The sequence below is a fragment of the Lutra lutra genome, chromosome 3 (genome assembly GCF_902655055.1).
Source record: "Lutra lutra chromosome 3, mLutLut1.2, whole genome shotgun sequence".
In the NCBI taxonomy this organism is placed as follows: domain Eukaryota; kingdom Metazoa; phylum Chordata; class Mammalia; order Carnivora; family Mustelidae; genus Lutra; species Lutra lutra.
This window is the reverse complement of record NC_062280.1, coordinates 23,819,917-24,062,551: the sequence shown is the minus strand read 5'-3', so window position 1 is coordinate 24,062,551 and position 242,635 is coordinate 23,819,917. Positions and strand designations below refer to the sequence as shown.

Sequence of the window (242,635 nt, the reverse complement as noted above, 5' to 3'; positions counted from 1 at the left end):
TCTTTCTCCCTCTCAACCCAGAGGTTATTGCTATTCTGAAAGTGGTATCTTTCTTTTCCATTTTTATTTCCATTCCAAATTTATAAATGTATACATTGATTACAATAAAAATATATATAGTCAATAAATATATATTTATATTATAAAATATATAGTATAAATATATACAATAAATGTATATACATACATATATATAAACAATACATAGTACAGTTTTTGATGTTTAATGTAAGAAAATTCTTTTACTATTGACTTATTTTATCCAACATAAAATTTTTATCCATGTTGATATATGTAATGGTATTTAACTGCTATATAGTATTTTGGTAAAGTGATAGATCTCAACTTGTTCATCTGCTTCCCTGAACAGTGGCTTTCGACCTTTTTTTGACCATGCAATCCATAGGGGGTAAAAACATATTTTATGTGGTGACCCAGTAGATAGAGCTGTGGATCTGTGAAATCAAAGTTTACCTTTTTATTTATCCCTGTTATATGTGATATACTCTATTCCATTCTATTTCATTTTTTAAAAATGCTGGTTGTATACTAAATATATAGCCCTCTATTGGGTTACAACTTGACATTTGAAAAACACTGTTTGAGAGGAATATTATTCAAACTGCTACAATGCTTCCAGTACTCTGATATTTCTCTAGGTTGGGGTAGGAAGGTAGGGGTAGGGGAGTAGGTGCTGCTTAGAATTTTTTCAAGCAAGGAATGATGCAACTAAATAGGAATATATTAAGCCTGCAGATGGCTTAGGTACAGAAAACAAGTTTGTGAACCATGGTTTTAAGAAGTTAGGCTGAGTTCTTATCATGAGGCAAATCTGAAAAACTACATAGATTTTTAAATAAATGATTCATATTTTAAATTGATACTATAAGCTTACTACTTTAAGGATTCCTATGAACAGTATATTTGTAAACTGGAATGAATATTTTTAGAAAGTGAATAAAAACCACTCATTTTAACTTACATATTTATTTGTCATGGTGAATGAAGAATGTCCATAACACAGGGAAATGGCTTTATCTATATTTCTATAAGCTATATCAATAAGCTTTATGCCTCAGTTGCATTACAGTATATTATTTGCAGACTTAAACACAAATGACTTCATTGACTTGCAGGTCTCCCATGAAGATACTGTAATGTGGATTTCTATGTCAAGTGGAAGTAGGACCATTTCTTTTTCAAAAAATTCTTGAATTCCAATATGGTTACATATTATATTGGTCTTTGAAGGTGTATTTTAGCCTATAGCCATCACTAGAGACATAAAAATATTTTGTTTTCAGCAAGACTGGCCATTACTATTTGGTTTTTGGCATTGTTATCTGACTTAAGTACTCTACTCCTGTCATCATCAGCTCTCAGTATACAGTGCTTGGTAAAATCTAATGCCTTCAATGAGTACACCAGCCTTCGTAAGATCCAGAGGTCAGAAACTGTCTTGTTTTCTTATCCCGATTTTTAAGTAAGTAATGAAGTTAAGTTGACAGAGAAAACCAAATCTGCCAAAACTCCAAAGAAAGAGAACTGAAAATGGAAGAGCAAAGGGGAGGAAAGTGTTAGGAGACTATCATCCCAATTAGGAGCCATTGTATGGCCATGATCTGCAGTAATTTATCCTTGTAAATCTTTCACCTTGGAATACAGTGCTTGGAATACAGTGCTGTGATTTCTGGCCCCAATGTAAGGATATAAATAATGATAAGCATATTTAACCTCTGAAGGCATGGCTGTCAATCTAATTCCAGATCAAAGGAATCAGAAGGTTGATAAGGAAATTGATATGGAAGATGGGAGCTCCGGGTGAGGCCAATTCATCTGTTGCACACTTTCAAGTCAACCTCTATTTGCAGTCTCCTCTGATTCAGTGGAACACTGCTCCTTCCCCTCCCAAGCATTTCTTACCTTGGTCCCTGGAAATCCTTTCTCAAGAAAAAGGAGCAAGAAATTCCATTCTACATCCTCTCACTGATTTAAATAATCTTTGTTTCCTAAATGAAAGAGCTCTTCCTTGAAGCCATGACTCCCCTTTAAGGGTGGGTGAACATGTGGTTTAACATAGAAACTAGAACATATTTAAGAGTAAAAGAGGGCATTATTAATAGTTATGCCAGGACCACAGGTGTAAATTGGGACTGTTATTGACAAAACAGATGTTCAGGTCACCCTACCTATAGTCCTCTCAAGAGCAGGCCACTCATTTTCCCAAAGTTCACCTATACCTCAGGGTTAGAAAATAGGATCAACATCCCCTATACAACCCAAACTATTTTTTTCAGAATATTTACACTTTTGTGTAAAATTGCAGTTACTCTAATGTCCCTTCTTCACTGCTACCTCCTCACTATTCTTCTTCTTTGTTGTTATTTATCAAACTTTCCGGGACTAGATAGCTCTTCAAAGACTTTAGCACCTCGTTTATCTTCCTCTACCTCCAAGATCCAAGGTAATCTTCTGATTATCCTATCACTTTTCTGATAATCCAACCCATAGAAGTCATGACTTCTCAATCCTGGCATTTTTAATTCAACAGAAATGTCAAATTTCTGTTCAAAGTCCCATATACTTTCATATCTCTCACTTAGCATTCCCTCTTAGACAAGTTCTTCAACCTCACTGGGACTCAAGGTCTCTATATTCCTCTACTTTTCATATTGGTCAACACCCTTTCAGTTGGTACCTTTGTCTATAAAGCTTACTCAATAGACTGTTACTCTATTTCTCTTAATTAAACTCAACTTTTTTGATCTGGGGTCTTACAGCTCTCTACCTGTTGAAATTTCTACATTGGGTCAATCCCGTGATTCATATTTTCCAAGATTATTATACCTGGTCTGTGAGCTCACCTGTAAGTTATTACATCAAGCATATGGATGGTTTATTTGTGGTCACCAGCCTCAAATGTTTCCTCTGTTCTGCCTGTCAATCTTTCCATATACTTTTTTAAAGTTACCATCTCTCACATTCCTCATAGCAAGTATTTCAAGCTTATACACTTTTGTTAAATGTTCAATGCAGCCATTTCCCCCTTCAATCTCAGTAAGTAACACTGACACCTTCTTCAAACCCTCCCCAACCTCCTCTCACATCAACTAACAGACTTTACAAGTGCTCATCCTTTCTTGCTTCTCTTTCACACAAGAGGTATTATTTCACTTGTGCTCTCGATAGTTTTTTTTTTTCCCTGTCCCTTCAGGAACTCCCTTCACCAATTTCCTTTTATCTCCGATCTCTAAATTGTTATTGACCTTTTCTGATCAGCATGCTGAATTCTTAAAAAACAAAACCTCGCTCGACCCCACCTCCTTCTCCTCCAGCTTCTAGCCACTGTCTTTCCTTTTATAGCCGAATTCATCGAGATTATTGTTCTATGTTCATGGCCTCTCTGTGTCCTCACACTCCCCTCAGTGACTCAGTGTTTCCTGCTGTTGCTCTCACAGGCAGCATTTGTTGTTGTTTCTCTTTCTTTCTTCTTCTTAGATCCCTCGGTTTTCCTCTCAGATCTCTGAATGGTCCATTTAGGTGGCTTATTTCATGTACACGTGCAAAATGGAATAATCTTAGTGAGCTTCACTCTGCAAGGTCTGGCCTTTAGCCATGTGGGGTTACAGAAATTCAAGTTTATGGGTACACCTAGGACAACTAAAAATATTTAAACTTCGAAAACACGGCTGTATGAAACCTAGAAATATCATTTACATAAAGGAAAACAGTTGTTAAGTATACTCTCTCCACATAGGAAAATGACAAGGAAAGTGAAAATATCACCAAGTGGCTAATGGTGGATTTGGAATTGACCAAAGCATTCTATGTGTAAAAGACTGTCTAATGGTATTAGGCCTATAGCCTGCAGTGTCCATCTCCACATCAAGAATGAACTCTGAAAGCAATATTCCCAAAGACTTGAGAGAAGGGTACCCCTCTCTCAGATATAATGGATTGTGAAGAGAAGGGATTCCTATTTGACTATTTAATGAATCTTCTGTAGGTACTTATTCTCAAACATAAGTATCAGGAGATGTCCAATTATTGAGGGTTTTGGAGGGGTGGGGTGGGGGGGTGGGGTGAGCCTGGTGACAGGTATTGTGGAGGGCATGTATTGCATGGAGCACTGGGTGTGGTGCACAAACAATGAATTTTGGAACACTGAACACTGGAACACTGAAAAAAAAATTAAATTAAGTTTAAAAGAAAAAAGAAAGAATATATTATGAATGGTGTGTCTGGGTGGCTCAGTTGGTTAAGCATCAGCCTTCAGCTCAGGTCACGATCTCAGGACCTGGAATGGAGCCCCCATCTGGCTCTGCACCCAGCGAGGAGTCTGCCTGTCCCTTTGTCCCTCCCCAACGACCCCACCAAAACCCCCCACCTGCTCAGCTGTCTCTCAAATAAATAAAATCTTTTTTTTTTAAAGAATATATTATGAAGATATCAGACCCCTTGCTCATTTCATTTTTTGGCTATTTCAAGATGTTTTGGGAACCTGCCTTAGGACAGGTCATTCAAAATGTCCTGAAACAAATTTCCCCCAAAGCCACCAATCAGCTTCCTTCATAAATAGTATATCTGTTATCAAATAAAGGTATTGTTTCTTTCTGTTTTTGGAAAAAAAACACCCTGCTATGAGAGAACAAATATGTAATTCCTATTACCTATGCGAAGTGGGATAGAAAAACTGAATTAAAACAGTATAGTTTTATATCTCTATTCCAGTAGTCAATTTGTAAATTAAAACAGAGAAAAATCCTAATCTCATAGGCTTTGTTTTATGGATCCTAGCAAAATGTTCAAATTGACCTTTACTATAAACTGAGAGTTGCTCTCCACTAGAAAAAAAAAATCTGTTTCTTGAATTCAAAATGTCATTTAAGAATACCATAACCATTTAAAATCACAATGTTCACTACACAAATTGAGTCATTCATTCTTTGCACACATAGGTGAAGTAAGTCTACAAAAGGAAGGAGTGTGATGCTTATGTTTTTGGGAGCAATGAACCAGAAGCAATCCCTTTGAAAGAAAAGTGCAAATATGCTTGGTGATCCAGAATTTAAAGTTAAGATCTTGTCTATATCTCTTTGTCACCATTAATTGATACTCAATTCTTTATGGGGTGGTTACCTTTTAATTCACTCTCAGTGGTTCTCTCATGTCATTCACTTGTTCAGAAGAGCTCAAGGAAGAAGGTACCAATGGATATCTGATGTTAAAGTGTTAGATGTCAAATAGGTCATGTTGGATCTGGTAGTGTTCTATGTGGATACCACATTTGAATACACTTCTAAGAACATTGTGGACATTTGGGTTTTCTACCAAGTGGTTCGATATTGGACAGCAGTTACCCAAAGGGCTCAAGTTAACTGCAGCAACAGTTCTGTATGATTGATAAATACATCACAGTGGTTAGTATTATGGGCTTTTTAGAATTTAAGACATGTTTCTGAGTCCAGCTCTGACATTATGCTATCCTGAAAAGATAATAATGTATCCACACTTGAATTTTTTCATGTGAAGATTGGGGTTAATATTCTCTCTTAAAGTTGAATATGGGGGTTAAATGAGGATGCATGTAACATGCTTATCATGATGCTTGGCATAAAGTAAATGCCTATAATGGTAATGATGGTATATAGCTTGTCCCACTGATGATAGTACATTAAAGTCAGTTATACCACCAATCTAAAGTGCTGTAGATTTTGCATAAGGATTTCTAAAAAACTATATATTTCAAAAACATAGTCTTTCAATAAGGCTGTTTCTGGAATGCGGTTTATAGGACTTTTGACAATATCCTTAGTCTATTAAGTGGGACTTTCCCAGGTGTCTAGTACTTCACTATGACGTCAAGTTTTAAATATCTTTTTGAAGCCTGAACATAGCTGTTGGGGGAGGGGAACTGATGGTGATATTCTCATCTTCATATATCAAGTCTTGAGACAGTTCAGAATGCCACACTAACCTCTATATTAAGCTAACCTTTCTCTAAACCGCAAGTCATGAGAATTGGGGGAGGTGACATTTGACTTTACTACCTGTAAATGACCTTTCTTTGATTAATTTCCCTCTTCCAAACCACAGCCATCTTTCAGAGTTATCAGGCAGGAAACGGCTCCCCATTTTTATCCCTGTGTGGCTTTTAATTCCCTAGGTTGTCACCATCTGGCCATAAAAAGGGGGGAGATTGAATCCCAGGATTCTTTCCTTTACTTTCTTGTTGGTAATGTGTTCTTCTATTTTCTTCAGTCTACATAGGATTGTTTAACCATGTGATTAGACTCGGCTATACTGTGAAACAATTTCAGTTTACAATGAGTTGAGGCTTTTCACAAAAACTGGACATGTATTCCATGAGCTTTTCACAGGATTAAAAAAAGAAACAAAATAAAACAGGATCACACTCCTATTGGCACTGGTTAAGCTACCAAGTCTTTCCCTTGAGATGTAACCTGTCATCTGCTTTAGACTACAGATATCTCTAGCAGAATCTGTTGGTATTATAGATCTTTAGACTAACATGCCCTAATTTCACTTACCAATTCCAAAGTTAAATTCCTATCCCCAGAGGGTGTTTAATATTTTGTATCTAAATTAATGCTCATAGACAATGTGTTCTCCTTATTATTATCCCTTCTATTTGAAAGCTGTGTCTTCAAAGTTGAATAGTCTTTTTCCTCTCTTGTGCTAACATTTTATTGGAGAGTTCAATAACCTCATTACAGTTTTTTGTGTTCATAAATGTTAGGGTGTTTTAGAAGAATGTTCTCTTCAATGTCTTTTCGAGTTTTTTTTTGAGCATCAGCTATCTACCCTTGACCGGCCTCAAAGTTCCTTGATTTTTGCATTAATAGAATTCATTTCCTCAAATACTGAACACATCTGCACTTAAAAAAAAAAAAAAAAAGGATTTTATTTATTTATATTAAAGACAGAGATCACAAGTAGGCAGAGAGGCGGCGGGGGTGGGGGCAGCAGGCTCCCTGCTGAGCAGAGAGCCTGATGTGGGGCTTGATCCCAGGACACTGTGATCATGACCTGAGCTGAAGGCAGAGGCTTATCCCACCGAATGACCCAGGTGCCCACACATCTGCATTCTAAAGCAACTCTGATATATTCTGATGGCATCTTTAAAAGTGTGTTCTTTCATTTTTTTATTCAGAAACTTCTTCAGTCCTCACCCCCTTGGTCTAAGTTTAACTCCCACAATTTATAATTCTCATGTGGGATAGAGATAGCTTATCTTCTGTTCTACATCAAAACATACTCTCTAGAAGAAATCTGATATTATTCTATCAAAGTGTGAATTTAAGTCATAAAGTTACCTTTTCTAGGGACATGGGTATTTGTACAAGAGCCTTATCTCTAATTGCAAAGTGACACTCTTAAGAATTGTTAAAAGAAACTACTGTTCAGTGTGGATGCAATGAGAAGACCCTAACCATATGGGACTTACATGCCACACAGACAGACCCCAGATTACCAGTGTACTCAGGGAGGTATTAGTATGCCTTACATATGAACTGGATTTGGTATCTTCAAATGTTTTCTTTGAAATTATGGTTCTATTTCTGGCTTGCTTGCTTCTTCATAGTGCCAGTCTAGGTCGACAGGAGACTATGAGACCATTGTTCCATATCCCGCTTAAAAGAGAACACCACTTCAAAGAGAACAACACCTGACAAAAATAAAACAAGCAATAAGTTTTAAAACACTGTGCCTGTGTGCTTGTTAATTTTAACTTTTTCAGAGATTCAAGTTACTTTAGGGAACCTACTTTGGGTGATTATGTTCTATATCTGCACAACAAAGCCATCTAAATAAAAATAATTAATATGTAATTAATTTCCAAAAATTTCTCCTTTAATATTAGGAAAAGTATTACAATGTTTAGAATGTTCCCTCTTGCCCTCTGCTAAAAACAAAATCAAAAGTTAAAAACATGGAATGAATTCTTTGAACGAATTTTTGTCAAATTCACTTTTATTAAAATTTCTTTAAAGGGTACTAGGGCTTTTAAATCTAACACAGATGAAACATGCCATCAAAAGAAAACAAAATACTTCGTAATGTATCTTTTAGCTACACTGCCTTTTAAAAAGTTTCTTTTGCTAATTGCATTTAGTGATTACAGAATAAATTGTTGCATTCTTTGTGAACCTAGTTTATAAATTATCAGGCATTAACATGAAATAATTTGTTTATGAAACAGAGCAGTAACATAAAGGCATTTTACACAAAATTATATTTGATATGCAATTTTAACCACTCTTCCTCTTTATATTTATAAAAGTTATATTATCTATGAAAGTATTCACATTCTTCACATGAACATAAGCCAGAGAGTTGACCTGTTAATGATGTTTGTAACATTACTTATGAGTCAAGACTTGACCAAAATCTTTATGGAATTAGAATATATCTTTGTTATCCTATACTTTTTGTCCCTTAAAAACAGTTTAACACACAAAGCTAGGTGAATATGTGATTAGCTCTACATTCATCCATTTAGTAAAAGTTTATTGAGGATTGATGTGCCAAACACTGTGCTAGTTCTGAGAAAACAATTGTTAGCAGGACAGACATAATCTCTGCTCTTAAAAAGATGACATTCTAGTGGGGGAGACATATTTTCTTTTAAATCTCAACAAATAAAAAAATTTACAAGTTGTATAATGAAAGAAATGTGCAAAGAACTAAGATAAGGGTTGGCGCTAGGTAGGCACAGTTTCCGGTAGGATGGGACAAAAAGAAATGAGAAAGAAACAGCTATTTGAAAAACGGTGGGTGAGGGTATGTTTTCTCCCACCGCCTCGCTAATCCCCCAAAGTGAATATTTATATGGTACTGCACTTCCCTAGTGATACATTTTTATTCATAGTATAACCATATACGTACTTTTAAAATGTGTGTAGAGCAGTTACAGCAAAGAATGGAAATAAATACATCCTCTAACCACTATAAAAATACTGTAGAGAAAAACTGTGAACGCAGTGAATTACTATAGTTTATACAAAGGTTCCTTTCTACATGTACAATTGTGAGTCTCAGAGCCAGGATTATTCGACTGCAGAGGATGAAATAGAACCCCTGGTTTAGTATATAAACATCACCTTGACTTCTTTGGGGTGAGTTGGACATACCATGATCTGCAAATGAGAAAGAAACACAAGATGTTAAAAAAACGGGAAAAATTTCCCCAAATGGTCTAATTCTCACAAGTGGTTATATGATCTTTGCCATTCTAAAATTTGGGAGCTATTTACTCCTGCCTAAATCCCCCATTCTTGGCCACCAAATGTAAAGTGTCTGAATGCTTAGCCACTAGAGGGAGAGTGTGTGCCTCTGGTGATTCTGGAGCCAATGAAAGTAACTCATGAAAAGGATAGGCTTTCAAGGGAGCTAAATTAAGCTCCAACTAGCTAAGGGTATGGGCTATTCCAGCTCTGGTAGCTTTGGGAAATTTGAGGATGGTTCCTTAAGACTTCACAATGGACCCTCTTCTACTAGCAGTTAGGCTGCTTAAAATATCCAGATATTTCATCTTAATTTTGAATATGTTTTAATTCATCTTCTCCAAGGACCTCCATTACTTTGCAGATACCTAAACGCAGGCTTAATTTTTAGGAAGGAGTTGTGGCAATTCAGGGAAGTTAAGTTTCCCCTTATATATTGGTAATTTATATAGAACGAACATTCCAATTTTCTAAGATAATTTAAGATTAAAACCCTTGCTATCTACTGGGATGATCAGAATGATCATCATTGTGGAATTCTAATTTCAGTTTTTTCCAAATATGACTTCAGGAAAATTAATTCTATTTAGATAATAGTTAGGCTTAAAAAAAAACCCACAAAAATCTGCCTTACGAATATATAATTCACAGGGGAGAAAAAACATATATAAGTCACAGGACCTGCAATTTTACTTAAAACTGTCATAAAGTTGTTCTTGCTGATCTAAGTCCAAATGATTTGTTCTCCAATGAAAATTGATTAATCTTGTTTGCACTATGGCACCAACTTTCATTTTCCATAATTTAAAAACGAGCCTATTTGTACAGTTTTTAAAAAATACAATGCATGAAATAAACCCTTAAGTAATTCATTATACAACTTAAATATAGTTATTACACAAGTCCCATGGTATCCATTATTCGGTGTTTATTAAGGTGAATGAATTCCTTCCCCACCCCAAAATCCAAAGAAAAGACACGGTCCAAAATTTTATAGACCTACAGACTAGTGTTTAAGATATAGTTGATGATTTTATTTTCAGTGTAGCATTTCTCTTTCCACAGCAGGGGTGAAAAAAAAAAAAAAACCACCCAAAACTCAGCAACTATTTTTGGGATTCTTGAAAGGAGTAGGAGTACGGAGCCTCCTCCTAACTCTTTCAGCATTGATTTTCTTCACAATCTGTGATATGGTCTCTCAGAAATGCTGTTTGGCAGTCCTGATAATTTCATGTGTTTTCAAACTTAAGCCACCCAGACTACACAGTTCAGTATTTTCAGCTCCTTTCATTTTCCTTTTCCCTTTAATTATAGAAGCCTCTATTCCCTCTTTTTGCAAATGTGGTCAAGTTAAATGCTAAATGCTACTATTTGTAGACGAAATATGCATTTGCTTTTTTTCATGACGATCCACAGACGATTTTCCCAAATAAAAAAGCTGGGCTGTACCTGGTAGTGACGGCGACACTTCCCCCGGACCGCCTTTTTGGACCCTCACCCGCTCCTTTGACTTTGGTGAATGCGGCACAAGCCCTGGGGAGTAAAAGCAAGTCAACACTCTAATTTTAAACTTGCACTGCAAAGCACTTTCAAAATAGTTGAGCTTCATCTCAGACCTGAATTTCCTTCTCAATTCATTCCCTCAATTCATCCTGATTCGTGTCCTGGTCTCCCCGGTGCCGTTTTCTGAACTGTACCGCATAGTTTATTGCGAAGCCCGAGTGGGTGGGTCCACGCGCACACCCCGGCTCCGGCCAGGACGCGGATGCCTGAGCTCCGCGTCGGGCACCCGGATCGTCGTCCCGCTCCCTCCGCCCGGCCTCATCACAAATCCCAGTTTGAAAGAAAACTTCAAGCGGCCGAAATGAACCTCCCCTCACCGCTCCAATCCTTCCTTCCCAGCCGGCAGAAAACGTGAGATTTATTAAGACTTGGGGGGAGCGGGTGGGGTGTCGCCATGGCACTCTCGGAAGCAGGTTACCTGGTCCCCCTTTGGGGGCGGGGTCCGCCGTCTGGGGGGCCGCAGGGTAGGGGACGACGCAGCCGGGCGCGCGGGTGGGCGCGAGGGAGTGCGCGCGTCGCGGAGCCGCCGGGCAGCACTTGTCCTGTAATCGATTGCCGAGCGCGCCGAGCGGCCCAGAGCGCAGACACGCGTACACGCGCCCTCGCCAACCCGCGCGCACACGCGCGCGCGCCCACACACACATACACACACACACACGCACACGCACAGGCTCAGGCGCCCAGGCCCCGCACACACGCACACACACGCGCGCGCGCGCGCACGTCCGCCTGCCCGCGCCCCGGGCCCCGCCGCCCGCCGCCCGCCGCCGTCGACAGCCCGCCCTCCGCCCGCGGGCGTCTGCGCGAGCCCGGCCAGCGGGGGAGATGTGCTCGGGCTCCGGTGGATCGGTTTCTCGGGGTTTGACCAGCTGTCCCGGGCTAACCCTGCTCCTCGCTGAAGATGGAGGAAGTAAAAACAGGATTACCCTTAGCTACAGATCCACTGCCTTAGTTTCCACCACCAACTGCAGTGCACAAACACACGTTAGGCACAGGAAAGAAAGAAAGAGAGAGGATACACTAACAGTAAACACAAACAAAAGGGTGATGGGATTATTTTACTGCATGCACTGCTGAGGTAAATCTCCGCTTGGCTTTTGCGTGGTGAAGAACAGCTCTTGTTTTATTTGTCTTCTGATTCATAGAATATATATAAATATGTGTATCTGATTTGCAAAGGGGGGGAGTGTTTTCAAAGTTAAGTGTAATTATATAGCATCTCGTTTTGCACTGTGATGTGATCAAATGACTTGTTGCTGTTAACCAGTAATAATAATAATGTAGATATTTTTCTCTGGGCGGGATGGATTGTGGTTATGATTAGGATAATGATTTCTGTAAAGGACGCTCAGGGAATCGGGTTGAAGATGATGTCCTCTGCCTTAATTTATCTTCCCCTCCTCGTAATGTGTTTCGGGGATGTTAATCGATTAATCAGTTCTCATCTCTGTAGCTGTCATGGATTTTGACTTGTTTTGCTTTGTTTTAACTTGAATTCCAAGAAAGATTGGGTAGCTTGGAATAAATTGTAGCTGTCCTGGTAGAAGGTAATATTCAGATCCTTGTTGGAATTTTTTAAAAAGCAAAAAACCTGGTATGACACATGTAAAAAGGCAGCAGTTAAATCACTTTGACAGGTTCTAGTATGGGCGAAAGAGATGGAATTAAGATTTATTTATTTTTCTTTTCTTTATTTTTTCTTCTTTTATCTTTTCTTTCTTTCTTTTCTCTTTCTCTTTCTTTTTCCTTTTTTTTTTTTTTTTTTTTTTTTTTTTTTTTTTTTTTTTTTTTTTTTTTTTGCCAAGGGCGAAAAACAGTCCTGCGAAGTTGGCCTAGGTTCCTCGCTGGATTCTGCCCGACTGTCCCTCCCCTCTTACCACCCTCCCCCCCCCCCCCCCCTTTTCTTTCAGTTTTCTTGCCTTAGCTTTTGGTCGATTCTTAAGGAACCGGTGGATCAAGTTTTTTCTCTTCTTGTTAATCTCATTGCTGTAGCACTGACTGACCTCTCCCCCCCCCTTTTTTCCTCTTTCCTGAAAGTACGTGGTGCCATTCCTGAGTGACTTTTCCTACTAGACCATCCCAAAGGGACGAGGGGGAGGGGTAGAAGGAGGAGGAGGAGGAGGAGGAGGAGGAGGAGAGGGGGGTGTTCCTTCTCTCTCATTTCTTGGTTTTGTTTATCAGCCGATCTGTTTGCAGGATTTGGGCTCGGAATGACCCACCTGTAAAGTGCTTTTCCTTCCTCCTCGCCTTGAACTCTGCAGGGGGCTTGGCTTGGAGGGGCAAGGGAGGGAAAGAGAGAAGGGGGAAACACAAAAAACTTCTTTCTTTCTCTCTCCGTTTATCTTCAGCCCGACATTGTCACCTCCTCTTTGAGGGGTTAGAAGAAGCTGAGATCTCCCGACAGAGCTGGAAATGGTGATGAATCTTTTTTAATCAAAGGACAATTTCTTTTGTATGTACATTTCGTTTCTCTTTCTCCTTTTCTTTTTCTTTCTTTCCTTCTCTGAGGGTTAATAACCATTTCATTGATGGGGCAGACTTCTTTCGCTTCTTCCTGACGTTTCTTTCTTTTTAATATGTGTGTGTTAAATGTGTACATTTTTAAAGAGATAAACTCATTTGTAAAATATCCGAAGAAACTGCCCCCCTTTTAAACTTTACGGATGCCTTTCTTGAAAGCCTTATGTAATCATAATTTGCAAGAATTTGGTAACAGTACAGCAGGTTGAAATTTAAGTGCTATGTAGTGACTGAGTTGGGAATTTGATCTGATTATTCCATAAAGAAAGAAACAAAAGTTTTTTGGGGGGGTGGGGAGGGTGGTGGTGAAGAAGGGGAGGGGAGGGAGAAGGGAAGTGGTTTTGGAGACCAGAAGTGAAGCTGCCTGTTTTCCAGTAAGTAATGGAGAAATTCCAGGAGCCAGGGCTAAATATACTTGGCGATCAATACAGAAATGGCTCATTGTGAATAATTTAGCTGCTGGTGCAGTGAGAGTTTTGAAACTAAAGGCAAAAAGGACCAGGGCCAAAGGAAAAAAAAATAAGTAAAAATCTCCTCAGGACATGTCAATTCTTTAAACTTTTTTCCTTCAAAGAATACAGTTAGCTTATCGATCTTTTCATTATGTGAAATCAAAGCTAGGGGGTGTCATCTCATACAATTTACTTTTGTTTCTGAGAATTAAGTTCTTGTTTGTGTCATTGGTGCATGAAAATAATTCCCCAAACTTTAAAAAAGTGATTCCCTTCCTAAGAGCAAAAAGTTTATGAAATTTTAAAAATCAGAATGTATTAACTTGGTTTGGCATTTGTATCCAACCTTGGTCTGGCAGGAAATTAAGGTTACATTGAACAGGTGCTTACACAGAACTTCGTGTAGGCTAAAATGTCAATACAAGTCTGGGAATAGGGCGACTGCTGCAGAGACTTTCAAGACACACTGGGGCACTAAATTTTTGTTTTGTTTTGTTTTCTTATGTTTGTTTGTCCTCCCCCCTCCCTATTAGAACATGATGAACCAACTTGCAACAATTGTGAATAGAGCTATCTGTATACCAGGGAAGTCCTCAAACTGCAGTGTGATTGTGGGAAGTAGTGAATGGCAAAATACTTAAATCCCAGTGAAAGCTGGCATATTTGAGGCGTACCCTCACTATTTTTTCTTCAAGTAAATTCTGATTAAGAGAGTTATTCCTTTCTCGCTACAGCCCATCTCACAGCACACTTATCTTTCCTATCCTATCTCCAGCAGGAATCAGATCATTTGCAGAAAGAGTTCAGTGACTTGCAAATGAGCACATACAGTACACTGTAGTATGTTTCTTGGGCCCAGGTTGCAGGAGCAGCAACATGGGCTAACTGCTTGGAGCTTCAAATAAGTTAAGCATTTAATGGCAGATACTGAAAGGAATCATTGTGTTAAGGATATCATCTTTTGTATTGCAGCACTGCACTTTGACTATGGAAACAGAGGCTATTGATGGCTATATAACGTGTAAGTATTCATTTGCATTAATTTGTTATTGGTAATAAAATTACATTTGTTACCTGTATTTTATTTCTGAATTACGTTTTCATCAAGAATTCTATACTCTTATTTTCTGTCTGTTCACAATTTCACCTTTAAATGAATTTGAGAAAATAATAGCATAGAGCCAAAACGAAGGAAACACAGGAATATACTTAACTCTCTATTAATGATAGTATGTTGGTCAGTAGTAAGTAGCTTAGCAGATCAACACTTTTGCACTGGAGTTTTTTCATTTACTTTACTCTCAGTTTAGAATAAGTCAGGTTACATATATGTCTACTAATATGGCGTGTACCGAATATTTACTACTCTGTAACCTAATTTTTCTGACACATAATGTGAAAGCTCCTGAAGCTGACCTTTTTTTTTTCTTAGCCAACTTTTCATTTAAACATCCAGCTCTCTGATAGCGTTTTGGAAAATGCTCACTATAAATACTCTGCTTAATGGTTAAATTAGATGTTAAAAGAAAACTTGTTTTTTCAACAGAAAAATACTTTAGAAATCAACACTTCCAATTGCCCTTATTTTACAGTTAAGATTATTGTGATAATCAAATTTTGTAATTTTTTTTTTTGTGGGCTGGTCATGGTTTTTCATTATTTCATTCATTTGCTATATATTTCTAAATTATCGTTCTTTTAAGGGGAAAATATGGAACATTAAAATTTCAAGGCTATGCATGCCTCTGCATGTATGAAGCAAAGTTGGTAATTAGATTTTATGTGACCATGAACAGAGACCAAAAGATTTTATTTTGTGAAAGCAGGTGACAATGAGCTTTCACCTGAAAGGGAGCACTCCAATATGGCAATTGACCTCACCTCAAGCACACCCAATGGACAGCATGCCTCACCAGGTCACATGACAAGCAGTAAGTCTTCATTTTATGATTTTTTTTTTTCCTATTTCTCTAGCGACACACTTGAATTTGTTAGGTCTTTGGGGTCCTCTCCTATTGTGGTGTAGCTGCTGCCATAGATTTTGCTAAAGAAAGAACAACCCAGATTTATTCCTGTTCATTCTAGTATCATAAAACATGAGCCTGCTTACTAGTCTGACCTATCCCAAGGTGGCATTTGGGAGCTGGTGCTTACCTGTATCAGGTAAGAAATGTTAGACTTTGCTGGTTATTGTTTTGACTTGCCAGGTTTATGACTAGATTTGTTGTTGTTGGATAAAAGAATATGGAAACAAGTCACTTCCAAAGGACTCTTCATAGGAAAAAGAAAAAAAAGAATTAATTTTATATTGCCTTGGTAGAAAGCTAATCCATCAGTGGTAGAGTTGCAATGTTACTTTTTTTTTTTTTTTAAACTATGTGCAAATTTCTCCTCCAAAGCATTGGAAGTGAAGTGTAATTGAAAATTTATGGACCTGATTTAAATCCATTTCTTTAACAAAGTGAAAGCGTTTTGTTTTAGACTGTCCAGAGAAGAGCTGTGAAAATTAGGAAGGATCTTTAACTTGCAGGAATAGACAAGTTTGGGCTACTATTTTTGAGAAAGAGTCATTCATTGATGTAGTAAACATTGTTTTTGTGTAATAAAAGAGCAACTTATATCTGTCCGTGACAGAAGACAAAGTACTTCATTATGACTTTGGTTAGTTTTCTCTTAATTATAATGTTTAGTTATTAAGTGCAAATGGTCTATTACTCCTCTTCAAACATAATTTGAAATCTTGTGTTTCCCTTATACTTTTGTATGTGTTAGATTCTTGTCTAGAAAGGGCATCTGACTTCTGTGTAAATATAACTTAATTTAAAAGTTTTCTCTTTGGGTGATCTGTGAAGGAAAGGCAGTTTCTTTCCTTTTTTTTTAAACAAAGATTTAAAAACTAAAGAAACTGAATCAGCTGCTAAACTATGAACATATTCTTAAGTTAATTCTGATTACCCAGAAAGAACACATTTTCTTTCAATTTCTCTCTTAATAGTTCTCAAAACTTGAGCTTATTCTAAAGCTACTAGCTTTGTAAATAGTAAAGACTTCTGAAGTATAAGCAAAAGTATATAAAGTATTATTGAATACATTTTGTAGTTCATTAATGTTAAGTGATTCTAGCTATTGACTTGACGTTTTGATTGAACTATATGAATTTACTTATATAAAAGTTTTCTTTTTATTAATGGGAAGTATTTCCTAGGAGATTTTATTCTGGAAGTTGTTAAAATTGCTTTATCACATAGAAAGAAAAATTAATAGTGAGTGACTGAATGTATATTACATTATAGTGTTAATCTCTTATGATGGATCTTGTAGCATTAGTTTATTTTTTGGCTAGTTGGCTATAATTTGACAAAAGTTATACTACTACTTCAGTGTAGGCAGTCCAATTTTTATATTTTAACATTTAATGTTATTAGCTCCTTGTTAGAATAGATTTTTATTTCTCTGATAATTTTTGTTTCATTTCCTAAAGAGTAAAGATAGGTAGGAAAATTTCTCTTAGCTAAATATGTAGCTATCGGCTTTGGAAACTTGAGAAACTTTGAGTAATCATCGACTTTTAGCTATCATCCCCTAGCCACCACTAGAATATCAGGAAGAAAATGCTTGTTAATTGGCTCCTTTCCTTGTGAATTTGATTCTGGTTTTGCAAGTACTCTTCCAAAAAGCAGCTCACCCATTTATTTTAAGTAAACATTGCAGATTGTGGGCATGATCAATTTGAACAAACAAGAGCTGTGCTTTTCACATTTGAGCTTTTCTCACCCAACCAACAACAGTAAAATTACGTTTGGTAGAGTTTTGTTTTGTTTTGTTTTGTTTTTCCCCCAAACTTACTAGCCTGTGGCAATTCCATGTTGATACGGTTTTTGGCTAAGCTGCATGCGTTTTCATGTTCTTTTCCGAAGAGTTGCAGGTGAAATATTTGGCTCTCACTTCAGAACTGTCTGTTGCATCCTTTATGTAGCCTCTCTTTACAGTATCTAGGTTACCCACTTCGGTGTTAGATGGAGAAGATACCCATTTTTCCTTTCTGTTAGATCTGTTAGATCTAGGAGAATATCAGCATTTTAGATTGCTCAAGCAAATAGTTGTAAAGAGGGACTCTTGTCTCTTACTTAGAACAAGAGACCTAAAATCGGTTCACTCAAATGTTTTTCTGTAACTTGGAAGAATTTGTGTGTGTGTTGGGGGGGTGCGCTGTCAAATCACTTGTGTCTGAGATGATTGGTTTTCCTAAATCCATTTAAATGCATTGTTCAACTTTATCAAATGAAAATAGCTTATTTATTTTCTGAAAAAATTTTTTTAATATCTTCAAATATACTTCCTGAAGGGCTATTGTGTCCAAAAACAGAATTGCGATTTTGATTGAAAGTATTCAAGCCAAAAGTAAATGGGAACACCTTTATGATAGAATAAGATAGCCTCCAGGAACAGCAAGGAAAGGGCAAGACTGTATGTGTAAGAGGGGGAAAGTTATTTTAAAACAGCTTAGAAAAAAAAAATAAAAGAAAACTTTTGATTTTTTTTTTTTAATAAAGTAACATTCTGGCAGTAAAGTGTCACTAACCTGTGATAGCCCATTTATTTTGGTTTTAGGAAAGGGGTCAGTTTTACCACAAGGTCCAAGTCATTTGTTTGGGTTATTTGATGACTATTCTAAGAAGTGTGTCTGTACAACTTGCTGCCAGCTATTGTATAAAAAATAATGACAGCCGCTATCATTATTTGACAGTGCTTTAGAATAGAGCATCGGTGACTTGGGGAAAAACTAAAAAATGTTATAATGTCTGATAGCTTTTGGTTTTAAAATTTAGCATGTAAGGTACAATCTTAAAAAGTAAAGGGTAATACCGATCTTAACATTTTACAGTAACTACTTCCTGTGTTTTAGAATGAATTTTCTTGGAGAGCTTTAGACTTTTTATTATGGAATAAGATCCCTTTGATAAGAAGATGGGCAGTGTTGCCCGAGATCGTTAGTGTACATATTGAGTCTGCTGACAATCTTCGGTGTCAGGGATGACAGTATATGCCTTGATGGCTACTGGAAATACACAGTGTTAAGTGATTTTAAAAATAGACTCTGGAAGTTAAGAATCTGAGACAGAGAACTCAGACAGAACAATATAAAAATAATCCATATTGTATTTTGGCCCATTGGAAGAGATTACTTTGTGATTCCTTATGTTTCTGGGTTAGCTCAGTTCCAGTTCTTGCATTGTTGCTGTAGTATCGGTTTCAAACTGTTCTATCTATACATGCTGCTTACTATTTTAAGAAATTCCGGTTCAGATATTTATAATGAATCTTTATCTTCTACTTTTATAATGCCAATGAGTAAATTTTCCTTGAAGATAGTTAATGGGATGACGATACATTGTGACACAAATTTTGTTGCTGTTACTTTAAAAGTTTTTACATGGATCAACTTTCCAGTCAGTACTATTCACCAGTCAGTTTGATGGCCAGGTGGCATGTATGGAATTGGAAGAAGTAGTAATTCTAGTTTTACAGGACTCTGACCAATAATCAGGTCAGGGAATCTAGTTTATTCTTTTCCGAGTGCTTCACATTCATTTTTTTTCTTAGCAAGTTTCCATTTTTAGAGCCTAGTGAAGCAGAAGTATATTATAATTTCCATTTTTCTTATGTAGAAATGGAGGTCTGAAGAGATCAGTTGGCCTTTTATGACCCCTAACAGAAGGATGGAATTGTCAGGATTGGGACATAAAACTGTGATAGTACCTTGTGGGTTAGTTAGATCACTTAACTGATATCTCGCTATAATGTCATTATCTCAGGGTGCCCACCATGTCCAATACTGACCCATGTTTTAGTGACAAAACTGTCTTACAGAAGTAAAGGAAGGTTATTATTAGGGTGGAGTGATAGCAGATAATCTTGTTAAGTAGATACTCTCTTGTACTTTTTAAAATATCATTTGTATTATGGGACTCACCAGCTTTTTGAATTGTCCTCTGTAGCTTAGTTTGGCAGTCACCCTTGGTTGCATTTCCATGGGATACACCCTAATATAACACCAGATGGGCTTGATATAAAAATTCACTATGCTTTGAATTGTACTTAGGTTTATGTGTATACCCAACATACATTTAGTTTTTACTTGTTGGGAAATTAAGAGGAAAGTTTGATTTGATTTCTTTACACTTATCAAAGGTAAATACTGTGGTTATGAACCAAAAGGAAAACAAAGCAAAATTAAACTAAAGGAAATATGTATGTGCAGGGAATTAACAGCAGAATTGCTATATTTTTCTTTCCCCCTCATTTCCCCCTCCTGGCATTTTTAGGCTACTTCAACATAAGAATGAAGTCCTGTCTTCAACAAACAAGGCAACTTACTGTAGAGGTGTTATCCTTATTGCCTCTGTCTTTGTCCAAATCTGTCTTCCCCACTGGAAGTACATTTTTTTTTTTTTTTAATATAACATGATTGGTTAGGTTCTTTTGGGAGTCTTCCTTGAAGCTGTAATGAATTGAGATCTCTGGGTCCTATGCTCTTTTCTCCTAACTTTAAATATTGATAAATTTTGATCTTATGATGTTCTGAAAGATCAATAGCAGGGCTGTAGTCATAAATTTAGGTAGAATGTGTTGTTTTTCTTTGGTTTTTCCCTTTATATCTGTTTAGGTCCAATATATTTATTGATCTAGTAATATTTTCCTTTTGGAATTAATCAAGACTCAGAGTATCTATGCTTTGAGAGAGGTAAGGAGTAATTAGGATCTATAGATTCCTTACTATAAATGTTTAATCAACAGTGGAGTGAGAAAAGGACAGGGAACATATTTTATTGAGTATGTATAGGAAGTCCAGCACTATCCAGCACTCTCTAGATGCATTCGTGTTACTTCACTTAGTCTCCCCGACAGCTCTGTGAGGGAAGCAGTTACTCCATTTTTTTTTAAGATTTTATTTGTTTGTTCGTTTGTTTATTTTGGAGGGTGGGGGGACACAAGAGAGTGGGGAGAGAAGAGGGAGAAGGAGAACCCCAAGTGGACTCCCAAGTTGATCAGGGAGTCCATACTCCATTTTATAATACAGAAAAATGAGGCACAGGAGCAACAGATTTTAAGTGGTTAAAAATATGGGCTTTGGAGTTATACATGCTTGTCTTAGAATTCCTGCTTTGCCATCAACTTGCTGTGTGACCTTAGGCATGTTATTTCATGTCTCTGAGCTCCAGTTTCCTCATCTGTAGAATAGGGCTAAGTCATACCTACATCAGTGGACTGCTGTAAATGAAATAATACACACCAAATACTGAGCACGGTTCCTGGTGCATGCTTAGATCCAGGAAAGAATCACTACCGCTTTCACTCAGAGCAGTCAAGTTACTTTATCATCGATCAATGACTCATAATAAAAAGAGTTTGTTTTCAAATCTATTTCTGCTTGAAATTCAGGTCTTTTGGTCTTTCCTTTTTACTATGTGGAACAGAGACAGGGATTTCTAATAATTTAGAGTAAAAATTAAAGGAAAGCCTTTCTGATATTTAACATCTATGAAGATTCTGGTTAACAAAGAAGTGGAATTTGTCTGTATGTTAGAAACTCTTTTTATAGACTTTCAGTGTTCCTGAGTACAGTTTTATGTTTTTGGTTGTATGTAAAGAAAATCATTGCTTACCTTTAGTGCTCCAAAGATACCAGTCATTAAGAATGGTAAAAGAAAAAGTTCACTTAATAGATAAACCTATTCATATCTATAATCAGTCCTTTCTTAGAAGGTCTGCATCTAAAATTTCATCTCACTTGATGCTTCTGGTAGTACCATAAATTCTTATTTGATGGTATCTAATCACATTGCAAGCCTGATTGTATTAATTGTATATTTTGGGGTAATTGATTTGTTTTAAATTTGAGGTAAGCTTAAAATATATAATTATCGCTTCAAGCTGTTTCCCATGTTGCTGTATCATTTTAATTGATTAATCCAGCAAATTTATAGGCTACCTTTAATGTGTCAGGCACTGCAAGGTGAATCCAAAGGTGAGTAAGTACACTGTCCTCTAGGAGCTCATGCTCTAGTTTGAAAGACATTTAAGCAGGGCATTATACTATGGTATGTTTAGTGTTCTGATTATTATGGGGTTACAGTGGTACTAGTTCAAGAAATCCTCCTAGAGAGAGAGGCTGGTTGGGCTGAAACTTATTGAAGGAATAGGATTTAGGAGAGAAGTGGAGGGCTTTTTCATTATAAAGGACACATCCACAATGGGAGCTGGGAAATAACACATATTCTGTGAAATAAAAGCAGGTTGTTTTTTCTAGAGTGTGAGGTTGGTGTCTAGGATTTGAGGCCAGAGATGACTCTGGATGATTAATCAGGGCAAGATAATGGAATATCTTGTATAGGAGAAAACTTGGATTTCATTTTCAAGGAAGCCAAGGGATTTAACAAAGCAGCTGACTTCTGTCTTTTGATTGTCATGGGATCACACTGGCTATACTTCTGGGAAAAAAGTTGTGGATGGGGACCTGTCTAGAGGCAGGAGTATTTTATAACAGCTATTGGAGTTTGAGTGAGGAGTTGTGAGATCTAGTGGTAGTGGGGACAAAAAGGAAGAGAAGGATTTGGGAAATATGTCATAGCTCAAAGTGGATAGGACTTGGATAGTAGGGTTAAGGAGAGAAGGAAGTTCGTGATGATGATCCTCAGATTATTGGATAAAATGGTAGTAGGTTCCATCAGGGAGGATAGGAAATATTGGCGAGGTTTCCAGAAGAAGATTTACTTTAGTTTGATTCTGGATCCAGAGAGTCTGAATCACCTGTGGGATTTGGGAGAAGATAGCGATCAGGCTTATGGACAGATTAGACTAGAGTGTGAATTTTCCTAATTAGTGAAATCTTACTAGGTAGATTGTGATTTGGTTACTTTGCTACTGTCTTTAACAATTGTTTAGTATTTCTAAAAAATTCTTCCCTAAGTAAGTCCTAGCATTTGATCAGTGACTTTATTTTCCTTGTTGCCCCATTAAATCAAAATTCTGTATTAAAATGTATAAGTTTGGGCGCCTGGGTGGCTCAGTGGGTTAAGCCGCTGCCTTCGGCTCAGGTCATGATCTCAGGGTCCTGGAATCGAGTCCCGCATCGGGCTCTCTGCTCAGCAGGGAGCCTGCTTCCTCCTCTCTCTCTCTGCCTGCCTCTCTGTCTACTTGTGATCTCTGTCTGTCAAATAAATAAATAAAATCTTTAAAAAAAAAATGTATAAGTTTTAGTGACCTCTCTTTGCTTATTGGAGTCCTTTTATGCTAGCCTCAGAAGTTGGATTAGTTGATATGATTGACTCACCGAATTTTGAACGAAATATACCAGCCCTTCTCTTTAAATTTTTGTGGCATATTTAATATCTTAACTTTTATGGTTATTTATTTTTAAAAAATCATAAAGCTAATGTATACCATGTGTTCCAGTGATTCTACTATAATGATTTGTCTTTATTCTATACCTATTTCTTTATAAATACATAATTTAAGATATATGAGGAATGATTTGTTATTTACATGCTGGCCAGTTCTGCCACATTAATAGCCAAGATACTTAATACTTTTGTCAGAGCTTTTTTGAAAATTTTAAGATAAATGTACATACATGATATATATTATTTGAAAATGATTTAGTACCTACTTAATTTTTTTAAGCTTATAATACTGTGCCTGTTGGGGTAAAATTACCTAGAGTGTGATATAGTATGATATTAAAAACATCCTGATTAGTATATTTATTATCTCAAAATATCTATTACAGAATTCCATCTTAAAAATGTAGGTGCTGATTACATAAGACACCGTAGAATTCCAAGAGAATGTTAATGATAAAAATACTTCATCTGAGATTTCCTGTATATGGAGATTCAGAACTCTCTAGAGAGATATTTTTCATCTTTCAATCATTGATCCAGTAAACATTTATTAAGGAGTTACTCTGTGTGATGCACTGCTAATGCTGGGGCACAAAAAATATGTGAGGGTTTTTGTAGAGAAGGATGTTGTCTTTAGGGTCCAAATGAATCCATATTTTACTTGCAGTATCAATAATCCTATTACATTTAGAAGCAAATAAGTGTGGTATACTTACCATGAATTATATCAATTATAGATGAATGATTGCTTTTCATCTTTTACCACCAAGAGGTGTTCAAAGGTGTATAAATTTGAAGATGCACAGTGAAACAGAGAGAAAAATGCAATAAGTTTCTAAGATAGGTTCCCACAGAATAACATTTCCCCAAGAAAAATTTTTATAGGGGTTCCTGGGTGGCCAGTCGGTTAATCCGTTAAGTGTCTGCCTTCTGCTCAGGTCATGTCCTGAGATCCCACGGACAGTAGCAGCTGGGAGTCTGCTTCTCCCTCTCCCTATAGCTACTCCCCCAGCTTGTGCTATCTCTCTCTCTCTCTCTCTGTCAGAAAAATAAATAAATAAAATCTTTACAAAAAATTAAAAAACATTTTTTTATAATGTAGGATTTGGCCATAATAAGCCTTGCAAGTTCTGAAACGTGATTGGCCGCACCCTTAGAGTGGATCCGTATCTCAGGATTGACCTACATTAAACGAGTTTACAAAATTGGTGTTTAAAATCAGAAGGCCAATTTATGTCTATACCTTGATAAAAATAAAACAAACAAAAAACCCCAACCAACTAATAGAGAATCTGGATCACTCCACTTGGCTTGAGGAGATCATTTTGGGTGATCAGCAAAGGTCACTGGGTGAGCAAAGGATCTGAACAAAAGGAGTTATGTAATTCAAATGTTTAGTGGCGTCCCACTAAGAGAGCCTAATATACTCAGCATCACAATAGAGATAGCATTGCTGTTGGTATCATTATGGTTAAGTCCTTTGTCTAATTCCTTCTCCCCTGGATGGACATGGATTTAGATTCCGTGAATATACGTGCAGTCAGAATACTGGGAGTCATTTTTTCCCCCTCAGTGTCCTTGGTTAAATCCTCCAGATTCATCTTTAACTTACATTAATACATATAATCAGGTTACAACCAATTTTCTTTAGTGTTAATTTACATTCCTGCTTTGGATTTGTTAATTGTTGATTTTATAGCCTAACCCTATAAGTGCAACCTTATAATGCCTGTAAGCATACCCCAACTGCTATTACCATAAATTCAAACTTCTATTCAAAGATATGTTGATAGGTGATAGGGTTAACAATTTAAGTGGTCTGAAAATCAGTTCTAAATGAAGATGGGAAATAGCACTGCCACCTAAGAAAGATACCTCAAGTTAGCTGGAGATGTAGAAGTGCTCCTCATTATAGGTCAAGAGAAATAAACACTACATCAGTTTCATGAAATCATTGAAGTAGTCTGACGATAGCAAATGAGATCTTATAGAAAATTATAGTATTTTAGTTTAGTTAATAAGGAAGGTGATCCTAATTACTGAATGTGAATTTAAGAATATTTGTTGGGGTGCCTGGGTGACTTGGTTTAGCATCTGACTCTTGATTTCAGCTCGGGTCATGATCTCAGGGTCATGAGATTGAGCCCCAAATCCAGCTTAGACTCTGCACTGGGCGTGGAGCCTGCTTAAGATTCTCTCTCTCCCTCTACCTTCCCTCTACCCATACACCTTTATTTTGGGGCCACACATTGATTACAAAGAGGCTAATCAGGGGATTTTTTCAGATGTGAATCTTTGAGGAAAATGACCATGCCCTATCTATCTCTTCAGCCCCTAGTCATTATTTGTTGAATTAAGGAAATACTTATGATTATATTGCACATATGTATTTAAATAATGTGTTTCTCACCTATTTGAGGAAATTTGAAAACTTTAGTTTTTAGGTATTGAAATAATTCTGAAATCCTAACTTGTGATTTTCTTTGGGAATGTGTTGTTTTTAATCATGTCTCACTCAAAAAAAGGTTTTGTAATTTTCAGATTAGTCCCAAAAAGATGATTTCTGAGATTCTAAATAGCTTTTAAGTTTTCTGATTCTATACAGTCATGTTCAGTGGAATTAAGTGAATGTCAATGTTTCCATGAATATTTTACAGTCACCATCATCATCTTTATTACTATCATCTTTAGATAGCACATTTAGAGTTTACAGATTGAATTCTACATACTTATAATTTTGAAATCCGTTCTCTATCACTTATTTAAAACTAATTTTAGTAGCATGTACAAAATGAAATGCTTCAATTAACTTTTCTTATGCACTCCAGATATTTTGAGGAGCATATAATTAATCAGTGTAAAGTCACGTTCTAATAAATTAACATTCTGGGTGTCTACACCTTTGACATTTTTGTCATTGCTCTCTTGTTATCATGGAAGTTATAGTTCTTATTACACCTGGCTATGTCAACTCTACTTTCTCCTTACTAAGATATCTGTATGCAGGGCTTGGTCACATTCTGAAGTGTTAAGATGCCACATTGCTCTGCTTCCTTTGAATTAACTTAAAGAATTTCTGGTTGACTTCTAAAGAGGTTGTCATTTTTTCTACAACTACATGAAATATTTTCTGTCATGGCCATTTTCATAAAGATCCTTGTTTAAAAAAATAATATTATAACAAGTAAAACCTAGTCATTTTTAGGTTTTGCTTTAAAATTCAAATACTTTAAAAACAGTGATTCAAATATAGTGTTTTGAAATATGAAATGAATTCTATTATAGTGCTGAATGTTCACAAATTATTTGAAAGCAGTAATAGATTTTGTTTGGACATAACTGAAAACTAGAAAAAAAAGGTATTTTCTGTGTGTCTGCTGTTTTTAAATTCTCAAAATATGAATTACAGGGCACTGTCTGAACTATGACACATTAATGACCTAATGACAGTTTTTGGATTCAGTGTTTTGGAAACAAAAACAAACAAAAAAGAAACACCCTTCTCTCCCCTCCCCCTGAAAACCCCCATAATTTAAAGTGAATTATTTTTATAAAATTATTATTATAGTAAGGTTATTTGCATAAAATTTTTTAAATGAATTTGAGTAGTTTTTGTTGGTTTCACAGTTTGAATACGATCGCTGGTAACAAATTTGAAGAGATAGTATTTTTTCAGCAAATCAGAGAAGCTTAACTAAAAATTGCTTTCATACAACTATATGTACAAGAAAGTGCCATATATATTTTAAAGACATATGTGCCCTTATGTGCGCTCTTGTGTATGTGCATATGTGTGAATGCAAAGAATAAGGACATGAAAGAAGTATCACACTGTTGATAGAGTTCACTTTGGAATATGGGAGGGTAAACTGGGCATTTTATCATTTATCCCAAATAGTTCTGTTTTATTTGGATTTTTCACAAAGGATCTTTTACTTGCATAATTTAAAAAAATGACAAAACACCCTAATTCAGTCAGACATCTTCTCAGAGAAATAAGGTTAGAAGCTTTTCTGTAAAAGAGCTAGTCATAGCTCTGATCACATGGGTTTATCCTTGAAATTTCAGAGATATTATAGAGTCATGAAAATGGATTTCTGGCGTTCATGATACATACTGAAGCCAGGGTATCTTCATACACAAATGGTGTCTATAGACTCTTTGAATATTATCTTAATTTAGTCTGGATAGAAGGTATTAATTGCTGTAATACAGTGGAATTTCCAAATAAAGTAATATACTCTGCATTTTTTTAATGAGTGACATTCATTCATAGCAGGAGATGCTGTAAACAGTGTACATATCAGTGTACTTCTGGCAGTGGCAAGGAGACACAGCATTATGGTACCAAAATAAATCTGAGTAGAGTGAGTTAGAACTTGTACCCTGTATATGATAATCAAGATTACTTTAAAAAGTGCCTTTGTGTCTTTTTCATGTTTATCAATTTAAAACTCCACTGAGTGTTGCTAATGTTTACATTAAATCTTTTAAGGATACACCATTTTTTAGCAAGACAACTGTGGTTTATTGCTAATGGGAGTAGGACCTGTGAAAATAACTTGAGGCAAATGAATGGGAAGAGCAGAGGTGTGAAGTGTAAGGGAACACAGGAGAGCTAATTCAAGAAGAAAGAAATAAAATTGATAAATGCAGGAGTGAGGAGCAAGCCACAAAGCCCACTGGAGTTCCTAGATCTACCAGGGAGAAGAATAGGGCAAGTGAAAAATAGGATCTTTCCCTCCTTTTTTTCTTCTTTCAGAAAGTATAAATAAAGATCTGAATTTATAAGCTAATTAAAAATAGCTACCTGTTTGAATGATGAGGGATGTGGAAATGAGGTGAGAATGGTTTCTGGTAGAAGATAAATCATAAATACTGAGATTCAGTAGAAAGAAGTTTACTTCTTCAGATATCTGAGAGGCAGAGAGTTGATGATGGGTGTGGACTGTTAGAAGGACTGGAGAACTATGGGTTTCCGTCTGGAGAGATGGGCCGATGGGAGCAGTAGGGAGGTTGGTAGAACTAGAATAGGGTTGCTTGCTGTCCTAAACAGTGGTATTACTGATGATCCCACTTTGGACTGATCTATTTCTTTTATCCTTTGCAGAAGTGATTGTGTAATACTCTGTGTGAGAGACACCTTAACTGGTTGTATTTCTGATTTATCACCAATGCAGTAAACTTTGCTCCTGTCCCTCAGCTGCGTTTTTACTTCACTTCAGTGGGAAAGGGTTTAGGGAGTTAGGGAAAGCTGTAGTCCTGTCAGAAACAGTAAGAACTTTCTCTGCTTTCTTAACCCTCCCCCCTCCCCGCCTTGGGAGGTGGCAATGAAGAAGGAACTTGATATTGAGAAGATGAGATGGGGTTTTGCATCCAGTTTTTGTTCTCTGATCTGTTGTTTTTCCATTTTCCTCCTGAAGTATCTAAGACACAGCCCTGAGTGTTTTAAAAGACTTTCTTAAGAGCATACTCTGTCAGAGATTTAGAATTCCCAGGTTGGCTTTTATCCACTGGAACACTCTTCTAAAATTAACCTTGTGATAATACTGCAGTAAAAATTTATCAGACATGAGGTGAAGTTTACACATGTATTATTGTTGAATGAAAGGTTTGCTAAGCCCATAAATAATAAAAACAAGATCAGGGTATGTGTTTAACTTGCTTAAGAAAACAAACTGTTTTAAGCTTATTTTTAAGCCTAAGTAATATTTATTTTTAAGACACTTTATGCCATTTGAAATGCTTTCACATCTAACATACAATGTGCTCATTAAAACTTTAACTTAAATATTTATTTAAGCAGTCCCTGAGGAATTTATTCTTCCTGACAATACTTAAGCATTTTATTTGTCACTAGAAAAAAATAAGCATATATTTTTTTAAAAATTACAGGATTGAATAAATTTTCTCCTTTCCCTTCCTCCATAATATAAAAATGAGCCCTGGTATCATATGTCAAATCTGTGACCCCTAGTCAGATATTTCATCTCCCAGCATCTCAGTTTATAAAACAGGGGTGCTAGTATCTGCCTTGTCAAAGGAGTGGTGAGCTTCAGAAAGAATATAGATAAAGTCTCCAGAATGGTGACTAGCACGTCGAAGTAAACTAGAATGGTAGCTATTATTTTATTGTTAGAGAAAAAGAGTGTAAGAAAAAAAACTTGAATTAGGTAACTGAGAAATAGATCCCACAAACATGTTATATTAAACAGTCTTCTAGGAAGGACATGCCATGAGATCCCTTTTAATCAACAACTGTAATAATATTAAAAAAAAAAAGAGGAGTGAAAAGCATTGTCAATAAAACACAAGATATCTGCATCATTGACTAGATATTTTTGTTCTTCATCTGTCTGAGTGCTGTCAGATAGTCCTTGTTTCAAAAGAAATGTGTGTGCAGATATGAGGCAATTATTAATTCTGTTGTATTCAAATCAATTACTAAAGAAATGAAACCAAAATTACCTAATTAAAGCGAATCACAAATAAACCTGCTCTGTTTGTGAGGATTATAATTGAAATGGTAATTACGCAGTACTGATGCCTTTCATTTGTGTGAGGATGGCAGTTCAGAAGGACTTGACTGTAGGGTGTGTCTCTCTCTTGACCTGGCCCAGAGTGATCTTTTAGCAGGGATTTGTTTACTTGTTTACTAACCTGTTGGTGAATTCCCAGTATGGTTCTATAATTTCGTGAATTCCATACTCATGGTGCTGTGTGTCCTACATCAGAATGCATCGCTCTATTGTATATCTGGAATTCTCAACTATGTATCAGGCCCTAGTCTGATCCATTTTTTTTACCCTTTAATTGTGTGGACAATCAAGGAGAAAAGTGGATATTCTTTTTAAAAGATTTTATAGCGGAGTATGTATAAACCGGCTACTCATAGGTCATTTGGTTAAAAGGCGCAGAAATCTTTGTAAATCTCAGTGAGATCATTTAAAGATACACAATTTGCTTTTCATGTCCAAGTTTAACTTTTCTTGGGTCAGGGTTACAACGAGCACAGTGACAGTACAATCATTCTTTCAAGCCAAATGACCCTTATTATCCAGAAGTAATTTCTTCTTTAAAAACAAGGAAGCCTTTATCACTTCCTATCTTGTTTTACCGAGACTCCCTTACCTGTGTTCATCTTATCTTCTCTGTGTGACTGGAAACTCCTTGAGGAGGGGAAATGACATAATCTCTGTAGCCCGAGGATAGCAGACGGAGATGAACGGGTTTGCATTTATATTAGCTGTGTTGTGTATTAGCCTTCACCCCCTCATTTGTAAATGAGGGAAAATTGATACTTGTCTCTTGGGGTTATTGTGAAGATTAGTAAAATAATTTTAGTTAAAGCTTCTATCATACTGCCCTAACACATTTTGAGAAATAATTCAAGAAATATCAGTTACTCTTTTCTGTAGAAGTTAGCTAGCACAGTGACTTACCATAGTAGTCTCTCAATTAAGAAAGTTGTCTGTTAATTTTAAATACATTATGAAGTTAATAGGTGTGGCTTATCTGACTGGATACATTAGAGACGTATCTCAGTTATTCCTGTAAGTTATTACTCAGATTGACCCCCACAGGTTTGGTCACTTCAGCACTGTGTGTGCTGTGGATACCAGAGACGAAATCACCTAGCTAGTCTTTTTAGCCACAAAGCAGTTTTAAAATAAATGGTCTAAAGTTAGCACTAGCTTAGACTCTTTCTTCTCAACACATTCAGGCAGAATACTGCAGAATACTACATTGGACTAAAAGTTTCAAGTACTTAGAAGTTTCACATGGCTTCATAAAAATACATCTTTTCAGGCCAATGTCACGATCTCTAGAATATAGAGATAGGTTTTATAAAAGACTTTAAAAGATCTGTACAGAATGTATGTGTGTGTATATATATATATATATATATATATATATATATATATTAAAAGAATTGAAATTCACCCCAAGACATTTTGGTTATTTGTTGGCATTATTTAGAAAGTCTATAGTTATAAAGTTATTATTACTATTATTATTTTGAAGATTTCTAATCTTCATAATCTAAGATCTTCCAAATCATAAGCATGCCCATTTATTAGACACATGTGAAAATGGGATATCATATTGCTGTTGTTTCTTATCTAGTAGCTCAGTTCTTATCCAGTAGAACTCTTATCCAGTAGCTCAGTCCCAAAGATCATTTAAAAACTTACCAATCAAATGACTCTTCCTTGAAACTGTACACAGTTCTTCTTATGCTAGATTGTGAGGCCAAACTTCAATTTTCTTAGTATACCTGTGTTAATGATCACATTTGTTGCTGTGTATGATGTATAATAACAGTACCTAGGATCAGTTACACAATCTTTACAAAAAATTTTTTTTCCAGTTTTTATCTGAATCCTTTCATGAAATCCTGTTTTAATGTGTCCAAGAAATTTTAGATGAGCAATGGTTATCTAGTTTTGGCAACATTTGTTTGTAATCATTCCTGTAGCTACAAGAACTAAGGCAGTATATTTAATAGCTTGGAGAATACTAAATCTCCATATTTACATTGTAAAAGATTATCTTCTTGTCTTTTTATTACTTCTCTACCTTTGAGTTTACTTATTTTTTAAGTTACAACAAAATTGTATATTATTTGGAAGCTCGTGAAATGTAATTCTCTTGACATAAGATTCTGTAAATTAAGTCCATTATATTTAACTGGCACATATAGGAAAACAATGTACTTAATCTTAACTAAAATGAAAGTTCTTGTATCTATATAGTAGCAATTTAATGATAACAGGTTATCTGCATTTTTATGCTGGAAAGGAACCCTTGGCAGTAATCAATCTGTGATTTTCTATTCGCCATTTTTTCCTCTTTGTTTTGTGAGTAGTTGGATTTAATTGCTGTGAACATTTTTAGCTGCTAACAAGTTTGTTTTTAATCAGTTAATGAGCATTGTTACCTACTTGGGTGGCTCTTCGGGATGGTGGCAAACTTCACTCCTCCAAATGGTTCCTTTTCAAGTGTGGAGTTCATGGATATTTTGGATGTTAATATATTTTCAGGATCATGTATCTGGATGGATACAACACTGGCGATTGATGTCTATTCATGGTATTTATCACTTTATAATAGTGTTTTATTGTTTTAAAATGCTCTCATGCTTTGAATTCTGTGTTTTTACTTCTCTGTTGCCTATGAGACCTTGGGCTTAGAAATTAGTATTTATTATCAAGTTTCTACTTTTATCATGTGCTTTGATTTTCTAGGTTACTGGCTATTGAGTTAAAGGAAATGATCCAGTTAGTTGAAATCAAAAAGCTAGAAGCTTTGTGTAGAAATGTGAGAAGTATGCACTGCCTCTAAGAACAATGTAGAGAAGGAATGGCTTCATTAGAAGTGGTATAATCAGTGACTGCCAATTACTCAGTGAACAGGAAACATCTGGTGCTCACCTTCATCTCGCAGCCCTTATGTTTCCATCTGCCAGACCTCGTCTCTTTCTCAGTTTATTTCTTTAGATACTGATGATGCTTTGACTTTCAAATCTGTATGTGGTATTGTTCCTTTTCTCAAACTGCAAGTCCAGTCCCTCCGAAAACATTGGCTCCACATCTAAAAATACATCTTGAATGTACGTAATTCTCACCATATTCACTTAAACAACTTTAGTCTGAGCTACCATCATTTTATCAATTTCCTAAGCCTAAGATACTGCAAAACTTTTTTCGGCCTTCCTGCTTCCATTCCTTCCCCTCTGTTCCCCATAATCTACCAAATAGGCAGAACTGGACTTTTCTAAAACCTAATCAGATTATAGCAATCCATTGCTTTAAACACAAAAGTTTTCCACTGAGAGTAGACTAAATTAAAATTCCTTCCAAAGTCTACAAGATCCTAAAGATTGTGGTCCCTGCCTCCATCACTGAACCCCTCTTCCTTCATTCTTCCTGTTCACAAAACCTTCAGAATACACTCTGTCTTTCTTCTTGGGCATGGCAAATTCATTCCTTTGAGGCTCTTTGTATTTACTGTTCTTTTTGTTCGGAATACTCTTCCTTCATCACTTTGCAGGAAAGCCTCCTTCTTTTCTTTTCTAAATTCGACTGTTTTCCTCCTTGGAAAGGCTCTCCTGAGCACCCCAGGTAAGTAAGCCCCTCACAGGCATTCTATGACATTACTCTATTTTATAGTCTTTGCTATATTTACTTAGCTCTCTGAATTATTCTAATTTATTTGTCTCTTCTCCCAACACAGACTTGAGTAGCGTTTGTGCCGGTTACCCACATAGCACAGCAGAGTCAGGAGCATAGTAGATGACGAATGTGGGCTCAAAGGCCAATTGAATTCCTCTCCTTTGCCTTCCATAAATAGATTTCTGTGTGTGTGTGTGTGTGTGTGTGTGTGTGCGTGCACACGCACCTGTATATTGAACATAGTATTTTATATTGAGATACCCATTCTAAAGCCTATATTTTAGAGATCTGTGTATTGAGGCCCATGGTCACCTGGGGAGAGAATAGAAGAACATTGAATTAACCTTGTCTTCTGGCTTTTTTGGCTTGGTGTTCCTTACATAAGACATTCATTCCTTCTTTTTATTCATTTGTTTATTTACTCTGTTTAAAGCAAATATTGGGTACCTGTCTGCCCTGGAACATAGCCGTCCCTGTGGCTGCAGCTTTCTTATACTTTGAGGTGAGATCCAGTGGAAGTGGTTAAGAGTACTGACTTTCAAGTTGCATAGACTTGGGTTTGACTCCTGGCTCTGCTTCCTTAAAGTTAAGCCTTAGGAATTGCTGATATTTGATTGTTTTTCAACTGTGTGACCTTGGGAATATTCTTTGGATTTTCTACATTCACTTACCTCACTTTCAAATAATAGATTTTAAGTTTTTACCTTAAGTTAAACCTTTTATAAGGTTTTAAGAAGTAAATACAATAACTTATATAAAGCATTTAGCTATTTTCTGGCAAAATTAATTGTTATTGTTTGTATATTATAAATAATTGTGTATGGTTTTTATACTTATAAGACATGGTTCATAAGCTATTACTCGGAATATAAGGAATGTCAACTCAGCCTCAAGTTATTTCTTGCCTTCTAGAGAATAAGTTTATTTTTCTGACCTGATTGTTATGGTATTTATGTGTACATATATTTATTATTTATGTATTTATTTTAGATGAGAAAGCACAAGCACACTTGAGTGGTGGGGGCAGAGGGAGAAGGAGAGAATCTTAAGCAGACTCCCCCCTAAGCCTGGAACCCAGCACGGGGCTTCATCTTACAACCCCAAGATCATGACCTGAACTGAAATCAAGAGTCAGGTGCTTAACCCACTGAGCCACCCAGGCACCCCTTGATTATTATAACATTTAGAATATTTTCCACTAAACAACCAAGAAGTTTGACATCTATATATTTCACTGTTTCACAAATCAATTGTGGTGTTTCATAAATTTATTTTATAATGGTAACTTTATTTTTTCTATTTGATTTTACATTATATTTAATAGTATTTTAATTATTATGGTTGATTATCATGGTGATTTAATAGTCTCTGAGTACTTAGGACAGGGAATGCTTTATAATAACAATCAAATCTCATTTCTTTAGTTCCTAGGTTGCTTTGGATATACATTTTTTGGTTGTTGTTATTTGAGTGGAAAAATCATGTTATAATTTTTTAGAAAATAAAATTGATATATCTACCCAAAAGTTCTGATGCTAGATTAGAATCTAAAGAGAAAATGGAAACAAATATATTATTGAGTTCAAATTACCTTTATTTGGGTTGGATTAACTGCCTTCGTTCTATGGCTGTTATGTGCATAATATAGATCAATAAGGTGTTCAGAATGGGATTAACTATCTGGAAGGAAATGGTGTTATCTAAACCCTACAGCTGGAAAATATGAGAATTAGAAACTTAATTGATTAATAATAGATCACGTCATTATCCAATGATTAAAGACTTCTGGGTATAACTGACATGGTGAGGGTTTTCTTTTTGGAAAATAATATCTTAATTGTAATGGTTTTCCACTTGGCATTTAGTAAAAATGCAGTTTACTGAGAACACATTTATGGTGTAGAAAGAGATCTAACCTCTGTAGCTTAGTGGTTTAGTGCCTCTGATGCAGAGTTGGGGAGAGGTTTAAAATTAGGATATAAAATCAGAACAGCATGACTTTAGCTAATGTACTGTTTGCCCTTGACCCCTTCTCCACAACTTGCTAGTAATGATAGGTGTTTGACAAGTGTAACTGCCTTATGCCCATTTTATTTACAGTTTTCATAGCTAATGAATGACAAGAAAAAAAGTCCACCAGGACCTGATTGTTTACCTCGCTAATAGCAATTTACAGATGGTACATACTGTGGCTGTTACAAACTATGTCCTATAATAGCATTTGATGTAAGTAGCTGCTCACCATTCTGTATTGTGGTTGGAGCTGGAGAAATAGAAAATTGGTCATTTCCCGGCAGATAGCAGTAAGTTTCAATTCAGTCAGAATGCTGTATGTACTGTGATAGGTTTATAATTATTACCTAAAGATTGATGGTCTTTTGGTGAGTGTAAATTTGTGCAGCTGTAATCCATTAAGAATCATAATCATTCCATTCTGATGTGTAGTTCCTACTCACTGTTATAAATGTGTAGCCAGAGCTGAAAAACCAATCCCCCCCTTTTTTTGAAATTATAGTTGACACTATTGGAAATGAGGGCATTATTACAACATTTTTTTTCTTCAATCAGATTCCTTCTCCTTTGCTTGTGCTCTCTTGCCCCATACGGCATCCTAATGAAAAGCTGTATATTTTCTTAACATTAAAAAAATTATTTAGACCTCTTTACTATTTGGTCTTCATCTTTTACTTAGTTGTTTAATTGGCAAATTGTTTATATATTTAAAGTACCTTAATGTTCCTTTCTGTAATATGAAGGTCACTTATTACCAAATCTACATGACCAAAAAGTGGTAGGTTCTTCCTTTTAAAATAAATTTTAACCTAGAAGTTCTGATATTCTCATAAAAACCAAGTTTTAGTTTTTAACTTGGACCTGCTAAGCATTGTGCTAGATGCTTTAGGGGGAAGGAAGGATTGGGACAACATTGACCCTGCTATCAGAAGAGTGTATATTTTAGAGAAAGAGACCTCAAATCAGCACAAATATCATAAGGATGTGAAGAAAGAAGAAGGTGGTGGAGGAAATGTCAGCTCTGAAACCATTCATTACGTAAGTTCCGAACTGGAAACTTGGTGTTAGGGTATGATATTGCTGGGGGTGATAGGGTGTGGGTAGCGAGCTTCATCCAACGGGGATGTGGCCAGTGTTACCAAATTCTGCCGTGATCGGCTGAAGAGTAAGTCTACATAAAGATTCTAAAAAAAAGTGATACAGGAATGGAGTGTAAAATTAAATAGTGAAGAAAGACATAAAATGGAAAGTTAAGGCCCTTCTGCCTCCGTAATCCCAGTCCCCAGTTTCTGAATTGTCTTTCCATATTTTTTTCATATATTTGTTCTAGCATGTTCAGTATAGTGGTAGTTCAGCTGGAATATATATCACCACGTCTCTATGTACTTTTTTCATTAATACAAGTGAGATTACACTGTGTCTACTGATTTAGGACTTGATTTTTCATTTAGGGGTCGGTTTCTTTTTTATACCAACACTTTGTTCTTGAGTGCATGTAATTCTGTTATACACCAAGGATACACTGTGATTTATTTACCCAGCCTTCACTGATGATCATTTATTTGTTTCTAGGTTTTTGATCTTACATACAGTGTTATTGTGAGTATCCTTGTCCACGTATTCACATTTACATACATCCTTAGGCTAATTTGGCTGTAGATTTGCTATGTCAGGAAATCTTGGAGTGAACATTTTGGTGGACAAAGTGTGGTCAAATGAGCCTTTTGAAAAGATTACTAGTTCACACTACAAGTTAGCTTGTGGAGTCTCTGTTTTGTCATTTTTCACAACATTGAATTTTACTATCTATTTTGGTTAATCTGATGGGGAAAAAATAGTAGTAGGAATGTTTGAGATTTCTTAGTCATGGTTACCTAAACATTTCATATATTTATTTGTTTTGATATCTGTGTCTAATTTTGTCCCGAGGCTCATTTCCATTTTAGCATGCAGGGAAATTATAATTAAAAGCTCTAATAAGATTTTGAGAAAGGACAGAAAAAAGTTTATTTTGGGGGCTCGTGTTTTGAGGCAGATTTGATGAAAGAATGTCTATCATTTGATGTTAAGTAAACCCTTTAGAATGTTGACTACACTGTAGCGGAAGATGTAGATTTTGTTTCACTGGTTGGTTCTCTTGGCCAATCCTGTAAGAAATCCATCCAAGGTATTTAGCACAGCACTTCATAAAGTTCAGAGGTTAATGAAACTTTGTTATATGATGAAACGTGGCTATCCATTTAGCAGCAGTTTTTTGAGAGGAAAGAATGTGTATTTAAAAAGTAGCAGGAGGAAACATCTAAAAGGCAATCTATGGAATGGAGAAGATACTTGCAAATGACATATCTGATTAAGGATTAGTATCTGAAATATATAAAGAGATTTAAAATTGAACACCCAGAAAACAAATAATCCAGTTAAAAAATGGGCAGAAGACATGAATAGACATTGTTCCAAAGAAGACACACAGATGGCTACAGACATATGAAAAGATGCTCAACAACACTCATCATCAGGGAAATCCAAATCAAAACTATCATGAGATATCACCTCACACCCATCAGAAAGGCTCAAATTAACAACACAGGAAACAACAGGTATTGCTGAAGATGTGGAGAAAGGGGAACCCTCTTAACCCTGTTGTGGGAAGGCAAACGGGTGCAGCCACTCTAGAAAACTGTATGGCGTTCCTCAAAAAGCTTAAAGTAGAATTACTCTATGATCTAGCAGTTGTTCTACTAGGTATTTACCCAGAGGATACAAAATACTTCAAACAGGATACATGCACCTTAATATTTATAGCAGCATTATTAACAATAGCCAAATTAGGGAAAGAACTGAAATGTCCATCAATTGAATGGATAAAGAAGTGGCACACACACACACACACACACACACACACACAAACATACAGTGGAATATTCTCTGCTATCAAAAAGAATGAAATCTCGTCATTTGCAATGGTGTGAATGGAGTTAGTGTGATGCTAAGCAAAATAAGTTAGAGAAACACAAATACTGTAGGATTTCACTCATATGTGGAATTTAGGAATAAAACAAATGACGTGGAGAGAGGCAAACCAAGAAACAGGCTCTTAACTACAGAGAACAAACTGATGGTTACCACAGGGGAGGTGAGTGGGAGCATGGGTTAATAGGTGATGGGGATGAAGGAGTGCACTTGTGATGAACACTGGATGTTGTATGTAAGTGATTAATCACTAATTCTACACCTGAAACTCCCAAGTAAAACTTGGAGGAAAAAAAAATAGCAGAAGTAGCAAGCAAAGAATACAGAAATAAAAATAAGGTTTTACTTAAAAATTATTTGATTAACTATGACATTTAAGGTGCTAGGTGAGATATAAGGGGATAAGAAGCTAGTTGTGTAGGATCCCGTTTCTCCTTCTTCCTATTTCAAGACTGCTGGAGATCTCTGAGCCTTTCAGTCAATAAGCAATTTGAATTGCCTGGAAACTCAGAGGCTAAGTCTAATCTTGAAAAATACTGGAGTCTAGTCCTCTTTGTTTTCCTCGTACACTTTTCTGGAAACTCCTGGGTTTGGACTTGCCCTGTATTTTACTCACATGGGGTACTGAAATATACTGAGAGCTGAGAAGATTTATTACATGACAAATATGTTTTCCATGAGCAATTACGTATCTAACTTTGTTTTCTGGTTTTGTAGCTCCTACTCTGTCCTAAGAACTAGATTGTTGTGGCCTGCTAAAGAATATGCTAGAGGTCCACCAGCACCTGGGATTGTTCTGTAATTCAAAGAGAATATTAAGGTAGAGCAAACTTGTACCTCTTTCCCTTTCTCTCTTCCCTAGAATGGTGGTGTGAGGACATAGCTGATTCAACCTCTGCTTTTTGCCTACAAAATCACGTTTAAAATAGCAGGCTTCCAAGTTTTCTACTGGGGCTACTGTGTGTGTGTGTGGTGTGTGTGTGTGTGTGGTGTGTGTACCCATGCCATTCATCTCATCACTGAAAATAACCCTGATGAATCAAACACTTACTTGGAAGTGACCCCAGAGGGTCGTTTCGGAACAACTTCCTAAACAAAGCAAGAATATCCTTGACAGCATGCCTGACAGGTGGTCTCTGGGATTTTGTTTGACTCCTTCCAGTGCTAGAGGAAGGAAGCTTACTGTTGCATTGTTGATCGGCTCTAATTCTTAGAAAGTTCTTTCTTACATTGAGTTCTCATCTGCCTCTCTGGAATGTCACTGCTTTTTACTAAGATACAAACTAAGGATCTGAGGGGAATTTTAGATGCTTTGTTCTATATTAGTGCTGTAAGCTAGATTTTCATGTTAAGTTTTAGAGTTTTGCATTGACCCTTATATTTAAAAGACTATCATGATTCTTCTGAGGAATAATGCCACAGGGGTAATACTTAACATAAATGCCCTGCCTTTCCATTTTCGCCCAAACAGCTACAAGTAAACCGTCTTTAAGAATGGCTAAATAACAAACAAACAAACAAAAAACCCCCAAAAATCCCTGGTGCTATTTTCAATAATTTCCATCTTAATGCTACTTTTAGTTATTTACCCTTAAATGACTTTTTAAGTCTTTTCTTGGACAGTTCAAATTAAATCATAGTTAAGATGATATTTTACCAGAAAACTACACGTTTTCAAGACAGGAATGCAAACTTTTAACTTTGTGCATAGATGTTTTAGTAGTTACTATGTTATTCTAAATCTTAATGCTTTGAGATTTAAAAATGGGACTTAAAAGTAAGGCCTATAGGGAAATGTTGCAAAATTCATATAAAGGAGATTGGGTAATCTTTCAGGGATTAATTTAGTTTAGGATGTGGAAATTAAGCAAAATTTTCCAGCTGAAATTTCTTAGGAAAGATTCCTAGGTGAAAAAGATAATATGAAATTCCCTGACAGGGGTTTTAGGCATCCCCATTTGTTCCTCCCAGGACATTAGCGATATTTGAATTGGCTTATGACTTCTTATTTCTCCCCTTGCCTGAGTGACAGTGCTGCTTTGCCTTTATGGATTTACTATTGTAATTGGACATGGAATTACAAAATAGTACAATAGGATATGGAATTACAATATGGAATATGGAATTCCGTGCCAGAAGCATATATTTCGTATATGCACCTTAACAATCTAAATTGTTAGGATGCTGACTCACTCAGATTTAATAGGGAAATTAGCTTGCTTTGTCTTTTTGTGAACATTTCGGGAGGAGTTGACCCTAACTCCAGAGATGTACCAGTGTTCCAGATCACTGGTGGCAAAACGTTGCCATGGAGGGTGGAAATTTATCTTGATGAGTCAGGCTATGTTTTGTCAGACCTGTCTTTGCTTTATTTTAGAGAATTATCTAATTAGGGCACTCATTGGCTGAGAAATGATTGGCTGTACATTTAGGAAATGTGTTGGCCCATTTAATCAAGTCACTGCAGATTTGATAAGGGTGCTTCAGCAAGTTCACATGCTACCAGTGTCATGGCAAGGGACATTATGAAATTCTTGGAGAATAATCCTTATAACCAAATTATTTTAAAAATAAAAAAAAATAAAAACAGCTATAAAGCTTTATTTGTCAAACTTGCTTGATCCTAACAATCATCTGGTTTGCCTGTAAAAATAAAGAGTCCCACACCTCACCATAGGTGTATTGAGTCCGGATCTTCCAGGAAGGAATCTGTAATTCTGTGATACTAATGATGAGGCAAGTTAGGAAACTTTCAAATAGTATAAATGTAGGGGAATTAAAAAGGACTGCACTGGGAAAGAAGATGTGATTGCTCCAAGGAGCCAAAGAATTGCAGCTTGTTATCACCACCAGACTCTAAAACGTTCTTTACTTTGCAACGCTAGTATAGGGATATGACTGAACTGTATCTTTAGGGTTTGCAGGAGGTGGGAGAGTGAGGTTGCTCTTTTCTTTCTTTCTTTTTTTTTTTTTAAAGGTTTTTATTTATTTATTTGACAGACAGATCACAAGTAGACAGAGAGGCAGGCAGAGAGAGAGGAGGAAGCAGGCTCCCTACTGAGCAGAGAACCTGACAGGGGGCTTGATCCCAGGACCCTGAAATCATGACCTGAGCTGAAGGCAGAGGCTTTAACCCACTGAGCCACCCAGGCGCCCCGTGGTTGCTCTTTTCAAGAAAAAAAGAATAATGTAAAGATATTTTATGTTGTTTTATTGGAATAGGCAAAAGTCTATATTCTTTTCCTCTACCTGCCTTTGGTCATTTTCCTTTTTCTTGGCCTTCCTGTTAATTTTGCTTGGGACATTTTATAAAACTATATGCAACATTTTCACACTGGGTTTGATGAGATTTATTTTTTTCTCTTCATTTCTTTCTCAGTTGTATTCCTTCAGCCTGTTCAGGAAAAATGGATACATGTTCCTGTCTCAGACAGGGAGCTTATGTATCTGTTGACACTTCAGAAATAATCAGTCTAGATTTCAACAGCTGATTAGTGCTCAGTTATAACCAAATTGAGAAGGAACTATGAAGAATGGTAACAAACATTATTCTTAGCCGTTTCTACAAAAATGTTATAATATATGTATATTGTATAAAAGTATATGTATAATGTATAAAAAAATCATAATGATCATTTTAAAGTTATAAAAGGCCCGTGCTATAGTTGACTTTTTCTTTATTGTACCTCCTTGAAGCTGTCAAAAAATTTAGTAAACAGTCGGCTAAGAGCAATTATTACAAAAGTAATCACAAAAGTTTCATTAGTGTCCTTTTGCTTATCTGCTGTGGTTGTTAGAAAAAATATTGGTGAAATTCCTGAAACATTCTATATGATCTCTTAAGCAGTTTCATGGGGGTTCCAACTTCCACATTGAATTACTACTGCATGTAAGAAATATAGCTAATGGTATCAGTGTGGCACCCAAGTACTGATTTGTATGAGATAGGAAGCCGTATCCCCACGAGCTGGAGCCAAAAGGAAAGAAGAGATGCATGTTTTAAATGCACCTGTGCAAACACTTACCTGGTTGACCTTATGTTTTTCTTCAGTAGTCTAGAAAAATAGACTAGGAATAGAATTGGAGGGCATAATAAAATTGATAAAAATAATACAATGGGTAGAAATAAAATCAGAAAGCATAAAACTGGTTTACAGAAGAGATCCCAGAGGGTTATTATGCATATTAATCAATTAGTATTTATTGGATACTTGGTTTATGAAAATATTATGTGTAGGACAGAGAAGAAAAATGCATTCCACCTTTAAAGAGAATGAAATTTAGTAAAAATCATAAATAAATAAAAAGTTAAATATCAGTTGAATATTTCAGAATGAGTTTGAGATATTCAGGCAAACATAACAGAGTTTCCCAATTATATCTGTATAATTAAGGCAGAGGGTACACCGATTTCTCAGGAAGAATTGGAGGTCGTCCATGTTCTAGTTATATTCATAGAATTAATCATCTTTCTGTAGTCTTGTCACCTATTCGTATGATACAAATCATTTCTCTTTCTAAAAATTTCACGACTCCCCATCCCTTTGGGGAGCTACAAAGAGCTAATAATCTATCTTTAGTATTTTATACTACTTCCTTCATTAAACAACACAATCTTTTTATGTTCATCTCCTGAAATTCCCTTTTACCTACCCCATACAAAGCCTTTCAGGTCTTGAACAGCAAGTTCTTTCATATCACCTTTTCTTTGCATAAACCCCTCCCTTTTCCTTGAATTTCTGTCTCCTTTTCTCCACCAGGCAAACTCCCATTCCTTAAAGAGCAAATATTACCGCTTCTTTAAAACTTGAGCTACTTCTACATATTCCTGTAGTACTGAGTATATACATATCTCCACCGTAGCGTTTACCACCTTCTATGATTGCTTGTCTTCAGTCTCTCCCATTTCAGCCTGAGCTCTTCTAGGGTAGAGACCGGGCCTTATTTACTGGTGTACCTGTAATATTGCCCCTGCACGTGGCACACAGGAGGTGCACCTTTCCCCAGTGTTTTGTGAACACTGGGGAATGGGTTTTCATGAAGTGAAATGGGGACTGCCTTTCAGGAAAGGCAGGTGGAGGTGGCTCCCTTCGGTGAGGGGAAAAAAGATCAAACACCAAAGGTCAGTTTTCATCTGCCCGTATGTGAACAGGTTGCAGTAAGGCCTCATTTTAGGGTGGTCACCTCTGAACCCAGAGCTCTGGAGATAGTCATGCAATCAGCACTCAAGGCTATTCAGGTCATGCTTCATGTCATTTGGAGCTAGCCAGGATGGGTCCATCTGTAGCTGGGCCACATGGTAGGCTGGAGTATTAATAAGCAAAATTCAAATGGACTTCCTTGTATGCGTCATTTGTAACATGTACACTCTTCTTTGTCCTTCTCATATTTCTTCTTTCCCACACTTGCATCTATCCTGTTTATGCTGGCTCATGATTTTCGACTTCTGTTGAAATCTCCTCTGGCTAAACCTCGGGAAATTTGTTTCAACTCATTTATTTGCCCTTTGTCAAGCTGACCTATTTCATTAAAAAAAAATGAGGTTGTGGTGGGATGAGTACTGAGAAGGCAGGAAGGGGCATGCCGCTGGTGCCCCAGCAAAGGTTATGTAGATAAGACTAGCTGTCGTGAAGTACCTGAATTGTCTTTGGGCCCCTTTTGCTATTCTTTCTTCTTCCTTAGTACTCCTCTTTAGAAACCCACTTCCCGTGTGGTGCTTTCTTGCTGCTTTACTTTCCCACTCTGTCCTGTCTTCCTTTCAGGGTTGCACGATTCTCTTATGTGTCTCCACAACTCCTCTTCATCCGCATCTAAACTTGTCTATGGCACTAGGAAACATTTTCTCAGCTTTCTGTCCTGTTGTAGAACAATTCAAGTAAACTCATTCAAGCTGAGATTTTAGGAAGTGACTTTGTTTAGTGGGTAATTATTGTTTTACAGTAACATATATGCTTTAAGAGAGCTTTTTCTAGAAACTCGCTCTCAAGTTGTGATAAAAATCTAGTAGAGGAAATTTCAAGCACCAGGTCACACTGGAGCGTATGGAGAAGACGTTTGGGGCCGTGAAAAATATTCTTTTGTTTTCTACCAAATTAATGTCATCAATGTAACTGTTTTCCCAGCTCAAACACAGTACCAGACCTGAGTGGAGACTTATATTCCATGAGTACTAAACATCAGCAGTAAAGACTAATTTTGTGGTTGAAAAGTATTAGAGCATATTAGGATCTGGAAGTGACTCCTTGGCCATTCTTTGACCCTTTTTCAATTAATTTTGGAGGTGGGGGAATTTCTCAGGTGAATGTATCTGTAAAGCCATACTAGCTTGAGTTAATGATCAGATTTGAAACTCCCTTTTTTAGTTTGTTGGAGTTGATGTTGTTTACTTTTCTTTTGTTTTGATATAAGAAACTTCTGGTTAACAGTTTCATAAATACAGAACACATTTACAAATGTCATTGAATACTGTATAAATATGCACCTGATATTCTCAGACCACAGACCTCCACCCATCCCTTGTCTGTGGATAAGCAGTGCTCAGTCATGTACAGTGTAGAAAAGTTGTGCTCATTTAATACTTTCCACAGTTGTCCAAATTCTGCCATGGAAGAGCATTGCAGCTGTTTTGATAAAGCCCCCATAAAGCCACAACTTTAAATATCTGTAAAGTGAAAATACACAGGTATAAAAACATATTTTGCAAAAATATACCAAACCTTTCTATTTTGGTATACAATGCATTTGTCCTAGAAGGAGGGAATACCTGATCAGTTGGAATGATATAATAGGAATCGCGTTTAAATCCATTTATAAGCCACTTTTCTTTTTTATTAAGAATGTAGTTTTGGGGCGCCTGGGTGGCTCAGTGGGTTAAGCCACTGCCTTCGGCTCAGGTCATGATCTCAGGGTCCTGGGATCGAGTCCCACATCGGGCTCTCTGCTCAGCAGGGAGCCTGCTTCCCTCTCTCTCTCTGCCTGCCTCTCTGTCTACTTGTGATCTCTGTCTGTCAAATAAATAAATAAAATCTTTAAAAAAAAATGTAGTTTTGTTCTGTATCTTGATTATGGTCGTGGTTACATGAATCACATATTGTAAAACTGGACGCTAGAAGGAAAAAAAAGCTAAAATTTTTTGGTAAGATAATTAAAATAAAATTATGAAATAAAAGAGTTTTTTTTTTATGTGGAACCATGGTAAAATCATGGTTAAATTTCCAGAATAAAATGAAAATGAAATGAAAAAGCTTGGTTATTGTGACATTTATCTGACTGGTAGTTTTAATAGTATTATTCAGACTCATCATTTATGTGGAAATACATTTCAAATCACAGATCAGAACTTGAGGAATGCATTTTTCCCTATGTAGTCAGGAATGGACAACAGAGTGATGGCAGTCCCAGTTCTGGTGATGGCAGTGATAAATACAGTTACAGGGGCTCTGAAGCTAAAGGCAGGGGCTCAGATTGAGAGTTGGAAGAGGGCTGACTGAGAATAATCGTTAGAGACCCTGGCAAGTTGCAGTTGGGCAGCGATCAGTTATTTGAAGTACCTAACATTTTGCACATAGTAGATGCTCAGTAACTGCTGATTAGAAGCTGGGGCCCAAGTTCTGCCTCAGTTCAAATCCTGCCTCCATTTGTCAGCTGTGTGATCTTGGATAAGTTACTTAACCTCGTGCTTTATCTCCCTTGGCCCTAAAGGTTGTGAAGCACACCTCTCTCATAGGGCTGTTGGGAGATTTAAATGAGATGAAGCATGAAGCTGTAGCAGAGTTTGGCACACCTAGTAAGTGCTCCTGTGAATGTGAAATGCTGTTGAAGAACTGGGGAGTGAATGGCGATAGCTCCTGTCACTGAGTTAGGGAGGCGGTGTTGAATAATGATGACTCGTTGAATGTTGGTTTGTTTATTGCAGTCAGGAGCTTCTCTGAAATTAATTTCATTAATAGAGCAGCACAGACCACTCTGATGTCTAAACTTCGAATGTTTGTTTCTTTCCCTTTCTAGATACCTTTATTTCTGAGCCTATTTCCTACTGAATTTTACCTTCAATGCCGTTGAGTAAAAATTATTGGATACTCGTTATGTGAAGGATTTGTAATATGGGTTAATTTTCCTGCATTGTGATTATTGGATGTGAAAATGATGATTTTAGTAAAGTATATTTTAATGATATATATACTTCACTGTAAATTTTTTAAATAGAATGAATGCAGGTTAATTAAGGGGAAAAAGAAAATATGCTTAAGTAAAAGGGGAAAAGCACTCAATCTCACAATCAGAACCAGTTACTATGCAAAATAATAATAGCAGAAATGCTTATATGGCATTTACTATATATCAGACATTGTTCTAGATTTGCATCTAGTTTAACAGCACAAAGTCTATCTATCCAGGTCATTTTCTATGCCGCTATAAGCATAGGAATGGCTGGGATCATAAAATAAAAATAATTTATGATATGATTATTTTTCCCTTAACAGTATACACACTCTGAACACTTTCTCATGTTACTGAGCACATATATTCATTGTGATTTTTAACAACCACAAAATATTTTATTCTGTAGTAATTGAACCTACCGGTGCATCTCTTTGTGTTCCTGTAACTGAGGGAGAGTTTACCACTTAAGATCTTAATAAATGACCTTGTTTTTCCTACAAATAGTGTTATTAACCAGAAAATCAATAATGTATCATCTGTTATTCTTTCATATTAAAAGAGATTCGGGCAGTGCTTTGTATGTGTAAGAATTTTACCCTGTTTTTGTGTACCTGCTCTACAAAATGGTCAATGTTATGCGGCTACTTTTTTCCCATCTTCCACTCAAATGATGATTCTGAGATAGCTGTTTCTTTTCTAAAACGCCTTAAAGTAAAATAAGATCTAGGTATTAAGTTTGCTGTGTAAGTAATTAGATTTTCTTGGTTTACTGACATTTGGCATGTGGCATTTCTATTCTCTTTTGGTTTTGGTGGGGAAAACTTGGTCCAATGCCGATTATGACTATTCCATGAGAGTTAATGGAGCATATTTGTTGAGAACCACATGGTTTGAGTCACGCACTGCCTTCACCTCTCCCTTTAATATATTTTTAAGGCAGGAGATGAGAGTGATGGATTGGTTTCAGGGTGTGAACACCAGTCTCTGATTGTAATTCGGGAGATATGTGGATCTGAAGTTGATGGGCAGGCTGCCTGCTTGGCCAGGTGAGCTTCCATTATCTCAAGAACCTGTACCGATTAGTCTGCTATCCTACTGAGAGACCTCACTATGAAAACAGACGTTTTCCCAGAGTGGCAGAGAAATAAGAGGAAATATTCCATTTGAGATTTAATTCCATTGTTTCGAGCCTATAGAATTTCATCTAACTAATAGGATAGCATGTTTATTCAGGAGGGGATGAGAAGTCTTATTTTCTCTCCAATCAGTATTTCCCCCCTCCCCCACAACTCCATTACATCAGGACTGTTCATATCTGAGGCATAAAAATGTATAATTTTCTTTTGTAGGCCTGTGCTTTGCATAAACTAGAAGTTCAGTACATTTATTGAGTATCAAGAAAGTGAAATTAGATTAAGACCTACATAGCAACATGAAATATGAGATAATGTATGAGATTGTACACATTATTACCCAGCTTTTCCACAACGACTTTGCCCCAGCATTACCTAATTTATTTGTGATTTTGTCTTCTTAGAATCTGGTTGAAATTCCTCTTTGGCGGCTTTTAAGAGTTGATGTGCATTTGGTTTAATTCTAGAAGGCTTTCCCTGTGTAGGTTTATGCTTTTGTTTCTTGAGAGGTTTATGCTTTGAACAGGTTTATGCCATATTAGATTAGATACTGTGGAACATCAGATCTTCATGCATTTGGCAGGGGGGTTGTCTCTTTTTGAGGGATCTCTTACCTGGTTTTCACATTCTTTTTCATAAAGTTTTTTTTGTGTGTGTGTGAATGTGTTTAGTTCATACAGTGTATACATCACACATTGAATTACTATGCTCCCTAAATAAGTTGTTTCTAAAGTCTATCAAAACAGTAAATCAGTGGGTGAAACATGAAGGCAAAAAAAATAACAAAAGCTAGTTTTCTTACTTAATATTTTATGTAACCAAAATACTCTTAGATTTTTCTGTAATGATTTACATTTAGGATCTATCAAAATAAAACTATCAGAGTGCTTGTCAGAGTAAAAAAAATAAAAACACCTTTGTCTTTACAATACACACAGGTTCACAAATACAAACACTGAAAATATATTGAAAATTTTCAGCCAGCTCTTACTTGAACTTAAACTTTGGAGTTGGTATCAATATTGAAGGAATTCAGGAAGTCATTTAAGGGCAGAGAACAAGGCTCTGGCAGATGTATTGGGCAGGACGCATTGCTATAGGTATCTCAGGAGGAGGGTGGTGTCACCGTTTCAGTGGGAGATGGGTGTCCTACCAGCCTGCTAGCGCTTGCCATCCCTGTGATAAGTATAAAAATATTCATTTACCTTTATTTCTGTCAAACTCATGTACCTTGCCCCTCCTTGGTGAATAGATGCCAAATGTAGGAATACAATCCTAGTCAGATTTAGGAACATGTTAAAACTAAACAAATACCTCTCTTTATCCCTCCACCACAATTAGAAAAAAAAAAATATGCCAAATGTCATAGGTACAATTGGAAAAAGAGAGGATGAGGGAGGCGCGGAAGGAAAGGGAAGGAAGGAGGGAATAGAGAAAACAAAATTTCTTACTTCAAAAGTAGATTAGCTTTCAGAGTGCCTCGCTGACTCAGTCAGTAGAGCATGCAACTCTTGATTTTGGGGTCGTAAGTTCGAGCCCCACATTGGGTACAGCGGGTACTTAAAAAAAATCTAAAAAAAAAAGCAAACTAACTTTCAAACATGACTCTCTTTCGTTTTTGGAGAGACAGACACTTGCATAATTAGGGGATTTCTCGAGATTGAATTTAAACTAATGTAGCATATTTACCAGAGGTAGCCTAAATATTAATATTTGATATGTATAAAGTATAGATTCTAGCAAGGTGACAGAGGAGTGAAATTATGGCTGATAAATATCTATTCTTCATTGGTTCCAAAGTTTGTTTTGGAGAAGCCCTGGAATACTGAAAGTTAAGGAGGGAGTAAAGGGATTCTTTCCTGCAGGCTAGATTTAAGATGTTTCTATACTTAGTACTCTAGCAATTACAGTACTCTCTGTCTACCATTTCAAACTGAGTTAAGAGTTGTACCATGAGGGGCGCCTGGGTGGCTCAGTGGGTTAAGCCTCTGCCTTCAGCTCAGGTCATGATCTCAGGGTCCTGGGATCGAGCCCCGCATCGGGCTCTCTGCTTGGCAGGGAGCCTGCCTCTCCCCCTCTCTCTGCCTGCTTCTTTGTCTACTTGTGATCTCTCTGTCCTATCAAATAAATAAATAAAATATTAGAAAAAAAAGAAAAAGAGTTGTACCATGATATAGCAGTCACCTGGACTGTCCCTTTGCTATAGCTGTGCAGAGAGCCAGCATGATTGTGCATTAGTCTTGGTGGATAAAATAGGCTAATTTTTGTTTATCATGGAAATGATCGTAGGATACCTTCTGCCTTTTATATAGAATTTGCCACATTCCTGTGTCCATTTCATTGTGAATTCCCTAAGAATTAGCATATAGATCTGAGGAGGGCAAGCTCTCTCTACTCCTAGGAAAATATTTGTTCACATCACCTCTCTTAGTGCTACCAACTTCTGTAGGAGTTACGGGTAAGAGACATTGAACCCTGTATTCCAGGAACTTAGTTACTGAGGTCCTTTGGACATACTTAAGTTATGTTGCAGGTACCATTACGTTTTCACTACTCAATCAGAAGCAGTAGGAGTAGGGGATAGGCAATAAGCCAGAAGGTTTTTGTAAGTATCTTAAGAAACATAGCTATCAAGTGTTTCTTTATCTAGTTTACGATTTGAAAATTGGGAGCTTTAGGCTGTATATATCAGAGATATTTATATGTTCTGTGGAATAGTTAAAAAGTATGTAATTAAGAATCATAATGTCTGCTGACTTCTTTATAATGTCCTGGTAAATTATAATTTTTAGCATGCATATTGGTTCCATGTAGCCCCTAAAACGATTTATATGCATCTGTATGTAAAGAGAGAATAAAATGGAGAACATAATGCTTATTTAATTCAGCAAATATTTGTTAATTATTTCCAAGGCCTTGGAAGAGTAGACATGGTCCAGATCAGACTTTGAGATCATATTGGAATGCTTATAATCATTTATAGTAGATGATAGGAAGTCCATGTTTTTACTGATTTTCTTTATTTTCTATATTTTAGAATGTATTTTCCTCAGATGCTGTTTTTCTTCTGGCACGGTGTAGCTCAAGGAAATATTTCATCCAACCTTCAACTTTATTATTGAAATATATAAGTATTCACTAATTAATATGACCTCTGTGAGTATGTACTGTTTGCCCTGTCTTGTAGATGAGACATAGAAGTACAGTGAAAGTCATTAAGAGGTAAAACTGTGATTCAGCTTAGGCAGGCTGACTTTAGAATCCTGTTCTGGTGGCAAACTATAGATTGCAATTTATTATGGGTTAGAAAACCAATATAGTGTGTTGCAAGTAGCACTTTAATAAAAATGATATGGGATAAAAAAAAGAATGGGATAGAATCTAACATTGTGGTGTATTAATTGTGCCTATGTGTAGTAAGTGTAAATATTGTCTTATGAAACTATATTTCATAAACATAAGAAATATATTTAGACACACATAGATATACATTATACTGAGTTGTAATAAAACATGTATTTCTATGTGTATCTAGGTCAAAAAACAATCTGCAAGTCACTGAACTACACTATAGGGCCACTCAGTGCTTAGAAGATAATTAGTATTCAGTAATTCTTTATTAGGTCAAATTAATGTATTATTAAATTGTAAAATCCACACAGTGTTGGAATAAAAGCCTTCTTTGCTGAACATATAATTTCCTGTGGAGCAGGACTGAAAATGTTAGTCCCACAGTTTCTAACCATGGAATTGTAACAGCCCAATATAATCAATTAATTTATATCCAGCTCCAACCTAAACTCAGGTTCTCCTCTCCAGATCTTTTTGGTTATTTTTATTGCTTTAAGATTTGCCCTTTTGTAGTTATGTGGTCAAATGATAATCATAGTCCCAAATAAGTGACAATTCCTAAAAACAATTTAACAGTCTAGTTTCCATTAAAATAAAAATACATTACCAACAAGTGAGGTTTATTTCAGCAATGTCAGGATAACTCAATAGTAGGAAAATTGTTACAATTTATCATATTAGGAGAAAATCATATTCTCTTTATAGACACTGAAAAGACATAGGATAAAAGTTAACAACCATTCTCTATACTCAGTAAGATAGAATTAGAAAAAGACACCTTCATCACCGTGATAAAAACTACTTATTTTATCCCCAAAGCTAATGCAGTTGGTAAGAAACACATTAGGCATATTACTAGCATCAGAAAGACAAGAACAAATTTGGTTCACTTTATTCACTATTATTAGTATCATGTTGAAGAAATTGCCAGTACAGTTAGATAAAAGAAAACAAGGCATAAAAATTAGAAAGACATACAGAATAATTGCTGTTTACAGATGAGAAGATTTAATACCCATAAATTTTCAGAGAATCAGTTGAAAAATGATGGCAACAAAATAATGGAATGATAGAAAGTTCAAAATTGACATGCAAATTTCATTGAACTGAATGTTATTTATATTAAATAATCTGTAAGAGAGGTTTTTAAAATGGAAAGTAATACTGTTTTCTTTGACAAGTATACTGGACATCTTTTGTGTCCTTATGCTGAACATCAGGGTAAGCACTGAATTAGAACAATGTTTAAATGTGAAATATGAAAACATAAAAGTAATAGAAGAATATATGGATTCCTTGTGGTCTTAGTATAAGGAAAACCTTTTTAATAAAATAAAATTCAAAATCCAAAAGTCAATGTAAAGATGAATATATTTGAAATTTTACAAATTTAAAACTTCTGTATGTATAGCAACAAAACACCATAAGCAAAACCAAAAGATAAATGACACATTGAGGTGGAAATTGCACCTCATTATGAATAAAGATCTAATCTCCCTGATAGCAACAGCCCATAATAATTGACCAAAAAGAACTAATGGAAATCTGGTCAAAGTGTCAAAGTATCCTTGCCTATAGTTCACTACAGGTGAACTATATTTCACCAGAAATACCATTGGGTTTTACACATGTGAAGAATTTTTTAACTTGATTCAAAATAGGAGAAATCTTAAACTATACCAGCAACATTTTAATCTAGTACATTAGCTAGAATCCAAATGTGTAATAGCCTGCTTGTTGGCAAGGATCCAAGGGAATGAGGGCTTTCCATTCTTAATGGGAATGTAAGTTGTTATGAATGTAAAATGGAACAAATGCATATAAGCTTTGATTTAATATTCTTATTTCTATATATTTATCTTATCTATTTATAAAATGTTAAGTGTACAAATTGATTCATTGCAGCTTTGTCTTTAAGAGCAAAAGATGGGAATTACTTTGCAGATAGCATCTATCAGTAGAGGAATGGTTAAGTAAGTTAGGTATATCCGTAATGGAATGCTATGCAGGTGTACAAAAAAGGAGAGAAAATTATGAATATTGAAAGATTTCTAAAATGTATTGCTAAGATCTGAAAATATATACAAGAAATCAATAAGCTGGTTAATTGCTTCGGGAGTATGTTTGTAGAGCAGTGGGAGCTGATTAGGTAGAGAACCGGGATAGAAGCAAGATTCTTTACTATACACTTTTTTTTTAAAAAACCAAGACATTTCTCTATTTATATGTTTTCAAATTTTGAATATGAAACTATGGATCTATTCAACCAAAAAAATGATAAACGCAAAATAACAAACTATGCCACTTTATATATGTTCATAGAACTTAATTTTCCTATGAAATGGGACTAAAAATATCAACCCCAGGGGCGCCTGGGTGGCTCAGTGGGTTAAGCTACTGCCTTCGGCTCAGGTCATGATCTCAGGGTCCTGGGATCGAGTCCCGCATCGGGCTCTCTGCTCAGCAGGGAGCCTGCTTCCCTCTCTCTCTCTCTCTGCCCGCCTCTCTGTCTACTTGTGATCTCTGTCTGTCAAATAAATAAATAAAATCTTTAAAAAAAAAAATATCAACCCCACAGTTTCTTGCAAGTGGAACTGTAAAAGACTAGCATAACCCATCAGTTTGCTTTCCCCAGGTATAACTTCAGTGCAGACCCCTTACACTTGTATCATTTGGTGGAAGTTTTATTTCTTGTAGACATTTAATAATTTTAATGGCATTTTATGTCTTGATATCTTAACACTTTAATACCATCAATGTATGTATGTATGTAAGTGGCAGTGAAAAAAGAAGATTGAACAAAAATTAGGACTGGAATTTATCTTAAAAGTTACCAGACATTGTTATATATAACATGCAACACTGAAAATTATAATATTATTATTATTATTTTTAAAGATTTTATTTATTTATTTATTTATTTATTTGACAAACAGAGATCATAAGTAGGCAGAGAGGCAGGCAGAGAGAGAGATGGGGGGGGGGAAACAGGCTCCCCGCTGAATAGAGAGCCTGATGTGGGATCATGACCTGAGCCAAAGGCAGAGGTTTTAACTCACTGAGCCACCCAGGTGCCCCCAAAATTATAATATAATTAAAAATCCTTGTATATATTTTACCTTGCTTATGTGCTTAACTCTCTGAGGTATAACATTGTCAAATTGCCATGCTATAACAGCATAGTAATAGTAATAGTCTCAGGCTTTATTTTCATTAGCATTAAAATACAGTTAACATTTTTTTAGAACTTTGAACATGTATTCAATATGGGATTCAAGAGCTACATCTTAATTTTTGGTAGGATTCATTAGCTGTGTGTATTATTTAATCTTTCAGAAAGCTGATTTCTCAGTTTTTAAGAAAGGATACTAGTACTTACCCCTGAAGTTTGTGGTCAAGATCAGAGTGAATATCTTTAGGAAACACTTAGCATAATAGATACTGGATACAAGCATTTGTTATTCCTGTGGTTATGTTAATCATGATATGCAGACCTAAAATTTCAAGGTGAATGTTAACAAGATCATATGCACAGTTGCCACTGCCTAATATTTGATTTATCTGAATAAAATGGAGGGGTTGATTACAATATTTTCACTGCTATAAGCTTGTGTCTACTTGCCTTTTTCCTTTACTCAGGTTTGATAGAATCAATTGTTAAAATCACTTTTAAAATAATCTTCTCAAATTAAATATTTAATATGGAAAACTATTAGATTTAAATTCTTTGAAAACTTTTAAATAATGGTAGATTGTTTTAAAATGGCATTTTCACTGGATAGAGTAAGATGCGGCTATTAAAAATCAGGTGGTATAAAGGTGATTATGGCATAAAGTTTTTTTTAAAGATCTTATTTATTTATTTGAGAGAGAGAGAGCACTAGAGAGAGAAAGCACAAGGGGAGGGCAGAGGGAGAGGGAGAAGCAGGCTCCCCACTGAGCAAAGAGCCTGACATGGGGCTGGATACCAGGACCCTGGGATCATGACCTGAGCTGAAGGCAGATGCCTAACCATCTGAGCTACCCAGGTGCCTCAGCATAGAAATTTTGCAAAATATGGAAATTTAAAAGGCTGCCCAAGTTTATATAGTAGGACCTCAAATTTGTCAACAAAAGTCCACTATATATAAATAAACGTGTGTGTGTGTGTGTGTGTGTGTATGTGTGTGTGTGTGTGTATCTATTTCATAGAGAGATGATGGGAAGAATATATATCAAATGTTAATAGTGGACGTCTTTTGAGTGTTGGAATTATGATATTTGTTCATTCTATATTTTCTAGTTTTCCAAATTTTCTACAATGAATCTATATTGCTTATATATATATATATATACATATATATGTATGTATGTATGTATATATGTAGGTGTTTTTGCAGATACTTTAAGAATAGATTAAGGGTGGGTAGTAGAATCTAAACATATGTACTTCTAAAAAAGAAAATATTTCAAACTATACTAACTTTGTTGGTGGAATCTTATTCCAGAAGAATAGTAGTTGGCACCTGGAAGGACTCTTGGCACATTTTTGTATTGGGGAGGGGTTTATTTTGTTAAAGTAACACTACCACTGTAGCCTGGTGGCTACTGCAGTGGGATCAGATCTCAGGTCACATCAGTTCAGTAGCTCAGCATGTGGCTCAGCTCTCTCAAATTGTGGGCCACAACTCAGGGATTTTTAGAGGATGATCCTTGTGTCTTTTCACACAAGTAAATCTGCTTATTGAGAACAAATACAGATCATAGGACATTGGGGAGAGTAAAAGTTGCATATTAAGCTAATTTAAGCAAGGTTGTTTTGTGCTATGTAAATGTAGGAGAAATTCAAAAGAAATCTATAAAGTTCTGTCATACTTCTGCTCAATTTGAAAAAAAAACCACCCTAACTTTCCAATGAAATCTGTATCTTATATAGTCTTCATTGTTTCGTTTTTTTAACAGCTGGTGTTAATCTAGTTGACATAATATATTAACACCCATTGTGAATACTTTGGAGAATATTTAGGGAGCTAGATACTGAAAAGGATGTCTTGTGGGTTTCTACTGAGTCATTTCAATCATCTTTCCTCAATTTATCTTCACTCCATCCTCCTAGCAATTCATTTTGGTGTCCCTGTTCCCTTTATGTTACCTTTTGCCTAACTTAGGATCCTGTCCCTTATTCTTTTCATTTCACTTAATCATAGCTTTTCAGAAATATTTCAATACCCTTCATTTTAGAGGTGTAAGAACAGAGACACAGAAAAGTTAGTGAACTGTTCAGGGCTATACAGTTAGTAAATAGACCGACTTCATCACTTAACTTCCATTTTAGCATGTATTATTCCATGTTCCAGTTATTCTGGAAAATTCTCTAAAATATTGTCAAGAAAGGTCTAGGATTTTTGTCATATCTCTCCAAAGAGTATAGAAATATATATATGTAATATATGTTTAATTAATTTTTCTCTAATGAGTATTCTAAGAAAGATATGTGTATTTATATTAGGATAAATTATCCAAATATCACAGAAAACTCTGGTAACATGAAAGGTCCTGGCAGTACTGAACTTGAACTACAATCACCTTACCTATTAAGTTCAGATTTCACTACAAGATGACCAAATCTTTCTTATGTAGGGAAAGAAACATGTAGAGATGGTTACTACGTGTCTAGAATTTGAAATTTAATGGAAACTGGAAAAATGAATGTATACTCCCACACCTAAAATGGGGCATACAGTTCGTCTGGAGTTCAGATTCCCTTCCTATCAAAGCTACAACTTTGAAGCCATGAGACCTTATAAATTATTATCTCTTTCTTGAAATAAATATAATAAACCTCATTCAAATAAGAAATTACTTTTGTTTTTATGCTTGTTAACCTTAAAGTTCTCCGAGGGCAAGGGACTCTAGTCTTCAGAGGACCATTATTTTGATAGTCCTTTATGAACAGTCCAAGTGCTTGTGATGGTGCTCTTTTATTACATAGCTGAGGGAACCTTAACTGTTATTTCTGAATCTGGGCAGGCTAATTTGCTCCCTCTCCATGTGACATAGTTAATTTCTACATAGATGATTGTTTCCTCCAATAAAGCATTATGTGTCTATTCTTTACAATATTGATACTTGATTGGTGAAAATGATAGAGATATTTTGAAGAAATATTACATTAAATTTTTAAAAATCTTTCAGTGCTAAATTATCTATAAATTAGATATTTTTTAGTAAGCTTGTCCAAGTTTTACATATTAACTATATCTTAAACATGTGCATCATTAGTATATTCATCATAGTATTATGAGCTAGATATAGGATTTGAGATTTGGGCGACCCTTTACTTTTATATTTTCCATGAGGCAAAAGGCTAAACGCCTTGGTATCGGAATGGAAAACCTAAGCAATCATTTTTTTCTTAAAGGTAGTTAGACCATCCTTTAGAAAAAGGAAAGATGTCCTAAATTAAACAGGAAGAGTTTGATCTCCTTTTTCCATAAATTATCTTTTTAGAAACCACAGGAAAAAAAATTACAAGATCTGTGTTAAAATATTTGAATACTAATTATTTGATTAGTTATTTTCAGTCATCATAGTAACGCTTTTTCATGTTTTGTTTTTAAAGTAGTTAATTTTGAAGTTTAACAATTTAAATAAAGAATGTTTAAGTAGGGCGCCTGGGTGGCTCAGTGGGTTAAGCTGCTGCCTTCGGCTCAGGTCATGATCTCGGGGTCCTGGGATCAAGTCCTGCATCAGGCTCTTGCTCAGCAGGGAGCCTGCTTCCCTCTCTCCCTCTCCGCCTGCCTCTTTGTCTACTTGTGATCTCTCTCTGTAAAATAAATAAATAAAATCTTTAAAAAAAAAAAAAAAGAATGTTTAAGTAAACATATCTTAACAGGAAAAATGGAATCATTTAATTATTATAACTGTGTTTCTGGTTATAAAAATATATAGACTGAAAAAAAAAAGGTCTAAAAACAAATTATACATTTATCTTTTGTCCAGGGTATTTTATTATCTGAATTAGGCAAAATTACATACTGTTAATGAAGTTGTTTCAAAACTCTTACAAATCTTAGTGTAATATTATGAAATAAAGAATTTCTGACAGTTGGTTAAACTGTGAGCTAGAGCGTAGCATTCTCCAACAGGAGTTCGAGCATGATCCCAATCTATCAATAGTTTTGGCTGAAGAAGTTTGTTTCAAAATCTGATTCTAGTGTTTGATAAGAGGTAATCTGGGTCGGGGCACCTGGGTGGCTCAGTGGGTTAAAGCCTCTGCCTTCGACTCTGGTCATGATCCCAGGATTCTGGGATCAAGCCCCACATCGGGCTCTGTGCTCATGGGGAGCCCTGCTTCCTCCTCTCTCTCTGCCTGTCTCTCTGCCTACTTGTGATCCTGTCTGTCAATAAATAAATACAATCTTAAAAAAAAAAAAAAAAAGAGGTAACCTGGGTCTTCTACGCTTCAGTCTTTGCACTCCAGTGTTGATTTTGTCACAATTTTATATTAGTAAGCTTTCTTTAAGTTGTGTTGTTTTTATTAGGAAATACACACACACATATATTACACTTCTTTAAATGTTTTAGATAAAATCATTTCATCAAGCAGTTTGGGAAAGTTTGACTGTATCAGAGATGATATGATGTATTATATATAAACAAAACTTTCTGATAAGAGAAAAACCAGTTCAAGAATTAGAATGTCATTTCTTCATATTGTGTGTGTGTGTGTGTGTGCGTGCGTGCGTGCGTGTGTTGTGTGTGTGTGTGTTTCTTTGCTACAGTGGTATTCTTTCTCCTCCTTCCCAAACCTCTTGTGTGTTTTAACTAATAGTGATGTCAGGTTCTTTTGGGAGCAGTTGGAAAGGAAAACAGTAGGGGAGAAGTGGATTGGATCTTTGGGGAATGATTGGGAGGGAAGGCAATCAGGGGAATTGGTTTCTATGGGTAGCTCATGGGAGAGAGCTCCAGGGTAGGAGAAGAGTCAAATCTGTGGGGAGCTTCAGGAGAACTAAGGGCCAGGAATTGGACATTTTAGGACATCATTGAAATCGAAAGAAACGAAAGGATGAAGGAATTTTTTTGGATACTCCTCAAAGAGCCTAGTGAGGAAAAACAATGAGCTCCTCTGAGAAAGTTCTGGAATTAGAAGCGGGGCAGGGAGGAGGGGTGGAATCTCTTCACTACTCTTGTTGGCTCCACTTAGTCCCTGGTGTGAGGAAGGATTGAGATAGCTGTAGTTACAAATGGGTTGGCTGTGTAAATCTATTTGTGTATGTGAATGTTGTTCTGATTTCCTCTTCTTTTTACTGTCTTATCTGAGTATGGGAATAGCTGAAGACTTTATTGCTATCTGTGTGTTGCATGCAATGTGGATCTTTTAAGGTGTGACCTTATCATAGTTGGCATCTAAATGCAAAGGAAAATGCAGGGCAAGCTTGTTCTAGTTGGGGTTCCTGTCACCAGACCATAGCAATGTGGAACAATGGATACATTACCTGAATTCACTGGGTGCAAGCAGAGTCCCTGCTTCCATGCTTGCCCTTATCAGTGTTTAAAGTAGTGCCCAGTACTAAGAGTACTATCTATAAAGAGAACGCCTCCTTCCCATTCTTTTCTTTTCCTATCCTGTATGAATATTTTAGGGGTAAAGCTTTTGTGTGAGTAGTTAGAAAATGTGGAAAAACAAGATTACAAGGTCGGAGTGAAAGTAGTACAAGACTGGAAGAATGAAACTCTTTCTCTTCACTCAGAGTAAAATGATACTCTTGGCCCAAGGCCAGAGAAGCATAGGCGTTAGGATGGTGCGGACAGGACCATCAACAAGTTTGTGAAGGAATGGGCTGAGAGCCGTGTCTCCGTCCTGTGGTTTACCGTTGTATTTGAGTTTTCACTCTTTGTTTTTTGCCCGTTGGAAGCAATGGTAGAGAGATTACACTAAGCTTTAAAACCACAGCAAAACAAAACTTTTAAAACACTTGTGTGGTAGTTTAAGAGACGAACAAGTTTTGTTTTAACAAAACTGTTACTGTTAACTGTTACTGGGGCATTTCTGAAAGTTTGCAGAATAGTTGACTCTTTTTGTCTCCTCCTATTTTATCTCTATTACAAATAGAATCTGAAGTGTGTGAGCTTTAAAATAAAGGAAATGATTTTTATGCAGAAAATAATATACATCATTTATATGACATAATTAGCATTCCTTTTATTCAATGCATTTCAAAATATACTCTTTTTAGAAAATTCAAAGTAGTTTTAACTTTTTCCTTATGAATCTGATCACTATGTTTTTGATTAATAATTTTACAATGTATATTTCTGTAATAGTTGTTCTAACTTTTAACAATTATCATCCTTAGCAAAACTATATATACTTTAAAATAGCTCATTCTTAAGCTCCCTTCAAATATTATATTATGCTCTTATTTTCCCTAATTATCCAAAGTTTACAAAACAAACACTTATTGAAGATTAAGATGTAATTTAATTTTAAGAAGACACTTCCCTTTCAGGGAACAGAAGTAGCAATAAGAAAGGTTAAAGAGATTTTCTATTCTTTCCTCAAAAGAGAAAAAAAAAAAAGCCTAACCTGTGTCATCTTGTGTTCATTCAATGTACATTTATTAAGTGCCCACTAAGCTTATATTAAGCCTTTCCTTTTTAGTTGTTGATTTGACAAATCAGAGGATTATCTTCTATAAGGATTAATAAAATATTTTTTGATTAGCCTTTTATGATTTTTTAATTAAGTCATCAGTCCAGGCTTTGGAGACAGTCAGTCACAGGTTAAAATCTAAGAGTTTCCATTAGCTGTGATAAACATGTGTACATGTCTGTCTGTCAGTAGTTATCATAGTCTATCATTATTTACCCAAAGAATAGTCAGCTACTGACTGAGTGACCTTGTGTGAATAAATTATCTCTGAGCCTCACTTGACTTGCCTATATAAAGAGAAATGATAACACTTACTTGTTAAGACAATTAGAATTAGATTAAATGTATATTTAAGCCTCCCATGTGGTATCTGGAACATGATGGGCACTTAGTAACTTTTGATTGTTATTGTTTATCATTACTGTGACCACTTTATGGATTTGAGCCTCAGATTATTTCTGTGCCTCCTAGCCATGTTGCCTCTCTCATTTTTCCATTACTGCCTACCCCCAATATTGTAGAGTGAAAAAGATCCCGTCATGTACCTCACTTGTCACTCTCCCATCTTGTTGCCCTCATACATGCCTTGTACATCAGCAGGGATATGCTGAGGAAGCTCTGCTTTCCTCTCTGTGCCCTCTTCCTCTGCTGTAGTGGGAATATGGCAGAAAGAGTGAAATATTTCATTATTAGTTAAATAAAGAGTACATTTTTCTGTAGATTCAAAATAACTGAGGCCCTTAAATATTTTATATAGTCTTATTGAAACTCATTTTGCTCTATGCTGTGGATTTTTATGTACTCCTTTTGCTATTTCTAGTAGTAAGTTATTGAAATCTTAAGAGACCACATCTTACTTCTTAAAATTTCATATTGCTTGTATGTCAAAAACAAAGGAGAGGTGCAAAGACAACCTCCAAACTTGCCTTGGTGAATTATGAACTGCTCTGGTTTGTTTTTATTTGTACTACACTTAATGATCAAGTACTGTACAGCACTGTGTATTTTAATTCAGTATTGGAAATCTAATCTGCAAATTTTCTTTTTCCACTTTCACTTCATGCTTCAAGAGCTTACTTATTACCTTTGCTCCAGCATAAAAGTTTGGCAAACAGATACCTTGGCAACTGCTAACAGTACCACACCTTGGCTTTCCTGGGTACAGAAAGTAGTCAGTTATTTCTGGGAGTATACATTTGTCCCAGCTGAAAGATGCCACTCACAAATTCCAGTGAGAATAGTTGATAATTGAAAAAAAAAAAAAAAAAAAGAAAAGAAAATTGCTATACCTTTAAAAAAATATTGTATCCTATGGGCTTCATTCCTAGTTTTATCTAGAGAGTAAAGAATCTGTGTAGCAGATTCAGGTGTCCAGCCTGGAAATCACTTCCTATTGGCTTGCATGGGGACACTGTTCCAAGTGTCCGTTTTGAATACTAGTAACCCGTCATGGATCAGTTATCTGAAATGGCAGGTTTATTTGTTAAGGGAGGAATGACATTATTTCCTGTCCTTTAGACTGAGCTGAAGTGAGAAGAAAGTGGTAAGAATGTTCCTTTGCACTTTAGGTGTGAATGTGCTATCATTTGTGCTACCGATTTGATTGCCACAGCTACTATCATTAGCATCTTGGATCAAACGTGGAACAAGCTGTACTGTATTTCATGTGTGATGGAATACAGACAGTGATTAAAAGTACTTGGAAAGGCACTGGATTATTCATTCAAAACTGATTGTGGCCTTCTATGTTTGGGTCTTAAAGTTATTTTCACTTTTGGATGGTAAGCATTTTTTAAACATTGCTTTTTGAAATGAAATATGAATTTAATTTGCGCTTAGGAAATGCTTTTCTCTTTTTGAAACTAATTTGCTTTTGTAATCTCAGAATCATCTTCCTAGTAGGTAGTGTCAGTCACCGGGAAAACCTTAATGTAGAGAAAGCTAGTGCTTTCTTAAAGCAGACAGGAGTGAAGCTGTCCAATCCATTTCATCTCTGATACCTCTGCTGTACTTCCTTATGTAAGGAAACTTCTAGTTTGACATAGGAAAGGAGAAAAAGTCTTTCAGATTGGAGAAATCACTTGTAATGTTGATTTAGAGACTGCCCCTCACTTTCATCTTTAATCCTAATCATTGTATAATAGTGTTTTAAATAACCAGTGAAAACATTTCATGATTCTGAGCTTTTTTTTGAAGATGAGTTTGAAACGTTTGAAGTGATATTGCTGGTAAACCAAACTTTGTCATTACAGACACAAGAAAGTTTTCTGTTCACCTCACTTTGTTTTATTGTATTATTAACTTGTTTAGGGATAGGAATATAGGAGATACTCTTTCATCAATAAAGGGATAGAAGTATATAAAAGGTCAACACTAGTAAAGTTCAACTGTGTAGGTAGGGTCTGTATTGTTATTTGCATTAATGCCAAAACTGATAAGAGATTGTGTTGAAACCATAAAAGAAGAGAAAATTCTTAATAAGTATTATATATTCCTCAGTAAGAGAAACTAAACGTTTTACCATATTTTTGACTTTGTTGGTTTTACATTATTGGGACTTCTCTTTAACTCTATACGGGTACATAGCACTTTTTTTTCTTTCAGTACTACCTGAAGTAGCAACAGGTTCTGTTCAAGTTACCAAATGTCCAAAATACATTGTAGTTAAATTAGTGTGAGGGACTTACTTTAATTATTTAAATGTAAACCTGTGATGTTACTCTTATTGTTTGTTTTTCATAGTTTATTTCGTGACTGTTCTACAGTGTGGAAGTTATTCTGTACTATACTGCTCTATTCTAAATCCATATTCACTTAAAATCCAATTTCTTCACTCAACGACATTTTAAAATCATAAATTAAGTATGTGATTTTTACAAAGGGGTGAATAAAGTATACTGGCTACTTTACTTTTTAAAAATTTGTACATAATTTGAATTGAGATCCATATAGGTGGAACATCATTAATGAGAAGGATTTTTAATTTCTAATTTTAATTTGTTACAAAGCAGTCACTGTCCATCATTTCTAAAATCAAGAGTGTATTCTCTGTAACAAAGATATGCAGCCTACTTGATATGTGGTCTGGGAAATGTTTGTTACCTGAATGTCTGGAAATAAATATAGGAATTAAGTAAGTGTTGTGTAAAACTTTTGTAAAGATTTGACATGGTAATAAAAATTGTGAGTTTGTATTTTATATTTTTCAAATTTCACTTCTTTGCATTAATGAAGGTATTTATTTGACAAATTGGAAATTAAAACAAAAGTGTCCTTCACAGATTGTTTGACAAGCACTGTTTTAGAAGACATGAGGAGAGTTATCTGTGTGCCCAGCATCAATGACTTTATGCGCTGTACATTAAAATGTAAAACATATCCCAAACCAACTTATATAACTAACCTACTTGTGTAAATAACTGTATAATTTTTATAAAGGATACTAAAGTAAAAATGAAAGCTAACTTTTTATTACATCTGAAGTAGCAAAACTTTTATTCATATATCTATGTATCATTTATTAAGTGATTCCAAATGCCAGGTACAAGTTTGCTTTCTCTCTGTGCTATAAAAGCACATTGGAGTGGGTTCCATATTATCCTCATTCTCATCTTTAGAATGAGGGGGAGGGTTGTTAAGTGTGTAAATTTTGTATGTTAGGATAGGAGATGGTGTTTTCTAATTTATATTCCAGATTTTTAGGACTTTATTTATTTTTTTGTTTTAGTAATAGAAGGAAAAGAGAGAATATGTTATGTTTTATTAGATTTTATTATCTTTATGTGCATAGTCCTCTAAAATGAGGAGCTAGTTAGAGGTAGAAGAAGAAAGCTCAAGTATTTGCAGATCTTCAGTGGTAAGTGGGCACAGGAATTAAGATGAGGCTTCATTACACATGTTGATTTTGACGTACCAATTATTGATAATGCAGAGTTTTAAGGATAATGCATTCACGTTATAGGTGATACTGTTTGTCAAGTGGAATCCTTCCCAAAAGGGAGATGAAAAGTGATTCTTTTTTTTTTAAAGATTTTATTTATTTTAGAGAGAGAGAGAAGGGGGAGGGGCAGAGAGAGAGGGAGAGAGAGAATCTCAAGCAGACTCTGCCCTAAGTTCAGAGCCTGAGGTGGGGCTTGATCTCAGAACCCTGAGATCACAACCTGAGCCGAAATCAAGAGTCAGACACGTAACCAACTGAGCTACCCAGGTGCCTCGGAAGTTATTTTTCAGTACTCTCTACTCTTCGTGTAGACATAGATACCAACTCTTAAGAAGCATATATATTGGGATGCCTGGGTGGCTCAGTTGGTTAAGCAGCTGCCTTCGCTCAGGTCAGGATCCCAGCGTCCCTGGGATCAAGTCCCACATCGGGCTCCTTGCTCGCGGGGACGCTGCTTCTCCTCTGCCTCTGCCTGCAATTCTGTCTGCCTGTGCTCGCTCTCTCTCACTTTCTCTCTGACAAATAAATAAAAAAAATCTTAAAAAAAAAAAAGAAGCATATATATCATATTTGCATCAAGTAAAGTAATACTTAAGATAATTTTCCCTTTCCCTGGCTCTTCAATAACCTATTTTCTCTTTATCTTTGCAATTGAAAAACAGGAAGGAAGGGAGAGAGGGAGTCAGGTGGGAAGAAAAGGACGGAGGGTGACTTTCCTCATGTAGAGTCCTCAATGAAATAAGCCTTTGGATCTTCATCAGCAGATGGGTAAACCTGGTTCGTTTGCTAGATGCTTTCCTTCTCTAAAATTCTTTTATTCATCTAGTTTAATATATAGTTGGATTTATATTTTGTCTTGTATTTGGTTAATTCCACCACTGATCATTGATGTGTCCATCTGCCTGATAGCCTTTGAGCAGTGTTTAAAGATTAAGGGTAGGAACTATCAAGGGCGGAACTAGCAGAGGTGACTGACTCCTGATTCTCTGCTGCCCTTGAAGGCACTGGATAATGGAGAAACAAGTGCCTGCATGTGTTGGATTTTGTTAGTTGGATCCAGCTCCAGCAAAGAGACGACTGAGGTCACGTCAGCACCTTGGAAGGCTGGGAAGCTGGAACTGGAGCATCTGAGCCAATCCCTAGACAAACAGGTTTTAACCAGGACAGTGTAAGAGAGAGCTCTGCTTTGGAGACTCTTTGCCCATCACCTAAGGCCATGATTCTATTCACATCTTTTCCTTCTATCTGTTCATTTTTGTATAGGATAGATTGCATTTCCCTAAATAAATTGATGCACAGTGAATGTCTAGAAACACTGGTATAGAATGATAACAGCTGACCTAACGTCTGGGATATTTTGAGGTTAATTAATACATATTAACTAATTTAATCACCCTTTCAAAAAGTATTCTTTTGCAAAGTGTCTTTTCTTTTTTAATATTGAGTTGGAAAAGGATCCTTTCACATGATCCTGTAGCAGATTATGTTCAACTGTTAATAGAGTGTAAAAATGTTTGGTGATGGATATTTAAGTATGTAATTATATCCTATTTTATTACACATCTAATTACAAATAAATTTATTTGTCAACAGTATATGGATAGAAGGATGGGATAGGGAGGAGTGAAAAGTAAGGGAGTAATGTTTATTGAACACCTCTGTGGGCTATTGCCAGGTTCTATAACACAATAACCTCTAATACAGGAATCACTCTTCCCCCACCCATAAAGAACTTGGGACTTAAATACTTTTAAAATTAAAATTATTATATTTTGTTCTGTTGTATAATCTCATGGATATGATTGATTTTAAAAGTCATCCAAGTAACTTACCTACTGGACATAAAGGCTAACTGTAGAGACTCCTGGACAGTTGAGAAATACCAAGTCAGGAATGAACCTTGGGATTTAAATTATTGTCAGCAAAAGTAAATATAGTTTAAAAAAAACACAGAGAAAGATAATTGGTATTACATTTTATTTTACAGGTTGTATAGTATAAGTATTTGCTTAACTGTGCAGAATTTTGTTTTTATTTTCTCTATTTGGTAATTATAGCAGAGATGAATTTTACTTCGATTATTTAGATATGATTATTACCAATAAAATGTTTAAAATATTATGTCATTTTACATTATAAGTCTGATTATTTCTAATTATTACATAGTTTTAGAACCACAGTAGTTCACTTTAACATCTGAATGATTCCACAGTTGTATTAATGAGCACAGTAAACCATGTTATTACATAAATTATACCATTGGCCTTGACTTTACTACCTTCAGTGCATTATCTCTTAAAGTATAAAGATAGCAATAGCTTAGCTTTTCAGTGACTGATAATTAAATTGGTGCTTTCCGAAATTTTTATCACAGGTTAACAGCTTACACAACAAACTCATCTAAAAATGTTTTAAAAATAAGAAAAAAGAAGGAAGTGTCCATCCCTATTTGCAAACATGAAATACATATTATAACAAAAACCTGTTTCGCCCATGATCTTAAAGAAGATTAAAACTACTGAGATTATTTTACATTGCTAACATTGTATAGGTTTGATTGATAACACTATTGGTAACATTGGTATTCTCACCTAGTACTCATAGAAACAGAAATTGGTACCCCAATTTGGAAGGAAATTTTGTAGTATTTATCAGGACCCTTATCATATCCACACAGGTTTTTGACCTCTTAATGCTAGTTCCTCTTTTAACACTCTAATCTTAAGAAACTGATCATAAATGCAGACAGAACTTTATGTATAAATACAGTTGCTAAAGTTTATAATTGAAAATTATGTTTGGAAACAATGCTTGAGTAAAGTTTATTCTTTAGATGAAATATGTAAAATTAGAAAATTGTGTTGATGAAGAGTTTCTTTTTTTTTTCTTTTCTTTTTTTTTTTTATAAAGATTTTTATTTATTTATTTGGCAGAGAGAGAACACAAGTAGGCAGAGAGCAGGCAGAGAGAGAGGAGGAAGCAGGCTCCCTGCTGAGCAGAGAGCACGATGTGGGGCTCGATCCCAGGACCCCGGGATCATGACCTGAGCCGAAGGCAGAGGCTTAAACCACTGAGCCACCCAGGCGCCCCTGATGAAGAGTTTCTTAATGAAATGGGAAATGCTTATACCAATTTAGAGGAGTAAATAGTATATAATATATGTTATATATGTCTATAATTTGTTTATTAATATACATAGGGTGTCAACTCTCCTTGAAAAGATATGACAGGGTGAGACATACTAAAATGTTAAAAGTAGGGGTAGATTTGCAGGTGTTTATGTATCTCTGTGTTTACCAGTTTTATGTAGTGAGGGCTTGTTGCTTTGCTAATCAGAAAGAAAAAGTATCAAACAAATTTTACATGTAATTATCGGCAGCTTTATTTTGAGGGCCTGGCTTGAGTTGCTATTCTTGGATATTTTTAGATATTCTTAGACATTCTTAGTGTCGATCTTTTAGCTTACTATTAAGTTTGTGAAATTTGTATCAAGTTTAGAGTGTTGTGTTCTCTTGATCAAACAAGTTATCCTCGGAGATGGGGTGTTGTTTTTAGTGATTTCAACTACACCTTCTTCAGTTCCTCTCTTAAGTTTTCCTGGGTGTATTTTCCATATTATCTTCTCAAGGGCAGGATGTTACATAGTCATTGTAACCTAGACATGGCTTCGGTACAAGTATCAACTGATATTAAGGAAACTGCATATGGAATTCTTCTACTCCAAGTCATAATATTTATATGTTATTTTAAGTATCTGTAATTCTGTTTTTAGTAAATGGAAACAATATCCTTAGATGAGCTAAAAATACTAAATTAGGAATTTTCCCTGAGTTTTGCTTCTGTTGAAATACATGCGAAAACTTATTTTTCTTTAGATTTAGTAGAAAAGCAAAGTGTACAACTTAGCATAAATTGAAATGTCCACTTCTTCAGCCTTTCATTAGTGGACATCTGTCATAACAAACTTAAGTGAAACTTAAGTAAAACTAAATAAAAAGGCAACCTCAAAGTTGTATTAATTTTCTTAAAAATATTTTTGGAGTTGATCTTTGAAATGTTTATTATATACCATAGAACAATTAAAGGGATCATTGTATAATTAAAATAAGTAATATAAGCATGGTTTTAGATTTTTGGCTCTTTGGTGTTTAAACTATTTTTATGATCTAGGTAAGCCTTTATTGTTTTGTACCTCTTCAGTGAAGATTAAATTTTTATATTTTCTCAGCTTGTGATATTTGACTTTTTGCTCACAAGATCATTTTATTCCGTTAGTCACACATGCATTTCTCATTCATTCATATATTTTGTTCATGTAACAAACATTTATAGGGTATTTACTGTGTGTGGAACACATTTCTCCTAGGTCACAGATCTTCCTTCAGAATATTTCAATTAAATTAGCCAGGTGACTAACTTGGATATAGATATTTTTGCAGTCTTAGAATATTTTTTAATTCAGTGATTCTCATTTAATTATTTAAGCATCAGTATGTTAGCATGGTTGGGTCTGGTGAGGACTCTGTCCAGCTTTACACACCTTCTCACTGTATTCTCACAAGGCAGAGAAGGATAAGAGGTAGCAGGGGAGAGAAGGAGAGGGGAAGCTCTGTGGTATCTTTTAAAAGATTACTAACCTCATTATGAAGACCCTACCCTCCTGACCTCATCTAAATCTAATGGTCTCCAAAAAGGCCCCATCTCCAAATACCATCACACTGTGAGTCAGGGCTTCAACAGGCACATTTTGCAAGGATCTAGTTCATAGTTCAGTCCATAGCAATCAGTACCTTTTTTTTTTTTTTTTAAGATTTTTAAAAAATTTAATTTTAGAGATTGAGAGTGAGGGCAGAGGGGAGGGGCAGGGAGATGGAGAGAGAATCTCAGATTCCACCTCCCCCCTCCCAGCGTGGAGTCTGACTCAGGGCTTGATCTCACAACCCATCATGTGATCATGACTTGAGCAAAAAGCAGGCGTTTGACACTTAACTTGATGGAGTCACCCAGGCGCCCCCACACTCAGTGTATTTTTTTAAAAATTAGGGGCGCCTGGGTGGCTCAGTGGGTTAAAGCCTCTGCCTTCAGCTCAGGTCATGATCCCAGGGTTCTGGGATCGAGCCTGCATCAGGCTCTCTGCTCAGCGGGGAGCCTGCTTCCTCCTCTCTCTCTCTCTCTGCCTGCCTCTCTGCCTACTTGTGACCTCTGTCTGTCAAATAAATGAATAAAATCTTAAAAAAAAAATTACCCAAATGATTATGGGATGCATCCTGAATTGAGGGTCCCTGTTTCGTTGTTGTTGTTGTTTGAGTTTTTATTTATTTGAGAGCGAGAGAGTGAGCAGGAGGAGGAGCAGAGGGAGAGGGACAAGTAGACTCCATGCTGAGCCTGATGCAGAGCTCGATCCCAGGACCCTGAGATCATGGCCTCAGCTAAAATCAACAGTCAGATGCTTAACTGACTGAGCCACCTAGGTATCCTGAGGGCCACTGTTTTAAATGAATCTCGGGTTCATTGAATGATTTGTTCAGTTTGCAATATTATATAACAGCCTAATTTTTAATTTAATGGTATGTTTTGGTCAGTTTTAATTTACTTTATTGTAAAATCTCTACCAATTATTGATTATAATGTTCACTTAAAGAGCTTATCTGTAGTTATCACATTTATACTGATTTTTCCTTAGTTTTTCTCAAAGTCTGCAACTTTGAGTTGAGTTCTGAATTTAAGATTTATATTTCTAGTTGCCTTTAGGATGTTTAGAAATAACTGTAAACAACATTTGAGCTCAACAGATTAAAAATTCAGAATTCTTTTATGCCATCTCACTCAAATTTATTCTCTTTCCAAAATATCTTATCCCTGTCATTAATATAATCCTTTACTCTTTAGGGTTCTTCAGACTTGAAATCTTGAACTTACTGATTACTTAATGTTCTTTGTTTCTGATACTTAGTCTTCTAGTTTCTTATTTTCTTTTCTCTTTAAGATTTCTCTTGGCTTGATCCTATCCTCTCTTATCCTACTGTTCCTTGTCTCATCTAGGCTTTCTTTACTTGGGGCTGATAGTTCGCCCAGCACTCACAGGTACATTATACTGGTTGCTAAAATATTAAAATGCTTCTATACGGGTTTGAGAAATAATAGCCTTTTCTCCAGTTCCCTTGAGTCATCCCCCCACCCCCCCACAGACACACCCTGGCCTCAGCAAATGCTGAGCATCCCCCTGGGCTCCTACAGCTATCTGTGGTAGTCCCTCTGTCCAGCTCTTGCTTATGGAAACTGTGGTCTCTTTGCAGTGAACCGGATTATATAAGTGATATGTAGAAGAGTGTTATCCCCGTCTTTACTTTGAGCTTCATAATTATTATGGTGGATTAGTAACCTCTTACTGGCCCTTTATCTCTGACTACTTTTCCTTCTAACAAATTCATCATATACAGATGACTGTCCCTAATATCTTTGCTTTTCTGATCAAGAGATGGAACTCAGTTCAGACCCTTTATCAACTGACCTTACCATTTCTGCCTAATCTGTTGTTATTCCATGCCTCTCTCAATGAGTCAGATTGATCTTCTTAGATAAAATGTTCTAATTCCCATTTCTATGTTTGCCTTTGCTCACTTTCACACCTCTGAAATTCTCTGTCTTGTGCCATTCCAAGTGAAAGATTCCTCTTAAGTTCTATGTCACTTCTATCTTGGGTAATTTCTCCTTTCTTCCCAGATTATAATGACCTCCTCTTCTTAGAATCCATATAGCAGACTATATCTTATCAAGTATTAGTTTCAAAATTAGAAAGTTAGAGTTTGTGTAGTTGATGTTACTTTCTAACTCAGGAATTCCTTCTGCAAAACTTTTGATGTACACTGAAGATTTTTTCCAAGCCTTGAACATTGGTGGTTCTGTTGTGGCCACTTCTAGTTATTATTCAGTTTTGAAATATTTCCTGATATTTTATGTGCTGGGCACTGAACTTGCCGTCTAGTGATTAACAAAACAGACATGGCTCTGTCCTTATAGAGCTTGTAGTCCAGTTTGGGAGAAAACATTAAAAATTAAGCATATACAGAAATGTATAATAATGATTTATGATAGATGCTGCAAAGTATAAGAACAGGGGAACGATGAAAAAGAGCACTAGGACTTTAGTTTATATTTAATATTTAGACCTTAACTTATACTTAATATTTAGAAATGCTAAATATTAATATTTAATATTTAGGTGAAATTTAAGCTGAAGAGTCAGTAAGAAGGGTATATACACAGAGCTGTGGGGTGTGAGAGATTAGTGGATATATAGTGTGCAACAACCCTAAGGTAGGCCGGAGTTGTGTTCCTCAATGAAGTGAAAAAAGACAAGTGGGCCTGTATTTCCAAGCAAGAAGAAGGATGGGACTGGTTGCTGGGGAGGTAGGAAGGGAGCCTTTTCACATTATACTTTCTTGTAGATCATAGAAGAAGTTTGTATTTTTATCCTAATGCAAATGAGCAGCTCCTGAAAGATTTTGAACACTGAATTGGCAGGATTTGAATAATGGGTTTTTTTGTGGGGGAAGGGGAGGAGATTTTTAAATTTTAGAAAGGCCGACTTTCTATATTACTTAAATGACTTTCTTAGTTATGGAAATAACTAAGAGCAAGTACACAGCCATCATCTTAGAGTAGAAAGTTTTCTGACTTCATTAATACAAGACTGCTACCTCCAGGGAATGCAGGCATGTTCTGCTCTGTAAAGCTGGTTTCTGGGGAGGAGGAGGTCAATTTACATAAGATGCTCAGGGCCTTCTGGGAGAGAAAGAACTAATACCTGCTTTCTGATGGGGTGGAGCTCTGTGGCCCTGCCCCCAGAAAACCTGGGCTCAAGAAAGGGCAACAAGACTTCTGAAATAAAAATTACTTGAAAAATTTACTTGAGGACACAAAAGTGGAACCCAGGCTGGAGATCAACTCTCAGAAGAGCTTTTGTGCTCCTGGGACTGATGCTGGAAAGTAGTGTAGATGTCCTGAGGGTAGTTTGTACACTGAAGAAGAGCGGTTGATAATGGAAAGTGTAAAACACTGTGTCTTGAATAGGGAGCCAGTATTGGACCAGCACTGATGAGTGATTTTGACCAGTAGCCTTGGAGGTAGCAAAATAATCAGTACTTTCTACTCTTCTTTAACATATGGTGTACCGACTGCTACAGACTTCTAGGGCAAGTGAGAATGCTAATCAGTCATACTTAAAGTAAACATTTTATATAGCCATAATTGTACCTTGAAATGATAGAGCAGGCTACCATAGTCACAGTTTACAAAAAGTGGCTTAACTTGTTTTTTGGAGCATGGGTTAGAAAATTGCAGGAAAAGAAATGGGGGAAATTAGTGGACATGAGGAAACCAGTAATGGTTAAGTAAACATATTAGTTAGAACTAGAGTTCTAACTAATATAAAGATTAGATCTTTCCTGCAAGAACTTTGTTGATCCTAAATCTTCCTTGTATCTAGCCTTCAACTTTCATATCCATCTTTCTGTTCTTTCTCTCCTATTTAAACATCTCTAATTCCTTCAGTGTTTCCTCAGATGATTTCTGGAATCCAGACTTAGCCATTCAGAGGATCAAGTATCCTTATCAGCTTGTGTCATCCACAGGTTTGATAAATAGGCCTTGCATGGGTTGTTGTTGTTGTTGTTGTTTTCATTCCTGTTCAAGTAGCCCTGTGGCGTAGGACTTGAGATTTCTCTTGTAGTTAACGTCTTTCCTTAATCAACTCTTTTTGGGTGTGGTTGTTCAACCTGTTATGAATGTACCTAACTCATATTATTTCCTGCATGTTTCTCTGTTCTGACCTCAAGAATATCATGAAAGGTTTTTTCAAAAGTGTACTTAAGTTCAGGATAGACAAAGTTCACATTTTCTTTATCTACCAGCCTAATAATTGAATCAACAATAAAAATACAAATTTTAGTGAAACCACATTGAAACCCTTTTTAAAGTTGTTACATAAACATTTGCCTACTAATTTTAATGGGTTCATTGCAAGTTTATTTATCTGAGATTTGCAGAATTCACATCCTTTGCTTTTAAAAATTATAAGAATAGCCCATCTCTGGTGTTTTGGCACCTTTCCTAGTCTCTTAAGTATTTCAAAAGGTTCTTACAGTAGTTTCTTGATCACTTGTGCATTTCCTTTGAAGTTCATGGACTGTATGTCATCTGAACTTGTATTAATTTTATGGGGCTGCTGTATTAAAGTCCAACAAACTGGGTGGCTTAATCCATATAAATTTGTTGTTTCACAGTTCTAGAGGCTAGACATCCAAGATCAAGGTGACAGCAGTGTTGGCTCCTTCTGGGAGATAGGAGGGAGAATCTGTTCCTGGCCTCTGTTGTAGGTGATGGTAGTTTGGCATTACCCTAATCTTGGCCTTCATGTTCACATGGGTTTCTTCCTGTGTGCATGTCTATGTCCAAATTGCCTTTCTTTTTTAAATAAAATTACCAGTCATACCTCATCTTAACTAATTACATATCCAATTTAAAAAAAAAAACAACTTCAATTTTTAAATTGGTTTATTTCTTGGTGAAAATGAAGAATGATATAAAATCATCTCATTGTATCATATAATTCTGTCTACGTGTGGGCAGAGCATCAAATAAAAGTATAAGTGTCAAAGTAAATGAGTCTAGAGCTGATGACACAAAAGATCATATTTGTTTAGTTTCTGTTAGAAAAAAAAATACAAGAAATAGAATAAAAGAAAAAAAAACTGGGCTCCACCTATAGGCAGAACATAGATGCCTGTAGGTGAACCTGGATGTTACAGATCTCACCAGCCTGTGACTTTTATATAAAGACACATATACTTCATTGAGCAGGTTAATGTAGTTCAGCCTTCCTAGTAGCAACCCCACTGGCCTGATTCCTGGAAATAAGCCTCCTTCACAGTGTTACAAGCTACTGCTAGGACCTACTATCACTTCGTACATGTCTGAAAACCATTCCCTTAGTTGTCACTCCCACACACTGCCTTGCCATTCCTCCCCTGGCTCCTGAATGTTCACATCTATAGCTCAAGAAGTTCTTGACAAAGATCCTTTGTTGTCACTGCCTGTGAGGAAGAAACCAGTTCTTATATCGAGGATGCCATATGTGTCTTCTGAGATTTTTTTTTTTATAGGGAGTCCTTTCCCCAACTCTGCCATACCATATCCTCTGGGCTTTAAACAAACTCTGCTAGGGGTGCCTGGGTGGCTCGTTCCATTATGCCTCTGCCTCCAGCCCAGGACATGATCTCAGGGTCCTGGAATAAAGACCCACATGGGGCTCCCAGTTCAGTGGAGAGTCTGCTTCTCCCTCTCACTCTGCCCCTCCCCCTGCTCACTCTCTCTCTCTCAAATAAATAAAATCTTCAAAAAAAAAAAAAAAAAAAAAAAAAAAAAAAAAAAAAAAAAAAGCAAAAACTCTAGTGCCCAGAAAATCAGGAAGTCCCTTTTGATCAGTTTTTAGCTGTAATCTCTTTTCCAGATTTTCATTTCTCATGAAACAAAGCTCCATCATTTTTGTGGCCTTCATTCCTCTACTATAAACATTTAATCTCAGACAAGGAGTTCCACAGGGGACAGATACTAGGCTGTACTTTCACCTCTATACTTATCTGTTACCCTTAGTTCCATTTCCTCCCTCTTCTTCCCTTTACAAATAAAGGTTGTCATGCAGATGACTGATTACAAATAGGACTGGGGCTAGAGAGTGGAGATTACATTTTGGGCCCCAGATCTGGCAGCCAAAAATGTTCTGTTACACAAAGCGTTAGATTTACCAAATGAAGATGTATCAGGATCATTCTTGAAAATTGTAAAACATTGCTTATTTGGTATATGTGAGGAACAAAAAGACCAGTGTGGTGATATTGGTGTGAATAAGGAGACTAGTAGGGCCACTGTGTGGGATACTCTGTAGAGTGTAGACAAAGGGAGCTGCAGTGCAAGCCAGCTTGTGAAGGGAGCCTGTGTGAAAGTGATCTGTATGATATATGGTGGTGGATCCAACTAGAAGCGAGAACAGTGGAATTGGTGAGAAGAGGTCAGATGTATTGTGTAAGTAGAACCTATCCGACTTGTTGATGGATTGGAAGTAGCATGTGAGCGAAAAGAGGTGTTAGGAATTACTGCTAGTTTTTGGCCCAAGCAACCCTGTGAATAGTGATGTCATTCACTGATATGGGGAGGCCTGGAGGGAGGAGTGGATTTAGAGATTGGAGTGAAAATTTCTGTTTTGAACAGGTCAAGTTTGAGACTCGTTTCTCTAAGACGTGCAGATAGAGATCTTGACTCTTAACCAAAAGGTCTTAACCGAAGGATAGGAGAGCCAGAATGCTCTTGCAGCGCAGAGCAATTTTGAAATTACTTACAGTGTAATCACGGTTCAAAGCTGCCAGATATGTGAACATCATGCATGACTTTCTTTACTCCTGATATGTATGGCAGATCTTTTATGTGTGATACACTCTTATTTTTTCTCCTATCTTTATATGTTTTTCTTCTTTACAAATCTTTACTCTCCAAGATCTTGCTACTTACTAATTTTAAGATTTGGCTAAGCTACTTACTTTTTTTAATTGATGTTCTCAATATAAATGGGGATAATATCACTTATTTCATTGAATTGTTTGCTGATTACAATAGATAATGTTTGTGAAACACATAGCATAGTGCCTAGCATGCAGTTAATATCTATTAAATATCTTCAGTTTTGGCTATTATTTTTGGAAAAGGAATATTATTTTTAAAGCTGATTTTAAATATTTTGGAATGAGGGTGTAAATGAGCAAATAATAATGGATTGTCATTTTCCCCTAGACCTATATAAAGCGATTTTTTCTCATTTAAATGAGTTGCATTTTTATACCTTTTAGAATTACAAAATATTAAAATCAGTATTTTGAATTTTATAAGCACATGTGGGATTTTTTTGAATTGTAAATATGATTAGTGATCTGAGTTAATCTTTGGTACTTCATAAAGTCTCCCATTCCTTTATGCAAATCAAAACTCCCACAGAAATAATGAGTCAAGTTGAAGCAACAGGCACGGTTCAAATCACATTTTTTTCTCTGTTCTACCAAGATTAATCTCACCATACACTGTGTATCAAAGACCTTTGATTTGCTCAGGTTGTCTGTTGATTTGACTTCCCCTACCCTTTGTTTTAAAACCTGTGATTACTACTTTTAGGTGTACTGGTATTATGAAAGATGTTTTGTTTTGTTTGGAACAGAGTAAATGTATAACAGAGAATTTAATGTTGAGATGCTCCCTATTGCATTAACACAGAGATCTTTAAGGAGCAAAGGCTAGATCACTTAATAAAACCACAGTCTCTTCTTTGGCAATCATGTTGAACCTGGAAGAAAGCCAGACATGGCCAGTATAAGGTTAGATTCCATTCCATCAGCATAATAGTTAATAATAGTTGACTGACAGGGATGTGAAGGGTGCCCTTTTTTCCTCCCCCCTTCTACTCCTGTTCCAAGCTAGCCTCTCTAGGGAATATGCCATTCCTTTCTCCATTCCTAAAATTCCTTGCTTGAGCACAGCCAGGGGCTGCTGGGCTCCTGTCTGATTGTAAAAGGGGTGGGGGTATCTCCTTGAAAGGGTTGTTAGTCTCTGTGGTTCCTGCTGAGGGAATCCAGAAATCTCCAGACAATTGTAGGGATATAGGAAAAAGGTGAGCTGCCCCCACTATGGCTAGTGTTTATGTGTGAAAATAAGTGGACTCTTGTTACTTCACCTGAATTAACTTAATACCACATCAGAATCACTTCTGCTTCCCCTCAGCCACAGGGGACATTGTTGTCCACAGAAATTTAGTGCTATTTTAGTCTGATTTTTGTGAATTATACCTCATGTCTTATGCAATTTTGCATTATTAAAACTATATTTTCAGGAAGTTTAGTACTGATAAAGTAGTGACATTTTCAGCTTTCTTCTTTTCCAACCTGCCTGTATTCTCCTTTCCTTTCCTTTCCTTTCCTTTCCTTTCCTTTCCTTTCCTTTCCTTTCCTTTCCTTTCCTTTCCTTTCCTTTCTTATCCTTTCCTTTTCTTTCCTTTTCTTTTTTCTTCTTTTCTTTTTCTTTTGGATGCAGGTATTTACAGGGTGAACTATTCAAACAGTTACAACATTCCAGAGATTCTTTCCTTGGATTCTACAGTGTCTACATTCAGAGTTGTATTTAAATAGTAAGAAGTATTGCTGAATATTGAAGAACATAAGGTTCATTAGTATAGTGGTTAGGTGAAAATTCAAAAGTTTTCCTAAATCCAAGTAATTCCTCTTCTTTATTGGGGTGGTGATCCCTATACTGAGCAGTCTTGAGTTCTGTAGTTCAGTAAGGTTAGTAAAGTTAGTGTTCGGTGCTGCCTGTGGTTGGGGTTAGCAATTATTCTTTACCCCACATCTCACCACAACAGAGCCACTTGCTAACTTTTAATCACCACCTTCTCAAGTTTAAGAACTTGGCCAGAGTGATCCCGGAAAGTCTCGACATTTTCCAGTGGGTAAAGTCCATCTCTTTGGGAGATCTTGACACCTATCATTAACAAGGGTGCAACTCCTTAAGGATAACTGAGAATGCAGACCTGCGCTCCTGTATACATGGCAAAACATAAAGAGGTTATACATCAGAATAAGGTAATTTGTAAATAGAGTGCATTGTATTGACTGGCAGTGTCGCCTCCTTCATTCTACAGATTATGTTGTGGGTTTCAGATGTTTTTCTCAGGTCAGTTTCCCTATCATTAATGCTGCAACACCTTTGCTGAGTAGATAGCTACTCTCTCATTCTTTTATTACACCACAGTGAAACCAGCACTCTGACTCTTATGGCCTGCTGAATAAACTCCAGTTTTACTGGCTTTTGTAAATAAGCTTTAGAAATAGTTTCTGGAATCAGAATACAGTGTATAAAGACCTAAACCAGAATTTTTTAAAAAACAAAGCCTCCTTTAAATGATTTTACATTTAAATATGTTAATATGATGTTAATATGTTGTTATACATACCGTTCAATTTGTAATATGTCATGATATCACTTACCTTTATGGTGAATTTTGCTGATAAAATGAGCAAGTGTCCAAAAGCCTTTCTGTTTGATAACATACATAATCTGGGAAATATTTTGTTGCTCTTTAGCACCTTTTAATAGAAGAAAGATCTCATCTTATTTGAGATGGGGACGCCTGGGTGGCTCAGTTGGTTGGACGACTGCCTTCGGCTCAGGTCATGATCCTGGGAGTCCCGGGATCGAGTCCCGCATCGGGCTCCCAGCTCCATGGGGAGTCTGCTTCTCTCTCTGACCTTCTCCTCGCTCATGCTCTCTCTCACTGTCTCTCTCTCAAATAAATAAATAAAATCTTTAAAAAAAAAAATGCTGACTGAAAATTTCTTTTATACCTGTTTCTAAGTGTTTTTATAACAAGGTAGAAAAGTAACTTGGGAAAGGATTCAATTTTTTCTGTAAAGATTTTCTGAATATTTCTATGTGCCAGCCTCTGTGTTAAATTCTTGGAATGCAGAGATGAATAAGATTGTTCTCAGGTCCCAGTGCACAGTTTAACAGAAGAGACAGTGAAATCTTGTCACTCCCCTTAGAATTGGGGTTCACTGCTCTGATAGAAAACATTAATTTTGCTGAAATTGGTCAGAAATGGATATCCTTTGAGGAAATAACATTGGGGGTCCAGCTGGGATGATGAAAGCAGGAAAATGAGGGCAAAAAAAGGACATCCAGTGAAAAGGAATATTGCATGAACAAAGAGCGTTTTATCAGTGCGATGGAGAAACAGGAAAGTGCTGCAAAGTTTGCAAAATATGACTCCAACAAAGTTTACTGTTATCGCTGTTTTTCAAATTAGAGAAGTCATGCTAATATTTTTCATGTATAAAAGGCTTTTAAGTTATGCACATCCCAACAAGAGCTTGACACTTTGTAGCAACTTAGAAAATACTTAAAGAAGAGACAGTTGAGGGACGCCTGGGTGGCTCAGTGGGTTAAGCCTCTGCCCTCGGCTCAGGTCATGATCTCAGGGTCCTGGGATCAAGCCCTGCCTCAGGCTCTCTCCTCAGCAGGGAGCCTGCTTCCCCCTCTCTCTCGGCCTGCCTCTCTGCCTACCTGTGATCTCTCTCTCTCTGTCAAATAAATAAATAAAATCTTAAAAAAAAAAAAAAGAAGAAGAAGAGACAGTTGAGGGAATCTGTTTTGTTGTTTCTTAAATTATATCGACTGCAGTTATGGAATGACTAAGTCGTAGAAATAAAAAGCAAAGCATATTGGGTGCCTGGGTGGCTCAGTGGGTTAAGCCTCTGGCTTTGGCTCAGGTCATGATCCCAGGGTCCTGGGATTGAGCCCTACATCGGGCTTCTGCTCGGCAGGGAGTCTGCTTCCCCATTCTCTCTCTCTGCCTGCCTCTCTGCCTACTTGTGATCTCTGTCAAATAAATAAATAAAGTCTTTAAAAAAAAATGCAAAGCATAAGAAATATGATCAATGATATTGTAATAGGGATATAATGGGACAGATGGTAGCTGTACTGATGGTAAACATAGCATAATGTATAAACTTGTCAAATCATTAGTTGTATACCTGAAACCAGTGTTAACATTGTGTGTCATCTCAAATTAATACATTTTATTTTATTTTATTATTTTTTTAAAGATTTTATTTATTTATTTGACACAGAGAGAGAGAGAGAAAGAGATCACAAGCAGGCAGGCAGAGAGAGGGGAGGAAAGCAGGCTCCTCACTGAGCAGAAAGGCTGATGCTGGGCTTCATCCCAGGACCCGGAAATCATGACCTGAGCCAAAGGCAGAGATTTAACCCTCTGAGCCACCCAGGTGCTCCTCAAATTAATACATTTTAAACAATTAAAAATAAATTATATAGGCTGCAAAGGTTTTCAAATGAGTAACAAAGAGAATTTCCTAAGATTGAAATCCCTTAATATTTGACAGGAAAATGAATTATGTCCTTTGCACATTCATTCATTCATTCATTTATATGTACGACAAAATAATAATGGACTACTTACTGCATATCTAATACTGTCTTTGGTGTTGGGAAGACTTCAGATGATGAAGGTAGATGTGATACCTGCCACCACAGAACATTAAGGTTAGGGGAAAGCCATGATTTTTCTCTTCTGGAGTATATTCTTGTTTCAAAGTGACATAGGTTATTTTTTATTCATGTATTTTATCATTTTATGATTATTTCAAAAATACTTTCCGTATACTTTATTTATATTATCTACAAGTAATCCAAAAGATTCCAGATACTCATTTCTTTGTCCCAAGCTATAATAAAAAGAATTACCAAGCACTTTTCTAATAATGACTATAGGAATTAAACTAATATTGTGTGCGCAAACTGTAGTTTAGGAGAATTCTTTGGAGAGGAGCAAGGAATGGAACTAATATTTATTGAGTGCCTCTATGTGCTAGGCCTTATATGAGATGATTTCATGTATTTTATACTATTTAATCCTTAAAGTATCTCTGAGAAGTAGCTGTTGTTATTTTTTTTTTTTTAATCAGGGAAGCAGTCTGGGAAAGGGAAACTGAGGCCAATTAACTTGCCCTGTGATATGCAACTGGTAAATGATAGCTTTGGAATTCAAAATCAGGATGAGCATGTGCTCACTTTACTATGGCTTAGACAGAGGTACTTGAGTATGACAAGTGTTGTTCTGGGTATTTGACCCAAGGCCTGATTTACTTTAGAATCTGTTCTTTACATGAGAGCTTATGCAGGTTACTTGAACTTCAAACATTGTAAAAGTGGAGTGTTTTCTTTCTTTAACTTTAATACTTCTTGCTGTCTATGCTTTAGTTTTGGTTTTTAAATTCAGTTAATTAACAAAATGTATTGTTGTATTCAGAGGTAGGAGTCGGTGATTCATCCATCTTATAGAGCACCCAGTGCTCATTATGTCATGTGCCCTCCTCAGTGCCCATCACCCAGTTATCCCATCCCCCCATCCTTCTCCCCTCAATTGACCCTCAGTTTGTTTTCTATGATTAAGAGTCTCTTGTGGTTTGTCTCCCTCTCTTTCATCTTGTTTTATTTTTTCCTCTCTTCCCCTCTGATCCTCTGTTTTGTTTCTTACATTCCACAGATGAGTGAGATCATATGATAATTGTCTATCTCTGATTGACTTGTTTCACTTAGCATAATACTTTCTAGTTCCATCCACGTCATTGCAAATGGCAAGATTTCATTTTTTTGATGATTGAGTAATATTCCTGTGTGTGTACCCCACATCTTTATCCATTCATCTGTTGATGGACATCTAGGTTCTTTTCATAGTTTGGCTATTGTGGACATTGCTGCTATAAACATTGGGGTGCACGTGCCCCTTCAGATCACTACATTTATATCTTTGGGGTAAATACCCAGTAGTGCAATTGCTAGGTCGTAGAGTTCTATGCTGTAGTTTTTGATAGTTTTCACCCATATGGTTCATTTTAACTGAAGGTTAGGAAATTCAATATCTTATATTAAAGGTATAAAATTACCATCATATAAGCAGACACATTAAAGAAAGTAAATATAAAATGCTTTTTAGGGACTTAAATGAATTGCTAATAACCCTGTAAAGCAAAGCAAAAATCTCTCCTTTGAAATTGTTTTTTCAAATGTATTTCAGTATGAAAAAGGAAAACTTGAACCGTCAAAGCTAGTGAAAAATGTCCCTGTGGATATAATAACTTCATTTTCTGGAAAACCCCTCCAAAATAATTGTCAATAAAATTTACAAGCCTTTTGTTATTTGTGTAGAGTTGATAGCAGGTGTTTCTTATTCAGATACTTACCAAACTTTGAAGAGGGATTTTTTTAAGACTTTATTAATTTATTTGACACAGAGAGAGAGCACAAGCAGAGGGAGCAGCAGACAGAGGGACAGGGAGAAGCAGGCTCCCCTCCGAGCAGAGAGCCTGATGATGGGACTCAATCCCAGGACCCTGGGATCATGCCCCAAGCTGAAGGCAGATGCTCAACTGACTGAACCAACCCAGGCACCCCTGAAAAAGAATGTTTTTAACTCTTCCTTCATAATAATTCGGTTCAGGCAATCTAAATACTCTTTCACATCTTATATACTAAGGACTTTGAGTAATTTGAATGATGTGGGATACTGACTGCATATATAACCAAATCCTATAAGCCTTGAGTTTTAGAATTGACTTGTTCAAAGAATTTGCTCACTGCCACTATTAACACTGATTCCATAATGGCCCTTTTCCCCTTTTATCAGTATTTTTTATTATCAGTCTCATCACTTACCACATGAATGTAACATCACAGGATAAGCTAGTAAAAAAGTACATTGGTAAATAAAGGAAAGCCCTTATCTGACACATGTCCTACTTTATATATGTGTTCATATATTTAGGTGACTGTTTTACTCCTTTAATTTGGCTCTAAGATTCTTTTATAAAAACATTTTTGAGATTTTATTTTTAAGCAATCTCTATACCCACTGTGGGGGTCAAATTTAAAACCCCGAGATCAAGAGTTGTATGTTCTACTTACTATGGCTGTAAACTTCTTGAGTTTAAAGATCATTCCTGTTGTTTCCTTATATACTAAAATTAGCACAAAAATTTTTTTATAATAAGTCTTCCTTATATATTTGTTGCTGCTAGAGTTCATGATAATTTTTTTTTTAAGATTTTATTTATTTATTTGTCAAAGAGAGAGAGAGCACAAGTAGGCAGAGTGGCAGGCAGAGGCAGAGAGAGAAGCAGGCATCCCGCCAAGCAAGGAGCCCGATGAGGGACTTGATCCCAGGACTCTGGGATCATGCCTGAGCCGAAGGCAGCAGCTTAACCGACTGAGCCACCCAGGTGTCCCGATAAATTGTTTTAATGTATAGTAGACAACATTACTGAGTAGAACAAAACTAGAAAAGTGAATTCCCATTTGACGTGTTACCAGAAATCTTAGATTTCTGTCGAATTATTGGTAACTTGTAGTCAGCCTCACTACCTTTAACTTGATCTTGTGTTTCACTAGTTCCTTACAGACCTTTATTGGGTCTATATTTTAGTTCCAGTTTAGTTCTTATTAAAATATATTTAATGATCTGCCTGACTTTGCAGCCTGACCACTGACCTTAACAGTTATCTTTAATGAACTCAGATTCTAGGTTCTAAAGAAGGAGAAAATTAGGAGCTGTGTGGTGGCTCACTAGTTGAGTACAGAGTTACATTAGTTTGTCATTTGCTTCCAGGGTTTTGAATTTCTTGCCCTTAAGTCCTACTTTCTCTATGACTAGTTTCTGACCACTAAGCATGTATACTCCATGATTTCATATTCCACTGCATTCGTACATGTTATTCCCTCTGCCTGGATGTCCTTCCACCCAGTTTGGCTGACAAACCCATGTTTCAAGATGGAGTTTAGTCAGGAAGGTTTTGAGAAGCCTTCCTTAACCCATTCAAACTACTTTTGACATCCCCCTAAGTACACATATCTAAAAGTGTACTCATTCCACAATATTCTCATTATTTGTTGACTTTCTATCTCTACTAGACTGAGCTCTTTGTAATTCAATAAATATTTAAAGGAATGAATGCTTTCTGCTGCTTCATTTTTGGATCATTGCCAGTCACCTGTCTTTCATCTGCCTTGAGTATATTGTGGGTATTGGAGTTAAGTTGAATGTAATAATGTCATACTCCTATATCTGGTCATTTTTCCTTCAGTTTCAGCTAATATCTTGATTGCATTCTGTACCGTTGGGCCATGTTTCAGTTGGTTGATGGTGAGGATAACCACTGGCCAGCTCTGTAGGATCTGAGTCTTCCTGAACTACCTCCTGTGCTCTCCCATAGCCTGTTATGTCTCCACTTGAGTTTCAGGGGCAATGGTTCTACTTTATTCATCTTTCTAGCTTCTAGGCTTATGATTCTATGTACCTTAGTAGAAATTGGACAAATTGGAATTGGCTTTTTATCAGTTTTAATAGATTTATACTAAAAAATTCCAGATTAACACCTAAAAAAAAGAAAACTTTATAAAAGGGATGTTTAATGATTTGGACTAATTTAAGAATAGATCAGGACTTTGCCAAACATTCCATCTCCTATTAAATAGGTTCTGGAGAGAGCATAGTAAGTGGCCTTTCCCCCCACCATGTGTGTTACAGATATCAAATCTATTAGAGTTAGTTAGGATTTTGAGTCAATGATGTGTTTGGTATCATATACTTTGTTTCATTGCCATCAAAACATTTCTTGCTAGGGCTAACTTATTCTTCGTCTTAAATTTGTCATTGTTTTGAAAACTAATACTGTTCCTTTAAAAATCTTTAATCAGATCTCTGAAATTTTACTAGATTTAAAAAATTCTTTGAAGTGTTTTCCAAACATTCAGTTTTCACTTATTTTACACAGTCTTTTTTTTTTAATTTATTTTCAGAGTAACAGTATTCATTGTTTTTGCACCACACCCAGTGCTCCATGCAATCCGTGCCCTTCCTAATACCCACCACCTGATTCCCCCAACCTCCCACCCCCCCGCCCCTTCAAAACCCTCAGGTTGTTTTTCAGAGTCCATAGTTTCTCATGGTTCACCTCCCCTTCCAATTTCCCTCAACTCCCTTCTCTCCATCTCCCCATGTCCTCCACGTTATTTGTTATGCTCCACAAATGAGTGAAACCATATGATAATTGACTCTCTCTGCTTGACTTATTTCACTCAGCATAATCTCTTCCAGTCCCGTCCATGTTGCTACAAAAGTTGGGTATTCATCCTTTCTGATGGTGGCATAATACTCCATAGTGCATATGGACCACATCTTCCTTATTTACACAGTCTTAATCATTTGCCTTTTACCCTTATTTCTGTTTGTTTGTTTATTTTAATTAACATATAATGTATTATTTGTTTCAGGGCTACAGGTCTGTGATTCATCAGTCTTACACAATTCACAGCACTCACCATAGCACACACCCTCCCCAATGTCCATCACCTCTCAACCCCCTTCCCCTCCAGCAACCCTCAGTTTGTTTCTTGAGATTGAGAGTCTCTTATGGTTTGTCTCCCTCTCCGGTTTCGCCTTATTTCATTTTTCCCTCCCTTCCCCTATGATCCTCTGTCTTGTTGCTCTATTTCCTCATACCAATGAGATCATATGATAATTGTCTTTCTCTGATTTACCTATTTTTGCTTAGCATAACCCTCTAGTTCCATCCACGTTGTTGCAAATGGCAAGATTTGGGGAGGGTTTGGTGGCTGCATAGTATTCTATTGTATATATATATATATATACACATATATATATATATATATATACCACGTCTTCTTTATCAATTCATCTGTTGATGGACATCGAGGCTCTTTCCATAGTCTGGCTATTGTGGACATTGCTGCTATAAACATTGGGGTACCGGTGCCCCTTGGGATAATTACATTTGTATCTTTGCAGCAAATATCCAGTAGTAGAATTGCTGGGTGATAGGATCGCTCTATTTTCAACTTTTTAATCTCCATACTGTTCTCCAGAGTGGCTGCACCAGCTTGCATTCCCACCAGCAGTGTAGGAGGGTTCCCTTTTCTCTGCATCCTCTCCAACATCTGTCGTTTCCTGACTGGTTAATTTTAGCCATTCTGACTGGTGTGAGGTGGTATCCCACTCCGGTTTTGATTTCAATTTCCCTGATTCCAAGCAATGTTGAGCCCTTTTTCAGGTGTCTCTTGGCCATTTGGATGTCTTCTTTGCAGAAATGTCTGTTCATGTCTTCTGTCCATTTCTTGATTAGATTATTTGTTCTTTGGGTGTTGAGTTTGATAAGTTCTCTGTAGATTCTGGATACTAGCCCTTTATCTGATATGTCATTTGCAATTACCCTTATTTCTTATTGTCATGCATTGTTAAATTGTTTTTTCTCTTTGATCACTTATTTTCTGTTTCAGCCATTTCAAATTTCTTAAATATACTTGCATTTTCATTACTGTTGCCACTGAATTGATTGACTGATTGATTCTTCTCTTCCTTTTTTCTCTTTATTTTTAGTATGGAAAATGTGAATATATAGAGAAGCAGATTTTTAATGAACCTTCATGAATCCATCATCCAGCTTTAGTAGTTATCAGTTCATAGTTAGTGTTTTCTTAGCTATACCCAAGTTACTTTGCCTCACAGATTATTTTAAGGCAGGTCTCCAACTTCTTTAAAAGTTAATGTTTATGAATTACTGGATGAGCAAAAGACTCTTTCTTTCCTGCTTATCACATCAGAACTCGTGTGTGTGTGTACACACACACACACACACACACACACCTATATATATATTTGGCCAGGATATATAGTAGTTCAGCCTTCGTGCTTCTTACTTTTCCTCTTAAAAGTATTTTCATTCCTTTTGTTCCTTTGACATTTCTAGTTCTAAGTTATCAGAAGTAGAATTGGGGTACATATGGTTTTTAAATGTTAATCTGTTTTTTTGCTAGAAATCGCTCGTCAGTTTATCAGATTAGGTAATTGGTTTTTAAAAGCTTTTGTCATAGTTCCAAGGGATGGGTGAAATGATAGGTGAATTTTGATTGGGGGAGGTGATAGGAAAGCATATACAGAATGTTACTCATTTAGGATATGCTGTGGAAAGGACAAATTGGATGTTAAAGTGGAGGACAGAAGAACATGGGCATCAATTAAGCTGAAAAAAAATAAGGAGATGAGATATTTTGGCCACTGTATTAAAAAATACAGTTTTTTGTTTTTGTTTTTTCTGTTTGCTATTTTACACAGTTTTACTTGGACTGACAAACATATTCTGCCCAATTGTGGTGGGACAGTATGAGGTTCCTCTCTTAGTAATATGCAAGAAATTTCTGATGGTGGTATCAGTAAGGAACCTGTTGCTGATAAATATTCCTTCACCTCACCCTTCAAAATAGGAAAAACTAAAGAAAACAAAAACAATAAATGCCATATATATGTTTTTTTAATAGAGTTAACCTCAACTATGATGGGCTTGTTCTTTTATATCAAACTGATATTTCACAAGTTAGTATTCACCATGAAAGATGTTGTCCCATACAGAACATATTCATTTTTTATTTTCATTCATTTTGTTGTTTGCGAGCATTCACTATAGATAAGACATAAGTAATGGCAGTTTAATAAAAAATTTTGAAAAGATTTTAACTTTGGAAAGTTCTAGTCATTGATTTTCTGTGGTGAGGAAAAAAACAGTATTATTTTACTTTAGCTGTAGAATACTTCAACTTAGCATACAGAACATTTGTGTTTTTTGGAAGTACATTTTAAGAGGCACTAATATAAACAAATGACAATTAGTATACATATTTGTCCTCCATTCTGATATTCATTTGATGTTGGAATTCTTGAAATGGAGAATTAAGTCACTGGGAAGTCATTAAAATAAGCCTTATTTATACCAGATTTGGCGATTCTCACATATATAAGATGGAAATTTCTGTCATTTTTAAGCAGCCTGCATAAAGATTTTTCACACTCCTTTTGGTAAATTTGTGCCAATGTGTAACAATCTTTTATTCTATGATAACCAGAATTTTTCTTGAAATGGTATGTATGTTAGTTATATGCCTCCTGATTTTCTAAGTTCATATACTTTTTTTTTTAGTGAATTGTATAGTTTAGATATAGAAGTGAGATATCTTTCAAGCTTCTTCTAGTTTAAAGTAACATATAGAAATTTTCCTGAATAACTGAAAATGAATAACCATTCTGTAGTGTTGAATATAAGGAAGTATCCAATTGATATATCAAATGTTTAATTCTAATATATCATAACCATCGTTAATACATGCATTTGGCTTTTGGAGTTAAAAAATACTTCACAGACAAGATCTCATTTACATTAAATAGAGGACAAAATACAAATGGTATGTCAATATAACTACATTACAAGCCATCTTATAAATATAAATATTATATGCCTGATACACATTCTTTGTCTCCAAACAATTTTGTCTTGGAGTCCAGTAGCATAACTGGTTAGTGCCCAGTACTTATACAAATACTTCTCTTATTCATATCTTGTTTATATCTTGTATTTAGGGATTTTATTATGGTTGTTAATTTATTTTTTTGAAATGATATTATATATTAGGAACCCTTTCCTGTTTTAGTGTTTTGGAACAAATGGAACAGCTATACCTAGGTTTTCCTATGTAAGTGAAAAATTATGTGGTAATTCATGTGACAACTTCATCCTTGCAAAAATTTTAAGTTTGTAATGGGGTTATTTGAGGCTTAATTCATTTTTTTCCTGCCTGTTTACAAAAGTCTAATTTTAGTTTAAGTGATTTGATGTGTAGAAAAGGGTTGGAAAAAACCCCGTTATTTCTTACAAACTTATTTGTTTAAAAACCATAGTTATTAGTGTGTCCATGTATTCTAATATTTGTATATGAGTTACTGTGATGCTCTTTGCTGTGTGCCAGTCACCTAAATTTGATCAAGTCTGGTGTCTGGGTGGTGGCGTATTCTTGGTGCTTGCTTGTGATTGTTTTATGCCCATGGGTCCTTTGATAATTTTCATCCCAGGTGAAGAAAGATCAAAAATCTTCTTTTCATATACTTTAGGTTGCATATCAGTACTTGAATTATACAAAGAAAGAAGTCACATGAAAATGTTTTATGTGCATTTTTTTCAAACAAGGATGAGTAATACATATACTTAGTGTGTTTAATATAAATTAGTTAATGGTCATTATGTCAACATATAATATCAGTTAGTGAAAAATTTATGAAATACTTCCCTTGAGGATAACTAGTTGTTATTTTTTATTTGTTTGTTTGTTTGTTTGTTTTTGAGAGAAAGAGAATGTGGGGCTGGGTGGTGGGGCAGAGGGAATGAGAGAGAATTGTGGGGTTCGATCCTGCGACCCGAGCCGAAATTAAGAGTTGGAAGCTTAACTGAGCCACCTGGGCACCCCCTAACTAGTTGTATTTTTAAATAAGATTTTTATACTACCTCTGACAAGCAATAGTTATAACTGGAATTCTCAAATGAGTGTTGATAAATATGTATTTAGATAACATCCACAGCAAATTGTATGTCGCTTAAAAAATAAATTTATACTAATGATATTGTAATAACATCTACATTTGAATTTACATATGAAAAAATTTATATATATATTCTACTGACTACAACCCAAACACAGTTGGCCTTTTTACCTATTTCATGATTAACTGTAAATATTCCTACTGATTTGCTTAAATGTTTAAATGACCATTTTGTTAATGAATATAAACACATACAGCATGTTTCAATAGATTGTTTCAGTAATACATGGCATGACTCTTAGGAAACTTTTCCCAGTGGGATTTACTATTTTATATTTAGTGCTAACGAATGGGAATGAAATATATGTTGAAATATTGAGAAGGCTGTATGAAGCCAGCAGACACAATAAGACTGTAACTGAATAAAATTAAGTCAGGATGGACTTAAGCATTCCACTTTAGGTGAGACTAAGTCATATTAATGATAGGGTATCAGCATGGTAGATGGCTGAGAAACAGTTAATTTGTATGCCATTTTTGAATTGTTTCCTAGAAAACCACACTCATAATTCAGATCACTACAAGTTATTTTTAAGAAAACAACAGCCGTTTCACTGTATCTTTGTAATAGAAATAAAGTTTGTACTTGGAGTTCAAAAAAAGTTGTGGGGGGAGGCGTGGGTGGCTCAGTTGGTTAAGTGTCTGATTCTTGATTTTGGCTCAGGTCATGATCTCAGGGTCCTGAGATCAACCCTCTCTTTGGCTCCATGTTGGGCAGGAAGCCTGCCTACAAAAGTCTCTCTTTCCCCATCTGACCCTCCCCATCACTCTCTCTTCTTAAAACAAAACAAAACAAAACAAAAACAAAAAACAAGTAAATTAGGCTTATACTTAGGATAATAATTTGTAATACTTGTAATGATTAATAATTATAGTAATAATTTTCTGTATCACCATATTAATAGTGAGATTTTGGCAGACTATATAAGGGGAAGGCTTTGGGGTTTTTTGGTAATTGTAACAACCTCAAAAAATTTAGTATACTATTACTATAGCAAAACTTAGTAAATATTGAAGTACAACACAAAATCTGAATTCCAAGTGAAATTTAAACCATAACTTTTCTGCATTCATTAATGCTGTGCCAATCTTGTGTATGTGTGCACGCATACACACACACACACACACACACACACACACACACACACACAGCATGAAAGCATATTTGGTCTACTGGATTTAAGAGTTTTGTTTTGCTTTTGTGAATTCTAACTAATGTTCAGTCTGGATTTTAATCTTTGACATAAATATTTGTATATAATATTTATCAGGATAATTTTATTCCTTTGGATTTACCTTTATATTGGGTTACCAGGGAAGGAAAAGTATGACAAACAAATACTATTATTGTGTTCATGTTTTTAGTTTGAGATGGTTCTGTCTCATCAAAGTTCTTTTTTTCTTACTTTTTGCTATTTTGCTTTGCTGTTAATTGATCTGATATTTAGATCAGTGCTCTGGACATTTGCAACAAAATAATGGAAAATATTTTTACATTTTTAAGTTTGAAAGGATATAAAAATACATACATTCAAGGGACTAGGGAAATATGATTGCAGAAATTGGGTCAAATGGGTACATATTTCTGAACCCCAGGGATTAATAAGTGAAATTGAAATTTACTTTTTCTCAGCCTCCAGATTGTGTGTTAGAGATGGTTCTTCAAGTGTTTTTGAATTTCTTTAATTTACATTATTTATCAGTTTGTACAGATCTCTCTTTAAGAAGTTAATGTGGTTTTCACTTCCCTGATTTGAGCTTTATATATTTAATATGAAATTTGCATTTTGGAAAGATATAAGCATATGTTGATTTCTGCTACTTTTCTTGTGGTGTTAAGAGGTATACCCTTCAAGGACAAAACATGCTATCTATCAATTGCCCATCAAGTGTTGAATAATTCTCTGTCATAACTCTAAATGTTTTTATGATTATGGGAAAATACTTGTACAGTGTTTCCCTGGAAATATTTTCCTTTTGACTTTTATAGGGTTATTCTGTGATAAATATGGAGTTAGTTTGCCATTTATTCATTGGGAAACTGATACATAATGATTATTGTTACTCACTGAAGTCCATTATTAACCAGCAGTAGGATCTAGGCATCTTCTAGTTGTGGTTGGTTTATTGTGTATCATTTCCTAGAACCACATTAACTACATTAATTTTCTTTATTAATCTTTATTTATGATGTTTCTCAAGGAATGGAAAAATAGCTTTTATTTCAGTCTTCTCCCTAAATCATGAAGTGTATGGGCTTATGATATATTGCTTAAGTAGATTTTAAGGTTTTTGAGGAAAATATATCTATTCCTTTAAACCTTCTATTGCCTTATAGCCAGGAGAGTTCTCTATTTGCACTGGGTGGTAGTGTTCTAATATTTGTCAAATATCTGTATTATTAAATGAATTAATAAGTTAAAAATTGGACATTGAAAGTATAGAACACCATTAAGCAGCATGAATTTAAAGAATGGAGCATAAATTCAAGGTCCAGGTGGGAACGCCTGGGTGGCTCAGTGGGTTAAACCTCTGCATTCAGCTCAGGTCATGATCCCAGGGTCCTGGGATCGAGCCCCACATTGGGCTCTCTGCTCAGCAGGGAGACTGCTTCCTCCCTCTCTCTCTGCCTGCCTGTCTGCCTACTTGTGATCTCTCTCTGTCAAATAAATGAATAAAATCTTTAAAAAAAAAAAATTCGGGGGGCGCCTGGGTGGCTCAGTGGGTTAAGCCGCTGCCTTCGGCTCAGGTCATGATCCCAGGGTCCTGGGATCGAGCCCCGCATCGGGCTCTCTGCACAGCAGGGAGCCTGCTTCCCTTCCTCTCTCTGCCTGCCTCTCTGCCCACTTGTGATCTCTGTCTGTCAAATAAATAAATAAAATCTTAAAAAAAAAAAATTTGGGTCCAGGTGGATGGGTTCCATTGCCTATACTTCATCAGGTTCATGTGTCATTTGAGTTGAATTCTCATTTCATCTTCTAGGCTATACTTAATTTTTATTGGATTGCCATGTTTAACACTTTTCAGCAAAAGCTTAAAATAAGAGCACTAGACAAAGTCTAATGTGCCTAATACACTAGGCTTGATATTTCAGCCTGCAAATGAAAATAAAAAGATAAATAAATATGATCTCTTCTCTTAGAAGACTTACTTTCAAGAGTGTTGAAATTCACTAAAGCTATAGGAGTTCATAATTAAGGTTAAGATACGTAGACAGGTATTTTTGCCTTCTTTATTTATTTTTTTTAAAAGATTTTATTTATTTATTTGACAGAGAGAAATCACAAGTAGGCAGAGAGGCAGGCAGAGAGAGAGGAGGAAGCAGGCTCCCTGCTGAGCAGAAAGCCCGACACGGGGCTTGAACCCAGGACCTGGGATCATGACCTGAGCCGAAGGCAGTGGCTTAACCCACTGAGCCACCCAGGCGCCCCTGCCTTCTTTATTTTATAATGAACCGTTCACTGGCATATTCCACAACAGTATGTGTTCAATACCCAATGAATGGTAATGATAATAAAACCTGCAGCTGGGGTAGAAGTAAATTCTTGACTATCTACTGCATCATTCCTTACCATTTTATTTTATCTTACATATTTTTGGCTCATTTTACTCAATATACTTGCTGGCAACAGTGAGCTTAAAAGAAGTAGCTGACTAGTGATATTTAAAGAGATCACCAGTGGAAATAAAAAAAAAAAAAAAGGAAAGGAATCTGAAAACTAATCTTTTTTGACCAATTAGTGACAGAAATTTCTGGGTTATTTCTTTTTTCTTATTATTCATCGTTAGCTGATTTGATTAGGAAAAGAAAAGAGATTTTAATTTTACCCTTGTCATGCAGTGCAAGCATTCACTGTTCCAAAATGGAACTGACAAGTGAATTTCATTAAGACTGATAATATGGCAGCATAGTGAAAGCTTGCAACTATTATCAGCACATAGAAATTTTAACCAAGCTATTATTTTTTGACCAAATGTTCTATTACTTGTCAGAGCAATCTTGTATCTAATGACGGTGAATATAATGGGTTGAAGAGGCTGCATTTTAGATTTTCATTCAAATTTTGTGTGTGTATATTGTTTTATTTTTTTCAGGGTTCACTCACATTGTGAAGCTACATTCATGGTAAAAAAAAATAACAATTAGCTACTTTTGTTTATATTTGTGATGGAAACAATCTAGGAATTATTAGTGAAAATGCCAGCTGATACTTACATGTATATTTTCAACAATAAATATTTTGCTCTGTTAGTTATTTACATACTAAGAACAAAAATTCAGCTTAATGAAACATTAATGAAGTTATTTCTGATAATGGGTTATATGGTAGGGCTACAGGTCCTTAATTGTAGGAATTTTAGTGAATTCTCTGGGCCTTTCTTGTTCCAGATTCTTTGCCTTTACACTACCTCCTCCTTTCAGACAAATAGACTCTTGCAAGGCTGTCATCTCCCTTTGTCTCCACCAGATATGGACAGAATATGAAAGTAAAGACTATATCTGATTTGATTGTCACTGTGTCTTTATTGCTTAGTAGAGTACCTGGTCTAACAGTTGTGCCCCAGACATTTTTGTGGAGTGAATGAACACTCACATTTTTGCCACCTTAAAATCAGGCATTAAAGTCTAGTGCTTAGACCCATTTATTGTGTTCAGTTCCTTTTCTCTGCTAGTCTCTTTTCTCTTTGCACTTTTTAATTTATTAGGTTGCTTCGCATTCATTTGCATGCTACTTAGTGAATGGGTGTATATTTTGTTTAATACTATATATCTTTATTCTGTATTACTCTGAGGTCAGTTACCAATAAATATTTGTTTGTATAGTACCTAGTAAAATATGAATGCCTTAAGATGACACCATTAATAGAAAATGAACTTTAAATTCCCATATCTGTAGAAGTTAGATTTTTTTTTCCCCATTTGGTTCCCTTTGTAGTCAATATATTATGAGGGTATTTGGCTGGTTCAGAGTCATAGTATTATTCAGCATTATCATGTGGTCCAGATCTTCAGCCTCCTTTTGTATAAAACAAAACTACACCTACCAGAAAGTTTTGGGAATCAAATGGCTAGTGTTGAAGGACACGCAGCAAAATGGAACTTCACTAAAATGTCAGTACTTCTCCCCATCTTTCGTCTACTCTTTCCATTGCTAGCCATTTGAAATTGCCCCACATCATGAATACATTCCCATGGCTACATTGGCACTGGATTTTACCTTTAAGATCCTTGATTCTTTCTTTGTTAGTGGTATTACTTTGAGAGACCTGAATACTATCATTGGTTTTCCTACCTTTTTTCTTTTTCCTCCTCTCAGACTTTCTATATTTTGTCACTGAGACAGGTGTTACCCTGGCACTCCCTGTCAGAGAACTTCCTGCATTATTGGGATCCTGTCCATCTCCAGCCAGACTGTAACCCATGCTTGTCTTGTTCACCCCTGTACCTCCAACACTTAGCAGTGTAGCTGGTGTATAGACTGCACCCTATACATGTGTACTGAATGAATGGACTTGATTATTTATCTACTTTTATGGGGAAGTGATGATATGAAAGCAGTATTATGAAAGCCAGCAAATTCTCTGATCTTGGAGTATGACCCGGTGTCTTCCCAAGCATGCAGTAAATATTTGATGGAAGCAGTAACAAGAATTTTGGTATCTGAAGAGAGAAGCTAACTTTTCTGTTGGTAAAGTGATTTATCAGGATCCTGTGTCTTAATTTGTTTTTCCTTTGTATGCTCACAGATATGCCATTTAAACCTTACTTGATCTCTCTATGGCTTTTTCTTAAATAATATACCTTCCTGTGCTAAAATTGAGCGTATTTAAAGATACAAGTCGTATGCTTTCTATGTTATCTGAAAAACTATACTGAGATTTTGTTATATTTCCATTAACCTTATAAATCTATAATTGTGATGTCAGCTGGGAATGTAAAGCTTCATTGGAGTAATGAAGTTAATTCAAATTTTTTTCTGAGTGTGAAACTTGAACCAGATATTTGAAAATTAATTTAATCCTAAAATGTATGAAAATAGTATAGCGTACTGGGTATATATATTTTTAAAATACTATTGCACACCTAAGGGAAGGCTATCTTGCCATTAGGTAAATTAGTTATGTAATGAGTTTAAATTGTTTAGAAATAGCACTGTGAGGAAGAAAGTAGAATTAATTCAAAAGATAGTGTCAGATAAAAAAAAATTATATAGCTTATTCTTGCCAAGCACATATTGCTAACTTCATTAAGGTGGCAGCTTTCGTGGTTTGTTTTAGTTTCAGCTTGTCCCAGAAGGTGTTGCTACACTGTGAAAGTGTTAAGGCACTATAGTAATAGAAAAGGAGATAAAATGGAAGACTTATAAAATGTCTTATCAGGTGGGCCTTCCTGGAGAAACCTAGCTTACATTTCTGAGTGGTCAGCTTGACATTTTAAAGCCGGGAGGAGTTTGTCATTATTTCTAGAATACTACAGTGGTTAGAGGAAGAAGATTTAAAGTTCATTGCAGTAATTGCTGACAGCTCCCACGGAATGAAGTGCTTTTAGTAAGCATGTGCTGCTTTGAAAAAAGGCAGCATACTAGGGATGTGGAAGAGGACAGTGAGCATTGAGATGAATGTGACAAAAATGTAGATTTGGGTATTCTGGTGCCCCTGAAATAATTTCATTCATTTTGCAGGTGGAAAAGAGTAAAATGACTTTTAATGGTCCTTGTACTTATTATGGTCTTCAAGCAAAGAAAGACTTCAGGCTTCTGAAACTTACAACTTGTATATTTTCAGTAACTTAAGTACAAAATCTGGTGGCTGGTTGTCCCAGGGAGCAAGGTAGCTAGTATCAGTGGGCTTGGCACCGTCCATATGAAGTGCTGAAGCAATCCCTACTGTAAGTGCATCCCCCCTCCCTGGAAACCTGCAATTTGCCTCCTAGTCCCAGATGGGGAGGAAACCTGCAAACAGCCGCAAGCCATACATAATGGCAGGGTTCACATCCTGACAGGGACAAAGTAGAAAAAAAGGAAAAATTCAGAAGAGTCTTCATAACATTATTTGAGTCAAGGACTTTATGCTTTTTATGAAGGTTGTAGCACTCTTTTTTTTTTTTTTTCAAGTTTTGTGTATGTTGTGTTTGTTTTGCTTTCCCCACTCCCTCCTGGATGCCCGCCAATATTCAACTGAAGGAAACTCATGGGGATGGCCCATTAATCATGTTGCACTATCTTTTGCTTAAGTAGCTAACATTTATTGCTTAATGAAGACCATCCTCAACACATACCAACTAGGTTTCCAGTATTATATACTGTGTATACGTATAAATGTACATTAACATTTAAATATGCTCTTATTTATGACCTTTAGAAATACATTAGTACATAGATTTAGGAATGCTGCTTCTAAGCCAGAGTTTTAAAATATATGACCTAAAATAGATCTTTATCTGAACCCCACACTAGGAAGAGACTTGGTATAAAGAAGCATATTCATTTTTAAATGCATCCTGAAATTTTTTCAGCTTTACTGAAGTATAATTGACAAATGAAATTGTAAGATATTTAAAGTGTACATTGTGATGATTTGATATATGTATGCATAGTGAAAGGAATCCTCCCACCTAGTTAATTAACACATCTATCACCTCACATATTTATCTTTGGTGTGTGAGAGAGAATATTTAAGTTCTACACTCTTATCAAATTTCAGTTATACGATACAGAATTAACAATAGTCACCATGTTATGCATTAGCTCCCCAAAATTTATAAATCTCATAGCTGAAAGTTTGTACTCTTTTACCAACCTCTCCCTCTTTCTCCCATCCTCCAGCCCCTAGAAGCATACTTTTCTACTACTGTTTCTATGAGTTCGACTTGTTTTTAGATTCCACATATACACATATAAGTGATGACATCACTATTTGTCTTTCCCTTGCTGGCTTATTTCATTTAGCGTAATGCCCTCAGTGTCTGTCTATGTTGTTGTAAACAACAGGATCTCCTTCTTTGTCATGGCTGAATAATATTCCCGTGTGTGTGTGTGTGTGTGTGTGTGTGTGTGTGTGTGTGTGTGTAAGTAATACAGCTCTATCCATTCATTCATTGCTAGACCCCTTAGGTTGTTTCCATATCTTGGCTGTTGTGTGAAAAGAGGAGAATAAAAGACATCTAATTCAGAAAGGAAGTTAAACTGACTTTATCTGCAGATGACATATTATATATAGAAAACTCTAAAGACACCCATTAAAAAACTATTAGAAATAACCAACAAATTAAAGTTGTAGGGTACAGAATCAATATATAAAATCAGTTGTGTTTCTCTGTACTAAACAACAGACTATCACAGACGTTAAGAAAACAATGTCATTTGCAGCTGCATCAAAAAGAAAAAAAATACCTAGAGATAAATTTAACCAAGAGATAAAAGATCTGTATGCTGAAAACTGAAAGATTGAAGAAGACCTAAATAAATGAAAAGATATTCCATGCTGATAGGTTGGAACAATTAGCATTGTTAAAATGTTCATAACATCCAAAGCAATATATAGATGCAATGCAATTTCTTTCAAAATTCCAATGACATTTTCACAGAAATAGAAAAAACAATCCTAAAATTTGTATGGAGCCACAAAAGACCCTAAATAGCCGAAACAGTCTTTGAGGAAAAAAAAATAAAAACAAAAACAAAGCTGGAAGCATACTTCTTGATTTCAAACTATGTTACAAAGTTATAGTAATCAAAACAGTATGGTTGGCATTAAAAATAGACACACAGATGAATATAACAGATTAGAGAACCCAGAAATCAACCCTTGCATCTGTGGTCTATTAATTTACGTCAAAGGAGCCAAGAAGACACATAGAGAAAGTATAAGCTCTTCAGTAAATGGTACTGAGAAAAGTGGACAGCCATATACAAGAGAATGAAACCGAAATGAAACCCTTATCTTAAACCATTCATAAAAATCAACTCAAAATGGATTAAAGATTTAAATTTAAACCCGAAACTGTAAAACTCCTAGAAGAAAATGTAGGTGGTAGGCTGCTTGCCATCAATTTTGGCTGATGAGCCAAGAAATCAATCAGATTTTTTTGCATAAAGAAATTTATATTGAGATATTCAGTAGCTAACAATTATTACCAATTACACAATTTTTTTTGCATAAAATTTCAAGCATACCTTGGCTGCATCCTAAAATCATGGGTACCACACACTGAAGGGACCTCAAGAGCCTTGGCCTCAGGCTCGTATGCGTTTAGTTATATTACTTGCACAAATAAGTAACATTATCTCCATTTCATAGTTAAGGAAGCTAAGTCTCTAGAAGGTAACACGCCCTATTATGGGTGACAGAGATACGATGTCAGCACTAAATCATGCACTAAATCATAAGTTAATAGAAGGAGAAATAAAACCCAGTTATTATACAGTTTACTTTACTTTTGATGTGACCAGATAATATCACGTATTTTAAAAGAAGTATATTCAAATGAATAAGGAATTCTCTTACACTTGACAAATGTAATAAACTTACCTTTGCTAGTTTTTAAAAAAGCTGTTTGTGTACCCTTTATTTGGCATGTCTCATTTGCTCTCTATGATACATAGAACTATATCATCACTTGAAGAATGTTTTGTATACTTTAGTTACAAGCTTTAGAAAGCTGGCTAACGGATGTTCCAGATATGGAGACAGACAACTCATTGAATAATCAAAACTTCAGTTCACAGATAGATGGCATGCTTAAAGTAACTACTTACAATTCAGAAGAAGCTATCCTTTTGAAATAGTGATCTTATGAGAGTGTCTGATTATTTATGCTCTCCATTTTGCAGTGAAATTTTATAGTAGTAATATATTCTGGGGGGAAGGATTACCAGTCATTGTAATTCTCACAATATTTTACTGTGCATAGTTGAGCTCATATATTAAAAAAAAAAAAGATATTTGTACATATACATATATGCACACACATACGCACACATATGTGTAAATCACAAGGGCCTTCTTGTTCACTGCTGCATTGCAGTACCTGGTAGAAACTAGATGCTCAGTAATTTTGAATGGCTGAATGAATGAATTCTAAGGAGTTTCCTCTTTCATACTATGATTGTTGAAACACCGTCTGTTAATAAGTTGACAGTACTTGTCTTTGAAATTACTGCCTTACAAACATTAATTTTTTTATGGCTTACTTCATTTTAAACTCTCTTAGATTTTAGGGTATTTCTATTTATGTTACTCATTGAATGTATGCATTTCAGAAAAGAAAATGGTGTCACTCAGACCAACATGTATCATGCCTTCTCTTTATGATTGCCTCCAATGTTGAGTGCCATCTGTTTTCTCTCTGATGTAAAGCTTATCCAACCTGTAACTACTATCTTAAATGCAACTTTGCTCATGAAGCCTTCTGTATCATCCTTGTGCTTCCCCACAGTACACATACAGTACACTCTACGTTTATATTTGTTTGATGTCCTACACTTCATGATATGCTTTCATATTTTGATAAATCTATTAATAAGTAAAATAGCTCTAAGGGTATTTATATACAATTGTATTTAATGCTCAGAACAGCCCTAGAAGGCAGGTATTATCATTATCTTGATTTTATAGAAGAGAAAAATGGGACAGAGAGGTTTCTTAAGGTCATGTGGCTAATAAATGAAAGAATCTGGCCTTAAACCCAAGGGCACTGAATCTAGATCCCATAATCTTAACCACACGCTATACTGCCTGCTCTAAATGATTGTGTGCCTTCCCAGTCTCAGGATTTTTACATAGAAGATATTATCCTCACTTTACACAGTAGGAAACAGGAAGACATTAAGTGACTTAACATTCACACGAGTGAAGAACTTCAACACAGGTATTTGAATCCAACATTTCCATTATCCACCTTGGACCTCCTAGTTGCAATATAATTATTTTTTTAACCTTTTAATATATGTACTCTATATAACTATCTAAAATGTCTATTCATTAGGACATTGTAAAAAAAAAAAAAACCGCTGGTGCTACGTTATGGAGAATAAGTATCTAACTGGCACTGATCTTTTGAAATTTACTAGGTGGTTTTCCAGATTCATTAACCTAATCACCACTATGAGTTTTCTCCTCTTTGTTACTACTTGACATATCTCATTCGTTACACATTTCCAACTGACCAGTCCTGCATCTCGGGGCCAAATGTTACCCCCAGTTGTTTCACACAAATAGGGAAGTATTTATGGAAGAACACCAGGGAAAGAATTTCTGTGGCCTTGACGGGAGTACGTAGGCTCCAGATTTTGGAAACCGAGGATATGTGAACCCAGAGCGTGAAGAGCTGTTGAGTTCCTCTGTCACTTCAGTTCAGAGACTCAGTAAAGCCGCTGAAGTGTGTTGCGTGGTTTTGGTTCTCTCCTCTGTCAATGTTGCCCTGTAATAGAAACCCTGCTCCATTTCTTATCTGTTTCTCTTCAGTGTGCCGGCAGCACTGCCTTCTGACCTGGTTTAAGCGTCCTTAGTGACCTCTGGCAGTCCAGTGTGTTGGGACCCTTTGGGAATATGCCCTCTCAGCTGGATTTTATAGTAATGATTTTACTTCTTAGAGAAGTTTGGTTAAAAATTTGTACTCCCCTTATTAAAGAGATAATTTCACAATGTAATTTGCTTCACAAACCTCCCACAGCTATGTTAAGCAGACGGTTGCCAAACACCAGTTCAAAGTAGATTGCTCTTATATGAAATAAAATCCATGCTAAGAAAATCTGGCACTATAAGCTGGTCTTCTTCCAAAATAGGCTCTCAGACAAATTTCGCTTTACTCAAAGCTGGCACACTACTTACACCTGTATTAGACTTTTACAAAAAAACATGTCAGATGGCACATGCTGATTCAGAGTTGTTCTTCATTAACATTTTAACATCCCTTTTTTCTTTATTTCTTTACTGGTAACTAGTAACCAGTTTGTTTTTGGTGACACAAGGTAACAGCAATTCTGGGTTCTAGTCTCAGATTTGGCTCTGAGTAGAGGTGTGAGTGGGACATGTTGCTTCACCCCATCTGAGCATCCTCATCTGTAAAATGAGGGTAATATTAGGTACTTCACAGAGTGGCAATCATGATCAAACAGGAGACATGTATTATGCACCTATAGTCTTTCCTGTCATACAGTGGCCCTTTAATCATATTATGATGATGATGTTTTGTGTTTAAAACCCAACTCTGTATTGATATATTTGTTTGTCACCTGGGGTTAATTTATGCATGGTCTCTATAACTTACAAAGAGAAGTATAATATGTAAATTAGCAACAATTCAGCAATTACTGAGTGCCTGGTGTATGCAAGGATATAATGGTTTTGTAACTGAATAAAGATAGCACTTTTTTTTTCAAGGATCTTATACTATAGGGAATGTAGAAGTAAGGCAAAAACACTAAAGAAATCACTAGAATGTGTCTTTGTGCTCAGGAAATACTCCATGAAAAAAGGCTCCTCGGTGGCTCAGTGGGTTAAGCCTCTGCCTTCGGCTCAAGTCATTATCCCATGGTCCTGGGATTGAGCCCCACATCGGGCTCTCTGCTCAGCAGGTAACCTGCTTCCCCCTTTCTCTCTGCCTGCCTACTTGTGTTTTCTCTGTCAAATAAGTAAATAAAATCTTTTTTAAAAAAAAAAGTAGGAGATAAATGGCCTTGAATGGTATGCTAATATTGATAGAAATAGGGAAAGGATTCCAGAAAATAGTAAAAGGAGCCAGGAAGAAAAACTAGTAAGTAGAGATGTATAGGATGTGTTCCAGGAAGAATGGCTGGAAAATGACTAAGGGACTCATGGAACATATGGCTGAGAGCTATAATGGAACTATGCTGAGGGTGTCCTTAAATTCCACACCAACACCTTTGTATTTAATTTATATACAGTGGGCGGTCATTGAAAACATTTAGAAGAGTAATAAGAGTTCTGCTTTAGGAAGATTAATTTCACAAGTGAATATAATGGGGGATGAATCAGAGGAATGGAAAGTAACGAAAGACAAGAGAGCTCAGTTAGCTGTTCTGGGCGAAATGGCACAGATGATCTTAAAGTCGTTCTGGGTTGCATGAAAATGCAAAAAAAGGATATGCAAGAAGTGGCATATACTGAATCTTTAAGACTTGGCTAATCATTCATTTAAAGGATGCATAAAGGGGCAGACTATTGTTTGCTTGTGGTATCTCTATTTAAAGTCGGCTTATTTCCTCCACACTGTACATTTCTCATGAACAAGTTGTCTGCCAAAATATTGAAACTTCATCCTTGGGCTACAATGATGCCACTGTGCTGTGCCATTGTCCTTGGGCTACCATGATGCCACTGTGCCACTGTGGTTTGATGATGGGCATGCTATATAAGATTTCATGCATTGTGGGAGACCATTAAGGTCATCCCTTTTCTCTTTCTTTACTTTCTTTTCTTTTTTCTTTTCTTTTCTTTTCTTTCTTTCTTAGAGAGGACATATATTTTGTATTTATTTTTCATGAACACCTCTTTAAATGGAAATGAAATACTACATGATTTATCTTTTAACAACTGACACAAAACTGTCAAAATTTGACCACAAAGGAAGTCCTAAAATGACATCCAGCATAAACTGTTGGTTTAGAGATTAAAACTGATAATATTGACTTATTCTTCAAATGGCTGTCTTTACCTACCACTGATAAGTCATAGCATATCAAGGAATAGAGAAAAAAATTGGGGGATGGGTAGAGGATTATGTATTGACAAATTCTTCAGGAATACAAACCCTATCCCTGCCTTAAGACCAAAGCAAATGTAAAATATAAGAGGTAGTTGTTTTGAGTGGACATATACATTCCAGACTTGATGGAAAATATTAATTTGAGAGTTAATTTTAGGGAAATAATATTATTTTATTTGACCATCATAAACTTGAATTCCTAGTATTTTTTCAGCCAGTGGACATAGTTTTATAGCATATGAAAGACCTGTTTGTCCTAAATACAATATTTTCCCTGAATATAATTAGTTACTTGTTTAATTGGAGAACCAGTATCATGTCATAGAAAGAGGCAGAAGACCTTGAAATGATAGCAGGTTAACATTTACTAAGTTTGTGTTCTTGGGAAAATCACTTGATGCCTCCATTTGTTTATCTGTAACTGCCCTATCATTCATTGTTGAGTATCAATTGAGACAGAGTATATATTTTATAAATCATGAAGAATTATAGGAAGTTGCTGTTTTCCCATTATTACTATTATTAGTGTAAAGAGACTATCTAGTGTGCAGTTTTCATGAACATCAAGTGTTATTTTCCCCATATTTCAGATGGTGCAGGTGGCTGAATCCAAGAAAACAAATATTCCAAGGTCCCACAATTAATTAGGGAGCAGAGGGGGAGGTGAAGACCCTGGTTTCCTGCCTCAGGTACAGGGAAACTTTCTACTATACCGTTCTTAGAATGAGAGTATATCAGAAATCAGCACTGTCTTGATGTAGTTACTCTAGTAGGTTTAAGAAATACATAATGTCACTTTATTAGAGAAGAGAAGGTGGGGAGGAAAAGGAAATGAGGTGCTGTGATGTACACTCTGAAAAGGCTACCCACAAATGGCCCAGCTGCAGGTGAGCGACACCAGTGTCTGGACTTGTCTAAAACCATTTATAAAACGAATCTTGAAGGATGTTGTGAGGAGCTGTTTTGCAGGGCTTACACATTTATTTATTCACAGTTGCAAGAAACAAAGCGTTCATGTTGTGTGAAATATTGTTGAGAGGATTTTTATAAAATGATTGCACATACCTTAAAATAATTTTTGTTGTGATTTTACTTTAGTTGTTTAGACTGTTAAGTTCTTAGTAAATAATTGTGCTTTACATCAGACTTTTGAAGGCAGTTTGTTTTTCTAACACATTATTTAAACAGCTGCTGGGCTGTTAACGTGGATTTAATCATGTTTGGTGTTTCTGTTTCGATAGTTTAAATGAGAGAGAGTTATATTAGCTCAGAAGCAACTTAAGCAGATTAGATCGACATATTGATTCAATTAGTGTGTTTAACACCATTTCAAGTAGCTGGCACAGACTGGGAGAAATTGATGCAAGTAATAACACCACTCAAGTGTCCTCTTGAATTCTTACGCAACAGAAACCAAGCATATAAAAAGTCCACTTATATATCACACCTGTAAGACTTTTCTCCCCAAATTTAGTAATTAAAGAATGGTTTTAACTGGTCTTTATTCATTACTATGAAACAAATGTTCCTTTTAAGTCTCATAGTATTTATGTCCTTTAAAAATTAAAAATTAAAAAATATTAATTGGAAACTGAACAGGTATAAATCACTAATTTGATAAGTAATTAATCTAGAAATCCTATTTATACCCCATATAATAAATATATCCTTTTAAATACAGCAAATAAATCATAATCTCTTTGCATTATTTTCCTAGCTATGAAATTTTAATAATCTGTTGGTGGATTAGTAGAATTAAGTCATACTAATAACAACATTTTAAGTTATAGGAAGTTTAATTGAGATATTAAAAATATTTTAATAATTATATCTAAGGTTCTGGTTACTGTGGTATTTCCCAAAGCTGACATTTTAAAATGACAGAATTATCTGTGACAGTGACATTGTAAGGATTAGGATAGAATTTGTTCCTTTAATTTGATAATTCAGAATTAACTTCAATGTATTTTACCATACATATTAAAAATGATCTTTTCCCCCCAAATTTTAAAAATTGAGAATTTTATTATTTGATGACATCAGTTGCCAGACATTGCAGAATTGTATGCTATCTTGCATAGGTGGGTGGCTTGAGGGAAGCATGGAGTAAAAAGTAGTAAATGTCCAATTTCTCTTTTTTTTTTTTTAAAGATTTTATTTATTTATTTGTCATAGAGAGAGAAGCGAGAGTGAGCACAGGCAGACAGAGTGGCAGGCAGAGGCAGAGGGAGAAGCAGGCTCCCTGCCAAGCAAGGAGCCCAATGTGGGACTCGATCCCAGGACGCTGGGATAATGACCTGAGCCAAAGGCAGCTGCTTAACCAACTGAGCCACCCAGGCGTCCCAAATGTCCAATTTCTAAGGAAAAGTCTCTTTCCCTTTATGTACCTTTCGGGTTAATAATGTAACAATTATGTAACCACAGTATATGTGTTAGTAAAATAGTTCCCTCCTCTTAGTCATGAACTCTTTCATGACCTGTTCCTAGTGTATATTATCCTGTTGACATGGACTTCTTATTTAATAATCTCCAGCTCTTAGTCTTAAACCATCATAACCACTTTTAGCAAATATTTAGGCAAGCAGCAAGTACTTAATAAATATTTGCTTCTTTGTTTATTTCTAAAGAGAATTCAGTTTTGGTCTTTGTTTTATACTGGCTGACATGGATGAGTTCTAGGAGCATCATGTATATGTAACAATGTGTACGTTTTCCTTTCCATCTCATTTTTACACGGTATATATTCAAGTTTTGAATTGTCTTTTTAAATTTTCAAAGTGCAATAATAGTGGCAAAGAAATTTTTGTTATGACATATGCTGAATTAGTTTTTTTTTTTTTAAAGATTTTATTTATCTATTTGACAGAGAGCGAGAGAAGGAACACAAACAGGGCAAGTGGGGGAGGGGGAAGCAGGCTTCCCGCTGAGCAAGGAGCCCCACGTGGAGTGCGATCCGATACCTGGACCCTGGGATCATGACCTGGCCAAAGGCAGATGCTTAACCGACTGAGCCACCCAGGGAGTCCTTAAAATAGTTTTGAACAGCTTCACAAAATATAATTTTTCCCCATTTGGTTTGCTACCTTTTTAAAATAGTGATCTACATGTGTTATCTCTGTAAATATTCTTACTCTTTTATCCCCTTATTTAATACCATCTTAGTGAATTAAAGACAAGTCTAATGTAACCTTTTCCATTCACTATTACGTATCTCAAAACAAGGATACTTATGAAGCCTTTGAGTGTAGAGAGCCTAGTATGGTTACTGAAGAAACTTTTATAATTGGAAATTGTTTAGCCTGTGAGTCACTTATAATATAAGCCCTTAGGTAAGTCTCTTTACTTCTCTGCCTTGGTGTGATCATCTGTAAATGGAGGCAATTAAATTTTGTGTTTTTGTAGCATCTAAAAGCTATATCCTAAAGTTCAGTAGTACTTTAAAAGCATGAAGAAGAGGGGGGGGAATTTTAAATTTACAAACCTGTTTGCATTTTGAAGCAACTTTTTGCTTAAAGATAAACTTTGTACGTTTTGTCCTGAAAATAATTCAAAGCTTCTATGTAAAATTGATCGTAAAGTTCTTTTTTATTAACTATTATTTTACCCATGTTCATGAATCTCCAATTCAACTAAAAATCTGTATAGTTAACTTTTTCTTCGAAATTGTGAATGCTTTAAAATTTGACTTGACTTGTCCTTTTTTTAAATTGTAGAATCAGGGCACCTGGGTGGCTCAGTCATTAAGTGTCTGCCTCGGCTCAGGTCACCCTTCAATCCCAGGGTCCTGGGATCAAGCCCCATATTGGGCTCCTTGCTCAGTGGGAAGCCTGCTTCTTCTTCGCCCACTCCCCTTGCTTGTGTTCCCTCGCAGTCTCTCTCTGTCAAATAAATAAATAATACCTCTTAAAAAAATAAAAATAAACTCTATTTCACATTATCTCCTTTAACTTAAAAATACTTAAACATCTTTATTTTGTTCATTAAAATACTCAAATATCTATATATTATAGTTATTTGTGACTATAGTATTGAATAACAGAACAAACCGATCAATTAATTAAAATTTTAGGGATGCTTGGGTGGCTCAGTGGGTTAGGCCTCTGCCTTCAGCTCAGGTTATGATCTCAGGGTCCTGGAATCAAGCCCCACATTGGGCTGCCGGCTCAGCGGGGAGCGTGCTTCCTCCCCCCACTCTGCTGCTCTGCTGACTTGTAATCTCTCTTTCTCTGTCAAATAAATAAATTCTTAAAAAAAAAAATCTTATTTCACATCCCTTTTCATTGCTAATAATTTGTTGTTACAAAATATTGTCTTTACTAGTTTGTCATTAGATTAATGTGTATAAATTCCTATAGATATGAAAAGAAGAATGTAAAATTAGGGCATATCGAGTAAACAGTCTAAAAAATATTTCTTGGTCTTGAGATTGTAATAACAAGAATTCATCCCTCTCACACTAACAAATTCTCATCTTCATAGAAATTAGCCCATTTAGGGGAATGTTTTCCTGTTACCAAACAGTAAAAGAAATACCAAATAATAAAGAGTAAAATTTTGATAACAAATATACTATGAATATTATACAATGATTAATATTTATAGTAGCTTTATATATTATAGCTACAAATAATCATAATACAACTCATTGATATATAAATTGTAATTTAGAGTATACATAAATTTACTGAAGACTTAAGTTTAATTAATGAGTTAAAATATAGTATTCTGCATTATTTAGAAACATCTTAAATAGTGAAAATAAATTATGAGGGAATTTCTTTATATTCTTTGAGTAAGGAAGTTTTTTTCATTTAACAATTGAAATTCAAAGACTAATTGTTTTAATCCTAAATTTCAACCTAATTTTAGTGAAGCAGAATAAAAGTTAATTATGATGGGATTTTGTTTGTACATAAACCACCATATTAATGGAAAATTTCATCTATGATATGTATATACTAAAATTGTTGCATTTATTGATTTGCTATATCAATGAATATAAACTACTATATTTACTATAGTAATATATACATTCATATGTGATAAAATATAATGTATAATAAAATGTTGCATTTATTGATTTACTATATCAATGAATATAAATTACTGTATTTGCTATAGCAGTAGTATATACATTCATATGTGATAAACATATAATACTTTAGAGTATAATGTTGTTGGAGAAAAGATTGCTAAAGTTTACCATTTCTTCTGTATTTTAGTTCTAACAAATGTATACTTTTTTGGATATTCAGTTATATTCCTCTATGGATACAAAGCTCTAACTGTAATTTTAATACACAGTAATTTTTAAATGACATTTTACCCATTAGATATTATATTTGATGTCCATATTATAATATTCTCATTAGGGGAAAGGTGATCATTTAATATAACATCAAGTTGTATTCTTCATAATTTTGTGCTGTTTTGAAATTTAAGAGGCCCAGAAGTTTCAAACTCAGACCTACTCTTTTAAGATACATTTCTTCAATTCCTGAAATGGAATGCTGGTAGACTTTACACTCATTAAATGCAGCTTATCAGATGTTGATCAGTTCAGGAATATAAATGATGACGTTGCTGTGCAGTTTATAACCTCTGGTACATCACTTAAATATGTAGGACAGTTTGCTCACAGATTGGTATATGAAGTCATGCTATATCATCATACTTTTCATTTGTTTTCTTAATTTTTTCTTTAAATGAGAATTATGAATGAAATATGGGACTACATAGGGTAAAAATTAGTGTTTTACTCTGATTAGAATAATTTTCATTTCCAGGAAAAAAAAACATGGAAAACTTCTAAGAGTATGGAAAAACTTATTAAAGCAAAATACAGACTCTAGAAACCACAGTTGAAAACATTAAAATTCAAAATGTAAAATTAGAATACATGCTCCCAAATACCCTTGAGTAATAATGCAACATTTGCAAAACATAACAAACATGGGGTTAAGTTCCTTAGCATATAAAGCAACAACCAACCTTAGCATAAAAACCAACAACCTAGTAGAAAAATGGGCAAATAACTTCCATTGCCAGCTCCCCAAAAGCCCTCCAAAACCCCCAAACATTTAAACATAGACATAGATGCTCAATTTCACCCATAAAATTTTCAGATTAAAATCTATAGTAAAATACCAGTTTTTATATAACAGATTTGACAGTTAAATGTGATATATAATAATATCTATAATAGAAGCAAACAATCCTAGATTTTATTGATAAAGCCTAGGAATAAATTGTATTGATAAAATAGATTTTATGCAGCTGTTAGAATAGTGTACATTTCTGTGTAATAATATGGAAAGATGAAACAGATATTGTTAAATGAAGAAAGCAAAGGTCAGATAATTTGTATACTCCAATTCGTGTAAAGAGAGACCATCTACACACACACACACACACACATACACATACTCACACTCACATACTGTTCTGAATTAGAAAATGAGGATAAGGGGCACCTGGGTGGCTCAGTGGATTAAAGCTTCTGCCTTTGGCTCAGGTCATGATCCCAGGGTCCTGGGATCCAGCCCCGCATTGGGCTCTCTGCTCAGCAGGGAGCCTGCTTCCTTCTCTCTCTCTCTCTCTCTGCCTACTTGTGATCTCTGTCCGTCAAATAAATAAATGAAAAATCTTTAAAAGAAAATGAGGATAAAAGTTGCTTTTGAGATCAGAATTTAGGGATGGTGAACTTCGAGTAGAAAAGGAGTTAATTTGGGGTGTCTGTGTGGCTCAATCATTAAGCATCTGCCTTCCACTCAGGTCATTACCCCAGTTTCCTGGGATCGAGCCCCTCATCCAGCCTCTCATCGGGCTCCCACTCAGCGGGAAGCCTGCTTCTCCCTCTCCCTCTCCCCCTGCTTGTGTCCTCCCTCTCACTGATCTCTCTCTCTCTCTCTCTGTCAAATAAATAAATAAATAAAATCTTAAAAAAAATTCTAAAGAAAGAAAATTCTTAATTTACTAAAACACCACGGCGAATACTACCTGAACACCTCCTTAGAGGCCACACATTATTTGAACATGTTGGGGAAATGAAGAGGGATAAAGTATCATTGTCTCCTCTTCTCAAAAACTGGTAAAGTGGTACTAATTTGTTAGTAGGTTAAAACTCAGTGTAGGAGATTTTCTATTAGAAATGGGGCCAAAAGGCTACATACTCTTTTGTACATCTCAGAGTAGTGTACATACGTACTATAATTGATCTTTACAAAACTTTATGGAAAAAATAGAGCGCTGTCTGCCACCAAAAAAACAAGAGTTAAGCCCGTTTTCTGTATTTGCTCAGTTAATGCTTACATCAGCCTGAGAAGTGGGTACCATTATCATCCTCATTTTATAAAGTACACAGAGGATTTAAGTATCTTATAAAATGTGACACTGCTTCCAGGGAGAGCCAGAGCTGGTATTCAAATCCAGGCAGTTTGGTTATAGGGTCCTCAATCCTAATAGCTGAACTATTCTACTTCAACTTCATTTTGTGATTTGAACTTATGTCTGCTTTGCAAACAAAAGACAGAAAAGGTTCAGGCATTAAATAATTAGTTCAAGTTTATACTGCTAATAAATGTCACAGCCATGGTCTTTGGAGTAAATGCAGTCATCTCATTTTGTACCCAGGCTGCCTCTTATTCTTAGGGGAGTTCTAAGGGAGGGGAGCAGGGGAAGAGCCATTTTGATAGCGCTACCTGTTTAAAGTCCTAATGACAAATCAACAGAATGTGTGGTTTCTCTAAGAAAATTGCAGCAAAAAAACTTACTTCCTTTTTATGAATGTATTTCATTCAAGTAGTACCAAATAATTTGTTTTGCACAGGAACTTTGATATGATTTCTGAAGAATTTCAACATCAGGGGATAAAAAACTGGTATTCATTTAAAGCCTGTTTCTGCTTTGTGAAAAGACTTTGTCAGCAATCCAGAATGAGAGCTGTGTTAACAAAATTCCAACATTTCTGTGGGATGATCCAAAAACAGCAAACAGAAGGCATTAAATTTCTTAACAGTCAGAAGTGCGTGCATGCCTGCTATGCCATTCCTGTCATTCATTGCTTTTTGGTGTGCATAGATTAAAGCTGGAATACTTTGATTTGCAGACTAATATGTTCCATAGAGAATTTTCTTCATATAAAAAAAGAGTAGCTTAGGAGCATGTGAAGTCTGTGCACTCTGCCCTACATTTATATAGCTCTTCAGTGAATATATGTTTTTAAGCTGATTTTAGGGTATTTGCCTTGACGGTATGCCTTCATACATCTAAGACATTTGCTAGATTGAGATCCCAAGTTGTTTCTCTTGCTCAGCCCTGAAGCAGGTTTACACAAGTATTCTGATGTAAGACAGAAGTGTTATATATGTATATGTTGTATGCGTATGTTGTGTATATATATGTAGGTATATATATTATGTATATATTGTATGTGTATTTTTATAGTATATCTATGAGTGTTAAGGAGAAGCCTGGCTCAGTGGGTTAGGCAATATCTAATCTTGTCTCATATACAATGCCGAGTCTCGGTAACGACAAAATCAAAAGCCCATACCAGAATTAAGGACTTGTTTTAAAAGCATATAACTAAGTTAAAGAAAGAAATGAGTGTACAAATAAAGTGTCATTCTGTTTACTAGAGCTTTTCTGAGCCATCTTCACTTCGATGCCAAAGTCACTCAAATAGTTCTGAGCACAGTCTGTAATAATGTCGCATTGGTGATTTCCATCCGTGTTCGTAGAATGGCACTGGGTGGAGAAGAGATGTAGGTGACACCACGACCTGCATTTAAAATTCCTTTATTTCTTCTTTTTTAAATTACAGCAAATTCAGTAAAGCTAGAAATGCAGAGTGATGAAGAGTGTGACAGGAAACCCCTGAGCCGTGAAGATGAGATCAGGGGCCATGATGAAGGTAGCGGCCTAGAAGAACCCCTAATTGAGAGCAGCGAGGTGGCCGACAACAGGAAAGTCCAGGACCTTCAAGGCGAGGGAGGAATCCGGCTTCCGAATGGTAAACTGAAATGTGACGTCTGTGGCATGGTTTGCATTGGGCCCAATGTGCTTATGGTACATAAAAGGAGTCACACTGGTAAGCAGCTGAAAGAATAACCTGATGACTGCCTGTGACATCTGATGTTGATATTACCTGACACCTATTCTCTTTGCTTTTTATTCAGGGGTGGCAGTGGTGAAACCACCTTTTCAGAATTCTGCTAGTATTGGATTGCTGAAAAGCAGAGAGTAGCCTGGGTCTTGACTTCCAGCCTTCAAATCTGAATAGCATATCAGAAAAGAAGTTTGGGATTCAGTTTCCACAGTTCTTAATATAGCAATAATAGGATAAGGGTTCAAAAGGTATAGGAGAATCTCATTGTGTAACTTAATCTTTTTGTATTTCTATACATATTTTACCATACCCATGGGCAGGTAATCTAGTTTGCTAGCTACGGGTTTATACTATTAAATGGTACTCCTGCATTTATCTAGAGGTGGATCATTTTCACCTTATCTGGTTAACTTCTTGGAATACAATTTCCAATCAATCTCTGCCCATCATGGGTCTCTCTATTGGGCAGATACTTCCCTTAGTTTGAGGATGTTACCATCTTCCTGTAATTTTTTTTATTATAACTCCTGCAAGAGATATGGAGGGTGCAGTATAGCCAAGGGTGGTGGGTATGCTGGTAGGAATGTGTGATCAGGGAATAGGGTGAGGAAAGAGGCCTCCGATTAATGTAAGATATACTTTTAGACATTTGAGTAACGTAAAAAAACAGCTAAATGAGAAGAAGGCCTTATTTAAATCCCTCCAAATCCTTTGGCAAAATGAAACAAAAAAGTCTTTTAAATTAAGAAAAAAAAAAAAAAAACCAGTAATGAGATTATGTGTAAGAAAGGCAGATGGTTGACTGTTAGAAAAGTTTTAAGTTCATATGAAAATTGATTTAAAGATGGTACCTTTACCTATAATGCAAAGTAGTGTTAGATAGCAAAATATTAATCACTGATACTCCCAGAGTTTTAAAATATGATTCTCTTTGGAAGAGAGATAAATCAATTTAATTAGTGAGTGCTTAAAACATGAGAGATACGAGGTACACTGAAGTCTTTTTAACCCAAATCTCTCATTTACACAATTACAGTCAAGTGATTTGTCCATTATCCCTTAGGTAGTTAGGACATTATGAGGCTAAAATCAAGGTTTCCTGATGCCCAGACTGGTTTTGTTGAAATGTACTATTCTTGGTATCCTAATGCACCAACATTTAATGATGAGATATGATTATAAGGCTTTAAAATTATAGTACAGAGTTACACATTAAAATCAGTGTTATCTTAATCAAAATCATCAGGTTTGGATCCTGTACCCTCATTCTAATTCTACAGCTACATGTTTACTTTCGGTTTTGTTTCTAATTTCCTTTTTAAACAACATATTTTTAAAATATTTGTATTACCGGTGCAGGTGTTTAAAAAAAAAATTTCTAGAAAAGTTAAAAGATCAAGTTTGGTATTCGATAAGAAAGATATGAAAAGGCTATAAAATAATGAGTCTACTTTTCTTCTATGCTCATGAAGTAATGTTAACTGCAGTTCTAAAAGAAGAGTTCTACAAAGTTATAATGTATTCATTATCTCACAGTGATTATACTGAGGAAGATAATACCCATTCAAATGTGTAACTTCCCTTCTCTAGCAACATATAAACTAAAGTAGTCAATTTCAGCTGAATTGCATATAGTGTGCATTTTAAGGCTGAAAAGTATACTAGCAACAATTTTTTGTAAGATTTCTAATAAACCTTTTATGGTCTGAGCCAAGAAAATTCAAAGAACCTGAGTGTACTCTCTTGAATATTTAGGTTAATCAGTGTTCCACTGTATTTGTAGTGATTTTTATGAGGGTTGTTGGTTTGTAAACAAAAGAGTAATTACATACTGACTCTATTGCTTATTTAATATTTACAACTATAGTAGAGTTGAATTATTTTGATTCTGAAAAATCATCAAATTGACACAGAAAATGTTCCTAAAATAGTTATACAGATTTCCACAAGTTCTATGAATATGGGATTCACTCAACTAGTAAAGGAAAGGAGAATGGACAAAATAACTAAAGTCCTGTTGCAAATTGATGAACTTTATTGTTAATTAATGTTTATTGGAGTTTTGTAAAAATTTTACTTTCCTCAGATCTGGAAAGTTTTTGTTAAAGTTAAAAGCCATTCATGGAGGAGCTCGGGATACCTGCCACACATGTTGACCTTGAAATTGTGATATATCTTGAAAGTAGCTATTGTTTAGGGCACCTGGGTGGCTCAGACGTTAAATGTCTGCCTTCAGCTCAGGTATGATCCCGAGGTCCTGAGATTGAGCCCTTCGTTGGGCTCCCTGCTCAGAGGGAAACCTGCTTCTCCCTCTCCCACTCCCTCTGCTTATGTTCCCTCTCTGGCTGTCTCTGGCTGTCAAGTAAATAAATAAAATATTAAAAAAAATAAAATTAAAAATTAGCTGTTTTTATATGTATTTCTGATGACCCAGTTTATACATCTGAATAGGTCATGACCTTTTCAACTCCCTTTTAGTACTCTGAGAATACAAAGTCTTTGTGTGTGTGTGTGTGTGTATGTGTGTGTGTGTGTGTTTAACTTTAGATTGAAAAAATGTGGTTGAGATCTAGTCATTAACGAAATGTTTTCTCATTAATCATGAACTACTGTCTTCATTTCAGAATTTCCCCCTTTCACCAATTATTTATAGCTAGTGTAAAAGGCACTTTCTTAAATCCTTATAAAGCCTTTGGGAAACATATTTGTGTGTCATAGAATATCCATTATAAAATGGATAGTAGAAAAAGATACACAACAACCACCCAGTTTACTAAAATGATGTGGAGTATCATATCTAATTCATTCTTCTTCTTTTCCTCTTTCAAACTCTACTAAAGTGCCAATTCCAGTGTTTTATACGTGGCTTGGTGTTATTTCTTGGTGTTGCCACTTTAGTAGGTAATCAGGTAATATTGTCATCGGATACTCCAGGCACTCTTCACTGCGACAGGGGCGGAGTAAAAGAAGTAGGGGTAGTAAATCAATTCATGCTTCAACATGAATTGATGTGGACCATTATAAATATAGACTGTCCTTAACTTTGCCCTCCCTTGGGGTAGAGTACTCCCATCTTCGTAACTCCGTGTACATTGTAGCTTTGTGGAATCATTCTTGTGCTCCAAGGCCCTCTCAACAGGTACATGGGATTTTTCATATTTTTAGGTGGTTGTTCCATCCAACACAGAACACCCTGTCGTTGATGCACCAAAGCACACTGATACATGTATACTTGTATTTCAGTTGAATCTTTAAACACACACCTAGAAATAATGTGTTTATGAAAGTACATAAAATAGTGAAATACAATTTATTTCAAAATAAGAATAAATAACTTCATTCTGGGAATAACTAAAAAAGGTCCTTGAGCGGATTAGCAGATGTAAAAAAAAAAAAAAAAGCAGATTAAGAATGGAAATGAATGATAGCATGTCTACATATTAATTGTTCTCCTGGATTCAGAGTTGTTAATCCAGACTTCTGTAACTGCCCATGGGGAACTGGTTATCACAGATACAATAGCCAACTTGATTTTTTCAGCTGGATTAGGGTATAGTGTATTTAGTACCTTTGTGGTGTTTTCCTGAAGTTTGCTTTTCTTTATATCAGAAGAACATGATTAATATATTTTTCAGGCAAAGTCTCAACTGATTGGAAAAGAACTAGTTGAGTAAGCCTGTTTATTAAAGAAAAAGCAAATTATTTAAAAAATAATTGAGATGTGTTGTTTCAAGGCACAGACACAATATATGAACCTTTTACTTAAATATCAGATCATTTTACATGTCTCTCATAATCCCAATTCAAGACTTAATCCATGTAGATCAGTATTTCTCAAAACTTCATCCAGCTGAAATCAAAGTGCATTACTATGATTGCTTCTTTCCTCTTATCAAAAATGGGAACAGGGTTTGTAAACCTTCATCATGCCTTTCTTTATTTCTCAGGGCCATGGGAATATAGTTAGCAAAAGACTCCACACTAAGACACACCCAGCAACAGACAGTATTTCCTAATATACCTAGAACCCCTTTTCATTTCTCCTGCCCTTTTAAGGATGATCATATAAATTCAGATGCAATTCTGTTAAAACATATTTGAAGATATCTGGAATATTTTTTAGTGTAAAAATAAAATTACTCTTTCATTGGTCTCATAAACTCAATTAGGTGAATTTCAAAATTCTTTTTAAAGAGAGTTATCCTTGTTATTTTTTTCTTTTTTGATTAACATTACTTGGAATGACAAATTCAGTACTCTAAATTAGGAATTTTTAAATATTTCAATTGTAGGAGGCTTAATGAAAATCTAAGTTAGCATGTTACAGGAGTATTTTCTAAAGGCAAACATGATTTCAAATGTTTTTTGTTCACCAAACTGATTTAATTCATTTTAAAGTTATTGCATACTAATTTATTACTTGCCTAGAAGACCCAGACAGATTTCAAAAGTAAAATCAAGTATTTGGAGGGGAAAGTATAATTTGCATTTGCTATTTTCCTGTGGTATAAAAATTCTCATGAAGAAAATGCATTCTTCTTTTTTATTAGTAATTCCATGGCATGGGTGGGAAGTAGAAATTCCTGGTTTTAAAGAGCTGTAGACTGCTATTTCATTGAAAGAAAAAGCCAACAAATTGTTATGTGTGTGTGTTTGTGTGTGCATATGTGTGTAAAGATTTACCAAATTTAGATTTATTTTCAAACTTTGATTACTTTGTGAGACTTCATATAAGAGATTTTTCGGTAAAGTATTTCTCTTTTAAGCTGTATTTAGTGTTGATTTAATTTGTCAATTTCATCAAATGAATCAAACAAATGAAATAAGATAAAATTTAAGGTGACTTTAAAATAATTTTTTTCATGATACACTAGTACAAGGCCTTTTTGTAAATGTAATTCAGATCTCCAGATTTTGTTAGAAAAACTTTTACCCTTCCTACATGAACACATAGATTACAATTTTTTGGTATGTATCTCATAAAGTTCCAAAATGAGAAAATAGTACAGAATTTGAGATACACCTGATGTATCCATTTTTTAATTTCTTTAGGTTTTATAACAAATCTATATGATAGAATATGCAGTGGCAACTGCAAGAAAATGGCCAATTTATCTTCTTTATGACTCCTAGCTTCCTTTAATAGAAGGAATCATTGAGTTTGCATTAATTAAAGGCCCCCCAAAATAAGGAGGTTTCATTATTCACTATTTTCAAATGTTTCAGTTAAAGATATAAAACATGAGAATTCAGTATAAATTTTTAAGTATTAAAATTACAATCTTCATCTGACCTCAAGTACAGAAATAGTCCAGTTTTTTTAAATTTTTTAAAATTTTATTAAAAATTTTTAATTTTTTTAAAATTTTATGTCCGTTCTAAACTTTGAACTTACTATTTTGTACTGTGTATATATTAATTTATTACTTAGTTCATGAATATCTTTAGAGATCAGCAAACTTAAAATAATAGTATTTTCTTCGTGGTTTGACCCTAAATGCTAATTTTACTGCTTCCCCAACTATATGTTTTTATGTTCAGTGACCTTCGTGACAGCCAGTTGATGACAATAGACTAAACTGATAATTCTGGCTTAACAGTTTTATAGCAGTATCCAGTAATAGGAGGAAAGAGGGAAAATGTTTCTCTGAAATTATTTTCAAAACAAAAAGAAAACAGGGAATATCTGGATGAATAATTTTCTTTGGACTTTTCCTGTTTATGTCAGGAAATTTTGCCAAAGCTTTCACTGTTAGTGACTAGGAGAATGGAGAGACCTGGGCCTGGGCTAATTTTGGGAGATTTCGTGATAATGAACATCGTAACCTGGCCCCCAGGGACAAAATCAAAGGCTAAATCAGAGAGTTAGACTAAAGATTCAAAATTCAACTCAAATTCAAAGTTTCTGTAATATTAAAAGAGATATAGCATGGTTCAATAGAGCAAGATTTTGTAGTCCAATGGAGCAAGATTCCTATCAGTTTGAGTACTTATTAGCTCCGTAAATATAATCAGATACTTTGATACTTGAACTTCAAGTTCTTCATTTGCAAATTGAAATTATAGATGCCTAATTAGTAATATCATTTTAAAGATTTTAAATATTCTATGTAAAGCAACCAGTAAAGTCAGTGAAGTGATGGCACTTAGTTGTTCAAACAGTGGTCAATGCGATTACTGACTCTTTTGAGCCAGTAACAGGAATCCGGTAAAATTGTATGAGAAGGGAAAACCGCGCTTGACCTAAAGTTTAAGGCTTCAGTATTAACAAATTTTAGGAAGAAAAAGGTTCAGAAGTCTGAGGAGGGAGAAAACTCTCAGCAGAGAGCTGCCGCCAGTTAGTAGCGTACAGCCAATCAGTCCCTTACACATAACCCACTCGATCGTTCCCACTTCTGTTCCTTTCGGCAGGTGAACGTCCCTTCCACTGTAACCAGTGTGGAGCCTCTTTTACTCAGAAGGGCAACCTTTTGAGACACATAAAGTTACACTCTGGAGAGAAGCCGTTCAAATGTCCTTTTTGTAGCTATGCCTGTAGAAGAAGGGACGCCCTCACAGGACACCTCAGGACCCACTCTGGTAAGTGTCACTGACTCTTTGAGAAGAAAGCTAAAATATAAGAATTCAGGAAAATGTTATAGAGTAATACAGAATAACTTACAGCTTTGGTCCATAGCTAGGAATGAGCTCAACAATATTTTTATTTGTGTACATTGAATAACTGATAAATCTTGCAAGATGCATATGGCCCTTCCTTTTTTTAGACTTACAGACTTGGCAGAAAGTAGCACCATCAACTGAAGAATCTTTTATTTCAAGCTATTGAAGTAAGGAAACAACTGTTCTATAGATTCTGTATGATTTTTAATTTTATAATTATTAATTCAATAATTATGGTTAATCCTGGCTAATGGAAAATCGAGTAAAATACCATAATTACATGCTGATATTACCACAGAGGAGATGAAGGCTGTGGTACTTTTCAACTGATAGAGTGTCCAGCCTGGGACCTCAGTGGGAAAACAAACATTGCTATTTTTAAGCTTGAAAATATTATGCTTATTAGAAAATTGGCTGTTAGAGTATTTTATATTTTCTTTAAACATGCCTTGTTTCTTTAACTCTCAAAATGTAGTCATTGGATTTTCTCTGAAACTTTTCTTTGCTTCATAAATCATCATTAAAAAAATCTAGAGTAAGTGTGATATTTTTAAAATGCTAGGATATAGTACATAAAAGACAAAGAATGATTAGAAATCTGAATGAATCTCATTTAGCTTTTAGCATGAATTGCCATAACTAAGAAGTTAAAGGTGGAAAATTAATATAGAATACTCTCAAGCCAGTTTTATATCCTCCTTCTGTCCATAATGACATATTAAATTTTAATTTTAATATGAAGATTTGATGGAAGTGATATTTTCATCTACATTGACAAATTGTATTAGAGAGTGCTATGGATTGTGAGGTAATGCTTGTATTATCTTTTTTTACATTTTCCGTATTAATCCTTAAGGCTTTACTTGGTTTTTAATGTGAATGTGAAATGTGTAAAACTATTTTAGGCATTAACTTGTAAATTTGGAGCAGTTATAGAAAAATAAAATGAATGCAAACATAAAAACAACATATTTTAAGTATATATATACTTTCCTCCTTGATTCAAAGTAATTCCCTTATTTCCAACTATGACATTTTATATTTTATTTTTAACTTATGCTATGAACATTACATATTTATTATAAAAATGATTGTGTTGAAGGATATTTTTAAGACATGACTGTTAATTCCTTCACCTAGCCATGTACTCTGGCTTATTAAAGCGTTATTGAATTGACCACAGATGGTGTAAAACATCAATTTTCATGAACATTATCTATTACATGAAGTTGAGGAGAAAATATAACTTTAAACATCTATTTCATTTTTTGCAAAATTGTGTTGCTTTTAATATCATGATATAATGTACTCTTGCTACTTTACCTGGGATTGCTATATTGCCCTTAGGAGGTTAATGCCTTCAAAGCTCAACCTCTGGAAGGCTTTCAATACCTCAATTTTTGTTGTCTTGATTTCCTTTTTGTTCTTTTAACACATCCATCCCTGTGGGTGGTGTCTAAGAAGACACCTTGGTTTTTGTTTCTTCTGAACTCTGGGCAGTTGCAATCAGCATCTGTTTTGCAAATTAGTCATGAGTCATCTAGAGGTTCCTGGTTGGCGGCTAATGAGGTGAGGAATGAGAAAGATGTTACTCCAAACGCAGGCCACTCCCATTGGCTTTCACCAGGCCAGACACTTGACAACAAATGGTCCTGTGTAATTATGAAGTTTGTGTGTATAAAGTGAAGCTGTTTCTGTGAAATTGCATATTTCATAAATAAATCACTGCTACTTTGAGGTTCAAAAAAAAATAAAGACATGGACCCTCTAACTGCACTCATGCTATTATTTTGCAATTTGGTATACAAAGTCATGATTATGTAGATATGTAAATAGATAGTATACTCAAACTGGCTAATTAGAGAGAGTTTAACAGAGCAGTGAGAGAGAGGAAGGTGTCATCCACCTGCTGCATCAACAGGTGATATGAATTCAGTTGCATTTCTAACTGTAATCTAAAATATTTGCCATTGCCAATGCTTTTTGTAATAGATACAACATAAAATATAGCTGCTAAATTCCGTGCCCTCTAATTGTTCAGAAAGCCCAAATTGGTTATTACAGCCTTCTTCTGCTACCAATTCCATCTTTCCCTTATTCTTACCCTTGTTTTTAGCACCTGGGCTGAACAGGATTCTTTATCTGATGAGTGACCCAAACATTAATTTCTACAAATTCTGAGGACTTGACTATCCTGTTTTCTTTGCATTACTGCAATTTTTCAGGATTATTGGGAACATTTTTTAAAAGAGATACCTGAATTCCAAACATAACAACCCAGAATCATCTTAGTAGTCTAGAAAAGTTATCAACCAATAGCCCACTTCTCTCCCTCTTAGTTTAGCAGCTTGAGATGCCTCAAATAGTCAGGGGGTAGTCCAATATGACAGTTCCAGACCTCTGATCCCTGGTGGAAAGACTCTTCCCTTGGGTATGTAGTACATACATCAGAACAGCATACAAACCATGCCTCCTTCATGGTGAAACTTGCAAAGTGCACCCATTTTCATTTATCATAGAGGACCTAATTCAACATGTCTAGACCACCAAATCCATAACATTACACTAATACTGTGCTTCTCCGAACTTTCTGTGGCAGTTATCTCCTGTCCTCTGGCATATATCTTACGGAGGCATCTCAGGTATTTACTACTTCTGCTCACCATGTCCAGTCAGTACCGTGAATGTAACGTTCCAACTTGATGTTCTGTGGGCTGTCAAGATGAACTAGACTTCTTTGGACTGTATTATAACAGAAGAGTTGACCTAGCCTTAAGCTAAGATAATAAAAGTATGTTCTCCCTGCAATGTGAAGGCAAAGTGCTTCAGATTATCTGTTGATAAGGAATTATTTTCCAAAGAAATTGTTAAGTCAGTATCTCCATACCTGGTATCAGGGGCTATGTTATATGTTAATATGTGCCAGCAATGGTATTACAGCAGAACTGCATCTGTAGTTGGCATTTTGATGTGATTAAAACTGCATGCATCCACAGAACCATCTAGCTTGCATTAACCTCATCAACAGTATAAATGGGTATGTAGTAGGAATCCCCATGCCAACATCTTTCAGTTTTAGTTTACTATCTTTAAGTCTAGGGCTGTGATCTCCATTCTGGTAGCAACTAGCCTCCTGTAGCTAGTGCTACGTGTTGAAATGATATTTTCTTATTAAATGAAATCTATTAAAATTAATTCCACCTTTTTAAAATGTGGCCACTAGAAAATGTAGAATCATGTGTCTGATTCATACTTGCATTGGACAAGCACAGCTCTTGGCTTTCCATGATAGCTGTAGGTCAGGGAACCAACATAAGGATTCTATCCATTACTAAGTTTATTTATTCCCAAAATACTGTAAGATGGACTTGGGTAAAGCCTACATATATACCTTGACCTCCATATACCCCCACTTTGAACTGGCCAACTACAATGGCATTTTGGGTTCCAGAGATTAATGTCAATTTAGAGCTAATCTAATAGACTAATAATCTGCGGTAGGATTTGGTATTTCCATTTCCTACCATAGAGCCTCTGCCACTCTGAGATCATATATACAGTTAAATCAAGGAGGCCAGATCTGTTTGCAACATCTATCATTGTTCTCTCCAGCCTAGAGAAGACAATTACCATAAAGCTTTTCAAGCATGTGGCTTCTTAAAATGACCAGTGTAATTCTTTGGTGAAGGGAGTTTCCCGCAGGCCCTTCTAGAAGTATGTAAGTGGCAGGCTGAACCGGATGATTCATAATAGATCCTTTCCATTATTCTTATTTATTTGAGCTTTTGTTGTTCTTCCTCTTTGCTATGCCAGGAAACCCTGGCATTTCAACTTTTGACTAATAAGCCATCATTGAATCAAGGATTCAATTAGTCAGTCACTCCCACTTGTTCAAGGCAATATATTAAATCCCAAATCCAGGTGAATGCATATATATTGATAAAAATTTGGCCCAATCTAGTATTTTGTTTCATCTTCTTGTTGTAAAACACTTAAAATCTATTCATTCCCTTACGTGCTAACTGGATTCCTGGTACAACTGGCCGTTTTGTGATTCTTTCAGTGTATAGGGCTGTCACCTCTTGGATCAGCCCTTGATTTTGGTTATATTAGAATCTAACTTATTATGAGCCTAGGGGCAATGAGAGTTAATAGGAATGAGTCCTGAAAAGAATTGCCATTTTCTGATTGGGTTCTTGCCTCAGCTGAAACAATCGAAAGTCTTCTTACTTTATGGGAATGCTGATTTATGGAACATTAGTTTCCTTAGATGGAAAAGTGGGGAATGACGACTGTGTCTTCCAGCAAGGGCGGTTTGGAAGTGTTTGCAGGTTCAACATTCTGCGCCTTGGTATTTGATCAGATAGTACCATTCCATGTTTCACTAATCCATTGCCATGACCAGGTTGTATTGGTACTGCCCATTTTATTTAGTGTGGCAACTCTATAACCCTTCAAATCAGATTCTGGAGTTGGTTTTCAGCCTTATTTGCCCTGAGGCTTAGGTAAATAAGGACTCTTTTAAAGCTGACAGAGGACTTTGACATTCCAACTTCTGCTCCGACATGAAGTGAGCATTCAAGACCTTCAAACTGTCCTTCCTCTCTTATGTAATCCTTAGGGTCATCAGAGTTAGCCATATCACACTACAGTCTTCACTCTACACACCACCACTGTCACTTCAGCAAGGCTACATGCTACCAGCAGTGATAATTTGGGTAATCATATTGCCAGCAAATACCTAGAATTAGTAGTATTCCATTAACTCCCCAGTAAAAAAGCCATCTTGTTCTCTTCATATTGAGCAACTCAGTGCCAGAATGCCATTTTGACTCTCTGAAGCCTTGGGCCACTCCTGCTACCAGTAACTATCAACCAAGGCCCTGACAGGAGCAATGAGACACTCAATGGGAAAAATTTGGAGACATTCATGGTAATATTTACAAGAGAATAGTGAGGCATAAAGGAAACCAACGAAGGATGGTTGAAGCATTACGAGGCTAGCAATAGCAAGAAACCATTAGCAACCCTATGCCTGGAGGGGATCAAGAGATCACTAGCATTAGAAGAGGTAGGAGATGGGTCTTAAACACTGAGCTTTGATGAGGAATGTGCCCCTGCTAACCTGTGACTGAAGAATAAACACCTTGACCTCAGTCTTTCCACTCTCTAGTCTCTTGCTGATTCCTCACATGCACTAAGGCTAGCAAGAAGCCAGAGGACAGAAGAGCCTACTGATAAAGCCAACAGAAATTAGCTTTCTGCAGGAGCAAGGAAGGGTACAAATGGCTATAAAGGTGACACAGAATATGCCACAGATAGACTAAAATTTAGGAACTAGTGCTTAAAATTACTAGTATAGTACCCTATATTATATTATATTATATTAATAATATTAATTATATTAATATTATATTAATTAATAATTAATATATAATTAATATATAATTAATAATTATATTAATATTATATTAATATAATATTAATTAATAATATAATTATATTATATTAAGACTAATGTAATGATTTTAGTATTAATTTGTTTTTATGGATATTATCAGTACAAAGTATTTTGCTTCCTCCTTCCTCTCCCCCACTTTGGGTAAAGACCATCCATTGTTTTAGTTTGTTATTGTGCTATATAGTATTAATATTGCATCTTTGCTTCCTATATTTTAGATTTGAAATTTTTTCTCTACTAGGTTGGTAACAAAGAGCTTGGCATTTATGTACACTTATGTGTTAAATGAAAAAAAAATTAGAAAAATACATTCAATAAATGCTAATCCTTCCTCCCCCACCACCCCCACCCCCACCCCACCCCGTGTATGATCCCGTATAAGCTGAAATTTCCTATTTGGAACTCTACTTGCATATTTTAGAGGACACCAGGTAGTGTCTTGGTTTTGATTGTATAGTCCCAATAGTTAGATTATTTACAGATAATATCTGGCATTTCTAGAACCCTCCTTAGACACAAGGCACTGCAGCAAGCACTTCCCAAGGATTATTTCTTTAATTAAAGCCCTTTTATCTGACATGAGCAAAGCTAGGTATTTTATTAATTAACAGCAATAAGTCTAGCAACATGAGAAATTCTTTTGACAAAAGTTCTTATGTTTACATTTTTCAAACGTAAAAATATAGTGCATCATCTCTAATTCCATTTTCAGTGTCTTAAGAACTTAGACCCTTGTGACGCAATCAGACTTCTATTAAATTTTTAAGATTTTGCACTAATTTTTATGACTATCTTTGTCCACCTCTAATTCTTTAGCATTTTTTAAAATCAACTCACCTTTATTGAATCTTTCCAAAGTTAGTTTAGACAAAATTGTTTTTAGAAACAATTTTCTTTTTGTACTTATTTCCTTGAAATATGGATATTTAAATAATTTACCTAATTATAATAGGTGGTACAGCTGGGATAAATAGGCTTGGCTAGAATTATAACTGACTCTTAGTGACTCTGTAATTCAACCACTCAGAAGTGTTTATGTGTGACATGAAAAGAGGGGCCTACAAGCTCCAGGAATTCAGTGTTTGGGGAAGAGGCCATCAGTCGAGAAAACTTTTTGCTGTTACTATATTTATTATAGGTGAAAAGACAGAGGCTCAGAGAGGTTGCACTTGCAGAGCCTAGATTCACACCAAGACAGTCAAACTCCAAAACCTGTATGTTATGGGATAAATGATACAGCCCCATATGTTTATTCTATAAAACTTGGTTAAATTAACTCAAAATGATAAAGAAAAAAGTACTATTTAGAAGAAGTCAAAACAGTTTGGAATGGGCTCAGTGCAAATTAGTTATATTACTTTGTCAAGTCACTTAATTTGATCTTTAAGTCTCCCCATACCCCCAGTATTATATGATGCTAAATACAATGTATTATCTTTTTTCCCTGGACTTGGCTACTGATTGTTCACTACAACCAAATCTTAAAGAGTAAAAGAATAGTCCCCACACCCCACTTTTTTTGTCTTATAATTAGCTGTGCTTTGTTTTAACTTTAAAATAGATTTTCAAAAAATGGAATAGGTCTTAAGCTTTTCAGATGACCTTCACAGTACCACTACTACTTCCCTACAACTGTGTGCTAACCATATTTAAGAGACAGCCTTGATAAGGACAGTTTCTGATTTTGTACTTTTAGCTTCAGAGATGCAGAAGTTTACTTAAAACACATTCCCATTTAAAAGTACTTTTTACAAAGCCCCTTCTGTCGTGCTGAACACCAAAAAAGTATAAAACAATGTTGAATTTTCCCTCCCTCACCTTTGCTAATTAGTACCTCAATAATACTTTTTACACTGGCATAGAAAATGGGTTTAAGTTTATGAAACCCTGGTTACTTGATTTGATTGCGTGCTTTAAATTTTTATTACAGCCATTGATAATTTTTTTTAAATTGGAAGTATGTCCAGTTTTACAATAACCAATCAGAACCCCTTAAAGAATAATTATACTTCCGTAGTATTTAGCAGTATTTGCCATGGAAATGTTTGTTTTCTTACAATAATTTTTGAATAGTTTAATTTTATTATTTGTGGAAACATATCGGATTAATATGATAGTCTTTTCTCGGTAGCAGATAATTTTTGTCAGTAACTCCCATATTTTATTCCCTACTTCTTGAAATAATAACAGAAGAAATCATAACATTTCTTACTTTGGTTGTAGTCGTGATGTATCCTATTTCTGAAATAGTGTCCATTCACAAAGAAAGAAAAAAGTGAAATGATAGAATCTCAGTTTTGTTTGTATGGCTATCTTCAGTGTTTATTTTATTGCAATATGTTGGCTAAATTTAAACATATCTAGCAATTGCAACCCTCCTTCTACTTTTGCTTTTTGTAACACTCAAAACAAAATGACTGGCTGAGAAAGGGGGGAAAAACATCTTTTTACATGTGAAATTCAAATGACAATCTAAGAGGGAGTGGGAAGGAATGTGAAGGAGAGAGAAATAAAGAATTGGAATGTATCATCAACAATGTATCAGCTGAAGATCACAGTCAAAGTTTTTGGTCCAGTGAGGAAATAATCTATACTCTTGTATACATTATGTAAGGATACAAGAAAATAAAAGGTACTGGTTTATATTTAAAACTTCACCAATTAGGGGCGCCTGGGTGGCTCAGTGGGTTAAAGCCTCTGCCTTCAGCTCAGGTCGTGATCCCAGGGTCCTGGGATCAAGCCCCGCATCGGGCTCTCTGCCTGCTTGTGATCTCTGTCTGTCAAATAAATAAATAAAATCTTAAAAAAAAAAAAACCCACCAATTAATCTTAAGATTTACCACACAAATTATCTGATTTGCTATATATAAATTTATAACATATGACGTTTAAAACGTGAGTTTTTAATGATGAATCAGTGAATCAGTATTCCTTCTACAAAAATGATTTTTATTAGTTTTGTCTTTTAGATTTTTAGTTTAACAAGTAATTATAGTCCTTTCATTCTTAGAAATTTGATTAGTGTGCTTCATACGTTATATATTGCTCCTTTTAATTGTCTTTATTATACCCAATACACTGGGGAAATAGTGTTTCAATTAAGTCTTGGACCCCTATTAATCAAAATAATACTTAGCATACTTGTTATTTTTTTTAATCTAAGAGGAACTAGAATTGCATATTTTTTCCTAATTAGCATTTCAAGTATATGTCTCACATACTATGATGCTGTGACCAAATTAAATATTTAAAACAGAATAGAAGATTATTTTTAATATATGGAAATTTATATAGTATATATGCATTATAAATGGTTATGTGTAAATTGCAAGGAGGAAAAGGTAAGAATATCTCTCTCATAGTCTCAAATATTTTTATGCCATATCTAAAATTCAGATAGCCATGGAATTGTCCTGGATCCAGATTATTATAAAAATTACTTATTGCTTAAAACTGGAATCTTTTAAAAAATATGAAAATGAAAAATGCTAATGTCTTAAAGAAATTGTCTCTTGTATTCTAAAAAAAAGTATTTCTTAACACTCATATTTTCACAGATGCTTGCTTATTGTAACACTGAAATATTGTTTAAGTATTTAAATATCTTTGAGTAAGCAGGTAAGTGTAGGAACTTATTTTTTTAAAAGATTTATTTATAGGGGGGGCAAAGCGAGAGATAGAGAGAGAATCCTCAAGCAGACTCCCCACTGAGACAAAGCCCAATGCAAGACTTGATCCCAGGACCCTGGGATCATGACCCGCCAAAATCCTGAGGCAGCCACTTAACCTACTAAACCACCCAAGGGCCCGCAAATTGCTTTTTTGTTTTGTTCTTCTCATTTTTAAAAAATAATTCCTTTGGGTTTTCAATAAGACTTACCTATAATAGTCTAAGGAAAACCTTAGCTTTCAGTTAAACCAGTACTTATTGTCTAATTCTTTATTGGGATATATCATCTAAAAATAAATGCTTTGTAAAATTAGTTTATGTGATATATTTGTATCATACAATCTGTACATATATCTGTATATATGCAGGTATATCACATAACCCTGGAGTTAGAGCTGTTTGAGGAAACTTCTAGTGTCATGAAGTCTTCATCTTTTTATGTAGGGTCAAGAAGCCTATGTTATTCTGAACAAATACCTAGCTTATTTCCAAACACCTTAGGAATGTTGATTTTTACAATATTACTTTGTAACCTATTCAGTGTTTGACAATTTTTAGCCTAAGAAGTTTGTGCTTTATGTCTAATTGTCAGTTTAAAACTATTTTGTCCTATAAAAAACAACTGGACCAGATGTACCATATAAATATCTACTGTAAAAACAATAGCTTCTCCCTTGCTATACATTTTTTTAATTCTACAATACAAGGACTGCCTTTTTATTTTTAAAGATCTTATAATCCCAGTTTTTTCCCATAAAAATAGCTCAGAAGTATTGAATACTTGTATTAGTTCCCAGTATTGATTTTTTTAAAAACATTATCAGTTAAATACTGTCCTGCCACAAACTCATTTACACGTTTCTATTATTTTTAACACTAGTTTATGTTTTATTCAGTTATGCTTTTAACTGTTACCAGAAACTATAAAATATTATGACTTTGCCTGTTTTTGAATATATTTGAACATTCGCCTTTAGTAGACTATTCAATCAACTAACAGGCATTTTTAAAGTTTAAACTACATCCTCTCAGAGAAACCGACAAGAAGAGATCACTCCTCATCTTCAGATTCTTAATCAAAAGTCGTATCTGGCTTAGAGTGAGACAGAGCTAACCTTTGACCGTATTATTAAAGAAACAACTTAATGTCAAATGCTCTAGTTTTCAGTCTTCTCACATGGGACAGTCTGTTAATTCATCATAAGAATGAAATGCTTTCAAATATACTGTCATGTCTTGCTACAGGATTCACTACCACAGCCACATCATTTCCTTTTATTGCTGACTGGTCAGGAATTCCACAAACTAGAAGGGATTCTAAAGTACATATAGCCTTTGTAATTGCTCTCCATCTTATTTCATTAAATAATCTTTTCCTCTTGTGTTTCCTTTTGCCTTCTACTCTTTGTCTTTTTCATAGGTTTTTTCCCCCAATCCTTAAATGTTTGCTTCAGTATTGCTTCATTTTTTGAGGTGACTACCAGAAAAAAGTATGTAAATAAGTACCTTTAGCTTGTATTACATACAAAATTATTTGAATAACATGGAACAGCTACAGGCTATAGACTTTTTCATATTAACAACTTGTGAAATGAGTAAAGAATAAAAAATGTCTGAAAATTAGGTACTTGCCTAAAATATTATCATTATTAGTTATTTTTGTATTGACATTATTTTGAAACAACATCATCATGACTTTTCTCTCAGATTTGTCAGAGACCCATTTTAAAAATACTAATCCATGGCCCAGGATAATGATGGATATATTGGATTAAATTATGCTGGTTTAGAAATTGAATCTATTGTAGCTCATGCATAATAGTGATGATGCATTAAGTGTAGTATAATTTGTCCTGCAGACTTCCCATGAGAAGGAACTGTTTTCACCTGATTGTAGACCTGGCATCTGGCCCACTTTCTGGGTGATCTCCCAAGTGTGAACTTTCCCCACCCCCCCACCCCTCTTTTCCTTCCTGGAGGTGCTCCATAGAGGTGGATTACACTGATAATACACAAGCAGTGTCAGTTGCGCACATGATTTGCATAACTGTGCTGTGCTGATTTCACCCAAATCCTGATAATGATGCCCATGGTGCCTCTCTATATGCTTTGCAGTAAACACTGGAGAGAGGGGATGGGATTAGTATTTTTATTCTTGACTCTTCAAACACACCCTAATGGCCCTGCCCATTGAAATATGATCAAGAGGGAAAAACCACTTTCAGTCAAGCTAGCTGGTAAGACGATCCATGTGATTTCTATCCAGTAAGTAGAACACCTTTCTTTTCCAGACCAATAATCATTATATACTCTACGTTATCTGTCCCTCAGAAATTAATTTTTTTAAATACCATACACGATCTCATCTTTTTTCAAATATCAGTCGTCATGCTTCTTTAAATTTCAAATACATTTCTAGAAGGATTTATTAAAGAGCAGTCTTTCTTCATATAATACATACTCATGTGATATAGTACTTTGGTGCCTTCTTAGGTTGGTTTACTGCTGGAACCTTTCCTTCTTGTCTTTTTCTATTTTCAGGAATTCTTAAGAAATAAGCTAAACATAAACAATGAATTTTGGAATACTGAAAAAAATAAAATTTAAAAAAAAAAGAAATAAGCAAGAATTTTGGACCTATTTCTCATTCTTCTCAGTTTTCTACAAACATCATCCTCATTACAAGTTGACTAGCTCAGTTTTGTACCGTGCATCGATGTTGGTATGGATAGTCTGAATTCGTGGCCGTTTCACATTTTCTCTTCCATGTCCCTGAGTCTGTGGGACTGGCACTCTTGAATTCATGGCAGAAGTGGAAGGGCAGCATGCTAGAATCATTACTCAGTGTCCAAAAGGGCACATCACACTGTGTTTTTGTTTTGTTTTGGTTTGGTTTTTTGTGAGCTAACCTCCACCCTCTCCTTTTATTTTTCCTACTTGATCCGTGTATGTGAGTCAAAAAAACCTGTTCATCCACAGCCTGTACCGTCTTGCCAAATCTTGTAAGAAAACTCCCAAATGGTTTAAAAAAAAAAAAAAAACAACCCTTACAAATGAGGTATACAAAAACCAATATCAGTCATTATAATCATATAATACTTATTTAGAATATAATTAAATTTTTATTTAGGATACTATAAATCATTTATTAGAGTAGTAATCCCTTTAGTTTATACAGAAACGTGATGATAATAAGTATATAGATAAGAATGAAAGATCCTACATTCAGTATCTCAAAGAAGAAATCTTATTCTGTTTTACATCTGTATCCCTTATACTGTATCAAATGAATAAATGAAACTGGGTGCTTTCAGTTGCACATTCTTGCATTAACTAGAAAGTTAGTTTAAGATTTGTAGAGGTCAGTGGTGGCTATATCTATTTCCTAATAAATGATAAATGTCAGTCCATTACAAAAATTAAAGTAAATGGCTAATATTTAATGGGCTCTTATCTTGTGACAAGCACTATTTTAAGAGCCTTATTTTACAGCTAAGGAAAGTCGAATTTAAAGAGGGTGAGCATAGCATAATGTATAGAGAAATTGAATCATTATGTTGTACACTTAAAACGAATTTTAACATTGTGTGTCAACTGTAATCAAAAAAATTTTTAAAACAAATAAGAGATGCTATCTAACATCCCTACATTCTTTAGTTTTAAATATATATATATGGTTCTTCTTATAAAGCTTTACCTTATTGAGGTTATTATATTTTTAACCTAATGTCTTTATTCATATTTTGCCCACAATGTATACTATTTGGATTAGTTTTTAAACATATCACAGACATACACACATCCATACACCAAAATGCTCAGTATAATAAAACTAAAGTATCATACTGAAATAAATGAAGATTTCCATAAAGCTTGAGTACATACAGAAATTTAGAATAAAATAAATCCAAGCATGTATAAATTATCTTTGTGAGAGTACTTTATAAAAAATTATGCTCTGATGTAATAAACATCTTATCATTAAGACCACATATGCATATTTTATTCAACTTTTACTCAGGAAAAGCTGGGAAATAAGCTCTGCTTTGCCTGACCCCAGAGTCTATGATGTCAGCTACCATACTCCTGCTTTCCAGTCTATTCTCAATATAGCAGCCAGAATTCTCTGTAGAAACCCCATTTAAATCATGTGATTTCTCTGCTTAAAATCTTTTAATGGCCTTCCATTGCTCTTCTAATAAACTCAAACTGCCTATCATGGCCAGGGGAAATACTTCCCACCTCTCCTGTCTGTCTGATCATATACCACTCTACCCCTCACTCTGTATTTTTTGCTACCCTTGGTTCCTTTATTCCTTTCTACTCTTGGGATTTTGCACTGATGATCCTAGAAGTCTCTTCCTTCAGCTCTTTCCCAGTTCTTGGCATGGATGCCTCATTATCCTTCAGACATTTGCTTTAAATAGCTTCTTCTTAGAGTGGACTTCCATAAGCACTCTACCTAGAACATCCCCCTGCTCATTCTTGATCTTGTTCTATCTTTAAGTCTTGTAAAGATTAAATCAGAATCTGCATTTATTATCTTGGATTTTTTGTTCACGCACATGTTGCCTGTCTCTCCCCACTGTCATCTGAATGTAAGCTCTGTGAGGTCATGGACATCCTCTGTCTTATTTATTAATGTATCCCTAGCTCTTTGAATAGTGCTTGGTACATAATAGATAATGAAAAATTTTTGCCAATTAATGGAAAAAATAATCTGAAAATATACATAAATTGAAAGACAAAAAAATGTTTTTATTTCATTCTTGAACAGCCACAGTTTTTTACTAATGGGAGTGTTTACCTTGTTGGACACTACACAACTTCCCATATCTTGGAATCAGATTGGGTACCTCCACTAGGATCCAAATATTTTTATAGAAAAAGTATATTTTCACAGAGTACTCACTTTGTGTTGCAGCAACTCCTGAAACCTAGCTTCATAAAGATGGGACAATCATTGAAAAGACCGTAGTGTGATATGTTGAAACTGTGAGCAGGTAGTGTGTTTGGTGTCTGAGGGATGTTGAGTATTATTATTTCCCTTAAAAATTTAAAATATCCTGTGCTTATCTTGCTTTACAATATCCTTCCCAAGAGTGTGCTTTATTGTCCCATTAAAATTTAAGGATCGCAGGCCTAGCACATTAGAGAATTATTATTTTAATCAGAGTTCTGGTTGAGAGTATGGTCAAAAGGCTTTCCCATACACTAGTAGCATGAATATGAATTGGCAAAATCCTTTTTGGGGCAGCAGTAGAACAACAGGAATCAAGAACATTAAAATTATTTATATAGAGGGTTCATACAATAAAGTAGACAACTAATTCAAAGTACAACTTATACATACTAAAAACTGAAAAAAAATATTGATTGCACCATATTTCAGTGCTCATCTTTCTTCAGATTAATTTCTAATTCTGTAAGCAATTGTTAAGTAAAATCAGATATCAAGTTCCCATTTTTTGCATTATAAATATTTATAGGATGGTGGGTGCTTTTAGTTTTATTAAAGGAAAATGAATGTGCTATATGCATAATACTGTTGCTGATTTTATATGTATCATGACAAATGGTAAATATAATTTCTGTATATAGATGTGGTTTTTTGCATGTTTCTGTATGTGTAAACATACATACATCTATATAAAGAATAAAACATTTACCACATATATTAGTGCTATTGTAATTTGTTTTATAGGTTTCACTAGGATAACTCTTGAAGTGACATATTTCAAGAAAACATAAGTGAACAAGACTTGATTGTGCTATATACCTTCATAACACCCTATGAATTTATGGTAAACATTCCTACTTCAAAATTATTTATGGCTATTTCCTTTGCTCTTCCTTTTGGTAGGTATATGGGGGTTTTAGTACAGGGGCAAGTATTTATCTCTATTCCTAATAATGACAGATGGAGAAAAATACTAGCAAATGCTAGCAAATTTTTTTTCTAATTGAATTGAATTGTCAGGATTACCAAATTTGCTTTACTGCATCTTTAATTTATAATTTATTTCTCAGTTGAGTTCAGGAATCTCTGTATCTCTGACAGGTTATATTGATGCTTCTCTTTTTGTTAGTGTAGGATTTTTGTGAGGGACAGCAGATCAAAGGAGACTGCATATTAACTTCTGAGAGAGTTGGGAACACTAATCCTGCTATCTTCAGTCTCAGAATCTTTATTATACTCTATATTATTATTATAATACATATTGTAGAACTTTATATATAATAAACTTCATTTCAGTTACCTGAATTGTATTGGTAACAAAATTTACAAGGTTAGTGTGACTTTTTAAATATTTAACCCAATTACATATATAACTTTTGCTTTCAAACATAATGATAAAGTATTAGGAACCAGATTTACCCCCTGCCCTGAACAATTAGAAAACCAGACACAATATATTAAATGACTTTTAGACATTCAACAACAGGCACTGCAGGACTAGGATTCCAGAGTAGAAAAACAAACGTGGTGAGTCCTGTGATTATCCGAGCTTACTTCTTAGAAGCAATTTCCAAGCCATGCTTAGGAACAGGAAACCCAAAAGAGCCAGTCAGTCTTGCTGATTTGAGGAGACAGATCAGAATTCATGGAGACCAAAGTTCTTAGAGTATAACAGAGTATCAGGAGGAAAATGCACAGAAAAAACTCTGGAGTTTTGCTGAAGCCCCTTTGACTCTTTGGCTAAATAGAGATCTACCTATTTTTATGAAGAAACTATGTACAGCTGGGAAAAGGAAGGAAACAGAAGGTCAAACAATTCCTGGAGCTAAGTGTGAAAAGACTTTGTAATCATCAGATCATTGAGTAAAATCCTCAGAAAGTTTATCGCCTTGGTACTGGGACTAAATTAGTCTTTAGATTAAAACATGCCCTGGAACTGCCTTGAAGTGTAAAAGCAAACATCAAAAAAGTCAAACTGATTCCATGTAATGTAATGGCATACCAGAATAAGTGAACCACCGTCTAAAGAAATGCAACAAAATCCAAAATCCACTAATGTAAAATTCACAAAATCCAGAATGACACTAAAAATTAACAGATAAGCATAGAAGGCAGAAAATATTACCCATAATGAGTAGAAAACTCAGTCAATAGAAATAGACCCAGAAATGCCCAGCTGGTGAAATTAGCAGACAAGGTTGATAAAACAGTTGCTATAAATACACTCCATATGTTCAAGAATATAAAAGAAAATGTGAATATGATGAGAGTAGAAGTGATACTAGAGGAAAATAGACAGCATTGTTTATATTTAAAAAAGAAAGGTCTAAAACCAATTAACTAAGCTTCCTTAAGTAGTACAAAAGAATAGCAGATTAAATCTAGAGAATGTAAAGGAAGGAAATAATAATTTTAAAGGCAGAGATCAATTAAAGGGAAAACAAGAATATGATACAGAAAAATCAGTGAAATCAAAGGCTGATTCTGTGAAAAGATCAGTAAAATAGATAAACCTCTAGCCAAGATCAATCAGTACAAAAACATAATACTGAACTTACCAACATCAGAAACGAACATTGAATGTCACTATAGACTCCTATAGCCATTGGGAGTATAATACAGGTATATGATGAATAAGTTTATGTCAATAAATTCAAGTGGATGAAATAAACTCCTTGAAATACAGAAATTATCCAAGCTCACTCAAAAAGAAATACTATGAGAGCCTTATATTTTTTCTAGAAATTGAAATTATAGTTAAAAACCTCCCCACAAAGAAAACTCCACATTACTTCACTTGTAAATTCTGTCAAACATTCAAGGAAGAAGTAATTTAAGGACACATTAGGGAACAAATGAAAAGGGAATAATGCTTCCATACAGATTGAGTTCAGCATTACCCTGATACCAAAACCAAAGGCACTGCAATAAAAGAAAAGTATATAGCCATATCCCTCGTGAACACAGGAACAGAAATCCTTAACAAAATTTTAGCAAATAGAATCCAAAATTGGTTTGACATTAGAAGAATGTCAGCGTAATTCCCTATATGAAGAGACCAAAGAGAAAGAAAGAGAAAGAGAGGATGAGAAAGAAAAAAAAAAAAAGATTGATTGATTGATTATAATCATCTTCATAGATACAGAAAAAGCATTTGACATAATTCAGTATTTATTCATGATTTTTAAAAAATTCTCAGAAATAGAACATAAAGAACTTCCTCAATATGGTAAAAGCCATTTTTGGAAAATTTTGAGCTTACATTACACTATTAGTAAATGAAAGTTTACCCTTTAGAATAGGAACAAGGCAAAAAGGTCTGACCTCTCCACTTCTATTCAGCATTGTACTAGGAGCCTTGTCAATGCAGTATGGCAACAGAAAGAAAGAAAAGACATAAGTATTGCATTGGAATAAGTAAGACTATATTTAGTTTTAGATAATATAACTATCTATATAGAAAAAGCAAGGAATCGACCCCCCCAAAAATTAAAAGTGAGAGATTTGATTAAGATTGCAAGAAGCAACATCAATATAAAGAAATCAGACTTATTTCTATATGCTTAAAATGGACAATTGGAAACTGAAATTTAGAAAGCAACATGATTTATTATAGGATCCAAAATACATGAATTACATAGAGATAAATTTATGTAACTTTGTGCAAGGAAAGTTTTAAAAAATGCTGAGAGAAATTAAAGACCTAAGTAAGTGGTAAGATGTGTTATAATTGTGGTTTAAATGATTCAATACTGTTAAAATGTTAATTCTCTGGAAATTAAAGCTATCAGTTTAATACAGTCCCAATCAATATCCTAGCAGGATCTTTTGTAGAAATTAACAAACTGATTACAGAATTTGTTTGGAAATACAGAAGATCTAAAATAGCCAAAATAATTCTGACAAAGCATGTGGCGTCTGGGTGGTTCAATTGGTTAAGCATCCAACTCCTGATTTTGGATCAGGTTATGATCTCAGGCTTATGAGATTGAGTTCTATGTCAGGCTCCATGCTGGGTGTGGAGCCTGCATAAGATTCTCTCTCTCCCTCTCCCTCTCCTTGTCCTGCCCCTCTCCTCTAAAATAGAGAGAAAAGAAAATTCAGAGTCATAAGACTTAAACTACCTAATTTAAAGACTAACTCTGTTAGTAGTATCTATTCTTTTAGTTTATGGATAGACACAGAGATCAATGGAATAGAACAGAAAAACTAAAAATATACTCACAAGATACAATCAATTGATTTTCAACAAAGGTCCTAACACTAAAAATTTAAGGAAGAAAGATAATATTTTCTATAAATGGAGCTAGAACAATTGGATATCCATATTTTTAAAAAGACTTGCCTGCAAGTGTTGGTAGAAGTCTTATTCCTAAGAGCCACAAACTAGAAACAAACTAAACTAATGAATAGATTAAGAAACTGTGGTATATTCATATAATGAAAACTGCTCAGCCATAAAAATAATAAATTACCAATATATGTAACAGCATGAATGAATCTCAGAATCATCACACTGAATGAAAGAAGCCAGACACATAGGACTACATACTGCATGATTGAGTTTATATGAAATCCTTTAAAAAAAAAAAAAAAAGGCAAAACAGTAGTGGTTACAAAGGGAGATTTGGTACAAAGAACAAAGAAGAAATGTTTAGGGCAATAGACATGTTCTGTATTTTAATTGTGGCCATGGTTACACAACTAAATATACTTCTAAACTCCTTGAATTATATAAAGTGGATGGATTTTATCTAAATTTTACCTCAATAATGCTGATTTTTTAAAAATAAAAATCTGCATATATCATGAGTCAGAATTCAGGAGTAACAAATATTTGTGAGGAAGATGGTTGCTTAGAAGAACCAGTGTAAAGCTGTTACCATGTGATTAAGCTGGACTTTATCAAGTAAGGAAAGTGGGAACTCTAATGCAGCATTTTCTCTTCATGTAAGTTATAGTTGGGGGTGGGGGGAGATGACTTAATGGCTTTTAGCTGTGTTCTGACAACATATTCCGTTTGGCACTCAACTGTGGTCCTGTGGAAATTGGGAAAGATAGAATCCCATCATTGGTGCCCTGGCAAACCATTTATCTTTTATTAGTGGAAATGATTAATTTCTCTGCTGTTTTCTCTAGTGTGAAATAACATCATATAGCCCTCTAAAAAGATAACAGTACAATTTGCAATTTAAGAGAAATGGGTCAGTAATCACTTTCCCCTTGAATTTTAGAATTCAGACGCACAGGTCAGTTTGAAGGAGAACTGATGCAAAGTTTAAACTAAACTGTATCATTATCCTCAAAATATATCATCATCATACAGGAGTAAACTTCCATATCAAAAATTTCTTTTTTGTGTTATTACTGGCAATAAAATGAAGCTTCATCCAAGGGCTTTTCAGATCTTAATCCCGAAATTTCTTATAAGGTTAATTTCAACTCCTTTGATAACACAATTAAGATCATTATAGTAAGGTGAAGAAAAAATATTCTTCACCTTAAAAATAAATTTAAAGCAGACATAGAGAACATGATGATTTATGATTTTCTATAAAACCACTATTTCCAACTTAGGTATGTAAGCAGCTACTTGGGAAGTTTGTTAAACATGCAGACCTCCAGGTAGCACTCCCAGAAGTCAAGCATGGTACCCAAGAATCTCCATTTTAACAAACACTCCAGGGAATTCTAACATAGGTAGCATGCAGTTCACATTTTGAGATCCATTGCAAACAGTTAAGCTACAATGTTTTTGAAGATAGGTAGGGAATTTTGTGTTAGAGTAGTTAAATAAATAACAATAGAAAAGAGGAGATGTGCAATTTTACATTTCTACAAATTCTGTGTCTTACTAATGTGTGATTACTCTTTTGGTGGCTAAGCTTTCCTAATATATCATGTCACTTTTTTTAAATCACTTTGTAAATCACTTTTTTTTAATGGGAAGGTGTGATACATCCTTCCAGAACTATACCATACCAACAACAAAAGTGATATTGTATATTGCTGTTTAAACATGATGAAATTAAAAGCTACATCTGTCTCTACTCCTTCTTAAAACTCCACTCAAATCACAGTAGACATTTCCAGAAGCTTAAATTCGTCAGATCAAGGACAATGGGAAAGTATAGAATAGCAGCCAAGAGGAGGATGGAAAACAGAGGCAGGGATAGTAACAGACAGTAAGATGAGACTGAAACCTTTAGTGATTATAGAGGGGAATAAGGGATGAGGATCAAGCTAACTAGCACCAGAGAATCCTGAAAAGTAGAAGAAACAGGATTGTTGAAATCAGGGTTGGAGCTTTGGACCAAATATAAAGGTATTTCAAAATCTGCATACAAAACTGTTAGATCACAGAGCTACTCTCACACAGTACAGCCAGCCAACGAAATCCTCCTGTCCTCACAGGAAAATAAATGTTTATTTCTTGGAGAAATTGAATTGGAAACATTCGGGCATAGGAACTCCAGGGAAAGGAGAGAGTAGAGGGGAAACAAAGGATTTCAAGCAAGGAGATTATGTAAAAAACCACAATTGAACATTTGGATTTGTGGCCCCATTCCTTGCCACAAGACATCCAGTTTATACCACCCTTGGGATTAGAAATTGAAGGCATCTTCTCTAAGGGAATTGAAAGAGAAGACATGGGAGTCTAATAATAAAGATATCACTCTGCAGTAGTTCACAAACTTCACTTATGTTTCCTGAACTTCCAGTTAACTTTTTAGTAACTCATTGTTCAATATGAATGAACAAAAGATATTCAGGCACTGGACATTTAAGAAAGCCCTTCAATACAGGGAACAATATAAAAAGAAAAAAGCTCAGAGAAAAGAGACGATATAAAGAGGGAAGAAAATTTAAAAAGAAAAAAGGCTCAGAGAGGTAAGTTTTGTGCCCAAGAAAAAGCAGAAGAATTCTATTAAAAAAAAAAAAAAGTAAAAAGCAGGAAAGAGCTCTTAGAAATTAAAATACATGATAACCAGGAAACACTTAGCAGAAAGATTCAAATAAAAAATGAGGTCATTTTTTAAAGTCAAAAGAGTAAAAGGACAATCAGTACAAGGGGGGCAAAGATAAGAAATTTAAAGAATCAGTCCAGTAGTTCTAACATCAAACTAATAGAAATTCCAAAAAGAGGACAGAGGAATAGATTACGATTAGATGGGGTGGGCAAGAGAAGTGGAGACTGTGTATTTCATTAAATGCCCTTTAGGACTACTTGATTTTTTTCAGGTGTGGGCTTAAATAACTATAGTAAAAAGAGAAATAATTATTAAATAAGAAAAGGACTAGGAATACTAAGCAAGCTAAGTAATTCAACATTATCATAATTCTATTTAGGAAAAAACTTGTCCTCTAACTTCCACAACAAAAATATTATAACATAGGGAAATGTTCAAACATATTCAGTAAAATAAGTAGAGTATAAATACAGTGTATAAAGACACACAGTTTCATAACAAAATGTGTCTTTGCATGTACAGAAAAAATACAAGAAGATAAAAATGTTAAAGATAGTTATTTCTAAATTGTGAAATTATGAGTAATTTTTTGGTGAATTTTGGTATTTTCTATACAGACATATTGCTTTGAAAATTGGAAATTTAGTGAAATTTAAGGAAAACCAGTGAGAGGAAAATATTTAAAGAGTGAGGAAATGATGCCATTAATGAAGCGCCAACCTATTCTTTCTGTGAACAAATCACCATACTCAATTTGTTGCAGCTACAAAAATACGTAAGACATTGCTCCAACTTCCCAAGAAGATCACAGTCTAACATGGGATATCAACATGAATGTATAAACAGCCACAAATAGAATATTATGTTTCCTAGGTGTGGAGCTGATATGGTTATGATTCTTTCATGGGAAAGATCACTTTTAGATGGAAGATGAGTGAGTTTGGGAATGGAAGGATATATGGAATTTCAAGAAACCCAAATTGTATGAAGCCATTCCAGAAAGAACTAAGACACAAGTGTGAAAGCTCAAGGTGATTTTGGCTGAATTCTGGGGTAGAAGGTGGGATGTATGCTTTGGAACCAGCTAGTATGGTGTACTGGATGCCAGGTAGAGGGATTTAGACTTCGATAGAAGTTAAGAGTCAGTAAGGGTTTTTAAGGAGGGGACTAAATAATTACACAAGAGAACACCTGGTTTAAAATCTGTTAGGCCAGCATAGGCTAGTAATGAAGAATTGAACTTGTTTCTCCTTTGTGGGATTGAAAAGGAAGGATAAACTTGAGAAACACCAAAGGAGTTGAGTCTGTGTAATTCAGCAGTTGGATGTGGGAAAGGGTTAAGGAGGCAACAAAAGGAGCTGGCTGTTGCAAATCCGGATTATTTTAACAGTGGTAACAGTGACAAAAGAATAGTCCGAATAAAGAAGTAGTTTTGTGGAGGAAGATAATTTTGGATATGTTGAATTTTAGATTTCAGAGGAATAAGCACAAGGCAATACCCAAAAGGCATTTGAAAGTATGAGTTTGAAGTGCAGTCACTCAGCAAATACGTATTGAGTATCTCCTGTGTTTAATAACCACCATAGCACAATCAGTTCAAAATTGAGTAAAACATGACCTTTGTCCTTAGGGCAGAGCTCATTTGTTTGGAACTACGAAGATGAATAGATATCATATGGATAATCACAATGAAATCATAAGTAATGCATCATCAGACTATGGGCAGAGTACTGTGAGAGCACAGAGGAGAAAACTCATCTTTGGGTTAACCAAGATCATCCTATAAAGGTGTAAATGACCAGTAGCAGCTAACAAACATGGGAAACTATTCCAGGCAGGATCTGGACATTTCACGAAAATGAGGGCTTAATCTAGAGGGAACAGAGGGAGACTATTATAGTGAGAAAAAAATCAGAAGTTATGTATCTATTTGCCAGGTAGGAAGAGGTTGAGAAGCCAGTGAAGGAGAACACAGAACCTGATCCCAGAAGCTAAAACAAGAGATTCAAGGCAAATGCAAATTTGAAAGTGGCCAAGAAATTAGAAAGATTTAGAATCCAAGTTCACTGGATTTAGTGATTCAGAAGCTATTGATGACTTTATAAAAATGTCTGTAGTATCAGAACTAAGGTGTTTCAGATGGTGAGAATATAATATTTATAAAAATAAATGCAAGATAATGTGTTATACATATTAACTCATGGTTTATAAGTATTACGCAAATAAACTTATTATAGGGAGAAAATGTAAATAATATTTTCATGAACTTTATTTTTAAGAAATATCAAAGAACTAACAAGAAGTGGTCTTGTGGGGCTGGTAGAGCCATTAGATCTGGCAAGGATTGTGGTTGATGTTTGAAAATCATTTTCAAAAGAGTAGTAAGAGCATGATTTAGACTTTGAAGGAGCTAAGTACATGAAAACAAATACAAGATGGCAGTTCCCAGAAATCCTGAAACACTGCCTCTCCTCCACCCTGCGCCCCCATCCCCCATTATCTGATTAACTTACTTTTCCTTCAGTTATCAGCAGAAGTGTTCCTACCTCAGGCAGACCTTCCTGTCCAACCTTCTCGAACTAAATTAGGTTCCCTGTTTTATGCTAACACACCATTCTTTTGCTCTATAGAATCTACCACAATTTGTAATATATTGCTTGTATATTTGTTAAATGTCTATCTTCCTCACCAGTCATTTGCATGAGGATAGGCACCATGAGAATTTGTTCTCTACATTACATTCTAGCCTCATCACAGTGTTGTTGGTACATAATAGGTTCTAACAAGTATGTATTAGTTGAGAGAGGCAGAAGGATAAAGTGGAGCATTTCCAGAGTAAATGTCCTAGAGATAAAACAGTTACAACATATGTTGTTGCCCAGTATGTGGATTGCTATAGTGGAACCCAGATCAAGATTTTGGAGAAATTGAAGTAATACTTCTAGAACAGTTCACTCCAATTGGGTTGAAGAGGAAAGAGTGATGTTTTAAAACAGGTATCAAATGGGAGAAGCTGAAGTAAAGCAGAAAGGATAGATCTCAAAAAATGAGGTTAGTAAAAAATGAGTTTCGAAAACAGTAATATGTATACCCTTTTCTTCCTTGGTGGGTGAGTTAGAAGTTCACTGAGGGCTGTGAGCCAAGGGGAGTGGAAGGGAACTATGTTTAAATGAAGTTCAGAAGGTTTCAGGTTTATATAAATAAGGGGAAGAAAATATAGGATTATATGTTCATAGTAAAAGAGGTATCCTAGGACACAATGCAACAGGACCGATAAAGAGGAAGACAGAGACGATGAAACTAGTTGACATGGGCTATTGAGCACAGTGTATGTGCTTAATAAGTATTAGTTAGTAGACTGTTTAGGGAAAATTCACTTATTTCTAGAGAAACAGTACTAAAAAACCCAAAATTAAGTAACAGTGATACCAAGCAAAAGCTTTTTGTAATATGTAACTCCATATCTTAAAATGCAACTACATGCAAATATATTTACACTATTTACATGAAATGTTTTTGACTAAAAGTAGGTTCTTGTCATTTTTAATGTTCTCACACAGTGATAAAGATTCTTCACAATATCAGAGACAAACTTGGTTCAATATATAAAAATTCTTTGTTCTGAAAAATAGATCTTTGTTTGCTTAGTATTTTTAGAAATGATTAATCCTGCTTTAGATAGTTTTCATTTAAAACTATTTGCAAAAATTATGATCATGAAATAACAGAGTTTATGTGCACCTCAAATACATTTTAAAAATTTGGTGGGTTTTTAATTTTTGTTTTTTGTTCTTAATCAGTATGGTGAAGTGTCTATGCAGCTCTGAATGCCTTTTTACAGTATTTCAATTCCATTTGTGACCAGTGTCATAGTGCGGGTTTGTAAGGTGACTGGAGTGAGGGATACTATCTTTAACTATGAAAAAGAGTGGTCTTTGTCCTCTGGGCAAAACAAAGTGATTCCTGTGTCAGATGAGGGCCACTGACCTGATTCACACTATGTTTTACTACCAAGGGCTTCGGCACAGACCTGTTGTTTCTGTATTTATTCAAAACCAAGAATCAAAGTGCTCTCTGATACCCTTGTGAATTGGCATACAGTAAAACATGTCTCTTTCCATAAGTGTGTTTTTCTTCATCAATTCTTTGAAGGTTTTTTTGCTTTGTTTTGCTTTTTTTTTTTTTTTAACGTGAGCATCGAATTATTTTACCTGGTATACTGAGATATGGCTCTCTGGCTACTAGGAAATAATTCATTTCCTGAATGTGAAATGCATTAGAGATTAAAAAAAAAAAAAAGATGGAGAAGAAAATGTTACTATCATCATATAGCTAAATAGGTTAGGACTTCAGTGGTTATTGTTAATAGTCCTGACTCAAAGCACCTAGTAGGCTAATTCTTGGTAATGTCAGCATAATGCTGATGTGGGAGAGTACACTTATCTGCTGTCAGGTTTTGCATGTGTGAAGAGCTATTACCAAGAGGGAAAGAAAAGAGAAACTCTGCTTTTATCTGTACTTTTTCTCATCACTTAAATTCTTTTTGGGCCCTTGGTCCCCTACGGTGAATAATCTTTTCATTAAACAATGACATTCCATTTGTTGCTTTTTAGTTTTCTTCAGTAAAAATTCTGTCCTTATTTCCCTAAAAAATAAATTAAAAAAAAAAAATTCTCACCATGTATCTAAGACACTCCTGATTTGTCTTTTGAATGAGTCAAAGCTGAGAGAATTGTGTAAGAGCAAATGTTAGTGTTACGAGTCAGATAATGTGAAGACTGATCATCAGCCCCTCATGATCTAGGATACAGTCAGAGCATGAATTTGATTCAGTATTTCCCCTATCACCAAAGGTACGATCTGCCTTATCTTCTGTCTTTTAGTCTTGGTAGAAATTTATTAGCTTTTCTTGCCTAAATCAGAGTGTGGAGGAGGAAGAGATTTGAGTCTGAAAAGCATATAAATGCTTCCTCCACACTATCAAAAGTCAGATGTTAATTTTGCTTTGGATGAGACCGACAGCACCACTAATCTCGAGTTCTCTTCGCAGTGGGTAAACCTCACAAGTGCAACTACTGTGGACGAAGCTACAAGCAGCGCAGTTCACTGGAGGAGCACAAGGAACGCTGCCACAACTATCTCCAGAATGTCGGCATGGAGGCCGCGGGGCAGGTCATGAGTCACCATGGTGGGTAGAAATGGCATTCACCATTTTCATTCCCCTCTCACTGCTTTTGTAGTTCCTTAGGGGCTAGACAGTTCTCTCTACCCTTGAGGATGAAGATCGAATTCTACTCTTTTTAGAACAATTTCAGATCACATTAACTTTTGCCTGGGATTATCTTTTTTTTTTTTTTTTTAAGATTATTTATTTATTTATTTGACAGAGAGAGAGAGAGAGATCACAGGTAGGCAGAGAGGCAGGCAGAGAGAGAGGGGGGAAGCAGGCTCTCTGCTGAGCAGAGAGCCCGATGCAGGGCTTGATCCCAGGACCCTGAGATCATGACCTGAGCCGAAGGCAGAGGCTTAACCCACTGAGCCACCCAGGTGCCCCAATGGGATTATCTTCTTAAGCATGTGAAATGAGTTGAGCTTTGCGAAGCTTGGCAAACAAGCTGTCCTGAGTTTTTGTGAAAATCCCAAATTATTTCTGATAACCTGCATTTGAATTAACATAATAATGACAGCGGACTTTGAATACACCAAAGGAAGATAGTATTTGCTCATTGGAGGCACCAAATAGTTAGAAAGGGTTCTAGGAAAGTCTGTACAGTTCCTAAAAGAGTTGGTTGTGTATTTTCATTTCTCTTAGGTAAGTGATCAGTGATATAATTGATGTAATTGGAAATATCTCTAATCTGTTTTGTGATTTATCTTGGAAATTACTCATTTTGCTTTCTACTAAGTGTAGGGAACAATCTAGACTAAAATCGGGCACCACTTCCCTCCACAAAAATCAAAACCCAAGCAAAACATCCTCATCGCCATAATATACAATAGCAGGTGGAAAGGTAGTTTCTAAGGTTTACCAATTAATAACTCTTTGTTACTGAAAAATTAATGTTGGTAAATCAGATTTACAAAGTAAAGTTATGAATTTCAGTTCTTTAGATTTGAAGCATCTGTCCTGTCCTCTTAATTATATTTGGATACTGATTAATTTTATCATTCATATAAGTACATACAAAAATCTTAATTTACTGTTGCATTTATATCTCTTATTTTAAAAAGATTTAGCCAGTATCAAATAATATAATTGGAGAACGCTATAGTCATTTTCAAAATATAAATGTCTATTTAGCAACTTACAGACAGCTCAAGGATTATTCGTGGGTTTTGTTTTATGTAGTACATGCTGTGAAACTGTTTATTGGGCAGCCAGTAATTATTTGTTTTTGAGTTGGGAATTTAAAATATTTATTCTGTTACCCTGAATAATTGAAGCATTTCTTAAGGATAGTTTATATAATCTAAAGAACTATTTTAATTCTACTTTTTGTTGTGAATGAGTCCTTTGTTTTTATATTATTAACTAACATTTTTGAAAGCCTGTCTGTGTTTTATGTCTTAGTAAATTTGACATTGCAAGTTGCATTACCTCGGCTAATGAGGTTAGCATTGGATCCAGAGCAGGGAATTTAAAATGGTGGGTCTAGGAGTCCAACAAACCTGGCCTGGCTGTGTGGCATCTGTGTCATAGACTTGGTGTAAGAACTAAATGTGATTGGATATGCAATAAATACCCAATAAATGGTTCTTTTCACTCACATTTCAAGGCATCAAATATGAAGAAATGTTAAATGTTCCATTCCCAATAAGGTTGTTACTTACCAGCAGCATTAACTTAGGCATTTGAGGTTCCATTTGCCGTTTCTGTTTAAATTGTCGTTTTTAGAGGAGGCTTGAGTCAGGGTAACTGATAGAAGCTTGAGGGCATGCCAAAATTTTCTAAAGACACCTTGTGGTCCTACTACTATTTTTTCCATATAATGTTCTCTCCTTGTCGTTTTGACATTTGATTGGATTATTAATTCTATTAATTCCTTTTCCATTGAGTTTTTTATGAAACTCAGTGAAAAGTGTGTTGCACGCACATCTGAATAAGAAATAGAGTCTCTTCTAAAAGACTGTATGTTATTATAGGGAGGTAAAATGTACATAAATAGTCAACATTTAACAATGTGTTGGCAAATTAACCAGTTATAGAATAAGTGCTGACGAAAAATTAAGCAGGTCCATTTGGGGCCAGGGGGACTTGTAACCAGCCATAGCATCAACACTCATCTCCCAGATTGCTTAGCTTGTAATAATTAAAAGTCCTTTATAGGTTGCTCTAAAACTGGAACAAAATGGGGAAAGTGGGAAAGACACTCAGATACTAGGTAGAGCAGGGGACAAAGCCAAAGATAAGTGTATGGGAAGGGAGGGAGGAGAAGATAGGTTTTGGTATCATTTATAGACCCAAATATTTGTTATTCAATATTGGATATAGTTTTAACCACATAAGTTTATATTAATATCATTTCATGCTGTACTTCTGTGGCCATGTGGTAATAATAATTTGAGATTATCCTTAATCTTTTTCTTCTGTTAACATTCTTAATGCAGGATTGGATGTATGGGGTAGGAATTGATAAATGCCATAAAAGGAAAAAAATATGGGCAAAATGCTCCTAGAGTCTATCATTAACCTTGTCTCACATAGCTTGGCATGTGTCTCATTTTAAAGACAGTTACAGTGAAATTTGTATTTATCCCCTTTCCTCTCTTACTATCGTGCTATATCTTGTCTATTTTTTTATCTTTTCTTTTAGTGGTAGAGGTGGGGGTTGCCATCATTGTTGTTGCCCTTAGCTCCTTGAAATTAATTATTATTCGTTATCGTTTCATTTATATCTGACATAGTTAGGTCTCCTAGCCTCTCTTTCCTAAAACATGTTCTTCCCCATGTTGACTCTTTTAAGGAAGGGGATGTCTGAGTTCAAAGAGATGTTCCTTCACAGCATTCAGGAAACATTTATTGAAGGCTTGCTGTGTGTCCATTTCTACAAAACATTCTGGGGGTATAAAGATAAATGGACATAATTTCTTTCTTACATTTATAGTATGGTAGGAAATATGTACTTTAAAGGAAGATGAATAAAATAAAGACTTGTACACACTTCTAGAGGAGCACAAATGCAGAGTTGACCTAACTCTGGAGAAATCAAGGAAAGCTTCTTACATGCAGTGCTTGATTCACACATGAGGTTGAGAAAAAAATCATACAAATTAGATTCACAGAGAATGTATGTTCCAGGCAGAGCAGTTGCCACAGGTTAACACTTGGAGGTATAAAAGAACATTAACAGGTTCCTGAGCATCGAACGTAGTTGGAGTTAAAGAAGTGGTAGGAAATGACACGGACATAATTGGTTGTGATGCAAAAATGGACTCTTTTATGTTACTCCAATGTTTGAATTCCACTGAGGTAATCCGATTTGTGTCTTATAAGGAAAAATGTCACCAATGTAGAATATCGGAGAGGTGCCTGACTGACGTATGGGGAGAGAGACTGGAAGTGAGAATGCTAAGGAAAAGATGAGAAGGCAGTAGCAGGAGAGGAGAACAGGGTGAAATTCTTAAGACATGTTTTAGGAGGTAGATTTAAAAGTTTTGAGTTTAAGAGAAAAGGAGAAAATTCATGTCTTGTAGTTTGGGAAATAAAGATAATAATAATGAATTTTATGACAGATTATCTTATTTGAAAATTATCTTTATGCTCATTTTTGAAGTCTGTTTAGCTTGAAGAAAAAAACTTTAAACGCCAAAGTATATAATTAGTTTTTTCCCCCTTGCCAGAAGAGAAAAATGAAAACATGAACCAAAAGATAGCTAGCTTTATTTTTTTTTTAATTTTCTTTCTTTTTTTTTTTTTTAAAGATTTTATTTATTTATTTGACAGAGAGAAATCACAAGTAAGCAGAGGCAGGCAGAGAGAGAGGAGGAAGCAGGCTCCCTGCTGAGCAGAAAGCCCGACGCGGGGCTCGAACCCAGGACCTGGGATCATGACCTGAGCCGAAGGCAGCGGCTTAACCCACTGAGCCACCCAGGCGCCCCAGATAGCTACCTTTAAAGCAAGAATATATATTCTTAAGTTTATGCTTGTAATTATTTGAGAAAGGGAAGCTCTTTATTGCAGTTTAGGGAACATTTTTAAGAACCTGTAAACTTCTTCAACTTGTTTTCATTGGGTAACATTATTTCCTTCATGAAGTCATTCAGTAAAAATATATTGAATGTTATAGTTGTTTCACATCATAAAAAGTACTAGAGACACAAATAAAATACAATCCCTACCATAAGGTACTTACCAACCACTGGAAGAAATAAACCAGTAAACCAACAGAACACTGTCTGACAAGCTTTATAGGGGCATATAGGATAGATGTCCAAATCAGACTCTGGGTGTCCAAGAGGGATTCCTGGGGAAAGTTATGTTTGAGTGGAGTTTTGACAGGCAAGAAGGCAGCTAAATAAATGGAAGAGTCCTTTATGCAGAGAGAACAGCATGTGTGAAGAAAAAGAAGCCTAAAGAGCATGGTGAGTTAAGGACCTACAAGTAACCGGTAGAATTAGAGCACAGGTTGTAAGGGCAAAAGAAATTAGAAGGTGATAAGATCAGAGAAATAGTCCGAGAACAGAATATCAAAGGCCAGTTGTGCCAAGCAAAGAATTTTGTACTTTACCCTAAAAAATAATTGTGGATTAACATTTAATTGCTAGAAATATAGGACATCAATCAGAAGAGTCAAAACAAAAGCAAGTAGATCATTGCAACATTCTCCTGATTGGTCAATAGTCTAGAATATACAGTTAAAAATTGAGAACTGAAGATGTAGAACCTAAAATACGTAGTACCTCCATGTGTGTCCATGAAGAGGAAGTGGTAGAGAGAAGGGAAAGGAGACTGGGTGAAAGGAAGAAACCTAGCATTTGCTGCAGATGTTTAGCATGGATGACCAGGTAGATAATGGTGCCATTCAAGAAGGTGGTGATAAGGAAAATAGGAGAACGTTTAGGATGGGAAACAGAGATTTCAGATTTTGAACACATTATCTATTAGGGACCTGTGAAAGACTGAACTGCCAAATGAAACTGTCTGAGAGGAAGTTGAATATATAGATCTCAAGTTTTCAAGAGAGGTCTGGGTAGGAAATATATATTTGGGAGCCATCGTTATATAGGCGGTAGCCTGAAGTAATACGTTTTCTAAAGTCATGTGGGTAACTACAGAGTGAGACATCTAGAATACCAACAACATACCAACATGCCAGAAAGAAAAAAAAGACAAAAAAAAAAAAAAAAAAGGGAAAGAAAAGAAGAAAGAGCCATGAAGATGAGTAAGAGCAGAGAATGAGAGAATGGGAAGCGATTTCAGAAGCCAAAGCAAGCAAGTATTTGCACCATCGGATGTTGTCAAGAAAATAAGAGAACTGAATTTGTTTTATATATAATTTGGCAGCATGGAGAAAATGTATGACAGTGTAGAAGACTTCCATTATTTTTGCCTGCCCTACATACCTTCCTTCTTCTTTTGATAACAAAGTTTCCATTTTCCTTTAGAGGACTGTCTCCCATTGCATGAAGCCATGTCAGAACGGTCAGCCTAGGTTCTCTGCCCTCTCTTATCCAGAGTGTGGACATGTGACCTATAATCCAGGTCCTTCAGCTTCTCTCTTCTTGGATTTTGAATTATCAGGGGACTGTGGTACAAATAGCTATGTTGGGAACACTCTTAGATGCTTCTGTCTTTAAGATTTTTCAATGTGACGAGATAATGAAATAGTACAAATATGAAATTATTTGTATCTTGGTTATAACATCAAAAGTAAGGTCAAGGAGGATATCTGGTTACCAAGTTTGCTCTAACAAGTAAGATTAGTTTATTAGTGTTTTCTTAGCCCAGATAAATCTCTATATGTGATTGTTGCCTTATTGAGTTAACTTAAGAACTTGTTTTGGGTTTCAAGCCCAAACACTGTACCCAGATCCTTGAAAGAAAGAAAAAATTGAGATTAGTTACATAATTGAGAAAATGTACCAGATCTTTTCCCAATGGCAGACCTTAAAAATATATCAAACTTGTTTATGAAAAGTCAACACTCAAATTATGTCTACAAAAGAATAGTATAACATAATGACTAAGGGCCCAGACTCTAGAGCCCAGCCACCTAAGGTAAACTCATATAGTCCTTACTAACAAGATGTAAACCCCAAGGAATCTCTGAGGTTTTGTTGCCCCATCAGTAAAATGGAGATGGTACTTATCTCGAGGGGATTATTGAAAAGATTAAATAAATTATTAAATCCAGTCTTAGAACAGTACTTAGCACATAGTATGTATCAGTTATTATTATTGTTGTTGCTGATATGGTAGAAACAGGATCAATATTTGATATGTGAAAGGCTGATATAAAATAAAAGTAAGACTAGAGCTCTGACAAAGTCATTGTTTTCAGTTCACATGAGCTTCATTGAACTTGGGACAAATCATCTGAATTGAGGTGGATGTGGTGTGGGATAGTTCGCACACCCAGGTTTCGTTTTGAGTGTTAAATATGTGCAAATATGAAAATTCAAGGTTAGACTTAGAGCAAAACTGCCAAGTTTTAGACTACTCATTTCAAAACTAATTAATATATTCAATTTGGGGGCAAACCCCGCTAACCAGTTTTGCTGTTTTTCTAGCAAAATTTACAACAAACCTTTTTTTCTTTCCTTCTTTCATTTTGGATCCTAGTTAGTGACATATTTTCATCTTCAGTCTGTATATGGCCTGTTTTTTAGCTTTATAGTTATGTTTAATAATGTAGTAAGTGCCTATAAATTCACCACCCGAAACAAAAGTTAAGATTCTGATAATCTGTATCTAATTAATGGTTCCTAACCATATCCATTCTCCACTGCCATTCCATCCTCTGACCACCCTTGTTTGAATTTTTTGGTCAGCCTTTCTTTACTTTTCTTTTTAAGTTCTTGTTTTTATTTTAGTTGTTGCTGAAAGAGGACATAATGTTTTATGTACTATCTTGGAATTTATAATTTTCCACTTGATAATATCATGGATTATGTCAGTACAGAAAATGACCTGAGTGTTTCCTTACTTCTAATTTAAATCCAGTAATTGTGGCATCCCTTGTCAATTGTAGCCATATCTTACAGACATTGAAGAGTAAATTTTTCTTTCCTATCCCCTGGACTATACTAGGTTAACCCAAAACTTAGATTGAGTATCAATTTCTTTAAACATGTCCAAATTAGGAAAACATTTTTCTGTTGCCATTTTTCATTTCTTCAAAATCAGCAACCTGTATTGGTTATTAAGTAGGTCACCTGAATTGTGCACTAGATTTTCTTAACTTTCATCTCCTGCTTTCTCATTTTATTTTAGTGTCCATCCTTATAAATGAGAATGTATTGTTTTTCACGTAGTAGAACTATCCTTTACAAATGAAAGGAATAGAATAAGTCATTTTGCAGTATATGCGGAGCAAGTAAAAGTAGTCTAAGATATGAAACCTTTAGGCTCCCAAACAGTACTGGCACAGGTACAATTTAGAGAAAGCAACCATAATCAAGAATAAGTTATGGTCTTTCCTGTGAACATTGGCTTCTGTCATTGATCTCATCTGTATCTGTACCCTTAAACATAAGTTCTGTGTCTGTACTATAAATGTCCATCTCTAATGTCAGTATCTCTGAGCTCATCTGTTAGCCCACAGCAACTTAGACAAATGGGATGAAAAGGGAGCAGCTCTGGAGAGTTTACGCCAAGTGAATTAGAGCAGTTGTTTAGTGAGCAAATATGCCAGTTTGGAAATGGAATTTTCTTATCCTGCTGAAGAACTTTGTTTAAAATAAATTACAGCCATAAAGCGGCCACTTGTGTAGACATGCTCAGAATTGGAACTCCTTCATGGAGGCTCCTTTGTGCAGGTATTTATCTGCTGCTGATAGGGCTAAAAGCTCACTCAGCTCATCAATAGGAAATCTGCTACAGGAAAATACATGGGAGGGGGAAAAAAAAAAAACTGGTTAAATAATGTGCTGTTACTCCGTGTGTCTGTTTAAGCTTTCCTGCAAAATAAAGTTGACTTACTTAAATTGTTTTAGAAAAATAAACTCCAGAAGCCTTGAAAATAGTGCAGTCTTAAAGTGGTATTGATTTTAATCAATGTTGAAAACACCTTCAGAGGAGTAAGATGAGAAACAAGATGAACATGTTTGCCACCAGTAGTGGCCAACAGTTTATGTCATTGATCTGAGAGTGACTCAGATAAAAACAAATCCTGTGTGTGTATGTGTGTGTGTGTGTGTAAAATTAGAGCGTGTACTTTAACACTAAAGATCGTTCTTTCTACTTTCATTCAAGCACACTAGCTTATGTTTAACACATATTGAGTGGCATATCCAGCTTTGTAGCTCTTAAAATGTTGAAGAAATTATCAGATTGCATCTTTTGTATGGTTTTACATAGTACCTCCTATGGAAGATTGTAAGGAACAAGAGCCTATCATGGACAACAATATTTCTCTGGTGCCTTTTGAGAGACCTGCTGTCATAGAGAAGCTCACAGGGAATATGGGAAAACGTAAAAGCTCCACTCCACAAAAGTTTGTGGGTAAGCATTACAAATGATTTTACTTCTTAAAAGGTGGTTTTAATGGGCAGAAGTAGGTTCCCATGTATTAGAAACATAGATGGTATATTTCAGCTCAAGAGATAAATAGACATTTCTTTTGCCCATTATTCATTTCTACTTTATACTGTTCTGTGGGTACTACACTTACACACACACACACACACACACACACACCCTTAGATATATGGACCTAGGAAATAAAAGACTGACAGAAGTTGATATCTCAAAATGAAATTATATAGAAAGTATAGTAGTATATAAAATGAAATGTTCATTCATTTACAAAATAAAAATACTTAAGCAAAATGATGTTGCCTAGAAGGCAGTTTTGTCATCTCTTTTCCAGTTTGCATTAGTGCCAGGTCTTTAAACTCTTTTCTTTACATGATACTAGTGCTTTCTCTGTTTAATCTGGAATTAAGAGAAATCTTTTCCCCCCAAAACTCTGCATTAGAAAAACAATGCTGCAGCCTACATTCAAGAGCTTTCATATTTGGATCTTTGTTTTCATCCAGCCTATGATTTTGAAACAAAAAAGATTAAATATGATATACTTAGAATTTTCTTTTTCACTTCCAAGTCCTTATTTTTAATAACATTCAGAGTTGGCATCATTCTGTACGCTCTAACTCATAATGTGTCTCTAAGGATGCAAAAAGCATCCCAGCTTTTTAAGAATGTCTAAAAATAGTGATTCTATATAAAGAATTGCCATTAATTATATATGTAATATATCTATTCTTACAGACTTTATATAGGGTAAAAATTAGAAGAGAAAGATTTTCAAATAGATTCTCACGTTCTAGTGTCAAAGAGTACTGCGGAACATCCTGCTGTGGGTTGAGTGGTGAATGGGAGACAGTATTCTCTCGTTATTTCAGGGAGAGAAGGCTAATAAAATTCTTTTACTCCAATAATCACTTAGAGATTTCCTTCCAATCTAAAACTGAAGAACTGACAAATCACCAAAATATCATTTTAAGACAAGCCGGAGAGATTTACTGACAGAGCTCACTGAAAAAAAAAAAAAAAAAAATGCTAGAGACCAGCCCTAAGGAATCACAGTTGGTCCTAGGTCAATTTAAAGCTCCAGCAGGAATACTCAAACGCCTGCCTTGGGCCCCAAGTTACTTTTCATTCTGTCTTTCTCCCTTCCTTTTTATAAATAACTATTTTTTTAATTGCCATTTCATCGGTTTTATAAACTGATCAATTTGATGGATGTCCATTAAAATGCCTATATCCCAACTAGACACTAGTATCGTTGGAAAAATATGCCTTTACATCTTCTGAATCTACTTAGTTCTGCTCTTTGAAATATTTCTGTTTCCTATGACTTAGGGATACTAGTCCCAATTTGATTTGATCACATTCCTTAGAAAAGAGGGACAGATTCTTTTTAAATTACATTTTGATTTTTTTTTTAAATTTCTAAAAAAAGAAGTAATAAAATAACATTAGATTTTTTGTTAGGAATTTAGTGGTATTTTTAATTTGGATTATCCTTTCTAACAAAATACAAAAACAATCACATGCTGTCTCTGTAATTTTTTAAATAAATTCCTTTTTACCATGTTCCTCAGTTAAATACTACTCTTTGACCTTACCACGCCTTCCAGACCAACAATCCCTATACTTTCTACATATCTTTTTGCATCCTCCTTTCTTTGTCCTATCCAGCTTAGATCCGTGGTTAATCACTTTTACCACTCTCTTGACAATATTCTTGACTCTCTTATTTTGTTGCCTTTCTATCACCTTCTCTTGGTGAAACTCCACTCTCCAGTGAGAAGAGGAGCATCTTTCCCATATCTATAAGCTGCTAGTACTTGTGGAGAAAATCCCACAGCCTTACAAATTGGTGTCACTATAAATCAATGAATAAGTATCAGTTGTTCCATCCATGTGTAGCAGCCCTCCTTCAATCCATCCTACAACAGTCCTCGCTCCTGCTCAACCCTGGGGCCATTTCAGCATTTCTTTCTTCTCCACAAACACTGTATCTTACTCCTTGATGGTATTATATCTCAGCTTACAGGGAGCAAATCAGTCAAAATAGTTTCAGCATAATATCACTGATCTTATAAAGATTATGTGTATTTATATGAATACTTTTTGTCTTCTTTGTTTCAATAAAAGAAGTATCCCTCTTTCTAATTAAGATTCATTCCTCTTCTTGTGCTCTGGAATTCTATCCCAGCCCCCCAAATATCTTACATTATTATTCCTTTTTCTCACTTGTATTTTCAACCTCTTCCCTCTCTTGGCATTTTCCTTTTTTGTATTTAATACAGTAAATTCTCATCATTTTAAAAAAAAAAAAAAAAACAAAACTTCCCTAAAACCCAAGTCTCCTTCTAGCTACTACCTACTTTTTCCTTCTCTTCAAAAATGGGAATTGTTGAAAGAGTTCTCTCTCTATGCTTGCTTTCCATAATTTCTTTCTTTCTACTCATTCCCCAGTATATGCAGCCTGGCTTTCTTTGTCATTAAGGTCACCAGTAGCCTCTATAGTGCCAAGTGCAGTGGACCCTTTTTAGACTATCTTATACAACTCCTAGAGAGCATTTGCCACTCTTAAATAATTAATTCCTTTTGAAACACTTTTTTCCTTGGTATCTGTGACATTGATCTTGCATTTCTTCAGCTTCTTTGCTTCTTCTCAGTCTTCATTATGAATTTGCCCTTAACAGCTATGCAAATGGAGCAAATAGACTAATGGAGGCCTCCATTCTTGGGCCTCAATATTTTAATATTTTAAATCAAGCTGAAAAATTATTGTGTCCTACCCTTCCTAACTTGGAAGATTGAGTTCAAATAAATATAGAATCCTTCAGTTCCTTAGAGTTCCACACCAGACCTTGACAGCCTGAGCAGAACCATCACCTAACCTGCAGCCAGGCCCCTCTCTTAGACCTACTTCTGGTTATGTCCAGTACCAAAAGGAGGGCCTCATGCACATGTATGTAGACTTCTCAGCCTGTGCATTCTAGTTCTTCTCACATTGGACCCCACACACAGCACATGAAGAGTAAGTAGTGTGTTGGCCACTACTCAGACCTAAGTGTATGAATACCAGCAGCACAAATTGGTGCTCTGGAGGAGAGACCCTGTGACAAGGACTGTGCTTACCCTTTGTGCAAGCTCAGTGCCATTTGAGCAAGGAATTCTGGGGCCATGGCTATGTATATGGTCTATGCCGTCCTCTCCAGATAGGCACATTCCCTTGGCTGTATACATTCCTCATTCCATGAGGAGCAAAAAAACTCTGTAAACATGGGGCCCAGTGCAAGAATCCAACTTGCCTTGGTCTGGGGAGGCATTAGAAGTCTTGGTGTTCTTCCAGGTTCTATTTTTGACCTTCTCTTCTTCACCCTTTATCTATGCCTGGGTTGTATCTTCTCTTCTTATGGCTTCAGAAGTCACTTTCTATCAGCTGATGACTTAACTATCCACATCTCAAGCAGAGGTCTGTCTCCGAAATTTGAGACTATATTTTAGTAGTTACTGCACCATGACGTTACTCAATCTTTCAAAGTGTGAACTCATCATCTTTTCTATCTCATTGCCATCCACTAAGTTTCCTAGGCCAGAAACTTGGGCTCCGTGTTTGACTTCTTTCTCTTTTGCATATTCTAGGTCTAGATAATCACCAAGCCCTAGAAACTATATTTTCTAAATGTTTCTCCATTCCATCCAATTTTCTCCATTTCCACTGCCAGTGTACTAATTCAGGCCACCATGATCTTTACGGCAATAACTTCCTAAACCATCTCAACAAAAAAATGCCTAACCACGTCACTTCCTCGTTTAACCCTTTTAATCCTTATTGCCCTTGGGTAAAATTCAAATTCCTTAGCTGTTGAATAAGCCCCTTTATTATCTTTTCCATCTTCCTCATCTATTTCCACTCTCAGCTGTATGGTGAGATATAAGTAATCCCTTGACAAGTCATGCCCTCTTGCTTCTGAGCCTTCCTACCAGCAGCTCCACCCCTACATTCCTTTAGTTGGCTAGTATTTGTCGTCACGTTCTTATCTCTAATGCCACTTTCTTCAAGAAGTCTTCTTTTACTCCCCTAGTTGTGTATTCCTTTTATTTGACCTCATAACATATATCACACTGTATTAATAATGAGCCCTAAATTGCTGTCACTCCCTCTAAACTGAGCTTAGAGAATTTAGATTAGATTTGTCTGGCTCACCTTTTAAACTCTTAACAGTGTGATATCTTAAATTGAATGCCATGAGATAAGGTCTCATCATTTTTTTGCTTCCGTTTTCATTACTCTGATCATTTCCCTTATCTTACTTTGGGGACCACTCTTCAAACCTGAAATTAATGCTAGCTATCTGAAAGTGTTTTTCCAGAATACTCTTCTGTGGACATTTTTTTAATCAACATTACAAATTAGGCATCCATCTATAACATACTAAACATTTATAAGAAGTCCACATATATTTTTAAGAAGTCTTTATCTGTGAGCTTTACCTATCAACACAACAAGCAGTTAGTAGGAGACCACATTTAGTGACAGAGTTTTAAAAAGATAAAATATGCTATCCAAAGCTGGCAGTATTTAAAAGAGAAAAATTAAAATTACTTCTGCTTTATGCACAGAACTCTTCATGGTTAATCTTGAAGTAAAGTATAAATTAGTCGAAGTAACTATTAAAGGGAAAACTACAAAAATCCTTCAGTCAAGATAAAGTATTGAAAATTAACAATGGGTGTACATACCAGCACCATTGCCCATATATCTGAATAAGGAAGGGGTGGTGTAAAAATGATGAATTCTCCATTTCAAGAAGCAAAACAACAAATCATAGTATTTTCCAAGTTTATAAATAATCTATTTTTGGAAATAACTCCTATATGTATACAGTCCTAAATTTCATTTAATTTATCAAACAATACAACTTTTTTTGAGAGAGAGAGAGCAAGTGCAAACCAAGCAGATGGGAGGGAGCAGAGGGACAGGGAAAGAGACAGGGAATCTTAAGTAGGCTCCATGCCCAGCACAGAGCCCCACCTAGGGCTCCATCTCATCACCCTGAGATCATGACTTGAGCCAAAAAGACACTTAACCAGCTGAGCCACCCAGGCACCCCTAAACAACACATCTTTTAACAGTATTTTTTAATTCTCCAGGGTGACATATACTGACTCTATAATTTTTTTTTTCTAACATAGCCATCAAATCAACCAAATTAACCCGATATAACAGTGAGGTGACAGATGTTATAAGCAGATCACTCTCGCTTTTGTGATCTTTGTGGCTTGGTCACCGATGTCTAAAATATGCAAAACAGGCATAGTCTCTGACTTATTTTCACCTGGTATTTCTTTTTCCAACTATAGTCACTGAGCTGTAGACAAGTGGAAATTTTAATTGAGAATGAAAATAAGATAACACAGTCAATCAGACCTTTCAGGCTAGATGCATTTTCATGATGGCATTAAAACAAGTGCAAATGGCTTGTGAAATTCTTATTACTAATCCTCTTTGCAGGTTGAGAGTATTTGTGAGTCTCAGCAGAATTAAAGAGCCCAAATGCTTGATCTAAAGAATAAGATTATCATATTACAGAACATGGAGACGATTAACTTTATACACTTATGTTTTAATCCAATCACTAATTTTGTTGTATTTTGTTTGTTTTTTACTTTTCTCACCCTCCTCCTTTCAGGGGAAAAGCTCATGCGATTCAGCTACCCAGACATTCACTTTGATATGAACTTAACATATGAGAAGGAGGCTGAGCTAATGCAGTCTCATATGATGGACCAAGCCATCAACAATGCAATCACCTACCTTGGAGCTGAGGCCCTTCACCCACTGATGCAGCACCCGCCGAGCACAATCGCTGAGGTGGCCCCAGTTATAAGCTCAGCTTATTCTCAGGTCTATCATCCAAATAGGATCGAAAGACCCATTAGCAGGGAAACCTCCGATAGTCATGAAAACAACATGGATGGTCCTCTCTCCCTCATCAGACCAAAGAGTCGACCCCAGGAAAGAGAGGCCTCCCCCAGCAACAGCTGCCTGGATTCTACGGACTCAGAAAGCAGCCACGATGACCACCAGTCCTACCAAGGAAACCCTGCCTTAAATCCCAAGAGGAAACAAAGCCCAGCTTACATGAAGGAGGATGTCAAGGCTTTGGATACCAAGGCTCCTAAGGGCTCTCTGAAGGACATCTACAAGGTCTTCAATGGGGAAGGAGAACAGATTAGGGCCTTCAAATGTGAGCACTGCCGAGTCCTTTTCCTAGACCATGTCATGTACACCATTCACATGGGTTGCCATGGCTACCGGGACCCACTGGAATGCAACATCTGTGGCTACAGAAGCCAGGACCGTTACGAGTTTTCATCACACATCGTTCGAGGGGAGCACACATTCCACTAGGCCTTTTCATTCCAAAGGGGACCCCTATGAAGTAACAAACTGCACATGAAGAAATACTGCACTTACAATCCCACCTTCCCTCAGATGTTGACATATCTTTTTTTTTTTTTTAAATATTATTACTGTCATTAATTCTTACTTTGTGGACGCAGTGTCGTTTGCTCTTCCTAATTACAATAAGGAAGAAACAGAGGAGAGAAGGGACAAGGGATATTGTTTCTTGATAACTTGGCTTGTTTATTTTGTGGGAATTTAAGAGCAGTTCCATTTCTGCCATGCATAAATGTAAGGTACATCATGCTTTGAGAAAAAAATCACTTGATTCATATAGATTCACCTGAGAGATTCTAAGTTGCCACTGATGTTGAGGATTATGATTGAAGGCAGGAAAGTTTAGAGTTTCTGGGTAGAACTTTTGCAGTTTAAAGTGGTATAAGTAATTTTACTCTTCAAGGAAGAATTTTGTTTCAAAATGTAAACTTTTTTTCCCCCCTCTATAGATCATAGAACACAAACACATTGTTACTTTCAGTGATAACTCCTTGGATGAGTTGTTGTGGGTTCTATGTTTACTTCCCCAATGGAATTTATAATACGATATGTTATACACTGTACCATATAGGAAAACTTTTGAACTACAGGTAGTTAAGGACACCTACAATACATCTGAGGTCCTATGATCTTATTTTTCTAAACTTAAGCACTGTTTTCCATAGTTTTGATGACTGGCATTTTATAGACACCCTGGCAGCCTTACTTTTAACACCTTTAATGAATAGAATTTTTATCTAGTTTTAAGAATAACATATGGTCTAAGAGTGGCTAAGAGGCAGTCAGTAGTTTCCAGAAAGGACCTCTACTTTTCATAAATTTGGGAAGTTTTCTTTTAAAGTTGTAATGTGATGGCAGCATAGTATCCGTGTTTGTTTCTAAAAGTATGCTTACGATCGTCACTTTATCAGCATTTAAGCAGTGTTAACCAGTCAGCAGAAAAATATAATTAGGCTAACAGTAGGGGGAAAAAACCCACTCAGAAATCCCTTTTCTGGTATGTCTCTTTTCACTGGTTTTTTCAAGCTGTGACCACCCAGTGTTCTATCCATAGTCCATCATCTTTTACTATTTGAGTAGAAGATCATAAAAATCTTGCTATAGATTTTTGCTTTCCAAATCTTGGAGCAATTACTAATTCTACCTGAATGTGGTAACTTGAACCCCATAAGGTCGTGGAACTAGGGCTATTTATTCTAGTATTTCTTCAATAATAATATTTACCACTTTTGGTGCAAGGAAAAGGGAACTTCTTTGTAACCTGTACATTAGACTATAGATAAACAAAAAACAAAACTTATTTTTACCCTTCTTGGAGTCTAGAAGGTAATCTAACCTCCAAGTGAAAGTCACCATGTCCTGCACATTTTTCTGTCTTGAAAACATTCAACTATGTATAAGTCCTTGTCAGAAAGGAATCTCAATCCCTTAGTAAAAATTTTCTCTTCTTTTAATCCATACATACGTTGCCATTTTTCATGTGCAAATTTTTTATTTCATTTATAAGGGTGCTGTTTTTTCTCTGCAGTCCAACAGCATTAGAGGGGAGAAACCAAATGCGATTGAGTCATTTGGATCAAGTCACACTTGGATGCAGAACTTGCTGCTTGTGTTGAGGGAGGACAGGCCTGTCCATGACTGGATTATCTGTTAGCCATTTATGAATACTGATTCTGTTAAGCAGTAACTGATAACTGCTCTAACAACAACAACAAAAAATCATTAAATAGGATGCTGAAACTGTGTAATACAGATGATGTGAGAACTAGCAAGATTAGAGACCTATGGACAGAGAGGCAAATCTGACCCCAATACTGACTGTTCTTTTCTCATTTTCTCATTTATCATCTGCTGATTTAAGCGACTTCTAATCACTAACACAGCTAGAGCTAAGCAAAAATGATTATAACTCAGCTCTCCTTTACTGGCCCCTCTTGTAATTATTTTTGGAGAAATATCCAAACTGTTCCTTTAAATCAAAGAGAATGTACCAAAACAGAGACATGAAATGTTTTAAATAGAATGTCACCTTTTTTTTTCCCCCTGCATGCTTTGGTACATTGTGAACATACAGTATATCCAAAGGAAAAGCATGTTTTTGAGACTCCCTTACTGCCCCTACCCTAACCACTCAAAAAGATTAGAATTTCATATATTTTTTTTTCCTTTTTGGAGGAAGCTAAATAATTTAAGGTTCCTGATTCTGTGTTTTACTGCAATTTAAGGAAGCATTTGGATGGCAGATAATATGTTCATCACTTTGGCTATGTGTGGATTTCTGCTGGCATCATCTAGGAATTTTCTTCCTGTTCACTGTTTGTTCTTTTCAGTGTATGAACTATCATGTACCTTACTGCCCTGGGATGAAGCTGAATTTTAGGTGGACCTAAAGAGTTGTCTAATGCCCCATGAAGACCGTACTAATGTACTCTCCTTTTCTCATTTCACCTCTTTGGAAATCTCTTTTATTGAAGGGACTTAGTATTTGTGAGAGTGTATTTGCTACAAGTGGACACTTATACTTTCTTATCTTCACAATATGAGGAACAGAAAGAGGTAAAGATGGCTCAGGGTGTGGCAGGGACAAATGAGGACGAGGTCAATTCAAATGTGCAGGTTAGAAAGAATTTTTGTGGGCACAGTGCTTTCTGGGAAACTCTGAATGGCTATATTTGCATGCCTCCTTCTTCACAAAAGGAAATATGCAAGTTGTTAGGGCCTAAAAATAAATATGAGAGTCAGACACCAAATAAATCAAGTTTTACATAACAGTTATATGCCCAGTTTATTTAGGTGAGATTTCACATTACAGAGTATTTGAGGGGCATGAAAATGGGTTAGCCTCTATTTTCTAGTTTGGCAAAAATTCAGAAATTCATTACATTGCTTTGCCCTAATTTTGCCCAGAAATTTATCTCCAGCTCCTGTTGAAGATGTGTGCTGCCTCTCTCTAACAGTGGTCAATCACTTTTAAAAAGCCATCCTAATCTGGCTTTCTTTCTAGAACCGTGAAAATGACCAATAAGCAGATTGGAAGAGATTTCAAGTCGTTAAAACATTCCGTTGAGAATTTTCTGGTGGGACAAAATGGGAGAATGAGAGACTGGGATTTGGATTTGGCTACAAAGTAGGGTATGTTTTTCCCACATACATAAAACCAATTGTATATGTGCAACAGTATATGTTTGTACATACATACACACTCTTTTAAAATGAAAAGTCATGAAAAGGAGCAATTAGTGACCACATGTGTTGCAAAAGCACATAAAGAGTTAAAATTATAATACCTGAGCAATTTATGAAATTTACCAGATTGTATTAACAAATATTAAAGAAGTTATTAGTGTGTCTTTAGGACTAGTTCAACTATTAAACTTAAACCTTGGGTCTTTACAGTCTATTTCCAGAAGAAGTCAAAACACACAAAAAGATCTTTAAGCTGATTTGGTGTAACTTCCAAAGTGAAAGAAACACAAATAACTTTGGAATAGGAAGATACAGAAAAGAAAAATGATTAATTTTACTTGTTAGCAAAGGAGAAAGACCAGAATATTTTAGTGAGCTTGATGTTGTTTTTCCTTACAGTTATTGTGTATCAGTTATACACCTCACAAAACTATGAAGTCTTTATATGTTATAAAGATTTTACAAAATACACGTTAGTGAAAGCATTTAGATGAAAATTACGTTTTACTTACTCCCCAAATGTAATTTCATCCTGTCTCCAAAATGATTCTGTAAAGTAGAAAAAAGAACAGAAAAAACTACAAAAATACAAACAAAAATCTGCATGCCCCTAGTGTCAAGACAGAAGTTGGATCATAAGAGGTACTGGCTACATTATTATTATTATTATTATTATTTTACTTTGAAAAGTTTGTTTTACAAAAAGGGATATGTTACATATGTGGTCATCTTTAGTTATATTTTATATATTATTTTAGTAAGTACTATCCGTATGGGGTTGTCAAAAAAAAAAAATCCCCAAATGCAAAAGAAAAAAAGAGTAGGGGTGAAATTGAAGTTTGTATATATGACAGTTATCTTAGATATGTTTTTAAACCTCCAGTTTCTGCAAAATAATTAAAATATACAGTAACTGGTATCTTAAGATCCTGACTTTAATGTATTAAATACTTATAAAATTTCTTTATATTGGTGCCTTTTTAAAATGCATTGAGAGAGTGTTGGTTAGCTATAGTAGCGCTACAAACACTTTTATTATGTATTTTTAAAAACCACTTAAATTTGAGTACTATAGAATACATCTTCGTGTTCTTAGGGCAAAACTATTAGAGGAATTTCCAATACAGAGAATTTCAGCTCATCTGTTTAAAGTAAAAGGAAACTTTGAAACAAGATTTTAATCTTACTAGTTTGATAGTATTTCTGAATACTGTTCCAAGATCATGTAGATAAAATATGGCATAGAGGGAAATTTCAGCTGTGAATTGCGTTTTGGTATGTGGTGTTTGTTTGTTTGTTTGTCTTTAAGGAAGAATAATTTCTAGTATCACACAAGGCTTTACTAGTGGAATTTTTGGTCAATAAAATACAGTATTGTTTTAGAATTTCATTTACAGACTAGTGTACTAGTCTGAGAACCTGTCTCCTAATCTGTTAATGTTTTATGGAAAATGTAAAGAAGCAGGTAATTAATTCTCCTTGAACAAAACAAAACTGAACAGTCATATCACATTGCTATTCTCCAAAGCATAATCTCAAATGGTTTCCTACCATGATTGTGTATTACTTGCAATGGATGTGTTAGGATATGACAGCTTTTTAAAAAAAAAACAAAAACAAGCTGCTTGTTATACAAAGCAAATGTCATATGACCAAGAAGCTGTGATATGCTAGTGTTTCTTTTTATCATAGTGTATTGCTAGGCCAAATAATAACACCTTGAATATTTTTACATTTATTGCAGAAACCTAAAATTTTGGGATTTCCATAAAGTTTTTATGTAACATTATATTTCTAGCTTCTTAGTTTTTTCTTGCTGTACTGTAAGTTTGTGGATATTATTCACATGCACTCTTAGAAATAAGTTCCTAATTCTGTTTGTGGGGTTTTTCTCCCATAACATTGCATTTGTATATTTTCTGTATAAATTTGTTGTGAATTAACCTTTACCCCATACAGAGAGTGGTACGTGAATGACTAGTTTTCTAAGATGTCCTTTTTATTGTGAATAAAATATAAAATTTAGAGGCCCTCTGCTAAGCCACATAAAATATAGCATGTAATTTCATAAAGGTACAGATAAGCCAGTTTGCAGTTAACTGGGCCCTTCAAATTACCTCAAGTGACACACAGTAAGAAAAGCTTCTCAAACGGGTGGAGGTCACTAGATCCCCTACTATGCACTTATCAGGATTCTACTTAATTTACTGGAAATGGATTTTTAAAAAATGAATACACTGTAACAAGGGAAGGACTCTGGGTTTTGGTTTTTGTTGTTTTATTATTTTGTGTGCGTTTTTTTAAGTAGTTCAATTTCTGAAACTGTGATAAAACATTTCGAGTGTCAAGCACTCTCAGATTTTGAACATATATCGCTTCCCCTTCTGTGTAACGAAATTCTTTGTTAGCTCTTAAATTTTTGTCTCCTCCCTGTACCCTCCCTCTTTTGTCTGCCCTGTCTGCATCGCCTCCATCACTGCCTCGGACATCTCTGCCTCTCTTTCCCCCACTGGTGTGAAGTTTAGGTCAACTCTTCTGATTCATCGGTCTCTTAAGTCTTAACATTTTTTGTGTGATTTTGTTGGCTGTATAATTTGCTGACATATTTTTATACTCAAGTGTAGTTTTATATTAAAAAGAGAAGTAGTTGGATTAAAAATAGTAAGGTATATAACCCTTGTGCTACTTTCATTTTCAAATATTGGGTACCTAAAATAGGACTTCAGAGATTATGTCATCATAATATGGTATGTTTGCCTTCCTTTTTTGTTGAGTTTTCCTTCTAAAATGTATGAGAGATTAAACAGTTTTTTGCAAGAATTTAGAAAGATGTTAAAAGTCTAAAGCAAAAAGTCTTAACTATCTCCCAGTTGGGAGAAAATGCTTTAACATTTACTATAATAATATTCCAGGTTTGGAGGGGGCTCTCCAGGCTTCATATTTGCTCTTAATAGTTGGATCTTTTAGACCATGTGTTATTTGCAATCCCACAATGATTGCTTCTGCTATTTAGTTCAAAAGATATTTTTCTTTCTGTACAAGTGCAATACTTTCCTTGAAGTCTTAAAAACTATGGTTTTTTTTTTTTTTTTTAATACTAACCTATTCTTTCTTTAGTTAATGACAAAAGAAACCCTTGAAAATCATGGTATGTTAGTTAAAGGACACAACAGGCAAAGAGAAAAAAAAAGAACAAAAAGAAAGAATAAAACACTCCATAGTCAAAAGATTAGAGAATGTCAAAACCACTAGTCTAATCTTATGGTATCTATATTTAGGCTAAATTTTCATTGGAATTGGTAATCTTTTGCCTGAGAAATGTGTCCTAAAGTTGAAAAAGTTGCAATTTTTAAAGACTTAATTTCCTTCTTACCCTTGCCCGGTGTTTTAAATTAAGAACCTAATACTTTTTTATTTCATTTTCCTTTTCTTGGAAATGAACCTTAAAATAAAAGCAAAGCACTTAGCTCAATTTTAAACACCTATCACCTACTGAAGACAGTTTTTAAGAAATATTTGGAGCACTGTTTTCATACAAATTTAAGTAAGAAGTATTTTTCGTATCATACATATTTATATGTAGAATGCTGGTTTTCTTTTTTTATACCTGTGTCCCTATAGTAAAACTGCTGTATTGTAAATACATGTTTTGTTAAAAGATAACATTTCTTTGGCATTTCTTTTAAAGGCAGTTACTGCATTTGTATAGTATGTGTCTTGGCCATTTTAGATTTTTTTCTTTAACAATACCAAAGGTAATTAGACTACTTTAAAAACTAATTGCTTGACAGTTTCTAGGATATTTTGAGTTTTAGAAGCAAAAGAAAAAAAAATAGGTCAAACCAGTAAACCTCATTTTTTTTCAAACTAATAATTTGGGAAAATAAAAATTGTTTAAAAAAGAAATATATATAAATATATATGTAAAATTAAAATTCCAGACCTTGTATGTCAGGTTTGCTCAGTGTAATGTAGTTTTTTTAAGGCTCAAATACAATACCTCAGAAAATGAGGTTTACTATGGAAATATTGAAACAGTCTTTGCAGCTGTGTGAGAAGTCACTCTGCTATATTACCAATTTGGAGACCTCTGCTAAACAGTTTTATCACTGCAGACTAAAATGTGGACTTGTATTTTCTTGTTTTTAATGCACACACATACATGTTCTGTGCATGTATGTGGGTACTGTGTATACGTGTATGAGTGTTGTATATGCATGTGTGAGTGTGTGTCTGTATGTGTGTACAACTAAAGAAGCTGCAGAAACTTTGTAATACTTTGTGAAAAGGATTATATTATAAAGGTTTGTACTGTCTGAGTGCACAGCTACTGGAATAAATTTAGGGAATCTCAGGAACAAGCATATAATTTGTCCAAGATTTATTTCTTCTCAGAAGTGTAAGTGCAGTTTTTAATTCTGTATATTATTTAATATTTTACCAATAAAATAAACTTCTGACATAAAAAGTTTGCTATAAAAACTTTCTGGTGAAAATTCTGTACACAAACACATCTTCCAAATACAGAAGATTAAATTTTAATAATATCAGGGTTAAGTTGTTGTCCTTGTGTGTATACACGTCACACTGCCTGACCCAGCGATATGGATGCATTGAGATCAGGAAACCCCATCGTTACTAGGTAGTCCCCCGGAGCAGAGTAGAAAGTATTCCATGATTTGTTAAGGATGGCATCTCTTTACTCTTCCAACAGTTTTCATATATATCTTATTTTACCCTTAAATCTAGGAGTTATGTATATCTGAGCCTATCCTTTATTTATAGAAGAAACCTAAGGGCAGAAGGTAGTTGCTCCAAAGTACACAGTAAATTATGCAAGCAGTTCAACCAATGGTTCAATAACCATGTTGGAAACCAGCATTTCTTAGGAGTCAGACCAAGATTAAATAAGGATTAAAGCATAGACAAAATGGCAAAAATGTCAATGTCTATTCTGCTTTATATTACACTATCACTGTAGGAATCATACACTTCTCAGGTTTTATAAATGCAGCTTGTGTCTTTCCATGAGAAGTTTGTTCTGTTACCAACGTCTTCATAACCAGAAATGTAAAAGGGCGCCTGTGGCTGCTCATTTATCTTTAGCGATTTGCTTATCCCCATGCCAATTTCAAGCCCACCATCACATTTGAGTGTTATTATTAGAACTTTTCGTCAGTAAGCATTTGTAGATTTTCATGGATATTTATCACATTTCCCAATAATTTTCTCACAGAATGGAAAGTACTGTACATTCAGTGTCATTTTATTTCCTTGACTGTCTTTTAATTCCAAGTACCTAAGTCATGGGGGAAAAGACAAAAGTAGCAAGGCAAAAACAAACAAAACGACAAAAAGAGCCTTACAAATTATTGTCTAGGATTACATTTATGAAGAATTCCTTGAAGATCAACAAGACATATTTATCAAATTCATCCATTTATAGTGTTAACAAGTGCAAAATGAAAACAACTTTTTAAAAAGATGCCACATGTTTTTGATTTTTCTATTGCAGTAGGGTCAGAGAAATGATAAATATTTGAAATCTGATTTTAAGATTTTAAGATTTTATCACTATGATTTTAAGATTTTATCACTATGTTCAAGACAAAGGACTGTCTTTAGGGTAAAAGCCACCTGGTAAAGGAAGTTCATTTAGCATTTTGGCAACTCTACATCTTGCTCTTAGGGGCTCTCTAAGATCCAACCATTAAACTTCCAGCAACACCTCATATTTTATTAATAGCCCCACTAAAAGTTCCCATTATGATTTGAACTTCTCACTAGAAGTACCAGTGAAGATAATAACTGGTGAAATTGAATTTTGCTGCTTTTCTTCCATTTGGCACAAAACTTGAGGGAAGTGCTTCCCTAAAATAGCCTAACAGGCAGATGGGAGAAATTGACAAAGATGATTAAGTATCCATAATCCCATAGGGAAAAAAAAAAAATGGGTAAAAATAAGATGGGGGGAGATCCTGGAGAATAAAATCATAATAATCTAAGAAAAAGAAAGATTAACATTTGGGGGGGGGTCCCTCCTGCTGCTCTTTAATTCTTCAACATCTTAGATCAGACCAACTGCTTCTAACTTGGAATTTTGTCAGGCACAGGAAAAGTCCTTCAGAACAGTAAAAGCAGATACTGCCCATGTTGCTGTTGAGTTGTTTTTTCTAGAAACCTGTATGAACCCGATCATCTGACCAATGGGAACATATGCAAAGAAGCAAGGTTTCTGAGTGCTTCAGGAAGAACCAAAGGTATAAAAGAAATGCGGTAAGGGTACTGGACTTGGGTAAGCCTATGACTGAAGAGGAAGGAGTCACTTGTCATTTTACCTCAACTGATGGAGAATGTAATCAGAGTTAACTGTCCCTGTTGGGAGTACTTCATGAACTCCACTGATGAGGAAGTAGGAGACTATAACTAAGAGGGAATGGGAATATAGTCAAACAACATATTGGTTCGGGTTTGGTGGATACAAAAGCTTAAAAGACTTTGGCCAACACAAATTTTTATGAATGATAGAATTTTCAACTCTAACATCCCCCATTCAAAGTAGGGATGGGGGACCTAGGGCATTTGGGTTTTAGAGCAGTAAAATTGAATGTACATCTTCGAAGTGGAATATTCTAGGCCAGGGAGGAGTAAGTGTCCTTTTCTTCCCCTTTTTTTTTTTTTTTTTTGCTTATTTTCCTTTTTTTTTTTTTTTCATGTAATGCATCTACATTTCCTTCTAGCTTCTTTCTCACGCTCCTTATCTGTGTCCACATCAGTCTTTTCTGTTGTTCCCTTCTTCTCTGCATAACCCGTGGTACCATTTGCTATCTGCTGTTCATCCTGTTATAATTCTGATTAATCGTCTGAAATACAGTCTCTTTCAATACAAGTAATCTAATGCAACCAGAATATATAGTTTAAACTATAACCTTCTCTACAAGCACTTCGCAGATTAACACAATTGTTACTGACTTTATCTAATTCACTCTCAAAATTCTCATGGGAAATGTAGGGTATCTGATACTTCATGTTATTGATAAGAAACAAGTTCAGGTTGGTTGTGATTTTGTTCATAAACACCCCAATCAAGCAAAAAAGCTAAAACTAGGGGCGCCTGGGTGGCTCAGTGGGTTAAAGCCTCTGCCTTTGGCTCAGGTCATGATCTCAGGGTCCTGGGATCCAGCCCCGCATCAGGCTCTCTGCTCTGCAGGGAGCCTGCTTCCTCCTCTCTCTCTGCCTGCCTCTCTGCCTACTTGTGATCTCTCTGTCAAATAAATAAAATATTAAAAAAAAAAAAAAGCTAAAACTAGATTCTAATTCCAGATATACTTAACCCAGTGTTTTATTTTCTAAACAAAGGTATTCAGCATTTGATTGGCAAGCCGCTTTAACAAAGAGGAATAGCAAGTCTATAGTATGAATGTTTGTGTCCTCCTCAAAATTTATATGTTGAAATCTTAATGCCAATTTGATGGTATTAGGAGGTGGGGCCTTTGGCAGGTGATTCGGTTATGAGGGTGGAGCCCCCATGAATGGGATTAGTGCTCTTTTAAAAAGAGACTCCACAAAGCTCCCTTTGGAGAAAGGAACAAAGCCAGTTCCTTCTACCATATGGAGATGCAGTGAGAAGTCACCAGTTATGAACTAGGAAGAAGGCTTTCAGCAGAATGTGTCCATGCTGGCACCTTGATCTTGGACTTCCAGCCTCCAGAACTGTGAGAAATAAATTTCTTATGTTTAAGCTACCCACTCTGTGGCATTTTGGTATAGCAGCCCAATAGGACGAAGGCAGCAACTATTACAAAGTAGTGGACAACAAAAAATATTGTTTCAGCAGACATACCTTATAAGTAACATCTTTTTTATTCTAATTTTTAAACAGAATGATCCCAAATGAACTCAGAGTCAGAATGGCTGAGAAATACAGCATTAAGTAGAAGGGCAACAACATGGAATTAAATTTTTTTCTGCAGAAATTTCAAAACTGGATAAATTATCCCTATCTTGGTCTCCTAAAGACTACTTTTATACTTAAATGTGGACTTGTGATTATTTACCAAATTTCCTTCATCATTGATGGAATTCTTTGCCCATTTCTAAAACACCATCTCTATCCCCATATTCATTTTCTATCCTTTTTGCAGAATGCAATTTCTAGTACTTAGACTTTGTTTTTGGATGTCTTCCTATGTAAAAACCTTAAGTCATCAAGAACAATATGAAGTTACCAATACTGGAAGCTCTGGCCATCATATCCAAGTGTTTGCAATGATGAGTTATCATTTTATTTTTTCTTCCAAATTCCGTGAGCTGCTTAGACATTATGCTTATTCTGCTTAAGTGCCAAAATCTACCTTTACTGTTAATTCTGTAGCATATAGTATTTCCAAGATTCCCTCCCAGTCTCAACTCTATCCATAGTGAAGTGAGTGATTCATTTATAATAAAATCCAACCTCATGTTGTCTACCCTCAGGAAAAAGACACGTACAACCACTTGGAATTTCTTGGCTTTGATCTGAGAAGTTTCACCAATCTTCTAGGATGATTGCTGTAGTTACACCTACCATCATGTTCTCCTTGTTTGACTTCTACAATTTAAGTAAGTAACCTGATATTTTGGCCTTCAAACAATCTATTCCTTGTCTCCTAACCCTACTCCCCCTCCCTTCATGGTTTCGTTTATTTTCATCAGATTGTAACATGCATATATATTATTATAATTTGATAACACTAAAGGGAAAAAAACTGGGGCAGCAAATGACTCATGTTTTTCCAAACTCTTAGCCAAACTACTTTGTAGTCATCCTAACAAATGGTGCTTTGGCTATACCATAACACTGATATATTTTCCAACCTAACCATTTAAGCCCGGAGTCTTCTGGTTTCTTATTTAATGTTTTGACAAAACTGATTATAGCTAATAATGTGATCACTTGATCACATAATGACTATGAGGAAAAACTGTTTCATGCATGGTAAAGGGAAAAATGGCATTTTATTTGTGAGATCTCAAGTACCTTTCTTGGGTCTTGGAGATACCAAGTCGGCTATTACCTAATTCTTGGGAGATAAAGGGAGCTCTATTGTGTTACATCCCTTCTTTGTCTTCAATAGAAATTTTTAAAAGTGACACATAAGGTGCCTGGGTGGCTCAGTGGGTTAAGCTGCTGCCTTCAGCTCAGGTCATGATCTCAGAGTCCTGGGATCGAGCCCCTCATCAGGCTCTCTTCTCAGCAGGGAGCCTGCTTCCTCCTCTCTCTCTGCCTGCCTCTCTGCCTGTTTGTGATCTCTCTGTCAAGTAAATAAATAAAATCTTTAAAAAAAAAAAAGGGACACATAATACCCATTTAACTATAATATTTTGAAAAGCATTCTCTGCCTTAATTATAAAAATGTTTGGCTTTTAAAAATTTTTATTAAATATCATATTGAGAGACCATATTCAATATGGTGTTTCTCAGCTTTAATAAAATGTTCGTTTGTACTAATGTATTTTGAATTCTTCTTAGAGCAATTTATCTTGGTTCATAGTTTCTAACCTATGAAAAAAACTTAACACTGAAGAGTTTGGGTTAGTTGCTATAGTATATTTGAGTTAGTTATGTTGTACTTCTGTATCTGACTCAGAAAACATATCACAATTATCCCAGTTCAGAAAAAAGAAAACAATTAATATTGGCTCATATTAATATCAGTAAGTCTTGCCAACTACATTTCTAATGTGTGTATAGCTCAACTACAATTATTAGTCACCACATAGACATTTATAAGTAGCTTTGGGCAATTGCTAGTGGCCCATGGTAACCCAACCCATCCAAGCATCACATATCAGTAATGGAGATCTATCAGCCTGCTGTTGGACAAGTGTCACCTATAATAATATACCAGCACAGGGTGAATGGACAACCTGTATAATTTATGCACTTATTACAGTGTAAAGATTTTATTTTAGAGAGAGAGAGAGAGAGCACGTGCACGCAAGTGTGGTAGGGAGGGGCTGAGGGAGAGTGAGAAAGAAACTCAACCAGAATTTGTGCTGAGTGTGGAGCCCAGTATGGGGGTTTGATCTCACAACCCTGAGTTCACAACCCCAAGATCACGACCTTAGCCTAAATGAAGAGTCAGCCTGACTTTCTACCTGACTTTCTACTAACTGACTTTACTACCCAGGCACCCCTTACTTGTTCTATTTTAAATGTGTAGATACTCTGGTTTCTGTTTATTGGCTATTTGTTCTCTGGAGGCTGAATTATAAATAACCCTTGTATTTCTCAGAAGCAAAGACTTTTTCCCACTTTTCTTATTTTTAAGTAAGACTTATTTTCGGTCTTTTGAGACTGAGTAAATTACAAATGCAATAGTCTGGGAAAAGAAAAAAGCTTTAGCTTCTTAATTTGTTTTGGTCAATGAGATCTGAATTCATACCATTTGTCCAGCTATTATGGCAGAACTCCATAATAAAACTAATTTGGAAAAACAAGGACAGCTACAGCATTGACCATCTGAATGACAGTAAGACTGAATGGCTTATCCCACCCCATTTATCACTATGTACAAAAGCAGGCCTGATATATATGGAGTAACACCTAATTCATGACAGAGCAAGGCCTTTTAATATTTTTCTTCAAATAAAGGAAGCTTATATTTGGGTCTAAGTGTGAAAAATATCCTTGATTATTTTATCCGTACTTTTAAGAGTATTTAGAAGATGCATTTGAAGAATGTACACATTTTAAACCTAATTTAAACTGATTTTGTCAAGGTGAAGGGAAAAAGTTATCATTTGAAAAGATGGAATACTTTTTTTTTGAGGATCCTGAAGAAATTAATTAATAAGTGGTACTAAAGAACATGTTTGAAGCGACATAGTCACATTTTCATTTTAGGGTTCTGGCCTAGTGAACATTATTTATTCTGGGATTTTTGGCAAGGTTATTTTTTTAAAAAGATTTTATTTATTTATTTGACATACAGAGATCGCAAGTAGGCAGAGAGGCAGGCAGAGAGAGAGGAGGGGGGAAGCAGGCTCCCCGCTGAGCGGAGAGCCCGATGCGGGGCTCGATCCCAGGACCCTGAGATCATGACCTGAGCCAAAGGCACAGGCTTTAACCCACTGAGCCACCCAGTGCCCCATTGGCAAGGTTATTTTATGTCCTTGGAATTCAAGGATGTGTCTACAGAATTAGCCTATAGGATGAGACTTTAAGAGGATAGAATGTGCTAGTGACTTAGTTTTCAGCATTAGCGTCTACTTGGAAAGTCTGAGGTCATAAACTCTCTTCCTTTCCTTTCTGTGCAATCTCTTTCTGCATGATTGCTCCCTGTTACAGTATTCACTGGTAAAGTCATCTAAAATTCAAGGGATTAGAATGCCTACTGCATGCTGCCATTTTGCTAAGTACTATAGGGAATTCATTTATTCAGTACTTCGAATGTGCCATACTGGGTGTTTAGGATATAATATTAAATAAGACACAGTCCCTGTACTCAAGGAAATTATCTTACAGTGAGAAAGAAAACAATTAGGAATAAAATATTATAGTTATTACTACAAATGTGGAAGTAAAAGTTTATGGAAACAAATGGGAGGAGAACCTAATTTACCCTTAGAATGAGGAAATCCATCCTGATAGAAATGACAACTAAGCTGAGTCCAAAAGGATAAATGAGACTAAGTTTGAAGAAGACAAAAGTAGAGAGGGGAAGAGGGAGCATGTGTACTAAGGATTAGGAAGACGTCTGAAAGTCCTAGAAAGGACAGACACATAGGGGAGAGGTTAAAGGAGAGTCAGAAACAATGAAAGAAAGAGAATAAATCCATTGACTAGTTACCTTTAGGGGATTGCATATTCAGTATGACTAGAGCATAGGATAAGAACAGGAATCTAGCAGATGATAAAATGAGATAAGAAGAGTCAGATATTAGGGCTTTGTTTTTCTAACCCAAGCAATTTGAATTTATACCAAGGGAAACAAGGATCAATAAAAGTTCTACTGGGGAGTGACATGATTAGATCTACAAAATCGCTTATGTTCAATAGATTAGTTTGGAGGGATGCCAAGTAGACTGGAAGTAGAAGCTGTTGCAGTAAATCCTAGAAAAAGGTAACAGTGGCTTGTGCTATGGGAGTGGTCTGGAAATGAAGAGATGTGGTTAGATTCCAAAGATGCTTAGCAGGTAGAATTTGCTAGAATGGTGATTGATTGTATGCACATAGTGAGGACGTGGGACAAATTAAGGATGATATCCTAGTTTCTGAGTCAGAAAAGCAGGTGTTTGGTGATACCATTTACTGATATCAAAATCACTGAGGGAGAAACAGATCTGAGAGGTAGAAAAAGGAGAAACATATTGAACAGGTTGAGTGTGATATGGTAGTATAACATCCAAATTAAAGGAAAATTAAAGGTACAGGGTTAATATCAGGAGAGAGATCTGAGCTTAAGTTTTGTTTTTTTTTTTTTTTTAAGATATATTTATTTTAGAAAGAGAGGGTGGGGGAAGGGACAGAAAGAGAGAGAATCCCCAAAGAGAGTCCCTGCTGAGCTTGAAGCCCCAACATGCGGCTCAATCCCAGGACCCCTAAGATCATGACCTGACCTGAAACCAAGAGTTGGTGCCCAAAGAACTGAGCCACCCAGGCACTCCTGAGGCTAAGTTTTTATAAACACCACTTGGATATAATATAGTGTGTATTTTTATATATCACATGGTCTTTGAAGCCAGAGTTGATGAGATCATCTGGGAACAGTATATATTAAGAAAGCAAACATTAAAGTCAAACTCAAGGGGTTAAAATGTAAAGTATTAAAGATTTCTATCAAAGAATGCACACAACAGTAGAAGGAATGAGATTTATATAAAAATGACCACAGAGGAAAGATGTCACCAAGGGTCAAGACAAATAACTTGGGCTTATAGTAGAAGATGGTTTGGGGACCAAATAGACTCATACAAAAGTGATGTTTAATAGAGATTTTGAAAAAAATTTTTGAAAAGTTTTCAGGAAGACAATAGAACGTTAGGTCTAAAATGATGTTACAGAGGAATTTTAAGGGACATGTATCGCAATTTTTCACTTCCTCTGTATTTGAATGTATCTAAGAAAGAAACAAAGAGCAGAACCAGAAAGGCTATACCTGCACAAACATAGGGCGCTGCTTGACCAGAAAAGGAGTCCCCATTAAAGCCAGCCATGAGGGCGTGGATCTGAGGGAAGTCTGGTCATGGGTCTCTTCTCTCATGAATATTTGAGCAGTTTGTTTTTCTTTGTGATCAGTATAGTGGACTGATATCTAAGATTATTCTTTTAAGATTCATGGCATATATAAATATGAAAAAGTAGGTGTATGTTTATGTTTATTTCAATGTGCCACATACTATTACCTTATTTTGATGTAGAAGTTATTGGAGATCATCCCAATTTGAAGACAGAAATTGAGGTCCTCATGCCAAGGTGAATGTATTTATACAAGCCTCTTTTCTTCACAACGAGTGGGTACTGAGGTTTCATCATAGTCAAGTGATGTTCAACCTCACAATGAAGAAGCAGGATGTATAGCTTTAGAACAACCCTACATCCAGACACAGCTTTTTGACAACTCTCTTACTTGCATAGGCCTCTCTGGGACTACTTTTTAACAACAACCTTATGGAACTAGTAACTTGCTTGCCTTATAGTAAAATTAACTAAGTTTTCCCATTTATTATCACACAGATCTTCAGTTGTCCATAGAGATATAAAATAACTAGGTACATAAATATATGATGCCTAAGTAAATTTTCATTATTATTTTCAGGTTTTAGGTTATGTAAGGAGAATATTTAACAAATATAGGACATAAAAAGAATTTCAAATTATAATAAGTTGATCATTTAAAATCTATAATCCTAAGAGAGAGCATCTTCTATAGATCTTATAATGAAAAGTTTAAAATATTTTAAATATGTATATAAGAATTAGTAAAGGGGTACCTGGGTGGCTCAGTGGGTTAAGCCTCTGCCTTCGGCTCAGGTCATGATCTCAGAGTCCTGGGATCGAGCCCCACATTGGGCTCTCTGCTCGGCAGGGGAACTGCTTCCCCCTCTCTCTCTGCCTGCCTCTCTGCCTACTTGTGATCTCTCTTTGTCAAATAAATAAATAAAATCTTAAAAAAATTAGTAAAAATTTATTATGAGTGACATTTTGCCTGAAATAGAAGGATTGTGACAGGACTTCTAAGTAAAATGAAACCCACGCATGAGTTTGTGATTATGATTATCTGTAGCACGGCCACACAATAGATATGTAATATGTGCTACAAATCCAAACACATATGTGAAATTTTTCTAGTAGCCATATTTTAAAAATTAAAGTGAGATTAATTTTAATATATTTTATTTAGTCCAGTACATCTGCAATATGATCATTTCACCATGTAGACATATGAAAGCTTAATGAAATATTTTACCTTGTTTTTCATAAAGTCTTTGAAATCCAGTTTACACTTTACATATATGGCACATTTCAATGTGGGCTAGCCACATATTCAAAGGCTCAACAGCGGCAGATCTATGATCTATCCTAACAATTAAACTCAACTATATAAATATTCCTGTGTTATTATAATGTCCACAGCTACCTTTTAGTAGGTTCTTATGTGGTAGTCAGTGTGGTGATTTCCGTGTTCTTCTTATTTCATCTCCAAAATATTCATATGATACAGATGTCATTGTCAACCCCATTTTGTAGTTGGAGTAACAGAAGACTTAAAAGGACTTAGCAGCTTGCCTAAATCTGCGGAGTCAACAAATGGTGGGCCAGGGATTCAAACATGAAGATAAAACATGTTGAAGTGATATTTATGTTTTTTTAGATCATCTTGTATTTTTATTTTTCAGTGAAGATCACCAATTGGATTTTAGGGGAAGCAAATTCAAGGTAAAGTGGTTGAAGTAAATTGGTAGTTGGGTCATTGGTCTCTCATTTTTCCAGCTTGCTGTGGGTTAAGAGAATTTGTAAGTAGTAAGGAAAAATAAGAGATGGTTTTGAGGAATGATATTGAAGAATGATACTGAAGAGAGAGACCACATTGAATAATATTGAAGAAAGTAACCACAGAGATGTGTATCTTTGCTAAAAACACTAAAAATGAGGAGAGGTAAGAAGGACAGTAGTATATCTTTGACATGTTTTAATCAGATGATATGGAAGAAAATATGTGGAAAAACATACAAGATTGAACTTCTGCCTTATTAAGTATGCTGAAAAAAATAAGTTATAAAAGTGTTAAAAAATGGAGAGTTGATTCTTATATCTGAATTTTCTAAAGTAGGAAGTTACAAGTTTAAGAGCAAAGAGATTTGCCATAAGATATGCTTTCTGAAGAACTAAAATGAGTACCAGGCAAGTCTGATTTAGACAAAATCAAAGATAAACTCAAGGGTCAGTGCTACAGAGTTGGAGGTCCAGGAAAATCATCAATAAAAAGATTCTACAGATTCTCCACCTCTCACTATAACGTTGCAATAGCTCTTCTCACTACCCACCATCGGGATTTGCCTATTTTTTATTTTTGTCCATTCCTTTATTATCACTGACCTTCTAACCTACAGGTTGGATCTTTTTTTTTTCCCCAAACACTAAGTTATATTTCTCTCTACCATTCAAGATATTAGTTCAAATTAATGTATTCCAGGAAGACTTTCCAAACCACACATGGGAAATACAGTATCCTCCACAGAGGGAACCAATGGCATGGATAATGTATACAAATGTTCTCATTCCATGTTCTCATTCATGCCATAGGGCAAATCTATATCCTTGGGTCTGGTTTGCTTTATACAATCTCTTTCCCACGTCAAACTCCACATTCCTCTAAGTCAAACCACACACTCTCCCTTATTGCTCAGATTTTGTACCCTTTTTCCTAAGCATTCTTCATCTGCCCTCCCTCCTTGACATTTACCTATGAGCCCATTAAAAAAATTGAGCAAAGAGAATATTAATATTCACAAATAGCTGGAAGGTAAGAAGAATTGATTGGGGCCAGGAAATGCTTTACTTCCATTCCTAGAAGAGGTTTTATTGTACTAGGTGATTGAAGGAGACATAAGAGTGTTGAAAGAGGACACGAGCTTTGGAATCCGCTGATCAAGGAGACCTCAAGATTCATTTGCTTTGTAATATTACCTAAACTGTTTAATTTTTCTGGCCTCAATTCTCATCTAAAGTGATGACAAAAACACCCATATGGCATGACTATTTTATTTATTCAATTAATTTTCTTGAACAAATAGCATGTGCCATTCATATATTAAACACAAGAATAAAAATAAAAACAACCTTCTGCCTTCAGGAGATACGTAATGGATTAAAGAGAAATAGAAACAAAACCAAATGTTAGAGTATTTTTAAGTGGTATATTGGGAGTAAGTATAGAATATGGTGGGGCAGGAAAAGGGAAGTTATACATTTTACTTTGGAGAATGGAGAGGGCAGGAAAGTCAGCCTGTATGAGACAATTGACACTTGAGCTATAACAGAGAGGACACTATAAGGACAGACTATAAGGGGTATGTATTCTACATATTTATTAATATATTCATTCCTCAGCAAATATGTGTATCCAGCACATGGCAGTAGTATGATAATGAATAAAAAGAGAGATGGTCCCTTTTTAAGACATATATGCTTCTCCTGTCCTCACAGTGCCTACAGTCAATGTGAAAGAGACACATTAGGATAACAAAGCACTCTTAATAGACCTCCACTTAACTGACTTGGCAAATTAACTAATATTATTAATTGCCTTTGCAAAGCAACTGATTAATATTCAGGGCTTAGTGAAAGCTCACAGGCAGTAGGCTATGCTCCAGTAACCCTACACACTTCTCTCATTGGTTGAGTTGCATGCCTGCCAAGAATTAGTTGTATTTGTGCCCAAACTATTTATGACAGTTGACTTATTATTGTAACCATGTAATATAATTAAACATTGCTTACATAATTCAGTGAAATAGAGTGTAAAATGAAAGAGCTGTTTCTTTGAAAATTAAGTTGAATATTTTGGAAAGACTCAGCAAAGAAGAATCAGTAAAAACTTTCCTATCAAAACTAAGTGTAGGAGAGACAACCAGAAAAGTCTCGGCAAAAAAGTCTTTATAATCCTGAGAATTCTACATTCAGGTTGGTTGACAAATGTCTAAGTTTCCATTCCACTTGAAGTTATCACTCTACTTCAAATAAAGTAAAACTAGAACTTACACCTGGTGTACTATGATAAAGACAACAAATTTCCAGTCAATGGACTCACCTCCAAATTAAAAGCCATAGCCCTACATCAAAAACAAAACAAAACAAAACAAAAAACTGGTGAGTAATGGTGCATTTAAGTGTATTAGGCTAAGATAAATGTTTAATATATGTACATAACATTTTTGTAGCTCTTCAATTGGAACCTCATTACTGGCAGTCATACAGAATGAGAGCCTCTAGTAAAGAAATGTGATACAGTGATATGGAAAATACTGGGACCTTAGAAATCTATGGTGGGGAGACATAATCAAGCCTAGAGAATAGGAACTCTAAAGTAGGAAGAAGCCAAAGGAAGGGAGTAAGGAGAGGAGAACATCTCATGCAGGCAAAAGAGAGACAAAAAGAGACAGGAGGGACTAAAAAAGCTCAATGTCATGGACCCTACAGCATGAGAATGGAGTTGGCAAATAGTCTGGGCTGGTAGGCAGGGCTAGACCCAGATCTTGGAAAGCCTTATCAATCATATTAAATCTTTGAACTGTATCTTGAATTAAATTAAGGGGTAATGTCATCCGACTTGGACTGAGGTAAAATAACTAGTTGAGTGTGGAGAATGGGTTGGTGAGGAAGGAGACAAATTAAATAAGAGACAATGGCAGCCTTCATTAAGGAGGTAGAAATGGATTTGAAGGTATTTGTAAGGCATAACCAATGTAATATGATAACTGGTTGAGATGTAGAGGTCAAAAAGATTGGGAGAGGTGAAATATATATTCTCATAGATTTCTGGCTTAAGAAGTTGGGTGGATGAGTAGTGCTATTTACAAAGGTATGCAACTGTAATGAGAAAAATGTACTGGTTGGGGAGGGTGGGGGGGTTGATGAAGTCCATTCTGGAAACACTGTGCTTATTATTTCACTTATAAGACCATCAGGTGGACATTTGCATACAAAGGGATTTTTGGAACAGGAACATAGAGATGATCTCCCAAAGATGGTTAATAGAAGATAAAGAACAGAGGGACAGAGAAGAGAAAACTGCATAGCAAAAAGTCCTTGAGGCAAAATATTGAAGTGTGGGCAGGAAAAAAAGGGGGGGGGCAAAAATGTGATTAATAAAGAAATAGCCAAAGAATTAGGAGGAAGAGGAGTGTTCAAAGTGCCCATTGCTGCTGAAAGGCAAAATACCCAGGACCTTTAGCAGTATGTAAGTGCCCAGGATGAAAGGCACATCTGAGGGAGCATCTGGACCCTACAGCAGACTAGTGGGATGAGGAGTAAGGAGGGGTGGTAAGGAAAGAGATGACAAATGCTGTTATTCTGCTGTTTTAAAAGTCCACAGGCAAGGTGAAGTACAGAAAGGAAAAAAGTCTGAAGAAGCTAAGAAGGGCCAGGTCTAGAGGTCTCTAAGAGCCAGACTAAAGGGGGTTGAGGTTCATCCCCTAGGGAATGCAGGGCACATTGTAAAGTGTACATGATAGAAACTAGTGCACTTTGGCAATAGTGTGGAGGATGGGATTAGTGTGAGGCAAGAGACTAGGTAAAGGAAGCCGGTTAACACAAAGCCTGTGCCCATGATGTAACAGTGTATAGAAGTGCCACAAGAAGTCTGCTACTAAAAATCTAGTACTCAGATTGGTACAAGACTTAAAGAAAAAAAAAATAGGAACAGAGTCAAGTTAACTTCTTTAATGATGTTTCTCTTTCTTTTATTCCAATGTGTTTTCTCGTGGTATGGGAAAGAAAGGATGGAGTTACAGCTTCTAATTCTAAAATTGTACTTAACATTGACTCTGCCTGATGAAGTGAATCCCACAGGTGAACATAACTCAGCCTGTTTATTGATGCCAGGAAGAAAGGTTGAGGACTACTAAGTTAGAGAAAACTGCAACACTGAAGCAGAGATGACTAGATCCTAATTAGGCATTGTTAGTGGGGATAGCAACCAGAAAGGATTGCTGGAGTGAAGTTACAGAGTTAGAAACCACAGGACTCAGAAATGGATTGGATGTGAGAGGTGAGACATAATCCCCAAAGAAGCAATATTCTTTTTTAAGTGTTTTTAGTATATCAGGAACTCCACAAAGAGCACAAGGAACATACGTTCTCCCATTTCATCTTCTCAACAGCCTTGCAAAGTATGTACTTTCATACTCCTTTTATAGATAATAAAACTGGAGTTTAGAGAGTTTAGGCAACTTTCCCAAGGTCATCCAGATTTAAAGTCTCATAGGTAAGGTTCAAACCCAGCTTCACCTAATTCAAAGTCATTGCTATTTGTCATTACCCTGTATAGCATCCAAAATCTAGAATGAGTCTCACATTAGGTGTTTGGTTGTATGATGGTAAATATGAGATGAGAAGCAGGTTTAAGGGGAAAATGGTAAGTTTAATTTTAAACATATTCTGTTTTAAAAGCCTGGAGAATATCCCTGGTGAAGATGTCTAATAGATAGTTACATATGTAAGTCTAGAATTTACGGGAGATGTTTAAGAAGAGATAAAGATTTGTGAGTCATTAGCATTTAAATTGTTAAAGTCATGGGAATGGATGAGATTTCCCAGGGAGAGTGCAATATGAGAAGAGAATCAAATGGAGAGCTAAGAAACTCTAAAATTAAAGAGGAGGTCAGAGAGAAGTATCAGTGGAGGGAAATAGAAGGAATGCTAATGCAAGTTAGAAGGCAGTAGTGGAGGTGGTATCACACCGAAGCAGGAGAATTGTATCAGAAAGGAGTGATCAAATATTGTTAAATGCAATGGAGGAAGAGGACTGAAAAAGGTCTACTAGATTAGGATTGTGAGTGAGAAATACAAGTCAAAACATCATGCAATTTAACTTTAGATTTTAGCAGCCAGGACGGTCTATAACCTGCAAATATACAGCTGGGGAAAGAAAAGTATCAACCTTTTGAAGGTGAACTGCCAATGCATTTGAAAAGGCAGCATTCTCATTTTAGGGATTTTTTTCCTATGGAAAAATAAGAAATGAGGACATTCAATGCAGCGTTGTTTATGAGTGTAACCGTACCACAGTAGTTAAGAACACTTACTCTTGAGGGGCACCTGGGTGGCTCAGTGGGTTAAGCCTCTGCCCTTGGCTCAGGTCGTGATCTCGGGGTACTGGGATCGAGCCCCGCATCGGGCTCTCTGCTCAGCAGGGAGCCTGCTTCCCTCTCTCTCTCTGCCTGCCTCTCTGCCTACTTGTGATCTCTCTCTCTGTCAAATAAATAAATAAATAAATCTTAAAAAAAAAAAAAAAAAAAGAACACCCACTCTTGAGCCAGACAACCTGAGTTGAAATCTGCCACTACCTAGCTCTGTGACCATGGGGAAGTTACATAACCATTCTGTGCCACAGTTTCTTTATCTACTAAATAGTTAAAGGATTACCGTTATCAATAATGTTGTTGCAGCCTAATCAGATATTACAATTAAGTGAGTAAATACTATAAAGTATTTATATTGTTTGTTAAATCAATACAGATAAAAATAACCAAAATATTCAATGGTAAGATTGATTAAAAAAAACATATATCCATGTCTACTGATAATTACATAATTTTTCATGGTTGCAAGTTAACTATTTAATATTATGCAAAGATATCAATGGACTACCAGAAAAAAGTTAGAACCCAAATGATTAAAATGATTTCACTTGTGAATAGTGTATATATGTACTGACAGGAATGATAAATTTTTTTAAAATATTTTTTTATTTATTTGACAGAGATGACAAGTAGGCAGAGAGGCAGGCAGAGAGAGAGAAGGGGAAGCAGGCTCCCTGCTGAGCAGAGAGCCCGTTGCGGGGCTCAATCCCAGGACCCTGGGATCATGACCTGAGCCAAAGGTAGAGGCTTAACCCACTGAGCCACCCAGGCGCCTCTAGGAATGATAAATTTTAGAAAACCAAGTGTCAAACTGCTTATGTGTGGGTAGTTGGATTATGAATTTTACTTTTTACTATTTACACATTTATAAATTTTATATATATAAACAGTATTTTTAAAAGATTTTTATTTATTTATTTGAGAGACAGAGAGAGTAAGCAGGAGGGAGAGGGAGAGAGACTCTAAAGCAGACTCTACACTGAGCTCAGAGCCAGAGGCAGGGCTCAATCCCACAGCTGCAAGATCACACGAGCCAAAACCCAGACTCAGACGCTTAACCAACTGAGCCACCCAGGCATCCCTAAACATTATTTTTATAGAAAAAAAAATGAATAAAAGCATCCTGGAGGTCAGGATATAGAATAGCAAGTGGTAATTATTCCTTGGCAAAACTGGCCTATGAAAGAAAGTAAATTAAGGGCATATGCAAGGGCATATTTGTAACCAATGAAGCACTAGCATATGTAAAAGGCCTTACAGAGTCCTGCCACCTGGAGGGCTTCCTATAAATAAAGGCTGCTATCATCATCATCATCATCAACATTTCTTCAGGCCTCCAACTTTCAGTACCAATACAACTCTGAGTAGCCACAGGCAAAAGGTAATGAAGAAAAATTTTAAATAGGGAACATTTTATTTTATTTTTTTGAAGAGAGAGAGCGAGAGAGCAGGAGCACAAGCAGGGGGAGGGGCCGAGGGGGAGAGAGAGAGAGTCCTAAGCAGCCTCCCTGCCCAGTGTGGAGCTTAACACAGGGCTCCATCTCCCCCCACCCCGCCCCGAGATCATGACCTGAGCCAAAATCAAGAGTCCTATGCTTAACTGACTAAGCCACCCAGGCGCCCAGTAGGGAGCATTTTAGGAAGGGAACTCTCTTGGTAGAGCCTTCTGGACACTCTATCTATGGGAATTGCCTCAGGATGAGAGAAGATAAGACTCAAGTTACTAGACAATCTGGAAAGTAGCCAAGATAACTAAGAGCACATAGTTTAAGGATCGTTCCTCTGACCTGTCATTTATACAAACTTGTTTTAGTATCTAAGCATTGGGACTACAAATGTCCTGCTTTATCTCTCGTCCAGTGTAGATTACAAACTCCAACACATTTATGGGTTAGATCTATTCTGTAATGCTATCTCCCGTGCTATTCATCTTACATATTCAATAAATTCTACATGAACAGTTAATGGCATGAGCAGCATAAACCCAGCAACATTAAAATCCTTTCACTTAGCCATGAAAAAATTAATTGTGAAGGCCTATTTTAAAAAAGATACGAACAACTCATCCCATTTTGAATTTCTGATTTCCTAGTTCTGAGACAGACCGAGATACTAAAAGTAATAGCAAATAAAAGCCCAGGAGTACCTGCCCCCCGGCTCTTATCCAAGAACACCAAGAACAAAACGTGGCAACCTTAGCACTTTGTCAGTTTTAATAATTGTAAAAACTGCTTCTGAACCAGTATGGCGTCAGATTACAACACTATGAAAGTAGAAGCCCCTCTAATTATAATCTGTCTTTAAAAAGGACTTGAAGGAAAATGAAAACGCCATCTAAAGAAAAAAAAATTCAGAGTATATTGTGCATATGCTTCAGAATAAAGAGAAATCTACCATTTAAAGAGAGATTAAATTCAGATGCCATTTCCTTCCAAATTTGAGTCAGTGGCCTAACCAGGAGGCCATTGTTTTAAAATTTCAGACTACGATAATAAACCTGTTCAGTTCGCCTAAACTTTCTGGATATTTTAAGCCTTCACATTTGAAAGAAACACAGCCATGTTATTTAAACAGACAAGTCTAACAATTTCAAAGTTCAGGTAGACAGGGAACACAAAAGAGGGACTTATCACTACATTAGTGGTTTGCCACAACTCCATAGCTAAGCCCCCGACTTCCCTGTCCCCCTTCTTCAACCCCACCGCCCCATCCTAGTCTATGGACAAACAAGCTCTCCCATCTACTTCTTATCAAGATGGAAACAAGGCCAGACCTGCTCTTCTAGATAAAATGCTTTGGCTTCTAACTGCCTGTCTGCTTATCTTTCATCTTGCAGTGTTAACCAAAACCCCTTTCCTGACCTGCTCTACTTCTTGTTTTCAGATGAGCAGTAAGGACTGGGGGAAAAACATGCTTAAATGGACAAGTTCATGCTCTCATATCCCTCTCCTTTCCTTTTCAAGTCTCTTCAAAACCTCTTCATGTTCAAATTCTCTTTTAAAATCATCAGAAATCACATTGCATGCACAACACTTATTTCTAAATCTTTTTCCACTTTTACTCTTCCTACTCTATAAAACAACATACATATATTTTTACAATTAAACTTTACTGTGGATTTTTGAGGGGAAGGGGATTTGGTTTCCTGAGGAATAGTAGAGTTCCCCTCCCCCACTCGACCCCCCACCCACCTTCCTCTTTTTTTTCTCCCCATTTGCCTGCCCAAGTCCTAATAAGCTGAATCATCTTCTTGGCTAAGCTGTTTGATTTGGCTTACCTGAATTCTTGTGTTTTCATCCAAACAAAGCATTGCATTCTCCAGCTCTTTCCTGAACAGGTAAAAAGTTAATGTAATACAGACCTCAAGTAGTCGGGCAATGTTTGGGCAAGCTTGTTATGTGAAGTTAACTGGGGCACTACTTCTTGGACGCTTATTCCTTATACATGAAGAAGATGAAACATAAGCTAGTTTCCTTCTATTCATAAGAGTTCTAAGAAACTCAATATTCTCCTCTGCTTTGAAGCAACTACAAAGTTGCAGTATGTGAGATTATAAAGGGCCCCCGTGTTGGAAACACCAGGTTCTGGTTATGACACCTTTACCCCCTACAGACTCACATACTTGAACCTGCATGTCCTTGAAGATATGGAGTCTTTCCAAGAAGAACTTACACTCCTTGGAAGAAAATCATTCTATGAATACAATGTGCTGGTCTTCCCCCCCCCCCTTGGTTTTTACCTTTTAGCATTTGTAAATAAATCTACACAACACATCAGAAAATTATGTCATTAAGTGCCCTGCTCTGATTCAGGTCTTCCACTTTATTTTTTTAGCCTATACAAGATTGAATCTGGAATTACACTGCTGCTTTTCATTTTTCATTTTCTTCCCGCAAATTAGGAATCAATTGATCCTCTGATGTCAGTTGTTTAACGGGGTTTGTATTATTACTATTGGGGAAAAGGTATCACTGAATTCAATTTTTAAATAAATATTGTAAATGCTTACTATATATAAGGTATTTTGTTAGGGGCTAATTGGAAAAAGATAAATACTTGCCTTTAAAGAATAATTTTATGCCAGAATAATCAACTGTGATATTTTTTCCTACCTATGGATCTTTCATAATATTAATAATTCCATTCAAGATACCACATTCTTGAAACCAGCAGAAGATATATTTCCTAGTTCATGTCCCTCTGTATCCATAAACATGGCTCTAATGTTTCTTTTATTTTTAAAACAATTGATCTCCATATATTACTTTCCTTTAAAGGAGAATCAAATTTATTAGAGAATGTTTTCTTTCTTATCTCTTCTGCAATGTATAAGGAAGCCAACTTTTAAAGTTTGTTTCAGTTATGATAAATGTTACTTTCCCATGACTTTTGATGAGGGCTGGGAAATCTAAAGAGTAATTGGGCATTTACCTAAATTAAATTTAACTGCATGTACTGAACTTTTCATTGAAGAAAGGGGATCTTTAGTAATCTGTCATTTCTGAAAATTCTCTTTTCGTTACCTGTAGTCACTGGAATTTGTCCACTTCACTATAGAATGCTAGTCCAGCTGGTCTACTTCTTGTCTTAGAGACTTGAGAGAATTTTCACTAGACCTCATTTTTGTTTTGTTATTGTTGTTTAACCTTTAGTAGGTTCTTGTATGTCTACAGGACAAGGGAGAAGCTTAAATGAAATTATTCACTATCAGATGATTGGGTGTCTTCCAGTTCACTGAAAACTCTAAAAGTACAGTTAAATAGAGTAGTAGGGGGATGCCTGGGTAGTGCAGTCACTTAAGCATCTGACTCTTGGTTTCAACTCAGGTCCTCATCACAGGGTAATGGGATCCAGCCCTGACTTGGGCTTAAGATTCACATGTGTATGTGCTCCCCACCCCCTTAGACAGAAGATAGAGTAGTAGAGTAGTAGGACTAGGAACAACATTTTGATAGTTTCTGGATATCACAGCCTTCTACAAAGTACTTAAATAAATGTTACTTAAAATTCCTCTCTGTTTAGAAAATACTTTCTGGAAAACTAGCCAGTTTCATGAGTAAAATGAGAGTTAAGGGAGAAAAAAAAAAAAACCACCAGCTATACTGGAGCAAGTTAGTAGAAGAATGTTCAAAAGAAACAAAGCTAGAAAGGAAAACTTCTGGATGGGGTATGATTAGGGATAAATTTGCTTTAAAAATATAAACCTGAGAAAATAGTTTGGGCAAGAAGATTCTGGAAGTGGGATGGTCAGTTGGGCATTCAATCAGTCATTTGGGCATGAGAAAAATGAGCATATGAATTAACAGTGAGAATAGGGAAGAGAAACATACGTAAGGTATTTTGAGTGGAAAAAAAATGGCCAGGGTACAGTGATTTATTGGATAAGGGGAAGTAAAACATAGCTAAGTCAAAGATGAAGTTCAAGTCTGAGCAACAGTGAGAAGAATGGTGGGAGTGACATAATGAAGCTGGGAATGGAAAGGTAACAGGGAATGTCAGAGAAGTACAGAGAGTTCAAAGCTTGAAGAAATGGGATTTCCAACTACAGTTGCCTGTCTATTGGCAGAGCTAGAGGCCTGCCACTCACAGGAGAAGCTGGGGGCAGTGGTTCTGCTTTTTATTAAGAACCTTTAGCAAAAAGGTGTTTATGGAAATCATGAGAATGTTTCTAGGACTAAGGCCCATCATGTTAAGAGAGAAAAGCTCATATAAATAGTAGTACCTATAGAAATAGGCACAGTTGGGGAATTTAAAAATCAAGGGGAAGAACAACAAAGTTGGAGGGCTAACACCACCTGATTTCAAGATTTATTATAAAGCTACCGTAATGAAGACATAGGGATGTTGGTATAATAATAGACAACTCAATGGAATGAAATAAAAGAAACCTGAACACATATGAACAACTGACTTTTGACACAGCTTCAAGGGCAATTCAGTGGTGGAAGGCTAGTCTTTTTGAAAATGATGCTAGAACTAGTAGGTATCCAAATGCCATAAAATGAAAATTATAAAAATTATAAGATGAATATTTCATATTACATATGAAAATTAACTTAAAAAGGATCCCAAGCCTAAATGTAAGACTTAAGACTAAAATTTCTAAAGTAAAAGTAAAATTTTTGTGATCTTGGGTGAGGCAAAGATTTCTTGGATACAAACACAAAAAGAAAGGAGAAATTGATCAATTGGATTTTGTCAAAACTTAAAGCTTTTTGAAAGATACTGTTAAAAAGAAAGTCACAGACTGTGTGAAAAAAAAATTGAAAACCCTATCTGTTAAAGTAACTGTATCCAGAGTAAATAAAGAATTCTCAAAGTCAGGCACCTGGGTGGCTTAGTCGTTAAGCGGCTGCCCTCAGCTCAGGTCATGATTCCAGGACCCTGGGATCGAGCCCTGCATCAGACTCCCTGCTCAGCGGGAAGCCTACTTCTCCCTCTCCCACTTCCCCTGCTTCTGTTGCCTCTCTGTGTGTCTCTCTGTCAAATAAATACATAAAATCTAAAAAAAAAAAAAAAAGAACCCTGGTCTTTCACATTAAAAAAGAAGAAGAAGAATTCTCAAAGTCAACATAAAAAACAAACCAATTAAAAAAAAATTGGCAAAGATGGAGGACAATTCACCAAAGAAAATATACAGATGGCAAACACATGAAAAAATGTTCAATATCATTGGGTATTAAATACAAATTAAAGCCACAATAAGATACTATTACACATCTATCAGAATACCTAAAATTAAAATATTGAGCATACCAAGTGTTAGAAAGGATTTGGAGGAACTGAAATTCTCATACACTGTTGGTGGGAATGTAAAGTGTATAGCACCTTAGAGATCAATTTACAAGTTTTTTAAAAAGCTAAATATACTACCATGTGATTTATGCACTCTACTCTTAGATATTTATCACGTAGAAATGAAAGCCTATGTTTACAAGAAAAGCTACATACAGATGTTCACAGACACTTTATATGTAATAACCAAAAACTGGAAATAATCCAAACATCTATCAAAGACTAGGCAGAATTGAATAAGTAGACAAATTCTAGTTTATTTATACAATGAACTCAAACTTGACAATAAAAAGAAATGAACTACTGGTACGTGCAACAGCAATTCAAAGTCATTATGTGAAGTGAAAAAAACAGTCCAAAAAACGAATGAACAGCGTATCATTCCATTTGTAAAAATTCTAGAAAATGAAAACTAAACTATAGTGGCAGAAACCAGATTAGTGGTTGCCTGGGGTTGAAATGGGAGGCAGTTGGAGAGGGAGAAGAGAGTGATTACAAAGAATCATGAGGAAGCCTTGGGATGATGGTTTACTATCTTGATTGTAGTGATGATTTCATGGGTATGTAAGAATATCGAAACATCAGTCTGTGTACTTTAAATATGTTTCATTTATTACATGTCAATTACACCTCAAGAAAGTTTCTAAGAAAGAGGAATAAACTCATTAAGTTACCATTACATAGAAGCCCTAAAACAGAAGAAAATAAATAAAAATATGAAAGGAAAAATGGGAAAGTAGGCTGCTGGAAGTTATAGGAGGAGACTAAAAAGGAAGCCAGTCTTTCAAGGAGTGGAGCAGTTAAAATAACATGGCACAGAAATACCCAGAAGGAAGCCCGTCCGATGTATTTGGCAAACAGAAAACCACTGAACCTCCAGGAAAGGGCAATGGGGTGGGAGCCAGAATGTCGGAGGCTGCTGGGAGACAGTGTGAAACAAAGGTGAGGCGGCACATGGAATCCACTTGTGTCAAAAGCTTGGCAATGAGAATGAGAAGTAAGATGGCAGCTAGAGGGGACAGCAGAACTAAAGGATTTTGGGTGATGTTTAAAGGCAGAAAAAAATAAAAGAGGAAGAAACTGAAGACTCTAGAGATGAAGATAAAACATGTAGAAACAAGTTTCTTAAGGCATTGGGAAGGGATGGGATCTAAGGCCCGTGTGCCAGAATGAGCCCTGGGAAGGAGAAATCTGTCATTGTTAATTCCTGACTGTCTCCCAAAACCAGGGGTTACAGAACACTGAAGTGGATTACTTCAAACTTTGCAAAAAGAATTCTTTTGTCAGAAGTTTGGGGTTTTTTTGTTTGTTTTGTTTTTTAATTTTTTTTTTTTTTTTTAGAAAACTTGGATGACTAGACATTCTGACATTTCTTAAAACTGATCTTGATAAAAGATGACATCATATTAACCATCACCTCTGACCCCCAAATTGTGACCTTTCCAGGCTGTAATCTGCTGACCACAGCCTATAGGTCGTTGTCCCAAATGACATAATAGCACTTCTGCTTCGTTAGTCGGTGTCTTGCTGCTTCAGGAAGACTACTCTTAAGTCAGATGTTTAAGATGGAACAAAGGGCAGGAGAAGTGTCAGGGTAAGCTATGGGTTTGTGTATACAAGATAATGGGGAAATCTCTGTGGAGAAAAACAGAACCATAAGTGGAAGGCTGAAAGGCATTGCCAAGGTTTACACAACAGTAGAAAAGATAAGAATTTTAGGACTAGACAGGCTTGGTCTCAGTCCTGGGCTTTTCCTCCTGCCTATGCTGTGAGACCTGAGGTAAATGTTTCTGCTTCCATTAGTGTCTGTTGCTTCATGTATGTAATGGGCATATTGCTTACCTCACATGCTTGTTCTGAGAATTAAATAACCTGATATTTTAAGTATGTAGTAGATAATAGACAGATAATACAGCATAGCTATGTTTCCTATATTATTATATAGTAAGTGTCCTTAACCCATAAAAAATACTCCAAGCTATCTTATTTTCATCATTTGTTTACCATGGGTGGTTAATTAATGCCTGTTGGCACTTCAATGGTTATGTAGCAATCCTCTCTATACAATAGTAGCAAACTGTCTTAAGGTCAAATAACATGTCAGGATGCATGGATAAAGTGAAAATGCAAACGATTGCCCTCTCTCCACTCTACCATGTTGCTTTCTCTCTTGGTACATACTGAGACAACCATTCTCTCCCTCTTATCACAGGTGAAGGGCTGAAATGAGGAGACAGTGAGTTTTAGAGGTCTCGTGACCCTTGATAGCTAATCCCCAGAGAGGAATAGAATCCCTGAAAATCTTGATAATTTCTAAGTCCATGAAATGTGGCCCATATTCCAGGGGAGGCTCAAACTTTTGAATTCCTGAGTACAGATCCTTACCCAGAAATGGAGCAACAGTAACTCAACTGTTCACCGGGGCGAAAGGAAAGCAAATTAATTCTTTAAGTGCATACCACATAGTACCTTGGACCTATTCTAATTATAGCATCAGGCCCACTGCTGAATTATGGCTTCTTGATAGCATTAAACTGTGCCTTTTTCAAACAATTTGTAGCATTATTTCAGGCAGTCTTTTGAAATTTAAAGGATCTAGAAGGCACAAAGGCAAAAGAAACATTTTTTTAATGATAAATGCTTAGAATGAATGTATACACTCAGTCGCAAATCTTTACTGGAACTACAAGTATATCGTAGTGACATATCATGGTAACCTTCATCTGTAGTGTTTGAGGGCAGGTCAGCTTGTCTCCCGTTTTAAGGTATAATCAAGAATTAGTTCAAGTACAAAAATGGAATGTGGTCCTAGTGATCAGGATACATTTGCTAAAATTAGCACACCCCTTGCCCATCTGATCCTGCTGGTGGCAGTTCTCTGCATACTGAGTCCTATGACTTAAGAGCTATAAAGGGTCTGGCATGAGCTTTTCCCTGCTCTATATCGTGGCTGGAATTAGTTGATAACTCAATCCTGGGCTTTGGTTTGGCTCTAAGCACTATTAAATTAAGTCATATTACTGCTAGAAGATTTGCCACAATTTTCTTTCTCAATTTGCTGGGTCTTTGGAGATCACATGATTGGGCAGACTATCACTGAAGCAAATATTTTATTGGAGTTAAAAGAAGGAACATCCTACATGAGTCAAAACCTACAAAAACAGTCCAAACTTGAACTGAGCCATTGTGTGAAGTTAACATTGCAAAGTTAGTTTCATGAAGTTAATTTGACACATGTTAAATGATACACATTATTGTGCTACATGGTAATCAGGCATAAATGGTAAGCAATTTATAGATATAGCCGAAATTAGTAGATGTTTTACACAGCCAAGTCAAGTTCAAATCAGTCTTTTTCTTCTTGCTTCGTTAATTTCCTATTTTCTATAAACATCATTGACAGCTTCTCTGACACCTTGCCTGAGGAATCTTAGAATATTACTGTGCTCTTTTCAAAATGCAATGTAAATCATTCATTCATCAAGGGTTTGCACTGTTCAACCAACATTGGCAGACTGAAGGGATGCTTATGATACAGTTTCAAAGAGGCGTGAATAGCTAGCTTCACCTCTGGATCTAGGCTCCATCCCCTGCTGCTCTGTGTCCCCTGGGCAACTGAAGTATGTGGACGCCATCAGTGAGCCTTCTCACTCTGACTTTTGAGCAGGCATTGGGGGGAGTGCTAGAGAGGGGGGGAGCCTTCCTTAGGTCCCAGCCCCATGGGTCTCAAAGGTTTCAGCTCTGTCCAGCTGCTTCTTCACAAGCGTCTTTTCCGTCTCCAGATTTCCCAGTAACCCTTCTTTCTCCACTGCCTATGCAGGCGTAAGGCTTGTGCAGACCATCTCAGATACTGGTGCCCTGTGCTGGCCCTATTGTTTCCTTCCACCCAGATCATAAAAGGGACATTGTTCGGTTCTCCAACTTTCTTAATTCGAATGTGCCATCTGTTTTCTGCTTGGACTCTGACTGATTCAAAAGGTAGGTAAGCATACATTTTGTCATAGGTAGCAAAAATGAAGGTTCTCGTAACAGCCCATTACTTGATTTCCTTCTGTTGTATTTTGTCAGTCTTGGCATGTGGAATGTAGACGGTACTGAATATCTACTTGCTGATTGATATTTCCTGAATTATAGTTTCTAACCTCAGTATTATTCCAGTGAGACAATTAATGATCAAACTGTATGTTGTATTTAGTGTAGATAAAAAATTATTTTGCTATGTTTCCTGAGAAACCAATAAACAAACAACAAGCTCTAGTTTGCAGTCATCCTTATGAATTTAGAAAAAGTGCATACATTGTACCTAAACTTCATTTCTTTTCTTTCTTTCCTTCAGTAGAGTCCATGCCCAGCGTGGAGCCCAATGCAGGACATTAAACTCATGACCGTGAGATCAGGAGTCACATGCTTAACTGACGGAGCCACCCAGATGCCCCTAAAACCTTGTTTTCTAAGTTGAGTTCTTATACTTTAAATTGCCAAGTTTTACCTTTTACTTACAGCATAACATTGATAGAATTGCTTGCATCACCAAGGTAACTTTTTCCTTACACAAATATATGCTTAATGAATTCAGTTAACTAATTATCGAGTGCCTCACATAAGATCATTGGAGCAGTTGTGGGAAGAATGGATTGGACAGGAGAGATTGGAGGCAAGCAGATTAGTAGGAATCTACTGCAAGAGTCAAGACAAGCTAAATATTACTGAGCTTTGTTATGGCTTTGCTTTGGACATTTCAGTCCTGCTTAGTTTTGGGGTGGGGCTTATGGAGCAAAGCTGGTATTTGAGTTGTTCTGGCAAATTCCTCTGAGTTACAATGTTTACTTTTCTTTTTCTGTATTACCTTTTCTTTTCTTTCTTTGGTCAAACTAATTAAAAAGAAAAGATACCTTCCAGAAACTTGAAGTTTCTCACAATTTAGTTGGGAAGCAAAATATTAACACAGGAAAAGTAATAACAGAGTATTAAAAAAGCAGAGGAGTTTTCAGAGTGTGGCTTGGAATTAATATCCAAATAAATGGAATTACAATAAATGCCAGAGTTTTATGAGACTAAGAGGTGACTGTGGGAAATTTTCATGAAGATTTTGGTCTTCAATGATAGGCAGAGAGCTAGAAAGAGAAAGGAAGGCATTCGTGGAAAGCGAAATTCTAAGTAAGGCAGAGTTGCAAGAAAAATCTTATTTTTTCTTATCTTTCCTTTTATCCCTCTCCTAGTCAAATACAGATCTGTCTGAGTTATTAGCAGGGTGGGGAAGTATTATCTCTGAATGGGGAAGGCTTTTCCACTTCCTTTTTTTTCCCATTCCTCAAGGCTTCGCCAAGCCTGAAATGTTTGTCTAACCCGCTGAGTTACTACAGCTTTTCAAGTCTGGCCTAAGTTCATGTTAAAGACCCAAACTTTAACAAGAATGAAAATATATTTTAATTCTGCAACTCATAAGGATGCTATTTCACAAATGTTGTAGTCATGGAAGATATCTCTATATTCTTTAAATTAGTCATGAGGAAAGTTCTGAGGAAAAATTAAAATGCCTCACACTGAAGAAGAGTTGAAGAAGTTGTCATTTGTTGAAGGCAGATCAGTTACAAGTAAGGGTTTGAGAGGTTTATATGTATGAGTAGATTCATTTATCCCTTGCAATAATTTTATGAAGTGCTTTATAAAACCATCCCAATTCTATAGACACAAAAACTATGGGAAAGACGGGTAGGTAGATACTGGAGCCAGTTAGTTATCAAACTGAAGTAGTCAGACTCCCAAGCTTTTGCTACTAACTGTCTTGAGAAGTTATGCAAGTGAGCTGGCGGTTCTTTGTGAGATCTGGGAGGTTGAATGAGATAATCTTGACATTTGCCCTCATGTTAAAAATTAAGTATTGGGTTCACATCATCAATGCCTACTCTTCTCACATGACTCAAGTTTGAAACTCCCTGTCCTCACTTCCAAAGGAATTAATTCTCCCTTCACAGAAATTCTGACATTAATTGTTCTGAATGACTTAAAGAGGATCAGATTCCAGGTCAATGATGAACAACTCCTAACTTAGTTTTGTAATCTTCCTGACTTTTTCCATGTGATAGAAGACCTGTTTTCAGGATGCAATTAGAAAATTGCTGTGCATTATGACAAATCTCAACATGTTAGTAATTAAGAAGTGGCTCCAGTTTTTTCCACTGACATTAAATGGGTAATCTAAGTTGAGTGAGTATACTTATTCTCACAAAAGACCAAATGAAGCTATACTCAATGTTGACTTTTTTACGTGGCCTATAAATTTTTCCTGAATTGGTCTAAATGAAAAAGAAGATTGCTCTCGCTTGCACAAGCTCATGACCTATGCATGGCTAGCCTTGTAGGACCAATGTATCTTCCACATGTTCCCAGCTGCTTCTGTATCTGAAGGACAATGGGCACCATGACAGGGAGAGAAAAGAGGTGAGCCCTGCTTTAATGCAGAATAAAACCCTTCTTGTTCACCAGGAGTTCTATGTCTCAGTTTTGACTAGAAGAATACCGAACCACCTTTAAGTCCCATTATCATCTTTACCTCCTGGAAACAGGTAGAGCAACTCTCTTGCAAAAGAGTATGGTGATGAGCACAGAAACCTACAACCCTCCTCCATCATTAAACTTAACGAAGGAAGTTTACTTTCAGAGCCTGTCCCTTAAGTACGACCTAGTATAAACTGACAAGTCACAGGGACAGAGCTTTACATTCCAGAGTTCCATGCAAGTGTTGAAATGCAAAACCCCTGAAGAAAGCACCACCCTGATATTAGCAAGGCTCACAGGAAAGTGTAAAGGAGAGAAGGGGCAGAGAGTTTTGTAGTCGAGATCCCAGAAGGAGAAAAGGATAGAATTGGGGAGGAGATTTAAAGACAAATTTTGGGTACTTAATGATTCTTGTTTCCTGAACTAAAAAGATTCCATGCATTTAGTATTTTTGGTCCTAAATAACAAAAGGAGTCATTGATTGAATCCCTAAGAAGCCCAGATTATCTGTCCTTCAGTGCCTTGTCCAAGTTCCCCACAATAAATACAAAGTATCTAAATTTGAAGAAGGTCCTGGTATGTTCTCCTTTTTAGGATACACAATAAATCATAGGAAACGATCTACTGGAAAGAAACTTGAGGTGGGGGCCTTTGGGGATGGGAGGGTCTATTTTCAGGATTTAGCCCCTCATTTTGTTCAAGCCATAGCGCTGACAACACAACCTAGCAACCTACAAAAATTCTACACTATTTCTATCACCTTTATACTTTCGTGTGTATGATTTAGCCTGTAGTATTTAAAGGCATTTAAAGGCAGTTCTTTTCCATTATATTAGCTCTGAAAAAAATATTTCTGCCCTCCCCCACCTCCAGTTTAGTTCAATATCAATCTGGATGTAAACTCTTCACCACTGGATGGTGCCTGTGGCTCTGTTGGGAGAAATGCTGCTTGCAGCTGTATTTTGGAAAATAGCAGGGTATTTCATCCAGTTTGAAAAACTGACAGTTGTTATGTAGTTTTGTGTGGAGACTTCTAGGCAATGGATGAACATTTGGCAGTAATTTTTGACTTTGCCGAAAGGCCAAGAAGCAAGATATGAATAGATTGGTAAAAAGTAAATCAGTGCTAAAAGCTCTTGGAGGATAGGATAGTAGTCACATCCTTGATAAAGAAAGGGGAAATGAAGAACGCAATATTTAAATTGATTTTATTAAAGGTAGCTGCCAGAAGAGAATTCAAGTTCCAACATAATTCATTAACGAGGACTGGATTTAGTTCTCATACCCATATATATTGTTCTAAGTATTCTAAATTGCAGCCAGACTACCAGCAACTTTTAAGGAGTTAAATCCAAAACAAAAATACTTCTGTACCCACCATGCAGATTTGGTCTTTCAGCTAATATTACATGATGTGTGTGTATCTTTCTGTTCATCCATTAGCATTACACTAAAATTCACTGTGGCCTTCTCTCCAGAAGCTTTCTTTCTCGGGATAATATATAAAAAGATGTCATATTTGCTTGTGTAGGTTTTTGTTGTTGTCTCTTCAAAAAGAGGACATGTACTTCTAATTTTCTAAATTGTTAATAGCTCCATTCTTGGCTAAAAATTCTGCATTCTAGTCCCCAGAACAAAATCGATAACTGAAGAATTTCATTTCAGTGGTAACACCTTGTTAAGGAGCAAACCAATCACTGAAGAGTCCATCCTCTTTCCTCAGCTAAGACTGGAAAAATTCAAAGTCGAGCATACACTTTTCTCAGTAGTAATGCAAACACAAAGAAATTCAGTTTAATTTAAGCATCACCAGATTAGGACAAATACTTGTATAAGGAGTCTAAGGGCAATTCCAGATTCTTCTACGAGAAGACATGTTTACCCAAATGAAGAATTTAGTTTAGTCAATCTACAACGGTTGTAGTACTGACATGAATCAACTTTTTCTGAATCTTGAATGAGGAGGAAAATGGATGAGTTGGGTGGAGCTCTAAAGTGAACGAAAACACACAGCAGGTGTAAGCATGACTTAGACTGGTATCAGTTAATGTGAGCTTTAAGGGAGAAGGGGACATATTTGTAAACGATTTGCAAACTGGCTGTTGCAAACAGTTTGAAAACAAAGCAGAACAAAAGGTGTATTAAAAGTGTACAGATAACCTGCCTAGAATGAACATTTTTGTGTTGAGAGAAAGAGAAAGCAGAATTGCTTAATTTCCTGAGACTTTCAGTTTTCTCATCTCTAGAATAGTTATCTGTCCAGCCCAGAACTCGGTATACTGAGGGTGGAATGTGGGCTTTCTGCTTTGCAGAGTCCTGTGCTAGGGCTTTCTTCTTGACATGATATTTTGACTCACTACGTGAATTCTGACTAACTGCTAGTAGCTCCAGGCCACTGGTTTCCCCCAGCAGTGTGGTCAAGGCTTACGAGCAAAAATGTTCATGTATGACAATTTACATGGGAGACCCACTGGAAGATAGTTCCTTAAAATATATTTATGAATTATCAGAATTCTCTATATTAAGAACTCCATTTAGAATTTCAGTTTTCACATGGACTTAAAAAGTGGTTTCCTGCCCCTCCTCTGGCCTTTGTTTCTTCCTCTTCTTCCAGCGGGTTAAATTTATGATAATTACACAGAGCCTTGCCTTCAGAATTTGAATAGATTTCTGCAAACTCTCCACTGGGTGCTACAGGATAAGCTCATGCTCACACTAACACTGATGTTTTCACTGATCTGTTTGGTGATTCCTGATTTATTACCCTAATTATGAGCTAACGAGCACGGTTTTGTAAGGAAATTTGCATTACTTGTTTAAGTAGGACAAATTATCAGCTTATCCAAGATAAAACATCTCTTGTATTTTGAGACCCTTTAATTCACTAAAAGATGCTTATCCTTAGCCAAGTTAAACCAGCTTCGGAGGAAAGACAATGAATTGCACCTTGAAAACAAGGGACTCTACTGCAGTTTTTAAGGAGTTTGCTTGGCAGATTCCAAATTGGAATCCCTTTCAAGTAGATTCTCTCTTAGTCATTTCTACACACATTTCAAAATTTCTAAGTCAGAAGGACGTGAAGGAAGCTACTAACAAGTTTTCCAAACTGAAACAGGAGTTTGGGAATAACTTAATGTAAAGAAATATAGCACAAAATGCCGACCTTTCACATTCCTTTCTCTTAACAAAGTGCAAACCACCACCTTTTAATTTGATCTTTTGGAGCCAGAAAAAATACAGGTGCACATTTTACTTTCATTTCTCATTCCTTTGTATTTTTCTCATACAGAAAAACAACTTTGGGATTTTGTTTTGGAGTTAGATGGCTATCACTTTAATAAATAAGTTAAAGACCTTATTTTTAACACATACTTTTTTTTTTTCCCAAGGGAACTTTCTAATATTAACTGTTATTTTGAGGATTTCTCCTGAGAAATGATACAAAGTGTGATAGAAGAGGGACCACCATAGTGTTCCCAAGAGACTGAGTAGAAAAGGTGAGTAAGCAAATTAGTCAGCTAAATTAACTAGTTGTTTTAGAAGACATGAGATCTTTCGGCCATCGCCGTTATGCCTCATTAGATCCATTAGTTGCTTGACATTGTCATTATTCTACCACTTCTTTCTGGGCAGTTTTACCATGTCAGCTTTGATTTCCCTGTACTTATTTTTTTCCAACTTCAAGCTATTATATCACCTTCCAGGAGCATTGATTTTTAGTCAGGTGTCACAAAATCCCCACTCATCATTTCCTCGCAAGCCTAACACTGACAACTACTCCTGCTGCACCCTTTCATTATTTTAGAATTATTCTTATTGGCCAGTTCTAGCATCTTCCTTCCCATTAAGCTCAATGTTTCATTTTTAAATGTTTTAATTGATGAACACTGAAATAACTTCCAGCCAGTGCACTCTTGGCAAAAATAAATCATTAGGGAGAGCAAGGAAGAGGTCAACGATACAAGCATTTGTTTTTTAAACATCAGACCTTTGTAGACCATCTATTATTGGTCTGGAATTGTAACAGATGATTATTGGAGGGGCGACAAAAATGTAAGATGTCATCACCCCTAACACTTCAAGTACTTAACATCTTGCTATGGGAAATAATTTTGAAAGGAGATTTAGAACCTCAACTATAAAGTTCACTGTCTTTATGTTTAGCTTAATTTTAACTCACCTGGGTTACTTGAAAAATTAAGAAAAATTTAGTAACTCAGTAACCAGTTGAAGGAGGTTTTTTGGTTCGTTTTAACAACTTAAGTAGCAATAATTTTTTCAAACGTAAAACAAGGATTTCACATTTGAGAAACAGAAATCACAAGTATTGTTAATCGAAATTTTAGTATAACTCTCACTAAACGAGCTTATATACTCATACCCAAAATATAGCACATCTCTTAAAAATTGGTAAGATTAAAAAAAATTGGTGAGGCACCAGTGTAAATTTATTTATTTTTTTTTAGTAATCTCTACACTCAACATGGGCCTGAAACTCATGGCCCTGAGATCAAGAGTCACATGTTCTTCCTTTAAGCCAGCCCGGTGCCCCTGCCCCACCGGTTTTTTTTGGGTTATTATTATTTTTTTAACAAACCATTTTTTTTCCTCTACAGAATTAAAAACTAAGAAAATTCCTAGAAAAGAACTTTCACAGTAGTATCTGTCTTAACTGGCATAACAACCATTGTTTTTCATTTTTTGTTTTTTTTGTTTTTTTCTTTTTTTAGAGAGAGGGAGGCAGAGAGAACACAGGCGGGGGAAGGGTCAGAGTGAGAGGGAGAAGCAGACTCCTCACTGAGCAGGTAGGCCGATATAGGGCTCCAACCCAGGACCTGGAGATCATGTCCTGAGCTGAAGGCAGATGCTCAACCATCTGAGCCACCCAGATGTCCCATAATAATGACTGCTTTTTAAGAAAAGGTAGTATAAATTCACATAACACAGCACACAGAAGTCATGGCACATACTGGCAATATTTCTAAGAAGGACATAGGAGATATTACAAAGATAGCCACTCGTTTTGTCAAATGTTTTATTTCTTCAGGTTGGAAGTGATAAAAATGGTGATTTTAGGGGAAAAAAAAAAGCCAGGGGTAGGGGTCCGGAGGAATTTGTATCATGATTCATCTCAACCCAAATATTTTAAAGCTTCTTTTGATATATGTGGGAAAAATACTTTTGAAAGCATATAATATGTGTCCAAAATACCATAGAGAAAATGTGATTCTCTAAAGCATCAGTGAGGGGTTAGCTTGCAAATGCTGACCTAACCAACCCAGAGGATTATAAGACTATATGATCTTCACTTGTCAAGCCACCTGTCTCTCTTTTTTAAATAATTTCTTCTTTTCGGAGTCATTGCCACATTTTGGTTGAAGCCCATCCTGCTTCTACTTCTCAGACTCAGCAACTCTTACTGGAAAGAATGTCAAGGTGATAGAGTTGTAGTCTGAATATAAATTCTGTATTACTCTCCTTGGGCAGGTAGCAAGCTCATTTTCTACAGTAAAATGTGAATAATTCTAAAGGCCAAATTACCCATATCCTAGGAATGTTGTTAAAATAAAACAAGGTAATGGATTTGAAAGTACACTGAGGGAAAACATTTCATCTAAATGCCAAGCGATACTCTATTCTCTCCACAATTTGTGAACTTCTGCTTCTCTGCATTTCCAAATCACGAATTATATGCTTACATATCATATATTTAAGCTCAATTAAACCTGAAGACACTATGAGAAATAGCACTGAAAAGGTAATAAGATGCATTATAGTAAAGAAAAACTTAAAAGACTTTTCATCCAACTGCTAAGCATTAATAATGCTTGAATGTATTTTTCAGTTTTCTAGAGAGCCATTCTTCTGTTTCAGATGCCATTTGTAGTCTTGACTATTCTCAGTTTCGGGTTTTATTTTTGACTGCATTATATTGGCTGCAGAGATATGCCCTAAAATTCTCAACACAGTATGTCATTTGATGTGACCAGTAAGAACTACAAAGTTTCTGGAGACTTCTCCCCCTGATTCTAACACATAATGTAGAATACTTTGATAAACACCTGTTCCTTTGAAGCCTTCCTTTCAGGGAACTTCCTGCTTACACACTTATGACCACATTATTTATTCTCCTATTTAAAAGATGGGCAGTGTATAAAACCTGCTCTACAAATAGTAAAACATTGCCAGAACACCACATACCTAGAGCAGATTAATTTTTTCACTTTTTTTTTTTTTTTATAATATCACTTAGCAATCTTAGAAATTCTAATTCAGTTTGCTCTACTGAAGATAAAATAGAACGTTATATTGGGGAGAAATTTATATATATATATGTCCCCCCCCCCCCCAGGTACAATACCTGACAGTGTTTGGCAACTGTGGCTCAAATTTAATCTGAAAAAATGGGAAACATTTCTTACTCACTTAACGCAATGTGGAATTGCTGTCTTATCTAATCCTAGGCGCTACATAAACAGACCCCGTGTAAAGGGCCTAGAAAAGAGTCAATTAATATACTGGCATTTCTCTTCTGGGGTAAGAATCTTCAATCTAATGCAAAGCATCTTAGAGAAAATGATTTTTGGGTTTTCAGTTTGATGCACCTTGGGAATAGGCATTAGTGGTCCATACACCTATGCACTTAATATGTGTTTGTGGACCTGAAATTCCTTTATAACTAGTGAATCTTCCAATCAAGGTATCTTAAGATAAAGACCTAGTTTTTCCAGTTGTGTACAGAAATAAGAGTCTTGCTTAAGATTATCTTGCATCTATGCTAATATTGCTCAAGATTCCTAATCGTCCACAAAATTGCTCATTACCCCCATGGAAATAATTGTAGTGATGTCTCAGAACTGTAGCAAATGATGCAAAATACTAGCTTTTCTGTCCTAATACTGTTTCTTAAATCCAACCATGTATGCTTATAGAACTTTCTAGTTACAACAGCATGAGGCTCTACCTTTGCTTGATCCTTTTTGTTGTTATTTAATAAAATCACTAACCAGGCACCCACCTACATCTTAATGTTAAAGTTGTCCAAAAAAATCCCTGAATTTCTCAGTTTTCTTAAGACCTCCATTCGCATGTGCCTGCCATTTCACACTGGGTTTTGTTTTAAATCATTTCCTCAGTAAGTGGGTGAATATTATACATAATATGTGGTATTTATTTAAAACAGAAAGAGAGGGGCGCCTGGGTGGCTCAGTGGGTTAAAGCCTCTGCCTTCAGCTCAGGTCATGATCCCAGCGTCCTGGGATCGAGCCCCACACTGGGCTCTCAGCTCTGCAGGGAGCCTGCTTCCTCCTCTCTTTCTCTGCCTGCCTCTCTGCCTACTTGTGATCTTTGTCAGATAAATAAATAAAATCTTTAAAAAAATAAAACAGAAAGAGATGACCTGGAATATCTATATAGGAACAGTAACAACTAAATATATAGGAAGGCATCTGTAAAGCCCCTTGCATGGTACCCAACACCGAAGATGCCTGATAATTGTTAATCATCATTCTGTATTCTCCCTGATCATCTCTGTTAACATTTTTAATATGAGATATTGCAAAAAATTGAAGTTCCTCTTGAATCAGAAAAATAGGATTTATTCCATCATTGTTTTGTACGTCATAATTTACTTATTTAACATCAGAAGAAAATCCATTTCCAAATATGTAGTGGAGAAGAGGAAAAAGAGGTGAAGAATGCTTCATTTAGTTATCTCTAGACAGACCCAGCCTCTGACCCCTAGCAGCAGTCTTTCCTGGTCCCGGAATATTCAGAGATGTCAGAACCCAGTAAATTTCATTCCCTAATAATGTCAGAGTTATTATATGTCTTATGTTTTCTTATTTTATACTGATTTGGGGCTGTTTCTTGGTTCACCATTCATATCCAAGATCTTCTTCTCCGTAGATATGTTCATCTAAATGCTACTGACTGGTTTCCGTTGCTGGAATCCCGTAATTCTCTGAGAATCCCTCAGGTGCCTGATTCGGGTTTTGAGGTCATCTAGCAACATTCCCATTGTCATACCTAGCTACTGCTGTTTCTCCCTGGTTTCTCCTTTAGTCACATTTTCATCTACGTGCATTTCTAAATTTCCTTCAATACTCAGCTCAAAAAATCTATTTTATTCATAGAGTCTTTCTCATTTTAGTAAAGACACATGGAGCCCCTGGGCCATTTTCAGAGGTAACATTGCACACGTGGTTCCAATTTAACCAATGCACCATTTTCCCTAACTGAAAGGAATTGAAATAGGTTACATACAAACATGTGAATATGATATATATTTAATTTGACTTTTATCAGATTATCTCAAATATACAGACTTCCCTCTAACATACCTTGGACTTCTCCGCATAGCTTAAATGCATGCATATAAGCAACAAACACTCAGACATATTGTATGTAGGTCATAAATATAACCTATTTTGACCTATGACCAGGTGCATAGCTCCATAGTTTAGATGGCAAACACTGACCTTCTATTTGTCTACAACTCTCTCATCATCATCACAACTCCCATTAATTTGGTCTCCAATCTTTCTAACAGGCTGGTATGGATTACCAAAAGTACAGCAATATGATACTCTACATTATTGTTTATACTATATTTTGTTATCCTGTGTTGTTGGTAGGAACATTTCTCATCTGGGTTATTATCTTTGGCAAGTGGGACAATGAAAATGCAATCTTTGGGAGGATTTTTTTGGGGGGGTGGGGTGGTATCCTTTTAGTTGTTATTTCTGTAGTAGGTGGTAGTAGTATAGCTTGTAACATTTGGTTTACTTTTTCCATAGTCTTCTTAACCTTTGGTAATGAAGTCAGATCTGCTTGACCACCACCAGTTTATTAGTTTAGTCAAAGGTGTCTTGGTACCAGAAACTAACTTAGGAGAAAATCACATATCTAAAATCTTACTAGAAGATACCACCTGATTCCCAGAGAGGTAGGCTGGTCACAAGCTACTAATAGAGATGACATCTCGTTACCAGTTTGTCTTTGCACACAAGGTGGTCTCTATATCCTTTGCACACCACAAGATGAGTGCTTTGAATTCCCAGTTAATTTGTCTAGGTGAGAAGTAGTTTGAAATAAGGCAACCTCAAGTATTCGAATAGCCAACCAACCAAGATGACTGTAGCATTGGGAAATAGAATGCCGAAATGGAGTAATTTTAATGGCATGAAGTCCCTGGATAAGATCAAAGAAAGTTCCCTTTTCAGTTGAGACCACTTCTGGGGTGGGAAATGGCACCTCGCTGTGGCTGGCATTTATTGTCTGTGTAAGCTTAAGACAGTTCTTATCTCTGGTTCTGCAGTGTGAAAGCCTTTGAAACAGACTTGGGTTACCCAAGAGAGTGCTGGAACAGAGCAGATGACAGAGAACAGCAGCGGCCTGGCAGTTGGATAGCTCTAGTGAGGGGTATTTCAAGATTATGTATAGACGGCATTGATCTATCTTAGGAAAGGTGACTGCAGTTCATGCTTCAGAATTGCACAGTTGGTTCTAATATTCTCTAATGATAAAGCCAGAGAATGGTTTATTATTCACGGATATAAAACGGGGGCCCAATAATTTAGCAGAAGTCGATGTCTCCCTCTCACCAAATATAGTTCAGAGCTTCACATATACAAACTCTTTTTCATTCATTACATTCCTAAACATGTAACCCTCTTACTCTGCAGATTTCACATGCAGTGTCCTAACTAACAAAATAACCCCGCTCCTTGTCTCTATCATAGGTCCATGGTATGCTTTACAAACTTTCCATATAACTCACTCTGTAATTTTCTTTCCTATTCTCATGTCTTTAGTCCTTAAAAATAGACACTGAGCAAACAAATACACATGGGAGGCAACTAAGTACACTCACCTATAAAGATAAAGAACTATATGCAAGAAATAAGAGAGCTTTAATATTCATGGAAAAAGAAGATAATATGCTCCTCAAAAAAAACAAAAAACAAAAAACAAAAACAAAAAATTCAATGTAATGTTCATCAAAAATCCTCAAAACTGGGGCACCTGGGTGGCTCAGTGGATTAAGTGTTTGCCTTTGGCTCAGGTTATGATCTTAGGGTGCTGGGATCGAGTCCTGCATCAGGCACCTTGCTCAGTGGGGAGCCTGATTCTCCCTCTGCCTGCAGCTCCCTCTGCTTGTGCTCTCAGGCTCTCTCCCTCTCTCTATGGCAAATAAATAAATAAAACATTTTTTTAAAAATCCACAAACCAATACCAACAACTAATATGGGTGATGTCCATGCCATGGACTTAGACTTCATAAAAACCCAATGTGTCTTACTTAGATTTCAGAGCTAGAAGGGACCTTGGATATCAAGTAGACCCATTTTCACTTTACAAATGAGAGAACTGAGGCTCCACACTGCCAAGGGATGACCCCGGGCTACCCAGCTACTGAGATCTGGCTCCTCATCTCGCTCTCACTTTAGTTTTCTTTCTAAACAGCCACAGTATCTTCCATAGAATAGTGAAAGAATGCAAAGAAATAGTTGTGCTGTAAAGATAGACATATAAGCTGGTCGTTTGGGGATGAAAAAGACAAGGATAAAAAGAGTAAAATTAAAATTTAGAGGATGTCGATCGATCTAATAATTTGGCCTCCATGCTTGTTCTCCCAATCATATCACTTTTGAAAAGATTTTTTTAAAGATTTTATTTGTCAGAGAGAGAGACAGAATGTGCAAGTGCACAAACAGGGGGAGGGGCAGGCAGAGGGGGAAGCAGGCTCCTGGCCGAGCAGGGAGGCCAATGTGGGACGCTCTCCCAGGACTCCTGGATCATGACTTGAGTCCAAGGCAGACACTTAACCGACTGAGCCACCCAAGTATCCCTAAGAAACTATAGCATGTTTTAAAATGAGGAAAACAGAGACCTTGTTCTGATTGACCATAATCATATAAAATCTGTTAAACCCCCTTAGGAATGCATTAGAGAAAAGAAACTACGTAGCCAGTTTTCCAGTACACCTTTTTTCCCCACGTAGGATTGCCCCCAAAAGGATTATTTTTCACTGCTTATATCCACTGTAATCTTAGGCCATTTGAAACGTAGGGTTTCATTCTTTTCTTTGTAAAGACAATTCCAATGTAATCTGTTTTGGGAATCAGGCTAGGATACTTAGGAAATGGGTGTACCTCACAGAAAACTTTTTCGTGGCATCCGATAAGGAAGCCACCAACCATTATGTTAAGATATGAAATCACGGGAGGAGTCAAGATGGAGGAGAAGTAGCAGGCTGAGACTACTTCGGGTAGCGGGAGATCAGATAAATAGCTTATCTAAAGATTGCAAACACCTACAAATCCAACGGGAGATCGAAGAGAAGAAGAACAGCAACTCTAGAAACAGAAAATCAACCACTTTCTGAAAGGTAGGACTGGCGGAAAAGTGAATCCAAAGCGACGGAAAGATAGACCGTGGGGGGAGGGGCCGGTGAGCGGCGGAGCAACAGAGCAAAATCAGGACTTTTAAAAGTCTGTTCCGCTGAGGGATATCACTGCAGAGGCTTAACTGGGGTGAAGCCCAGGCGGGGTCAGCGCGGCCTCAGGTCCCGCAGGGTCACAGAAGGATCGGGGGTGTCTCAGTGTCGCAGAGTTTACCGGTATTAGAACGGGGAAGCCGGCTGCAGAGACAGAGCCGAGGAGTGACTCTCAGCTCGGGGTTGCCTTGAACCGGTCGCAGGCTCGGTCAGCTCGGAGCGCAGCCGAGGCCAGGGTGACGGGAGTCATTGGGCGCTGTTCTCTGAGGGCGCACTGAGGAGTGGGGCCCCGGGCTCTCGGCTCCTCTGGGCCGGAGACCGGGAGGCCGCCATCTTCATTCCCGTCCTCTGGACTCTACGGAAAGAGCTCAGGGAACAAAAGCTCCCAAAAGCAAACCCGAGCAGATGACTCAGCGCGGCCCCGGGTAAGGGCGGTGCAACTCCGCCTGGGGCAAAGACGCTTGAGAATCACTACAACAGGCCCCTGCCCCAGAAGATCAATGGGAAACCCAGCCAGGACCAAGTTCACCTACCCAGGAGTACAGTTTCAATACCAAGGAGAGCAGCGGAATTCCAGAGGAGAAGAAAGCAAAGCACGGAACTCATGGCTTTCTCCCCATGATTTTTTAGCCTTGCAGTTAATTTAATTTTTTTTTCTTTTTCAATTTTTTTTTCTTTTTCTCTTCTTCTGCTAAATTTTTTTAACTTTTACCGTTTCCTTTTTTAACGTTTTTTAAATAGTTTATCTAATATATATATATTTTTTCCTCTTTTTATATATTTTCTTTATCGGCTTTCTTTTTTAAATAGTTTCTTTTTTTTTTTTTTTTTCTTTTTGAACCCCTTTTTATCCCCTTTCTCCCCCCTCACAATTCGGGATCTCTTCTGATTTGGCTAAAGCATATTTTTCTGGGGTTGTTGCCACCCTTTTAGTATTTTACTTGCTCCTTCATTAACTCTTATCTGGACAAAATGACAAGGCAGAAAAATTCACAACAAAAAAAAGAACAAGAGGCAGTACCAAAGGCTAGGGACCTAATCAATACAGACATTGGTAATATGTCAGATATAGAGTTCAGAATGACGATTCTCAAGGTTCTAGCCGGGCTTGAAAAAGGCATGGAAGGTATTAAAGCAACCCTCTCGGGAGATATAAAAGCCCTTTCTGGAGAAATAAAAGAACTAAAATCTAACCAAGTTGAAATCAAAAAAGCTATTAATGAGGTGCAATCAAAAATGGAGGCTCTCACTGCTAGGATAAATGAGGCAGAAGAAAGAATTAGCGATATAGAAGACCAAATGACACAGAATAAAGAAGCTGAGCAAAAGAGGGACAAACAGCTACTGGACCACGAGGGGAGAATTCGAGAGATAAGTGACACCATAAGACGAAACAACATTAGAATAATTGGGATTCCAGAAGAAGAGGAAACAGAGAGGGGAGCAGAAGGTATATTGGAGAGAATTATTGGAGAGAATTTCCCCAATATGGCAAAGGGAACAAGCATAAAATTCAGGAGGTTCAGAGAACCCCCCTCAAATCAATAAGAATAGGTCCACACCCCGTCACCTAATAGTAAAATTGACAAGTCTTAGTGACAAAGAAAAGATCCTGAAAGCAGCCCGGGAAAAGAAGTCTGTAACGTACAATGGTAAAAATATTAGATTGGCAGCAGACTTATCCACAGAGACCTGGCAGGCCAGAAAGAGCTGGCATGATATATTCAGAGTACTAAATGAGAAAAATGCAGCCAAGAATACTATATCCAGCTAGGCTATCATTGAAAATAGAAGGAGAGATTAAAAGCTTCCAGGACAAACAAAAACTGAAAGAATTTGCAAACACCAAACCAGCTCTACAGGAAATATTGAAAGGGGTCCTCTAAGCAAAGAGAGACCCTAAAAGTAGTAGATCAGAAAGAAACAGAGACAATATACAATAACAGTCACCTTACAGGCAATACAATGGCACTAAATTCATATCTCTCAATAGTTACCCTGAATGTTAATGGGCTAAATGCCCCAATCAAAAGACACAGGGTATCAGAATGGATAAAAAAACAAAACCCATCTATATGTTGCCTACAAGAAACTCATCTTAAACCCGAAGACACCTCCAGGTTTAAAGTGAGGGGGTGGAAAAGAATTTACCATGCTAATGGACATCAGAAGAAAGCAGGAGTGGCAATCCTTATAGCAGATCAATTAGATTTTAAGCCAAAGACTATAATAAGAGATGAGGAAGGACACTATATCATACGCAAAGGAACTGTCCAACAAGAAGATCTAACAATTTTAAATATCTATGCCCCTAACGTGGGAGCAGCCAACTATATAAACCAATTAATAACAAAATCAAAGAAACACATCGACAAGAATAATAGTAGGGGATTTTAACACTCCCCTCACTGAAATGGACAGATCATCCAAGCAAAAGATCAAGAAGGAAATCAAGGCCTTAAATGACACACTGGACCAGATGGACATCACAGATATATTCAGAATATTTCATCCCAAAGCAACAGAATACACATTCTTCTCTAGTGCACATGGAACATTCTCCAGAATAGATCACATTCTTGGTCCTAAATCAAGTCTCAACCGGTATCAAAAGATTGGGATCATTCCCTGCATATTTTCAGACCACAATGCTCTAAAGCTAGAACTCAATCACAAGAGGAAATTTGGAAAGAACCCAAATACATGGAGACTAAACAGCATCCTTCTAAAGAATGAATGGGTCAACCAGGAAATTAAAGAAGAATTGAAAAAATTTATGGAAACAAATGATAATGAAAACACAACGGTTCAGAATCTGTGGGACACAACAAAGGCAGTCCTGAGAGGAAAATATATAGCGGTACAAGCCTTTCTCAAGAAACAAGAAAGGTCTCAGGTACACAACCTAACCCTACACCTCAAGGAGCTGGAGAAAGAACAAGAAAGAAACCCTAAACCCAGCAGGAGAAGAGAAATCATAAAGATTAGAGCAGAAATCAATGAAATAGAAACCAAAAAAACAATAGAACAAATCAACGAAACTAGGAGCTGGTTCTTTGAAAGAATTAATAAGATTGATAAACCCCTGGCCAGACTTATCAAAAAGAAAAGAGAAGGGACCCAAATAAATAAAATCATGAATGAAAGAGGAGAGATCACAACGAACACCAAAGAAATACAGACAATTATAAGAACATACTATGAGCAACTCTACGCCAACAAATTTGACAATCTGGAAGAAATGGATGCATTCCTAGAGACATATAAACTACCACAACTGAACCAGGAAGAAATAGAAAGCCTGAACAGACCCATAACCAGTAAGGAGATTGAAACAGTCATCAAAAATCTCCAAACAAACAAAAGCCCAGGGCCAGACGGCTTCCCGGGGGAATTCTACCAAACATTTAAGGAAGAACTAATTCCTATTCTCCTGAAACTGTTCCAAAAAATAGCAATAGAAGGAAAACTTCCAAACTCATTTTATGAGGCCAGCATCACCTTGATCCCAAAACCAGACAAGGATCCCAACAAAAAAGAGAACTACAGACCAATATCCTTGATGAACACAGATGCAAAAATTCTCGCCAAAATACTAGCCAATAGGATTCAACAGTACATTAAAAGGATTATTCATCACGACCAAGTGGGATTTATTCCAGGGCTGCCAGGCTGGTTCAACATCCGCAAATCAATCAATGTGATACAACACATTAATAAAAGAAAGAACAAGAACCATATGATACTCTCCATAGAGGCTGAAAAAGCATTTGACAAAGTACAGCATCCCTTCCTGATCAAAACTCTTCAAAGTGTAGGGATAGACGGCACATACCTCAATATTATCAAAGCCATCTATGAAAAACCCACCGCAAATATCATTCTCAATGGAGAAAAACTGAAAGCTTTTCCGCTAATGCCAGGAACACGGCAGGGATGTCCGTTATCACCACTGCTATTCAACATAGTACTAGAAGTCCTAGCCTCAGCAATCAGACAACAAAAGGAAATTAAAGGCATCCAAATCGGCAAAGAAGAAGTCAAACTATCACTCTTTGCAGATGATATGATACTATATGTGGAAAACCCAAAAGACTCCACTCCAAAACTGCTAGAACTTGTACAGGAATTCAGTAAAGTGTCAGGATATAAAATCAATGCACAGAAATCAGTTGCATTTCTCTACACCAACAACAAGACAGAAGAAAGAGAAATTAAGGAGTCCATCCCATTTACAATTGCACCCAAAACTATAAGATACCTAGGAATAAACCTAACCAAAGAGACTAAGAATCTATACTCAGAAAACTATAAAGTACTCATGAAAGAAATTGAGGAAGACACAAAGAAATGGAAAAATGTTCCATGCTCCTGGATTGGAAGAATAAATATTGTGAAAATGTCTATGCTACCTAAAGCAATCTACACATTTAATGCAATTCCTATCAAAGTACCATCCATTTTTTTCAAAGAAATGGAACAAATAATCCTAAAATTTATATGGAACCAGAAAAGACCTCGAATAGCCAAAGGAATATTGAAAAAGAAAGCCAAAGTTGGTGGCATCACAATTCCGGACTTCAAGCTCTATTACAAAGCTGTCATTAGGGGCGCCTGAGTGGCTCAGTGGGTTAAGCTGCTGCCTTCGGCTCAGGTCATGATCCCAGGTCCTGGGTTCGAGCCCCGCATTGGGCTTTCTGCTCAGCAGGGAGCCTGCTTCCTCCTCTCTCTCTGCCTGCCTCTCTGCTTACTTGTGATTTCTCTCTGTCAAATAATTAAATAAAATCTTTAAAAAAACAAAACAAACAAAAAAAAAAACAAAGCTGTCATCATCAAGACAGCATGGTACTGGCACAAAAACAGACACATAGATCAATGGAACAGAATAGAGAGCCCAGAAATGGACCCTCAACTCTATGGTCAACTCATCTTCGACAAAGCAGGAAAGAATGTCCAATGGAAAAAAGACAGCCTCTTCAATAAATGGTGTTGGGAAAATTGGACAGCCACATGCAGAAAAATGAAATTGGATCATTTCCTTACACCACACACGAAAATAGACTCAAAATGGATGAAGGATCTCAATGTGAGAAAGGAATCCATCAAAATCCTCGAGGAGAACACAGGCAGCAACCTCTTCGACCTCAGCCGCAGCAACATCTTCCTAGGAACATCACCAAAGGCAAGGGAAGCAAGGGCAAAAATGAACTTTTGGGATTTTATCAAGATCAAAAGCTTTTGCACAGCAAAGGAAACAGTGAACACAACCAAAAGACAACTGACAGAATGGGAGAAGATATTTGCAAATGACATATCAGATAAAGGGCTAGTGTCCAAAATCTATAAAGAACTTAGCAAACTCTACACCCAAAGAACAAATAATCCAATCAAGAAATGGGCAGAGGACATGAACAGACATTTCTGCAAAGAAGACATCCAGATGGCCAACAGACACATGAAAAAGTGCTCCATATCACTCGGCATCAGGGAAATACAAATCAAAACCACCATGAGATATCACTTCACACCAGTCAGAATGGCTAAAATGAACAAGTCAGGAAATGACAGATGCTGGCGAGGATGCGGAGAAAGGGGAACCCTCCTACACTGTTGGTGGGAATGCAAGCTAGTGCAACCACTCTGGAAAACAGCATGGAGGTTCCTCAAAATGTTGAAAATAGAACTACCCTATGACCCTGCAATTGCACTGCTGGGTATTTACCCTAAAGATACAAACGTAGTGATCCGAAGGGGCACGTGCACCCGAATGTTTATAGCAGCAATGTCTACAATAGCCAAACTATGGAAAGAACCTAGATGTCCATCTACAGACGGATGGATAAAGAAGATGTGGTATATATACACAATGGAATACTATGCAGCCATCAAAAGAAATGAAATCTTGCCATTTGCAACGACGTGGATGGAACTAGAGGGTATCATGCTTAGCGAAATAAGTCAATCGGAGAAAGACAACTATCATATGATCTCCCTGATATGAGGGATAGGAGATGCAACATGGGGGGTTGAGGGGGTAGGAGAAGAGTAAATGAAACAAGATGGGATTGGGAGGGAGACAAACCATAAGTGACTCTTAATCTCACAAAACAAACTGAGGGTTGATGGGGGAGGGGGTTGGGAGAGGGGGGTGGGGTTATGGATATTGGGTAGGGTATGTACTATGGTGAGTAGTGTAGTAGTAGTAGTAGTATGCTGTGAAGTGTGTAAACCTGGCGATTCGCAGACCTGTACCCCTGGGGATAAAAATATATGTTTATAAAGCTTTAAAAAAAAAAAAAAAAGAAAAAAGAAAGGATGAATACCCAAGTTTTGTAGCAACATGGACGGGACTGGAAGAGATTATGCTGAGTGAAATAAGTCAAGCAGAGAGAGTCAATTACCATATGGTTTCACTTATTTGTGGAGCATAACAAATAGCATGGAGGTCAAGGGGAGATGGAGAGGAGAAGGGAGTTGAGGGAAATTGGAAGGGGAGGTGAACCATGAGAGACTATGGACTCTGAAAAATGATCTGAGAATTTTGAAGGGGTGGGGGGTGGGAGGTTGGGGGCACCAGCTGGTGGGTATTGTAGAGGGCACGGATTGCATGGAGCACTGGGTGTGGTGCAAAAATAATACTGTTATGCTGAAAATAAATAATGAATACTGTTATGCTGAAAAAATAAAAAATTAAAATAAATGTTAGGTTAATTCATTTAAAAAAAAAAAAGATATGAAATCACTTGGAATCTCTCAACAGCACATTGACATATAACCATGTTGCATTCCTTATTAGCCAGCCAGAGCCATTTGGTAATCAGGTTATCATCAGGAAGGGACAGGCATCCAGGATGCCCGAAATGCATAGTTAGGCTTGCTTGCCTGAACAAATTCCCAGTAGAAGAAAATGTGTAGTACAGTTCCCTGGATGCCATGTAAGAAGTTATTAGCCAGCTGAGCAGAGTGAGTGATTTGTTTGTGGCCCAGTATGGACACAGTACCCCAGGCAATCTGGCTTTCATCTCCTTTAGTATTTGATAAACTCAGCCATCGTTCCTCACTCTTCCCTTTCACAACTAAAGCAGTCATCTTGGGACAAGAGGATTGATTATAAATTTCACAGAGTGTTACTTAAAGAGCTTTCCAAGGGAAACAGAACCTCCTGGAAAACTTGGCCAGGTTGAAGATATATGGAGGATTACACCACCCACTCTGCCCTGGCCTGATTGACCTCAGTCAGGGGTGGCTTACTTTTGAACTGAGATCTTCTCTTTGCTTTTAGATAAGCCCAAATCAAGCTGCAAATCTCTTTAGAAAGGGGAGAGAGGACACCCCGGGAGTCAGAGCTCCATTTTGCTTACCTGAGGAAGCAATGAGGACAAGAAGGAAGAAAATTGTTCAGGGGTGCCTGGGTGGCTCAATCCATTAAGTGTCTGCCTTTGGCTCAGGTCATGATCTCAGGGTCCTAGGAGCCCCAGTATCGGGCTCCCTGCTCAGAGTGGGGTCTGCCTCTCTCTCTTCCTCTCCCCCAACTCATGTGCTCTCTAGCTCTCTCAAATAAAATCTTGAAGGAAGGAAGGAAGAAAGAAAGAAAAGAAAGAAAGTCAGTCAGTCATCCGGTCACCTTCTTTGTTCATGGCTTCTGCTTAGGGGAAAGTCAGGGTTTCCTCAACTCGGAGAAACGGTGATAAGGAGTGTGCGGGCTCCCAAATGAGTCTGGTTTTTACATTGCTTTGTTTCTCACACATCTGACTGCTTCATTTAGGTCAAAGTTAGGGAATCAACTAGAAGGAATTCTCTAATGCATCAGAGTTCAGAGGAGGAAAGATGCACACACACACACACACACACACACATATACATACACTTATAAACATGTGGGGGCTGTTTTGGTCCCTAGGGTCAGTCGACCTTTTGATTTCCCTTGTTCTTTACTTAGGACCATAAGTAGGGCATGTGACTAGGACAAGGAGGTTACCGTTTGAAGGTGGTAATGGAATGGGTTACATTTGTTCCATTTCCTATGCTCTCTACATTCATGAGATGATTATCACGCAAACGGATTTGTGCTGTGCCACTTCCTGTTCTTGTTACAATCTTTATCATTACAAGAGGGTACCAGGTTTTAACGCCTGGTGTTCTACTGAACGTTTTTCAGTAACTGCTGTATAGTGTGACTTTTCTTCCCATATCTTATTGCGTGCACAGAAAGTAAAGGTAGTGCCGTCTGGGTATTTGAAGGATGTATACCAGGTTGTCATGAGGCTCTAAAGGATCAGAGTAGGGACACACATCACCTTCATTCTGTATCGCCAACCTAACCAATGGGGAAGTTTCACAGGAGGCTCTGACTTGCTACGGTACCCTCCACAGAGACCACTTCAGATGCCCACTTTTCCTATCCCTGGCTCTTTTGAGCCCAAATCACACTCCTAGTGACAGTCAGTTTGTCTAACTTAAGGGGCAAGGCAGTGAAGCTTCCCATTAGCATCAAAGAATTTCCCCAGCATTACTATGCTGAGACTTCAGGCTGCTGGTAGGGATTAGATCAAAAATAGAACGTGGTATAATAAGAACCTTTGCTTCCTGGCATGGACTAGAATCAGAATAGCTAATGGTACAACACTTTTAAGCTTCTCGCTCTCTCTCTCTTTTTTTTTAAAAGCAGGTTTAGTTCTTGTAAAAGCTGCTGAATTGACAGCCCAGGACACTCTGGATAGAAAAATGATAAGCTTTCCCTTTCTGCTTTTCCCAGGATACTTTCAGCCTGCCCTGGAGGGAATGTCTCAAGGAGTGAAAGGTTAGTTCATTCTTCGGATACTTTTAATCTTCTAATTCAGAAGTATTATCCAAGTTGGTTATGAAGAATGTACCAAGATATGGCTAGGTTTTCCCTAAGATTAAAGTTAAAATTGACAGATCATTTCATAGAGGCAACTACAAAACCACCCACCTAGAGATAGTTTTGAAATCATGTGTGTCTTCTCGTAAGTGAACTCCTGAGTGCTCCAAGTGAGTTTTGCAATGCATTGTGGTTGAAGGTTTAAGAACTCAACCTTTGGAGAGAGATAGGGTAGAGCATTTGCTTTATAACCAGCACATATGAAGAATGTAGTTACTACTGAGGACCCAGCTGTTATTTCTTGATGGCAGAGTTCAGAGCAATGGAGCTACATAACAACACCCAAAGCCTAGCCATAAGTTGCGGTATGGTGGGGGATCCAGAGTCCTCCAAAACTTGATAGAGTAGGGTAAGACTCTCCGCCCTTTCATTATACAGGACTTACATCCATAACCTTTGTGGTGAGGTCAAATGATGCATGTCGAGGGGGTCCTGAAATTCTCAAGGCTTTATTGTTTTTATGAGCATATATATTTTTTTTTTCTGTCAGGAGTGTATCTTCCAGTGAGACCTGTGACATCCCACATGTTAAGAGTCACCACTTTAGATGGTCAAGTTTAATTCTTCCCTTTCTCCAGGTCTGAGACCAACTGTCACCAGTCCCACCCAGAAAACACCAGAAAAGGCAAAAGATCACTAACACAGCAAGGTCTTCTTAAGGGTAAACTTTTAGGGTCAGCTTCAGCAATGTACGTATTCTTCTACAATCATTGCCCACTGTAAGGAAAGAAAGGATTTCCTTAAGGAACATTCTCATTTAAAAAATGGGGGTGGGTAAGAAAAATACCATCCAACTTATGAAGAATGAAAGTTTATTATCAAATATAATGATTCCCTCTGAGAAATAATCTGTGACTGCCAATACAAACATAGCCACATTGCTGGCTCTAGTTAAGGGAGGGAGGGAGGGAGAGAGAAAGAGAGAGAGAGAGAGAGACAGAAGCTAAAGAGAACAGCTCCTCCTTTTCCACCTAATATTGTTCTGAGGAGTTCATAAGGTCAGGAACTTGACACTGGTTTCGAGTGGAAGCCAGTCAAGCAGGATTTCTTTGCCCTCTGGACAAATGGTTGGCCTACTTCAGGAATTTTGAATAATTATTGCTGTTCTCTTCAGCCAGGAGAAGTTTACCTTTCACAAAAAGCGCTTGTGGCATTAACTTAATCCTGTTGCCTGAACGCACCAAATCAGTTTTGCTCTGCAGAAATATTGTTCCTAACTTACAGGTCTGAGACCTATTTTATCTCACTCCTTGGGTCTTCATTTAAATGAAGCACTCATGGTGTTGCTGAGAGCCTGACAGAATGCGGAGCTCCTTGCACCTTCTGGAGGGAAATCCCCTCACAAATGCAAAGTAGTCAAAGGAGCATATTGCTGTTCCAAGTGTGTGCAACGTCAATTTTCTCTAAGGGCCACAGAGGTAGCAATTTTGTGCCTGTAACCATGGCACCTAAAGGTTTTTCAGTCTTGTTTTCCCCTCTAAAACTACTCCTAGTAATTCCCCATACAGATAACCTGGTAGTAGCTGAACTAGCTATAGCAACACAGAGTAAGGAGTCAGTCATCTCTATTGAGATCATTATGGTGTTAAAACAAAACAAGCCATTGAATAAACTAAAGTCTTCCGTTTTCAGGTTCTTCAGTGAAATTAGCACGTAAGTTGGTTTGAAGAGGACATGGTGCTGGCAACCATCGGCCAAGATTGCCAACAGCTCCAGGTCCATCAGAAAAGCAAGGTTCCCTTCATTTTTAACTCCCTCTTACTATTCCTTGGTGACTTCTTTGTTTTGGAATCATTCTCTGCATTACATAACAAGTACTATTAATCTTATGGGATTAGCCATCTAAATTCCCAAGGAACAAAGAGTTACTGTGAATATTCTTATATACATGCTATATTATTGCCTTTATGCTTCCTCAGATTACTAATTTTCACCAAGAATCCCCAAGCAATTGATAACCTCTGAAATTACTTCTAATGCGAAGCACATTAGCTCAGAGAAGAGTGTTTCACAAACACTGTATGGACTTAAAAATGTATACAAACTTTGATCTAATAAAAAAAAAGTTGCATCTGTTTTTCGGTAATCTGTGAAGGTCTTTCCATTTTGGGGTGTGTGTGTGTGTGTACAAATCCCTAATTCTTTTTTGCAGCCTATACAACTGACCTTGTATCCAGTTGGGCAGACAACAAGATTACTGCTTTGCACAGAATAAAGTCTCAATTTTTTTGACTTGTATTTGTTGAACACTTTATCATCATTTCAGTACCAAGCAGGGTTTTCTAAAGTTTAAGAACAATTTAGTTGAGTGACCTCTTGCACAATTTACCTTGGTGTCTTGTCCTTAAAACTTTCAGTTGCACCTTCATATCACCATTCCATGGACACAGAAAGAAAAAGCCTTGGATGACATTTACTTATTTACCAATTGTACTCACAAGGAACATCAAGTTTGTATTTGATCATGTGATTTGTCCAAATGTTTGAGACGTGCAAATTAAGCATGTGGGCATGTTCGACTCAGAATTTTATTTCTCACAGCCTGTGTGTTAGGCCATGTGCATTCAGGTGAGGAACACTGATTATAAACCTTTTCTCTATTTGTTAAAGAGTATCCAGAATTTTTTTTTAATACGTTTAACTTGTAGAAAAACACTTAACACGAGATCTACCTTAACTTTTTAAGTACCATATAGTTTTGTTGACTATAGGTCCTATACTGTACAGATCTCCAGAAATTTGTTTTCTATAATGGACACTTTATACCCACTGGAAAGGAATTCCTTATTTCCCCCTCTCTCCTGCCCCTACTGGCCACCATTATACTTTGTCTCTATTAAGGATTTCTCATATAAATGGAATCATAAAATATTTGTCCTTCTGTTGGCTGAAGTATTTCTTTTAGCGTAATGTCCTCATAATTTACCGGTGTTTGTTGGTCTCATGTGGTAGGATTTCCTTAAGGCTGAGTAATATTCTAATGTATATACTACATTTTATCCACTCATCTGTTGATGGGCATTTAGGTTGTTTTTATAGCTTGGCTGTAATGAATGAGGCTGCAATGCATACAGGAGTACAAATATCTCTTCGAGATTTTTCTTTTCATTATTTTGGAGAACTGAATTTAATTTTTTGAGGAAACTTCATATTGTTTTCCATAGTAGCTGCACCATTTTTACATTCCTACCAATAGTATACAAGGGTTCCAATTTCTCCACATCTTTGCCAACACATCTTTAATTTTGATAATAGCCCTTTTAACAGCCATGACGTGATATCTTATCTGGCTTTGATCTGCATATCCCTGATTAGTGATAATGAACCTGTTGGCCATTTATGTCCTTTTTGGAGGTCTATCTTCAGAACCTTTGTCTCCCTCCCCCCTCTTTTTTTTTTTTTTTTTTTTTTGCTATTGAGATGTAGGAGTTGAATGATCAGAATTGATATTTAGTGAGATAGCTCCTAGGATAAGAATCATTAAAAATACTTTTATTGGCACCATTTAAATACTGGGATAAACTTTTCTTTTACCCAAAATGTTGGTGTTAGAGGCGTCAACAAGACAAAGTTCAGTCCCATTCTACTTTTTATACATTTTGAGTAGCTGTGTTCTCTTTTATACTTTGATTCCCATCAACATACAAATATTATAAAGCCCATATACAAAACAAATAACCCTAATATGATAGCCATGGAGGTTTGTCACCAAGGTCTATCTTTAAAAAAGGTCTTACTGATCAGCTAGAAGCTCAGTTAGCTGACAGTCTATATAGCCACAGCACCTTTTAGGAAGTCCTACATTTAAGCCAAAGCGAGCCTTTTTCCAGATAACCCTAGCCAACGTCTAAGCATAACAAGGCTCCTAAATACTTGTCATTCTGCCTCATGAAGGACCCTACAGGCAACTTTTTTTTTCTTTTCAGTGTAACAGTATTCATTGTTTTTTGTACCACACCCAGTGCTCCATGAAACACGTGCCCTCCCTAATACCCACCACCTGGTTCCCCCAACCTCCCACCCCCACCCCGCCCCTTCAAAACCCTCAGGTTGTTTTTCAGGGTTCATAGTCTGTCATGGTTCACCTCCCCTTCCAATTTCCCTCAACTCCCTTCTCCTCTCCATCTCCCCATGTCCTCCATGTTATTTCTTATGCTCCCCAAATAAGTGAAACCCTATGATAATTGACTCTCTGCTTGACTTATTTCACTCAGCATAATCTCTTCCAGTCCTGTCCATGTTGCTACAAAAGTTGGGTATTCATCCTTTCTGATGGAGGCATAATACTCCATAGTGTATATGGACCACATCTTCCTTACCCATTCGTCCATTGAAGGGCATCTTGGTTCTTTCCACAGTTTGGTGACTGTGGCCATTGCTGCTATAAACATTGGGGTACAGATGGCCCTTCTTTTCACTACATCTGTATCTTTGGGGTAAATACCCAGTAGTGCAATTGCAGGATCATAGGGAAGCTCTATTTTTAATTTCTTGAGGAATCTCCACACTGTTCTCCAAAGTGGCTGCACCAACTTGCATTCCCACCAAAGTGTAAGAGGGTTCCCCTTTCTCCACATCCCCTCCAACACATGTTGTTTCCTGTCTTGCTAATTTTGGCCATTCTAACTGGTGTAAGGTGGTATCTCAATGTGGTTTTTAATTTGAATCTCCCTGATGGCTAGTGATGATGAACATTTTTTCATGTGTCTGATAATACAGGCAACTTTGACTGAGCTCCCCACCTAGGCTAGCTGAGGCTTCCTCAGAGCTGCACCATGGTCTCTTCCCACCTAATCCTGCTTTTTTTTCCCCTCTCCTTTCACAGGAGTGAGACATGTATCATCTAGAGGCTCTCCCCACCTACCTGCTCCTTCCTCATTATCCTTTAGAGACCTTATCCCAGTAAATCTCTAGTACCTCTATTTTCACCTCATGATCTGCTTCCCAAGACCACTTAACTAGCACATCTTTCTACCTACAGCTTCAATTCTTTGTTCTGCTTTGCAATAGAACTTTGCATGAGAAAACTTCAACACTGTGGTTTCCACTTCCTGCTTCCTTCTTTCATTACCAATGTTCCACTGAAAAATTATCTCCACGGAAATAACTTATCTCCATGTTACAAATCCAATGTATACTTTCCGGTTATCTTGTCTCCCAGTGACATTTGACACATACATAGTTTTAAAGAGGGTAGGAAAGCTACTTTTCATTTCTAAGTCAGAGAGTCGATACGGGGTCCTAGTTAAGGATATGGCCTTTGGAATTAGGTAGCTTTGAGTCCTAGATCGATGATGTATGAGCTGTATAAACTTGGGTAAAATGACAACTCACTGTGCCTTGGTTTCCTGCTTATAAATAGGTAATAACAGCACCTACATCTTGAAATTAAGGATTAAATTAGGTTAAGGCAGTTAAAACAGTATCTGGTCCAGGAATTGCTCATAATCATTTTTATTATTCAAAGACATTCTTTTGGTTTTTCTCCTACTTCTGAGTGCTCCATCTCCATTCCTTGCTAGTTCCCTTTTAGGAATGAGACCTCTAAATGCCGGCGTGCTCCACAGTCTGATCAGGTGCTCACTCTTCTAGTTATACTAGCCCAGCAAATTTACATTTCACCTAGATGCCAATAGCTCCTAAATATGTCTTTATCCTGGACCCATATTTAATGATATATTTTACATTTCTACCTGTATCTTCTAAACAAACATTGAAAACAGAACTCCTGATATCTTCCCATCTTGTTTAAACCCGGGCTTACCTTCACACCTCCACCAATTTCTCATTTGCTCAAGTTGGAAATCTAGGAGCCTGTGCCTTCTCCCTTTATCTCTGCTGTTACCACCATGGTGAAACTACCATTACCTGTAGCCTGGATGCTGGAAATAGTCACAAATATAGGCTCCCAGCTTTCACTTTTGTTCTCCTCTGTAGCACCTTAAGCACACAATTGTCAAATTCATCATTTTAATATGTAGTAAAATTATGTCCCTCCTCTCCCTTTTAAAACTCTTCTTTAGGGGGCACCTGGGTGGCTCAGTGGGTTAAAGCCTCTGCCTTCGGCTCAGTTCCTAATCCCACAGTCCTGGGATTGAGCCCCACTAGGGCCTGCTTCCCCCTCACTCTCTCTGCCTGCTTCTCTGCCTACTTGTGATCTTTGTCAGTCAAATAAATCTTTAAACAAAACAACTTTTCTTTGGCTTCTGATTGAATTTTAACAAAATCTCAATATTCTCTTTCAGATTACATTCTATGATCTGGTTCCTGCAAACTCACCCACAATTTCCTTCCAGATTATTCATTATGCTCCCAACTCTACAGTTCTACTCATTGGCCTTTGAACATGCTAAATTCTTCTTATCTGCCATCAAGTGCCTTAGGTTTGTTCCTCCCCTCAACATGGCACTCTTCCTGGTTTGTTTGTTTTTTTGAAACCTAGCTGGTTAGTTCAGTTCAAATTTTGGCTCAGATGACACCACCTCTAGGACTCTTCACCTGACCAGCTATCTAAAGGAATATATACTACCCTTGTTTACTATTCTTTAGCTTTTTTGAATGCTTGAAAATCTGAAATAGTCTTGGTTGTTTGCAGGATCTATCATTTCACACTGTAATTTCATTTATTCAAGAGGATTTCTATATACTCACCACATAGAGCAGTGCCTGGTACACAGGAGGCATTTAATAAATAAAGCCCCAATTAATAAATTACTGAATCTCTGTAGACAGTGACCAGTTATTTTAGCAAAAGAGTGCTAGAACAGTGATTAACAACTTAAAGGGACCACTGCAGATAACAGAATGTAGGTAAAGAGAGCTCTTATTGTCTGCACTAAAAATTGTAGAAATCCAGCAAATGAAGGAGGCGATAATGTTAAAAATAGAAACTAATATTTAAAAAGTTAAAATGCTAACATTTTTGTTATGAACTTCATTTTATGTTAACGTTTATACAGATATTGGGATGAGGTAAAGGTACCATTTCTTAAGTATCAGTAAACCTACAACTTAGCTAGGCTTTTCACTTAAGAGAAAAAAAATATATTTGTCAGAACATGTTCACTTTCTATTTTCATGTTAGATTGATAAAAATAAACTATAGTATTTAAGTGTAAAGTAGAATTTTTACACTTTATGTTTATAAAATAACAGTTGCTAAATTTCCTATGTAATATGAAGATTGGTACTTTAAAATAAGAGCTTAGAAACCTCTAAAGCCCTTTTCCATTTGGGAGATAGTATATTTTACATTTTAATTCATTATAAATCAGAAGTAAAAATTAGAGCATATTTCTTTGTAAGTAGAATACTTTCTTGAATATTTTTAGTGGCTACAAAAGGTAAACAGAGATATTTAAAAGATAAAAATGAACATTTGCTCTATAGAGACAATTTCCTAAGTACTGTACCAAGAGGACTTCAGCGATGCAGCTATTTTACAGATTTAGAAAACTGAGGCTTAGGAAAGTTGAGTAACTTGCCTAAATGTGGTTAGCTAGTAATTATCTCGATAATTATGAGCTAAGTATTAGTAACCACCTCCCCCTCATTCAGGTATTGAAGCCCTAATCCCCCACCTAATGGTATTTGGTGGTAGGGCCTTTGGGAAGTAATTAGGTATAGATGTGGTCCTGCATGTGGGACCCTCATGATGAGATTAGTGCTTTTATGAGAAGACAGGCCTCTCATTCTCTCTCCACAGGCCCGCAGTGAAGAAGGATCATCTGAACACAGCCAGAAGGTGACTCTCTCCAAGCCTGGAAAGCAGGCTCTCACTAGGAACTAAGTCTATGGGCACCTTAATCTTGGACCACCTAGGTTCTAGAACAGTGAGAAATAAATTTCTCTTGTTTAATCCATCCAGTCTACACCACATGTAACAGTAGCCTGAACAGACTAAAACCACCACATTGGCTAGACAATCATTATTTTGGTTCTAAAGCACAAAGTCCCATTAATGAGAAAAAGTGGAGTTCTTAACTGCTACAGCTCTAACAGTAAAATTCACAAGGGATTTTTCTCCTGGTTCAAATATTTTATTGGAAATTAAGTTGTAAAGGTATATGATGAGCTTCGTCACCGGAGAGACCAAGTTCCCTCTCTGCAGAGTTGTGGTTGAAGCTCTGTGGGAATGCTTCCGTGTATTTGAAGCAAACCCTCTGGGGTGCCTTGCTTTCATGAGCACTAAAAAATCCATGTCAGTATTGAAGAGAAGACTTGAAAGGCCCTATGAACTGACCCAGAGTCGGAATGTTCCTTGCCTATGCTCCCTCGTAGGGGATTGTGGCTTGATCAATTTCAGATTTTCAGTCAGAGCCAGCAGCAACAGTACATGCTGCATAGGCAGTATCTTCAGCTCCCAGAGGGATGAAATGTCTCATCACTCAGCAACCACTTTGGCAGACTAAAGGGTGACATTGATTGGCTCTGAATGAGTAAGAGAAACAGTGTCCAAATCTCCAAAGGAAGCTGGGAGAGGCAAAAAAAAAAAAAAAAAAAAAAAAAAAAAAAAAAAAGCAAACCCCTGCTTAACCCAATCTTAAAATCATCCAGATCCATCAAATAAACATAAATCCATGGGCAATGGGAAATTCAGCCACTCAAATAAGGATCCCAAAAAAGTCATCCTTACAAAGTGATGCATTATTTTATTCATTTATTCAATATTTACTGAGCCCCTATTATGTGCCAAACACTGTTGTAGGCCCTGGGGATACAGGCTGTACAAAATGTCCTAGATCTAGGAGAAATCCAAATAAATAGATAATGTATCAGGCGTTGATAAGTGAAAGGGAACAAAGGAAAGTGAAGTAAGCAACAGAGTATACTGGGGGGGGGGTGTGAGGGGGAGGGAAATGAATGCTGCTTCCACCTTGGGACCAAGGTAGGCAGATCCATGTGATAAGAGACCTGAAGGAATAACTGGGGCCAGCCATCCTGACATTTGTCAGAAGAGATACTAGCAAGAGTAGGATGGTACGTGAGCCACTTGAAGAAATCAAAGCAGCTAGAGTGGAGTAAAAAGGGGAAAGAGGAGACACAAGAGGTAGTGTAGGGCCAAATCAAGTACCAGCCAAGAGGCTGTGCTAGGACCTTGGCATAACTGGAAGCAGAAGGAAGATGACTGGAGGGTCTTTAGCAAAAGAGAAACAGGATAATGGGCCACAATTTAAAGGGACCACTCTGGATAAAGAGTCTGGAAAGTAAGGAAGAAGGAAGCTGAGAAATCAGTAGGAAGCTAATCCAGTTTTTCAAGAGAGCTGATAGTATGAACCAGAGTAAATGCAGTGGAGGTCATGAGAAATGGTCAGATTTGAATGATTTTGAAGGTAGAACTGACAGGTTTTACTAAGAACTTGAATGTGGAGTGTAATAGACCAAGTGGGTGATTTAAAGGATGATCTAGGGCCATTTATGGAAACTGGGAAAATTGGAAGAGGAACAGTCTGATGAAGGTTAAAAAATATTAGGAATTCTATTTAGCAGATCTGTTTATTTTGAGATACCTTTAGATATCTGAGGAAGTAAATATCTGGAGTTTAGAGGAAGGCCCATGCTGAACATATACTTTTGAAAGTTGTCCCAAAGAAGGGACAAAATTAAACATGTGGACCTAGAGAGAAAGAAGACCCAAGATAGTAAGGAAAGAAAACACAATGGTAACCCCTAACAGTTAAGAGGGACGAGTATGTGCCAGGCATTATTCTGAGTGTTTTACTTATACTAAACTCACTTAACCCTCCTAACACTATAAGGTAGATATCATTATTCACCATTTGAGGAAACTGAGTCACAGGTTAAAGTAATCTGTCCCAGATGACACAACTAGATAGGTTCAAGATACAAGTTTCAAACACAAACAGAGAAGTTCCAGAGCCTTCCACAGAGAGGGCTCAGGTACACATGTTCAGACCTTGTTTTTGCTTCAGTGGCTGCACTCTGGGATGGTCAGAACAAAGAATAAAAATAAAGGTCAGAATTTTGCACCACTTAAATTCTAGGTTCATACAATCATTAAATACCAGCAAATGGAAGACTCATCAACAAGTTCTTAAAAACAGAGCCCCAAGAAACCAAACAAAAAGCATCAAAAAAACCTTCCCTTAAAAGGAAGGCAAACAACCCCAGGAAAGAAACAAAAATAATTTACTTTATTCTATTTACCCAATTTCATCTATAGATTATAAGATACCTTTTGATTTTAGAGATTTAAGAGGAGATAGAAGCATGTGTCTTGGAATTGATGAAATATTTTAACTTTTTACAGCAGCCTGGCTTGTTTTGTTGACTGGGTTCTAAGCACTGTTTTGCCAGAAATACATTGTTCTTAATACAGTCTCCATTACATTAAGCCACAATGCTTCCTTTTTAATAAAAATGGCTTTCTTCTCTAGGAATAATATTCATTGACAGTACCAGTAAAACCTTTATTTTTAACACTTCAGTTATCTTTTTGTACATATTACCTCCTAGTGAGGTTCATAAGGATTGCTGATGATAGGTCTAAGAACACAAATTTTCATTGTTCTCATTGATGATGGAATCTTTATCTCATTCTCTTGATAGCTCTAATATAGTAGGGACTTCATAAATCTTTGTTAAGCTAATCAATAAAAATCTAAGTTTAATACTTATTCCTAGTGTTAAAATGTTGCCACATAAATTGCAGAATGCATCCGCAAAACTTTGTCCTTCTGGATTCTGCTGATCTGCTCAAGTGCCAATGTTTATGAAAACAAATAGGTTTTTCTTGCTTGGGTAATCTGCATGTTTATCAAGTTTCTCTGTCTCTGATATTCCTGGACCAAGCCATGAGCATTTCACCCTATCGATGTTGCTGCCATTATCCAGTGGTGGCAAAGGGGAGTTTAACAGTAGTGCAGACCTTGAGGACATGATGCAAAGTAAAACAAGCCCAACACAATGGACAAACTGTAGGATTTTACTTTATGAGACAGAAAATGGAAAAGGGGTGCCTGGGGGACTGAAAGCTGTTACGGGGGGGGGGGGGGGGGGGGGGGCTGGAGAGTTATTTTTTGATCAGTATGAAATTTCAGTCTGGGAGGATGAAAACGTTCTAAATAGCGAGTGGTGTGGATTGTACAACAATGTGTACATAATGCCGCTGAATTGTACATTCAAAATTGGTTAAAAGGGTGAATTTTATGTTGTATTTTTTACAACACGCTTGTACACAAACACCTAGGCAGCGACAATGCTACATTTCTCCATTTTTTGCTTACATGGTTTCCTGAAGACATGGCAGGATGACTGGATTTGTATCTCCTTAGAGATGCACGTGTATACACATTTACCACCAGACCTCATGCCCCTTGTCTACAAAAAAATTATACTTTCACTTCCTCCCAAACTATCAATCCAAAAATATAGTTTTCAGTTTATTTCAAATATGCAATTTTCTGGAGACAAACCATAAGAGACTTTTAACTATAGGAAACAAACTAAGGGTTGCTGGAGGGGAGGTGGGTAGACAATGGAGTAAGCGGGTGATGGAGGACACGTGGCAATGAGCACCGGGTGTTATATGCAACTGATGGATCACTAAATTCTACTTCTGACGGGCGCCTGGGTGGCTCGGCTGGTTAAGCAGCTGCCTGGCCTGGGTCATGATCCCAGGGTCCTGAGATCAAGCCCCGCACTGGGCTTCCTGCTCAGCGGAGAGCCTGCTTCCCCCTCTCCCTCTGCCTGCCTCTCTGCCTCCTTGTACTCTCTCTCTAGCTCTTTGTCAAATAAATAAATAAAATCTTAAAAAAAAAATTCTACCTCTGAAAGTAATAATACGTTATATGCTAACTGAATTAAAATATTAAAAAATATACAATTTTCCAATTGATTTTAGGATCTTTTTTAACTCAGTATTGAATGGTGGATTCCTGAAATAGATGTCTGAATTTGCCCCAGATTGGGACAGGGAAGGGCTCAGGGAAGGGCTCTTTAAGACTGAGGCTATTTGCCCCTGGGCAATTTATAATGTGCCTTTATCACCTGCTGGGAGAATCGGATTGGCTGAGAAAGACTGGAGAAAAGTTTCCCAGAGCTGAGGGGTCAAATACTTTGGAAATTACAGTTTAACATCTTTTTTCTCCTAGTACTGGGATATTATGGGAGGGCACACATCTTTGTTGGTCACAAGGTCTGGGTCCAGTCCTTGGCCATGTGATTTTATATAAATGATTTCTCTGATTTCAGCCTCCTTATCTATAAAATTTAAAATACTAGTACCTGTTTTGTTCAGTTTTTGTGACTCTGTCATCCTAGTCATAGAGCAGACACTTAGGAAATTCCAAGTTTCCTTCCCTTCCCTAATTAGAGTATCTTGGTATGACCAGTAAGAGTTGGGTCTTGAGATTATAATTATGGGCGACCCATAACTGGTCTGCAAGCCAATATATATGGAAAGGGTTTTGTCTGTGATCCTGTGGTGAAAAAAAAAAATGAAATCTCCAAAGCTGAGGACCATCTAAGATGATGGAGAAAGAAACAAATGGTTATTTAAAACCCAAACTGTAAGAGCTACTTTGGTTCCCATGGGGAATGACAAAACTCTTATCAGTAGAAATTCAGCAATGCTGTTCCCTTCCCTGAAGAATCTATTAGGGATAGGAGGGGAGGGCAGAATAAAGCCAAGACTAGAACTTCAGTGAATTTCTGTGGTATCAGTCCAAGGAAAGAGCAAGAGTAGACAGCCATTGCATAGGCTGGCATATTGATGCGGTTTTGGTGATGCATCGGTGGAGAGTGTAACTGCTCTACATAATCACATGAGGGTAACAGAAATTTGGGGAAAGTTTAGAAAAAGAGACATGATAAGGCTAACTACATCAATCTCCTAGTTATCCCCAAACCTTTAATAAAAAGGTCTATATACTCACATAACTAGGGAGGATGCTATTTTAGGGGAGACATCAAGGAGATAGTTTTGTATTTTGCTTTGGGGTTATAAGGCACAGTACAGATACAACTTGGGGAAAGGATCACAATCTATAACAAATTTATAATAAGCAGTTCAGAGCCAGGGTTGACCAGGAAAAGCACACACATCATCTTTACCCCCTCTTCGCTTCTCCTGCCAAAATTTCTGGAAGAACTGAGGAACATGAGGTTTTTGCTGTATGTGAGATAATGTGAGATAAGATTTAAATGCATTCTGTTTGAACTGAAAAAGCATACCTTAACTATGCCTGGGATACTCCAGCAGTAACAGGCTGGACTAGAAGTAGGAAGGGTGCCATGCAAGCTCAGATATGGTCATATTTCCCTGAGCAAAACTCTGATGGCAAAGCAGAGATCACACTCTGCAGTCCATGTCTCACAAAGAAAATAACAAATCATCTCTGGAGAAAAGATATTCTATAGAATTTGTAATGTGTATGTACTTACATATAAAACATAATTCTAGATTCTTCCATCCAAGTACTAACCAGGCCCGACCCTGCTTAGCTTCCGAGATCAGACGAGATCGGGCGCATTCAGGGTGGTATGGCCGTAGACCATAATTCTAGATTCTTAAAGGGAATTGACTTTACTAGGGAAAATTCATTAAATTTTCCTTTCAAAGTATTTGTCAACTGCCAAGATATGTATTTCAGACTCCAAGCTCCCAATCTGGATAAGAGAGATACAGAACTTCATTAAAGACCAGGTCCTATTTCTTGGAGACAAAGAAAAGATATACAAGGAGACATGCTTTCTTTTAGGTGGAGTTTCAAAGTAAAGGTAATTACAGTATACTTATTCATTGTATTCTCTTCCCCAGTTTGCTTTTTTAACTGCTTAGAGGCTTGCTCCTATGCTACAATTTAATCACTAACTTAACACTAATAACCCTCAGGTGGGTATCTAGTTTAGACAGTATTTTTTTCTACTACTTTTTTTTTCCTTCAAATTTTAATTTAAATTCTAATTCGTTAACATACAGTGAAATCTTGGTCTCAGGAGTTGAATTCAGTGATTCATCATTTACATACAATACCCACTGCTCAACACAAATGCCCCCTTAATGTCTATCACCCATCTAGCCCATCCCCCACCGACCTCCCTCCAGCAATCCTTGGTTTGTTCGCTATCTTTAAGAGTCTCTTATGGTTTGTTTCCTTCTCTACCCACCCCCACCCACCCCGTATGTTCATCTGTTTTGTTTCTTAAATTCCACATGAGTGAAATGATGTGGTATTGGTCTTTCTCTGACTTATTTTGCTTCACAAAGTACACTGTCGTTGCATCCACATCATTATAAATGGCATGATTTCATTCTTTTTGATGGCTGAGTAATATTCCATTGTATGTATATGTATTGTATGTATATGTATTGTATGTATATGTATGTATATGCCCTTCTTTATTCATTCAGTCTCCAGTATTGTTAAAAACAAAAACAGGGTACTATTTTGATATTAGTGAAACAAATTCAAGTATATTTGAGTTGCTTCCTCTGTAGAATTACAGGGACTAATTTTCTGGCTTGCTAGTTAGTATTTAAAAGGAGACTAACTGTGCTAAAGGCAATGCTTAGGACATAGTAGGTTCTCAACCAAGATTTTAAGTAAAGATTTTAATGAAATCCAATGAACCAATGAATGACCTAAGGAACATATCAAGAGTTGGGCCATATTTCAAAGGAATTGGCCAAATACGCTCTACTTCTACAGGTAAAAATTCCACTCTCTGCCTACCTTTGGTATCACCTCCCCATTAACAACATCACTGACAACTGGATACATTCACACACACAAAGGCACCAGTGGGTTTGTATGTTTGTCTGGATAAGTAGGTACCTAAAAAATTTTTTTAAGTGCCTAGTCTTAAATTTACAGGTTGAAGTATGAGAAAGAAGAAGGAACTGCTTTTACACTTCAAGTGCTTTCCTCTTTAGTGAGTACTGATTAATTAAATGAAAGAATATGTAGATACTCAACTCAGGCTAGTATTCTCTTTCATCTGAGCTCTCTTGACTTCTGAAAAGGAGTATAAAATAGAGATTCTGATTTTTAATACGACCTATGATTTAACAATGTTTTTTCTTTTCCCACAGAAGTAATGTTAAAGATTTTATGAAATTTTTTTAAAGATTTTTTTAATTTATTTTTTTGACAGAGAGAGAGAGATCACAAGTAGGCAGAGAGGCAGGCAGAGAGAAGGAGGAAAGCAGGCTCCCCGCTGAGCAGAGAGCCCAATGTGGGGCTCAATCCCAGGACCCTGAGATCATGACCTGAGCTGAAGGCAGAGGCTTAACTCACTGAGCCACGCAGGCGCCCCTATATGAAACTTTATTGGAGACCAAATGGAAGTTTTCTATTCTCCCTCCCCTTTTTCAACAATTTTTTTTCCTGGGTCTGTGTTTGTGATTAGATAATTACAGTATTCCACTCAAATCTTGAATTTACATTGCATTGTGAATGTGTCTTATTTCTTCATTCTTGTGATCAGAAAAAGATGCTATGTGTAGCACTAATGGAATCATAATAGTTAATATTCACTGTATTACCTGAATAAAATGTTAAGGTTTTTAATACCTGGACATTAAGGAGATTTCTGATAAAGTTTATACTTTCAACTCCGAGTGGTTTTACCCTTTTTCTTTCAGTCTATTGGTACAATGGAAATGTATACAACTAGACCATTTGCCATCGACGTACATAACAGCAGAGGAGTGCAGAAGCTGCAGCTGGCACGGGGACATGAGAAGACCCGAAGGAGCCTAGAATTTATAGGACCAGAGGAATACATAATAGAAGCTAGAAATTGATAATTCTAAAGAACCAAATTAAACAAAAATCCTAAATATTTGTATTAACCTAAAAATAGTCAACCTATTTGTGATCAAATGACTAGTATAGATTAGCAAAAAGGAGAGCAAAGAAAAGGTGTTGGCCTTTGTAGTTTGGCTCCAGGAGGTTCCAAGGGCCAGCAACTGAATGTGAACTCTGATTCTTTCCTAGCTGCTCTGCATTGTTTGGGATTAGAATTGTCTAAATACCATGAGTAATATGGAAGTTCTCTGAAGGGTAAGTTAGTGCTCTGATTAGCATTTTCTGATAATTCAACTGGAAACATAATCGAGAAGCTTTGTCCTAACAGTTTCTCGGTGATGGGAGGGATATGCAGAGTCATTCTGCTTGGAACTTTATCAGTTTATTCCTAAATCCTGGCAGAACAAATTCGACACTTGCTTGGTCATTGCTGTTGCCTTTTTCATGCTTAGAAAAAAAAGGCCTGGCCCTTAAATAGCTATAGTCACTGTCCTTAACACTGCAATACACTTTCTTCTTTCTCTGCTTCTCATTTCAAACTCTACAGGAAAGTTCATCCACCATATTTCTAAAACCTAAGTGATACAATATGTTGTATTTTTCTCTGAAAATGCTCTCGCAGTGTTAAGTTTATAGCTTATAAAATTTCCAATGATATTTCTGTACATTCTGCCTCTTGTGAAGTCAGTGTTTGGATTAGGTTTTATCCTTTGGTAATTAACAGATTACACTGATGTAACACTTGCTACTTATCATATTCCTCTTCAGAGGAGTCTAAAATGCTTTAGACACTTCATGTCAAAATGCTTTCATGTACTACACTGGCATATTTTCAACTAGTTTATTTGATTATTCAAGTACCTAGATAGTCATGTAAAGTTAATTTCTTACATAAAAAGAAAATTACAAAAATGAAAAGAACAGTGTCGATGTCTTTCTTCATACATTATTTTGGAGTCATTTAATAGAGTGCTTCACTTTTGGGCTCCAGGTAATTCTCCTGTGGCCGTGTATCACCCCATTAGATGGCCAAGTGGATATTATGTTTTAATGTAAGGTGAGGAAAAATCAAATGTAGATAAACAATAACTGAAGAAGCTATACTTAAAAAGGGCACCAATCATGTATTAACATGTATACATTAACATGTATAACCATGTAGTAACATGATCTAGAACTAATTTCATGGTTCTTTAGTTTCTTGAGTTAGGATCCACTTTTTCTAAAAGCACATCTTAATCATTCTTGCTGTATCCAGAGCACTGAAAATAGTAGTTATAGCGAAAGGTTTTTACTACAGCAAATTTTAAAAAAAATACATCTGGGATAATGATTTAAAGTGAATTTTGGGGACGCCTGGGTGGCTCAGTTGGTTAAGCAGCTGCCTTCGGCTCAGGTCATAATCCCAGCGTCCTGGGATCGAGTCCCACATCGGGCTCCTTGCTTGGCGGGGAGCCTGCTTCTCCCTCTGCCTCTGCCTGCCATTCTGTCTGCCTGTGCTCGCTCGCTCTCCTCTCTCTCTGACAAATAAATAAAATCTTTAAAAAAAAAATAAATAAAGTGAATTTTGAATTCTGAAACTCTGAATTCAGAGAACAGAGACCTTTTGGATACTCCAGAAAGTTCAATTTTTCCTAATTCTATAATAAATTCCAGTAAATGAAATTCCTTAATAAACTGTAGAAAACTTCCTAGAAGTCTCTTATGCGCTCTTATAGAATATGATATTTTAAAAACCTTGCAAAAGGTTACACTTGAGTTTTAAAAAAATATTAACAGCCAAGTCAAGGTGTCCTTTCTTTTTTACTGTAGGTTTTTAGAACTTCAGTTCCTTAAAGTTCTTGTGGATATTAGAATCTAATAATCTGCCTAGCTTAAAATTTGTTCTCAATTTATAGCGAGAAATAATGAGAACTCATCATTTTAAAAACAGTCAAATTATGGACAAATTGTTGAATGACATTTCTAAGAACTTTCTATTAAACAAGAGGAACGGTATAGATCATTTTCCTGATATTGTAGAGGAAAAACCTCTGTACTATATTGTTTTTGGTCTCCTATAGGCATGGTTGCAGAAAAAGACTGGAATATGCTTTCTAAGAATGAGGGTTCTAACCCACGAAAGTTAAAAAGAACCCTACAAAGGCACCAAAACTCATTCTAAGTCTGCCAATACCTGGTTACCATATGACAACTTCTCATTATTTTGGCACTTCTTCAGGTGTTGTTAATCTACAATTGGCCTTACATTGCGATACCTCCTATATCCATTTCTCTATTTCCAGGGTCCCCGAACTAGTCCTGGAGAACTCTGGAGCCTGTTAGGTTTGCCACTGGCCATAGGATCACAGGTCATTCATACTGTGACTCAGAAACTCTGCGAAGCCCCTCATCTATAACATAGGAGGGTAGGGGGGAGATTAATTTATATTGAACATATAATTTATGTTCTCAAAAACTTCATTATGCAATTCCAATCCTGGCTCCTTTTACCTTATGCCAGAATCAATCCTAGATGATGTGTCTACCACCAGTCTGAGCTCTGCCATTTAAGGTTACTTCCAGCAATATAATCACTTTTGACTTTGGGAAATATTTTCTATCTTTATTTGCTGTTTAAAGTTAAAACTGTGACCTGGCTTTTTTTCCCCCCAGACATTCCCACCTGTTTCCAAACTGGAGTAAAACTACCGTGAAAGCTGAACTATTCTTATACTTCTTGGCAGAATACGATGCAGGTAACTGGTCCTGTTGGCCATGGGCTTCTTAGTCACAACCACAGGTAATCCGTTTCCTTCTTGGCTGTCAGGGAAGGGCCTGATTAGCCAATCCAACAAATTCTGAGCCCCAGCCCCTGCTTCCTTCTTCAGTTCTCTGCTCTAGCCTGGGGCTTCTAGCCAGGTGTACGGAGAGGGATCAGGTTAGCTTTGCCAAGGAGGCAGCAGCCAGCAAGGGCACAGTGCTCCTCTTCTGCCTTCCCCTCCACAATTGTCTTTTCTAGATCAAAGTTCTGCTTCCTTTAAATGTTAGTCATTCTTTTTCTTTCTATGGAAACCTACCATTCTCCCATTGGTTTATAACGAATCAATGATTGGGTCACGACTTGACCTCCTTGCCCATCCCTGAATTTCACTTAACTTGGTGAGAGACTTCCCTTCTGCAGCAAAGGAAGTAGCAGGACAAAATCTTCTCACCTGTCCAGAATGTCATGTGCTAAACCTATTCGAGCAATACAAACGGAAAGGATTCCAAAACTTTAGGTATTTACAGTTTTCACAAATATGGAAAAATTTCGTTCTAGTCAGAGTTTCACTTAAAGCTGATGCATTCTTGTTATCGTCTTTGCCGAGATCAGTGCATGAAAAGATCTCGTGAAGCAGTAAAATCGTTTACATATCAAGGTATGTTTGGCAAAGAGAATGACTCATCTTCATGAATTCTGGGTGCATTAAAGGTTCAGTTGGGCGGCCAGGTGATCAGTAGGAGTGGGTTATTTACCTGGGAGGACCTGGAAAGCTTTTTACACAGTGTCAACAGGATTGTTGTTAAGCAGCAAGTCGGCAAACATGGGAAGGTTGTCATTAAACAATGTTGGGATTCAGAACTGTTGACGTTTATTTGCTTTTTGACTCCTCAACTGCTCATGGAGAGATCCCAGCTATCTCAAATGAAAAGCCACATGCATCACTGCACTCCTTCTCTCCAGTTTTAAAGCTCTTGGCAACCCTAACACAGGGTGAAACAATCCTTTGCGACCAGCCCTTTTTCACGTGGGCTTCCATAAATGGGCTTTGGAGGGGTTCATGAACTCCTGCAAATATAGGTGGCATTTGGTTTATAATTACGTGCATAAGGAGAGTTGCCTGTTTGGGTGTGGTGAGAGGGTTGCACATTTTTTTTTTTATTATTAGATTTTTAAATTTTTTTTTTTAAGATTTTTATTTATTTATTTGACAGAGAGATCACAAGTAGACGGAGAGGCAGGCAGAGAGAGAGAGGGAAGCAGGCTTCCTGCTGAGCAGAGAGCCCGATGTGGGACTCGATCCCAGGACCCTGAGATCATGACCTGAGCCGAAGGCAGCGGCTTAACCCACTGAGCCACCCAGGCGCCCCTATTATTAGATTTTTAAAGGGATCTGTGAAATAGCACAGTTTTCAAAACTTCTACTCTGGGGTCTAAATTGAGTGGTTTTAATAATGTGGATGGAGAAGTGGACAAAGGACATGCGCAGAATGCATACTGTTCCTATACAGAATTTTTTAAAAGCTTGGCCAGCTAGGTAGACGTGGAAGAGACCGAGAACCCTGGTCACTGCTGCAAAGTAAGAATAGTGTGTCCAAAGCAATGAACTGATCAAGAGAGAAAATTAATGTACCCCTCCAGGAAAGGGCATCTGGACACCCTCATCTCATTCAACCAGATGGGAGTTGCTAGCTTTCGGTATTTACTGGAAAACTGACAACAGGTATTGCTTTTCTGAGGGTCTCACGCACCACTTCGACCCCAGGTGCAATGGGCTCAGGACTTACTTGCTATTGCACTTGGCTCATCATACAGTTCCGAGACTTATATCTAGAGACCTCTACAAGCTCTCTGTTTGCTAAAGAGAAACTGACCAATTGGGATTTATGCTGCTCTGTCCCCAAATCTGGATAGTTTTCCCAAATCCCATCAAGGTAGATTTCAAAAAACAGCCATCTAACACCTAAGATTCTGTTATCTTATTTCTGCCTTTTTCATAGTCAACATCAGAGACGCTTTTTTCCCCCAAACGGGATCGCCACCTTTGCCTATTCCTTCCTCATTCACCCAAGGGACCCATACCCATCTACCGTATGGAAACATCAAAAACAAGCATTGCTCCAGTGGCTGGCTCTGGCTTCTCTCCAAGGTATGCCTCTTCCCCACGGAAGTTCTGTTTTGATTGGTCTTATGGCTTTTCAGGTCAGGGAAAAGTCTGTTAAAAACCTGTATTCTTGGGGCGCCTGGGTGGCTCAGTGGGTTAAAGCCTCTGCTTTCAGCTCAGGTCGTGATCCCAGGGTCCTGGGCTCTCTGCTCAGCGGGAAGCCTGCTTCCCATCCTCTCCCTCTGCCTGCCTCTCTGCCTACTTGTGATCTCTGTCTTTCAAATAAATAAATAAATAACATCTTAAAAAAAAACAAAACAAAACACCTGTATTCTTCTTTGGCTTTATGATTCCTTTGAAGTATTGTGCCTCATTTGCCCGGGCCCTTTAAGAGATGGCTCTGCTGGTGCCTTAGCAGCTTCCCTCCCCCCAGCATGTACACCAGTGACTTGGGCTATTCCCTCCAGCCAGGCACCCCACTCCCCATCTTTTTCTTTTCTTTGGTGGGGGTGGGGTGGGTTGGGGTAGTGGAAATCAAACTTAGACTTCCCTTGAAGTTTTAGATAACATTCTTAAAATAGGTTTCTTTTGCTTCCTATAATCCTTCCAGCTAACTGCACACACACAATCACAGTCTCCATTTCCACAGAATGTGAGATTTTACTCATCGAAAAGTCATCATAATCAACTGACAACCTATCTGCTTCAACAGTGAGATCTCTGTTAGTGTTTTAAATATGTCTGTGTCTACTGATGCTATCATATGTTTTTCCTTAAGTCTAAAAATTATCCTTTGGCATTCAAATCAAAACAACATTGTTGAAACAGAAGTACCTTGGGTATAAAACCTGAATAGTGATTTGCATGTAACCTTGACAAGTAACAGTATGGGGTGAGATGTAGACATACACGGTCTCTAATCTTGGGGATTGCAGCTAAAATTTACCCCATAAAAGCTGAAGAGATTTTTAAATTTTGCTTGGTAAATATAGGAGTTTTCTATAATTGCTGTAACAAGTTGGTGGTTTAAAACAACATAAATTTATTTTCTTACAGTTCTGGAGATCCGAAGTCTGAGATGGCTTCCACCAGGCTAAAACCAAAATGTCAGCAGGGCTGCCTTCCTCCTGGAGTTTGGAGGGAAGAATCTATTTCTTCGCCTCTTCCTTGGCTCTAGACCCCTTGCTCCATCTTCAAAGACTGCAGTGCAACACTTAAACTCTGGGCTCTTCCCCCCTCCCTCTTATACCTGTGATTACATTGGGCTCACCTGGATAATCCAGAATACTCTTCCCAATGTAAAAGCCCTTACTTAGTCCCACCTGCAAAGTCCCTTTAACTACAGACCATTATACATGCACAGGTTCCGAACATCAGGATATGGACATTTTGGGGGCCGTTATTAAACCCACCACAGTGAATTGTCTACACTGTAATGCTTGCCCCGAAGGAGATAGTTATTCTTTAAAATTTCATTAGAAATCAAGATATTTACTTTTTATTTATTAAAGTAAAGATATTTACTTTTTATTTATTAAAGTCTACTTATTACTAGACACGTGAAACCACAGCCACGTCAGACCTGTTAAAGTAAATTCAAATCAGAAACTTCCCAATTCCACTCCACAAATGTGTTTTGGGAGCAAGTATAGACTAGAACATTGAGAAAATACTACACAGCTCTTTGGGTGAAAAAAGTTGTCAAGGTAATTTCTTTCCAGTCTGTGGTTTTCTCCATAGATGTGGCAAATAAATGAGAACAGGGATGGAGTCAGGGCATGCGCGTCTGGTATTCTCGAACGGGCGAAAGCTGACAAATGGTAACAACAGTTTTCAGTCCTTCTTCCCAGTAAAGGAATTACATAGCTAGTTTTCCCTGTACTTCTGACTTTCCCAAATTTTGCAACTTTATGCCTTCAGACATAGAACAGCCGAGGCCCTTCCCAGTTCTTTAGGGGCTGATCACGAGGATCATTCTGTCACTGTTCCCTCTCCAGGTCTTCTCCCAGCTGCTGATGAGCGACGTGCCGGGAAGTTGGAGCAGGTGTGCCTCGTCTGTCTTCGGCGTGTTGAAGCATGACTCGAAGGAGGAAACTTGAATTTTTAAAAATTTCTTTCAGGAGAGGGGAACCAAAGGGATGACAGACTCCCAGAGGAAATGCACACACAGCTGTTTTTTTTTGGGGGGAGGAGTTGGTGTTTTTTTGTTTTTGTTTTTGTTTTTGGATTTGGTGCTCTAGGCAGTTTCTGAAAACAAACCCTAGAGTGAAATCATCAATATGAGAACGGCTTTGGGCTGTTCAAAATTACTCTCAAGAGCTTAGTAGCACTTTCTGACCAGGCTCTTTCTGACCAGGCTCGGGGTATATTTTCCCCCGTGTTTTTAAAACTCAGAACTAGTTTTTGTTATCTTCCTAGGAAACACATTATTCTTTTAAAATCACATTTGGACAAAGTAATCTGGGAGATAACACTGACAATTTTTAATTACTGATATTTCTCATTTTTAACCTTTGAAAACAAAATCTAAAGAATTTTCGGAAAAATATACATTAGCATCAGATTTAGATACAAGTATGTAAGTTATGCTTCGGGGGTAGTAAGTACATACCCTACTCAGAAATTATTTGGCATCATTAAGTAAGATAGCTAGTTATCTGATATTTTTGCCCACTTTGGGCCTAGGTACAGTTGTATGCTAGTAATTTTGTAACACAAGGTTCTCCCGGGAAAGACAAACCCTGATTTGTAGTGTTTGCCAATTTCCATGGTGTTAAAATGTACTACCGCTCATGCCAATTTCGAGCAACCATCCTGAAGTCACTGAAAGCAGGGATGGGAAAAGATGGGCATAACTAGTTTTCCTGAGCTGGTAGAGGAGAGGTTTTCCCGGGCTGGTGTAAGTATCTATAAATAGTATGACTTGGGGGATTCAGGTAGATAACAGGATATATTCAGAATGACTGAACCCTGATTCTGAAAGGAGAACCATCTACATTTTGCTATCGGTAAACCATAAGGATATGTAAGAGGATCTGTAACCAAGAACATAATTTCTGACTTCAGATGGTCTGGATTCTTCTTTTTCTAAATTCTGGAAATTCTCTTCTCTATGTCCTGTCTTGCTTGTTCTGGGAACCTGCATCTTGCTTCAGGAGCTTTAATGAAAAATCATTGGAAGTCTGACTTCTTACATATACATCTGACACTGAGCACACTTTTTATATATGGAGTTTTTCCCCAATGTTTTTCCCCTATGTGAAGGACTTGAATTCATCCTAATATCAGCTGAAAATACCGGACGCCTTTGAGTGGACATTTCCTGAAACTAAAGCTTTCAACTCTCTGACCTGAGTGGTGTATGTGTGAGTTTTCCCCTAGGTTGTCTTCTCTGTATCCTCCTTGCTATGCTGTGGTGAAAGTTTTGTACTAATGTACAAGAGCCACTGTCTGCCTCCTATGCCTCAAGACTAACGTTAGAGAATGCTCTAGTTTGGGTTTCTGCATTAGAGATTTGACTCTAGTTATCTGTTGGTTGTATCCCTTTCCACTGAGTCCATGGCCTCTCTTCTAGGATGACTCTCTGGATTCCAGAGTCTTCAGAACTTCCCACCCAACACAAGCACTGAGCCTATTGGACATCACTGGCCTCTTTGACTTGTCCATCCTCCAAAGAGTAGTCTGTGCCATCTCCTAAGCTTTTGGTTAAGGGTAACTGTTTTTTACTGAAGACATAACTGTACCTGAAGGGCTACAATGCATCTTATACTTGAACCTGACTTTCTAGGTCAAGGACATAGATAGGAATATATTTCATTCAAGTATTTGTTGGTCTAAACTTCTAAGTATTTAGACATATAGTATATAGACCCCCCATTTGTACTCTAGTGTCTCTTTTTTCCTTTAAGTATGACCATCTAGGTAAGTAAGGATAAGTTCTTTTAAGAGGGCAAAGTTTCAGGGAAAGAGGCATGGTCATGGGAATCAGTTTATCAAAGTATAGGGAGCTAATGCCCAGGTGTCACTGCCAGAGAGAATGCAACTAACCCAGCCCTGAGAGCTGCTATAAGGACCTGTGTCAATACCTGGGTCAGCAGCAAGACTCATCAACAGCAAAAGTCTGATATTGACAGAGACCCATTTGTCCCTTCTCACCTACCTCCTGACTCTCTGTCTACATGTCATCACTCTCCTCCAGGTGTGCTGAGGAGAACTAATGACTGCCCTGGAGTGAAAGGACACACGAATTATAAGCTCAGAGCTATGGACTCTCATGGAACCCTTATTTCATTTCTTCTACCATGGTCAGACTGTGACTTGCTGAAGCAATCCAACTAGTGGACATTTTAAACTCCTTTGGGAGGGAAACATCCATGTCTGCATGTACTCTGGGCTGAAAAAATG

General features: G+C 36.4%; 1 protein-coding gene and 1 long non-coding RNA gene across 13 annotated transcripts; both read left to right on the top strand.

Annotated features, from left to right (window-relative positions):
* The first annotated feature begins 11,024 nt into the window (after positions 1-11,024).
* Positions 11,025-166,746, top strand: IKZF2 (IKAROS family zinc finger 2). Of its 12 annotated transcripts, none has more exons than XM_047720979.1 (9): positions 11,025-11,162; positions 13,160-13,226; positions 14,756-14,804; positions 15,610-15,714; positions 112,228-112,494; positions 118,924-119,091; positions 145,285-145,422; positions 153,754-153,897; positions 159,609-166,746. In XM_047720979.1, exons 2-9 carry the CDS (start codon positions 13,224-13,226, stop codon positions 160,328-160,330), a joined length of 1,596 nt encoding a protein of 531 aa, XP_047576935.1. In that variant the 5' UTR covers positions 11,025-11,162; positions 13,160-13,223; the 3' UTR covers positions 160,331-166,746. The 12 variants fall into 12 exon arrangements, with proteins under 12 accessions (XP_047576935.1, XP_047576942.1, XP_047576936.1 ...); XM_047720986.1 differs by having other exon boundaries at positions 13,160-13,263; XM_047720980.1 differs by having other exon boundaries at positions 13,160-13,263; positions 15,607-15,714.
* Positions 166,747-220,132: 53,386 nt separating this feature from the next.
* LOC125094883 (uncharacterized) lies at positions 220,133-225,461 on the top strand. The gene is made up of 3 exons (XR_007125727.1): positions 220,133-220,179; positions 222,437-222,513; positions 225,317-225,461. It is a non-coding gene; the product is annotated as an uncharacterized LOC125094883 (long non-coding RNA).
* Positions 225,462-242,635: the final 17,174 nt, after the last annotated feature.

Bases quoted from the DNA above. Each gene is read 5' to 3' on its own strand.
- IKZF2 (XM_047720978.1), top strand. The intron at 14,805-15,606 runs GTAAGTATTCAT...ATTTTGTGAAAG, and splicing joins TATTGATGGCTATATAACGT to CAGGTGACAATGAGCTTTCA. The intron at 153,898-159,608 runs GTAAGCATTACA...TCCTCCTTTCAG, and splicing joins CACTCCACAAAAGTTTGTGG to GGGAAAAGCTCATGCGATTC.